Below are 213,237 nucleotides of genomic sequence, written 5' to 3' on the forward strand. Positions count from 1 at the left end.
TCCGCGCCCCCCCAAGGGGGGGGCGCCAGAGATCTGAGGGGGGGCGCGAAGCTTTGTCTGGTCTGAGGCTGTTATAAAAAATTGATTTTTACGTTCTGGATAAAATCAGAGTAACAGACTCGCTGTGTCATCACAAGTCTACCTATAAAACATTTTCAAAACACATTTATTCGGTCTTTCTTCAGGTTGGCTCTAGTTCATCCCGATTCATTAGTTTGTGTGCAGTTAGAAAATTACTGACGGAAACGGTGTCTGAAAAACGCAAAACGGGTGAAGATTCATTAGTACCTAAAAACTCCGGCTATACCCCGAGAGTTACCTTAAATTTGGTTTTATTAAAGGACAAGACAGAATTATGTTATTTGTGGTGAAATGCTCGCAAATGACAGCATGAAACCAGCGAATTACAGCGACGTCAGGAAACAAAACACAGTTCGGTAAAGTCGGAAAGATATTCACAAATTCGGACTTCCGGCATCAATAACTCATTAAATATACGTTGTCTAAACATAACCGATTCCTCTTTTCCATCGTTGTAAGGTAGATAATGTGCTACAAGCCCAGTTAAATCAAAAGTCGCTGTCTTTCGAGCTGCAGAAATAACATTGGTGTCTATGAGCAGCCAGCTGTGTGACGAGTCAATAGGGACCGTCTGCAAAATGTAAAACCGCTGCAAACAGCGAAGAGAGACAGATATTCAACAAATTTACTGCAGCCAGCAACTGACTCCTGCTGGTCATACTACAACTCTTAGTTTGATATTAAATATTTTTTTCTGATAATTTTAAGGATTTTTTTAGTTAAAAAAAAAATCAGTAACTGAACTCTTGTGCATTGTAGTGTCACCAAATTTACTGCAGCCATAAACTCTCTCCTCCTCGTCATAGTACAACTCTTGAACTCTTTGTTTGATATAAAATATATTTTTGTAATTTTAGGGAATGTTCTATTAGTAATACAATTCAAGAACTTCCCTCTTATGTTTTGTAGTGTACTTTTGTGCTGGTGGTGGTGGCTGGGTGGGTGGGGTGCTGGGGCTGGAGTGCAGCTTATAGGGGGGGCTCCAAGCCAAACAGGTTGGGAACCACTGCTGTAGAGTACAGACCACATCAGCATGATTATAAGCATCCTCTGGTAAATTAACAACCAGATACTGATGTCTCTCACCATATGGACTTCAGGAGATGACTGGGGGATGATAAACTGTGACCTACTGGTTGGGTTCTCTCTGTTCTCATGTTTCTTACATGTTTGTCCCGACAGCCGGGTCCTAATGTTTTTTGAGCAACACACCATACTATGACGTTTTTACAATGAGGGTTCTACTATGGAACCAGTTTGACATGTTCAGGTGTTCTTTGTGTGAAAACTCAGCGATTTCAGGTATCAGAAGGTGGTTTTCAACTTTCTTTGTTAACTTTCTGCTTCAACTTTAAACTAAATTTCCTTCACTAACCCAGCCCTCTGGACTTCCAGGAAGCTGTGTTCCTATTGGCTGTCCAGGTGGCTGCTTGGTGTTATCAGGAACACCTGAGCAGCTCAGTGTCTTCCTGCTTTATGTGGCTGCAGCCAAACATTTCCTCTGCTTCTCTTCACCACTGAACTGGGTTTGGCTCCGTTGCTAGTTTGTTCTTTAGGCGTTGCCTTGCAGCTTCCAGCAGTAAAATCATCTTTAATGTGTTTCTTGGTGTGTTTTAGGGCTTTGTACTGGATAGTTGTCTTGGTAAATGAGGTTCTTTAGCCACAGTTAGCACATGGTGCTAATGTGTGCAGTGATTAGTGGATTTGGTGCAGCTGCGTTGTGTCTTTATCTTGGCTGTAGTGAGTCTTCAGAGGTTTTTGGTCAGACACATTCTGTATTCTTGTTTGTGAACCAGCGTTGGTTGTCCAGAAGGTAAGAGTTCCTGTCCTGATTCTCTGTTCTCAGGAGGTTCTCTGGGGTAGGCTGGGCAGGAGACTTTAGCGTTTGGGTTGTGCTATGTTGGTTTTTGTACGGTTTCATTTGGACGACTATCTTTGAGCCCCCCTCCATGTGTGTTTAGTGAGGGTTTCTGGAACAGTTCTACAAAGCAACCTGCAAGCAGAGAAAGACTTTGGAGAGGGTTTTTTTAGGAAGTTCTGGAGAGGTCAGGACTTTAGAGCAGCAGAAACATTTGTCAGCAGTTTGAGCAGAGAGAAGGTGAGCTTCAGAGTAGAAATGAGACAGAAACCTTCTTGACCCGTGTGGTGAGGTCCTGTACCAAGAGTTTGAGCAGGTTGTGAAGAGTCTGTAGTTCTTTGGTCTGAAAGCACAAGAAGAGTCGACTCATTAAAGGAGAAAACAGGAGATATTGTTGGTTCTTCTGTCGCTCTGCAGTTTCCTTAGACTGAATATCAAGTTTATATTTTAAATGATTTCCCATGTGAGCCCAAGCAGACTTCAATAAACTCCCTCCATCCCCTGGACACAACATATTTTATTACCATGTTAAATCTTTTTTTTTTAAAATGTTTTTGAGTTTTAATCATAGTCTTAGCATAGTTTTTTTCTCTTTGCTTGTTTAGTTTTGTCATCTGTGTAAAAGGTGCTAAACAAATAAAGTTGAATTGATAAACTGAATAACTGACTAACTCATGATTGTGACAACGGAAGTATTTTCATTGTGATTTAAGGGTTTATTTCGTTTTTAAGGTTGGGGTTAAAATCTTGACAGAAAAAGAAGATTAAAGAAATAAACTACATAACAAAAAGCAATTAAAGGAAAAAAAATTACTACAATAAAACTTTTAAAAAGTTTTATTATTAAAAAGATTTAAGAAATTTAAGATGTAGTTTTCAAATTAAACATTTAATTTTTTAATTAAATGTTTTCTTTTTAAAGGTTTAATAATCTAATTAAATGTTTTGCATTTTTTAAAATCTTTAATATTCTTCTTGTTTAATTGTATTTTTTAAATGTTTATGGAAAATATTTGTATTTTACAAATTTTGTTTAATTTCATACTTACATGTATTGTATCTTGTTGAATTATCTAATTCAATATTTTGTCTGTTTAATATCATTTAATTGTATTTAATGTTTAACTATATTAAACAGAAAATACAATGAAGCATTTAAAAAGAAAATTAAACATTAAAAGGTGGTAAAACATTTAAAAAGAAAAACCTTAAAGATTTAATCGAAACATTAAATATTGGGAAAGAAAAAGAAACTCAAACAAGCCGATAAAACATTTGAAAAAACAAACATTAAAAAGACAAAACATTTGGAAATCAAATCAGACATTAGAAAAGAATAAAAGGTGAGAAAAGAGCAAAACTAAACGTTTAAGAAGAATCAAACTAAAGAAAAAACATTTGAAAAGGCACCAGTTAGACTTTAGAAGATCAAATTAAACAGAAGAGACAATAAAACAATCAAAAAGAGCAAAAACAGAGAAAGGTCTTAAAGCGTTTTCTAGTATCAAATGAAAACATCAAGTTGTTTCTTCAAACATTTCCTCTTTCTATGTTCTTGGTTTGATTGTAGACAGATTTACTAAGAACTCATTTCAGAAAACTGCTTTCCAGATAAGGTCTACTAGTAGTTGAAGGCATTGGTCAAATTAATGTTACCTCCTGATCTCCACAAACTTTACTGTTCAGTGAAGAGAATCAAAGTTTGTTAAGGATTTCTAAAAAACCCACAGGTGAAGGTCTGAGAAGAACTCAGATGGATGGTCTAAATGTGAAATCAAGATTCATGGTCACAAGTTTTAAGGCTTCTGTTAACCACAAAGTTCAAACTAACAGAGAAGTACTGAGAAACTTTTAAAATTTCAGTCCTCAGACTGTCTGAAGGTTCAAACTAACAGAGAACTACTCAAGAACTTTTAAGATTTCAGTCCTCAGACTGTGGAAAGGTTCAAACTAACAGAGAACTACTCAGGAACTTAGAAGATATCAGTCCTTGGACTGTCTGAAAGTTAAATCTAACAGAGAACTACTGTGGGACTTAGAAAATTTCAGCCCTCAGACTGTGTGAAAGCTCAGGTCCTGAGGACTCGGGAGGTGTGGAGGCTTTGGAAAGTCTTGGAACTGAGGGTTCAACCCTCCAGCACAAAGGCTGAAGTCCAACCTCCTGAGAAAAACGGTCGAGTCGAGACTCGAGTTAAAAAAAAACTCGAAAACGACAAAAAATAGATGATAAATGCGCAAAAAAAAGAAGAATTAGTATCTGAGCGAGTAGCTCAGGGGATAAGAAGAGACTACCAACTGGAAGGTCGCAGGTTCAAGACCCGCCACCGGCCTTTTCTTTCTTTGTCTTTGTCAGGATTTTGAGAAAATTTAAGAAGGGTCTGGTCTTGAACCAGCGACCTGCAGCTCCATAGGCAAATCCTTAACTCACTGAGCTACAGATCAGATGAAAATAAAATGATTTCGTCCTCCCTTTGTCATCGTAGTTTCCAAGTGACCACATGGGTGGAGCAAAGGCGGAGTCTGGGCGGAGTCAGGGCGGAGAGTAGGTGGGGAGGTGGGTGGCGGCCTCCCCCCCCAACCCCCCCCCCCCCCCACCACACCTTCCCCCGCCCGACGAGTTCTTCGAGTCTCGATGAGTTCCTCGAGTCTCGACAGGTTTTCCCGAGTTTCTGGAGTTTCCACGAGGTCAGAGGCAGAACAAGTTGTCATGAAGAGGTGTTGAAGTCAGCAGGGTAGAGTGACTTTTTACAGCGACTAGAAGGAAGACAACTAGAAGAGCAGGTCTTTAACCACGATCCAAAAAATCCATGGAGTCGGCTCCAGAGAAATGAAAGAAGGTCGACTTTTATCAACCTCCACCAAGATGTTCAACTCGATATCTTTACTTTGAGATTTTTAGCACCACAAACCTTTAGTATCACACTTTATTATCCTTTATTAGGACTTTCATGGAATCCACCAGCAGATTTAGTTTTTGTTGAGAAACTTTATTCTTGTCGTCGTGGGACTGCAGTATTTAAAACTGTTCCTTCTATTTGACCTCATGTTTATTAGTTTTACTGGAGAAAGTTTGAATTGTCAATTAGTCTCTTAAAAACTAAATAATAAATTGGATTAGTCAAGAGGTTTAAATTTCTTACTTTGTCATATTTTAAATATGACAAAAATATATAAAAATAAAGCATCTTGAGACAATTTGACCTGTAATTGGCACTATATAAATAAAATTGAATTAAAATTGTATGTATCTTGTAATGTTGGAGTAATTCAGCATATGATGTTAAAAACACATTTTCTTTGTCCATTAATACAGCTCGTTGTTTTCTCCAGTAATTCATTTCTTGTTTTGGTTTTATAAAAATGTCAACCCAAAATATATTCAGTTTACTGTCATAAAAACCAAAAAGATTTACAATTCATGATGCAGGAATCAGGCAGTTTTTCACTTTTTATCTTAGTTTAGTCAGAAAGATAGTTATAATGTTGAATTGTTGCAGACTGTGAGCCTTAGAAGGTTTTAATCTTTGGGCCGAGTGTCAGAAAACATTTAGAAACCAACATCAACAAACACTCAACAAAGATTTGAACACCATTAAAGGGAAATCCAACTTTTGCATGACAATGTCTAATTAAAGGACATTTATTTCCAACGTAAATGTGTGATATTCATCCTCTGGAGCTTTCTCTTCACATCGTCTTCCACCTGAACTGGTTTGGTCAGGAGCATGTTCAACAAACATTTGAAAAACTGCACTTTAACATCAATGAATGACACTGAAGTTTAATCTCTACATAAATGAGACTGAGTCTGGATGTGCTGCTCTGTCATTAACTCCTAAGTTTAGGGAAAGTTCAAACAAAAGAGGACAGTTCAGATAAGACTTGAGAATGAGCTTATTTTGAACAAACATCTCAGACTTTCTGAGCTTCAGCACCTCTAGCAAGATAATTTAACAACAAGCAACTCAAGAGATCCAGAAGTTGGAGAGAGTTAGCTTTAGCTGAGCCAAACAACATGTGGGATGCTAACCGAGCAAACATTTCAGACTTTCCTCTGTGAATTCTGAGAAATAATTTCCTATTTAATGACAGAGCTACACACCTTAACTCAGTCTCATTAAAACAGACTCTAATTCAGTGTCATCCATCCATATTGAAGTGCAGTTACCCAAAATGTTTGTTGCATGAGCTCCAACAAAACCTGTCCAGGTAGAAGGCCACTTTGACAAACAGGAAGTGGACGATTCCAAGCAGATTTATAGAAGGGGGAACCAGACTGTACTAAGTGTGGTCAAGTATAGAGGGGTGTTTTGTGGGTTTTTAAGGCTGATAATGATTATTAGTGAGACATTTGGAGTAGATATTCATTTGCAGTAAATGAAAGTATTTAAAATCTTTAGTTAAACTTAGAAGAACACAAACTCTAACAGAAAACTTTGTTGATACGTTTTTGTTTTGTTTACAGATGTTAAGTTAAAGGAGTTTTATTCGTTACGTATAACCAATCAAATCACTCCAGAAGACAGAGCGACCACAGGTAGATAAAGGTTCAGAGCCAAAGTAGCGCCGTTTTTAAATGTATTTATTACCGTAAATCAGTAAAAAATAAAATACTGATAATCAGTAAATCAGTCAGCCCACAATTACTACAATTCTACAGTTGATGTCTCTTTCCTTTGACTTGTTATTTGTACAATATACGATGTATATGATGGCGTTTTTTCATAGCAAAGGCTATACTATGATGTTTTCTAAGAGACATACGATGCTACTCTGCTTGTTCTGGCCCTGCACTCCTCCTCTGTTGTTTTCTGGATTGTACTCAGCTGCATGCCTTCGTCCACCAGGCCTCCGTTGACTCGTCCCGCCTGCCGTCTCTGGAGCTGAAGCTGGATTGGAACAGACCAAAGTACAGTCCAATCACGATGCCAGCTGCCTCTCAAAAGGCTCCTTCATCTGGTGGCACTTCTTCTGAGGGGAAGCTGAGCTGGCCCGGCAGAACTTTGGAGATGTCTTCCAGTGGTTGGTGGATGTGTGGGGAGATAGAGAGGGACCTTTGAATTGTTCACAAAGGAAAACAGGGAACCCATTGGTAGTTTTAGTTTAGGGTGCTACTGCGGTGTGTTTTTGGGTTTTAGTTTTTTTCTGTATTGATTATCTTTTACTTTGTTCCTGGTTGGAATGCCCATCAATGTCAACGTGAAGTTCACTTTTAGTTCTGTTTATTTATTTTTATTTTACTAACACCCATTTGTTTTTAACCCCCTCACATGTTGTGTTGTTGTAAACTTACTCTTTCAAATAAATTCTCATCTAACCCTCTGGAAACCAGCGTTTGGACTGTTTTTGTGTTGCTCCTCACCTACTGACAGCTGTAGACTAAAGGCTATACTCTGACGTTTTTAGAGCGACATGCTATACTATGATATTTGTTGGGCGACACGCTACACTATAGGCTTTTTTAATTGACATATTACTGTGACTTTTTTTGGGTTTTTTTTAGCAACATAAGAATTTGAACAGTTTTAAAAGTTACTATACTTTTACTTGTGCAATGAAATTATTATTCTATGGCATTTTTTAGATGACATATTATACTCTGATGTTTTCTTGAATTACATACTATTTTGACAATATACTGCACTATGACATTTTTTGAACCACATATCATACATGACAATTTTAGGCAACATCCTATCACTTTGCGCTTTTTGAACCACATAATAATCTATGGGGTTTTTTTGCCAACATGCTATACTATGAACTACAGGCCATACTATGTTATTCTTGAGTAAAGTATACTATACTTTGACGTTTTCTGAACTACATCCTATACTATGGCGTTATACACAGAGTGCTTTGGTTACATGTTGATTTATAATCTAGATTTTTTTCTGTTTCTGATTACCACAGACCTGACCATGAACACCATCGACACCCACCTCAGGGAGACGCTGCCTAAGATCTCAAGGCTGCTTGGTCGTGGTCTTTCTGGCACGTACTCTTCCAAGATGAGCCGGGAAGTTTAACACTGATGGAATGACACCAGGTCTAAGCCGACAAACTTCCAATTCCTCCTCAACCCATAGTCTCTGGGAAACCTACATGGAGTAAGAAAAGTAAACAGAGAAGTAATTAAGTCTGTACACAACATATTAAAAAGAAATCATGCTAATAAATTAAGTACAAAGAACCGAATTCGCCAATATACTGGAGACCAGAGCTATTTAATTTGATAAGTATAACCTTGTTTAGTAACATTTCAATTGAGAGCAGTCCTAAAGAACTGCCTGTAATCCCAATCATAAAATGGGTTTGGAGGAAGAACATAGATGGTAATCTGGATATACATGAGTTAGGCTTTATAACTACTATTGGTAGTATTGGTGGTAGTAATAGCAATGTGACTACTACTAGTAGTAGTTTTTAGTACACTAACTGCTACTACAACTTGTAATACAAATGCTGATACTACTTCTACGACTCTAACAGCTGTTTATACTACTACTGCTGCTTGTACTTTCAGTATCACTACTACTGCTTGTACAACTATACTACAGCTACTATTAATCGTCTGGTATTTGCTTGTCAAGCTGCTAGCTCGCCTTAGCGTTTTGCTAGTGGCTAACTAGTTAGCTCTCATAGACTGGAAGCTCTCAACAAGATTTCATAATGAAAAAAGAGCCAAAAACTATTCTTACCTATGAAAAGTCATTCCAAGTTTCCTTGTCTCAATCGTACGACGCAGTGTGTAATTGTATGCAGCACAGTGAGCCGGCATACTTGTTGTTTCCGTTTTCACGCCGTCTACATCAACGGAATGCACTGAAACTTTGCCCCCACTAGCTTAGCCTCGCTGTAGCACGCAGCTCAAAGGGGCGTGTCCTATCTACTCATTCATATCTATGAGAACAACGATGGCTGCACGTATGGACGCCTGACGTTGATTAGCTGCGTAAATACCATTATATACAGTCTATGGTAAATACGTATGTGAATCGCATCATTGGCTACAGCAGCCAGTCACCGGTCACTCACTGACTCACACTGAAAAATAGCACAGAATGAATTGTTACGTGTTTATTTTATTTACAATTTAGGTTGGATTTTTTTTTGTGCGCAGCGCAGATTTTCTGTGCGCGGAGACCGTGTCAGCAGTGCGCAACTGCGCACGCGCGCAGCTTAGAGGGAACAGTGGCTCGGACTCGCTGTCTTTTAGTCTCGTAATAATGAGGTTTACAAGGTTTTCTCCTGCTCACAATTGCTGTATGCAATTGGTATCAGCAGACTTTTAAGAGGAAACCTTTTCTTTTTTAAAACATGAAGGTACATTAAACAATAAAATAATTATCAAGTGATCTAGCTGTAATAAAGTATTTGTTAAATTTAAAACCGTACTGTAGTCAAGCAGTGACTTTAAGTCGCTCTGTTGCTACAGGTTTTATGTGGTTTTCATTCATATTTATTTGTAATCTCTCTGCATCGGGGCAGTTTAGTACAGGGAAGGGTTCTTCAGCATACCTGGAGTATGGTTGATTTAGCTTAAAAGTGCACTGTGGCTTATTTTATTCATAATTGTGTAGGCATAATTTTTGCACTTGTTTCATGTTTTGTGCCAACACCGACAGGCCTTCCCAAGGACTGTTTATCTTTTTTACATTATCCTCTGATGTGCCCGTGCTTCGCTGTCACACCTACAGTATGTATCAAGGTTTTTAAGATACTGCAAGTTTAAGTGGACCGCACAAATTCATTCTCCTTCAGTTCTGAATCTGTGCCATTAAGGTTGATGTTACTTTGGTATTTTCACCATTGGCAAAAGAAATAAATCGTTCAAAACAATTTCGGTGTTAGTTTCCTTTTTGCAAACAAACTGCGATGGACATCTGACAAGAAGTGATGGGGATTTTGGAGAAGAAAATAAAAAAAGACAACAAAACTGGTCAATGTACTTAAATAATTATCCAAACTCATAATAGATATACCTTAAAATGAGGTAGTTAGTGCAGACAGAGCTGGGTAGGAGATAGGAGTGTGCTTTGGCTGCTGCCCCCCCAGGAATTAGTGTGAAAACTGAGAGACTCATAAATAGTCTCACGAAGCAAAGCACATTCTTCCTGTATGGAACGGAAACTAATGCGGCAAGACGCTGCTGCATTGTAGGTTCAAATACATTCATACCAAAGTAAAAAATAAATCTTTAAAGCAGCACTTGAAATTAGAAAACAGCAGGTGAGTTACATGGTTGCATTACAAAGTGAACAAAATAGAGGAGATTAAATAATTCAAATGTTATTTATTGAAGCAAACCAATCGATAAAACAGACCTGACAGCATAGATGCTGAGTTTAACATTTACCTAAAGCGGATTCAGAATATAACTCAGAGCATAAAAGAAACAGTTGCTATTCACACAGCTGTAATAACCTTGCATTTCCTCTGAAATAGTTTTCACAAAATCGTCTCCTTATAGCACTGCCAGTAGAGCTAACTATGGGATTTACTTAGCTATCACAAGGGAATGTATCCACCATACTGTAACAACAGCTTCCTGATTAAACTTTTAAAAAAAAACAGCACATATGAAAATGCAAATACATCTTTTAGAACACACAACAGAGGACAGGCAAGGGCTTTAAAGCACACAATTGAAAAGAGGGCCATAAAGAGTATAAAAGTTCTGAAAACAAAAGCCAGCTTCAGGCGTGTTCATCACATTTGACTACATACATGATACAAATTCTGCAGTTTGTTGTAAAAGTTTGCTTCTCACACATTTTCACTTGATTATAATTAATTTTTATTAATAATTAGAATGCATTATGTAATGTCCAAATTGAGATCGGGCTGATTTGTATAAGGGTACATCCTGTTTGTCAGTGTCACTGAAGCACAACCCCCCCACAACTAAAAAAAAATCCTCACTAATTCACTATTCTAGCATATCCCAAAAATAGATAACAAAACATAAAAAAGCAGTAGGAAATAACATGTGAGACCTAATGGATACGAGATCTGTGACTACAGAATACGTGGGCAATCTGGAGAAGTAGCAAATGAAACATCCAACTTGCCAAAATGCCAGTGAGAGGAGCGCTCATCTTATTCATTGGGATTCGGGTTGGCATCGGGATACTGCGAGAGGTCGAAGGTGAGCACTTTGCTGATAACACAATCTCCTTGCTGCAAATGGAAGAGAAAAAAAATCTGTTTGTGTTTACCAAAAAAAGCTGTGTTCAATTCAAAAAAAGATACTTTGTGCAAAGTTTGAAACTATACTGGCTGTACAGACTTGTGACTTGCAGTTTTTAAACATTTAATTTCTATATAGTTTTCTATCTTGGGAACAGTTTAATAGCATATACTCTGCTTTTTAACACTTTTTTAAATCTTTGAAGAGCTTCTTGAAAATATATCTATCAGTAGTGTTTACTTTCAGTCTGATGGTTCCGACAGAAAAAAAAGGACTGAAGAGCCTCTTAAAACCTAATCTAGCTCACTCTAAATGTTCAGTCTGACCCTGGTTAATTAAATCGAAGATGTTTTTTTAATCCCTTCCATAACTTTGAGGAGAAAATTTAATGTGATCCGTTTAGAGGCCTGCAAATACTCTCTAACATTCAGCTGTCAACGTTACTTGGCTATAGTTTTGTAGACAATTTTGAGAGACATCTAAGATCTACAGAACGTCCGACATGGAAAATATCGTTGAATACTTGCCACACTTACAAACTACATTACCCTAGCTGCTGGAAATGCAGAGATGAGGATACACCAATATGTGTGTTACGGAAAAGTGTTACAATTAAGGTTTTCTGGGCAACAACATTTAATTGTGTCCGTGTATTCGATTAGCGGGTTCTCTTTCGTGAATTTCCCTCAGGATTAATAAAGTATCCATCCATCCATCCATCCATCCATCCATCCATCCATCCATCCACTACACAATTATTCATACTCGGGAATCCTGCAACCCTGCTGGATAAAAGTCCTGATGTAATTCATGAATGGATTTAGACATTCATTATGCTCAGCAGGAGACTGATGGTCCAACAATCAGTACATGTTCCATCGCTTACGAATCAGCATGTCCTGATTACTAGACTATCTGCACATTACAAGTCATGGTTTCTGTATTGATGCGTTGTTATGATGCATTACTAAAATAATTAGGCTGCACACTTTCAAATGGTACTTCAGGTGGTCCATGCTTATCCTCCTGAGACCTTTCCCATTCATTTAAGTCCTCTGTAGTGGACATTTGTTTTTGATCAGTATCTTTTGACTCATTTGAGCTACCCTATTAACTGCTGATGTGCTCCGTAGAGGACATCCCGACATTTCCATTCATATCATATCATCATCATCTCGTGACTGGGTGGGATGAGGGGAACTTTGTTTTCACGCTGAGACAAAACACAGGCCTCCTGACTGTTGAGAGTTTAATTTATGTTCATGTTCAGTTTAATTTAGTTTCTTAACCCTCCTGTTTGGTTCAGTAAAAATGCTCCTGGGTCATGTTTAATTATCCAAAAGTATCAGAAACCAAAAAATCCCAACAGACATTGGTTGTATCTCATCGTTAATTCCATTATTAACTATTTCTATCAAATATTTAGAGCAGTGGACGTCTTTACCTCTCACAGATCATGGTTCAATGAGGATAATTTACAAATTTTTCATTACAAAAATTGTATGTTAAAACTTTTCTAATGTACATTGGAAAAACCTACATATAAAATACAGAAGTTTTATATAACGTTTTTTTTTGTTTTTTTGTTTTTTGTTTTAAATTTACATTTTGAATTTTTGAAAACATTTTTATTCTGACAGACTTTTGGTTGAAGTGGACCTGCTTTATTTTATTTATTGTTTTGATGCACTTTATTTTAGCTGCTGCTCCCCTGTTTTTTACAGTTTATTACATTGATCATTATTGTTTTTGTTTTTATCCGTGTTTTATTATTGTTGTAAAACACCTTGTGATTTTGTATCTGTGAAAGGTGCTATATAAATAAATTTTACTTACTTACTTTATCTTGTCATACAGTTAATAAACTAACCCAAGACACTTCTTCTGATCAGTGTGTGTTTGCAAATATGTGAAATGAACCATTTTCATTTTGTATGTTGATTACACTTATTAAGCCAAGCAGAAGTTTCATGCTGAAAAAGTAATTTTAACAACTTTTTATTTTGATTTTTTCTAACTCTAAAATGGATCAGTTTCACCCGCAACAGGAGGGTTAAAGTTTCATAAGAAAATGGATTGACATTCTTGTTTTCTTGTCACCCTATTTTGATTTCACTTTTTTTTGTTTTTCTAAAATAAAAATATTTTTATATAGCGAGTTGTTTTAGCGCCAAAAAGGCAGGAAATCACAAAAACAGCTTAATTGAAAGATACTTTTTTCCTTGGTTCTCAGGAGGACATGTATGAGAACACATACAAATACTATGAGCACATCTACATACCAGGAAACAAGTTCACACTACATATATCAATGCTGATCAACGTTTTTATAAACAAGATGTTCAACAGTCAATAAAAGAGAAACACACCTCTGGGTAAACACCTATAAGTGAGTCTGCCTTGGTGTAGAATTCCTCCTTCAGAGAAATGACGATGGCCTGGAAGTTCTGCACTGATTGGTCTTTGATGTAGTTGGCCACCTGAAGGTAAAGAGTGCAATTATGAGTTGATGATGATCTTTAATAAAAAAGGTACGGTGCTTTTATCATAAAAAGCTCAAGACATTAAATCAGATTTCTTTTCTTGCAGACCTTGCCAATGTTAGTGTTGTCCAGAGCTGCGTCAATCTCATCCAGGACAAAGAAGGGGGCAGGTTTGTAGCTACAAAAACACAGGAAAAATGCTATTAATAATATTTCAATAGCGCAAGAATCTTATGAATGAACAACTAAGTCAAATGTGCATATTCCATATGTATCCATTGTTTCACCTGTGAATAGCAAAGAGCAGAGCCAAAGCAGCAACAGTCTTCTCTCCTCCAGACAAGTTGTCCATTGGTCTGAACCTCTTTCCTGGAGCCACACAGTTATAGTTGATACCATCCAGATACGGCTCCTCTGGGTTTTCTGGCCCCAGAAAAGCCTATTAAAAAAAGGATGTACACATTGTTAAAGGTTTTACTTGCAGTGCATAACAAAGGAAAATCCACAGAGGGATCATAAAGAGTTACTGTTTTCCATATATATATATATATATATGCACCAAGTTTCAAAGTTCAAGTACACAATCTGTTACCCCTGATGGTATAAAACACACTGACTACTGTGCTGTAGCAAGTAAACACCAAAACATACCTGAGCACTGCTGTTGCGCGACAAGGCCTTGTAGATCTCATCAATGTTGGTGGCCACAGACTCAAAGCAGGTATGAAAACGATCAAACCTTTCCTTCTTGATCTGCTCAAAGGCTTGCTTGGCTTTCTTGGCTCTCTTGCGAGCAGCCTCAAACTCTAAAAGAAGACAAAGTAAAACTATGAGATCACACAGACTTAACATTAAGACGTCTCCAAAGGTAGAGTCGACTTCCTTTCTCCTGCTCAGTTAACCCCATTATCCTTCAACATTATCCTGCCATCTTACCGTCGCTGGTCTCTTGGAACTTGTCCCTGACGCTCTCGAGCTTCTCCATGGCCTTCATGTTGGGCGCGCTGATCCTCTGCAGGATGCTCTGCTGCTCATTCAGACGCTGCTGCAGTGTGTTCGTCTCTGCCTTGATCTCTTCCTCCGACAGTGCATCCTGTAGGGAGTCAAAAAGCATCAAATGAACTAATTCTTGCATATCGTCACCCTGCATGTGTCACCCTGCATACAAGGTGCAGTTGTACGTAAACACCAAAAACAATTACGCTCTTCAATAGTGTAACTTCAGGTTTGAATGTATCTTTGCTGCTAATGACTTTGTATATTAATAAGCCCCCTGAAATTGTTCAGAGAAAAGTGGAGCCACTCAGAAAAATCAAGTAACTCAAATTCATAGTGCTGATGTTATGCATTTAAATAAAATTAGATACAGAGGACATACTAGACTGTCTAGAGGAGATGTAGGTGTGTTGTTTAATCAAGCTACCTTAAGGTCTTCAGACAGGTTGCTGTAGTCAATCTCTATGAGAGCCTCTTTAGCCAGAACGCTGCTGGAAGTCCTCTGGCTGCTGGACTCGTCCGTCTGGGAGCTCCCCTGAAACAGCAAAACAAAAGAAAGACGTCATTTTCTGTTTCAGCTGCAACACATTACCAGTTATGAGTATTTATGACTGTGTTTATGTACCTCTCCCTGGCTGATGTCATCCATTGTTCCAGAACGTAGGGGCAACCTGATGTCCTGCATCTTACAGGCTTGCAGCAAGTTGTGACGGTCGCTGCGCTTCTGCTCCAGTTTGGTCTCAATAGCAGTCACCTCCTTCTGTAGCTGGGTCAACTCCCTGGGAAAGTCATAAAAATATTTGTAGACCAAGCAAACTTGAAGGCGACATTTATAATAACGTAAGAAATGTTAAAGTTTTGTGCATTTGCAACCACTTACTTGTTGGCGCCACCCAGTTTTTTGCGGATTTCCTCCATCTCATGATTTTTATCATTGACTTCAGATTTCTTGGTGAGGTGCTGGTTCTTTAGGTCTTGCAGCTGAGCCATTGTCTCATCAATGATCTTCATGTGTCGGTGCTCTTCCTATAAAAGACACAAGTGACATTAAACTTGCTTTCAAACTTGAGGACATCGTAAACAATAAGTTAGGTTTTCATCCATTATTTTGTTCTTACCTTCTTCAGTCGCTCTATTTCAGCCTCGTCCTTTTTTACAGTCTGCTCCCACATCATGACCTTCTCCTGATCCTCCTTCAGCTGGTTCTTCTCATAGTCCACCTGAATACCCAGACGGGTCTTCTGGGTCTCAAACTCGAGACTGAAACAAAATGACATGAGGTCAGACTTCACAGAAAACCTGGCACAGATTCAGTAACAACAAAGAACAGATCTACAGTAGAAGTGACCAAACTCACCGCTTCTTTGCGATCTCATTCTGCCTCTTCACCTTCTCCTCCTCAAATTCTCTGATGTTCCTGACTCCAATCTCTTTACAGAATTCAACAAACACCTCATCCTCCACCTGGAAAACAAAAACACTGATGTTACTTTGAAGCCAGATATTCATAAACTGACTTCTGAATTGACCTTTTACATCAGCCTCACCAGGTTCATGCGGTCACGCAGGTCAGTGATTTCTCGCTCACGGGATTGGATAATCCTCTTGATGTCATTGATGCGAGGGCCAAAGTTTGCAAGCTCACTCTCTAGCTTGGACTTCTCCTGCATGACACAAATAAAACAGGTGTTAATTCAACAGTCACTATTTAGAAATGACAAGAGGAAAGACTGAGCTGTAACTACGCTGTAAGCAGGCTGTACCTGCATGTTGAGGGAAAGGTGGCGGGTTTTTGTCTGTTCCAGATCACTCTGGGAGTACTTGAGTCTCATCTGCAGACCGTGAGCTTGAGACTGCACTTGACGCAGCTCGGCCTCCTTCCTCTTAGCTTTCATTTGCTCCTACAAAGAAAAAGATCAAGTGGGGAATGTAGTGAGTTAAATTTAGGCCACAATGCATTAAAATGCAGTCAGTGAAAACAAATCAGGGAAATTTACAAACGCAATCAAATTTACAGCCTCCCTAAAGTAAGTAACAATTATTAAAGTCACCTTGAGCTCTTCAGTGAGCTTCTCCTTCTTCTCCTTCAGCTTGTCCACTGCCTTCTCGTCCCAACGCCTGGCCTTGGCCTTGAGATCGCTGGCTCCTCCAGAGATGACTCCAGACTTCTGGAACAAAGTACCGTCCAGGGCTACCGTCTGGACACAGATGGATGAAGAGATATTAGGCAGAAGAAGAGACATTCTTTCATCTACCAGAACATCAGATGGACATGCCAGCTTTCAATCCTTCTATCCCATATTAACTAAAGTACCTTGTGTCTGTACGGCCCTCCAAAGGCAATCCTTCGTGCATCTTCTACATTCTCACAGACCAGAGCGTTGCCACAAGCGTACTGAAGGGCTTTCTTGATGTGGGGTGGCTCATAGCGAATCACATCAATCACCAGCTTGGCTCCTCGCAGTTCCCTCAGTTTCTCATCCGTTGGTTTCACCTTTGAGAAGACAAAATTGAATTGTATGAGGAATTGTATCCAATAAATTCCCCCAAAATTCCCTTTGAGGTGCTGTTTTGTAAGTAACACATTAATTAGTGACACTGGATAAGATATAATAACCTAAGACAGCTGGTTGTTAGTATTCTGCATTCAAATGGAATTTTAACAGGAGGCTGAAAAATGCTTTGAAGTGTCAAAGTGATTTAAGACATTTGAGAATTTTGTTTAAAGTCTAAATTAAAACATTCACTCTTGATATTTCTTACTAACAAAGGTGGTCCCATCGGTATTAGACAGACTGTTTTGTGCATCTGTATTCTAATTACTCGTGGAGAGAACTATTATCTGTAATGTTTAATATTCACTTCGAGGTAGTCGAGAGGAAGGAAGGTCTCAGGCTCTCCTCTCTGCTCCTTGATGTACTGAATACAGTCTCTGCCAGTCTTCTCTGAGTCAACGATGATGGCATCCATGTTCTTGCCCAACACTTTGGTCACAGCAATCTGATACTTCTTCTGAGTGGGCTGACACAGGTCGATTAGACGACCGTACTGAAAACAGAGAAGCATCATTTTTTATTAAACTGATTGTAGTCAATGCTTTCACTAAATCCAGTCACCAAAAGGGAATATAGCAGATGGGTTTTGCAAGCAAAAGTAAATATATTATCATAAGTGCCATCACAGTTGCCTCACCACAGAGCCAGGATACAGTCTTTTGATACTCTCCATGATCTCTGCCTTGCGCTGCTGGCGACTGTTTTCCTGCCTGTCGATTCTGGCATCTCCCAGCTGCTCCATTACCTACAGTAAAAGTCAATAATCATGTGATGAGTCATACAGCTCTTCACAGCTGACACTTTCACTATGCATGCTAGCATAGATTTGTGGCCCACTGAGCAACCAGCAACTTCACGGCCACACTTGTGCTTTTTGAAATGTCTGCAGTGCAAAATGTCTACTGATCAACATGGAAGAATTATGATATCTCTTGCACACTTTGAAAGAACAAGATATAGAAGAAGCCGGAGGTCTTAAGAACAGTCAGCAAGCATAATCGTTCATCCACTTTTCTTCCTTTATTGTATGCTGAGTACCTGGTTAAGCTCCATGTTGATCTCATCGATCCTCCTCTTGGCCATCTCAACCTCCTCAGTCAGCTCTTCCTCCATGCGCTTCTGCTCATCTAGCGATTGCCTGATGGGTAACAGTGTAAAAATGTATGAAATCAAACAATACAGTTGAGAAACATAGGTGAAATCAATAATCTGAACAAGCAAAACACCACAAAAATAAGGACGGCATACTTGCTGGTGGAAATATAATCCTCTAGCTTCTCGATACGTTTCTGGTTTTCCTCAATTTCACGGATCTTCTGTTTGATTTTGGCCTAGAGAGAAAAAAAACAAATGGTTAAATCAAATCAGCGCAAACTAATTTTTCTGGCACAAAGCTTCAGTTACTCTTTTCATTACCTCTGTCTCCACTTTCTTCCTCTCCTCTAAGTCAAGGCGGTCCTGGTCGGCCTTCTGGTCACGGTTGAACTTCTCCAGCTCCTGTGCCAGAGTGGCAGCACGCTTACTAGCCTCTTCCTTCAGACGATGGTACTGCTTAACCTGGAAGACAACAGAAACAAGAGTCATTTATGTGTTAATGTCAATCTGATTTCAGCACACCATAACACAAATTTGAGATAAAAGGGACAAAAAGATGCACTGGATTTCAAATGACTACCATCACTAAATGAATTTAGAAAAGGGAAACATTATAGTTGCCAGTCAGGTCATTTACATTATTAAGTGTGTTTACAGTAAGATGAGAGTGAATACTATTCAATTTTAACAGCAAATAAAATCCTGTAACTTCTTTCGTTTTAATGAATTGCAGAAGTCTTAAATGTGAACAACAGTCTAAATGTTAGACCTGATTTTCCTCTAGGGTGAGATCCTGGCCCTGGCTCTGCGCCTCTTCCTCCATTCTCTCCTCAAAATCTTGCTTGGCCAGCTCCACTGCCCTCATCTCTTTATCCAGCTCGTCCATGTCTGCTTTCCGCTTCTTGTACATCTTCTGGGCATTTTGCAGTGATTTTCGCGCCGCCTCAAGCTTCTTGATTTTGTGCGAGGTGTTCTCTTTGGCCTTGATGTACTGAGGCCTCTTTTGATTCAACTCAGAGTCCTTCTCTCTGCAGGGAGAGTCAAATGATCAACAATACATTGAGCAATAAATGGTGCAGGATCTATGTGTGTACATGAAGACAGCTGGAAGAGAAGGCTGCTCCAACATCTTCACTTACTTGATTTCTTTCTCAATGGTCTGCTGCTCCCTCATCAGTCTGCCCAGCTCCTTCTTCTTGTCCTTAAGCTCCTCCTCCACATGGTCCATCTTCTTACGGTCTTTGTCAATCTCCTTGTTTCTCTGACCGAGCTCTTTGTTCAGCTTCTCAATCTCAGTTTCATTGTGGTAGAGTTTGAAGAGCTGCAACTGTATACTGGCCCTGGCTACTTCGTCTTTAAGACGTTGGTAACGTTCAGCCTGGTAGATTGATCAAAGGAGAGAGACAGTGTGATTAGAGATGCACGCATGCTGAATTTCTGAGCTAATAATGATAGACAATAATTATAAAACTTTTGTATCAGATACAGATACAATAACTTATATAATTACACAAACTAATTAAAATATTATAGGCTACAAAAACCATTAGACTAACTTTACATACATACAACTGGACAAATACTGGTCATCTAAACCCCTTAAACTTTGTTCAGAAAAACGAAGGTCTTTTATAATAACTAGCCAACAGTTCTGCTACATCATTCATCCTCCCCTATGTCTTTCTCCCTTTGTTGTCGATACAAAGCAACGCACTGGTCTGTGGGTATTACTGGTTGAGATGAGGAGGGGCTGGCTGGCCTCAGAGTCAAAGCCTGCTGGAATTCAGCTACATTTAAGATACACAGCTAATTAAGCTCATAGAGTAACTATGGGGGATTAGTCGAAGACGTTGCATTTCTGCAAGTTTATAATCTGCTTGTTTAACAGGGGAGTTGTTAAATTGCTCATACTGTCTTTGGCACCGTCATCATCAACTGGAGTTAGATAAAACCTAAAGCCTGTTTCACTCTCTCAGCTGTTTGCTTTGTGCATGTGTGTAAGTGTGTGGAAGGAGTCAGCACTCCTGTGAATAATTAGCAGCACGCAAAACACAGAAGAAAAGAAGTAAGAGGCAAAAATCACCACTCAACACCTGAGTTTAAGTGCTCCACATTATTGAATGCAATTATTACTTTCTGGTCACCGATATGCTGTACGTCCAGAAGTGTGACGAAGCAAATTTTATGTGTTTATATGTTTTGTATAATGTCAACCTTTAGTAAATCAAGAGAGCTGCACTGAGATTTAAAACATCTTTGTCAAGAATGACCTGGCTAAGACAGCCAATGGTGAGTTTAAAACAAATGACATCAGGCAGGTAACCAAAATGTACCTCAAATGCTACTTACAGGAGCATCCATTTTAAAAACAAGATGCAACTCTTTCAGTTTGATCGAAACAAGATGCCAATAGGTGAAAGAAAAAGTAACTCCATTTAAACTGTACTGCGATTTAACTTAAAGGCCATACCTCTTCTTTCTCTTGCTTGGCTTCTTTGCGCTCTGCAGCAATGTTTTTCTTACGATGATAATTGAACTGTGTGTCCTCCTCTGCTTTCACCATCTCCTTCTTCCTCCGGTCATATTCCTGGGCCAGTTCTCCAGAACGTGAGATCTCCTCAAACAACGCCGTACGTTCTTTGGGGTTCTTCATGGCAATGGACTCAACAGCTCCCTTGGGGAATAAAAGGAAAAAACTGCGGTTACAATAGAAACGGCCAAAGTCACATTACCATCTGTTGATTAAAAGATCCATTTGTTGATTTGACCCCTGAAAACTCATATCTGTGTATCAAAGTCACACATTTAGAAGTTTTCTCCATAAAAAAATATTTCTTCCCATCTTAAAATGGCTCATATGCAACACTACACCTCTATTATGTAGTAAAATAAATGCAAGATTTTCACTGGACGGTGTATTTAACATGACAACGACCGTCATATTTTGACATGTGATAGCCAATAAGGACACACGAGACATTTCTTAACTATACAACCAAGAAGCACAATAATGTGATAGCAACTGGTCTTTCAGTACAGGAGCATTAGGAGGGAATGTCAGTGCACACAATCCTCTTGAAAAGGTTTTTAAGTCTTACCTGGAAGACCAGGAAATTCCTAGCCTTGATCAGAATGCCAAGTTTTTCCAGCTCTTCACTGTATTCAGGCAGACCCACCACTTTATGGTTGATGCGGTACTCAGAGGAGGAACCTGATACATACATCAATAACAGCATAAGCAGTAGCTCATCACAAAGACACAGAAAAGGGCTATGAGTGTCACTTTAATCTTGACAAAAGGACGACAATTAACTAATAATAAAACATATTTTTACACGTTAACGTGGGCTGCCACAAAAATATGTATAAAGACAAAAATTAAAGACTTGTGTCGATTTTTAGGTTTAAATTAAATTTCATTTCATTTCCAAAAAAATGTCATCCAATGCTACTTGCGCCACCAAATTTGTGGCTAGGTGTCATTCACAAAACTGTCATACAAGGGTCTCACATTATGGAGCTTCAACTTTTGCTGTTGCAAATCAGCAGATGAAAAAATATCACATTTAGATAATATGGTGAGTGCAGAAATGACGACTACGTAAGTACATGAAGTACAGACCATCTGTAGGCAACTCATACAGTAGAACTGAATACCTTGTGAATTCTGTTTGTTGTGCAAGAAAACTGTTGAATGCTGTACACCTTTAATGACTTCCTAAATGCCAAAGATTCTGTCCGTACAAATGGTTCGTGCACAAGGACTAATGTCTCTAACTGAATAATATGAAAATATATTTCTTTTACATGTAAATACAGCCAGCAGGAATATTAAGGCAATTTATTCATGTTTCGAAATATTTAATACATGATGTTTGTGCAGCTGTACATCAACAATAAACATCAATATCTACAACTGAAAAGAACCCATATTTCATGAACAGCACAGCTCATGCCCTCAAATTTGTGGTACAAGCAAACAAAAAACAGATGGTCTTCCTTAAACCCAGAGAGAGCATAAATGAAGCAAATGAATTACACATTCCAACATGACCGTAATTGGAGCTTCATACCAATAATGACCCTTGTGAAGGAGCGTTCTGATCCGTCATCTTCCTGGTACACCATACTGACAAAGGCTCTGTTGGCTGCTGGTTTTCCCACGGGCGCTCCATGGATTAGATCCTTCAGAGTCTTTACACGCAAGTTACTGGTCTTCTCTGCCAACACAAAGCTGATGGCATCCATAAGGTTGGACTTTCCTACAACAACAGCATTGGGATTATTAGCAACATACACACATCTGATATGGAAATCAAGATCTCAACTGAGTGAAGCATATATTTTGACACTCTGGTACAATGATGCAATCAAAAACTGTCCTGCAATAATATTTATTTTCATGACTTTTAGGAAGCTCAGTTTACTTCAGATCGTGAGGTAAGAAACCACTGTTGTGTGATGCAGCACTGAATGAAATGTCTATGTTTGCAAAATAAGAAATCATAATTTTATCTACAAAAATGTGATATCGAACGTTTAAACTGGCGAAAGCATAGTGATTTCTTTAACACATTAACTAACAGAACGACAAACATGATTTTACAAGTTGACAGTATTAAAAATTAACCGAAATAAGGCAGTAGAAGATGTAAACATACAATAGATAACAAGATATATAGCATGAGTAGTACTGCGCAGTAGTGCTGTCTAGTAAATGACGGTGTATTTTCTATGCATAAACTGCAAGTTGTGATTTCTAGAGAACAGAGCACTAGAGCACTGTGTTTACCGCTAACCAGTGCTAGCAAGCAGTTTGCATTAGCCCCAAGTTAACATCGGCTATCACAACATACCTGATCCATTAGGTCCGATGATTGCAGTGAACTTATGAAACGGTCCAATGATCTGTCTTCCCTTATACGACTTGAAGTTCTCGATCTCTATCAGTTTTAAATAACCCATTTTCGTTCTGTCCGTGCAAAAAAAGCACTCTACAGTGAATATTAGCCTGCTAAAATGTTAGCTAGTAAGCTAATGCTAACAACCAATGCTTAACGAGCAAGGTGAAGACGAAGCGAACACGCAAATGAATGAACCTCTCTGTTCAATCTATTGCTGTCTTGTGCATAAATTACATTATGAAGTGCACATTTAGTTTGCTAATCTAAACCGCGTCATAACCTTCTTCAAACAGACTCCGAACGGTTGTGACAACAATGCGCCATTTTACAATCCAACAGGAAGACCCTCGAGCGCGCGAGACATGAAACCTCACGTTTTCTCGCGAGATGAAACGGAGCTTGCTGTGTCAGGTCGGTTTTTGGCCTCAGGAATGCGCCTTTTACAGTTAAATTATCTATCATTACAGAATAAATCATTTTCGAAAAAAGCTGACAGCTTTTGCATTTTATACAATTTTACTAGACAAATTTTGTTTATTTTTAACATTGCGAAACATGTGCAGATGTTACCATGGTTACCAAGTGAGTCCAAACACAACAGGATTCTTGCAGTGATGCGCTTTCTTTCATTAACATTGCCTGAAATAACTAACACACATCTGTAACGTCAGAGGTAAGTGTCGTTTTAGATCACTGACTGTTTGTTTATTAAAGAAAGGTAAAAATGAACTGCAGAAATGAGCTAAAGAACTTGCTTTCAGTTCATACACTCCCAACCCAACAGACCACACACACACTCACTTAATGACAGTTCGCAAAATTTCATGTGCAATAAACCAAAGTGCAATTCATTTGTGTATATGTTCTTAAAATTTGTGTTGTTAATATCCTTGTGTGTATTTTTTTATTTATCTTGTATATATAGTCTATATATCTTATGTCTTTAATTTATAGATGTGTTCTCTTAATTTTTCTTACTCTCACTTTGCTGCTGTGACATTGTAAATTTCTCCTTGTGAGACTAATAAAGAATATTCTGTTCTATTCTATTCAATTTATAAAGCTTCTCCAGGTTTTGGTGTATGGTCAGGTCATTACAACAGTAAATTTGTGTGAAGATGAGCTCCATCAGGGCGTCATGGCTCAATAATCACAGTAATTTCTTTACAGCAGAGTTAAGTGATCACTTCTGTAATGCTGTCTCCTTAGAAACTCTCTATAAACTGTGAACATGCACAAAGTGGATTTGCCTGTGGACCAGTCTGCAGAAAAGGCTGTGGAGAGGAAAAGGGCTGCAGAAACAGCACGCAAGGGCCGCATCTTCAACACCAGGCTACGCGTGATGGGCATCGAGCTGGATGCTCTGAACAAGCAAGTCCAGGAGAAAAACCATCAGCAAGACATGGAGAAACAACGAGACAAAGCTTTCGGTAGGATAAAATTTGGGCATATTCAGAGACAGAAAGATTCCTCATCACTATTACATGAGCTGAATCACTGCCATTATTCATCTGAGACTTAAGGAACATTGGGTTGCTCAGCAGAATATTGAAAAAGATATAAGGTATGATAAGATAAAACCCTATTAATCCCAAAAGGAAATTCTTGTACCAGATGCTGCTCAGAAAAACAAAATGACATAATCTAAAAAAAAGACAGTGCCTAGCAGAAAAGCAATAAGATATAAGTATGATATATTACTGAAATAAAGTAAGTAAGCTAAAATAAGATTGGAAAAAAAACAGCAAAAAGTAATGTTTGCAATGATACTGACTTAATAAGTAATATCACACATGAAATGTTGCATCAAAAAATGAAAGGAAAAATGAAATATTGCACATTTCATCAACAACAATGTATATAAAGGTGAAATATTGCACATGTGACCAAAATATTGTGAATGAAAATGAAATGTTACACACAACAGTGAAATATTACACATGGAAATGAAATATGGCATGTAAAAAATGAAATGAAAAATGTAATATTGCACATTGCATGACAATGTTGGACATGAAAGTTAAATATTGCACGTGTTCCAAAAATTGCACTTTATAATGAAGTTTTACACATGATAATGATGTTACACATAACATTGAAATGTTGCACTTGAGAAATGAAGTAAAAAATGAAATATTGGACTTTGCATTGACAATGTTGTGTAGGAAAGTGAAATATTGCACATGTAATCAAAATATTACACACGAAAATGAAATGTTACACATGATGCTGAAGCTGATACAGTACAAACTATTAAGAAAAGTAATGTTGCAAATGATATTGATATTATTGTCCATATCTAAGTGTCCAATATTTCAGTTGTCATTTCTGCAGAAAAGCGAGAAGTTAGACAATTTGATGGCCACTGGTGGTAGAAAACATCTCCTGTGGCATTTCACATTTCACTGCTAATGAGCATTGATCACCGGTGTGCTATCAATGCACTGTAGATAAGCTGAGAAGATATCAAGATGAAGCACTGCTGCAGCAAGACAATGACGAAAAAGAGAAGCGAGAGGCTTTGCATGTTGATCTGACCCAGTATTGGGCCACTCATCAGCGAGCAGAGGACTCTCGTGATGCTGATCTAAAGTGCGGCCTGGAGGGGGCGTTCAAGAGCACCATTCCAGAGAGTCAGCTGGGGCCTGCCAGTATGCAAATATTTCAGGTAGGCTCACTGTGACAAGGAGATGCCTGTTGTGCTTCAAATACCAGTGGAGCCAAATCCAATGAATGGCTGAATAAACAGTCTAGTAACCCTTGATGCACTGTGTCCTCATCTCATGTACAGGGTCAGGGTATCGGAGAGGAGCAAAGGAAGAGAGAACAAATGAAAACGACAGCAAGAGATCTGCAAGTACAGATGGATGACAATGAAAGAAGGCACATGGCAGCCAAGCACAGAGGTGAAAAGAGACAAACTCAGGCGCTCGCACGTAGGAACACACACACTGTGATTACTGATGAGCTTACATGCTGTACACTACAGCCTCTGTAAATCACATACATGCTTCATGCTTTCCTGCACAAACAATCACACACTCCCACGTGCAGCCCTTAGCGCCAGGTGACATTGATGGATGCTCATCCCAGAGAGCCGTTATGTTATGTTATGTGTGTGTGAGTGTGTCATTGAGGAGCTTTGCTCAGTGGGTAATGGCTAATGCAGGTGCGAAAAACACACTTGAGATGATTTCCAACTTATGTGCTTTACAGAGATGCTCCTGAGCAGAGAGCTGGTGCATCAAGACCTAAGGGGCGTTGAACAAGCCGCACTAGAGGAGGAGTGTAGGAAAGCTGCCTGCCTCGCGCTCGACAGCTACAATCAGGCTCTGGTACAGTACATACATGTGCACACACAGATGGACACACAGATGCTCACACACCACCCACTGATGTGAATGCACAAAGCTGAATCTCATGGGGTTCGGAGCTGTGACATCGCGTTCTCAGGTGGGAATTTGAAATTAAAATTGCTTTCTGAAAATGTTAAGTGATGCATGTTCACACTTGGTGCAGGAAGACAGCTATCATGATATTTGGTACCGAGCAACATGGATGGTTAAACTGCTTTGTTGCCTGAGTGGGCCTTGTCTGTTTTTAAAAGCCCCCATTTAGCCCTTCACTCATTTGCCTGAATGCACTCAACTGAAACCTCCATTGGGAGGCATCATTGCAAATCCTTCAGGTCATGGTATTTTCCATGACAATTATGCGGTTTCTCTAATAACCACTCACATGCATGGTGCGCAAATAAATTTAGCTGACTGAGTGGATGTCTCAGGAGGACATTCACCATATGGCTGATTCTTGTGGAACCGCATTTTAGAGACTGGGTTTCGTAAAGCTCCTGTTATTTCAATGATCAAGGGGGTGACCAATCAACTGTTCCCAGATCAGTGGAAAGGCCTGACTGTGCTCTGTTCCCACAGGCTGCAGAGCGAGCAGAGAAATTGAAGGAGCAACACAGGATAGAGGAAAGGGAGAATCTCGCTGAGATGTGGCACACAGTGACATCTGACATGATGACAGAGTGTGCAGAGGCAGCAGAGAGGGAGGTGGGAGGAGGGAAGGCACCGCAGGTTCTGCCAGACAGGTGGAAGGGGATGAGTCCTGAGCAGCTGAAAACCATCCACAGGGAGAGAGAAGAACAGCGCCTTGAGAGAAAGGTACTGACACCAGGTAGCTCCCATACAAATATGAGCAATTCATGGTCAGGTCACATCTTACGCTGCACCAAGCTCCTCGTCAGCTCCACCTTTATGCAAAAGTCTTTCAAAACAGTGTTTCCCAAACTTTCTGACCTGCCACTTAAAAATAAAGATGTTCATGCTCATAAGATCATCTATTGAACTCTTGTGCCATGTATGGATTTGAATTCATTAAGTTTCTACAAGTGTCTCCATCTATTCATCTATTTTTTTTCCTTTTAAATTTATTTTTCAAGCCACTATATATATATATTTGTGTTGTTTACAGTGTGTCAATACTGTATTTATTCATTTTAATTTCTCATCCTTGTACATATGTTAATATTATTACTATTTTATTATTATTACTATGTTTATTTGCTAAATATGTTTGCTGTAACAATGTGAATTTCCCCTGACGTGGGGCGCAATAGAGGATTATCTTATCTTATCTTATCTTATCTTATCTTATCTTATCTTATCTTATCTTATCTTATCTTATCTTATCTTATCTTATCTTATCTTATCTTATCTTATCTTATCTTATCTTATCTTATCTTATCTTATCTTATCTTATCTTATCTTATCTTATCTTATCTTATCTTATAAATACTGCTTCATCCTGGGCAGGGAGGCTGGAGCCTATCCCAGCTGACATACACCCTGGACAGGTCAACACTCAGAGACAGACCACCATGCGTGCTCACAGTCACACCTATGGCCCTTTTAGAATCACTGGTTAACCTATCATGCAAGTCTTTATACTGTGGGAGAAAGCCAGAGCACCCAGTGAAAATGTGCTCAGGCGCAGGCAGAACATACAGACTCCACACACAAAGACACTATGCCAAGATTCAAACCCAGGACCTTCTAGCTGTGAGGCAGCAATGATAACCACTATGCTTTTCCTGCTGTTTTGACATCTGTGCCTGCTTCTCTACACAGGTTGCATACAGCATATTTTAGGCTTGTAACCAGGTCAATCAAAGGGAGATTAGTCAATCTTAGACTTATTAAAATACATCTCAGAGACACAAAATGTTCGAATTATGTTGTGTAGTCTCAACGCTAATGGAGGGAACCTAGACTCAGCATCCCACCTTTGAACTTCTTCAGAGACAACGTGATGCTGAAAAGCTTCAGGAGGCAGCTTGGGGCCTCCAGCAGCTGAAGCTGTCCAGAGAAGCAGAGGAGGAGGAGAGGAGGGCAGCCGAGCTGAGGAGAGAGCAGAGGTTTCAGATGGATGAGTACAACAAGCAGCTGGCCAGAGAGCAGCAGGCACAGTGAGCACCACACATATATACACTCACTCATCACACACTAGTCAGCATATATGTTGTGGGTGTAGATGATGAATTACCTTCATATAGACATTATTTAACACTTACGCTGTTTATTTGTGTTTCTGCTTCAGTCAGGAGTACTTAAATAGGAAGCTGTACACCAACAAGCCCACCAAGGACTACTTTTATCAATTCAACACCAGCTCCCGATGACCACCACACCTGCTTTCCCTCCTGTGACAGTGTGCTAATAAAATCAATTGATTGTTGCATTCATAATCAATGTGGAATGAATAAATGGTTAGTCAATACTTCATGTTTATTCAGTGATATATACTGCATTGCCTGCAATATTGACATATTTGCTGGCCAATACTGACAAAAAAGGGACCTTTTTTTGTTACAGATTGTTCCATGTACTTTATTTTTCAGTCATATATCCAGTTACAGTGGTAGATTCATAATGCAGTTACAGTTACATTGGCCCCATATGTGGTACAACCCAACTCCCGTCGTTCACCCATGATACATGTAGGCAACATCATTGTGCTGATAGTGCACCCAACACACCACCTCGCCCTGGCAGTGGCAAACACTCCCAACCTCTTCCTTTCCTCGCCTATTTTCTCTCCCTCCCGCTCAGGCATTGTTATTTAATCTGTCTGCTTTTGAGTTCTGGAGAAGCTTATTGTAAACACACCAATTCATTTTTCATAGATTTTTTTTAATCTTTTAACTATAAAAAAAGAAAAGAAAAAATAACAATAGCGGAAAAGCAAAGGCCAGTGTCCTCAGGTTTCCCCTCGAAACATGAAAAGCAAAGAGTGAGTAGCAGTCGAGTGAGTATCTGTGTGTGTACACTCATTCCTCATTCAAAGCTAACATTTGCCCCCAACACTGACAAACACAGATGTTTAGCAGCAGATAGTTGAGTTAGAATATTGGCATATTTTGTGTCATTCATTGCTCCTGTAGGAAAATAGATTTTCTTAAAAGTTTTATTTGTCCTGAGTGTGTCTGTTTAGCCAACAACAGGGACCTGACATACGCCTCCGTCAGTGGCACCAGCCTCTTTAGACATCCCATGCACCGCCTCAGGGACTGTCAGCGGATGTTTGCCCAGTGGCAAGCTTTTATTTGAGTAGGGAGAGCATCGCATATAGGTGCTCCCTGTGGTATGCTGCATTCCTGCCCTGCATGACTGCATCAGACCAAAACTCCACAGATATTCACTGCACTGCAACACATTGCTGGATGGATTATGGGCATGAACCTTAGCTTTCATTGAAATGCAACTACTTTCACTAAATGACACTAATGTACAATTTTTTGATTTTCAAATTTTTTGATATGTTTGCAAACATTCACAGAACAAAGTGGATTTTTTTTCCTTTTTAAGCTTTTTTTTTGTTCTTCAACTATGAGCTATTTTTGCTACACCCAAATCTCACTGCAATCATTTGTCAAAAAAAACAAAAGTCTGATTTCATAGCAAGAGTACAGAAGAAGAAATATTACAACTTGCGACATTTTAAAATTAGGTGGTTTTCAACCTGAACATTTTTCACATTTTTTATATCAAACATGGTACTTTAAGGGTTGTATTTACATTCAGTGGGAGAAACAAAAAAAGTTGTCCATCTAACTCTTATCTCTTCAGTACCTTGTAATTCAGATGTTTCTTTTCATAGGTAGCGTGTCGATACACTGTCTGCCTGGCCCTGAAAACAATACATTCTCTGCGTTTGATACAAATGCCAACTGTTTACCTTTATCATACATCAACTGGCAATCATTACGCATGTCTACAATATCCACTTGCATTGATGGGTCTGAAAATAAAACTTGAGAGAGTGTTTGCCCTCAAGACTTCACTCTCTAATCTGTAAATATACATAAATACTGCTCCTCAGTCAGTTTGTGTTGTATGAGATGGACAGGTATGAAAAGATTGTTAATTAGAGACAACAATGTTTTAATACAGTGTAGAAAGAGACAAAGACAGATACAGAAAGCTACACATACGTCTTGACACAAAAGAAATTACAGTTTCATTTCCAATAATGACATTACACTTCTGGAGGGAATGCGACAGAGTAATGACATCAATCTGGTGCTTTATGCAGATCCAGCAGGCACAGGAACTTATAAGGAGCATGTACGTATCTATAATACTGTATTATGGCTAAATAGATAGATGTAGATGCAGCTATATACACCAGATGCTACTCAGCATTTTCACAGCAAGTTCCCCTTAATGCATCCAATGTTATCTATAGTAAGAAACTTGGCTTCACTTAATTTCATTGAAAACATCTTGATCTATGAAATGTGTCAATAAAAAGATGTCAAATATTTCATACAAAGAGTGTAAAAAACAATATGTAAAAAATGATAGATATAACAATGGCAGATAACAAAAAATGGTGTCTTATATTCAAACACAGTTGTTAAAAAAATGTGAAAAAAAAATGTCACTGGCAAGTACAATCTGAGACATCAAATGGCATTGGACGTAGAAAATCATGTGTGAAATGATGTCAGACATGATAAATATGTAAGATTGAACACTTGTTTCCCTCTGCTGGGCTCCACTATCATCCTCGCACTTTAATGCACTACTCTGCATCTCTATACGACCTCCAACCCCTGATAGTTCTAAATGTACAACATTCTGCCTATGTAGTTTTGTTTGCTGAGAGAGAGAAAGGGAGAGAAATGAATGTGTATCCGTTGAGATTCATTGTAAACTACACAGGTAAAGGATGGAGAGGGGGTCGAAGGGCAAGTTCACGTCAGTCAGACTTGTATCATATTTGTCCACTACTTTGGACACTCCTTTGGTCAAAATAGTCCAGTCGATCAGATGACTGCCAAATGGCATCTGAATAGTCAATAAATGATTGTGTATTAGTCGGTAACATACAGATCAGCAAGTCAGCAGGGAACAGGGGTGTATGGGCACGTACGTGTTGACATATTTTGGTCTGATGATCCCCGGTGGATATGTGGGGGTTAATCGAGGATGGCGACTGAGTTGGGCATGCCGTTGGTGGCTGGGGAGATGGTGGTGGGGTTGAGCGGGGAGTTATCCGGCAGGCCGTGGAACCCCTCCGGACCCTCGCTGGGACGACTGATCTGGCTGACCAGGGACTCGTCCATGTTGAGCTCCGTGGTTATGACACTGCTGCCATTGAAGTCCAGGTTGTCTTCGCTGCACAGCTTGCTCTCCTCGCACAGGGACGGCTGGCTGGCTGTCCGCTTCTCCTCAAGATCACTGCAGCATGTGAGGTTGGAGGAGAGGTCAGAAGCAAGAAATATTATCACAATGTATGTAAAAATTCAATGCAATCTAATAACAACTTCAACAATGTCCAAAAAAAAAAAAAACAGCCACTAAATGCCAACATGCAAGCTTAGAAAACATAAAATTAGTTTTCTCAATCCATGTATTGGTTGGTTGACCATTTTGACTATTGTTTCAAGCAAAAATACTGAAAGAATGTATAGTTCCATGTTCAAAAACTTGAAAATTCCTTTTCTCTGTCTTATGGTATAACAAATTGAAATTATTGGGTCTTGGACTGTTGCTCAAACACAACAAGACAGATGGAGTCACCTCAGGCTCCAAGATGTGCAATTTTTTTCTTACATGTTTTCATTTATTTATACACCAAGCGATTAATGAAGAAGATGATCTGCAAATGAATCAGTATTGAAAATTAGCATTAGTTGCAGCCCCACATGATATATTACACTATAATTGCACTAAATGTTACAGGGAAGGCAGTAGGAAGGTAAGAAAGGCATTTGCAGGGGATGATAAATAAGTGTTTCTGGGATGGTGAATCACATGACAGCATACCTTTCAAGAGATCTGCAAAGCAGGGGCAGGCATTAGGGAAAAGAGGGACAGTGAAAGGAACACAAAGGGTTAGGAAAACCAAACAGTGCTGCAGGAATCAGGGATGTGCCAGGAATTCATACAATCAATAGATATATAGCATTCAAGGAAACAATGTGCAGTCAGAAGACAAACCTGTACTCTCCGAACGTTTCATCCTTCATCGGCCGAGCTTCCGAGTCCATTGGACCCTCCTCTTTATCTTTCACTGAGAGGGAGACAGATGATTGGATTTCATTATCAGCAACATCGTAACCATGTTCATCTCTGAGCTTCTGTCTCAGACACTGATAATGACATTCTGTCTGGCAGCAAGATAACATCAAGTTTGTGTATGTGGAGCAAAAAGATTTAGACCATCTGTGGACAGTATCTGTTTGTTCATCTGGATTACAGTTTGCATTTGATTTAGCTCCTCGTCTGACTTTCAGTATTTAACTATTTAAATAATTAATTGTTCATAATTATGATGCCAGTGGGTACAGTTGGATTTATTATTCAATTAGTTTTTGCTTTTAGCACAGGCAGAGGCACAGGTGTTTTTCTCCGTCCAGTCAGACAGGGGCCTGCAGGTTGTATTTACTCTTGTGGTTTGTGATTATTATTTCACGGTTCATTTCAGGGCAGAGCCTCTTTCCTTACTGTCATAGCGAAAAAGTGCATGCTTAGAGTTCTATTTCACTGCGTGTTCGATGTGAAAGCTGCAAGGTAGAAGCTACGCTGAGTGAAACCAGACAGTTATTTTGAGTTGGATCCACTGTAAGGATTATAGAGTTACAGAAACTGCTTAGGGAGCATTTTAAAAATGGTGCAGTCTTATTTTAGTATCTGTTTTTTTCCCATCAGAATGATCACGTTTACTGTAGTGCATTCTTGTAAGTGCTTGGCTGCTTTTTCTGCTGCAGTATCAGTTAGCTTTACAGCTTCAGAGAGCTTGTGGAGGCTTTGAAGGAGAAACAAATACAATAAACTCAGCAAAAAAGTTGCTCAAACCTTCAATCCTTTTGAACATTCTTCCAGTTTAACATCTCTAGTGATAGATGCTGTTCAGCCATCATTGCGGGCTACACTTACCTGAGTACTTCCCTCCTTTACTCCTCTTGATGAAGCAGAGGATGAGCAGTATCAACAGCAGGAGCACGAGGGCGCTCACCACACCGATGAACCAGCCCTGAGTGGCAAAGCTGGGCTGCATCTCTGTCACTCCTTCAAAGAGAGGTGTGGAAAAAAAGAGTGTTAGTTTTTTTTTTTTAATAATGGGGAAACGGGATGAAAGTACAGCAGTAATGGAAAGTATGAAAAAGGCAGCAGGAACAAGATAAAAGAAGGAGTAGAATCTAGAGCAAAAGAGGAAGAGCATTATGCATTCTGACAGGGTGGCATTTCACCAGGGAACCAGACAATACAGCAAAATGCACCAAACAAACACAAGTAATGGATCATTTCATATGGCTAACCAAGCTCTCTTTTCAGAAAAGTCTTTGAAAGCACTTCACAGGCTGAGAAAGAACTGCATGACACTCTCTGTAGGATCGGGCTTTATATTTAGATGTGGGAAGCCCAGAGGAGAGAGTAGAGCAGATGAAAGAGAAGAGGATGAATGAAGGCAGAGAGCTCATAGTACCTGTTCCTTCTGTGTTGATCTCCTTCTCAAAGAAGGTGCTGTTGTGGTAGACGAAGCGAAGGCGATATTGAGAGCCAGGAGTCAAGCCCTGGAGCTGGTAGAAAGACTGAGAGGAATTCACCTTCTCCGTCTTCTTCCATTTACTGCCATCTGCAGAGACGCAACATGAACCTCAGTTTCCTTTTAAGCTGTCGTTGTTCAGGACTGTGAAACTATTCCCTACTACTTTTTTTAAAAAAAACTGAATGCAAAGAACACATCAGTACGAATCATACCATTCTTTCTGAGGTAGTGGATTTGGAAGCTGATGTTTCTGTGTCTCTTCTTGGTGACCCAGCTGAGGTTAACTGAGGTTTCCCCCTCCGACACACTGATGTTGACAGGAGGTCCTGCAATGCATTTAGACAATTAAAAAAAATAAATTAAAAAGCAAATTTATGATCTAATGCAGTCTGGTCATGAATTGGTAATACGGGTGACTGTGAAGGACATGAATCAGCCTCATACCTCCATCCAGTGTGGTGGCTCCCTTCTTTATGATGGGCTCTCCGTCCCCAGTCTTGGTGCGCCCCCTCAGGTAGAAGCGGTAGTGGCTGTGGCGGTCGAGGCCCTTCAAGGTGAGGTGGGAGACGTTGGCGTCGTCTATCGTCTCTACCTGCATGGGGCTGTCATCTGTCTCTTTAACTGACCACAGCAAAGCCAAAGGAAACATTTAATCACGGCTCGATCATCAACACATTGTTATGGGTGACGCATCGCTCTGTGTGACACGCGACTGACTGATGAGCATCATTAGGACGCTACGCTTTCGACATTTTTCTAGTGCTATTGATTTAGGTGGAGATGCATCGTGTGGTATCGTTCGCACTACTAATGTTGTATTTAGATGCAATTTAGAAGCACTTCTTGTACAAAAGATTTTACTGTGCGGCAAAAATGAAATATAACCGACGCTCACTCTGTTGGTACTGCAGCAGATATCCAATAAGGACTCCGTTGGGCTGGTCGGGAGGCGTCCAGTGGAGCGTCATCTCTGTCTCTGATGGGCTTTCTAGCATCAGGGACGCAGGAGGACCAGGAACTAGCAGCAACACAAATAGGCCTGATTAAAATGCACTCGGCTTAAATGGGATTATTACACTGTTCTGACCTACTGACATATTTTCCCCCCAAAACCCAGCTGGCTCAATAAAATCTGTCCTTCCACCATTCTCACCATCCATTCTCTGGATATCAGTGTCACTTCCCATATGCCTCCCTCCATCCCATGTTGCTCCATCACTGTCTCAGCCTGTCTGTAATTGAACCTCCTCACCTGCTTGATCCATCACCTCCCCCCATGTCAGCCTTGACACCGATCACTCTTCCACTCCCGGTTTCTCCCCCTTATTTCTTATTCTCACCTCCTTCAGGAGTCGTGAAGGGCAGTGGCTCGGATGAGGGTCCCTCTCCCTTTTTGTTGTACACAGTCATGGCCAGGGCGTAGTGGGAGTACGGCCTGAGATCACTGATGGCCTTCTTCTCCTCGGTGGGGCCGGTCTCCACCACCACAGTGCTTTCTGATTCCTTGGCTCTCCGGCCTCTGTGGTGGCCCCCGCTGGAGCCTTTCCTGGTTAAGTAGATCTGGAGCCACAAAATAAAAAAATATCAAATTAGAGAAAGGACAAAAAAGGAAATACTGGGTTAGTTTCTGAGCTACATTTTGGAATATTTTTCACCAACTTATACTACTTAATTGAATTCATAGAGTGATGTAGCATCTTTATGACAGTTTGTTTCTCTAAAGGACAAAGGATGGCCAGAGGAAAGATAGGACTAGCAGCGTTTCTAGGGTGTGATACATTTTGAAGGTGAGATCGTCTAAAATAGGAAAAGTTTCTATACTTCACAACCTTGAAACTACAGAGAACTCTGAAGCCTCTGCCGAGCTAAGATCCGGCTGCCTCTGCTGTAAAATTAAACTTCAGTTTTTTACGAAAACAAAAGAGGAGATGCAGGAGCAGTACCTTATATCCCAGCAGGTGTCCCCTGACCGTCTCTTTGTCTATCGCTGCCCAGGTCACTTTGATTGCAGTGCTGTTAATCTCCATAATCCCCACATCCATCGGAGCTTTTAGTGGAACTGAGGGACGGGAAGGTGGTAGGTAAGAACGCCAAAGAGAAAAGCTCCCATTGAACAAATTTGATTAGAAACAGTTTTTTAGATATTTTACCATCCTCTCCTGAGTAGCCAATGACAGGGTCTGGTTCAGGTCCCTCCCCTTTCTCATTGATGGCCTGGACTTTGATCTCAAAGGCAGAGAAGTTGCCAATGTCGCTGACGATGAATGGAGGTGCTGTTGTGTAGTTCATGTGCCAGTCAGGTCCGCTGCCCACCACTCGCCTCCACAGCACTCTGTACTTGAAGTCAGGTCCATTGAAGTCACGTTTGTCCATTTTCTGTAATGATGGAAACAGCAGCCGATAAGACACAGACCCTTTTTCAAAGATGTGGAGCTGCTTCGGATAATGGGGCATTCAGGTAATACCTTCCAGGTGATGACCAGAGTGTCTGGATCTGCAGACTCACTCCTAATATCTGACGGGTTATTGTCTGGAGCTGCGATTGGCAAAAAGGACAGTCTAGCGTTATCTGAGGTTTGATGTGACAGTAAAACGGTTTGCTACAAAAAAAAAAAAAGGCTTTTACCTTCAGCAGCTGTGTTGTGGATTTCAGATGGCTTGCTGGGGTTGCTTTTGCCTACATCATTGATGGCAACGACCCGGAAACGGTAGGACATGTCGGGCCACAGGGGGAGGGCAGCACTCTCCTCGTCTCCTCTCACTCTCTTCAGCTCTTCCCAACCCCTCTCCTTCAAGCTTTGGTCCTCAAACTCCACAACATACTCTGAAGAGACAGAGTTGAAAAGTTTATGGATAAAGATGAGAAGGGAACCATAAGGGAAGGAAATATAAATATAACTAAAATATAAATAAACTCTCTGTAGTGTCAAAGCCAACCTGTCACACTCTAAGCTTTATATTCTACTTATGTTGTGGAAACATAAATCTCTTTATATAGTCACATTACGGCTCACGTCACAAGACTTGACTGAACCCTTTAAAACCCAAAACCCACCGGTCGGCTTAACAGGCATGCTGTCTTCAAAAAAGTATCCAAAATGGCACAATTTACCAGAGCAAGAACCAAGAAAATCTGAATAAATTGCTGGACTTTTAACTTTCTTTGGACTAATCATGTACGACACATCATAAACCTAACCAAATATAAGCTTAAAATTGTAATATTTGATAAAAATCACTTTAATCTACATATCTGATTTTAAAAAATCACTAGAAATTCATTCTTCGGTTTAGCCACATTCTGTAAAAAATGCCGTGAAACGCCATGACTTAGTCCAACCACCAACAATCAAGTGACAAAAATTCAGACAGTTTTAGGCTGAACTGCAGGCTGTGTTTGAACAGAGCAGAGAGAAGACAAGTATGGAGTAGTAAGTAGTGATTATTTATTGTATGTACAGTCACATATTTTATGTTCAGTATTGTTATCATCAGTGGGAATTTGGAAAAAAATATGTACTTTTTTGTAAAATAAATAATCAAAGAAATCTAACAGTGTTTTTTTTTTTTCTTCTTTTTTATGATTTGTTACATTGCAAGTGTCATACTATTGCGGTGTCATATTGCACATTTCGGGAACATTTTGGAGCTTTCTCTACCCTAGTGTACCGACAGATGCAGGACTACTGCAGAGAAAATGACTCCACAGTGAGGAAATATCTAACAGGAGCAAAAAACACCCAGAAACTGCTTGGGGCTCAGAGGGTTAAAGAGAGGGTAACTTTGCATCATAGACAAAACAACAGAATTAATACCTGTACAAAAGCAGTTTTAGTATTAAATAGAAGAAACAGAAGCAGACAGACACACGTGAATGTTTGTAAGTGTGTGTGTTTGTACGTGTTTGTCTGTACTAAACCTTGAACAGGGCTGTTGTGGTCGTCTCCAGGAGTCCAGCTGAGAGTGACGCCACGATGCTTCGGATCGGTGACCTGGAGGAGGACAGGAGGGTCTGGGCGATCTGAGGGGGACAACAGCATTATCAATACCACAACTACCGGCACACTGCAATAACTAACTAACTTTACTAACCCTAGTGGAGTGGCTATCACTGACACTGGCTGGTTCACGATCATACACTAGCGTTCAAATGTTTGAAGTCACTTAGAAATGTCTTTATTTTTGAAAGAAAGGCTTTTTTTTTTTTCAATCAAGATAACATTAAATTAATCAGAATTACAGTCTAGAAATTGCTATTCTAGTTGGAAACGGCTGATTTTTCATGGAATAACTACATAGGGGTACAGAGGAACATTTCCAGCAACCATCACTCCGTGTTGAAAGGCTAACTGATGATTAGAAAACCCTTGTGTAATTATGTTAGCACAAGAAGAAAAGCGTGACTTTTCATGGAAAACATGAAATTGTGTGGGTGACCCCAAACTTTTGAGCTTTTGAGTGTATATGCTACAATAATCTTACCACATAAGGTGAGGGTGCCGCTAGCTTCAGCCATGTCCAGCTTAGTCATGACCTGACAGGAGTACACGCCCTCATCGTCCTGTTCCACATTAGCTATTATGAGGTCTTGTCCATCAAATGTGTATCTGTGGAAATACAAAACTGTTATCATCTTCTTTCTCTTCCCTTTAGGCATTATGTTATTAACATCTGATCATCATGCAACATATTTAACTGCTCACACAATTAGGAAAATCTCATAAATATTGGTGCATGGTAATAAGAAATATAAAGTAGCTGGCATTCCTTGAAAAATAGCAAAAACCTCTCAGTAATTTCAAGCAGCATTCTCATTATTGTCAGGTTTCTGTTGTATAGGATTTAAGTCTCACTTTTCGTCACTGTGGGACTCAAACAGCTTCTGATCATTCTTCCTCCACTGAATTTGGGGATTGCTGAAACTGGCGTCGCTGTGGTAAAGACAGGTGAAGATTGCTGTGCTTCCAGGCTGCACTTTTAGAGCCTGTGGAGGCGACAGAATCACGGTCCTGTCTGGAGGGGGAAAGAAAGAAAGAAAGGCAAACGCTGAGACAAGCTGCAAAGAGGTGCAAATAACATCAGCTGCTAAGGGACAAAGTGTGGGTGCGTATGTGCTAGTCTCACTCACTGAACACTTCCAGCTCGGCGGTGACTGACATGTTGCTGTTCTGTACAGAGCAGGTGTAGAAGCCTGCGTCTTCATGGGTGACATTAGAGATCTCGAGCCCACCATTGGTGAGTGGGTTAACTCTGGGATCTGCCAGAAGAGAGGAGAGGCTGCCTTTCTCCCTGGAAAAGACACTCACATCAGAAACTTGGCGAGCACAGTACTAAGTGAACGTTTTCAGCTACTGCAGTGGCTGATTAATTTACCACTTTAAATGCCACTTTGCCCATTTTGCTAAAAAGAACAAAGCCTGGTTTGGATAGCTGCCACACTGACAGAATTCAGCAGACGTAACAGCATTTGGGTGTTAATTTATCCACATAAAGAGCTACCTATGCAACAATATCCCCTTCGTAAAAACAACAACATTAGAACATGTGATACAAACTAATACTCATGTGCCTCACCATATGACTCTAGGTTTAGGAGAGCCAAAGGTGTCGCAGTCCAGTAAAGCCTTCTGGCCCTCTGTAAATGTGTAAACATTCCCATCTTCGGTAAGAATCTGAGGAGGTAGCTCTGAAACAACACAAACAGAAGTGAGACACAAATTAATGCACACACACAAAGTCCAGCTAAATAAGCGACATTTACAAAACAAACACTCACCAATGACAAAGACATTAGTGTTGGTGATGATGCTTCCATGTTTGTTGGAGGCCCAACACTGGTAGATGGCAGTGTCTTCAAAGGTGACGTCCTCTAGGATCAGAGACCCGCCCGGTGTCAGAGTACGTCTGGGGTCCTTATCGGTTGCTGTAGAAGAGTTCACACTGTCAGTAAAGAGCCCAAGGGTGTGTGTTTACGCACATTCAGGTGGGTGTGTGCACTGACCTGACAGGGGGATCCCATTGATGGTCCAGCTGATGGAAGGAGAGGGGATGCCGTCTGCCTGACAGTCTAGTCTGACAGTCTCACCTGGGGCATAGAGCTGACTGACTGGCTCCTTGGTCCAATAAGGAGCAGCTGCAAGGGACACAATACAACAGTAATACAACAATCAGGTACAGTACAAGTAAAGCTTGGGATTTATATGATCCATCCTACCAAAATAAGAGACTGGTGAGCTACACTCCACAAGTTGCCAAAAGCTAAAAAATGCACCAGACTATTTTAAATGCTTAAAAGAGTTGTCAGTGGGTGCCCAGATAGCTCAACTGGTTGAGCGGGTGACCCAAAAACGAGTAGATTCGCTGATGCAGCCGCAGGGATTCGATTCCCCTCTTCCTTCTCCCCTACTTTCCTGTCTGCCTCTTAACTTTACCTGTTAAATCAAGCCAAAAAAGGCCTTCATTTAAAGAAAAAAAGAGCTTTCAAGTTCTGTCTCCTTACTTCTACCCTCTTCAGTCATTAATTTAAAGTCCCCTTTCCCCAAAAATCTGATTTCTGTCTATGAACCTATCAAATATTTATAGTTTTTTCAGATGGAACTATACCCTTTGTCATCTTAAAATGGCTTAAATCTAACTTTGCACTGTTGTTTATTTTAGAATGCGCAGATAAATGAAGTCCCTGCCTCTCTATCCACCTCACTCACTGCAGGTCGAGCACACCAGCTCATCTGGGACTCTGCTCAAACAGTGTTACTGTAATATTCTAATCATAAAGCTATTAATCGAGCAACACATCTCCAAACCAGTAACTGACTCTGAAGAACTATAATGAGACAGAAAGCCTGTGACTTACGACTACACACACACTAAACGTGCAGAAATCTCAGTGAAAACTTGATGAAAGTGTGTTTAGAATAAAAAGCCAAGATATCTCTGCCTCTGTGGCATCCCTTGTGACTAGTTGTTTTCATCAGGCTCTCAAAACTACTTTATTGCAGCACATAAACTGAACTAAACAGTTATTTTTAGCACTAAAAATATGAATCTGGATAATGGAAGATACCATTATACTGTAAAATCCCAAACATTCAGCATAACATGTGGACAATTCCTCCATAAAGTGCAGTTTAATAATTAATTAGACAAACTGTAAGAGTTTAAAATTATGTTATTATGTGGACAGTTTGTATTTTTCCCAAATACAAAATGCAGAGATTTGTGTAAGTGCATGATTAAGTTTGGAATTGAAAGCTTTCATTCAGTTTGCTTGTTTGTGAGCACAAGAACATTTTTTAGAAACTACCAACTTCCAGTAGGTGATGGCAAACTAATAATGTGCTTTGCAGTCTTTCAGTATCTATCAAGATGTGTTGTTACAGAATGTGTCTTTGCATGTTTATGAGTGTGTGCATGTGTGTGTGTGAGACATACCTTCTACAGTCAACGTGTAAGTGTGCGTGGTCTTTCCTTGAGCGTTCTCAGCAATACACTGGTATTCACCACCATCACTTTCTGAGATGTTAGTGAAATGCAGCCGACGGTCAGACATTTCTTTAACGGTCCGGGATTCTGACAGTTCGCCGTCCTTCCTCAGCCATGTCACTTCAGGAGTCGGACTGAAGAGGAGAGAGGAGGAAGTGAAGGTGTACAGCAGGACATTGAAGCATGAGTGTGGAGGGATGTGAAGGGAGATACGAAACATAGCAAGAAGCAGAGTTGGCAGGAGACAGTAAAAGATGTAAAATGGAATTAAGTGTAGGCAGGAAGCAGAGTGGATGAAAGGCAGGTAAGATTGATTAAAAGCAACGTCCTAAGTTTTCTGACTGATGGATGCAGACGCACACACAGACACTCACAAGCCTTGGACGATGCATTCCAGGTCTACAGCTTGGCCCCTGAGGGCGTGGTAGCTGCTGTGGCTTCCAGTCGGTCTCATCATGTGGGGCCTCCTGCTCCGCGGCACTGAGTTGGCTGGACAAAGAGAGGCAGAAGCACAAAGACGAAGGCTCATACATATGTATGGGCAATTTTCAGATTGCTGCACTGCTGACACAGCAGCCACTTTAGAGACTCAGACACACACATACACACATCCTGACGCAGGGTGTGGACTCATGTGAAGAAGACTCTTTACCTTGCTAACAAAGTACCATCATATAGACTCTCTCCTCACACACAGAGGTCTCATGTTAACATGTGCTCATCTTTCTGACCTCTAGTTGGGCCACAGATGCCGGCAGCCACATCTCAGTGTGAGCTGCATCTCATTACAGCTGGGCCGAGAAGGTGATGGACCCCCTGCTGGCTCTGGGATTTCTACTGGATTCGGTCACCGCTTCGGTCAGCACAACATGCCACCACACGGTTTTGAGTTACATTGGTGTAATAATGGGGCCTCAGTGGCTTTCAGCAAGTATCATACTGCAGGTGTCAATTTGATACACAGATTTTTGTAGCATTTTACTATAACTGTGATCTCGTAAATGAAATAGACAAGAAAGAAGACACATTTTAAGGTGTGTTCACTATCAATTTTTAAAGGCTAGTACAAAAAATGTATATATTTTATGGACAATGTAAACGTGTTTTTAAAGTCATGAGTTGCCCAAATTATAAAGCACATATACATAGCCACATTGGTCTGTTAGTTATTCTAATATACCCACAACTTTTATTTTGCTAATTCCTGTCTTTCTATCTATCTATCTATCTATCTATCTATCTATCTATCTATCTATCTATCTATCTATCTATCTATCTATCTATCTATCTATCTATCTAGATATGGATATATATATATATATATATATATATATATATATATATATATATACATATTTCTTGTGTGTTTATCATTCTTTATTCTTATTGTTTTGGTTTGGAACAGGTGCACAATGAATTTCACTGCGCATACACTTTGTAAAATTGTGTTTGTGATAAATAAAGATCTTGAAATCTTGACAGCTTTCTTTATCTCAATAGCTGAAGGTCACATTGCTCTTAAGTCTGGTACACAAATCCTAATAACTTTCCTCCTTTCATTTTCTTTTTATCTAGCAACACCATGAGGCTCACATTTGTGGATTTGGAAGTAATTTTTCAACAACTATTGGATGGTGCACACATTAATTTTCTCCTCTGGATCAATTGTTATTACTTTGCTGTTCCTCTGATTTTATTTTTTCCTATATTTTTCTTTAAGCAGCACAGCTGAAATTCCTTTCGTCCTCATTATACTGATGTTGGAGAGCAAATCTGAGAGGAAAAACAAAACTATCTGCATTCCTACTACTACTGGAAGTATAAATAAGAAAATATATTTTTGGAGTTCAAGCTTAATTGACATAATTGAATAATATATATAGAGAATTTGAACTCTTCTTGTATGTCATTTTTATATAGAATGCAAAATGTTGGCAACTGATTCATTTTTTTGAAAAAGTTCAGTCAAGTCTTGGACCTTGATTTCTTTCAATCTCTTCATTCATTAAAACGGTTACATTGTATCGGCTTGAATTTTGAATAAAAGTATTGTTAACCAAAACATTTCAGGTACCCACTTCAGTTCACTTTTAGATCAGTGACAGTCAGTTGAATTTTAGTTGATCCCGAGTAAAACTCACAGCGTTGGACTGTTAGATTGATGGGTTCTTTTGCCAGAATGGTTCTTGTCACCAGGTACTGGACATTACAGGTGTAGTCGTCCCTGCTGTCCTCAGTGGTCAGATGGGCGAAGTACAGGTTGCCATCCTTCCCCACCATCACTCGCTTACTAAGCTGGATATGATGTAGATCTGAAGACAAAAGGAGGAGAAAGTGACAGAAAATTATGATTGATGCATGTGAAAAAAGGAGAAATTGAGAAGAGAGGGAGAGTAAGAGAGAAAGAGCCTAACAACAGAATAAATTAGAGTAAGAGTAAAGTGTTGAGATACAATACGATGAGAGAAATAGAAAGTGGTGATAAAGAGGGGAAAGAATAGAACCTGCTTAGACTACAAAGCAGGAGTTGAAGGGGGAAAAATCAAAAATGGAAAAGTGCAGGAAAGAATATTCTGGCAAGTAAAAAGAGGCAAATTTAGATATTGGTGTTTCAGAAACAAATTATCAGGTAGCTTTCATTGATGTGATGAGAGTGGACAACTAAAGGATGGACTAGAAAGTCTAAGTAGCAGATTTATTGAAGAGACGGGAAGCATGTAATGGAAGAAGAGATGGAAAGATAATGTACTCACTCCGGTCCATCCAGTGAATGTTGGGCTTCATGGAGCTCTGCGGGGGGTTACACTTCAGAACTATACTGCTTCCCTCTTCAGACTTTACATGAATCTTTTTTTCCTTCTGCTGGGTGGGGGGCACTAAAGGGTGGCAGGTAAGGAGAAAATACACACCGGAAAGTGTGAGCGGAAAGACACACTCGATAAACAAACAAACACATGTCAAGATTTCCTGAGGCAGTCCACAACACAAGTGAACTTAAGCCCATGTTACAAGTGGATAAGGAGATTTAATAATACATTTCCACTGAAGGAACTCTTAGATTTTAAGATGAAGGATCTTCGGGGAAGAGGCCGGGCTGCTTTTTGTCTTGCAGAAGTACAACGATATGATCTGTGAGTCATATATGTTTGCTCTCCATCCCTCCTCTCCTCTGCCCATTGTTGACAACCCCACAGGAGCCACTGAAGAGTGCTTCACATGACATCAACTCCACAGCGTTTCTGGGGAAACCGTTGTCAGGGAAACTGTGAAGGAAGGAGGTCGCCCAGGAGAGAGCCAGTCGCACAGGTGGATGGATACACCGAGGTGCTCTTTACATTTACCCAGGGGCCAATAGGAGTGTGTGTGTGTGAGTGTGAGTATATGCTGATTATCATGTTATTGCATGTAATTATGTTCTGGATGGCAGCAGTCTGAGCCTCCATCTGCTAGCAGATGAGCTCTCTATAAAGTAGGACAAGGAAAAGGTTTATACTCTGGCTCCGTTCACTGCTTTGTAAATCAACTACATAAATCCACAACAGCACGGCTCGCTTCTAATTTAGACCTTGAAGGCATTTACAGGAGAACTAACACTGAAACTGACATTTATGGAAGATATGTAATTCCTCCGATATAACGCAGTGTGTTTGAAAACATATCAGAGGATGCTTGATTTGTTTGATACCATTTCAAAAGGTCTGAATTTTCTCTTAAGGCTAAAGCCAAATGATTACAAATCAGCTAATACAGCACTGAATGTTTAGTTTAAGTAATAACTGTCTTCAGAATTTAATGACTGTGTTTCAACAATTGGTCAGTGGCTCTTTCAGAAGTCATGACTATGGTCTTACCGTCTATTCTGAGTCTGGCCTCGTTAGATACGGCTGTCCCCAGCTCATTGGATGCGTAGCAGACGTATGTGCCTTGGTACTGCTTCAGGGTGTCCATAGTATTACTGAGCGTGAAGAATGCGAATCCGCCAGAGCGCTCCGAAACCTTCAGCTCTGGGTCACTGCCTGGGTCAAACTCCTTTCCGTCCTTGGTCCATCGGAAACTTGAACAAACAAAATAAGGTTCAGTATCACTGATTGTCTATGCAGTTATCTCCAAGCCTTTGAGAACAGACTTTAACACTGTGTCCTTATATGTCACTGAATTTGAGGGCATGACTGAATTGCTGCAAAATTTACAAGAGATACCCCCAGTGGGGCTCAAAATCTTGTGCTGTGTAATTGCAAAATTCATCTTTTCCCTGGCAATCGGGGCAGTTTTCCACTTCAGAGCAGCTCTGACACTCTGAAAAGATTGCTCGAGGGCTTAATGACATTTATCCCTTGTTGAAACAAGGATTCTGACTGGGAGAAGCTGCACTCTCATGTAGTGGTAATATGTAGATGTCAGCTGAACAAGGAGAGAGAAGGTCAGTTTTCTCAGTTGTCTAAAAAGATAACCGATGGCTGGGCTCCTCTGTGACTATTATAGCATCTTAGGACTTAGACAAACTATGTGTGTTCTGTTTGTGTGGATGTGTGTGTGCTGACTAACATGGGTGGAGGGTTGCCGGAGGCTTCGCAGCTCATGACGAGGTCTTCGACGCTGAAGACGGTGACAGAGCCCGGCTGTGTGGTGATCATTGGAGGCTCCTTAACTGCATGGACCAAAATCACACCACATAACAATCAAAAAGCCGATACTTACATGCACACCTCACCTATATGGTTCGCATGGCTAAGAGAGACATGCACACACTGAAATGCTTTTACAGGCTTCTTTCTCTGATTAATTCACATGGCCTGCTTTCGTGATGCATGCAGCTATAACTCCAGCTATGACACACACACATTAATCATCCCACTTTATCACACGCATCTCTGCAGCCACTTTTAAAGTCTTCACAAACAGCACAGAGCAACCACTCATTTTCATAGTTCAACAGCCACTGATAAGTAAATTCAGTCAATATCACTTAAAACGACTCCCCGGAGAAAAAGATGAAATGTAGGCCGAGGAAAAGAGTAAGAGTAAGAGAGCAGGCAGAGAAAATGGGTTGAGATGAGAGGAAATTGATACAGCATAATGTAAGAGGGAGAGTTCATGTAAAAGAGATATATGGAACAGTGATCCCTGTGAGACGGAGAAATGGAGACAGGGAGGGAGAGAGTCTGTGGGGAAATGAAGCAGGGATTTCAAAGAGAAAAAAAAAAGTAATGACCACCAGAAGAGGTTTCTCTTCCTCTGTCATCACTGTCCGTAACAACCATAAAGCAATGCTGCAATAAAAGACTCATAAAAAAACATCTTGTTGGGATGTGGTGTGACTATGTATTGAACCTGAATATTCCACAGTCCGTGGTGTATTTGTATCTTATTTATAGACTGAAGAAGTCATGATACTTGTGGATAGGGTCTTTAATTTGACTTTAAGAGAAGGAGGCAGAGGCAGAGATGAATTTACATTATGTAGGTAAAGCAGGCCACAGGACAGAGGCGAGGATGGAAAAGGCGATGAAGATAGAGAGCTAAGTGGACAGGAGAGACGGATGACAGTGCAGCAATGAGAGAGCAAGAGGAACAGAAAGCACAGAGCAAAGGGAGGCAGAGAGGGAAGAAAACAAACAAGGGGTAAATTCACGGAGAATCAGAAAGAGACAGATAGGGAAACTGCGCGAATGTAATGAAAGAAATCCCACTGATAGAGGAAATAAGCCCATTTCCTCAGCTGATCAAATTGAAGTTTGGGCTGCGGGCGCTGCTCCATTATTGGCACAGGAGGAGGAGAGGAGCTGGTGCTTAGCACTTTAACTCCTCTTTACTTCCCCACATCTTTGATCTGACAGCCCTGCTGCCTCCTCACAGACAGCAGCTCCTCACACTTCCTCCTCCCTGCTCCTACTGGGAGCTCACCTATTGGGAGTCAATGAGGCTCGACACGCACCCACAGACTGAAACAGGCACACGTTCGCAACACATTCTCACATGCAGTCACACATGCACAATGGAACACAGTCACACGCGCAGTAGCATAACACAACGAATGCACACTAACGTCAGATTCATTAAGGTGCAGCGCAAGGAGAAATTTTACTGTTTGCTGGATGGAAAATAACCTCTCTGGTATAATGAAAGTGTTTACAATAAGCTTTGCCAGCACCTGCATTAAGACAAGACAGACGTCAATAAAGTTAAAAGCACTTACGATCACTTATGTGGTCTGTTAGTCCACAGTGGTGGCCAGAGTGAAGATAATCAGGGAAAACATTTTAGTTACAGTCAGCAAGAGTAAGATAGATAGATAGATAGATAGATAGATAGATAGATAGATAGATAGATAGATAGATAGATAGATAGATAGATAGATAGATAGATAGATAGATAGATAGATAGATAGATAGATAGATAGATAGATAGATAGATAGATAGATAGATAGATAGATAGATAGATAGATAGATAGATAATTGCACAACATTTATGATACATGGACAATAAAGCAGTGGAATGTTTTCTCTAATGGAGCGTAGCTTTTAACCCTCAGCTTCCTTGACACTGATTCCAACACATCTCCACTATCGATCCCAATCACTACCTCAGTGATTCTCATTGACATAGCTGAAGCTCCCTAATTGAAAGGCAGGGGACACCTTGACCTTTTACATCTTTGACCTGCTCCTCCTTCCTCCTCCTCATCATCCTTCCTTCATCCTCCTTGGCCTCATCACCTCTGTGTCACCTCGGCCTCTCGGGAATTAGACGAGGAGATTTACTGCATGTCATCAACTTTACAGGGATATATGTGTGTGTGTGTGTGTGTGTGTGAGAGAGAGAGAGCAAACGCATTGCTTGTTTTGCATACACACAGTCTTGTGAATTTTGTGTAGGTGGTGAAGGACTGTGACTCACTGCGAGCAGATAAAGAGCACGCAACAAAAAGCAGCAGTGGAAACAAGTCTTTTCTCTCTTTCTAATGGAGCTCTGTGGGTAGGCCGGCAGCAGCAGAGGAGATGAGGATCAATTTCCCTGCAGGGCCACAAGCTCAGCTGTATTTCTAATGCCCACATATTGCATCGGAGGAGGTGGAAGAAATGAGAGTGAGCGAGGAAAAACCTCACTGGATTTTTGTTGTATAATTCAATTGTTGATTAAATTACTCCCCAATCAGATTCTGCTTTGCACCAAGGAAACCAGATCAATACTGAGACTAATCAATGCAGTATGAGGGGATCAATTACAAAGTAATTAGACACGCCACAGACACAGATGAGAGCTAAACAAAAAAACCTCAGACAGCAGTGTTTTGAGCAAAGGAACCCCCTTTTTTTTTTATCACCGCTTTGTGAGGTTACTGAAAGAGAAACACATGTTCATTCTGCTCATTTGCACTAATTAATCGTGATCAAACATCATTATTAGAGTGCTTTGATGAATCAGCAATGCAATTAACACAACAAATACATCTTTGAACCTCATTGAAGTGCTCCGCTACCATTGTTGCTGTGGATATAATGATATGGATCAGTACTCACAGTTGGAGGGTATGTGTATGGCTGCTTGGCTGGGCCGGGCAGCGAGGGAGAGGAGGGTGAGGACAAGGGGGAGGAGGCGGGAGGAGCGCTGCCCCCTACTGCCAAACTGCTGTCGCTGCGTGTCAGGCATTGCTCACTGTCCCATCCAAGTCCCACCTGCTCGCACACGTACAGTAAAAATGCACTCAGAGGGCAGCCTCAGTCACAGTCACACACTGAGCAGCCGAGTGTTTCTCCTGAAAGAGGCCTCGGCTTTGCCTCATATGTCTTTGGTCCCTCTTGCCTTTTCCCTTTTTTCCCCTCTGTCCTCTGGCTCTCCTCTTTAAATCAGGTCCACGCCCTCCTGCTGGTCTCCTCTTTGAAAGATAAAAGAAGGAGGGAGGTGGAAGAAAGGGGGGCAGGAGAAGCAGAGAGAGGGAGGGGAAGAGAGAGGCCATGTGTCAGAATGGGAGAAAAATTACCGAGCACCATGTGGTCAGACCGGGACACGGAGTTAACACGCCATTCAAGAGTCAACAATACACTGATAAACACCACCAGCAATCCCTGAACCTGTTCTTGCATTTAAAAAAAAAGTCCATTTGGTTTTAATAACATGACCAGTGGCCCATATGGAGAGGCCAGTCAGCAGGACAGATGGGCAGAATACCGCAACAAGAACCCGAACGGAGCCTCCCAGCACCCAGATGGGCCTCGGACACACAAATGCAGATAGATGAAGTGTCAAATCAGATAATACGCAAGACAGACAAACAAATAGCTGATAATCAAGTTGGCTGGTCAAGGCTGCACCGCATGGACTCAACAATTCATAGTGTACTCGGCTGATGCGATAAGTACGCGATAAAGATGCTATCGGTGGCGGTGAGCGATGCGAGGCACCCCTCCTAGGAGTCTATCCATTCTCCATCTGTACCCTTGGAGTCGGTCCTCGCCACAACATGCAGGCTGTCCTCCCCCGCGGTACCACATGGTGCAGCCCGCTGACTGTTTACTCTGTTCACAATCACACACAAAGAACTGTTATCACACACCATGATTAAGACGTTCATGTGAGACAAAAGAAAACGGCTATGAAAGAGGGAGAGGCCTATTTGGCAGCTCCGAGGCCTGACTGAAGGAGTTTTGGCTCGGCTCGCCCCTGTTTGTTGGCAAGTGTCACAACACAGGAGATGGGCGACCTTGGAGAGGGAAGGAAGGTCAGACAGGAGAGGAGATGAAGACGATGGAGAAGCGAGGAGGGCGGGAAGAGGATGGAGAGGGGTGATTATCCTTCATTTTCTTTCATCGAGTGGGTAATGGCCAGCCGGTTAATTGCTTCTGAAATTTCAGATGTCACTCAGCTGAGAGGGCGCATGGAACAATATCTTAGAAAGAGAACCAGGAATGTGGGATTTGTCTACATCAAAAGATACAAATTAGATCAAATTAAAGACCAAACAAGAGCTAAGTCCTTAATAAGGCAGTTTAAACTAACAGCATTAGGATTAAATGAGCCATTACGCTCACTTACTTGCCTTGTCAGGAGAATGGCAAGCGTACAGAGAGGGAGGAGAAGGAGGGGTGAAGTGGGTGGAGGATTTCAGGAGAGATAAAAAGTGGAAAGTGGGGAAGAGGAGGAGGAAGAGGTGAAGCTGAGGAAGGAGAGAGGCAGGGTGAAAGAGGGAGGGTGAGGGGTGATGGGAGGAGAGGAGAGATGAGAGGGAGGGGATGACAAAGGGTGACAGCTGTGATGCTAATCCTATCCATCCACTCGCACACAGACACACACATGTGCAATCAGTGTGCATCATTCACTTTCTTCTTTTCCAGACGCTCCATAGGAGTAAAGCCACTTCTAGCTGTTGTTGTTCTTTGGAGACAAGTAGGCCAATTACAGTGATCCGGTCTTAAACCAGCCTCTTCAAAAATGCCATTAAAAGGAGGACGACTGAAGAGGGGCTAGTCGGGGTATTAGTGCTGGTGTTAATGCGATCTAAGGTGGGATCTTGCCTGTCAGCTCTCCCTCAGAAGAGCCGGTGAGGGAGCGCCGTGTGGAGCAAAGCAAGACGCTGATTAATGATGAGGCTTGCCATACCTTGTCATGCCGCCAATCACAGTTCACCGAGGGAGTGTGCTGCTGCACGTTGTGTGTGGGGGACACACACAAAGGAGGTTGAAATGCATGAACAGACAGACAGAGCAGGAAAGAGGACAGACAGACACACACACACACCTCGAGTGGCCTGACAGAAGAGATCAAGCAGATAAAAAGAACACGGTCCAGTGGGCTCCAGTCAGCAGGCAGACCCTGCCAGGGAATATTCCAGTCAGGAGCAGCAAAGGGGAACACTATAATGGGTTGGGAAGGGTGAGGAAGTGACTCGAGAGGGAGGCTGAGAGGTTGCCGTGTAACGAGGCCAACCCAGCCACCCAAACATGCTGAAATCCCAGACTGATGTGACCCGAGACACACTAACACACAAACACAAGGGCGACCTCCAAGCTGTGTGCACTGCATGGAGCGCCGTTGCAGCTCCATTATCTCAGGAGTGAGAGATTGACTTTGAGGCAGATGCCTGATTTCACTTCTTCGGGGTGTCAGTGATCCAATCCCAGCCCTCTTACCTGCTTCATTGGACAGGGTCAGAGGTCGCACATGTGGTGGCTGCTTGCAGCTGGGCCGAGATGACCCGTCACGGTGTCAGAGTGCTTTAAAAAACTATTATCACCAGCTAGATGTCAATGGGCGCCATCAGAAGTCACTCAATCATGTGGAGATTGTGGAGTGTTTCCTTTTTTTTCCCACAAAAAAAGCCTGACTGCACAAAATTAAAGACCGTGAATCAAACAAGCCAAAGTCAATTTCGCAGCTCTTTCAATTATTCATGAATTTCTGCTCTGAGGCGTTTTGCTTAGAAAAACAACAGATACCCCAAACATTTTGCATTGTGCCGGCCGTGTTGCTATCATTAGTTTAACTCCTATGCTATCGCGGTGTTGTGCGCCCGTCTTGTCACCGCGTTAGACAGAAAATTGCACCCTTCCTTCCTCTGCAAAAATGTTGTAATTAGCATTGAGTAGACATGTAGGGCGTTGCCAAACACTTGGAGCACTTAATAGGCTCCCTTGTCTGTGGAGAAGGTGGAGCAAAAACAGCAGATCAAACCTTGAGAGTCTAAACATGTCTGAGTTTCACACACATTCTTCTCCCTGTCGTGCCAACCACCCACGCATACATGAGAGACTGCTGCTGTTTGACTGTCATCCTGACATTTCCATCTGAGCAGCTACTACGTTGATGAATGTAGCCTCGTATACAATGTGAGTCATGCAAACATTAAGTCTGAAAGTTTCTCCAATCGGACGCGCTTATCTGTTGGATTCGTGGGTGAGCATATGTGTGCGTTCAAACATGTGTGCAGGTCTTGTGTCCTGTCATGCCTTGCTTTTAAATATTAACTACCTCCAGCTGTGAAGATGTGTAGGAGGAGAGGAGGCAGGACAGAAGGAAGGGGGGGAGAAAAATAAATGAATACATGCCCCCCCTTAACCCTCTCCTCTTCCCCCCAGGGTTTGTCTGTCTGAAGATACATCAGACAAAAAAGAGGCGGATGGACGGACAGGGGAAGGTAGTGATTTAGACATAAATGAAGGGAGTGCTCACGGAAAAATGGACGGACGGAGGCGTTGTAAAGGAAGGGCAGAGAGAAATTGCAAGGGTCAACGGGGAGGTAAAATTAGGAGGGATGCCTGAGAAACAAGGTGATGCTGGTGGGGGGTAGATGATCAGGCACCCTACTGAGTGAATTATTCATTGAAATCCCCTTCCTGTCGGCACAATTTGCCCTAAATTCACCCAGATTCATAATTCATTTGCTCGCCTTTGCCATACATTTGGTTTGGTCCCAGACTGGTGCTGACCGTCCATACCTGCCGTCTCCAGCTGTCTGAGTCCCTCCTTCACGCCCTCCCCTCTTCCTCTCTCTGGCAGGGTCATACTTAATGCATGAGCCTGTTGCAGTGAGACAAGTCTCAGACCCACTTTGTCGCTACAGCAGAAAAATACCACAAATCATGTGAGATAATACTCGCTACCTGTTTCTGCTCGCCTTCGCAATTCACTTTTTAACAGTCGTTTGTCATTCATCATTCGCCACAGTGAAGACATCTTTTTATTGCGAGTCTCTCTCGCATTTTTAAAAAAAAAGTGTTTCTACTTGGGAGCTCATGGTTGGATCGGTGCAAGAATGATGAGTGCTCATTTTCCTGTCACCTTTTTATCAGTCTTATCCTCTCTCATCCCCCTCAGTAGATGACACTAAAAGCTTTCTTCAATCGCTTTTCACAACACATTTCAGAATCCCTCCTCTCCTCTCCTCTCTTCATTCAACCCCTTTTCTCTCTCCATCACTTTGACAAACTGCTGTGGTAGCACTCTGGCTTAGACAATAGGCAATGTGGCTGCTTAATTTAATATTTGCAGCTTTAATGGAAAGGGGGCTTCATAGCACAGTGGGAAACCAATTTCAGCCTCATGCTTTTGTTTAAAAGGCCAAGTAACGCGTGCTTCACAACAGATGATCCATGGTCAACTGCAAAAGGAAATCTACCAGCAGAAAAAAAAAAGCTGCAGAGCCACATCTTATCAGGAATCAGGCTACACCGACAGCGCATTTATCAATACCTTTATTAGCATAAGCCCGGCTGTTGGATACTTGGCTACTCCCACTGGTGTCAAATGCGGCAATACAATGCACGCCATCCAGTGTCTCCCCTCAGTCTCCAAAGCCTACACTCCTTTCAGAGGCCCAACACCACACCGCAACCCCCTGTTGTTTTGACAAGGGTTAGGGGTTAATATCAGAGTGGCGCAAAGCTGGAGAAAATAAAGGTTGTCAGAGGAGCCGTGAGGGCAACCGCCCACTGCCGCTCCATCCTGGTTGCCATGACTACATGGTCTCCACGCAGCATCCCCCCCTTTGTACATACAAATTCAGTTATTCACACACATGGACACGAACGGGTTTGCAGTATCACTTACATATGCGTGCGCACGTACACGCTCACTCATTTGCTGGTGCAAACTGACCCAGCTTCACCTCAAACTGCAACATTCACACGCGTTCATGGTTAAGTACAAATACTGAAATGTCTTCACAACTGAGTTGAATCTGACATGTGGCAGAAAGTTTTTCAGGGATTTATAAAGATGCATAATTTATGGACTCGTCCAACTGCGAGTTAAATACAAAACACAAGTACAAGATTCCCCAAGTCCCCCCATTGTCTACACTCATTCTCTCTCTCTCTCTCTCTCCATGGTACACCAAAAAACACAACCAGTTGGCAAGACTGCATAAGAGGCTACCTCTGGCTTGATTTATTTATTGATGTTTTTCCCCTGAAGACACAATGGGAATGCCAGAAAAAAAAGAACCGGTGAATAATTCAAAGAGGAGGGGAGTGGACTCATTAAGATATTAGTGAGGGCTGAAGAAAGACCTGAGAGATGGATGGAGGGATGGAGGAAGGCAACAAAGAGAAAGAAGGGCAACACCGGCGGGAGATCAGACTGGGGGTTAACAACATAGTCAACAACAAAAAGTCTGAAAAATTCATAGGAACTGAAAACAAAGAGAGGAAAAAGTAAGATAAATAGGGGGGGAAAGTGAAGCGTAAATGACAGACGTGGAGACAGACCTGGGGTTATGGGATCGCTGGTCAGTAAAAGCCCCGTAATGATCAAAACAGGGGTGTTACCCTGATGTTGCAGTGTATCAGATTCCCTCTATGGGTGTGTGAGTTTGTGTGCATGTGAGTTCATGTGTGTTGCTGTGCGTATCAGTAAAGATCAGCCCGTGTGTCAGCAGGTCAGCTAATCTCTCTTGTCAGCTAATGGAGCCAGTCTTGCAGATGGAGTGCTGCCTTTAGCTCTCTCTGCTTCGAGCATGTTTGCTGCTGCTGCTCACTTAAGTCCATGACTGATAAGTTAATTTGCTTATGGTTTGTCTGTCAGTCACTTAGTTGCAGGAAATAAGGATGTATGGTATCAGTTTAAAAAAAGAGAAAAGATCAATGTTTGTAAGGGAAATAGGTACATGTGGCCAACACTGTGGAGCTGAATGTCTTTTCTCAGTTCACCTGATGCTGTAAATGCTCCAAAAACTGACAGACAATCATAAAGAAACACCTTGAATCTCTTCCGTGTCTCAGTATGTTCTTGTGCATACTCTTACACATGCAGAACGCAGTCGTACACGAATGTAAACTCCCCTCGCGCCGCTGCACTCTTGCTTGTGGGCGTCATTTGCTTCATTAGCAGCAGCATCAGTCAGATTCTGAGCCTGCAGCACAAAGCGCGCTAATTGCAGACACACCCTTAGTGTCATGCAGAAGATGTGATGCATGCAAACACCCCCACGCACACACCACACCACACCGCACACCCTCATAGATAAGATAGATGAGATACACAATAATGCAGCTGCATGCTACCAAATAATTCAACAGTAAAACACATCATATATTTCACAGGCATTTTCCTCGGTGTATAGTAGCAGCACGCAGTGATGAACATAAAGCTCGTGAAGATGGTTTCGTGTCCATGCAGCAGATAGTTAATGGTGTTAGCTTCAGTAAAGAGGGGCAATCATGACGTTATGAAATTACGTGGACGAGCTATTAGCAGTGACCTTCTCCCTTTCCCCTCCCTGCTTTCTTTTATGTCTCCTGCTCTGTCCTGCAGCCTTAGCTTCCTCTCCCTCTTTATCTCTCAGAGTCAGCCTCTCCCCTTTTCTCCTCCTCCTCCAGTGTAAATAGCTCTCCTTGTATTTCTTCTTACTTGGACGCCCATTTTGACCTTCACTGCCACTTCTTTTTTATTTATTTACCTTTGTGACGACATATGCTGTTTGGGAAAGTGAGGATCAGTGGAGATACTTCAGTGAGCGTGTTTGTGCGCCGCTATTCATCCCTCAGAGAGAAAAATTAGAGGGCGATCAGACGGATGAAAAAGAGATTTTATGTGTGTGCGCTAGTAAAGCCTTTGGGGATCAAACTGGAGCCAGGCGGGCCAGTAAAAAGGAGCTGACATCAGTATAGTATCTGTCAGTGTTAGCCCTGAAACCACATGCAGCAGCTTAACACAGTTGGAGATGACAAACCAGCAACAACAACACAAACAGTAACAGCACCAGAGGGAAAGCAGCCACTGAAGCACATGCTTGCATTTCTATGCCACAGTATTTATATGGGCGCAAAATAGAAGCATTTTTCCCATACAGGTCACATTAGTATTCAAGTCAGCCACGCATAAATACAGCATAAAGCCGCAGCTACGGTTATCTCATGAGCTTCAAGTGTGAATGGGAGCATATGTGTGCACTTGTGTGCATGTCTGGGCTGCATGGAGCGAAGACTGCAGGTGGGGGGGGGGTCTGGTTGTTGCAGGTAACCATGTCTGAGGCGGGGCCATGCAGTTAGTCTTTCAGCAGACAGAGAGGAGGGACCGGTCCCTCGGGTCAGGTGATAAGTGGCCCATATTGCGCTGCAGGACACAGCTGCCAGCCACTCGTGTGACACGCAAGGACACGTGGCCGCCTCCACAGGGACAATCAGCACGCCACAAACCTGAACAGAGAGGCGGAGTGTGTACGTGACCTCCGACCTCCATCACAACAGGATAGGAAACGAAGACAGCTACACTTCAAACACAACTAACACAACAAAAATACTGCATTTAATCTGCCTGATGTGAAATTGGGACGTCTTTGTTTTGCCGTTTTTGCGTCTCAGTTTCCCAGGTTCTTCACCACAGGTGTGTTGTTTGTATTCTATTTCTAAAAGGGTAATTCTTGCCTGTAAGCTTCCCTGCAGACAGCTTATTGCGAAGACTTCGACTCTGCCAGCAACATTTGTCAAGGTCTTCTTAGGTTGGATGTAATCCTGTCTTTTCCACCACTTCAGGGAAATGAGCTGCTGGCAGGGCAAGGTCACACATAGTGCTTTGCTCACACATTTGCATGGAAGGATCCCAGTGGCTCAACGACTGTGGGAAAGCGGCTAGATCTTTTTTTTTTTTTTTTTTTGAGCTTCCTACTGTGCTTGTGCAGACATGAAAGAGTCACACATGAAATGACAGAAATGAAAACATAACCGGCGATTGCATTCATGAGGAAATAGTACGAGCTCAGTTCCATTATCAAAGCTTTACAAAAGAGAGAGACAATTGCAAATAATCAGTTTTCACGAATTAACTGACTACAGCGGAAGTGGAGAGGATGCAGTATAAACAAAACAGTTTATTAGACCTGGAGATTCTCATCTTTAAAATGATTAACCAGGTCAGACAACAGCTTCTTGGCAATCCCATTAACTTTGTTAAAAGTTGCAAAAGCAGCACTTTCCCTTAAGTGCTCCTCGTCTAATCAAATACAAGGTCTTCTGGGGATGAGGAGGGAGATGTAACATCCCTAAACAGTCAGTGAACGTCTGTGGAGAGGAAAACGAGTGGAAGTAGTGGGAGGTGATCGTGTATCTGAGAAGAAATGAGAGAGGGAAAACAAGAGAAAGTATTTAAAACAGTCTAGTATCTTAACTTCAGGATAAATTTTACAAAGCGGTAATAGATCCATCAGCTGCAGAACAGCCTCTCTAACATTACTCCTTCCAGCACTCAACACACAACTAGAACCACATTTCATATAAGTGCAGACATTCTGAATGAGAAATGGTATTGATCTGTTTGTTGTCCAATATGGAAATCATTTTTCTTCCTGCTGTGTTTGCACTTTGCTGTTTTTCTTCTGTGCTCTCCCCAGACTGCAATGGAAAGTCAAACTGTGAAGTTTCTCTGCATCAGTTCAAGAAATTTTCTGTCAAATTATTTGAATTTCTGATGATGGTAAATGTATTTTCATCTTTGAAGCTGTTATTTGATATAACCATGCTTTGTAGTTCATTATAACCTCAGCAAGCTCCTCTTCTAGACATCATAAAAACACTTAATTCTGCTTTTAGTCATGGATATAAAAATAATAAAATCCAGATCATTCCCTCTAAAGCTGCTGTCTGTCTCTCCATTATAGACTATAAAGCTCAGACATATAGACACACACACACACACACACACACACACACACACACGCACACAGAGAGAGGGGGGGGGGCTGGTTTGGCTAATTGCCAAGTCCACGAGTCAGTTAAAGGGGATTTGCTTGCCATTCAAATGGGGCTAAAGGATCAAAGACAGCTGAGTGACCTGGGAAACAGAGTTTGCATGGTGACATAGCTGCCGGGCTTCACACACGGCCTCATCTTATTCTTCTGACCCCACCTGTGTGTGCATTTGTGTGACAAAGTGTGAGTGTGTTTGTTTAGGATGTGACAGGTCAGTATTGTTATGCATGACTCATTTTGTTTGTTGCACTGTGTCCATGAGGGTGTGTGTGTGTGTGTGTGTGTGTGTGTGTGTGTGTGTGTGTGTGTGTGCGTGCGTCTGAGTGTCAATACAACTGCCTCCCTTTTCTTTTCTCACCTCGCTATCACCATGACAACCTCCTGACTCCAGCTCAGCGGCACACAGCAAATATTTCTCTCCCCTGCCCCTCCCACCAGCTCGTCCTCCTCACCCCATCCCCCCTCATACCCCGTCTCTCTCTCTCTCTCTCTCTCTCTCTCTCATATATCTGTACTTTATACTCTCTTCCTTCATCTCCCGTCTCCTGTGTCTCCGTCTCTTGCTCTTTTCCTATCGCTGTCTTTCTCCGGTTGAAAGAGTTCCTCCTTCCCTGCTGTCGTTTTTGCAGAAAGTCTATCTTTTATTTGCACTCCCTGTCTCTCTTCCCCTTCTGTTCTCTCGCCTCTACTCCCTGCTGATTGCCTCTCACTCTTTATATTAGTATGAAACCCCACTTTTTCTCTTCCTAAACTCCTTCACCCCCCCACCCTACTCCTCCAGTCTTCTGCTGCTTCTTCCCTATAGAAAATGTGGAGCACATCTGTCTTGCAGTGCATCTTCATTACAACCGTGCAGCTGAGATCATACACAACGCAATTACAGGTAGCGTTCTATCAACCTCTGCCATCAACTCCTATCAAGCCAGAGAGACACGGGACAGTCTAAGGGGAAATTTGCAGGCTGGCAAAGCATCGATACAGTCCCCCGACCCTAAGTGGCCGACTAACTCCCATCGCATCTGTTATCATTATCATCGGCAAACCATTTCTGCTCTGTAACTAAATCCAATCATTACCAATGGAGTCGGCGGCGGAGATGCATCTGAGGCGGAGCAGCTTGTGCTCTCCAACAGAGGAGGGCCAAGCTCCATCAAAGGCTGCAGTGTTATCTGAAGCGCGCAGCCCTGTTTCTGCTGCAGACCCCCGTCTCTGTAAATCCCCCTCCCCACGTCTCTACACGGCTCCACCACGGTGCGTATGTGTGTGTGTGCAGCGGTGCAAAAGAGATCAAGGACGTGACATTTTCCGGAACGCGCACCAATTTTCAGCAAGGCGCAATATGAAAGAGGGTAAACAGACCACCTGTTCTATCCCGCCTGCGTTTGCGTCAGACTGTGTGTCTCACGTCAGACGTTTAAAGCGAGTGACAAGAATATCTGGCTTTATATTATCTATTCCGGGAGGTAGGCAGAGTGAATAAGCAAAAAAAAAAAAAAAAAAAAAAAACTGAGGCTGCTGTTTCATCTTTTCTCTATTTATGCTGCTTTCTGGAGCTTCACTGCTCATCTCCTTCATCGTTTCTCTCCTCCTGTATCATCTTTTCTGTCCCCATCATCTTCCTCCTGGGGTATTGCCCCATAGTCTCCACAATATCCCTCCCATTTTGCTTCAATTATGAGACATGACAGAAAGAGTTGTCTCAGATTCCAGCGAGAGAGAAAAACAGATCCAGAGAGGGAGACCACAGGGACTCGAAGGAAACCATGGTGACCTTTGCCTGCAGCTAAACAACCAGATGAGATTTTCAGAGAGTTACACCAACAAGGTCTGACAATCCCACATCTGTACTGTACAAACACACAAAGCAAAGATGCTTATGCCCAACTGTTGATACTCCCACAGTCAGCAGCATAAGGCACGAAGACACACAACTTCCCATGGAGAAAATAGACCAGCTGCAATATTCTCGTACACCGAATCCGCAGCTACAGTGGCACATATCTAAATCATCTCCATCCCACGATAGCACAAGCTTAAAACATGCTGATTGTGCCGGTACCTATATAGGACGCCCACACAGCACATCAGCAACGCCTGCCAGCTAGTGCTAGCCAGCCAAACAAATACAGGTTTTGCATGACAACGTTTCTCAGAACACCTCAGAGAAATGTTTCTTTATTGAAACTGAAAGGAGAAGCTGGCTTTGCTGACACTTGTGGAGGCAGATGGGCCCTGTGGGCAGGCTGAGGGGCCGACACACAGGGGACAGTGCGTACGACAGCTGCACGGCTGGTAACAACACTGTCACTAACACTTACTGTTCGTTTATTTGTCCCCTCCTGAACCAGAGGCTGGTCAAAACACACATAAATACAACACAAGCTGTCTAGGCTGGTGGGAGGATAAAGGAAAAGACAGAAAGAAAGAAGAGATCGAAGGAAAGAACAGTTACAAAGGCGTGAAAAGATATAAGATAAAGGGCACAGATTGAGAATTAAGTCATTGGGGGACTGAACTCACGTTGATTTTATCCTGTGTGTTCATTCTGCAGGTGTGTGTGTGTCGATGTGTGCTTGGCAGGTGTGCATCTGCCTCTGAACACACTGACATTTTAATCACTACAGGATCTCTGTCCTTTCCCCTCCCATCTCTGTCTGCTCCCTCTTTATCTTCCCACATTGTCCTCCCATCTTCACCTGCACACTCTTCCTGCTCATTGCTCTGAGCAGGATCAAACTTTAATGGTTCAATCAACATTATTAAAGGGTAACTGATAATAAACGTCCTTTCTTTCACTCCTGGTGTTTCTCTCCTTGCGTCCAACCAGCCCGGAGGATGAGTTCTTTTACTTATGTGTATAATTAGCTCGTTAGGCTTGTTAACACTGTCCAGGCCCTGTCTATTCTCTCCAGGTTCTTTCTTTATCTCCGTGTGGCTTGTTTCTGTTCTTCATCTTCCCTCCCCTCCCCTCCCTGTGACATCTGCACCCCCTGAATAAATCTATTTTTCCTTCTTGTTGCGCCTGTGTTTTCTCTCGGGTATTTGGCCTTTTATCTTTTTTTTCTGATATTAATAAGAAGCCTCGCCCTGCGCTTCCTTATCGCTTCCCGCTACATCGGTAAGTCCCCTCTTCAAGCAAAACATTTCGACAAATCAGCCGCAAAAACTGCTACGCACCGAGCGCGCCCTGCAAGTTGGGCCACAAAAACTGTTCAATTCTCTCCCGCTGTGCAACAGAGCATAATGGCTGATGTAAACAGACAGTTTCATAGCAAAATACAGACTCTCATTATTGCAGTTTGGACCTGTGTGAGGCTCTCTGTAGTGCCATGCCCAATTACCTCGAATCAGTTCAGAGAGCAAACACAAACACTTCTAACACCAACCTGACAAAGAACATCCTCTTCAGGTAGACAGTGTGTGGAGTGTGCAGCAGGCAAGCATGGCCTAATTTAATCTGGCTATGAGCAGATAAGGGTGGATGATGAGAGGGATGTAGGTCATAAATGGCAAAGAAAACAGCAGAAGTTAGGTTATATAAACTCCAACTTCACTGTCTAAAGTCTCTGCGACATGCAAATTATTTGCAACTTGGCCAAATAACTATGAGGCATCCCTAAAATACACTGGACAGAAGCCTTACTGGAAAAGTTGCCAAAATGAAATATGCTTATTTTTTTCAGCCACACTTTAAGTACCCCCCTATTTAGCACTTCTAAGCAGTATGCTAACATTTAATGAATGGTTTCTAACACACTATAATGTATTCGTAAACAGATATGAGCATATTTTAAGTGCGAGCTATATTCTGAAAGAAGTCCTACTTAGAGAGGAAAGAGGAATCTGACTGTTGCTACACACGGAAACAAACTTAAAAAGCCACTTTCTCAAAATCCCATCTCTCTCTCTGACATTTCTTTCCTCCTTGACATTTTCTGCTTCTTTCTCTGCACTTGAATCTCTCTCCTGCTGCTCATAATCAATTTCCCTCTGCTGTACCTCTTTTCTTACCATCCTCCCTCTTTGTCTCCAAGCCTCTTGTCTGACATTGCCCTGTTTTAACCTCGTGCGCCCCACCGTGCGCTCTCCTCCAGCCAGCGCCTCTGCATGCATGTGGTGGGTGTAGTGTGTAATAGGATGGCACAGTAGGTGAGATTAAATTAGGCCAGTGTATGGGGATTACAACCCACTCAAAACCTGATCCCCTCCCATTCTCTGTAATCCAACCCTAATGAATATATCATGGCTGACACAGCAGATAAAAACCGCCTGCAAGAAACTGCAGTCACAACATCACGGAGACATGGAACGGAGACAAACACAGACAGACTGTTTACTTGCATCACCTGCAGTACTCCAGGATGCTGTGTCAGTTCAAGTGTGTCAGGATGCTCGTGCTTCATGCCCCATCTATTTCACTTATGCTCCATTCAAATGAAGTGTAGGTGTAGAGTGGGAAACAGCCAAGTGGAACAAGATCAATACCCTTAAATGTAAACACGGCAAATAAATAAGCCATTAGGTGGATTCAGAACACTCAAAGCGCACTGTGTTTGAGGAAAATGACATGTGCCACTCAGTCCATGCAAAGCAGTCGCATTCGTTTCAATGCACTTAACCCAATGCCTTCAGAACACAGCTTGTCTGCTTCCCTGACTCTTGACTCTATCAAACTGAGCAATGCTTCCTGTCTTATACTTAACCCTCCTGTTGTCCTCATTTATGGGCACCAAAAAATATTGTCTCCTTGTCTGAAAAAAAAAAAATCCCCAAAAATCAGCAAAAAAATTTCCCAAATTCTTGTAAATATTTTTCAAAAAATGAGTAAAAGCCTTCCAAAAAATATAAAAATATCTAAAGTGATGACATATATATCAGTAAGACTTCTAATATTTTCTTTAAGAACATTCACAAAAAATCAATTGATTTTTTTGTGAATGTTCTTAAGAAATATTTTCAACATTTCTTTTTTTCCCACCAAAAAATGTTCAAAGATTTCCCAAAAATGTTGAAAATGTGGACATCAGAAGTTTCACTGTGAAAATGTATATTTTTCCCCACATTTTCAAACTTTAAAACGGGTCAGTTTTGACCCGCAGGACGACACGAGGGTTAAGGAGACTGCTGGGGGATTCGAGCACCACTTCTCTCCTCTTTCTCTCTCCATACATTTGTACCACCACCGCATGCCGTTAACTTTGTGTCTTCCTTCTTGCCGTAGTTTTGTCCCTCTGCAGGTATCTGTGGCTGTGGAGATACATATTTTTGATCTGCAATTACTGGCTTCACCAACCTCCCAAGGATTTGTTGTTCTTTTATGAACCTGCCTGCCTTTTCCCTGCAATCCTTGCCTTTACTGTTGCCCTAACCAGTCGAGGCAGATGACCACCCTTCCATAGCCTGGTTCTGCCAGGGGTTTCCTTCTGTTAAAGGGGAGTTTTTTCATCCCCCTGTTGCCAAAGAGCTCTTCAATCTTTGAATTTGTTGAGTTTCTATCTAAAATATAATATTGTAAAGTCCTCCGCCTTCTATGTGAAGGGCCTTGAGAAGACTGCAGTGGTGAATTGGCACAAAATACAAACAACTGAACTGAACTGAAATGAGATTTAGCTAAAGATTTTATCAGTCCACGACTGAAGGACGAAGCTTAAAGTTTGAAAGCTGAAATGTTCTTCATCGTTGTGCTTCAACAGGCTGTAAACACTCCAGCACAGGCCTCGACAATGCAATCCGGCTCAGTCTTTCATGGAGCTAAAAGAATCATGTCAGCTACTTGCTTCAGTGCCAGAATGTAAATGTCCTTCATGACAATTCTCTCAGCTCTGGAGAACATTTATTTACAGCCACTGCAAAAAAATAAAAAATAAAAAATTAGTCATGAATATAACTCTGCGACAAATGCATCTAAAAGTATGAAGTATTGCCACTCATATTCTATTGACAGTCTACTGACTATTAGGACAAAACTGAGTAAAACTGTTTAATTTCCAAAGGGAAAAAGTGGGCTAGGAAGCAAAGTCATGCCAAGGACATTGAGAAACACTGTCCAGAGAGAAACTGACAAGAAAAACACAGAGCAGAGCTGAGGAATAAATTAAAGTATTGGAGAAATCCTGAGAAAACCTCGGAAGAACAGCATGATGCAACTTAAATCAGTGCGGCAGTAGCCTACAGAAATGAGATATACAACGCCCGAAGTTACTTTAAAAATGCAGCCGGCCTTTCAGCAACAAATCAATAAATTAGCAAACCAATGCTGCTGTGTCCAATTAATAATAAACAGCCCGTGAAATGTAATGAAAGCAAGGAATGAATGACACGTGAATTCCCCAAAGTGTCCCAATATGATCAGAGGGTCACAGATAGTGTCAACATTATCACATAAATATAAGAGCTTGTGTCATATTGAGCTAAGTTTGCTGGTGTGGAATTTCCCCAAAACAGTGAAACAACAGTTTGGCTGTGCTGTTGACTTTACTTTTACATCTGTAGTCATAAAAAAACATCGGCTGCTTTTCCACATTAAAAGATGTGAGAAAAATAAGGATCAGCTCCGGGGACATGGATGTAGATTCATAAACCAAACCACAAACTGGATATTTTCATCAGAAAGTACCGTATATGTAAAGGAAACTACTGAAAGACCATTCTGCATCAAGTATAATATATCATCTTTATAATTATGGAAGAAATGTTTCCTCAATCATTATTATTATTATTATTATTATTATACAATGCAACTTAAGGCTGTTTGTAATAGGCTACTACTGCTACCATAATTAGGAATAACAATGACGATTGATTACATTTAGTTTGATTTTGTGGTTAAACCCAGGGTTCACCTTAGTTTCTGGACTCTAGGCTTCAGTATTTTAAAAATGACTGAACCTTCTAGTGGAAAGAATCAGAGGTGAAATAAAAGCAATTTTCTGTGAATCACCAACTATAACTCAATTTTAAAGCCATTCAGAGTCCATAAAACTCACAGACTTACTTATTGTGCCTCAGCGATGTCACTCGCAGACTCTTTAACAAATGAAAGGCGCTGGCATTTGATGCATAATTAATTCATTTGTCTCACGCTGGCCGCTGTTAATGCCAACTTATTCACGTTCACAAACATCTGTGATCTGATCAACAGAAGACTCCATAGAGACGGACACATGCAGTGGGGAAACACACGAGACAGAGTGTCGCTGTAGTCTAATTATAGCCGCTGATGTGGACAATAAAGCCTCTTTGATAGAGCTGACAGAGGTCCAGGAGAAGTGACGCTATAAGGGGATTTCTCTGCGGTGCTGAGACAAAGATGCAGTTTTGAGAGACAGAAAAAAAGATGAGACGACATCAGGGAGGCAAAGAGATGCAGTTTCATATCTCCCCTAATTTATATGCAATGTGTTGCTTTATAGCTTTGCTGCTTTCCAGTATGCTTCTTTACACTACACACTGAAGAAACCGATTTCACTGGTTTATTTTTTTTGCACAATAATAATGAAATAAAGTGATAAAGAGTGTTTTTTCTTAAATTCCCTCATTTAAAGATATTATGTCGACAATATCTGAGGCCTCCAGTTCGGTTATTGGTTTGGCAGTAATTAATTTCTCTGCCGGTTTCAAGTAATATCCACTACGGGGTTCCAGTTTTGTAATTCTAACTGCCAATATCATATTTGTTACCGCGGGGAATTCGACAATTTCTCCTCTCCCATACCATCACCTCTGAAAGCTGTAATAAGGTAATTCACTCTGCCAAATTAAATTCATTTCCATACATGACGCCTCTATTTGTGCCCCGGTCTCCATCGCACGTTCAATTTTTGAAACAGGGGTTGGATTTATGAGTCTTTGTCTGAGAGCCTCTTTCTGGGAAGAGTAATAGAAGCTTCAGTCATTATTTTGATTAAGACCCCGATGTGGTTTTTTCCGTCCACTGCATGAATACTGATATGACAAGTAAAGTCAAGACAAGAAGAAAGAAACACAGAGGCGGCTGAAGGAAATGGAATTTGTCAGTTGAAAGGCTCATTCTGTCTGTCTGTCTGTCTGTCTGTCATGACACTGTGGCAGTTCTCCTCCACTTAGTCTCATCTTCCATAACAGCCTTCAGATGTATTTGCCACCTCAATACCATCCCGCTGCGTTTAAAATCAGTCCCCTCCATCGCTGGCTTTCCAACCCTTTGAACCTCATCTCACCTCTACAAATTTCAATCTCCCCATATTCCTGGCTTCCTTCACTCCTCCTCAATTCTCTATTATCATTTACCCGCGGCTGGCCTGTCAATCCCTGTGACCCTTAGCTCCCTAAATCACCACAATGTATTCGCCACCAAACCCTGACAGCATGTCTACAGGATCCCCTACTTGACACCCAGAGAGCTGACTCCCATCTGCACAGTCTAAATCAAACAGCCTCCGAGAAGCTGCAGCTGGAGGAGGGAGGGCCTCAAGTGTGTGTGTGTGTGTGTGTGTGTGTGTGTGTGTGTGTGTGTGTGTGTGTGTGTGTGTGTGTGTGTGTGTGTGTGTGTGTGTGTGTGTGTGTTGGGGTTGATGGGAACTCTCCATCTTGACAGCATCCTGAAGGTGCACTTGGATCCGAACGCCGAGCTGTGCACACTCGCGGGCACGGCATGGAAAAGACACACTCGAGCTGGAAGATCACTCAGGGGAGTTCGCTTACAAGCCTTTGAATCATGCGCCTGTGAGTTTGTAACTTCACAACTGTGATTCTCAAAGGAGGATAAAGAGGAAAGCAGACATGAAAGTGTTATTGTTGACACTTCTGTCTAAGAGATAGTTTTCCCTCTTAACCCTTATTTTACCCCCGCCGCTGCTTTAATGGCTGAATCCCTCAGAAAGTGATGAACGCAGTCTTTGATCAGCAGCAGACGCTTAAGTAATCAGGCCAGGGAGGCAACATTGGAGAATCTTTAATTTGGCGCACTGCAACAGGATCTCGGCGGTGTGTATTTGCTGGGCGGTTGTTTGTGCTACAGAAAGTGTGCGTTACAGATGTGTTTATGTTTGTGTGCGCTCATGCATTTGCGTTTGGCGTCCAGGATGGCTGACAAAGATGCCCTCCAGCTATAACAGGTGGCTGAAGAGCCAAAGGCCGGAGCTTCACTGCTCTATCCTGGAGTTGCTCCGAACCAGCAGACTGCGAGCAGATCACTCCTCTCCTCCTACACAACACCAGCTCTCTGCTTCAACTGGAGGACCAAAGGCGTTTGGAAACGGGCCAGTCTCTGACATTATCATCCCAAAATAATTACAGCTGAAGTAGAAATACATGTGAGCAGGGTTTTACCTTCACTTCTACCGATTATCTTCACCATCATAATCAGACTGATTATCTCTGAATAGAACGTCTTGAAATCTTTGCTCGTCATTCATGTGGTTCTTTCTTTTGCTTCAGCACATTCCTCTCTTGTGACCTTTTCCCTTTTCTGGATCCTGGTTGCTTCTCCCTCACTGCTCCTTTCAATAGCTATAGCAGTGAACGTGCATCAAATGAAGCAAAGTGCTTTGCTTTTCAAAAGCAAGTCCACCTTTCTCTCCTTCACCTTCCCCTTATCTTATTTTATGTTGCTTGCACCATCCTCCCAAGCTTTTCCATTGCAGTCTCTCTCTCCTCACATAAATCCCCGTTTCCATCCATCTCTTTGATGGAACAGCTCAATTAAGCAGCAGCGTCAGAGGGGAGATTACATTCTGCACCATACTGTAGCGAGGGTAATCATAGACTCTGAGTCTGGCTACTCTGACAACACCATCACTGCAGCTCCAAGCGCAGCGGAAGAGATCCGGCTGCCCCTGCCATACAAAGCTGACTGCATTAAATAGTATGATAATGTGACCAGCAGTGGGTCTCTGGAGCATCGCTGCCATGGAGAGGATCCACACACACACTCATTCACTCCAACATGCCCTCTTCTGCAGCAGCTGTATCGTGATCTATTGTGTGAATGTGTGCAGCGCAGTATGTTTATGGATGTTGTACAGATGGTAACAAGTCATTGTCAGGCACACTGGCTTCCCTTCCCTCCAGTCCCACGGCTGGGTTCATCTGGGACAAGCTGCAGGCTACTGAGGCATGCAGACAGAGGGAGCAGGTTCACTACATCACTAGAACACACATGCACCGGTATGATCTGAGCAGATATTTTTAATTATTTATATTAAAAATTGCATTTCTGTGAGCCCAGTCACATCCTTGTGCATGATATGTAACCCACAAAACACCAGTCATGCATTAACAGCCTCCAAATGGAAGAAGCTCGCCGCCTTCAGCAGCTGCTTCTGGCAACACAGCTTTTCTACATCATTAACACAACTGGGGGAACATCCTATTTCCTCGGGTGTGGAAACTGATGTCTACCAGGCCGCAGTGGGTGACAGCAGGCATCTGTGTGGCATTCAGCCAGGTGAGTGCCTCCTTTTCATTGGCACACCTCCACAGTCTGCTGTGCTCGCTGCCCCACCCTGATTTTCATTCTGAAATCTCCCTCAGTGTAGATATCTCTCTCGCTGCCTGTCTCCTGTTGATATCTGAATCTCCCTTTCTGTCTTTCCTCCCCCTCCCAGTTCTTTTTCTGCCTTTCTGCTTTTATTTCTTTCCTCCAAAGTTGAGATTACCCGGCTCTGTGTCACTGCCTTGGCAAAACAGACCCACTGCAGCTGCAGGAGATAAGATTGGTAGACTAGAAAATTGTTGTAGTCTGCTCCGCTGTGTCGTTGGCCGCCACAGCTGAGTCTCATCCTGCACATCAATGTAAATCACAGCAGCGCATTGCAATCACGGGCTGTACTTAACATTAAGCCACGAAGCTATTAGCTGGGGGAGGGGAATGTGGAGAGAAAATAAATATTCATATTAAAACAGCAAAGCAGAAAGGAGGAAACAGCAAAGCGAAAAAATTGACAAATTACTCCCAGTTTGCAGAACATGCACTGATCATTACTGCAGCACACTTTCAATATATTTGCATTATATGTTTGGCACATTAGGTAGGATGTTGTGAATGCACTGTGATACAACTGATTTAAAGTGTAGTTCAACACACTTAAAATGCATAAATGCCTTTCAATCATTATTGCACCTTGTGTTCTATTGACACAAATCTCAACTTGGGTCATATCAGACAGCAAAACAAAGTAAACATAATTAATATATTGACATGATGACCAGTGAAGGGTTCAGTGAGGTACAATCAGCACTACTGTATATTCAATATTAATGTCAGAGGAGACCCTGTTGCATGCACTGCACTGAATGCTCGAGCAAGAAAAACCTACAGAACCACAAGAAAAGAATATTTCTCTAGAAGTATTTTACACCAACAGGTTACCCACAACACCTGGCATTAATTCTCTATTTTTCTTTAAGCATTTTAAAATAATCCGGTGTCACAGTGTTGTAAAATTAACCACCATCACCTCATTTTTGACACACTAAGTGTGTTCCATTAACTGTCATTTTATAGTTTTCGTCAACATTAACACACCTGCTGGCAATCTGATTCATTTTCAGAGAAAAGATATTTAAATAAGAAGCCGTTAAACTGATTTACATGAACCAGATCGTCCTCTTTTACCACCAGTGGAATACGAGGCAAAAGGTGCAATTCCATAACAAGCCACCTCCACCTAACAGCCTAATTAATCCTCTCCCCAGCTCACTGCTGCTCTCTCTACATCCAATGACAAACTGTTCATCTCATCGCAGAAACATCCTCTTACCTCCGCAGTTTCCTCCGGCAACTCCTCGCGTCTCCCCCTTATTTCTTTTTTCCACTCTCTTGTCCTTATCTACTTGTGCTGCCTTTTCTTCCTCTTCTCTATGAAATTGATTGTGCCCCTCTCTGCTGATGCTGCAGTGATAGAAAAACACACCCTCCTCCGGCCGCGCTCCCTCTCTCCCTCCCTGACTCTCATTGGCTGCCTGTTAGAGGTGACATCACCCTTCTTCTTCTCTGCCTGCCTCCCTCCTCCCCCTTGTTCCCTCCCTCACTCTCTCCTCCTCACCTCACTCTCTGTGGATTCTGACCATTCCTTTATTGTGCCCCCCCCATCCTTCTTCCTGTCCTCTATCTATTCCCTCCTCCTCCTCCCTGTATACAGTCAGGATTAGCGGGTCCAGGCAGCTCCTTTTACTGCCCACATATTCATCCAAGCAGTGCCAAGAATATTAATGCATATTGTACATTAGCATAAAGCACATGGCCCTTCAGCACTTCTTCCCCTTTTCTCCTCCTGCACTATTCCAGGAGCTAATTGGCTGCAAAGGTGAAGTAATGGTCGTGTGAGCGTTTTGTGTTGGTAATCTCAACGCTCCACTGGGCTCAGCTTGCGTTTATAAGCGCTTTTTAATTCATCGCAGCACTAAGACTTCGACTGGGCGTCAGTTCATTATAGTCTAATCACAGGCATGACTGGGACGAATGTTACGTAACGCTGGTGAATAAAAATGTGTCAAGAATCACTATCGTCTCCTATCAGAGTCTGGGGGTGGGCCAGAGATATGCAGAGATGCGCTGATTTCAGGGTAATAAAGGGCTGCGTAATCCAGGGCTGTCTGGCTGTGTTTGTTGTTGTGACAAGATAACACAATTGGAAAATGTCACTGGGTGGTCTGTTGTTTGACACGCTTTTTATGTGCTTAGTATGAATATATGTTTCAGTCAGTCATCTTTGTTTCCCTCCAGCTCACCCAAAAATAACACAGAAACACAAAATGTTCTTCTATTTGCTTTCAGAGCTCTGCATAAACTGCAGCTTTATATTTTAAATCATCCTCAGTCCCTGTTCTGTCTTCAAAACCCCTTTAGATTCACTAAACAATTACTCCTCTCAATTTCACACTCAAAACTGACTGAAAGTTTTCATTTGTCGCCTGCAGAGCAGTTTACCCCTCGCTGCTTTACGATCTCTCTCACTGCCACTGATATTTTATTCTGTTAGATTTAATTATTAGTCTGCAGCCAGCAAGCAAGTGAGAATAAACGTTGTAAAAAACAATAAATAGTAACTGCATTGCTTTGAGTTCTAACAGTCATTTCTGTGGCTATACGGTTGCTTTTATTATGTGTTTCAGGGCACTTTGCACCTTGGGAACTGTTATTTTCAGAGTGGCTTTAGGAATGGTCAGTGACAGGCTATCCAAAAACTGTTGACCTCGTTCATTACAATTTAGTCCTAAACAGAGGTTCGTGGTCTCCAGAGGATTAAGCCTGTTGACGTTGAAAAAATCACAATTTAGCACAATGCTCCCATATACTTGCACTACATGTAGCCTCACAGAGCTGCTTGCTGTGAACTTGTGAAAGCTTCTCAAATTATCTCACAATTTTACTCATCTAATTATACCTTTAACCTCACTGCAGAACACAAAGACATACTTACTTCTGTTGTACAGTTAGCAGTCCTGACCCTTCTGAAAATACACCGTCGCCTATATACAGGTGAATTTGGTTCGAGTTCCTGAAATAAGAGAAGACAAAAAACAGATTGGAGTTAGAAGCACACAGACAGGAGGACAGTTTCACACTCACTCCACATTTGTTCCTAAAAATAAAGCTCAGGTAAATGGGGCAGCGCTGTGTCCAGTCAATAAAAAAAACAAAAAACTCCTGTTCCCACTGAGCTGCTATAGTTGTTCTTTGTGTCTCTCCAACCTAAAGGGTGCCAGCGTGCCCATCTGCCATTGGTGCCCGAGGATCTGCCAGACATTCAGACAAAAGCTGCTACAGCAGCAGACAGCATGGGAATAATGATTGATGACGCTAGTTAGGTGAGAACCTCTGCCATTATTCTCAGGAGGAGCCGAAGAAAAGGCTGAGAGGCCAAGGTCAAAACTGTGGCTGGTCGGATGCCAGGAGTGGAGACAAAAAACTGAGCCAAAGACTGGAGAAGAACATGAGGCGGACATGGTGATGTTGGAAATAACCTGGAGTCAAATGCAGCTCATTTTTGCATAGAAGAAATGAGAAAACCACTGAGATCTTTGACCTGAAATTTCAACACGCATTTTACAAGGATGCCCAACACTGGTTCGTCTCATCTTTACAGGAAGGAATTAGGATTTAATGCGATTCACAGTCTGATCCGCTGACTCAGTTCATCTCTACAGCTTCTGTCCAGACCGAGCTCTTAAAACAAAAGCAAACACTGGAATATTCCAAAGGCAGCTGCAAGTAGATGGAGGAAAATTAGCAAACAGCTCATAGGAAGTCTCACTCAAGCCAATCAATAGAGACAATGCCTTTCCTGTCTCTTTCTAATTGTTTCACCCACTCATAGGTAAAGTTTCATGTTAACCCTCCTGTTGTCTTCATTTACGGGCACCGAAGAATATTGTTTCCTTGTCTTAAAAAAATTTCCAAAAATTCCAATAATCCTTGTAAATATTTTCAAAAAATGAGTAAAAATCTTCCAAAAAAATCCTAAAAATATCTCAAGTGATTAGATATATATCAGTAAAACTTCTAATATTTTCTTTAGGAACATTCACAAAAAATCAACCAAAATCCAGTGAAGCTCGCTGTATGTTGGTTGATTTTTTTTGTGAATGTTCTTAAAGAAACATTTTAAACATTTTTTTTTCACCAAAAAATGTTCAGAAATTTCCCAAAAATGTTGAAAATGTGGACATCAGAAGTTTCACTGTAAAAATAGATTATTTTTCCCACATTTTCAAACATTAAAACGGGTCAATTTGACCCGCAGGATGACACGAGGGTTAAAGATACTCGAGCAGGAGAACAAATCCACCTCCTTGACCTTTGCAGTTTAAACTCATCTGTGAGGAGACTTTTTACCTCAGCTGTCACTCATCACGTCATGCATTCCGGCCGGGCCTTCGCTCAAAACCATTCGACTGTGAGAGACTTCTCACTTGCCCTTGCAAAAGCTCTCTGCTCATTTTCCTTCCTCCCAACTCGACTGTAAGTGAGTCAGCTGGCAGACTGGAGGGAGAGATGGAATGATATATGAGGAGGAAGACAGGAGTTGGAGAGAGGTGGGGGGAAGGAAAGGTTATGAATGAACAACTTAAAGCGTGCAGTTGCAGGAAAAAAGGATGCAGTCAGCAAAAGACAGAAAGAAAGAGGGAGAGAGAGGGAGACAATTCCATCAGCTTAAAAAGCAAAGAGACAGAAGCAATATAGTAAATGGCTGCAGTGTTGGAATGGAGGTTCAGAGAGAGAGAGAGGAAAAGAAGGGAACAGTGTGTCATCAAGGAAGGCGTGGTAGACACAAAAATATATAAATATGTACAGGCAGGTATGAGAAATTGACAGAGACTATGTTATGTCCTTGAAGGTCTTATAGCTGGAAAAGGAAAGTAGAGCAAACGCTGTAAAATCAGCCATTATGCACAAATAAATGAGGTTAACAGGGGGGAAATAGAAGAGGCACAAAAGATCAGTTTTACAGCAGACAGCTGGCTACAATAGAGGCCTTATCGGCTAAATAAAAGAAGGTCATAAATACATCAATGAAATGTTAAATCTCAGTGTTCATCCCTAAGAAATGTGCTTGTGACAAAAACATCTGTACTGTGGTGTTTTTGATTTCTTCATAGTTTATGGGAAACCAGCGAGGTCTTCCAAAAATATTCGAGTTACAAAACACTTCAGGGAAAGAGAGGAAGAGAGAAGTGATGGGAATTTCACCATAAGTTTTATCACGTGCATAATTACAGAAATAATGTCTTAAGCTCCAAAAGCGAAAGTTTCCTTTTTTAATGCTTTTCAGCATTAAATCATGGTCAAAATAATTCACCTTTCTGGACAAGAATTTACCCCCCATAAAGGCTCTTTCATGTCAAAGTGAAAGATTTCTGCTAAGTAATATTAATTGTTTAAAAATGTAAACTGTAAAAGTGATAGCAGAAGTTTTCCCCTCATTTAAAGTGGCTCACCTAATTCAACAGAGTGCAGCTGAACAGTCCTAGAAGTCAAACAATTAGTGAAATGGACGAAGCAAAGTGAAAGCCACAGCTGAAAAAATCTAATCTGATTAAAGAATCTTCTTCCAGTTGTCTTCAGCATCTCCCACATGCCTTCTGGTGAACTCTAGATTTAATAAGAGCTTTTCTAAACAGCAACTTTTGCGTTGCCACTTTTCTATAACACATCAACTGTTGGAGAACAGAAAACAGACTCTCCCATTTCAGCTGCTGAAGCCTGTAACTCCTTCAGAGGAGTCATAAGTGTCCTGGTGGCCTCCTTCACTAGTTTCTTTCTTGCAGTCACTCAATTTTTGAGGAAAATCTGCTCTAAGAAGATGTACTCATGTGCCATATCCTTAAATTTTTTAATAATGGATTTAACTGCACTCTGAGGGACACATTCACTGCACTCAGATGTTCTACATTTCATGAATTGTATAACTTTGAACATGAATTCACTAGACTCGAGTCATTTTAAAGGAACTTGGGTCAACATATAATTGCGGAATTTTTTGTATCATAGTTGACATTTTTGCTGTTTTCAGGCCTAAAATCAACATGGCTGCCTATAACCAAACACCACATGGTATTTTTACACAAAGATTCTGCTAAATATTATATAAACAATTGAGTACAATTGAAATTTATTTCTAAAGATATTGTAGTAAACCTGTTGACATGCCATAAATCCACACTTGACTCACACACTACTTTATATTAAATAACTCAGAAAGCCTTGGAGTCTGGCCAGACTTTTCTTCAGGAGGAAATGACATCATGTGGAGCAGGTCATGTGATCTGGAATTAACACACTTCCTTTAGAGGTGTTTTTGTAATGGGTAACTTAGTTGAAAGTGATTTCTGGGACACAGATACAATTTGTTATTTTCCATATAGAATTTGATATATTGTCAAAAAAGAAATATCTGTCATGATTATCTGAATTTAATAAAAAGAACACAATCAAAACTATTTTTGAATAAACTAATTTATTATTGTTTAGCTAATTAGAAGGTGGTTGTTATTAAATTTGAACAGTTATTTAGTTGACATTTTAGTGATATCCAGTCATTTTTTATTAATACGTGATTGTTTCCATAATAAATAATTATGTAATTTGTAAAGACATGATCATAATGAACATAAAAAAACATTATTTTTTTTTACTTTTAATAAAAATGTATGCAAGAAATATACCATGGACTTGAAAAGTCTCTCAATTATACATTGACCCACTTGATAATACATTACCTTATTATACATTATATATTTTAAATTAATTCACATTACTTGGTAGAAACCTATTATCACTTTGACATTAAAGAGTCTCTTTTTTTACGTTTTTGTCCAAAAAGCTAAATTAAATTGATAATGATTGAATGTTAAATAGAAATTTAAAAAATAAACCATACAAAGTGAGGTAAACACATTTTATAGGGACTATAAACTGAATATGTTTGGATTTTAGCTCAGCTATATGAAGACTTATTGACATGTAACAACATGAAAAGTCACAGATGGAAATAATAAAATGATTCCTTGTATTCCATTGAGCTGCTTCAGTTTCGGGGTTGAGGCACTGTGCGTGTAATTGTAGACAATAAACATAATAAATGTAATTTTAAAAGATGTCTTATTATATGGTATTCCTGGAGTGTGCAGGCCGCAGGGTTAAAAGAAAGAGTCGGACAGCTAAAACATGTTGAAAATGTTGAGTAGTCGTGAGAAGGAGTCACAGAGAGTGACAGAAAAAGGTGAAAATGCAGCAGTGAGTCAACAGTGTGTGGGGGGAATAGAAAAGTAGAGTTGATGTGACAATTTTGCAAAAAGATAGAGAGAAAGAGGTGACAGGCAGAGATCGAGAGAGCAGTGGGCAGTCAAAACTAGATTTAACAACAACTCTGTTTCTCCTACGCTGCACGGTTGCTGGGCTGCTGAAGTGGCCGGCTTTTGGAGATCCATTGATCCAGTTAAAGTCATTAGGTGGCCAGAAGGTCAGCCAGCTGTCCCGACCTGGCGTTAATCACTCGCTAATTGAAGGGAAATGACTCTGATTTAGTTTCCTGCCGTGCTTAGAGTGGCCCGGCTGCTAGATATGACCAGCACTTCTATCACCAGAACTCATTAAGCATGTTAACTGGATGTAAATAGCAGCGAATCAGCCTCAGACAAACAACGTGCAGCACACCAAAGGTTAGAGCGCCGTCAGAGATAAGACGTTGTTGTTACCCAGGAATCACAATGAGGGCGGTCAGTCGAAACGGAAATGGCAATTTGCTGCTTATGTATACTCAAATTCTCGTCACTGATATTCAAATTGAGGTTTTGCATAGAACTTGTCACGGTGCAACCAGTGTGCCATGTTGTTCAAGCAAAGGAATCACTGGGGTGTTTCCCTGTTAACCCTCCTGTTGTCTTCAATTACCGGCACCAAAAAAATATTGTTTCCTTGTCTGAAAAAAATCCAAAAATTCAGCAAAAAAAATTCCACAAATTTCTGAAAATTTGCAAAACCTTCAGGAAGAAAATTTCAGTAATTCCTTAAAAGTTTTATTTTTAAAAAATCCCCCAAATTTGTCAAGAAAATTCTTGTAAATATTTAAAAAAAAATAAGTAAAAATCTTCAAAAAAAATCCTAAAAATATTTAAAGTGATATCAGTACAACTTCTAATATTTTCTTTAAGAACATTCACAAAAAAATCAACCAAAGTCCAGCAATTTTTTTTTTACATTTCTTTTTTCCACCAAAAAATGTTCAAAAAAATTCCCAAAAATGTTGAAAATGTGGAAATAAAAATATTTTTTTCCCACATTTTCAAACTTTAAAACGGTTCAATTTGACTCGCAGGACGACACACGGGTTAAAGCTTTCTTTCTTCCAAAAATCAAAATGACCATTTGCTCTCCTTTATCGTCTATTACAATCCACCATGCAGGAATTACATCACCCAGTGGTGTGCAGTGTAATGTGTTAGCCATGAGAATATCACCAAGAGGAGATCTTTTTCCCCACTGTGAGCTTCTCCATGTTCTATTTACAGATAAACAAGCTGTTTATTACAGACGGAGCTATTAAATCCTCCTGCAGTTATTGCCTCCTGCCGTACAAGACTCAGCGGATCAACGATATTACTTCAGCGAATGATAACCTTCAGCAGTTGACCGCATTATGTGATCTGTAATGTGACGGGGCTGAATTTCATGCAGTGGCTCGTCTCCTCTGAAATGCCACAAGGTGCTCACTGCTGTGCCACTGAGGAGAGGTGAGGGGCGAAGCTTAAAGGGGAAGGGGATCTGCAGATGCATCGTGGTAGATAGATAGCCACCACAGAGCACGGAGGTAATAAAGACTATGACCTTTACAGTAGACAAACTGTCACTTCGAGTTTGGCTCCGGACTCTGTGGTCTTCCTGCTCGTGTCTGTGACCAAAGGCCAGCCTACGTGCACCCACCTGAGCCCAACTTTTCCCAACAGCTGACTCTCCACTTCGTCCTAGAGGGAAAAAGAAACACAGATGAACAAATATATATATATATATATATATATATATATATATAGGAGAGATTTCTCACTGCGTGGGGAACTGCTCCTCTGTTGAATTTTCCTCCTCCTTGGACGGCGTCCTCACAGGCAGAGGCGAGATAGCAGCTTAATCAGGAGGTGATGACAAACCGGACACATTCACAACAGCACATAACACCCTCACCAACCCGTCACACTGCTGTCAAAACTGAGGGCTGCTCCTGTCCACCTTGATATGTCAAAGCCTCTCCTTCATCTATACATTTGGTTCACAGAGTTCACGCACTGTTTGCTGCGAGAACCTTCGAAAGAGGGGTGGATACTTCTGATAGCTATGAACTTTTTCCACAGAAGCCTTTTTGACATGTCACAGCAGGAAAACTACACCCCAGTACAAAGGCTTTTTGCTGCATTAATGTGGAGAAACAATGCTATCAGAACAGCGGCTTTAAATTGCATTCTCCTGCAGATTAACATTATTGATTATGAGTGTGAACCAGGCCTCACTTTTTTCTCCCAGTGATTTGGAGGATCATGAGACTCTTGACTGAGAAAGAATTGGTTGATGACTCCTGCAAAGAAAGGGTTAAGCACCATCATCAATTCTCTTCAGTATAAATATCTCTCTAGCTAATTAGAAACATTAAACCAATTACTCTAATGAACTGATTTGGTCCCGTCACCCATTCTGGCTCTGTGCTAAAAAAGCTTTTTATCATTTTGCTCTGTGAGCGCCATAATGTTGTGATTTATTCCAGAGCGGCTGAAGACAGCAGCAGTAAAATGTATTAGGCTGAGAGCTTTCTGGCTCATACACAAAGTAGTCAGTATTAATGAACTCCACCAGCCTTCATTTCCTCCTCAGCCCCACTATCACTGATGAGGAGGGATCACTGTTATTGGTGCACTTTGTTTACCAAGAGCAGGATATTTTCTTGAAGCAGCCGCCACACACAATCTGCTTGATCTCTGGTGTCTTTTTAACCCTCCTGTTGTCCTCATTTACGGGCACCAAAAAATATTGTTTCCTTGTTTGAAAAAAAAAAAAAAATCCAAAAATTCAGCCAAAAAATTCCCCAAATTTCAGAAAATTTGCAAAATGTTTGGGAAGAAAATTCCAATAATTCCTTAAAAGTTTCCCTTAAGTTTTATTTTTTAAAAATCCACCAAATTTGACAAGAACATTCTTGTAAATATTTTTTTTAAAAATGAGCAAAAATCTTTCAAAAAAAATCCTTAAAATATCTAAAATGATTACACATATATCAGTAAAACATCTGATGTTTTCTTTAAGAACATTCACAAAAAATCTACCAAAATCCAGTGAAATTTGCTGGATTTTGGTAGATTTTTTTGTGAATGTTCTTAAAGAAACATTTTTTAAACTTTTTTTTTTTTTTACCAAAAAATATTCAAAAATTTCCCAAAAATGTTGAAAATGTGGACATCAAAAGTTTCACTGTGAAAATACATTTTTTCCACATTTTCAAACTTTAAAACAGGTCAATTTTGACCTGCAGGACGACACGAGAGTTAATTGCAAATCAAAGGCTCAACACAGCAACAGATGCTCACAGAATATGCAAAGCAAGTGTGGCCAATGGGAAACGGAATCCGTGCTTCATACATGACAAGGGGTGGCCAGCCAGTGCACTGTAAAACCAGGTCTTACTGTGGGGTCTGAAATCCCTGCATGACAGCGCTGTAATTTCATTTATCACGCCTCAGCACGCACCAGATCAGACACGGACGCTCCCCATTCTGCCACCGGTGTGAAGGTTTCCAACGGGAGCCGGGATGGGGGAGGGTCAAACAAGCGGCTACAGAAACACTGCTGGGTGGGTTCACTTCGATTTCCACTGTTGTACGGGTCCTCATGTGGAACAAATTCAGCACGCAAGAGCAGATGAAAGAAGGTGGATACACGGGGGATGATTGAGGGGAAAAGGGAACGACAGGTGCAGACATGCGAGGGCTTCAGCGGAGGAGCAGGGAGGCAGAACAAATACAAGTATTCTGTAACACTGGGTTTTGTGGCTTCACAGAAAGTAATTAGCTTTAAATCCCCCGGTGGCATTTAAGATTTTTCTTGATGAAAACAAGGATTGTTAAGAGAAAATTTAATCTCAGTGTTTAATCCTAAGAAATGTGCATGGCGGAAAAGCATCTCTGCTGTTGCGACACTAAAGTCCCTCGTCTGTCTTTGATTAAAACCCTAAAAACTCATCTCTGTGGATCAAAGACATATATTTAGAAACCGAGTTTTCTCCAGAAAATAATCCCTTCATGGCTCAAAATGGCTTAGAAGTAACTCCACACCAGTTCTTCCTCTAAAATGTGAAGCTCTGTGAGGTCACTGCTTCTGTCCCCATCCACCCTTTCCTGGTTACTGCAGCTCGAGCACACCAGCTCACCTCGATTCTGCTCAAACACAGTCTGTTTTACATTTTTGCAAACTGGTGTATTAGAGTAATTGTGCGAAGGGCGAATGAACCAGGTCATGTACAGGGCTACTCTTGAAAACAGTCTTCTTCCATCAGCTGGAAAACTCTTTCCTGCCTCCAGTGACTGGATTTTCCAGCAAGACAATGCCCCTTATCACACGGCAAGGTCAGTTAAAGCCTGGATGGAGAACCAGAACATTGGAACCATGCCCTGGCTGCTCAATCACCAGATCTAAATCCAACTAAAAACCTGTGGAAAATCATCAAATGTGAAATGAAGACCCACAAGCCCAAAAACAAAGCAAACTTGTTAGAATTAGTGCAACAGGAATGTGCTGCTGTGACAGCAGAACAATGTCAGAAGCTGGTGGAGAGCAGCCAAGATGTATGACTGCAGTCATCAGAAACAATGGTTATGCAATCAAAAACTAACTCCTGTGTGTATTAATATTTTCAAAAAATGAGTAAAAATCTTCCAAAAAATCCTAAAGATATCTAAAGTGATTACATATATATCAGTAAAACTTCTAATATTTTCTTTAAGAACATTCACATAAAAATCAACCAAAATCCAGCAAAATTTGCTGGATTTTGGTTGATTTTTTTTGTGAATGTTCTTAAAGAAACATTTTTAACATTTCTTTTTTTCCACCAAAAAAATGTTCAAAGATTTCCCAAAAATGGTGAAAATGTGGACATCAGAAGTTTCACTGTGAAAATATTTTTTTCCCACATTTTCAAACTTTAAGACGGGTCAATTCTGACCCACAGGACGACACGAGGGTTAAACAAAGAATATCACCTGCACCTACTGCATTCAGGTGTTCTTTCAAAAGCCATCTCTGTGGATCAAAGATACACGATTGTTCAGAAGTTTGGGGTCACTTAGAAATGTCCTTAAGCATTTTTTAGCTGGAAACAGCTGATTTTTAATGTCATATTCCAGCAGCCATCACTCCTGTGTTCTAATGCTACATTGTGTTAGCTAATGGTGTTGAAAGGCTAACTGATTGTTAGAAAACTCTTGTGCAGTTATGTTAGCACATGAATAAAAGTGTGAGTTTTCATGGAAAACATGAAATTGCCCGAGTGACCCCAAAATTTTGAACAGTAGTGTATATATTTAGAAAACTTATTTTTTCATGAAAATAATCCCTTCATGGCTCAGAATGGCTTAGAAGTACCTCCATACCATTTCTTACTCCATAATGTGCAGATCTGTGAGGTCCCTATTTACTGTAGCTCAGGCACACCAGCTCACCTACATCCCTGCTCACACACACTGAAAATGTTCTTTTCTTTGCACATTTAATCCATTTCTGCTTCTTAATGTTCCATGAAATTAAACAAAGACTGTCAGCTGCACCTGGAGCTGTCAGAAGTTCACATCTACTGTCCTCTGTGTTGTAAAAATAAAGCGACCTAAGCCAGGTGCACTGATAAAAGCCTTTGTTGGTTGCTGTGAGACCTTAAAGAGCATATTTACCTGGTGTTCTGGTGAAGCAAACATTTCTGCTTTCAGGGACGGAGGGGTCGTGGACAATGATCCTGCAAATAGAGAGAGGAGTGTGCAAAAACGCAAGGGTTGTACCAAATGGTGGAGTCAAAGGAAATGTTGCAATAGTCACTTTAAGACAAGGACTGGTCTAGACTTGTCCTAAATCAGTCAATCAGCTGAAAATTCTTTCCTGCTGTGACAATGTATGCAATATTTATTGTGGCGGTTGGAGGTTTTTTTTTTTTTTTTAAATCGGATCTAAGTTGATTTCCAAACACATGAACATACTCACCATATGGGCAGGCTGTGGTTTAAGTTGTCTTCAAGGAAAGAAGAACCTGCAAAATGCTCTTTCATTTTCATTTATAGCATGCAGACATCACTGAAAAGAAATCAGCCTTTCAAAACAATCCCAGATGCTATTTTCTATTGAGGATCCAGTAGTAAATAAAACGTCCAAGAACCAGCACTTAAATTCAGACTTAAGTTGGTCGTACTACAGAAATTAACTTGTTTCTATGCAGATTAGGTTTTACTAAATATTCAAACCCACTAATTTCCACGTTTGTTAGCCAAGTAGTTGACTGAAACTGACAAACTTGCCAAGAAGCTTTCAGGATGAAGAAATAAAACATTAAGTGAACTTATCAGACATTAAAATTTTGCTTCATGACATTTCCTCTACATTTTACAAAAATAAGCGGTGCAGCTGCCTGGCTAAATGACTAGACAGGGTTGATCAGGTTAATGCAATTGAATATTTCTCCCTCTTGCTCTAGTTTACATGAATACTAGATTTAAAAAAAAACAAAAACAAAGTCACACCCGCATTTACAACGGATTGGCAGTCATTGTTGAACCTAGTAACGTACTTATTTTACTGTTTTGCAGATTCTTTTGTGCAGAACACCCAGGTTTCACATTACTTTGACTTTACTAGCCGAGGTATTTAGTTTTAATGGTGCAATCCAATTAACAAATTAATTAGAAACCGTGCCAGAGCGACTAGTATCTTTGAAAGGGCTTCGCAAACACAAGAATTTAACGGTTTCAACCCAAATCCCTGTTAGTCCCGACTTCAAAACTAGACACAGAGGCGGATTAAAGCTTCATCTTCAGTCTTTTTCTAATCAAAACAAAGCCAAGGAATGCTTTTCTTACAGCAGACTTTCCTTTTTTTGCTTTGAAAACAGGAGCACAGGTGAAACTAATTTCATTTATGGCGTTTTTTTTCTTCACATTTTCAATTACAGCTGTATTTTTCTCGCAGCCCAAAACGTCTCCTGTGAGCAGATGAAACCTGTGAGAACGCCACGAAATGAAAATCAACGCAGCGCTGTCATCTTCATTTCATCAGCGACGAAAAGACGGCGAGAGGAGACGCTGTGGGCTGTGAGGCATCGCTGAGGGTGCAGTCGACTGAGACGGGGCAGTTTGGGTCAGTGCCAGCTCCTCGTTTTAACCCGGCAGCTTGGGGCCGTGCAGGAGGACTCTGCTGTAGGACGGCATCGGTAATCACATATCATGTTTAAGAGATTTTGTCAGGAGGGACAGTTTGTCTGACTCATTGCTGGGATCAACGGCAGTGCACAATGCAAGACTGATAGCACAGAATCACTGGGGGCTCAGCTGATGAAAATACCTCATTTCAAAAGCTGTCAAACACCCAACTAGTGTTATGAATTGACACATCTGAGTTGATGAAAATAATGGTTAAAACACTGTTAAAAGAGACAATGAACGCAATTTTATGCATTTATTCATGTAGTTATTCCACTCTGATTCAAAGGCTCAAGGCTGGGTCAGCGATTTAATAGCCAAAAATACTCTAGAATTTATGGTTAATGTTTTTTTTTTCTTTTTTTTTTTTTAAATCTCCTTCGGGTTTTCTCTTCATTTTTTGTACCATCCTTCCTTAAAAATGCCACAAAACTTTGAAAAGTGCATTTTTGTGAATATCTCCAAAACTTCTCAAGTTGTTCATACACCCCCCATAAAAATGTTCCCCATCGTCAAGTCTTGTGAGGTCACAAATTTGCAACAGGAAACCACCAACATTTTTTTCCCCAAAGGTTTTATAACCATCCTGTTCAAACAACATTCTCTTTTTTCTTTTTACACAGCCAGAGAACAAAAAAAGATTGAACATAATAAACTCCCAAACCTTTTGTACAGAGAAATCAAACTAAATGAAGAAAACATCTCTTATATTAGTCCATGTTTTATCCTCTAAGTCCCCTCTTGCATTTGCCATTAAATTGGGAAGGGAGACACAAGTGTGTCAAAATGAGGCTCTCTGTGTTGTATGCAATGTCAATCAGTCTATTTCACTTGCTGGTTTTATCTGTTTAATATGGAATAGAAACCAGCAAGTCTAGGCCATTCAACAAGTAATCCAGTATTGTCTATGATAGTGTGTGTGCGTGTTCAAAGGTTATCAGTGTGAATATGTCAGGAGTGGGCAATTCTAAATTAAGTGTATGCATGTCTGTGTGTGTTAAGAGTCTGAGTTTAAGCCAGTCCGAATCCCTCCGAGCATTCCTGAATGGCCAACAGCAGCATATGTCTCAGCTTCTCATAGCTCTCATAGGCTGGAAGGTCCAGCTGGTTAAAGCTGAGGGTGGAAAACAAAGAGAACATCACGGTTACATCTTTACAACTGTGTTCCTGCCACAATCGTTCTAATCATGTATGCCAGGGGTGTCAAACATGCGGCCCACGGGCCAAAACCGGCCCTCCAGACGGTCCAATCCGGTGCACGGGACAATGTTGTAAAGTGTAAAAATTACAGAGAAGATATTAACTGCAAATCATAATTTTGTAAAACTATAAATTTAAAAATAATTTCTAGATCATGACAAGTTGTTTTGATCATAAAGTAAAATACTAGATTGCTTATTGTTCTTTTGCCATTTTGTGTCAAATTTCTGTTATATTTTGTCTTGTTTCTGTTGTTTATTTGTCTTTTGTCTGACTTTGGTCATTTGTTTCTCGTTTTTGGTCGTTTTGTTCCCTTTTTGTCTTGCTTGTGTTGTTAGCCTATTTTTTGTCATTTTTTCTCACTTTTGTCATTTTCTGTGGTTTTTTTTGTCTATTTTTATCTAATGTTGGTCATTTCTCCATTTTTTGGCTGCTTTCTAACTTTTTTTGTAGTTTTTCGTATCTTTTTTATTTTGTTTCATGTCGTTTGTCTCATTTTTTGTCATTTTGTTCTTGCTTTGTCCTTTTGTGTCTCATTTTTGCAACATTTTCTTTTGTTGTCAGATTTTTGTCATTTGTCTCATGTTTTTGTCGTTTTGTGTTTCCTTTTTGTCTCGCTTCAGTTGTTAGTCTATCTTTTTGTCATTGGCATAATGTTGTTGAAATTTATTTTTCTTAAGAAATTTCAGCTATTTCATAATGTTTTGTAAAAAGATAATTCCTTAAATGTGAACATTTTTGCACCAAAACAAAGGAACAATTTGGAGTTAGTTATTTATAGGTTATTATGCTCTGACTTTATTGGTCCTGTCCACCTGAGATCAAATTGGGCTGAACTAAAGTGAGTTTGACATCCCTGGTTTATTCCTTGTAAACCTGCTGTGTGTTTACCAGGTATGGGCAGATGGCAGGCGGTCAGTTGACCGATCATCACGGTGGATCTGGAACTTCTGGATGCCGTTCATGCCCTCCAGAGCAGCAAATCCCTGGAGGGGAACCTTGGACGTGCCGGTGACAAACTGTAGGAACTTGGCCCGGTCTGCCTGATCAAAGGACCGCAAGGCCCTCCAGAACCACTGGATCTAAACATTAAAAAAAAGGGAAAAAAATAGTTATACGTGTGTTCCAATGTATTTTTTTGCTTTTCTGTCTGAGAGATAAAAATAGTTATTGTTAGAAATTCAAACGTGAAGGAAATAACTCCAAAAGAACAGATTTCTGTCATTTTAAACAATATGCAACCAAGTCTGTTGTTTTGGTTTAGACACATTTTAGTTTATTTACACTGCATCAAACCAGTAGTGCATGCCATATGTGGCAAATAAAATGTGGCTACATCAGTTCTACTTAGTCCGGAATTTAAGTCAAACAAAGATTCATGGGTTTCTTCACAATAGTCAGATGTGCCTGATGTGCCCATTTGACTATTGTGTAGAAACCTGCATATCTTGGTTTTGTAATCTCCCTATTAGGTCCCTCACACATGAGCTGGTAGATATAAATAGTAATGCTGCACTAATCCATACCTGGATGGAGCTGGACTGGTATTTGTGGTATTCAGTGTTGGCCTTCAGGTCATCGATGTCGATAGTAGGCAGGCCAGAGATGAGCAGCTCCAGCTCCTGCTCAGTGAAGATGGAAATCAGCCTCTTGGGGATGATCTCGTAGAATCCCTCAAGGAAGGCTGCCAGCTGTTTACGGATTGCACCTAAAAAAGAAGTCCAATTATTTACTCAGGGCTTGTTCTGTAGAAGTGAGAATATGCTCACTTGTCCTGCAGGTAACACTGTTCCATCATTTTTCTGATTAAACAGCTGAATATTGAAAGCTTCACTGAGTAATGTAATCAAGCAGCAGCTGAAAGATGCTTCTTCCAGAGAGCACCTTTAACACTCTACTGCATATTCATTCATTCAAAACTTACATAATGCCACCTAGTGGAAACAATCAAAACAGCATTTATTACATACATGCCTGGACATGTAAAATGGCATCTGCTGATTAAAATATACAGATTAATCCATTTGCACTGACTGGTTGTTTTTGGTACTATAACTCAGTATCATTAAAGTCTTACTGCTATTATTTACTTCAGTCTTTGGTGAAATGACCACAACCTCACCTGTCATCTTCATCTGGCACACCAAGTGCACATACTCCTTCTTGTTTTCCTCTGTGACGAGAATATTGGCTCCATTGGGCTTGAGGTCTCTCACTTCACATACCCCAAACTCCTGGACCTAAACATGGCACATTAAGACTTTCAGCATCACTTGTCTTACAGAGTTTCAGTTGAATGTTATATTTTAGGTACCAGAGAATTACAACATTGAAGCACGTTTTATGGGAACATTAAATATATCAAATTGAAACCATCGAGCCCCAACCAACACACACAATGATAAGGAAGAAAAAAAAGGATAATAATTGAAACCTTTAGAAAACAGAAACCAACCTCTGTGCTGAATGTCAGCTCATAGCCCAGCGTGGACACGTCGTTCTCCAACAGGTACACCAAGCCCTGGAAGAATGGGTAGTCCTCGCTTTCCATGTCTGTGTACCTAGTGATCCCGCAGAAAATTCAGCCATATTTTTAACATATTCAATAAAAAGGCAACAAAATACAACTAATCAGCTGTCTTGCTGCCACAGTGTTTAGTGTACTAAACACTCAAACACGGGATACTTGGCTTTAACTGCTAGTAGCTAAAATACCTGACACTCTTGCCCAGGATGTGCTTGTAGAAGCTGCGGGTAAAGTAGCACTCCAGTAACCGGTTATCATAGACTGCCTTGGCCACAACACGACCCACAAACTTGAAGTAGCTGAGGTGGTTGGGGTTGCAGTGGGATGAGGGGTTGATGGTGTAGGTGACGCGATCGCCTGGCGAAGTGCGGAACAAAGCGTACATGGGGTTGAACATCTCCCGGGAGATGATCATGTACCATTCCCTCAGCAGGCCGCCAGCATCCTGGCCCTCCTCCCCTTCAAATACAATGTACCTGCAGTGGAAAGTGAGTAGAGTACGACAGGATGAGCGGTTTTAAACTGAGAGGATATTAAGATAGATGAACAGCAATGAAGCCTTACAGCCTATTCTTCATGTCCTCTGGGCTCTTGCGATGCAGCTCCCTATAAGAGTCCTCAAACACATGATCTCTCCTCACGTGCACAGCCATGTCCTCCTTCCTCAGGCCTTCGTCCAGTCGCTCTAACTCCTGGCGGAAATACCTGCAGGGATTAAGAGAAAGTGCAGCAAGTCAGTGATTTAAAAAACAAGACAATAACTGTGGATGACAGTGAAGGTAGAAATGGAACATAATTCTCCGTACTTCCTCTTCACGTCAAAGTCCAGGATACGTATGTAGTCAACCAGAACTGCAAAAGGCCCATCAGCCAAGTGAGTAGTAGACTGGCGCAAGATCTGATTAAGCACTGTACGGTGAGTTTCTGAAAGGAAGAAAAATGAGTCCTATTAAAAACTACGCCACATTTTAGAGCAAAGCTTCATCCTTCTCTTTACTCAGATGTTACTTCAGGCTTACCAGCAAACCGGAGGAACTTCTGGGTGTCTGGTGGCAGGTTTGAAGAAATGTGCATGGAGGATGGTTCTCTGGAAAAGAATGGGTCTAGGGATGAAGGTGTGGCAGGTGTGAGGGGTGCTGGGGACAGTGGTGGAGGCTCATCTTTGATGTGAGACAGCTGGCTCTCCCGAGTATCCCTCACAGGAGGCTTGCTCTCTCGTTCCGTGGCGTGGACAAGGAAGAAGGCCTCCACCGCAGGCTGGAGTACTAAGGAAACAAAGGATCATAAAGGAAATATATATCAACCAAACAAGTACCTTCAACAGACACAAATACAATGTAATATACATACAGTATATCATAAATAAATGCATTTGTTGCAAAGGATTCCACCTACCCAGCACAGCATGCTGGTCATGGGACTCTTCCAGCTCTTTCAGGCATTCCCCGAGCATATCCCATAGTTCATCCAACAACAGCTGCTCACTGAGCAGAGGGAGGTCTGGAAGTCTCTCCTCACTCTCAGACTGTCCATTTCCTTCTTCATCTAAAAAGGGAATTTACAAAATAGATTTAAGTATTGCATCAATTTTGAGCTGGTGCTGATACCTGATAATAGACTTAAACTACTTATTGGACTGTCAATCCAAAAGCTCCACAGTTTGTAAACAAGCCCATATTTGTCTGTATATATTTGAACTGCTTGAGTTATGATGGTTGCTCCTGCTGTTTTAGATACTGTTCATCACAATTGAGATATGTTTCAGTGTATAAACACCATATGATACATTTTATCTTAAAACCTAAGCAGAGCTAACAAGTTGAAATGCAGCCAATAATAAAGCATTCCAATGTGCAGTTTATAACTCCTGTAATTTGTCAACTTTGTTTCATGTAGTTACTGAATAATGTGTCATTTTTAATGTGCAAATGCTCGAAGTAATGATGCAATGATAGGGAAAAATTAATTACATCATTATATCAAGGGTAAACACACTGTGCTGAGGGGATGTGGGGAACATTTGCTAGGGAGAACAACAGTAAATCAGCAGGTGTTTTAAACTGTTACTTGAGTCATACCCAGAGGTGGAGGATCCTGCTCTAGAGGAGAGGGCTGGTCTACGTCCATTGGAGAATCATCTCTCTGTGCTGCTTGGGCTTCTGACACTGACTGCACTTCAGACTACAGAAACAAACCAGGTAGGACCAGAGAGGTAGAGATAAAAAAACAGGAAAAAATACACAGAAAAGAATTAATTATTAGAGAGATGAATCTTTTCATAGTTAGACATCTTGAGTGAGATTGCCATGCAAAATGACATTCCCATGATCCACTGAGAGGGAGGAAGGAGGAGGGAGGGCCAAAAGCATGAAGCCACATCAGCCAGCAAACACACATCAGTGAAACTGATCAAATGGCTTGGAGCAGGCAGTACATTCACATTTAGACACGATCAACAGGAGAACATGTCGATGCAAATACACTGATACAGAATGCAGTGAATCACTGGCGCATCTGTCTTTCTGTTGGGGCTGTCAGTGTTCATCACAGCAGCAGAGTAGATGTCACTATGCATAAACCATTTGAGGTAACAGACTGTAGGGTGACTACACAGCACATCATGTTGTTTAACAGATAATGAAGTGCAACAACAAACAGGTTACTATAGTCATTTGTTTTAAAAAATGAGGAAAAACAATACGCACTGCAAGTAATGGGTTAGCTTATTTTACAAAATGCACAAAGCCAGTATGAGCAAAGTATATTAGACATGTGGCATGTAAACAGATAGTCATTTAATCGCATTTATCTTGACGACCGCCACAGTAATTTTGACACACTGTGATGGTTGCACTGTCTAGTCAATGGTGTTTTTTTTCAGCTTTCAAATGATCTTCTACTCTATAAGTGTGTGCAGTGTGTGAGTAAGAGTATGCCTGCTGTCAGTGCAGCCCATGCTAACCGTGGCAGCAGCAGCCGTGCCAGCAGGGGGAGCAGCACCAGTGGGAGCATGGGGGGCGGCCACTGAGGATCCAGCAGCGACGGCGGCAGAGGCAGAAGGGGCGGTGGGTGGGGGGGCCTGTTGGAGCCGACGAGCCCGCTGCCCCTCTCTCACCATCTGGATGATGGCGTCAGCCTCAGCCTCCAACTGACGCACTGCAGCCTGGATGCTGCTGGCTGAGCCCAAACTGGTGGAGCCTGGCCATTGAGAAAAGGAGGAGTTTTATCACTTGATAAAACCATGAGGACATTGTACGCATATATCAAGAATACTGTGCATATGTAGCATCTTACCTAATCGCCCTGTCTGTTTGGCTTTCTTGTTGGCACGTCGTGTGTCTTCGCGGAGCTGGATAATGACTTGTAGCACTCTCAAGAAAAACTTCTGTGTTGATGTCTTAGATGTTAGTGAACTCATACATGGAAGTTGTAATTCACGTCCTCCCAGTGTGCGCTTCTGTGCAGCCACAATCACTACACTCTCTGACCCGTCAAACCTGTGCCGCAACCAATAAATTCACACAAGCGAAAGAATTTATAGTTATGACATATTACACATCATTATATGTTCTAATGTAACAAGGGCAAATGTAAAACTAGACAAACTTTGATTAAAACTAGAGTTTTGATCAAAACACTCAGTCTATTAGTCTTTTGTCTGTGTTGACAAATTAATGTCACAGAATCATCACAAGCTAACCTGCTGGTCATCTTGCCCTTTAGTCTGGCTGAGATGGAGGAATCCTCTGGAGGGGCATCCGGGGAATGTGAATCAGCTTGTGCCCGTCTCTGCTGCTCCAAGTTGTACTCTCTAAGCTCAGCCAGTAATGTTCCTGAGAGAGAAAAAAATATATCACAATGTGTGTAAAGAATAATCTCTACTGGCTTACAAAGAGACATGAGAACTGGCAGCTGTGCAGTTGCCCAAAACTGACCTATCTGCTTGCAAAGAGTGTATCCAAGGTGTCTAGCTCCACTGAGCAGCAGTCTGAGGACAGTGTCTCTGGTGGCACCGTCTCCTCTAGACAACTGCAGCAGAATGTTAGCTGCATCCTCCAGACCTTCCTCTGAACATGAGTGAGATGTCAACACCTTGTAAGGAGGATAAAAAGAGTTGTTAGAAAAATTATTACAAATGATTGATCAAAATGCAGAGAGGTGTAAAGAAAAAAAGGAAAAATAGATCAATAAGAGTGCACATAGACATTGACAAATGATGCCATTACGTATTTGTGTACTCACAAGGACCAGTAAAACAATTATCTGAGGGCTGTCAGCAATCTAAATAGTGGAACACCAACTGATGTATCCACGTCCCAAAATAGAAATGAATCAAGAAGGCAATGTTATACAACAGATCTTTTGTTACTACTTTAAAGCTCATTTAACCAAATGTAGATTTCACAGAATTTGTACAAATTGATTTGTATCAACAGAATTTTACCAGGATTAAGTCTGGTGCATTATTACATTTTAGTGTCTGCAGCAAGAGGAGCAAAAATAAACACAGCCAATGTAAACAAAGTCCTCTTTCTGAATAGGACATCTTAGACAACTCTTCAAATTACCGAACTTTAAGATAAAACTGGGGTTTTTAAGCTGTGAAGCTAATACTGCTGATCAGTCAGAGCTCATTAATTAACAGAACGTTTATCTACAGTTTAGGGTAGCGCCACAAACCAAATATGCCTCAACTCGTGCTTGCTTACCAAGGAATCCTCAGTGTTATCCAGGCTAATATCTCAGAAATGTACTTTGATGTAAAGCTCCATTTTTTTGTGAGCAGCAAGGCAAATTCACATCAACTATGAATGACCCCCTATAACACTTTTTATATTCTTCCTCCTTACCTCTACAGAGAGCTGAAGTTGTTTCTCCGTTAGTCCAGTGGAGGCCATCTTGTCACTCTCTGTATTGCTAGTAGTGCCCCTTTGTTTTCCTGTTTTGGCAAATACATACATCATTGTTTTCAAATGAAATCTGTTTTTTTACAAAGACTAAATCAACTGGTGACATTTTATTTTGGAATAAATTAACACTACCTGTAGAGATTGTTCCAGTGGATGTAGGTATAGAGATTGTTGTAGAGGATGTCTGGGAGGTTGCTAGACTTGTCCCTGAGGAAGTACTCTGTGCTGCAGCTCCGACAGAGGCCCCCGGGATGGCCACAGGGGGCTGGATGGAGCCCACTGATGCAGTACCCTGTGTTGTGACTGAGGCCGTGGCTCCTGAGCTGGCTGTGGTGTTAGGGTTGGCAGCCTGTGGTGTTGGGTGTCCAGCAGGCACCTCCGTGGCCTTGTTGTCAGGTAGGGCAATGGATATGAGGGAGAGCAGGCGCAGGAGCTTTTCAGTGAGCAAGGAGCTCCGTCTGATAACAGGGTGGGACAGCATGTTCATTAGTTGGCCTAGAGGTGAGGTCTCTAAGCTGAACTGGGCTCCCTCTGCCTCAGCACTGCCACCCAGAGGCACTGTCTTCATTGAGGCTTTGCCCTTGCGACTGACATTCATGTTGTCAAGCTTGACCAGCAGGTCCCAAAAATCTGTGGAGATTCCCAGTGATTGGGGAGTAATGACAGAAGACCCCAAGGAGTTCTGGGTGTTGGAGGCGTTAGGGTTGCTCTGAGATTGTGATCCTGACCTGGAGCCTCCACCTCCACCCCCTGAGGAGGCTGAACAAAGGCGAGAATCCAGGTCAGAAGATGAAGCTGACAAATCCTTACAGCGCTGCTGGGTGAAATGGCTCGGGAAAACCTGCACGGACAGACAACAAAAAGGATTTAAACAACCGTAACTTAATTGACATTTTTAAAATTCGTACGGCAGATGATAGACAATAGATGCTGTAGCAGATGAGGATCAAGACATCTGGACCCTTACCTTAGCTAGCTGGATAAGTGTGTCCAGCACGTGTCGACAAACCACAGGAGCAGCTTGTGGGTGGATGTGAACAGTGGAGCCTCCACCACCAGCACATGTGACACCTGCAGCGGTGCCCGACACTCCTCCCACAAGTGTTCCAGATCCTGTGGAGGTCCCAGCTGAATGCCGGTCAGCATGTTTCCTACCTGACACTCGCTGAATCTGGAAAATGTTTGTCCGACAGCCCAAGGCTGCATCCATAGAAACAGACAACCAGGAAAGCTGGCTAGAACTGCGAGACTCCACCCTGTTCAGTAACTCTAAGGAGGAAGATGAGGATGAAGAAGAGGAGGAGGATGACGAGGAGAGGGAGGAGGCTGCTGAACTTTTTCCTCCGCAGCCTCCCTGGGTGCTCCTCTTGCCACGAGAATCTTCTAGACGTGAGGTTTCGACACATACCTCACTCTCGCTGCTGCGCTGGAGTATGGATAACAGACTGCGAATGACCCATCCACGTGTCTGAGAGTGGTAGCAGAGGTTCCTGAGCACACGGTGCAGGCGACTGGTGTTAAGCTTCGGTTCATCCACAAACAGTAAAACCAGCAGGCAGGACAAGGCCTCATGGTCCAACAGCAATCGTCCACGCAGACGCAACAAAGAGTCCACACTTGAACTGGATGGTCTGAGGAAACACAGGTGTAACATACATTCAGCTGATCACCTGTGAAATTGCTGTATGATTTGATCACAGATTTTCTGTAATATAAAAGTCATACATTTTTTTAAAGTAATTCATAATGATGATATACTTATTCTCCTTGTAATTTACTCCACAAAAAGAAAAAAAGTGAAGACTCAAAACTGGTATTAAGCGACTATCTCCTTACCTATGGTTTGTTCCTCCCCCCATCTGAAATGTGCCTCCTCTCTGCACAGCCAGTCGGGTGTACTGGACGCCACGATTACTCCCTAACCGACTGGTGAACGCTGGTGAGCGCAAGATGGCTGAGAGGGCTGAAGATGAGCTATGACCAAAGAGCCTCTCATGCATCAGTTGCCTCTGACGTGCCTCTTGTTCTCTACGAAGCGCAGCTGCTTCAGCAGCAATATCTGGAGGCATGACAGCCAACACGCTGTCCTCCATGTCCTCCAAGACACTACGACGGAGCTCTGAGGGCAGCGTCTGGATGAAGGTTACTGGATCCAGGGGGGTGTCTCCCTGTGGAGGCTGCTGTGCTAGCTCTCTTCGCTGCTGCTCTGCTCGCTGCTGTGCAAGAACCTAAGCAAGAAAGAGCCAATTACTTCTTCTTCGGTGATTTTATTGGAAATCATATTTCTCAAGATAAACATTTTGTCTTCGGTGAACTTCTTGTATGTCAGTGTCTCTCACCTCCTCCTGGATGGCAGGTGGCAAAGCCGCTAAGAACTCAGGGCTGACTTCTGTAACCCCTGGCCCTCCCAGCACTGGTGCAGTAGTGGAAGGCAGGGTTGTAACAGCAGGAGGACGCGAGGGTGGTCTGATGCCAAGCTGATTTTGCAGCACCTCTCGACGGATGTCCTCAGGAAGCGCTGCCAAGAAGGAGGGATCTACACCCTCTGGCAGACTGATGCCTACCAAGACAAAAACATCACATTATGAAATGTAAAATTTATAAAAATGTGTTAAAAACTGCAGAAGCATGGCAATTTGTTTTACCTGCAAGTGGGTCCTCCTCCTCATTGCTGGTGGATGGGAGGGGCTCTTCCTGGATGGCCTGCGACTGACTGTCAGCACTATCACTCCTGGGCATCGTTTCTCCAGGGGATGATACAGAAGTGGAGCTGTACACATAAAAAAAGCTCTGTTCTCACTTGACAAAATAATGTGATTATGTATGTACCTAATCAAGTGTGAAGCTGGACAGAATGCACTTGAACTGCTAGGTGGAAATTTGTTGGTGTTTTACCAAATATCATAAATTGAGTTGATGTAAAAATACTGAAAACTAAAGCACCAATGAAAAGGGAGTAGGCATTTACATGACCTGTAACTCTTTTTTATGAACACTTATGGTTGTCTGGCCAAGACATTTATAGGGCAGATTATGTTGCTTTTGAATACACATTTGGTCAGCCATGATATTTCAAGCTCCTTACCCAGTCTCAACATCTGTCTGCCTGTCAGTCAGCCCACTTTCCCCACTGCCAGACAGCTCCTGAGACAGCTGGGTGGTCTGGGCAGGGTTGGGAGCAGCTTCTTCCTGAGTGGCAGAGGCAGGGCTGCTGGTATCCATGGGTGACCCTTCCAGTTGTGACACACCAACTACTGCAGGCTCCGAGTTCTCCACAATGTCTGGACTTAGGGAGGCTGAAGGAATAGAAATAGTTGAAGTTAACTTAGGATATCTTGTCATTCAGTGTAAAATTCCTTTGGTGAATGATTTGCATTCACAGTGTTCACAATATGATAGCTTCTAGCTTGGACCTCAGTCAAGATCATATTTTATATTGCAAATGTGTCCTTACTGTTGGTCAGTCTAGAAATAAAGTTTTCAAAGTTAGTCTACCTTCCCTGCCTTCATCCAACGCTCCTCCACCACCACCTCCTCCTCCGACTCTCTCACCGATTGTGGGTGCTGGGGACATTTCCATCTGAGATGCCTCTGCTTCACTGCTTGGCCTGTCGGCTGCCGACAAGGGTGGAAGGCCAGCCCCTGCCAGAGCAGCCAGTGAGCTGGCATGCGATTCGGCCAGTAGCAGGTCAGCAATTGGCTGGTGGACCTGCTGACTAATCGCAGTCTCCAGGGAGACCAGGGCCTGTTCATGAGGGGCAGGTGTGGTGGGAGTGACCTCTCCAGAAGGGGGAGCAGTGAGGAAGCCCTCTGAGACTCTGGGTGGATCCAGACATGACATCGTACCACCCTGAGCCTGCTCGCCCTCTGCAACATCCAGAGAGAAAATTTATGTGAAGACAGGAATAGAGTTGTTAATACATTCTTTATTAGAAAAAACTACACTGATTATGGCTTAAAGTAATATTGCATTGTTTCATTTGACTTGCAGTTTTTTCCTATGCTTACTAACAAGTACCAGTGCTTGTGCGTCTAACAAATTAACAAAAGAAGTCCCAAAACACAACTGCAATCAAAAGTGTTTCCGAACTTTAAGATATGCATGGCTAATGTTTGAACTATTGCAAGCACACATAAATGGAACGTAAATGGCAATAATGTGATTATCTCTACAACATTTTTTACTTAGATGCCAAAGGCCTCTGCTGAGGAAGGCAGTAAATTGTATAGTTATCTCCTGAACGGGGTGCACAATCCTGATCCCCAACAACAACACAACTTACTACCTCACCACAGCACAAGTAGCAGCAGAGAAGTGCAATTAGATACATATCAAGTAACACTGTACACCAGGGATGTAATGAAAATATCTAGAATAAGGTGCATATCACAGTAATGTGTATCAGGTATTTTCAGTTTGATAATTATCGGCGCATTTCGCAAGAGATTGGCTCCTTTGCAACAAATGAAGATGATGAGCTGGTATGGCGTTGCCATAAGAAAGACAGTAGACTGTATAGTTATCTCCCAGATCTGGTGTGATCCTAAAACTATACAAACTACTACCTCATCCCACAGCACGCACAGCAAGCTGGCTGCTTGCCTCTGGGTGCCCTTCACCGAGTTGTCCAATCCAGACAGGTCAAGGAATTTTAACATTAAGACAGAAACAAAAACAAAATCTATATGAATATCAGTACCTGCAGTGTTCTCTGCACCATTAACTGTCCCCAATGCAGAACCCTGTGGACAAAAAAAAAACAATACACATTAGCATAAAGTGAAAACCAAAAAATGCTTTTACATTTGAAAATTTCTCCTCCTGTACAGTCAATAAACATGCATTATGTGCTGACCTGCAGGCTCCGTTCTCTGGCCTGTTCTGCTCCAGAAGCCCTCCTCTCATTCTGCTTTGACTCCTCCTCCTCAGCCAGCTGCCTCCTTCTCTTCTCCCTACGCTCTTCCAGTTCCTCATCTCGCAGACTCTCCAGATGCTGCAGGATAGGCACCTTCACCACTGAAAGCAGACACAGACATCAGAATTCATCCTTAGTTGTGGCTGTAATTCAAAGTTGCAACAAGTTACCAGGTCAATTAAAGCTACTTTAAGTCAAATTATTAAACATTGTGGATTAATTAAAATCAGTAGTAACAGTATTCATTAATCATGAATTGTAAGAAATCACTGCTTAATGCAGCATTAAATTATAATATTCACTTATGTGTGTTCTCTTTCTGAATCCTCATCCTTTTTGCTTCTGTAAACACTGTCAAGCACATTACGGTTTTCACATCATGCTACCTTTGCAACCCTGGACACTAATGAAGCAGCCCAACAGAGAAAGATGTAGTACAAAAACGCAACAAACCTAAGTACTATGATTTGTAAGTGTTATGTGTACTTTGGGTTTTCTGAGAGTATTTGCGTAAAGACACTGGACATGAAGTACTTCACTAAAAATTAGGTCCTGAGACAGTGAATTACTACATTTTTCTATGGTATAGACAAAACAAAACTCAAAAGAAAATCATTGATGTCCTTAGTAATACACATAGTTATGTTTCTGTAAATACAATCTTCATTAAGGATTCTACTCCAAACATGGTCAGAAAAATCATGGTCAATAAAACACGTGGTCAAACTACTGACGTATTTAAGGAGTGTCGAGATCTGGTTAAAACGAACACTGGAAACTTCCAACTACTTGGCCATCTTATCCAAAGTACCAATAGCCATTACCAATATACAGGCACGTTATCAAACATAGGAGGTATGCAGTCATAAAAAAAAAATAAATCATTTTTGTCATGAAATTTATTGCCACTGAAACAACTCCATGATTTAATATCCATCTACCTGCTACACAGTCGTGCATACTCTCAGCATCCAGCACCTTACACTCATCTGTCCACCTTGTTAGGGCAGTAGGAATACTAGAGAGGGTGCCTAGAGAGACCAAAAGAACAGGCATGTTAGAAATGTATACAATTACAAACCATGCAACAGTCACAGCAGCCAATAGTAATGCTTACCTGCTTGACCACCAGTACTGCTCTGCTCATGGAAGAAGTCATCCAACAACTCATCATCAGAACGAGCAATTATGTGCACATCCTCATTTCCAACCAAGAGGCGGGCACGACCACGAGACTGCAGAGGCAGTGAGCTGGACAGCTGTAGAATGTCTGCTGCTGCACTGGGGCCCAACAGTCTAAGAATTGAGAAGAGAAGGAACACACATTCTAATTACCACAAAATGCAAAGAAAACTGCTGTAACATATACTTCTACACAGACGTGTTGTTGAACAAAGAAGAAATGTTTTTTCCACCTTTGCAAGATGAGTGGAGGGTTGGGCTGGCGGTTGCCTGGGTAGTGAACATGGATGGTGTGTCCACTGTTGGCAGTGAGCTGACGGAGTGTCCTCTGGCTGCGACCCATGCCCTGTGCCAGACGGCTGCTGGTGCCCGCCACACCTAGGGTGAGGGAACCGTGGTCAGCGTGGCGCACCATCAGTGGGTGGGAGCTAGGGATGTTTCCTGGGGAAGGAGGGATGTCAGCTGATGGAAAAATAACAGAAAACAGTAGGCAGACATTAGGGGGACAACTATGGCACAACCCCATGCAATGCTTTAAAAAAAAAAATCAATCTAATAAAATTTTAGTCTCTGTATCACCTGTTTTATTTGTAACTCTACTAATTTGGGAGGCCCTGAGTTTCAGTGACTGAAGCAAGCAGAGGCATAGCAGGAGAGTAGTATCTTTGTTAACTTTTTTTTACACAAGTTATTCTGATATGTTACAGAAGTAAAACAGGTTTAATTGTTATTATGTACAGTATGCTGAATGACTGGCATGGCAAATTATGGAAATAAGGCAGCCCTCTAAAAAAAACTGCTTTATCTTTGCTTCACCTGCTACAAGTTATGAAATCTAACGTGGAAAAGGTCTGTTGTCATGTGACATTAAAACCACTATTCGGAAATCAGAGTGATCATCCAGTTGTGCAAAGAGCACGTTTAATGGAAAAGGAAGCCTTAAACTATGTACAGAATTAAAATGTACTTGATTTCAAACTCATTATTTTCAACTGGGTAAGTTGAGATGGTGAGGTATCAACTGGCAATCAATCAACAATGGGTAAATTTGACCTTAGTAAATGTTAGTACTAAATGATCTTGCTCACCGTTGTTGGAGAACATGTTGTCAAACTCTATGATGAGGTCATCATCCCTGTCAAACCTCTCAAAGCGGATGTGTGGTGCAGCATTGATGTCAGGGAAGTCTTCATCCAACTCCATCTCTGAACCTTCATCATCATCATCCTCATCTCCTTCCTCATCATCCTTAAGAACAGTAGTAGCCGAGTTGTAAGTGTAAGCAACCATCAAAATTCCTTTAATGAACTTCACTGCATCAATCCATACCTGATCCTCCTCCTCCTCCTCCTCTTCCTCCTCCTCTTCATCCTGGCTATCTTCATCATCATTGCTGCCACTAGAATCTTCCTCCTGTGTATGTTCCTCATCCTCTGGCTCCAGGATGTTCATGGAGTCTGATGGAAAAGAGAAACACACACATCCTTACAAGAACATCTTACTGGAGAAGTCGCAAGTGAGACCAATCACAACAACATCAAGTTCTACTCATGATAATAAAACAAACAGCATTCTGATGTGCTAATGTCTTACCTTCACGGTTGGCCTGAAGAGTTGATGCCTGGCTGATATTAGAGGGGGCCTCATCCATCAACACATCCTCTTGCGATTCATCTTCACCGCTGCGTCCCACTGATTGAAAATACACACATTATACACGAGCTCTGAGGTTTGCTTGCCCCTTTGCAATACAAGGAGTGTTCTGGAATTGTAACATTACTTTAAAATAATTATTGCAATTTTTTGCCACAACTTCCCCACTAAGGCTTAGTGGTAGGATATATAATTGCACTACACTTTTTCTTCTCCATGTAACTTCGTTGTCACCTTTGGAATCAATCTAGTGGCTTACCTATAATTGTGCTGTTGACAGTGCCAGCATCTCTTTCCAACAGCTCATCAATCAGATCCACCAACTCATTCTCGACCTGCAAGAACAGGAAATTAAATGCAATGTTAGCCATCAAGTGACAAAGTGAAGAAATGGCTTTTACTTGGGAGCTTAATTTGCTACATTTAGTTACACCCACTTCTATGATATGGCAATGAGGAGAAAACTGAGTGTTGTGTGCAATACAAAGTTATTCACCTGCATAGCTTGTGTACTGAGAACCTCTGGCTGACCAGCAATGACCACTGTGTCTCCCTCTGTCTCTCCATCCATCAGGTCACTGTCTGTTCCCTGCACACGGTGGCTGCCATCCACTGGCTCTGCCTCACCAGACTCTCCTGAAATGGGTGTCACATATAAGCAACAGATCTATTTGGAATCACAGGGAGAGTATTGAGGTACCTCCTCTGTCTCATGTGGATACCTTGGTCCTGAGTGTTGCTGTTGCTGTCCCTGGCAGTGCCCACAGTGTCATGTTCTGCCTTGTTCTTACTGGAGCCTCCTTTGCCCCCAAACAGACTGCTGGGCTGGTTTACAATGCGTGACAGAGTCTCCAGTGGCTTCAGGGCAGCATTCACTGTGTTGGCCATGTTGGGACTAAAGCAAATGATGTAAAGAAAAAAAGATAGGAGTAATTTAACACCGATGTTGAACTTGCTTGTTTGTTTTTGAAATCCACAAGTGATTTCTTCCAGGTGAATCATTAGTTAATTTTAATTTGTAAATTAAATTGAATTAATTTATTAATATACCTGGACAAATCCAAGCTATGAGGGACGCGAGCCAAGTCGTTAACCAGTCCTTTCTTAAGGAAGAGCCTTATGATGTTGTTCATGCCATTATGTTGTGTCTTGGCTGCTGCTGTGCTATAGAAACTGGAGGTGGAAGGACAGGATTCCATGATGGTGCTGATGATGCACATCACAGCCTGAAGCCTGTAAAACAGATGTGCCATGACAAAAGTGAGAAAGTTTGTACAAATCCAACTAAATTATTATTCAATAAATTAAGGGTTATTGTGTCAATGTCAGGTTGCGTTGTGCATTTTTATCCTCCTTACCTAGCATGTTTTTCGGCACCTTCTGTCATTGCTAATGCTCGACTAAGGGCTGCCTTCACCTCATTCACCAGTGCCACTTGGGCATCAGTGCCAGTACCAGCAGCTGCCAGACTAGCTAGGAAGAGACGTGCCAATGCTGGGGTGTCCTTATCCTCTGAATTCTGAGTGTGAGGCAGCAAATGGTCCAGCACAAAGGCTAGAACACTGCAATCCTGTTGGAATGCAGATGTGTCAAAATAGCAAAATAGGTTAAGAGAAAAAAATGAGGTTATTAAAGGCATGACAAGATAGAGGTGTGAAAAGCTGACCATTTTGTTGAACTACCCACCTCCTTAATAAGCTCAGACTGTCCAGCGGTGTAGCAGTAGGAGGCAATTAGTGTGGCGATGCCCACATAGGAGCGCACCAGTTCAGCCAGCAGTCTCAGGATGGTAGAGGTCGGCATTAGAGGCTTGCTTGCCTTTACCTTAGCTGCTTTACTCTCGTCTGAGCTGGTACCCTTCTCTCCCTCTTGTTCTTTCTTCTCCTCCCGCATCTCTTCAGGTGTGGAGGCTGAAGAAGTCAACATAACAGTATGAATATGATATGAACTACATACATATAATATTAGCTCACATGAAGATGAAGTTATTAGTATAAAAATAATTATACACTTGGTGTGAAGCACATTATCAACCTTTACTGGTTTAATATATATTGAAAATAAGAAAACCTCATTGCAAAATTATATTATTATTAAAATACTGGCAGACTAACATAGCTGAAAGATTTAAAAAAAAAACAAAAAACAAAAAAAAACCAGATTAGAGACTATGGAAACTGTTGACAGACATCAGCCATGCCATGCAGTGCTTAATAATAGTACCAACAACAAAAGCAATGTTATTAGACTGACAGCTCATTAATCAATGTGATGACATATGATATGCTATGTAGTGTTAACTAGCATGGCTTTCTACCCCGGTGTTAAGGAAAATTTTCCTTTTTTTTTTTTTTTTTTAAAAGTTATTTTTTTGGCCTTTTTGTGGGCTTTATTAGATAGGCGCAGTGAGAGAGAGACAGGAAACAAGGGAGAAGAGTCGGGGGGAAGACATGCAGCAAAGGGCCGCGAGCGGGAATCGAACCCAGGCCAGCTGCGTCGGGGACCAGCCCCTGTACATGGGTCACCCGCTCAACGCGTTGAGCTATACGGGTACCCAAAATTTTCCTTTTTTGTCTTACCGTCTCCTTGTGGTGTTCCAGACTGGGAAGACTCAGCCACACCTCCATCAGCAGCAAACACTTGAGTCTGAGAGGAAGAGATGTGGTTCTATTATTAACTAAGGAAATGACAAATGTAATGTTTCAATACACAAGCTAAACAGGATTGCTTGTCACTGAGTCTCACATTGATATGGAATGCAGACTGGGAGTCAAAGTCGCTCCCCTGTCGGGTGAGCCGGTACTGCTGGTAAACATCATCACCAACATCCTGCAAGATCTGGCAAAGGTCTTGACCACCAGGCACAGCTGCAGCACGCTCTTCTGGACGCTCAGCTGTGATACATACATAAAACACTCATAAGCTGAAATGTTCACATTAATATCTTCATTAAAATGATATATAAACACTTTGAGTGGATAGTAATCAGGATCAGGATGATAAAATGTCTTACGCTCTTCAGGAGCATGGTAGGCAGCCAAAGCATTGAGCATGTCATAGATGACTTCCTTGATGGTGTCAGGGATAGAGGGTAAGGGAGACAGTTTCAGAGGAGTGGTTTTCACCAGCTGCACAGCATTGGGCCCCTTAATTCGAAGGTTCTCAAACTCGTCATCGGAAGCTGTAGAAAAAAGAATGTACATAAGCTTATTGGGGCTAAAATATTTTAATATTTGGATATGTAAATAGTGTCACTTTTACAATACTCGTAACTTCAGATGTAATCGTGAGGCTGTTACTCATTTTCAAATAAACTTCTAATTGAACATTATTTCTCAAGTTTGTACACTCACTTGTGCCAGCTCCACGAGGTGCAGGCAGAGCGATGCGGACACAATTGCTGGCAGTCTCAGCAAAGCATTCAGGGTTACGGCAAGCAGCAGGGCCCAGGACACGAAGAATGTAATTGATTTCTCTGGAACCGAGGCTGCCTGACACCACTCCCGAGGTGGTACTACCTGCTCCACTGGTCACTGCTGACCGTACCACCTATGGCAACAGATTAGTGAAGAATTGGATTATGATATCAACAAACCTCTATAGTATAACTTAGAAAATAACATAGCTTGGAGAAAATACGCCAGTGTTGAAATAAGCTGTCAATATCTGCATATACTATGATCTGCATCCAAAGAGTATGACAAAAGACTTACCTTCTCCATGGTGTGCCGCAGAGTCGCGGGATCTTCTATGATGTGTCTAAACAACAGAGTCACAAGTGGGGTGAAGCCATTGAAGCCAGAGCTCTGTGTCAGCCCCAGAATCATCCGTGTGCTCTTCAGCTCAGCAAACATCATTGCATAGTGGTGATTGCGTGTAAGGCGTAAACAGAGACGCAGTGTGGCATGAAGGGTGTCTGGATCCACAGGAACACTAATCATACTGACACAGGCTCGAATAAGAACAGTAGTCATGTCTTCAGTCAGGCCTTGGACAACAATATCAGATCCCTGAGAGTAGTCAGGCTCCAGGGAAGATGAGGGGCCAGAGGTGGTCTCCTTCAGCTGATTGGAATCCTCCTTAGGAGCAGTCATCTCCACAGCTGTACCTGAGTCTAGGTCAGTCTGGGTTTCCTCCACTTTGCCCCTGTCTCCCTCCTCTCTCTCAGAGTCCGTAACACTACCAGCCTTGGAAGGCTTGGGAATGCGAGGCACTCTCTGGACAGTCAACATCACGGGCCTCCTGTTCCCAGTCTCTTCATTTACCTGTCCAATAAGTGGTTTTAGTTAAACAAAGAGACCCAACCATATAAAGTGTTCACAGACAGCAGACAAAAATGAGAGTGTATACCTGGACCATGGTGTTAAACTGGACAGTGTATCTCCGGCGTCCAGCTGTGAAGCGGACACTGCTCTCCCCAGCCCTCCATGCAGAGTCAATGGTACTGTTGTTGGATGCACTGTAACTGCACCAACGGCCTGAGCGGTCATCAAACCATCGCCAGTTATTACCATTGGGCTGCAGATACTAAGCATAAACAAAGAGAGAACTCAGTCATTTTACAAAAAAGGTGCAGCTGCACAACACTAATAGCATAAAATAGATTGAAAAGAGGTAATGCAAGAACCCTTGATGCAAATACAACAAAAATAAACAACACTGTGTTCATGGATGCAGTATTGTAAGCAATCGTGGGTGTTTTGTCAATTTCCTGTATACTCAGTACTCAAAAGGTATACCTTATTTTATTGATACAGCTCATTCAAGACAAGTCTTGAACAAAACAGCAAAGAGTACTGATCAAGTAGACAATGAGACAATAGTAAGATCACATGTAGGTTTTGTATTGGCCCTCTTCTTACTCTTAATTTTTCCACTCATTCGTCCATCGTACCTGCCTATACTTCTGGGCGGTGTATCCATTTAAGCAATATATTATTCTAAACTGTGGCTTTGTTTTTACCTTGTTCATTTGTTCCCTGCGCTTTGAGGAGACTGCCATCTTCTCATAGAAGTCAATGATCAACAGTACTGGTGTGATCCATCTGTAGGAAAAAGCACATTTTTGATTTTTAGAAATTCATACTGCAAACATATCAAGGATTTGCAAATGAAAAGGGGTACACAGGGCTGTGTAAAACTCACTTTGGTGTCTGGATGTCTTTATGTTCTTTAGCTGCTTGCAGACAAGGCTGCACAACCTCAAGAAGCTTAATCAGCAAATCAAGAATCCCACTGTTCTCCACCACTCTGGCACCTAACAACTTCAGTTCCTGTCAAAACAGAAAATCACCAATGAATGTATGAGCTGCACAAATAATCACTGACAAAAAATGTCTCTCTATGACAGAACCTTCATTTCTGTTACCTCAAAGAGCAACGTGAGCAGCAGAATTCGTGTTGCCAGCTTGGAGGCCTGGGGCAGTGTGGCCATCTGTCTGGTCCACTCAGACACCGTCTTTGTGTCACTAGTAGTCAAGGGCTCAGCTGCCTTGATCAGCACATCCGCTGCCTCCCACACCTACACACAACATGCACACAATCAGGCTCATACAGACGTACAAGCTTCTTTTGTCAGGACCATTTAAAGCCTACGGCTTTAAGATGTTTCCCCTGTCATTTCTAATAAGTGATAAAACACAAAAAATTAAATTTGCTTGCAGAGCTGAATTTTGGTATGTTATGAACATACTGAAAAGCATTTACTTTGAAATATGCAACAATCAATTACAAACATTACAACAAATTGTACTGAACTGACTGGCAATCTGCATTTGACTACTCGTATTTTGTGTGTTCTGCCAAAGCAGTAGAGCAAGAGTTTAATTGCAGATATTAGCCACACAACAAAAACTATAAAATTTAACACAGGAATGTACTTGGACATCCTCCCCCTAAATCACTAAATCCGAAGTATTTTAATCCACTGACCTGGTGGACAACTTGGCCAAGAATAAGGTCCCTGTACTCTGGGCCACTTCTCTTGATGGCAGTCATCAGCAGGTCGCAGAGTCGGTACACTGTGTCAGGCAGCTCATCCAAAAGATGGAAGCAGCCAGGCAGCATGGAGTCAGTGAAGGCATGTAGTTCCTGGGGGTCCAGTGGCTCAGCCTCCATGAAGCGTTCTAAGCAACGTGCCTCCTCCTCTTCTGCCCGCTCTCTCGCTCTTCTGTCCTCCTCCTCACGCCGACGTGCAGCTTCCTGAAGCAGACACAGAAATATTCTCAACAGCTGCTTTATCTAACTGCAACTTATGTATTCATTATGTTTTACTCAGCAAGAACTGTTTAGGCCATGAAAACTTTTCCGTGTAATTCGGCCAGTAAAAATGACACACCTCAGGAGAGTCAGAACGCTGCTCCATGCTGACCTCTTGCCCAAGTGACATGGCAATTGCCCTCATCATCTGGTCCTCTTCAGACATAGTCAGGTCCTAGATGGAATAAAAACAACAGCGTCAGCTGGCTGAGTTTGACCCATGAAAACTATAAAGAACTGGAATATTTGTGTGCTTGACAATGAAGTAAATGAAGTCTTACTCTTACTGCTCCACCAAGGAGTGGAGGAGGGTGTGTAAGCAGGTACTCTGTAGCCTGCTCCATGGTGCTGGTGTTCAGTAGGGCCTCCATGGCATGTTCTCTTGAGAAGCCCATATCCATGAGCTAAAATACCACAGAAAAGAGAAGAGTACATAGAGATGAGGTGATGAGCAAGGGAAAGTGGATAGAATCGGAGGGAACTAGGACTATGAGGTTTAATTGATAACTACAGAAAAATGACTGAAGGTGAGGGAAAGTCAAACACATTTGTTATTATTATGAAGAACAAACGTATTTTTTCACTTGTCTTCCTTTTTCCCCCAAATCATAATTTAGGGGACTCTAACACAGCCTCTGTAATCTTTCTAGAACACCCAGTCAAACCTTTTTCCTTCACAACACTTAAAACATTCTGCCTCTAAAGGTATGAATAATCCAACAATCTTATCCAAGTGTCTCTCTCACTGTCCATGTTTAACCAGTCCTCCCTCTCCATTCTAGATCCATCCTTTACTCCCTACCTCTCTTCACCTCGTCTCTTATTTTCTTCCCTCTTTTTGACAACTCTGATACCTGTTGGAGGTGCTGCTGGCATTCCTCTGCATGTCTCCCTCTCCCTCTGTATCTTCCCTGTTGTAAAATAAATGGTGGCCCAGGATTCAGTGCATGCAGAATATTGGGGGACAAGATTGGTAAATACAGCACCTTTGTTGTAACTTCTTGCTTACATGGCCACTTGGATACGTAGCAATTATGCTGTTAACCTGTTCTATCAAAACTGCCTACAGTACCGACACAACAAGCTGAAAATACCGACAGCAGAGATTTATCTCTGGTATCTGTGGTTTACCACAGTTAGCAAGAAGAATAAACTATTAACCTCCAAATAAAGAAACGACTTGCATAAAATGATCCTTAAAAAGACAGCAGAGTGTCATACAGCTTTCACACAAACCTGTGTGAGTTGAGCCTGGTTAACCTGTGGCTCACGGCGAGGTGTCGAGTTGGTAGAATCATCAGTGGATCCTCCTGCTGGCCCTGCGGAAGTTGTTCCACTCGTTGCTGGTGCCTCGCCACCTGTTGTAGAGGCTCCTGGGGCCCCACTAGGTGCCAAAGAGCCAGTGGGGGCCCCCTCGTCATCTGGCCGCACAGTTCCCTCTCTCTCCTTAGCCAGACGTTCCTGAATAACTGGTTCCCCTCTCAGTATGTGGCAGAGGATGGCCAGCATGGACTCAGCCATCCTGCCGCCATACACTTTCAGCGGCTTCCTGTTCCACAGACTGCGGATGCAGCTGAATGCAGCCTTGATGAAGGAGAGACTTTATTACAAAGACTGACACAAGAAGACATGTAACAGCGTGAATCACTTCATGTTGGTCATGGAGTTCATGAAAGTTTGTTTCCTAACTTTGATTTTCATCTCCACATAGTATTAAATTACAGAAATGCACCCACAGAAAAATCAATGCTTCAGCATCCATCTTTAGTCATTATCCTAACAGCTGTCCTCCCACTAGTTTCCCCAAGTTAAATGCCGCACACAATGTATTACTTATTTCAGATGATGAAAACACAAACTAACAGCTTCTACCTGAAGGCTGCAAGAGACTCATTTGATTTTTATACATATGAGCGAAACAACTTATTCATTGCAGTTAATAATTTAATTAAATGTAATGATCCATTACACTGAAAATGACAGATAAATGGTATAACTGTCAGAAAATGTATTGTAAATTATTAGAATACATAGTTTTACCACTAGATGGAGCCTTTTGCTGTTTAATGAGAGAGTTGAGGAACATTTGAAGACCACTCAGAAGACACATATTCTAAAAAGGAGTACACCTTCCTACATTCCAAGGACAAATAAAGTTGCTGCTTGCCAGGCTCTGCTAACTGTGGAACAAAGTTGTGAAAACTTAAAATAATAGAGTTGTTGGGTTTCTCTGTTTAAAATTGGTAAGGTCTTTATCTTACTATGTGAAGCGCAATGACGCAACATGTTATAAACCGGCGTTATGTAGACAAAATTCTAAAAATCCATGCTTGGAGTAAAAATAAAACATTTTTGCTTCAATTACTTAATGATTTTCTAAACCAACCAAGTTGTACATGAGGCAATGACAACGAAATTTCTAAAACTATTTAGACTGAAGTCTATTGTGAGTAAACAGGGGTAATGATGTACTTTTTGCCTTTAAGTTGCGCAGGAGGTAGCGGTGCATAACACAGTGGATTCTGACACACTAACAGTCAAATGCAGACAGGAGTAAAAGTTCCTCAATCTTACATCAAGTCATTACGTGGAGTAACTTGGGTGTTTACTTTGTGTTTTTTAATTTCTTAATGTACTGTGACACAAACATAATTGTCAGCGATGAAAAAAAGCTTCTACTGTTCTGTAAACATACATCCACTGTATTTTAGCGAATTTCAACAAATAATAAACTACTGATTGTAAATGTAGCTGAACACAAAATAAGGAAATTGCTCAAAAATTTTATATACTACTGCATACCAACCTTCTGAGTGACTATGAGGAACCTAAGAGCACTGAACTGGGGCATGGTGGGCGTGACTCCAGGCATTTTCGCTGGCAGGGAGTGGGGTGAGTCCAGCACGGTGCTTGGATTAACCATCTTCTCCACCAGCATTAACCAAGCATCCAGAAACTCCCCTGTCCCATCTGGTAGGTCAGTATGCTCCAGACCCTCAGACACAGGCACCTTCCCACCCATTGACAGTGCCCAGTTAAATGTCCTGCACAAAAAAAAAAAGCAACAAACACAACCACTGAGTCTCTCGTCAAACATTAAAATTAGAATACTATTTTCAGCTGTGCGACGGTGAAAGTGATGTTGACAATTACTATGAAAAGAATCTCTCAATACCGATGATAAACCGACAAATAATTTACAGTAGATCTATGTCTTCTGCATGCTGGTCAGCTTTTATCTGCCTAATAGGCAACAGCAATACAGAGACAGTAACAAGGGAATCGTGGTGAAGTTAGGTCAGACAACACTGGTGATTTTGAAATGGTTCAGATTTTATATAAATTTAAATTTATATATACGTATGTCAGAAATCCAGACAACCTGTGCCAACACAAGCCTTTTCCATCATTTCAAAAGATAGCATTACTATCCAACTGAGTATACAGAAACCAAAAATCTGCACCCAAAGCTGCTAGAACAAGCACCCAAGCTCAAAACATAGCTCTTGTGGTAACATTAGTTAGCAGTACCTCATGTCTGCCTTTTCAGTCATTGCTGGGTATTTTCTGTGGCAGGTACCTAATTAGTTGTTTGTTGCCTATAAGTCACATTTTCCAATATTCGTTGGTATATTAAAAACAGTAATATATTTTTGATCATACTTGGCCTAAAATAATATCAAGCAACAGGGAAGACAAAATACTATCAGTACTCTTAATATGTCACATAATACCATAGGACTTACTCAAACAAGGCATCATGTCCCCCAGAGCAAAAGAACTTTTGCAGCATTAGGTGGTACGGATACTTCCTCTCATCAAACAGCATGGGAGATGTGAAGCCCACTGAGCAGATGAAGAAAGTCAGCCTGCCAGAAAATAAAATTTTGGAAAAAAAAAAAAAAAAAAAAAAAAAATCAATGTCACACTGTATGTCTTGTAAATATGAAAAATGGTAGTGGTAGTGGTGATCTGCTTTTACCTAAAGCGAGGGGTGGGTGTGTAGGGTGGGGGCTGCCAACTTAGACCCTTTGTGAGGAGCTTAGTGAGGGCAGAAGCAGTGGCCCGGGCAGCAGGTGTCGGGGTAGTGCCTGTGCTTGTGGCGTGGTGGGAGCGCCGTTGGCGCACTGGAGAGCCCACACACAGCTTAACCAACAGGCCAAAGAGCTCAGCAAGAGCCCTACCTAATCGAGATGACGCTGCAAAGACACGAGGCAGTTAGTGAGACAATAAACTCAAGATTTGACACTTTGTTTCAAACACTTTGTTAAAACACTGACAGATAAAAAAAATGATTGTGCCATGGAAATCATCTCACCAGAGAGTAGGGGTTTAATTTGTTTGATGCGGGTAGCCATAGCTGGGGTAAGTTTGGACTTGGTCTTAGAGTCTGTTGTAGAAGGTTCGTCTGTCTCCATGGGAGCCAAGGCATCCCCATCTAGACCCATGCCTTCCAACAAACCACTAGCAGATGAATCTACAGAAACAGCCTCAGATTCTGCTGGAGGAAGGTAGACAAAATTGAACTTATTGAAAAGTGTTCCAGGTACATGGTGTTTTCAGTTGAACAAAGTTAAATGATTATATTACCAGCTCTTCTGGAACCAGAGGCTGCGGTTGCTGCAGTGCTGCCAGATGGCTTCTCTTCTTTGGGCACCAGTTTCTGCATGTCAGCTTGGCCAAACTCGCATCCTGGAGGCAGGCTGCAGGACACAAACGAGAGGTGTTAGGAGGGATAACAGACAACTGCAATGGTAAAATAGAGGGGATAAGTGATGCCTTACCTGTTTGGGGTGCATAGCGACAGAAGCACAGTGCTCTCCCATACCAGAGAGCAGTAGAGCTGACTGAGCTTGTTGAGAACACTCAAGCCCAGCTGGGAGCCCCACTGGTTGACTGAGATAGCTCTGATCTCACTCTGTACAGAAAGAGAACAGAAACGTTTAGAGATGGGAAATCAATCTCAATTTGAAGAACTCCCTTTACAATGTGAAAAACATGCATACAAGTCTTGTAATCATCTTCCCTTGGGAGCAAGTTTTCTTGTAAACTAATAAAAGGTAAGTTTACATTAGGTGATAACCAAATGCATTGTTTGTATAATAAGTTATAAAAATACTGAATAATGCCTTCCCTTTCTCATCAGACATTTGCACAGATGATTTTTAAAGTATTACAAAGAAAAACAAACTGGGAAGCCACAATTTAAAAAAAAAAAAAAAAAAAAGTTAGCCTATTGCCCTACTAGAGATTAAAAGTTCCACAGGAAATGTTCAAGTACAAAAGTATAGCACAAAACAATTGGCTGCATAAGGATTCACTCGGACAATAGTTGGTGGGGAAAAAGAAACAAGGATTTATATAAGAATTAATAATACATTATTTTTATAGGGATGTGAAATAATCCACAATTAGCTCATGTTACACTGACGAATACAAATGGCTGAGTGAAACTGCAACAGCACCCACGTAGTGTGCAGCACACACCTACCTTGCGTGTTGTGTAAATAGTTTTTTAAAATTGTATATAACCTTTATTTAAGCAGCCTTGTTTGCCAGAGACCTGGCTAGGACAAAGTACGGAGTTCATCTTAAAAGAACAAGGCAAACGCTGGGGTGTGGTTTCAATTTTGTGACTTAATAAATTTTTCAAAATGATTATCATTTTGTGAATACTGAATGCCTTGCATATATTTAGACTAAGGCTAGCGGTGTTTAGGATCTACATCCGGCACCAGCAAGTAAATTGGGCTGACCAAAAGACACCAAAGCACTTAGCAAAACTAAAATAAATGCAGGTGAGGCATAAAAAAATAATTGTCTTGCTAACCGGTTTCTTTTCAAAGACTTCATCTGTACATAAATTTGAATAATTTCTCATGTCAGTTGACAAACAGCAGCAGCCAGTGGTTTGGCATACAGTATAGTAGAGAAAAGCCAAAATAGAGTGCTCTTCTTTCACTTTATCGTATAATTTAAAATAGAGAATAGATCCTATATTAAATTTTGACACCAAAAATCTGAATGAAATCACAAAATTTAGATGTCACTGATGTAGCCATTTGTTTCTAGAAATCACATATTACAATGTACAGAAATCAACTTTGTGAAATAAAGTGATTTAGGCATAGTGAAATAGAGTAAAAGGTGTTAAACTTTGTTTTTAAGAAAATGCATTCATATTTACCTGTCCTACTCTGCAAGTATGGACAAACATGAGGATGTAGGCATGCGCTGCAGTGAGAGCATGTAGCAGTGGTGTAGCACGGGCTGACAACGTGGCGTCGGTGACGTGGCCCGCGTTAGCCAGTTCTCTGAGAAGCACAGACCCACCAGGCACCTCTATTGGTCGATGAAGTGGCTCCAGGGACGTCAGAATGCTGTCCAGTTGGCACAGGCCCTCCTGGAGTACCTTAGGCTCATGTGAGAGAGTCTATGGGGAAGAATGAAAGAGAAACAAACCAGCTCTTTTTAAGTTCCCAGGAACAGCAGATCAAACAGTGCTTTTTTGGCTGAATGTGGCAGTTCAACACCATATTCATGTTAATATATGGCAGTGCAAAGAAAAAAATGTAATAAACAAAAAAAAATCCCAACAGTGTTGTTTCTTTTGTGCTCACCAATATGGACTTGCAAACACCAGCCACAGCTTGGCAGGCTGCTGAGGTGGGAAAGTCTATAGGTAAGTTTGGAAGGCCCAGAATAGAGACCAGAGGCAGCAGACCCTTCTGGTTGACAAACTCCTGACAGTGGTCATCTGTGGTGTTGTTGCTTAGTATGGATTCTACAAACTTCATCTGGGGAAAAAAAGTGCATAACAAATTAATGACATTACCAAAATAAAAAGTGAATGTTGCTTTATACCTTGGAATATTTCACATCATAACCAAAACAGTACTGATGTTGTCAAACAAACACATACCACATTCAGGATGTAATCCATTAAAGGAATGGGTATTCTTTCCTCAGTTCCTACCACCCTGCAAAAATCCAAACAACATCAAAAATGTCAGCTCCCAACTAAAATATTCAATAGTTAGAGAAATTATTTGGAAAAAATAAAGTCGGTAAAGAGTTGTTGTTCTGTTCTATTGTGTTATGAACTCAGCGTCATACAATTCAAGTGGCACTGACTGTCTGTTGCTCTCTGGTTCCCCCTGCTGCTGGGTGAATGTGTGGAGGGCCTCCTCTTCCTCTTCATCCTCACTTGAAGCTTCTTCAGCAGCGTGGCTGGAGCGTGCAGGTGGCACCGCAACAGTACCATCTGCTTTCTGGATAGACGGTTTCTGGCAGATGTATTCAGGAGCTCGACCTAGGTTGCAGATCTCCTCCAGTAACTGTAACAGCAATGAAAAGTTGATAATCCCAACAAATTAGAAGACACTGGAGACAATGCTTTCAAATAAAATGTTACACTACCTTAATAATGGCAGTAGTAGCATCTGTCTTCAAAGTGGGCTGGTGCCTCATGAGCTCATCCACAGCACTGCCCAAGTTGGATGCAGTGTCACCTGAAGCCAAAGCAAAAAAAACATATCATCCACTCAAGAATGTTCTACATCAGATTATCAGAACACAACATAAACAAACCAACTCACCCAAAGGGTCAGAGCTACGGCGGCGTCGCATAGCAGGCAGGTAGTCAGGGGACAAAAGCACTTTGAAGAGGCGTTCGAAGGGCTGGCACTGAACGAAAGAGTGCAGGCCTCTTGCATTCAGACAGAGTGCACTGAACACATTAGGGAGAGAACCCAACACCTCACGAGTAGCAGGAACCTAAACAAAGGGGTATAAACGATTACATTTTTTTTTTCTGATAAAAAGACACATTAACAACCTGTGGTATGTTAACATAGTGTGAGCCTGCATGGATTCATTTACAAAAAATTCTATGACCTGCCATACCATAGTGTCTTGTTTACACAAGATGCCAGAACCTGACCTAGATTAGCCATTTGACCATAAAAGTAGCGTTGGTCTTTGTAATTTAGCATGTGTTTAGATTGGTCTGGAAATGACGCAATGTTTTGGTAAAAACTGTGTCATCAAGTTATATAGTACACGCACAAGTCCAAATTGTGACCAGTGGAGACAGGGTAACGAATTTACACTTTCAATCCATATCTTAAATGAATTGAAACTTCCGTCAATGCTAAGGTATTGTGCGGACTCTAATGACAGACAGCTGAACGTCTCAAAACTATTTAAAACATCAAATCCAGTAAATGAGTTAAGACAACAGAAAGTAAGAGTGATATTATCGAACTGAAATTAAGTATCAGTGATGGGGAAAACATAGCAAACTCACATCTTTGATGAGAAGGGCATGCAGCATGACATCTGTGAGACCATTATCCTGCAGGGAGGAGAGGAGGGATGGCTCCTGGAACACAAACACCGTCACCACCTCTGTCGCTAAAATCCCAAAACAGAGACAAAACAAGGTCAGAATCCAACACACTGATAAAAGTATGTAATCATTTCAATAAAGCAAACAGTCAAATGCCATCAGATTCACAGATCCACAGTTAAATGTGACACATACTTTGCATCGTTGAAACCAAGTGAGCACTCAGCTCAGTCACCAGAGAGACTTTTCTGAAGTGTTACTGTGTACTCACCAAGGAGGAACAGTGATGGGCCATAATATTCTGCATTACTGATAATGTGCTTGAGTGAGGTAGGCAAGGACCCATCCATGACTTCAGGAAAAAAGCAGACAATACCCATATTATCAACCAACATTTGCACAATGAAATGTACAAATTTTCACAACATACTTCATCAATATGTTCAATATATATAAACAAGAAAGTACTAGGACACTCAGCCTCAAATTTGTCTATACAACAAGTGAGAAGATGCCAATGACTCACCGTGGCGGATGCCATCAGAGAAGGCTGGGTCCTGGATGGCTTTCTTCAGGAAGTTTAGCATTGACTTTAACAGAGCTGCCCTCTGGGGGATACACTGCATACCTAGAGAGACAGAGTGTGATAGTGCTGATAAAGTACAGCAGGGATAAGTAGTTTTGTTGAGAGTTTCTTCAATGCGTGTGTGCTGTGTGTGTACCTGCACGAGGCGTGTTAGCAGTGCTACTCTGTGCTCGGTGGTCTGCCTCTGGTCTGGAACCAGAAGATGTCGATGGTCCAGGGCTGCTTTCCATGGCAACTTCTGACACTGTGAGAATACAGAACGTTGGCAAGTCAACACAACAGCCAGGGGAGCCTTTATAACTTCGCAAAACTTAGTGCATGTCCCTGAACTAGAAGAGATTATGAACTTGACTTACACTACCCTACCACTGGGTAAGGCCCACTTTTCTTTTCAAAATAGCCTCAGTTCTTCATGGCATGGATTGAAAAAGATGTTTCAAGCATTCCTTTGACATTCAGACCAGGCTACATTTTCCCAGTCTACAACTGTCCAATCTTGGCTCCTGAATCCTTGAGATTTCTTTTCTTGCCTACCAGGAGTGGGACCCAACATGTTTTTCTGCTATTGTAGTCCATCTACCTCAAGGTTGGCTGTAATATGTATTCTGAGATGCTTTTCTGTTCAATACAATTTTAAAGAGTCATTATTTGAGTGTAATCCTTCTGTCTGCTCAAACCAATCTGGCCATTCTCCTCCGACAGCCCTCACTAACAAGGTGTTTCCATCTGTAGAAATGCCTCTCACTTTTTTATTTTCTTATTTCTCACCAATCTGAGTAAACATCAAAGACTGTTGTGCATGAAAGTCTCACAAAATCAGCAGTTTCAGAAATACTTGAACCAACTTCCCTGCCACCAAAAGTCATGCCATGGAAAAAATAATACATCACAATTTTCCTCATTTTGGCACTGAACAGGAACTAAAGCTCCTGACTTTCATTTGCATGATTTTCTGCATGGCACTACTGCCACAATATCAGCTTATTGTTAACTGCATGAATAGGTATGTGTACAAGTATTCATAATAAAATGCTTTGCATACGAATTCATGAAGGTGAGGATATTCCATGTTCTCAACTTACTTTCCATGTCTGTGTCCATGTCCTCAGACTCCACAGTTGCACTAGGCCTTTGGATCTTTGGCTTGATGACAAAAGGGCACTCTTTCCTTGATAGGTCCACCTCATGCTAAAAATAGCAAGTGATTGAGAGAGGAACGAGTGAGCACAGAGGCTTCAATGGCACTGTAGCTGGAAGCAGCTGTGTCAGGAATAGAGAAAAGCAAAGTGCACAACGAACCTCTAGCCTGCAGATGAAAATGGAAAGGCCGCTGTGGGACTGAAAGGCAGCCATGTCAAGGTTGGTGATGAGGTCCACAACCCTCACTGCGCGTGTCACAAAAGTGATCTGATCCTGCTCATCACCCAAGAACTTGATCACCTACAAAGTAAAAGACCATTAATTAATTAATCTTCTTGAAAATAAAACTATGATTGTGGAGGACGTATTGGTTCTGTTATATATAATATTATTGGATCTGGATATACCTTCAGGAGAGCTTCCATCATGCCACAGGAGACGAGGGCTTCCCCTCCAGCATCGTAGCTAGCCAAGTGGTACAGGAATGAGAAGAGCGCAGTGGCAAATTGGTGTGGATAGGGTTCCATCAAAGGATCTACAAGGTAGAAATCTAAAGTTATAAAAACTTCCATTTAATTTGTCCTATTTTTTGTGCATCATTCACTAAAACAAAACATTTGGACCACATTCTCACCGATCATTGCTTGTATACAGTTGCGCACCAACACAGGCAAGAAGCCATGGTAGGAGGCAGTGCCAGTGCAATCTATGATGTTGGAAAGCTTGGGCGTCCTCTCCAGATGGACAATCGAAGTTAAAGTGCGCAAAGATGCTGCCTTAATATCCTGAAGAACAAAATCCAATATAATATTTCAGAAAACAGAATGAAAAGGGACTTGACAGTATTGCTGTACTGACACTGGAGCAGGCATACATAACTATCTGAAAGTTATCTCAGTTTGACAAAACCGCAAAACATATTACTGCCATTTAACACATGATGCTACTGCTTGTGTGGCATATACATTTGAGTGCATTTACAAAGTGATTAGGCAGAAATAGCAAACTAATTTCTTACCACAAGCTGTTTGTCTGTAATCTGTAAGACATCCACCAGCTCCTCTATCAGGCCATTATACAGAATACTGTTGGCTGACTCTTGGAGTGCATTTGAATACACTGCAAAGAAACAGCAAAAGTCAGCAATTGAAACTAGTAGCAAAGTGACCCTGTTACTTTCTTATGGAGAAGTTATTTGCTCACCCAGTATAGAGATAGCATGCAGTCGGGCTTGCACAGCCTGCAACCTCTTCTTGTGATTTGAAAACCCATGGGCCAGTCGAATATGTGTGAACAGTAGGGTCTGCTTGTCTTTAGGGATGTTGTACATGACTGTCAGTGACTCCATGATCTCAGATGGGCTCTCTGAAATCTGAGAGACACAGAACACAATATGTAAGGTCAAGAACCTAAGACACTGTTACTCCAATTTTAATGATACAATTTTAATCTGACGTTACCTTGTCAAGCTGCTCGATGTGAATATAGTGTAGTGTGTTACTACTTGTCTGCTGAGAAAATAAGAGTTCAGAAACATGACAAAAACGTTGAGTCATGAACACCATATTTGGAAGACATTTTAAGTTTTCATTGAATAAATAAATGTCTTAACTTTTACCTTCCTCTCTACTTTGACTTCAGGGCCTGGTTCAGCGTAAAACTCAAAGTGCAGGGTGGTGGCACTGGGAGGATATTTCTGCTCATGTACCAACAGGGGGCAGTAGAGTAGAGAGATTATAAAAAGTGGTTAATTAATCTTATTTGACTGCCTTTATTTAAAAGCACAAAACTAATAGTCTACTAGCAGTAGGTAGTTTACAGAAACAGTAACTTAACATTAACCTATAAATTTCTTACCGTCATAGGCAGATCCCTGCAGCATTCAGCCAGACCAAAGCCATTCTCCTTTCCTCCCCAGCTCTGCAGAACAGAACAAAGAGACTAAACAATAAAGCTCTTTCTCTTGAGGGACAGCTGGAATCATGGCGATAGGAAAAAATAGCATTCACCAGACCTCAGCCAGGTGTTGCAGACAGGCCAGAAGAGGTGTCCTTTTGTCGGATCCCAGTCTTGTGATGTAGTTGGAGCGCTTACTGAACACATACAGTAGGTTCAGCACAGACAGCACCACCTGCATGTCACAGGACGCTAACAAGGTGGTTAAGTGCTGTAAAAGGTGGTGGGAGTGGTAGAAAAAATATGGTTAAAGTTAGTGAGTTATTTTACTGTTTCCTCTGACTTGTCCATTCTGAGCAGTGGTTGAAAGTGTAGTTCAAGCCTACCTCTATGGAGCTGTAAAGATGCCTGGAGAAGCTATACTCAATGAGCAGTGCTGTGAAGTTGAGCACTGCCAAAAGCAAGGCTTTGAGCTGTCCGTTGTCTGGCCGGTCACACACCAGTAGCCATGACATATTCTCCACTGTCTGGCCTGCATCACACAGAATGCCATCGAAGCGGTCCAATAGGTCCACCCAATGGTAGAGCTCACACTGTTGATGAAAAAAATAACTGTCAGTGATGAACCACGGAAAATTAATAATCCAAGACCTTTATATTTTCCTCAGAAACATAGGGGTACACTTCTCATCATATCAGGATTTTGTAATAACTGGCAGCATGGCTGAACCAAACATGACAGATTTCCTACAATAAACCTAATGTGAAATGCAATTAGTCTGGCATAACATCATATATAATGACCTAATATACATCTTTTAGATCATACATGGCATAAAAGTAACATTCAGTTCATTATACATGTTTTACAGCTGGGACACAAGCGGCAATAATATACAAATACCGATCCATATTCAAGCTGGAATCAACATTTGCTTTTCTACTCTGCTTTCTCTGTATTCCTTACCAGATGCTAAATGTCAGCTAAAAAGAGGACAACAAAGGGAGAAAAGTTGCCATTTTTATATTGTTCTGGATTTTCACAGTGGACAGATGTTTCTATTAACACAATGTTGAAATGCCAAGGTGCACATATGTTGTTTTAATAAAATCTGCATTACAAAAATTAGATGCATGTGCAGACACCTAAGGTGCAACGTGGGTAATGCCAAAATCCTAGAACAAATCTCTTAAGTCACTGTTGTTCCCCACTATCCTTGACCAGTGGGAACCCTGTCATGAGGGTATATAAGTGAGAAAAGACTGATGGAAGGCCCTCTCCCGCACCTTTTCTTTGGGTCTTACCTTGCCAATATTCCAGGTCTTGATGTGCTGCAGCTCAACCAGCAGCTGCTCATCACTGCATGCTTTGAGCTTCTCTATAAGAATCCTGCAGTCAGCAGGCTGTGGGTTCACCAGGAGCATAAAATGTTTGGTCAAGCAGAGTTAATGACTCACCTATGCCTCTTTTCTAAAAGCACAGTATAGTACCCTTTTGCACCACTGTAAAATACAAAGATGTTAAAATCTAAATTTTCTCTCTGAACTCACAGTAGGGGTAAACACAATGACAATACTTTCACCCTGCTTAAGAACCAGCTGAACCATCACCATGTCCAACTTAAAATGAGATTTGTCACCACACTAAAATGCTTGGCTCAACACAGTCAATCATCCCACAGGTAGTTCTGAAGAAGCAAGCTGTTAAGTTAACAGATAAACGCCTTGGTTCTTTGCTATCTTCTCTCCATCAATGTCATTTCAGAGGCAAAATTACACTGTTACTGCTATACAGACAAGAACTGCCCAGCAGCTGAAAATGTGTTTACTACTGCTATGATGTTTATTGCGAAATGCCAACAGGTAGTACAGCCCTATTATCACCTAGGCTAGCAACATGATGACTATTCCTTGTTTTCAGTGGTCTTTCATCAGCTAGTATTTCTACAAGGTAGAAATGGTAAAAGTAGCAGCCTCAATGAACAGGTAAGAAAGCTGCAACTCCTCAGGTGACAGGCATCAATTATCATTTATTGTGGCATCTCAAAACACCAACACTTTAAAGTATATGAAACCTTTTACAATGCTCTCCAATTATACAGAAAGGCAATCAAGCTGTGCTCTGGTGATCAAGTTATATCACATTTGGTCATATTAAACTGGGTATACTAACTGTATGCAAGGTAAGCACGACTGAACAAGATGCAGGGAAAGATAAGATAAGCTAAGATACGATCTACTTTATTCATCCTGGCGGAAATAATTTTGCCTGAGTACAATAGACAATAAATAAAGGTTAGCTGAATATATACAATTACAGAGAGGGTAGTAGTAAAATAAAAATAACAAAGAATACAAAGTACAAAATGTAAGTTTCTAAAAGTGTGTGTGAAGTGTCTCAGTGTGTCAAGTGTATTAAATGTGTAAAGTGTCTTAAGTGTGTCTAGAAAAAAAAGAATTAAAATAAACAAGAAAAATAAAGTAAGATAACACAAGTACAAGATGTAAACTGTATACTAATAACAGGCAATATTAACAGATAATGAACTGAAATAAAAACAAGTATTATGCATACTCACAGCCTCAGTAGGAGTTTTCTTTAACTTGCTCCTGTCGACCTTCATTGTCTATAATCTCTATTTGCTGCTCCTGTTGAGAAATGTTCATGTACATCAGAAAAGAAAACATGATGCTGATTTTTATTGTAAGACAGAACTGTTTAGACTTCAGATGTGTAAATAAAGCAAATAGAGTTTAAACGACCAACGGATCATACAGATATAAAATTAACATTGGACTAACAAAACCTTAAAAGTGAAATAAAGTCCTTAGATTTCAAATGTGTAAATCAAGAAAACATTGTAGTTTGAACATTAAAATCCTCTAATCTAATGAGTCATACAGATGTAGAATTAATAACAGTGGATGAAAATAAAGCCAAAGGAGAAATGTACTTACAGAAAATAATTTGGCAATTCCCACTTAACAGCATGTTCCAGTACCAGTTACCTGCAAAATTATAGCATAAATCCAATTAGCAACAGTGTCCCACAGGCCACAATATAAGCAAGTCTTAAGTTTACACTAGGTTTTGGGACAAGAACGGTTTACAAGACAGGTAAAGGCATGAATGATTTAGATAACACGCAGTTCATAACATAGTACATAACCGTGCACACATATATATGTACATATTATACACATGAAAATTTGTACACTGAGTACGTTAAGCCCATAACAAAATACAATCAGTTAGCAATCTCAAAATTTGACAAAGCACTCACTGAATAAGCAAAGGCAGCTGATGTGGTTATGTTCCCTATAAAAAAAAAATACGTAGTTGCTAACAAAGGACTGGTTGAAAGGTGATAATGACACTGAATTTGCTTAGGTTATCTAAAAGTATGATCATCACAAAGCAGACCGAGACAGAGCATTAGCTAGGGGCTAGCGAGCACCGACACAAAGTTAATTGAATTTGGTTTGGGCCTCAATTATTGGCCTAAAACTGTTGCCGAACGATAACGTATATAAAACTCAAGTGTAATATCAATAAAACATTATGCTACGAATACTGTTGCCCAACAACAACTCAAGCGACTTGAGTTGTAACAGGTTAAAGTTATAGCTACCAAGCTAACGTCACCTTTGCTAGCAGCACAACGTTATTTACCCTTACAATCACTATTCACAAGCCAGATTCTAGATACTGGTCACAAAGGAGACAGGTCCTATGTGGCTGGTTAGCAACCTGTCTGACAAACCAAGACACGTTGGAAAGCTCAACGTACCGAACAAATCGATCGTTAACGTTTGCTGCGGAGATGATGTTAACCCCTGGCAAGCTAACAGTGAGCTACCGGTAACGTTAGCAAACGATCTTCCCATGTAATACTAACTCATCAAACCTTATAAAAGTCAGCCAAGTCACAAACAAGTCGTATGTACCATCAAGGACGAGCATTTAACATGTAGCTAACCAAAGAAAATCAAGCAGTTTTGACCATTTGTGCCACAGCTGTCAAACCAGATCTCAGAGATTTACCATCCTGTCCTAACCTGACTCTTGACTAATTTAGGTCGGGGCTGCGCAGGCCGCAAAAGCAGTTCGCACTCCCTGCTCCTGCGCCGTCCCCGGTATAAGTAAAAATGAAACCGTAAAACCCACTCTTTGACCAGCAACAGTGAGATGGATGTGTGTAAAATACCTGGAATGGGTAACGTTACTTTCTTTGGGCTCGGAGCCGCTGCTTCTACAGCTAGACAGTCGTGGCACGCGCTAGCTAGCCAGCTAGCTACCGTTAGTTGAGCAGCAGCAGAAACGCATAATAACTCGCTGAATCACTGTCGGACTGGTCTAACGTGACACTGCGAGTTTTGTTTTCAATTTGCGTTCGGCCAGATTGACTACCGGCTACCGAGTCAATAAAGAAGTGTGCTCATCCGTCCGGTGTATTATTGTATCCGCGACTGTTTCCACAGCACATAGGCACTAGCAGTTGGCACAGTCATCATGACTCTGGGTAGTGTGCAAAAAGTGAATAACGTTACGGCTGGAAATGAGTAGCCACTGTTGTTTGTATCGATGCAGTGCGTATTAATATGGGCCATGGGCCCTCGGTGGAACGCATCACATTTTATGCGGTACTTTACATTTAAGATCAACGAATCAAATCAGAAAAACAAGTGATCAAAACACCGGATTAGTATCAAATATGACTCCATATTCCTTAAAATTATTTTAATCAAAATCTGTCAGACCTACAGCTGTAAACCTTCCCTCATTCACATGCATTTTTAAGTCCATCCCATGTAATAAAAAAGAAACTGATTATGAGCCCTATTTTTATTTTCATTTTTTGGAAAAAGAAACAAACACTAATACACAATGCACAATGATACCTAATACATGCATAAAAGCAAAATCAATATTTTAAGGGCATGTTTACTAAAACTGGTGCACACATTATAGCTACAATGGCCAATATTGAAGCTAACTGAAGTATCTGATGTTGTCGTTTTTAATTCCACCATCACTAGTGATGTAATTAATGAATTTATGTATTAATTGTTTGATTACTTCAACAGATTTTTTAAGGTTAGTCTAATCTTCATTTTGTGTGCCAGGCCAACATAGCTTTTCTCAAGAAGTAATATTAGATAAGATAGAACTTTATCGTTCCCTAAGAAAATTCTTATGCCAGGTATTGCTTATTAAACAAAACTACGTAACATGAGAGCAAGTGCTTGATTTATTCTCCTACATACAGCCTGATGAATCTACATAAATATTAATCTTAATATAGGACACCTGTCCAGGTCAGATGATTTCAGGGTTAGTGTGTGGACATGCTTATAGGATCACTCATATTACCTCTAAAATTAAAGCATAAAGTAAAATACACATAAAGTAACTTAAGGTTTTAACATTGCAAAAGTGAACCAAGTAAAATTAACTAAGAATAAGAAATGGAACAATATTGCTGCTGTTAAAATTCCATCAAATCTGAGACTGAAGCCTCTAAAAAGTTCACGTTTTGGGGCGTTGAGAGCTTTGGAATGTCGAACAAGATGCTTTCTCATTGGAATCTCTGAAAGATGTTGTAATCATGTCAGATATGCCAGGTTTATCAAAGACTGATGCACCAGACCCCTTTCCCTGCTGACACAGGGAAATTTTAAGAGCAAACACACTGAGAGACAAGGACTTACTGCACTCGTCTAATTACCCAGTGCTACAGTATCTACCAGACAAGATGATTTTGTGGTGATTTGCTCAAGCTGCTTAGGTTCAGTATAATTCAGTGGCAGTTAAAAAAGATTTTGTCAAACATAGTCTGCAGACTTTTATATGTTCAAATCTTCTCTTAACTTTAACATCAAACATTTCCTTTGGCATTGTTTACTTTGTTCCATTCATGCATCCTTTTGCATTTGAATTCAAAGTGTACACAAGATGGATGGGAATGCACGGAGGGAAACTCATCTTCACAGCATCCCTGGATTATCCTAAGAAATTATGTTCATGTTTTTAAGAGACAACATCAGTTATTATTTCACTGCCACTGTGTTGTGCATTTGCAGACTATTTAAAGCTGTATTTAGTCACAACTCTTTATTATAAACAAATCTGGGGAGCAGATGACAAAAATGTTTAAGTAATTCTGTGATAAAGAATATTCTTGTCTGACCATTTTTTGATAATTGCTGATATTCAGCAAAACGTTTAAGGAGCTGATGACTTTTTAGCAAAGTAATGTTGCCGGTGCTGAACCAAGTTTCACTGTGCACCGTAGCAAATCTCACCAAAACCATCTGACTGGATAGATGACAGCACAAGAATGAAATGGAAAATAAAGTTGACCTAGTTGCTGAGGTTAAATTGTTCTTGTTTTTAAAGAAGGTGAAAAACTTAAGCTACACTGAATTGCTCGACAAAATAATTCAGATACATCTGACAACTCCTGTGTGGAAAGGCCAAAAAATAAAATAATAACTAATTAAAAAAAAATACACAATCTTCTTCCTGGTATTGTTTTTATACTGATAAATATATATATATATATATATATATATATATATATATATATATATATATATATATATATATATATTAACAGGAGGTAGCAGGTAACTTTTTTTGTTGCACGTTGACAGCAATTTACTGTATTCGTTATGCACTCAGGTGTTTCACAAGAACAGTTTCAGTAAATGTTTAAAAAAAAAAAAAAAAAAAAAAGTCAGCAGTACATACCAGAAACTGCTTTGGTTCAATAGCTCCACAACTCTCATCCTTAGTTTGTTATGCAGTTTCTTTAACCAATCTGAAAATACATAAGACAACGAAATTAGGGATGACAGCACAAAAATAATCGAGCTGCTTGTTCATCAATAAAACAACGACAGTGGCATTAAAAATAATATAGATATAAAAGTAATTAAGGCAACCGTGGAACTGCAACTCCAACCACTTATGCAATACTGTGATTATGCCAGTGTTATCCAGGAAGCAGATTTCTATTAAAACTGCACCAATTTCTTTCTTGTACACCTATGTACTGTTAAATATGTAACTTATCTACCCTAAAACAAGACTGTAGCTGGTGAACTTAGTCTGCTATTGATTCGTTCAATCCACACCTCAAGATCCACTTTTGTCTTAATAGCTTTAAGGTCTGAATGTGTATTTTATACGGCAGTATGAGGAAATATGCGTCTCTCTAATATCTGTGGTATTTTGCTCTTAATACTACATGTCTTGATGGTCAGTGTGTGTTTTACTTTCAAAGATTTACAAACAAAGTGACTTGACTTCTTTGGCATCTTGCTTGTAATCAGAGAATGTGCATATTTATGGAATGTGTCATCAGTTCTTTTTAAAGGCATGGCCAAGCAACTCATAACAATGTTCCAGTTTGTCGAACTGTCACGTCTGCCATTGAAGTGCGCCGCTCAACTAAAACTTGCTTAGGTCAATAAAACTGGCAACTTCAACAGTGCTTTATTTGACACAGAATGCCTACTGGTACTTAAATCATTTTATTTAGTATCACAGCATGTATATATCATCAAATTAATCGAGGTGCATCAAAATTCACAGTGCACAAGTCCATTTTTCCAGCTGTTTCTTTTTCAACTCGGCTTTCAGAGTCCACTGGTGATGCACATTAACTAAGGATTTCTCATGAATTATTAAGCTCAGCCATAGTTGTGTTACAGAACAGAAAATACAAAAACAATCAAGTGTGCTGCACTCTTTACACGTCCACTTTAACTGTTGTCATGCCACACAATGATGACTGATAGAGACGGGATGCTGACAGGTAACACAGTACTATGTGGACTAGTTACATCAAAACATTTAAAACTGTTTTCAACGAGATGCATTGCTGCTAGCTTCCAAAACCCCGTACATGAGCAAATAATAGCTCACTCTGCTGCCAGTATGATGCTCTTCCTATTATTGTAACTTATTTAATCCAAAAACTACGCCGCAGCAATTATGTTAATATTAGCTACTGACGTTATGAACTGGCCAGACCATCAAACCCTAGGGGAGAAAAATACAGTCATAGCTATGGATAGTGCTGAGCTTTAGCAACACTGCTACACTCCCTGACTAGCTTATTATTACCAAGTCAGCTAGTAACGGCGTTAAATCGGCTCATATTGTTTGTCAGTGTTATTGAAGTAGCTACCTACGCAGTTAAGGCTAAGTCAGCGGTGGCGCTAACGTTAGCAAAGTTAACAGCTAGTTGCATGACATTAGCCCGGTTTACTAGCAGTTCAGGCTAACATTTGTTAACTTCGGTTTCGATTCAGCTTTGAAGGCTAACGCTAGCACATCACGAAGAGTCAAACCTGCAACCGGACAAGGGTTTTGACTCTCTCATAACAGCTATTTGTCTCGTTACCCCCGAGGAGGGAGAGGGTAGCCACGGAGCGAGGATAGAGCTTTGGCTTGTAACTGAATAGAGGCTCACATACCCACACACACTGTGAACATGAGCCTGTGTGTGTGTGTGCGTGCGGCGTGGATGTCTGTGGGTTTCGCGCGAGCTAACCAGATAGCAATGAGAGCTCGGCACAATGCTCTATCCGTGGAATCATGGCTAAATTAAAAATGGCGGTTTACACTGCAGAAGATCCGAACATTACCCTTAAAAAGACACTAGTTTGTGGCCTCGGATACCGTGACGACTGTGAGTCTTCAACGATAGCCGTTACGGAAGAGCAACGTCTGTCGCCGGTTAGCTAAAACCCACGTCAATAGTCTGGAATAAGCGTTTCTGCCTACCTCGAATGCGTGTTAAATTTGCTTCTCCATCTTGAACTAGCGAAGTGGTAGGGCAGTTTGGATCTCGCGAGAATACCTGTGTTCGCGTTTACCCAGGGCACTCCCTTGTCATTTTTGTAGAAAAACAATCCTGGTGCGTTTTCATTCGGAAGACGGCACGCAGCCTGTTCAGTGGGTTTTCCAGTTTCAACCTTGTGATTAAAAGTGCAAACGAAAGCACACGGCAGACTTCGTCATGCTTTTTTTTATTTATTAAAATATTGCTTGATATGAAAGTGTATTCAAACTCACTGACAATTTGGGAATAAAGACCGGACATTTTAAAAACAGATGCATGAACTTATTTGAACGAGGAAAGTTGTATTTAAAATTAAACGATGGGATACTAATTAGATGTGAAAATAATGGTACAGTAATACATGCAACAACAACAACAAAAAAAAAAACCTGAGAAAATCTGCAGTCACCACTTATTTAAAAAATAACATCTAAAGTGGCTAATGACTATATTGTTTCAACTACAAATTGTGGAACTATTATCACTAAAATATCTCATCATATGTAGATGTGTTTAATACAACACAGTATTTCTTTTTCTACTCAATAAAATTGCTCAAATTCCTCTTTAGTGAATGCAACGAGTTTTCCAGTAGACCCATGTATAGAAAACAGAGAAACATTAATTTTGCTCACAAATCACAAGTTTTGGTGATTCAGTGGTCTTCAAATGAATTCAATGGAAAAAAGAAATTTTGCCCAAGGTCTTTTTTATCTTTTCCAGGTTGTATTTAAACACATCATGTTTGAAACACGCAGTACACACCAACACAAAAGTGAATATCAACGGTTAACATAAAACTAAATGGATGAAATTTAGCAAGGGCATTTTTCCAACACACTTCCAATATAACACTAACAAGACAACATGAACTTAGCATGACAGTTACTGCTTACAAATATAAAAAAGACTATTTCAGACATTTCCCAAATACAGCAACGTATCATGTACAAGTTATGTTACGAAAAATCTGAAAGTTTTTGAACTATAAAAGAACTTAAATTACAACATATATTTACATTTCAATTCACATCCTGCACCTTCACAATGTTTTAACACACTTAAATCTACACCTCTGTCAACTTTTAATGACAAGTACATTCTGTGGTAAAAAAAAAAAAAGCACATCTCTACATCTGACTCAAGAATGCTGCCAACATTTGAAGCGCAAATAATGGCAACATGCAGGAAACTAGTCTTTTTATCTCGTAATATTTTTCTGCTTTTCAACGTAGCTATATAAATTACAAATATTACAAATATTTACAATGACAAATTAAAACTGTAAAAAAAATCTAACAAAGCAATGGATACAGTTTTTGTACAATGTATTAAGTGGTTGAATACAATTAAAATCAGGGGGCCAAAAAATTTAGGTGGTATAAACAAACACTAACACAGGCTATGAGATGGCAAAATGATGCCTTGTTAAATAAATATGAGGAGAATAAATGGAATCATATGGTGGTAGTCTTGGCATTAGTTTAGCACTTACTATTTCTTGTGTAGAGCTACAATATATGAAGGAAATGAGTTACACAAACATCAAACTCCTCAACACAATTATGGCCTGTAGCCTACTGTATGTATACACTTGACAACTGATTATTGTTGAAAAGACTGGTGTCCTGCTATCATAATGTCAACACAAAAATGCATTTTATGAGGTAAAAAGGCAACTAAATACAATACTACAATTGCAAGACTGTGTGTAAGTGTTTGCATGTGTGTCTGTCTGTGGAATTGGGGGCTATACAAACATTACACTTTACCTGACTAGAAAATGTGTTTTTATATTTCCCTTTTAAAAATGTATGATGGACAGTACTATGTCTTTGCATAATACATCTAAAATAGCCCACACAAAAGAAACCATTTTGCTTTGTCAGTTTGTTAAATAAAAGTCCATCTGTCATTTTGAAATTCTTTGCACAATTTCTTATTACCAATGTCAGATAATTGATATTTAAAGATGATTTATCACATTAAGTGTGCATCCAGCACATTCGAGTGATTCACTTTCAGCCACAGATGTGCCTCTAAAAATACCTTTATGCAGATATGGATGAGTTGAACTGGGCAGATAAACTGGTGTAGGACAAGACAGTGAGGTTGAATAACAAGAAAAAACAGTAAACAAATTTAACAAGAGTACAAAATATAGATTACTATCTCTATTTCCTTCAAACCTTTTTTTTTACAAAGGTATTTGCTTCATTCTCACTGAGTCTTCAGCCACATTTCCAATATCTCTCACAAGAGAAGCTTGCCATTGCGATGAATTTTCAGAATTTTTCCAAGTCTCTGTTTTGCTGTTGCAAGTCCTTTCTTTGGCCGTTTCCCTAAAAGAAAATGGAAGAAAAAAATGAGAACTATACTGTCCAAGAGCTACAAAATTGTGCTGCCAATAATTATGTTTAGTCACAGTGAGGTTTACCTTGACCAACTCCTGCTGTGCCCTGGCTGGCTAAACCTGCAGGGGATGCACCAGAGTGAGAGCTGCTATTCTGCGGTGACAGGGAAGGTCTTCGTGAAGTGAGGAATACACCAGGAGCCATGGCTCCGCTGCCTCTGGGGCCTCCAGGGCCAAAAGGTCCTGGTCCTGCTGTGTATTCATGGTCCAACAGACTAGCAGAGTAATAATCCATCCTCCTGTCTGGGCTGACATCTGCTACAGACTCTGGAGCAGGTGTTGGGGAGGGTGGGGCTGGCTCAGTCTGAACAGGGGGAGGAGTGACAACTGGAGGAGGAGGACGCTGCTTTTTGGTATATTTCCTTTTAGCAGGTTTTTGCTGCTCCTGAATGATAAAACAAAAAAGGAACAAGAGTCTTTATCTTTTCAACTCCACATTATTTACTGGGCATGCACATCTAAGACCAACATGCTTTGCTCTCCAACTTACTTGTTGTGCCAACTTGGCAGCAGCTGCTGCAAGACCAGTTTCTACTGAGGCTACTCGAGCCCCTTCCCTGGCTGGTCGATCCTGTTTGGGAAGGGTGGGCATCACTCTGGCTGTAAAAGAGAAATCAATGATCAGATATATGACAAAAAGACAACCCGATCTGTCTTTTTGCTATGATTAAGAAATTTACCTTTTGGGCTCCAAGGTGTGTCATCCCAGTTTTTCTTCCGCTTCATCTTAGTTTTGTTGACATGATCCTCCTCATCAGACTCCAATGATGGATAAACTTTAAAAAAAAAAAAAATCACCATAATTAATCTTTGGCTTGATCAATAAAAGTAGTAAAAGCTTGTGTTTTTACGAACATTGATTTGTACATGAGCGGTTCTGAGTCACTGCACAGCTCACCATAGTCTGAATCTTTAAAACAAGTTCCCAGAGTCTCCTGCTCATCAGGACTCTCCTCGTCACTAAGGTGACGGGCTGGCCGTTTAATTGGCCGCTTTCCAGGCCGCTCGATGACAGGTTTCTTCTCAGGATTTGCTGTCTTTTTGACCCCTCCTGTCACCCATACTGCCCTGCCACCTTTCTCCTTGACAACCCCTAATCCCTCTGTCAAGCCTCCAGAGATCGATAAGGGAGATGAAGAGGAGGAAGAGGAGGACGAGGAAGGAGGGTTCGCCATGGAGAGCATACCCTGGATGGCATCACGTGTGCTGGGAGAGGCTGGGGCTTCCTCACTGTGAAAAGTACAGAGTTGAGCAATCACTCATCAGCTCAAAAATAAACACATATGAGTGCCATTGAAAATATGGGAAATATTAAGATTTTGAAGGTTATTAGATTCTTGTAATAAAAGAGTATTTTCTCTCTGGTTTATTGCTGTAGTCACTGGTATCCAACGATCCAGAACATAGCTTCAAACACAATGGAACTCAAATGAAACATCTATTTAAATACGTGTATTTTAAAACACTATCGGGTATTAGAATCACTGGTGACTAAGGCAATCTAACCTTAAAGCTGAAGAGTCCAAGCCTGCCACTTGCTTGCTGGCCTTTAATAAGTCCAGAATGCCCCCAGCGCCACCCTTCACTCCGTGGGCGGCTAGTGCCTCCTCATCAGTCGTGTAGTCCTCCTGAAACCACATGCACAAACATGCTACTGTTACTACTGGACAAGAGGGGAGGGGGAGCTTTATCTGCTTCATCTTCTCTTGATTAAGCAGCCAATGCAATCTGTCACAGCAGTGGGAAAACAAAGTGAATAATATAAGCAACTATAATATAGAAAACATCACTTGTGGTGAGCTGTGACCAACAAAATGCTAAACATGGAAGCCATCCCCAAGTATGTTTAATATAAAAAGGACAATAAAGATAAACTGGAAGCTATAGATTAGTCTCAATCATAAAACAGTTTAGGGCTGAAACGATTCCTCGAGTTATCCGATAACTAAAATTCCTCGAGGCAAAATTCTCTGAATCGATGCTTCATTTAATCCACTACATACTAGATCCCAAGTCACTAATCGGTGGACCCAGACTTCATCCTATACAGACCCGGACCTATAATCAGTAAATTATAAGGGGATTTTAAATTTGATGGGTTGCTTCTACTGTAACCAGCCCAGCTTTGCTAGTGTTAACGGTGTTAGTTAAGCTGATCAGAGGCTGAACTACGAATGCAGTTTGACATAGTCAGGCTTTCTTTTTGTGAGTCGGCACGACAAAAACTAAAACCTCAGTCAGGTATGAAGGTGGTTTTCAACTTTCTTTGTTAACTCAGACTCTCTGCTTCAAACTTGTCCACACAAACAGAAGCGTTTAACCCATCATTTGACTCGTTTTCCACACAAAATGAACCAATCGTGAACATGTTGTTTTAATGGAGAACAATGAGGAACATAAAAATTTATGACGGTAAAAAACTGTGACTGGAAATTATGTAAGACAGGAATGCTGGCAGAAAACTGTTAAACATGCGTAATGTATTTATTTTACTGATCAATGCAGCTGATTATTTCTAACAGACAGCTGAACAATAAAACTATCAAAGTTCATATATTCAAAATGATATTGTATTGAAGTGCATGTAGGTCTGACACTGTCTCATAATGAAGGAAATCACTTTAATTTGTGGCCAAATCAAAGTAAAACTACTGGTACTGATTGAAAATTCTCTGTAATAAATACTAATAAATTGATCAGTTTTCTTATTTGTGCTCTATCAGCTGCAGTAACAGCAGTTTAAACGGACCCAACATACAAACATATTTATGCGATTTTTGCATCACCAACTAAATACATGCAGGGTTCCCATGGCGTTGAGTTTTAGTTGAATACCCCTGTACTATGCTACATATGTACAATGTTCTGCCAGGATAGTTATTTCTGTTGCACAGCACGCTCACTTCCTTTCTTTTAATGCTGTAACCTGTATGCCGAGCGTGGAATCCGATTACTCGATTAATCACCAGAATAATCAATACTCGATTACTACAATAATCGATAGCTGCAGCCCTAAAACCTTTACAACCATTAGAGTATATTTCTCTCAACTTTTGGGACTGACCTATACTGGCCACCACATCTTAAAAACAGCATTCAGGATTGGATTCATACACCAGATAAAATCTCACCTCAATATCAAAGTCTACCTCTCCTGGCTCCCGGATGCGATTTGGGTCAGAACAGGGTTTGGCTCTGGGAAGCTTCCGGGGAAGACCTGAAGGCAGATTTAACATCGTTAGATTACAGTTGTAATACTATAGATGGTACTAAGTTTAGCAATTAGTCCAAGAATTCAAACAGCGGTACTGTATCTATGTGCATAAAAGGGTCAATACATTCACCCAAGTATTCAGAATATTCTGGTATAAATTTTAATTCTTACCGCTTAGTTTCTTTTTCTTGCCAGGTCCAGCAGGTTTGCGTCGAGGAGGAGGGGTCTCGTCAATCTGCAGCTCATCCTCAGACTCCAAATCAGACAGACTGGAGCCCTCTGCGGCAAGATGTTTGTAGTTTCCAGCACGTCCTGCACCGTTACTGCCGTCCTTCTTACTAAAGCCAGAATAACAACAGGTAAAATCCCAACCTTTAGTAGGCTCATAATATCAAAAAAGCATGAGGGAAGTGACAATGACTGCAAAGCTTACCCTTGGATTTTTCCATTTGTCAGCACAAGCTTCAGTTTGCTTTTATTTAGCTTCCCTTCAAACTCCTCCAACGGCAGCTCCAACTGGGAACGCAGATAATAATTTGAAGCAAATGCAAGAAAGAAACATTTACACACAAAAAAAAATGCTGGGGAAGCATTCTTATTGTCATCAAATGTCTGCAAACCTCATACCTTATTCTTGTGTTTGGACTTGCCAGGTTGAAATTTCTTGAGTGTATGTTTAGTGTGGATCTCAATGAGGTCAAGTTCCCCTGCCTCTGCCTTAAGCAGCCCCTTTTGATTCTTCTTTTTGGTTCCGGGAGGGCCAAGACCCCCCATCACCTCCTTGGGCTTGGGTCCTTTCTTTTTTCCAGGGGGGCGTCCGGAATTCTGAGAGGTGGTCAGCGGAGCTTTGGAGAGTGGTGAACCAGGAAACTGAGGTCCAGTGCGGCCAATGTTTTGCTGAAAGATGTCCTGAAAAAGAGGATGTTTAGTCAGTAAAATGAAGAAAATGTGAGAGAAAATCTATATGCATACTGAATTAAAACAAAGCTAACAACAAAGTTTCAGTGATTCTAGTGTTTACCTCAACCAGACGAATCTCCTTGGCCAAGTCCTTCACAAGTGTCTGAGTATTAATGGTTTCAGGAATCTCCACTTCATGCTCGGCTAAAGCCTGAAGAGTGTTGGGAGAAAAAATTATGGGATAGACATCAAAATACACTTAAAGGAATAGTGTGATATACTGAGAAATGTGCTTTGCTTTTGTTGTTTTATAAACAAGCAAGCAAACAAACAAACGAGTACTCAGAGGTGCTGGTCATTAGAATTCTGATTCAGTCAGGCTAGCTGTTTCAAACTGTTTTCAGTCTGTAGCAAACTAAGCAAACTGATGGCTGACTGTAGATTTATACTGAACTGGCAGACATGAGCGTAATGTCAATGTTCTTGTCCATCTCTTTGCTATAAAGAGAAAAAAAATATTTCCCTAATTGGAAAATTTAAATTTCATGTTGTAATTCAATGTTGTCTTTTGACATGAAAAATGCCCTGTGTAATACATTTTTTAAAAGTGAATACCTTTACAGAACGATATGCATAAAGATATAATTTGATGTAATAAAATTAATGTGCTGCTGCACTTCTCTATTCATTGGGTTCAAAATCAAACTAATTCCTGAATATATATGTCACAATTGGTTATAAATAGAAATAAGCAAGTAAGGAAACAAAGAGTGAGGAGAGTACTGAAATGATATGCCAAACCATAAAGTAAATGAGTAAGATATTACCTCTTTACGGGTCCAGGTACGAAAGGCATTGTTCAAGGCCTTAGCTCCATGAACCAGGTAAGTGGCAGGGTGTCTGCGATTTTCTCTTAAACCTGTTAGACAGGATAACACAAGGTTAATCATGCCATAAGGACAAACATTAAATATAGTGAAGTACACAGGAAAACACAACATGAATAAAATAAGCTTGACTGAAATCTCTCACCTCTGAACGTATCAAGAAGGTGCTTTCCAACGTACCAGCACACAGTCTCAAAGTTTGGGAATTTGAAAAGGTCTGCTGTACTTAATCTCTTCTCTATTTCATATGCCCTAAAAATTATATCAAAGCACAAAAAAGATACACATTAATAATTGTTGTCACAAACTTGACAACTATCTCTGTAAAGTTGAACCACTGTAGTAATTTTGACCAAATAAATCCAAGAACCACGCACCACGGGAACTACAAGTGAGCTGCAGCAATTTAGTTAGAAAAAGATCCTTTAGCACACTCATGTTTGCATTTCAAAGTATCAAGAATTGTTAATTTTTCCTGGTTCATAGCACATCACATTAAGTTTTAATACCCCACTCACTTTATCTTGCTTTTACAGTCTAGTGTGAAAGTTACGATCACATGCTGTTGTTTAATTATCATTAACATTAAGAGAACATTTCAATCATAAAAGAAGTACAATAATATCACAATAAGATGACATGAGGAGTCCTGAAAAAAACTAACCGCAACTGCATGTCAATGTTGAGACTGTGCAAGAAGTTTCCTCCAAAGGCCAAGCAGTCCACTGGAGTCAGAACAGCATGAATCCACCCTGGAAGACAAACAAATGATAAATGTGTAAACACTGTTTGATTTAGACCATGTCCACACTAAGCCGAACGAATTTAAACAGATCTTTTCCCTTCCGTTTTGGCCTTCCGTCCAAACTAAAACATGTTTCTCCCACACAAAACAGAGTTTTTCCAAAGCAGGATCTGGAGTGAGTAAATCTGAAAATGTTGCCATGGTGTTGCACCATGTGTGCAGAAAGCAGAGCTTTATAGAAATACTGTCATAATTGCTAACCAAACCAAGACTATTATTTAACTAAGAAGAAAAAAATACAACAAAAACAACACTTCGCTGAGTTTCCATTAACTGGTAACTCTTAAAAGCATTTTGACTTCTGGTTGTTTTGAAACAAAACCGCAACTACAAACTTTTTCTGTCTGTTGTTGTAATAAGCTTGCACTGAACAACATATTTAAAACGATAGAAATCAAATGTGGAATCAGGAATATAATAAGTTTCTTTTTTACTGGTTTTCTGTGTCTAGCTTTCTCATGTGTTCTCCATGCATATCCAGTAGGAGTAGAGCTATCCATTTTAATGTTTTAATGTAGATGGAGGCTTCTGCAGAAAATTTTGCCGGTTTAATGTAAACGTAGTCTCACACTTGTTTGGCTGTCAACAACTTTGCGAAAACAATTTGTCTTGACGCTACCAAAAGAAATTAACATTGCAGCTTACCTGTTGGTATGAACAAGGTGTTTCCCTGCTTGACAGAACACTTGTAACACATATCAACTTGGTCTCCGAAGAACATCTCATTCTGGTTAGATGAAGAATTCCAACGCTCAAAAAGTGCCAGGTTGGCTGGGGTGGGGGAAATTAGGTAGAAGATTTTCTCTCCCTGAAAAAAAAAACACAAAGAGGGAAGCTTTTAAAATAATCCAATACATATACATACACACATACACACATACACACACACACATATATGTATACATAAAACAAAAGAAAACTGAAACTGAACTGAAACTTGGCTGAAAATGTTCTGCTTCTCACCCTCAGGACGTGGTACCACACTGAGGTGCCCCCAAAGTCGATGTGAAAGTCTGTGTAGCTATCCTTCACTCCCATTAGACAGTACTTCTGTACATTGGGGCGTTCAAAAACGGACTCTTCAGGCCAAAGGTTTTCCACCCATGACAGTTTCCTCACAATCTTGGGAGTCTCCACTAAGTTTGACAGCCTAAGAGAAGTCCAACATTTGCTATAAGTCTTCAACACATCACATCCATAACAATGCAGTTTCATTTAAACAATGGCATTGTCATTATTTCATTTAATTAAACTGACTTTCATACAGATACAACATAAAACTCCTTAAAATGTATAATGACAAACTTAACCCTCAGAAAAAGAATATCTTGGTGTACCTGGTCTCAGAGAACTCCAGACTAATGACATTGAGCACTCTGTCTCTGTTGGGGCTGTTGTAGTATTCAACAAAGTCTCCCAACCGCATCTTCAGATCACACTGACGAGACACATCAATCACATCAATCTCTTTATCAGAACCTACAATGGAAACAAAATGAACCATTATTTAAAAAAAATGTAGATAATTACCATATTTAGCACAATGACACAAACTTTAACTTCCCCAATACACATAGATGAAGATTAAATATTTAATGGCATTTATTTGAGGGCTACGTATTGAAATGTTGTGCTAAATCTATCAGAATTTTACCAATGTAGTGTTCTATGTCAGTGACGCTGAATGATGACGGAGGAAGGGTCATTCCTAAGCCATCCCGTCTCAGCACCATCACAGGAACGCTGAATGAATGCTCTTCCAGAAACTCAACTGTCAGCTGGGCCCCTGATGGCTTTAGCAAGACTTCATCCGCACTGTCATAGTAACACAAACAGACATACGTAAAACTTTTAACTGTGATCTTAAGAAGAAAGAAATCAACACAGAATGCTTTACAATTGTATGACAGTGAGGCACACTCTCAACCAAAAAGCAAAAGTTGTTGAAGGATAGCAAGTAAAAAAGTGATACAAGAGGTAAGCACAGTAATATATACATACAAGATCAACACTGATAGAATATAATGCTATCAACTGCAATAACACAATGCAATAAAAGTATAAAAAAGTGTTATCATCTCTCATTTACTTGTCAAAACTGTGTGTGATGTATACCATAGCCAGTAAATCACTGCAGAGAAACCATAGTTTAATCTTTAAACTTGTGAATAATAAACTTTTGTCATTGCATGATGGTGAGTAAGACTTACTTTGGGAAGGTTCGGCTCCGTAGCTCTCTAACAAACTGTGGACTGCCTGTTTTTACGGGCCGACTTGGATCTCGTCCTCCAGCAGCGCCTCCATCTGTCTGCTTATTACCTCCACGTCGTTTGCGCACTAAGAAAAAGGAGAGACGGAGAACAGGTATCGGCCACTGCATTCTTATGAATGAGTAAACCAATAACACAACCACCTAAGAGGGACGTAAAAGGTAACTTACTGACAGAAGGCCCATGGGTGACCTGACAGTTAGGGCAGTGATACAGGTCAATCTCAGCTGCTTTGTCTTCCTCTACTCCCACACAGCTACACAGAAAACATACTTAAATCAGACTATAACTCTGCTGAATTACGCGCCCAGAACCCACAAGAATCATACAATGAAGACAACAGATGAAATCAAATCTTTTATACCCACACAGCGACACAGAAAACATACTTAACCCTCCTGCTGTCTTCATTTACAGGCACCAAAAAATATTGTTTCCTTGTCTGAAAAAAATCCCAAAATTCAGCAAAAAAAATTCCAAAAAAGTTTTATTTTAAAAAAAAAAAAAAAAATCCCCCAAATTTGGCAAGAAAATTCTTGTAATTATTTTCAAATAATGAGTAAAAATCTTCCGAAAAAATCCTAAAAATATCTAAAGTGGTTGCATATACATCAGTAAAACTTCTAATATTTTCTTTAAGAACATTCACAAAAAAAAATCAACCAAAATCCAGCGAAATTTGCTGGATTTTGGTTGATTTTTTTTTTGTGTGTGTGAATGTTCTTAAGAAACATTTTTAACATTTCTTTTTTTCCACCAAAAAATGTTCAAAGATTTCCCAAAAATGTTGAAATTGTGGACATCAGAAGTTTCACTGTGAAAATCTATATTTTTCCCCACATTTTCAAACTTCAAAACGGCTCAGTTTTGACCCACGGGACGTCACGAGGGTTAAATCAGACTACGACTGCTGAATGAACTATGTGTCCCATTACCCACAGGAATCAAGCAACATAATATGTGAATGTCACTATACACAATATGATCAACAAACTAAGAAAAATATCCTACCTTCCATGAAACCAGTCTTGACAAATGTCACACTCGATCATGAAGCGTGTCACGTCATATGGCAGGCGACACAAGCAGTACACTGGCACTGATGCCATATTTTCTGTATGTTTGTGAACAAGCTATTACTAAGTAATAATAAAAAATATTTTAAAAACCTGACTAAAAGAGAAAAAATTATCTAACAAACTAAAGGCTTAAATGTTTAATACTGGTATGTTAATGTGGAATGGAACTCTTGAGTCTACTTCTTCACTTCCAGATTTCTGTAACTGATACACATGTCCGCTGGGATTCATTTGAAAACCTGCAAACATACAAAAGCAAAACTTGTTAATAGCAGGTCTGAAGACACGACAACAATGCAAAAACACAGCATGCATAATAGTACGTTTGTAAAGGAGTTAAAATCTGCTCCTGGCATCAGGTAAAGTAGTCACTCCTGCAAGAAGCAAGTTAAGTAAGCTAGATGGATAACCAAACTAGTTAACGTTTAATGACATTAATCTTTAAGTACTAAAAATGTATCGGATTTTTCAAAGACACATTTTAAATGGTGACAGCTATCTTGTGCCTTTCACAGATTAAAAAACAATCAAGCAATTTGCCTCTGCTAAACACTTACGGTAGCAAACAGTCGAATTTCTAACGTTAGCTAGATGCTCGTAAACACGCTATGCCCTAACGTTGTGTGTTTAGCAAACAAGCTAACGTTAGCCTTGTTAGCCGAAGATGTAGCTGAAGAATCAAAATATTTACAAATGCCAACCTATGCCACGGCGGGTGTAATTATTTTAGCTTCTAAGCGTCAAGCAAATATTACATGCCCCTGATGCAGCTCAGTAATTTCAGCCAATAGAGGCGTCGTTTGTTGGATAAACTGACATTTAACGCTAGCAACTCACCGATGCGAAGCTGCGGCTGGGCCAAGCATTGAGAAGCCGTTGTAATCCCCACGCAAGCTCGGGGGCAGCTGCGGCCTTATTATGCAACGCAAATTATTAACAATTTGCTTCACCACATTTTTGTTTATCGGCTCTGTAATGCCCAAATAGAAAGGCCTGGTTCAGAAGTTCCCACTAGAGCAGAAAACTACAACCTGAAGCGACCTAAACGAGCACAATTACAGTAAATAACACCGTATTAAACTGCATCAACGCCATTTCAAAGGCAGCAACGTCAGACCGTTGTTCGTCGTTGTCCGCCGTTCAAAGGACAATAAAGTTGTACACAGTCAAATACAGGGTTGCATTCAGGGAAAAAAAACGTTGCGGAGCGTTGATGCTGCAACAAAGGTTGAAGCTCCCTAATACATTAGTAGAAAGTGCAAACATTCGATATAACCTGTTTATTTGTAACGGTATGTATATATTACTGAATGACAATAAATGTATTGATGAAATACCGAAAGCAATCCTAAGTCCAGAGATGAGTAAATTAATTATTTGCACATCCACTATACAAAACAGGTTTTAAAACAACCGTTTCTATTCTTATTTATTTTTATTTATATATGATAATCAATTTTTAGTGACCTGATTCTGTATTTTTCTGGATCAAACTGAAAAGCCAATAGTTTATTTGAATTAATTTTATTGGTATCACATTATATTGTTCTGTGCAAATGCGAACAGACTTCACTGTTTATCAGCTTTAAATATAAATAAAGGCAAAAACTGACATGATATTAATGGCGACTTGAAGTATATTTGATTTTGAGTTCATACAACTGGTACATACAGCTCAAAGCTTTTATATTTGGACATTTATTTATTTAGGCATCGGCACATGCAATCAATGTTCCCTCGAATTTTTCATGAGTCTGAGCAAACACACAAACTCCCTGAGCGTCCCTTGGACCACTGTGAGCAACATCAGACGTGTGCACTGTGGTCACACCAGCATCGCATCCATTCAAGTTACATGGTTCATTAAAAGAATCAAATTACAGCATTTACATTTCTGTTAAAACACTTTGTCAACAGGAGCCAGTTGAAGGCTGCAGTGATTTTAGTGACACTACAATGTATAAGAGTGAAGTTATTGAATATTTGTCTCTCTTTACTGTTGCAGCGGTTTTGCAAATTGCAGACGGACCCTGTTCACTCCATAGACACCAATGTTATTCCTGTAGCTTGAAAGACAGCTACTTTTGATAAAACTGGGCTTGTAGCACATTGTCTGCCTTGCAACAATGGGAAAGAGGCACCGTTTATGTTTTGACAACCTATATCTAACGAGTTATTGATGCTGGAAGTGTGAATCTGTGAATATCTTTCCAACTTTACTGAACTTGGGGCCACTACCACCTAAGGAGTGATATTGTTAGGTGTACCTCTGCAGGTCCTGGTTAGGCCCCTCCTTCCCCTTGTGTGTGTGTTTCCTTTTTAGGAAGGAGTGACAGCAGACAGCAGCGGCAGGTGTAGACAGTTCTCATCTGAGCAATCAGCAGAAGTGGGAGCAGATGTGCAGAACCAATCAGTCCACCACTCCATCATTTTATAACCTGACTCTTCTCTTCATTCTTCGTCGGATCGTAAAAAGCAACTAGTTAGTGTTTACTCAGTTAGTCTTGCTGTTTATTGTTATTAAGAACCTTAGTAACTTGTGTCTGTTCTCCTCTCAGCCTAGACTGCTCCCAGATTTGGACTCCTCGGACCCACCTGCCTACCGGCCTTCCCCCACCGTCAGGATTAGTCACCCGGTTCATTCTCCAACCATTCCTCCGTCGACTACCAGCTCCTGTCCTCACCAGCCGTCGCCGCTGCAGCCGCACGTCCATTCCTCCGTTCCATCGTCGAGCCACAGCCAGCCATCCCTCCTAGATGCCAGCTGAGCACCCGTCCGAGCAGACTCCGTTAGTGTTTATAGTTCTTAAAGAATAACAGTGCTATAGTAGTTTTTTGTTTACCGGACCCCGGCTCATAGTTAAAGTTCCAGTAGCCGTAATGTTTAGCTTCCTAGTTGTTGGTTATTCCACTTAAAACATTTGAGTTTCTAGTTTGCGTGTCTTGTGTAACACTTTAGTTTGGGTGGCTTCCTTAATAGGCCTTTTGTTTTGAGCTTGCTGAAGTAATTTGAGCTACTGTAAGCTGTAGTTCTCCTGCCCAGGAATTACCTGTTGTGGGTCCGCCAGCCACTAGAGGCAACAATCAGTTCTAGTTAAAGTCGTTATCCCGTTGTTCCGGTACTCCCGGTATTTTGAGTTTCTGTGGGAATTGTAGTCCTTTATCCCTTGTTTTTGAATAAATGACTATTTATGCATAGTCTGACTCCATCTCTTCCCTGCATCTGAGCTTTTAAGATAACAAAACCTAACAGATGTATTTAATTTTGAAAAAAAGCATTTAGCCATACTTAAAGCTTTAAGTGCTTTATTAACACGGAACTAAAAATTTTGTATTGTTTTATTATCACAGGTTCTGTCTGAAAAGAGGTGGCATCATTTTAAACAGTGAAATCAAACTAACAAAATGTAATGACCAACCAGTGAGCAATACTGGATTCTGCAAAAACATAAACAACTTTTTAAAAAAAAAATCTTATCTTAACACAGTTAATGTATTAACTTATTTATGTGTGTATGCATGTATTTATTGATTTATTTAGTACTGTTAACATATCAGAGTTCTGAGTGAATTTTTCTTAAGATAGGCAAAGGCCATTTATTGATTACATATAGGCTATTCAATATTTATTAAAAACTAAAAAGCATTTAAAAAAAAAAACAACTTAGGCATTTATTGAGTCACTAAAATACTGTAGAGTACAGACCACATCAGCATGATTATAAGCATCCTCTGGTAAATGAACAACCAGATACTGATGTCTCTCACCATATGGACTTCAGGAGATGACTGGGGGATGATAAACTGTGACCTACTGGTTGGGTTCTCTCTGTTCTCATGTTTCTTACATGTTTGTCCCCTGACAGCCGGGTTGTAATGTTTTCTGAGCAACACACCATACTATGATGTTTTTACAATGATGGTTCTACTATGGAACCAGTTTGACATGTTCAGGTGTTCTTTGTGGGAAAACTCAGAGATTTCAGGTATCAGAAGGTGGTTTTCAACTTTCTTTGTTAACTTTCTGCTTCAACTTTAAATTAAATTTCCTTCACTAAGCCAGCCCTCTGGACTTCCAGTAAGCTGTGTTCCTATTGGCTGTCCAGGTGGCTGTGTTCCTATTGGCTGTCCAGGTGGCTGCTTGGTGTTATCAGGAACACCTGAGAAGCTCAGTGTCTTCCTGCTTTATTTAGCTGCAGACAAACATTTCCTCTGATTCTCTTCACCAGTGAACCGAGTTTGGCTCCATTGCTTTAGTTTGTTCTTTAGGCGTTGGCTTGCAGCTTCCAGCAGTAAAATCGTCCTTAATGTGTTTCTTGGTGTGTTTTAGGGCTTTGTACTGGATAGTTGTCTTGGTAAATGAGGTTCTTTAGCCACAGTTAGCACATGGTGCTAATGTTTGCAGTGATTAGTGGATTTGGTGCAGCTGAGTTGTGTCTTTATCTTGGCTGTAGTGAGTCTTCAGAGGTTTTTGGTCAGACACATTCTGTATTCTTGTTTGTGAACCCACGTTGGTTGTCCAGAAGGTAAGAGTTCCTGTCCTGATTCTCTGTTCTCAGAGGTTCTCTGGTAGGCTGCAGGAGACTTTAGCGTTTGGGTTGTACTAGTTTGGTTTTTGTATGGTTTCATTTAGACGACTATCTATCTTGAGGCCCCTCCATGTGGTTTAGTGAGGTTTTCTGGAACAGTTCTACAAAGCAACCTGCAGCAGAAGAGACTTTGAGAGTTTTTAGGAAGTTCTGGAGCAGCAGAAACATTTGTCAGCAGTTTGAGCAGGAGAAGGTGAGCTTCAGAGTAGAAATGAGGAGAAGGAAACCTTCTTGACCCGTGTGGTGAGGTCCTGTACCAAGAGTTTGAGCAGGTTGTGAAGAGTCTGTAGTTCTTTGGTCTGAAAGCACAAGAAGAGTCGACTCATTAAAGGAGAAAACAGGAGATATTGTTGGTTCTTCTGTCGCTCTGCAGTTTCCTTAGACTGAATATCAAGTTTATATTTTACATGATTTCCCATGTGAGCCCAAGAAGACTTCGATAAAGTCCCTCCATCCCCTGGACACAACATATTTTATTACCATGTTAAATCGTTTTTTTTTTTTTTGTTTTTTTTTTTTTAAATGTTTTTGAGTTTTAATCCTAGTTTTAGCATAGTTTTTTTCTCTTTGCTTGTTTAGTTTTGTCATCTGTGTAAAAGGTGCTAAACAAATAAAGTTGAATTGATAAACTGAATAATTGACTAACTCATGATTGTGACAACAGAAGTATTTTCATTGTGATTTAATGGTTTATTTCATTTTTAAGGTTGGGGTTAAAATCTTGACAGAAAAAGAAGATTAAAGAAATAAACTACATAACTAAAAGCAATTAAATCAAAGGAAAAAATGTAATACAATGAAACTTAAAAAGTTTTATTATTAAAAATATTTAAGAAATTTAAGATGTAGTTTTCAAATTAAACATTTAATTTTTTAATTAAATGTTTTGTCTTTTTAAAGGTTTAATAATCCAATTAAATGTTTTGCATTTTTTAAAATGTTTAATATTCTTTTTGTTTAATTGTATTCTTTAAATATTTAATTATGGAAAATATTTTATCTGTAATTTTTAATATTTGTATTTTAAAAATTTTGTTTAATTTCATACATGTATTGTGTCTCGTTGAATTATCTAATTCAATATTTTGTCTGTTTAATATCATTTAATTGTATTTAATGTTTAACTATATTAAACAGACAAAATATTGAATTAGATAATTCAACAAAATACAATACATGTAGTATGAAATTAAACAAAATTTTTAAAATATAAATATTAAAAATTACAGATAAAATATTTTCCATAATTAAACATTTAAAAAATACAATTAAACAAGAAGAATAGTAAACATTTTAAAAAATGCAAAACATTTAATTAGATTATTAAACCTTTAAAAAGACAAAACATTTAATTCAAAAATTAAATGTTTAATTAGAAAATTAAATCTTAAAGACAATAAAACTTCAAATAGGAATTAAACAGAAAATACAATGAAGCATTTAAAATGAAAATTAAACATTAAAAGGTGGTAAAACATTTAAAAAGAAAAACCTTAAAGATTTAATCGAAACATTAAATATTGGGAAAGAAAAAGAAACTCAAACAAGCTGATAAAACATTTGAAAAAACAAACATTAAAAAGACAAAACATTTGGAAATCAAATCAGACATTAGAAAAGAATAAAAGGTGAGAAAAGAGCAAAACTAAACGTTTAAGAAGAATCAAACTAAAGACAAAACATTTGAAAAGACACCAGTTAGACTTTAGAAGATCAAATTAAACAGAAGAGACGATAAAACGATCAAAAAGAGCAAAAACAGATAAAGGTCTTGAAGCGTTTTCTAGTCTGAAATGAAAACATCAAGTTGTTTCTTCAAACATTTCCTCTTTCTATGTTCTTGGTTTGATTGTAGACAGATTTACTAAGTGCTCATTTCAGAAAACTGCTTTCCAGATAAAGTCTACTAGTAGTTGAAGGCATTGATCAAACTAATGTTACCTTCTGATCTCCACAAACTTTACTGTTCAGTGAAGAGAATCAAAGTTTGTTAAGGATTTCTAAAAAACCCACAGGTGAAGGTCTGAGAAGAACTCAGATGGATGGTCTAAATGTGAAATCAAGACTCATGGTCACAGGTTTTAAGGCTTCTGTTAACCACAAAGTTCAAACGAACAGAGAAGTACTGAGAAACTTTTAAAATTTCAGCCCTCAGACTGTCTGAAGGTTCAAACTAACAGAGAACTACTCAGGAACTTCGAAGATATCAGTCCTTGGACTGTCTGAAAGTTAAATCTAACAGAGAACTACTGTGGGACTCAGAAAATTTCAGCCCTCAGACTGTGTGAAAGCTCAGGTCCTGAGGACTCGGGAGGTCTAGAGGCTTGGAAAGTCTTGGAACTGAGGGTTCAACCCTCCAGCAACCCTCCTGAAGTCCAACCCCCTGAGAAAAACGGTCGAGTCGAGACTCAAGTTTAAAAAAAACTCGAAAACGACAAAAAATAGATGATAAATGCGCAAAAAAAAGAAGAATTAGTATCTGAGCAAATAGCTCAGGGGAAAAGAAGACAGACTACCAACTGGAAGGTAGCTGGTTCGAGACCCGCCACCGGCCTTTAACTTTCTTTGTCTTTGTCAGAATTTTGAGAAAATTTAAGAAGTGTCTGGTCTTGAACCAGCGACCTGCAGCTCCATAGGCAAATCCTTAACTCACTGAGCTACAGATCAGATGAAAATAAAATGATTTCGTCCTCCCTTTGTCATCGTAGTTTCCAAGTGACCACATGGGTAGAGCCAAGGCGGAGTCTGGGTGGAGTCAGGGCGGAGAGTAGGCGGGGAGGTGGGTGGCGGCCTCCCCCTCTACTCCCCCACCGCCCACCACACCTTCCCCCGCCCGACGAGTTCTTCGAGTCTCGATGAGTTCCTCGAGTCTCGACAGGTTTTCCCGAGTTTCTTGAGTTTCCACGAGGTCAGAGGCAGAACAAGTTGTCATGAAGAGGTGTTGAAGTCGGCCAGGATGGACTGACTTTTTACAGCAACTAGAAGGAAGACAACTAGAAGAGCAGGTCTTTAACCACCATCCATAAAATCCATGGAGTCGGTTCCAGAGAAATGAAAGAAGGTCAACTTTTATCAACCTCCACCCAGATGTTCAACTCGATATCTTTACTTTGAGATTTTTAGCACCAAAAACCTTTAGTATCACACTTTATTATCCTTTATTAGGACTTTAATGGAATCCACCAGCAGATTTAGTTTTTGTTGAGAAACTTTATTCTTGTCATTGTGGGACTGCAGTATTTAAAACTGTTCCTTCTATTTGACCTCATGTTTATTAGTTTTAGTGGAGAAAGTCTGAATTATCAATTAGTCTCTTAAAAACCAAATAATAAATTGGATTAGTCAAGAGGTTTAAATTTCTTACTTTGTCATATTTTAAATATGACAAAAAAATATAAAAATAAAGCATCTTGAGACAATTTGACCTGTAATTGGCATTGTATAAATAAAATTGAATTAAAATTGTATGTATCTTGTAATGTTGGAGTAATTCAGCCATATATGTTAGAAAACACATTTTCTTTGTCCATGAATCTGTCGTTTTCTCCAGTAATTCATTTCTTGTTTTGGTTTATAAAATGTCAAGCCCAAATATATTCAGTTTACGGTCATAAAAACCAAAAAGATTTACATTCATGATGCAGGAATCAGGCAGTTTTTCATTTTTTATCTTAGTTTAGTCAGAAAGATAGTTGATAATGTGTGAATTGTTGCAGCTTGTGAGCCGTAGAAGGTTTTAATCTTTGGGGCCGAGTGCCAAAAAACATTTAGAAACCAACATCAACAAAACACTCAACAAAAATTTGAACATCATTAAAGGGAAATCCAACTTTTGCATGACAATGTCTAATTAAAGGACATTAATTTCCAATGTAAATGTGTGATATTCATCCTCTGGAGCTTTCTCTTCACATCTTCCACCTGAACTGGTTTGGTCGGGAGCATGTGCAACAAACATTTGAAAAACTGCACTTTAACATCAATGAATGACACTGAAGTTTAATCTCTACATAAATGAGACTGAGTCTGATGTGCTGCTCTGTCATTAACTCCTAAGTTTAGGGAAAGTTCAAACAAAAGAGGACAGTTCAGAGAAGACTTGAGAATGAGCTTATTTTGAACAAACATCTCAGACTTTCTGAGCTTCAGCACCTCTAGCAAGATAATTTAACAACAAGCAACTCAAGAGATCCAGAAGTTGGAGAGAGTTAGCTTTACCTGAGCCAAAGAACATGTGGGACGCTAACCTAGCAAACACTTCAGACTTTTCTCTGTGAATTCTGAGAAATAATTTACTATTTAATGACAGAGCTACACATCTTAACTCAGTCTCATGAAAACAGACTCTAATTCAGTGTCATCCATCCATATTAAAATGCAGTTACCCAAAATGTTTGTTGCATGAGCTCCAACAGAACCTGTCCAGGTAGAAGGCCACTTTGACAAACAGGAAGTGGACGATTCCAAGCAGATTTATAGAAGGGGGAACCAGACTGTACTAAGTGTGGTCGAGTATAGAGGGGTGTTTTGTGGGTTTTTAAGGCTGATAGTGATTATTAGTGAGACATTTGGAGTAGATATTCATTTGCAGTAAATGAAAGTATTTAAAATCTTGGAGTTAAACTTAGAAGAACACAAACTCTAACAGAAAACTTTGTTGATAAGTTTTTGTTTTGTTTACAGATGTTAAGTTAAAGGAGTTTTATTCGTTACGTATAACCAATCAAATCACTCCAGAAGACAGAGCGACCACAGGTAGATAAAGGTTCAGAGCCAAAGTAGCACCATTTTTAAATATATTTATTACCATAAATCAGTAAAAAATAAAATTCTGATAATCAGTAAATCAGTCAGCCCACAATTACTACAATCCTACAATGTATGTCTCTTTCCTTTGACTTGTTATTTGTACAATATTCGATGTATATGATGGCGTTTTTTCATACCAAAGGCTATACTATGATGTTTTCTAAGAGACATAAGATGCTACTCTGGTTGTTCTGGCCCTGCACTCCTCCTCTGTTGTTTTCTGGATTGTACTCAGCTGCATGCCTTCGTCCACCAGGCCTCCGTTGACTCGTCCCGCCTGCCGTCTCTGGAGCTGAAGGTGGATTGGAACAGACCAAAGTACAGTCCAATCACGATGCCAGCTGCCTCTCAAAAGGCTCCTTCATCTGGCAGGTGGCGCCACTTCTTCTGAGGGGAAGCTGAGCTGGCCCGGCAGAACTTTGGAGATGTGTTCCAGTGGTTGGTGAATGTGTGGGGAGATAGAGAGGGACCTTTGAATTGTTCACAAAGGAAAACAGGGAACCCATTGGTAGTTTTAGTTTAGGCTGCTACTGCGGTGTGTTTTTGGGTTCTAAGAGGTGAACAGGAAGAGTTTTTTTTCCTATTGATTATCTTTTACTTTGTTCCTGGTTGGAATGTCCATCAATGTCAACATGAAGTTCACTTTTAGTTCTGTTTATTTATTTTTATTTTACTAACACCCATTTGTTTTTACCCCCCTCACATGTTGTGTTGTTGTAAACTTACTCTTTCAAATAAATTCTCGTCTAACCCTCTGGAAACCAGTGTTTGGACTGTTTTTGTGTTGCTCCTCACCTACTGACAGCTGTGGACTAAAGGCTATACTGTGACGTTTTTAGAGCGACATGCTATACTATGATATTTGTTGGGCGACACGCTATACTATAGGCTTTTTTAATTGACATATTACTGTGACCTTTTTTTGTTTTTGTTTTTTTTTTGTTTTTTTTAGCAACATATAAGAATTCAGTTTTAAAACTTACTATACTTTTACTTGTGCAATGAAATATTCTATGGCATTTTTTAGATGACATATTATACTCTGATGTTTTCTTGAATAACATACTATTTTGACAATATATTGCACTATGACATTTTTTGAACCTATAACTACTATTGGTAGTATTGGTGGTAGTAATAGCAATGTGACTACTACTAGTAGTAGTGGTGGTACACTACTGCTGCTGATACTGGCACTGCTACTACAACTTGTAATACTATTACAAATGCTGATACTACCTCTAAGACTCTAACAGCTGTTTATACTACTACTGCTGCTTGTACTTTTAGTATCACTACTACTGCTTGTACAACTATACTACAGCTACTATTAATCGTCTGGTATTTGCTTGTCAAGCTGCTAGCTCGCCTTAGTGTTTTGCTAGTGGCTAACTAGTTAGCTCTCATAGACTGGAAGCTCTCAACAAGATTTCATAATGAAAAAAGAGCCAAAAACTATTCTTACCTATGAAAAGTCATTCCAAGTTTCCTTGTCTCAATCGTACGACGCAGTGTGTAACTGTATGCAGTACAGTGAGCCGGCATACTTGTTGTTTCCGTTTTCACGCCGTCTACATCAACGGAATGCACTGAAACTTTGCCCCCACTAGCTTAGCCTCGCTGTAGCACGCAGCTCAAAGGGGCGTGTCCTATCTACTCATTCATATCTATGAGAACAGCGGTGGCTGCACAGAAGGACGCCTGACGTTGATTAGCTGCGTAAATACCATAATATACAGTCTATGGTAAATATGTATGTGAATCGCATCATTGGCTGCAGCAGCCAGTCACCGGTCACTCACTGACTCACATTGAAAAATAGCACAGAATGAATTGTTACTTGTTTATTTTATTTACAATTTAGGTTGGATTTCTTTTTTTTTGTGCGCAGCGCAGATTTTCTGTGCGCGGAGACCGTGTCAGCAGTGCGCAATTGCGCACGCGCGCAGCTTAGAGGGAACAGTGCATGCAATCTAAAATAATAAGTAGCTAGTGTATACTCACCTTTAATGTTAATGTTACTACCTCCCTGTCCTGTCTTTTTGATATTTATTTGTATGTAAGCTGCTGAATACTTGAATTTCTCTTGGGAATAATAAACTATCTATCTATCTATCTATCTATCTGTCTATCTGTCTGTCTGTCTGTCTGTCTGTCTGTCTGTCTGTCTGTCTGTCTGTCTGTCTGTCTGTCTGTCTGTCTGTCTGTCTGTCTGTCTATCTATCTATCTATCTATCTATCTATCTATCTATCTATCTATCTATCTATCTATCTATCTAAATGTTTTGGAGGTACAGAATACGTGGTGACCAAAGTTTGAGGTTTCAAAACTAATTGGACAGATACACATTAAATCAAATATAATGAGAATATTTTCTGGGAAATCCTTGGTGATCATATCTGCATAAAGTCTTTAATGCATATAAATCAACAGACACTTGGAATCATTACTGGTGATGCTCTACAGGGCTTCACTGCAGCCACGTTCACTGATCAGGTGATTGACTCGGCCAGGCAACAATATTTGACCTTTTCATCCTGAAAAGCAGAATCAGAATCAGCTTTAATGGCCAGGTATGTACACAACATACAGGGAATTTGGTTTTGGCTGTTGGTGTGACTCCATACTCTAGGAATATGGAACGAGAATAATAAAAATAAAGAAACTATAGAAAGAAGAACAGGGGAAAAATAACAGTAATAAAAATAAATATAACAATATATACAAATATTTACAAGCTAGAGAGGACTGTATAAACACAGTAGAGCAAAATGATATTTGCTACACGATGATACAGTGTAAAAAGTACTGTACATATCCATTGGAATACAGTCTATTGTACAGGTGTGGAGGAATGGCTCAGCTGTTTATTAGGGTGAAGGCAGTGGGGAAGAAACAGTGCTTGTCCTGCTGAATGGTGAAATGTCATCCAGAGAGCTTTGATGATTTTGGCTGAGTCTGAGGACACAGTCTGCTCTCTGCATGCATCCCGCTGCTTCTGTCAGCAGTGAAATCATCAATAAGTTAAATGTCAGTGTGCGAGTTCCACCAACAGAAGCATATATGACAGATAAGGTGGTTTCCTTTGGGCCATGAGCTTTTTTTTCCCTTCATATTTATCCTTTTATTTTAATTGAAGTTAATCTTTAATCAAGATCCCCGGTTAGCGTCCTGGCCTGGGATCTTTCTGTGTAGAGTTTGCATGCTCTCCCTGTGTCTCCAGCTTCCTCCCACAGTCCAGAAACATGCTGCGGTTAGTTGGCGATTGTAAATTGTCCACAGGTGTGAATGTGAGTGTGCTTGGCTGTCTGTCTAAAACTGGCGATCTGTCCATGGTGTCCCCTGCCTTCACCCTGAGTCAGCTGGGATGGACTCCAGCTCCCCCACGACCCTGAGGAGGATTAAGCGGTGTATAGATCATGGATGGATGGATAATCTTTCATCAGTCCAGAGAACTTTGCTCCAGGACTTTTTGCAAACTGCAATCTGCCCTTTCTATTTCTGACACCTCAGAGGAGTTTGCATATTTTTGTTAATCGTCTTTGGTTATGAAGTCTTCTCCTGATTGTTGACAAAGAAACACGTACGCCTACATCCTGGAGAGCCTTCATGAGTCACCTTTTTCTTCTACACCGTGCAACTTGTTGTCTTTGGTCTACCAGGTTTTATTGCAATTTTCCAGTTTTGTGTGTGCACGTGCCCTTTTATTGTGGACTCTTCTGTGCCAGAACTAAGAATGAAATGAAACATAGCTGCATAAAAAACATTCAGTAGCCAAATGTCCAATCACTCTTTAACCCTTGCAATTTGTTCAGTATATGTTAAAGACCTAAATTTCAGATATTTGATGTAAGAAAATGTCCAAATGCTTTACTGAGTGAAATTATTGCATGGGGGAAAAACACAGGCATAATGTAATTTGATGTTTAACATCATTTATTTTGATTAGTTACAAAACATAAATAAAATCAACAGTTGAATTAGTTACAATTTACAGAGGCTAAATCACCAGCAACATACTTTTTTCTCTAGATTTTTTTTTTGCCCAAATTTTTTATCATTGGTTCTCAGTCGTGCCATTTTGAGACTCCCAGATTTTTGTCGTGTTAATTTGTAAATTTATATCTGACCTGTAGCCTTGAAGGCCAACGTCATTCTGTTGATGTATCATCTGGGCTTTTCCTGTTCAAAGCTGAAATAAAATGCCAAACATGAACAAAAATGGTCTGATTATAATCTGAAATGATCCTGGCCTGTCAGGACTCAGAGAGGTATATCAAAACAGGGAGTCCCACACAAACAGGAATGAAAACCATGCTTTTTCTAGATTCAAATAACCTCTGATTTATAGTGATGAGAACACCATTTTACAATTTGTACAACCCCATTCCAAAATACAAAAATAATCTTTATTTTTAGATAACATTTTGGTAACACTTCAAGGACAAAGCCAGCTTGACATCATGAATCATGATCCTTAAGCTGCAGCTTGTTAGATACATGTTAGTATCAGACATGACAGCACAGTATTTCACCTTCACTAATAATGAATATCTCTGTGAAAATGTGGGTAGTTTTGAAAAGCAACAAATACAGAGAACTGTATAATTCATATTCTAGATTATGCAGTTTCTGAACAACCATATCCTTTAGCTTGAACTATTCCTCCTTAACCGTTCATGTTTTTTTATGTCTTTGACTCACATTTAGCAGTCTTTACCATCCTGTACAATCTGCTGTTTTCTGTGGCACACAATCTCTCCATCACTAATAAAACAGAAATGCTGCTTCGACTACAGGCTACTTATTACACCAAAAAATGTATTAATGCCTGACCATTAATGGTCAAATGTGTGTATGGCTAAGTGCACTGAAAAGCCAATAAAATGCACAGTAATATATCCCCTGCTGATATATTACTTATTTATCATTTATCGATGCGTATCTCTGCATTGACAAATGTCTTGAGTTTTGAATTGAGGAAAGGAACATTTTTGACTTGAGTAAACGTTTAGCGGTGTGCATAAAGCACAGTTATGGCCCACATTTGAGCTTCTGATCGATGCTTTCACACCGACAGCCTATTGTCAAAGACTAAGTAGTTCACAATTGAAATAAGGAATTTGTACAATGCCAAATAAAGCTGACAAATAGGCAAGTGAGGATCTCACAACAGTGTTGAACATCAAATTTACAGCCGGCATATGATCTAAGATCTCATTTCTTGAGGAAGCGAGCCCAAAACATTGGTAAACATTTCCATTTGAGTACAGTGACATTTGCGAGGCTGCTCTGAATGAAAGAAACAAGGATGCAATTGATAACGCATTATACGATGGGACTATCACAAAGCTTTGTCACACAGAAAACTACACTCACACACTCACAAAAATGCAGTAATCTTAAAAGGCAATATTAGAATAACCCATATGGTTTCCCCTGTCAATAATAACTTGGCAGTTTTTTTCTTTTTCATCTTCCTCCTCAGCATGACACTGATATAGTTTGATATGTGGAGCTCAAACTGAAAGCAAAAATGTCAAATGTGAAAGCATATCATACCGAAAGCAAATTTACTCATGACTGATTACCTCAGTAGGCCGCAAACAGTAACTGTGAGATTCATGAATATACAGCAAGTGCAAGCAGTTTGCACTCAGGCAAGTCAAGTCAGTCATAAGGTCATGCAGTCTTAGGCTGAGTGTACCAAGGCATTCACTGAACACAGATGGCATATTTCAATTTACCATCATGTTATGAATTCATCTGATCTGGTCGATTCAGACCTTTTTCAGGTACAAACATAAACAATACAAATTAAGCACATGCTGTTCCGGTACACGACACTGCAAGAGTGTGTTTGGTTGCACTGCGGTAATGAGGAAAGCCAGTTAAGTTTTATGCACTCAACGGCATAACATGCTGTTGTTTTAATAGGTTTCATTGAAATGCCTTGTGCTGCAGGCCTACAGTTTTAAACGATCATGAAAAAATCTTCTATGCATCTGGTATTCATCACTGTGCTTCTACAAAAATATTTATGCCTTACAGACAAATCAATACAATACGTGCTGATCAGTTTAGATGACCATTACTAATTGCACTTTTATAATTGACAGTCCTTTCACTGTAAGCGTTGACAAATTAAACATAAAATGTCAACACTGTCAAATATTTTGTCCTTCTTGTCTCTGCTTAGTGAGATTTCAGGTCCAGCTGAGTTGGTTTGCAAACAAAAACATGAGTTAATTTGTGTCCAAGGACATAAGTGATATGTACTCAGATAATCCATAAACACTGACCACACTCATAAATGCACACACTCACACATTAAAGACTTTGTACATCTCCACATCCAAACATATCATGATTCATAAACCCCAGCTGCTGTGCTCCATGTTACCCCCTATCTGTACATGCTAGAATCTATCATCTTTCTTTCACATTCATTTCCCATCTCATCCAGAAGTCCACTGGAATCCACGTATTCACTGCGGTCACAACTCTCTCACACATACACAGAACTAACACTTCAAATGGATCTGCTTTACGTCCTTACCCACGTAGTATTTCCATCTCTTGGACCTTCACATTGACCTCACACTTCGCTTGGTTTCATTTCTGTCCCAGAGGAAGAGTTGAGGTGGGGGGTGTTGAGTGAATTTTGGCACTGGAAGGTAGAGCAGCAGTAGAGCAAGAGGAGGAACAGGTGGAAGAGGATGAGGAACATGAGCAAAATGCCCCCCCAGTAGCAGCGGTGCTATCTGTGGGTGCAGTGGTGCCACACAGAGACGTAGCTGTGGATACAGGTGATGTGGGCATTTGGGAAGGCAGCAGCGGTTGGCTTTGAGGGAGCGAGTGGGGCAGCTGGGTGACGGGTTGTGTCTGTGATAGTAACTGGGACTGAATGGGAGTTTGCATCCGGGGCTGTGGTATTTGCTGCCGGAGTGGGGACTGCTGATAGGTCATCTGCTGCAGAGGGAGAGACTGATGGAGGTGTAAACTTTGCTGCATTTGTGGCACTTGAGCCATGTGCGTTTGTGGTGGTGGTGGTCCCGGAGAGTGCAGTGTCGACAGGCTTCCTCCAACTGTGTAATGGGAAGGGGCCGGCACAGTCAAGCTGGCAGGGGTCGAGGGTGCCTGGGGGTTCAGCTGTGCCACTGGAAACCAACCTGGAGGAGGCACCTGTAATGAATATACTAATGAATACCGATAGAATATGACAGCATAAACACGATGCTGTAGTACTGATGGCCCTTGAAACTGCATTTCTGCCTTAAACCCATTGCTTTCTACTACATTCATTATACTATCTGACCTTTTTATACTCATCTTTTATGATATAAACACTGTGATTTAAGACAAAGTACCTCTTTGCACATCTACTTTATGAGAAAGGTGCACAGAAGAAAGTTTCATATAGACTCCTGTCCATTGTCTAACTCATAAAAATGGATTTATTTGTGACGTTTCGGTGCAAGATCTTGGTTAGGCGAATAGTATGGGACAGAGAAGTCACTATGAAAGGCAACACTTAAAAAACTTTCAATAATATACATAAACCAAAAACAACTAAAAATACCTTGTTACATTACATGGGTGAGTTATTAGGATATTCATATTTAAAACCTACATGGGCCAAACTGCATTTTAAAAAAACTACAGATTACATATGCAGATGAATCTGCAACTGCAATGAAGAAACTACACAAAATACACAACTTAAGTAGACTAAATTTAAGAAAGACTAGCATCAACAACAAATCAGTTCAATAAAAAAAAATATACCCAAGACCCAACCCAATGAAGGAGTCTATTTGAAACATTTGACCATGATATAAACATCTGAAAGAGTCAGTGACTTGTTTGGTACAACGATAATACTTGCAGCAGGTATGATGAAAGACCAACAATCCATTTGATCATATATACAGTGATTTAGTATAGAGTGTGGTCCTACCTCTGATGACTGACTCCAGCCTCCCAACTCCTGCACTTGCTGAATCTGCTTGATTTGATTCAGTGAGGGTTTGGGCGGGGTGGGGCCGACTGGTTCCTTTGTCCAATTATCAACAAGTTTGTGCAGTTCATCTGTGAATGTGCTTTTTCTTAGAGGACTGTGATCTGTGGAGAAATGAGGTGAGTCATCATACCGCTGATTGGCATTAGTCATGCGTTATCTTGATTTCGTGCTGTAATGAAGAACTGTACCTCTTTTAGCAGGCAGTGAAGTGTGGTGCTCTGGGTGGCAGTACAACGACAGTCTACTCTGCTCACCACCAGAAAAACTACTTGACTGCTGCATCCCTAGACGAGATACACAAGAAATATTTACACAGACAGCAGGTGATATAAAAAAAAGAGAAAGTGAGGAAGATGAAATGGATTAAAAGCCTCACCAGAGTGTGTAACTCCGTTGTTATCCATGTGAGAGTGAGGCCGGGACCGAAGCTTGGATTTGGCTGGTCTGGGTCTGCGAGGAGAGAGGAGAGGAGGTCCTGTGGGAAGAGGAGGAGTTCGGGACAGCGAGACAGGCAGACTCTGCCTTTGGTCTTTGAGGGAACGAAGCTGTCTGTACAGTTCCTGAAGTTCTCTGTTCTGCTGGGCCTGAAGGGAAACCACCTCTTTGATGTGCCTACAGAGGAAGAGATTTGTTATATAGTGTAGACAAGAAACAGCACTAAATGACATAAAGCAAAAAAAATCCAATAAATGTAGAGACAAACATCTTGTAAAATAATTAAGTTATATCTTTAATCTCACAGACTTACTTCTCTCTAAGCTTGTGTAATTCTTTTCTCAGGTCTTCATCCTCCAGTTCACTCTCATCATCGTCATCGCTGCTGCCCAGTGGCGAGTGGCTGTGCCCATGACCTCGAGGCATGTGGGCCATTGATGGGGTCCTCTTACTTTCTTCTTTATCCCCTTCCTTTGCCCGAGATTTCCTCCTCTCTCTTTCCAAATCAGGAGACACTGGGGAGCTGTCAGTCTGTCTGTCCTCTTTCCTGGTCTCAGTCTGGGTTACTGAGAAGCGTCCCACTTTCCTACTACCATGGCCTGATGGCACATCCTTTGGGAGAGAGGTCTGGAGCACTGGAGTCACCTGACGGCAGAAGATGTAGGGAAACATTTGCTACTTATTCAGACTGTACCAAAGGTTCAGGCCAATAAGTGGCAAAGATAAAATCAGCTCCTACCTGAAATCGCCCTTTGCGTGACTGAGGTGGGTTTAATGGGGCCACCTCCTTGTCATCTTTCAGTGTCTGGCTGGTTGAATGTCCATCTGATAAAGAGATAGGGATGAAAAACAAAAAGGGGAGACAAGGACACAGAGACAAAAACACAGACACACATGTATAAAGAGCACATACATAATGGGACACACACACAGAAGCAACAGACACAGAAAAATGTTCATGACAGTGAGACATAAAGGTGTACACAGACAGACACAGGGCACGAACACAGAGGCACAGTATTAAAAAACAAATCACCCACCAATACCACACATCATCAGCTTTGTGAATGATATAGCTTGCATGCAGATGTGCAAAATGTGTAAACAAATGTTTTGTGAATGTCATTTTCAAAATTTAATACAAGAAACTGAACAATAAATGTAAGTTTTTTATGATGTAACGTGCTTAAAAGAAACATCTATTGGGCATGTTTGGAGGAGTGGTAAATGCTTGTTTCATTAAAAACTTAACTGTTGTAAGTCACTTAATAAATAAAATATATCACAGTTTGACATGGCAGTTGAATACAGTGTACCCCACCCACCCAAACATCCACTCTCTCATTCTCACCACTGACCCACTCACATACCAGACAGCAAAGCCCAATATCACATTTGAGATCTGTGGCCAGATGCACAGCGATATTGGCCAGTGTGTTTGATATTTGGGATTACTACATTAGCAAAGCATGTACATGGATAATCACAGCAGTAATTAAAATAAACATGGCGTAAAAATTAACATCAAAATTTGCATCCTCATATAGGTGTTACTTACAGATAACGGTCCGTTATTAGTCACTCGTGTAGAACATAACATACATGCTCATGCATGTGCTCTTGTGGGAGAATCTAAGCTAGTCCTACACATATTACAAATATAAACACAAACACATGCAAGATGGGTGCAATAGTTCAACAGCATGATGAAGCTGAGCTGCATGAAAAGCCTACCCATGTTCACAGAACCTGACAGCAACTTAAAGGCCCTTGGTAAAGGGCACAATGTATACTAAAATATCACGACTTTGATTATAATGTCAATATTTCATACTGATGATGCACAAAGCAATTGTCAGAGATGCATCTTCTACAACTACATCATATTTTAGAGTCTCATGGAGCAATGCTATATTTCATTGCATGAGCTTACACAGAAAGCATACCTATATTCTGAATGACAACTGATTACATAATATCAGCATAGCGACTTAGCATCTATCTTATCTGTGTAATGACGTGAGTTGCATGGCGCTGTCTACACTGAGCCAGCAGGTGGAGGTGAGGAGGTGAGATGGTTGCTGCTGGCAGTGCTTGTGGACTTGGGGGAATGAAGGGGGTGTCATATGAAGGGATATGTCCTGGGCACAGGCACCGCTGGGCTTTGCTCCAGAGCTCATCTGCACTGGGACAGCATCAGATTTCTGCCAACCTCTTCCTACACACTGCCAATCTCCCACCCTCCTCTACTCTTCACTGTTCTCGCCCCTGAGTGAGTAACCATGCAAAAAGAAAGACTGCCAAGAAAATGAAATTTAGTACAAAGCAATTTAGAAAAATAAAAATAAAAACAGTTATGTATGGAGAGATGTCAACACTGGCACTACATGGGGACTATAGTCAAATGACAATATGCAAAAACAGAATTATTTAGCTGTAAACATCATCCATTAACATTAAACTGTATTCAGGGTTAAGAAAGTCATTTCACTATGTTAAAACTAGTGCTAGATATTAGATTTAGGTCCATGCCCCAACATCCCATTCTCTCTCGCTTTCGCTCTCTCTCTCTCTCTCTCTCTCTCTCGCGCTTGCTCGCTCCCTAAGAGGACGCTACCTTGCTGGACTCTGGGCTTCTTGAACAAGCTGGCGGAGTGGCGCAGTTTGCATGCCCAGTTTTTGAATTTTCGAGTCCAGGATTTCTTGCTAACAGGATTTCTGATACTAGGACATGTCAGGTTTAGGCCAAAATATCCACCTCCTGCATTGTGCTGCTGCTGTCCATGCCGGAGGGGGATCGGGTGCTGATTGGGGGGCCATGATGCGTCTCCAGTGGCACTGGTGTCAGAGTGTGGGGGTACAGCCTAGAACAGTTAAGACAATTAAGAGTGGCTGCATGGAGTTGAGACCTTCAAAAATGGAGAGAAAGTCTAACATTTAAATATTACAAATAATCACAGACAGCTGAAAAAGAGTGGAGTCACATTTACATACCAAAATATATACAATAAAATAAAGAAAATTCAGTACAGCGAAAGACAGCACTGAGAGAGAATTTACTCAATATCTAATCTGTGGTATTCACTCACAAGAATGGTTGGCTCTCGTGGTACAGGTGGGCGTTGGTGCCCAGCAGAGTCATCCTGATTCGGAGGCAGGAGGGAGGTAGGCGGGGTGGATGAGGCAGAGGTGGAGGGGAGGGATGGACCAGGTTGCTGCTCCACTGGGCCCTGCTCCACGGAGTTGGGCCCTTCTGAGGTACCTTCCTCTCCCACTCCATCCTTCTCTGGTTCAGGAGAGGTAGAGGAGGAACGAGAGGTGGTAGAGGAGGTAGTTGAGGATGAGGAGTGGGGGGAAGTATCTGAGGAGGAGGCAGGTGGGGGGAAAGATGAGTGGTGAAGTGACTGTGGTTCAGAAGACTCATCACCTCCTGCTGACGTAGAGGCAGCTGATGTAGGGCCAGAAGCAGCTCCCCCGGCCAGTGCTGCCCCACTGCTGTACTCCTGATACAACAAGTTTCTTAGCTTTTCATCCAAAGTCTTAATGCGGTTGTCTACAAATTCAATTTTGGGGGGGCCTTCACTATCTGACTCGGCCACAGACGAAGGCTGGGCAGGGGATGGCGTCATTGTGAGGGAGAGAGTGGGTAAAGGGGCTTCAGTAGAGCTCAGATGTAGAGGTGGCAGAGAGGAGTCAGAAGAAGGGAGAAAAGGGGCAGAACAGCTGCCTGTGTCGTCTGTGACACTTGTTTCTCCCGTAGAAACCTCTGACTCTGACATCTGTAAAGAAGATTGCTTCTGCAAGGGAAACTGCTGCTGTTTCTCGGGTGTGTCCATGGTTTTTACAATTTCCTGTTGCTGCTCAATGTGTTGCAGCTGTATCTGTGACTGCACGTGCTGTTGTATTAGCTCAGCAGGCACTTGGACCTGTTGTGGAATCTGCTGCTGTGGAACAGGGCTAGCATTTAGCTGTGGCTGCTGTTGAAGAAACTGTTGACTAACTGACAGGGGCAGCATTTGGTTTTGATCTGGTTTCAAAGGAACAGAACCCATAAGCATTTGATGTTGCTGTGGCTGTAGTTGCTGTTGCACCATTTGCTGCTGCTGTACGTGTATTGTCTGTTGTAGGTTTAACTGTGGCTGTTGCTGCTGATCCTGCTGCTGGGGCACAACAGCAGCTTGGGTTGCCATAATCTGCTGTGGTAACTGCTGTATTTGATGTTGTTGTAACAACTGTGGGGCATATTGTGATGTTTGCTGCTGAACAACAGGTTGTTGGGTTTGCTGTAGGGGCAATGGTGGCAGAAACGGATGCACAGGTACAGACTGTTGTAACAACTCTGCATGACCTGACGGAGGCAGCACCTGTACCTCAGTTAGTTGTTGTGGAAGTAGTGTTTGTTTTTGTATGAGTTGCTGTTGCTGTAACTGCTGGAGAGACTGTTGCAGTGCTTGTTCCTGCTGCAGTGGAATTTGTTCTTGGTACATTTGATGGTGTGAGTGCTGCTGTGGTGTTGAATGCTGTATCTGTTGCTCAAACTGCATTGCCTGCAGTTGCTGTGGTGCTGCCAGTACCTGCTGCTGTAATGGAGGCTGCAGCTGTGGCTGTGATTGTGGTTGTTGTGGGACTGGTTTAGCAACCTGGGTGAATGTCTGCTGCTGATCTATGCCAAGTTGGCTGACTACAGATGGCATCACTGCTGCAAGAGGAGGGGAATGAAAAGAGCCTGAAGACTGGTCCAGTGCAGACACACATGGACTTGCAGCAGTGACCAATGTATCCCCTGTACTTTGACCTGCAGCGGAGCAAACACTGGTTCCAGGAGGGGTCAGGGTATCAGAAAGAATGGTGGTAGGTGTGGGAGACACAACAGCAGGAGCAGTGGTCAAGGCGGGGAGGTTAGCAGCAAGAGGCATTGCTATGGTTGAAGGAGCAATGGGAATTTGATCAGCAGGAGCTGACTTGAGGACTGGCAGTTCAACACCACCTGAAACAGTGACAGGAACAGAGGATGGTCCAGAGACGGTTTCAGAAGCAGTGGTGTGAGGAGCAGGGGCAGCGGTGGCTGAGGGGGCCATGGATGTGGGGGCTGAGACGATGGAGACTGGGGGGGAAGTAGTAGAAAGGGTAGCAAAGGTGGGTGAGGCCATTTCAGTTAAGGACTCCAGACCCTGGGATCCTTCACTTTCTACAGCGGCAGAGAGGAACACATAGTTAGTCAATGTTATGCTGCTGATGTAGTCATGTTAATCAGGCACAGCATTAAAACCAACCTGAGTAGAGCTCACCCTTCTCTTTTTTAGGGGACTGGGGAATCCGCGTTTCTGCAGTGGCTGGTGATGTGGCAGCTCCCTGGCTGGAAAGGGAGTCTCTATGGCGGATGGTCTGATTAATAAAGAATCGCCAGCGTCCCACTGGGGAGGAATGGGGCACTGAGTCCACTGAGAAACCAGAAAGACATTTTACTGGTTGTAACAAAATAAATTATAGCATGTAGAGCATTTTCACATTGTGTCACTTTTTTATGAGTGAGAATTGTATATCTAAAAACTCACTTGAGCTAGTTGGAGTGCTCACATGTAACTGGTCAGTTGATCCAGTCTAACAGAGAAACAAAGATTAAAATTCCTCATTATTCAGTCAAAACAGCAAAGTGAAAGGAGGAGTAAAGATAATGGATGTAAAACAACATACCAGTGAATGTGTCTGAAGAATTTCATGGGCTTTCTTTACTATTGCTCTAAGCTCCTCGACAAATTTCTCTTTCTCCACATCAATAACAAAGTCTTCTTCCACCTACAACGAAAGAGAAATTATCAACAATATGCGATGATACTCTTCAGCATCAGTGCAAACTATAGCAATACACAATCACTGTACCATGTAATCTGCTATGTCCTCAGGTGCATCCCCTTCGATGTCAAATTTGAATGTCACCATCTTGTTGCTATGGGTCTCCAACTGACATTCTACCATATTGTCCCCACTGCCAGACACCTATGAATACAAGACAAATTTATACATGTATAAATATATATATACTTCATTTAATAATTTACTTGTATCTCCTTGTGTAAACATATACTGTAAACAAATTTTGTAATACAATTTGTTATGTGCAGCATTTTTTTTTATACCTGAAGCATGCTAAGTTGAAACTGATGTGAAACTTTCTCAGTCCTCTGACAGGAAGCTCTTCTTTGAGCCTTTAATTTCTCTGATTTCCCATTCGCCAAGAGCTGCAGTGGGTCTTCTCCATTGGCTGGAACAGATCTGAGGGTGGTATGGATGTTAAATATTGTACTAGAAATATATAAATGCCAAAGTGATTGAAAATAAGATTATCATCCTGGAGATGGGGCCACTGCTAAGCTTAAAAATATACTGTACATGCATTGTTTTGCCTTGTTAAGCCAAATAAAGACTTTCAGAATCTTCCAGTATCAGGGTTCACAAACCCTTCTAAATGGAGATAAGACAGTAATGATACAAAACATACCCTGAAGAAGAATGGTGTTCTGCACTTGTCAGGTATGGAGCATCCTATAGAATGACATGTATATACAGACAGTTTGCAGGCACAGAGAAACAAATTGACAAAAAAACATTAGCAACATCAGATGCAAAACAAACAATAATGTGACTGTGGACAATATGAAACTTAACAAAAAATATACTGTTCTATAGATACATTTAATTTTTAAGAATCAAAAATTATTAGTTTGAATCAAAAAGTCGCCACCAAAGCTTTTTCAAATATTTACAATATTCTCATTCATTCTGCCAGTATCTAAGCACAAGTTAAAAAAAAATCATAATTAATACAGCAAACATTCATACTTCCTGTACCTGAGCAATGCCCAGCAGGGAAAGGTCACAGTCTTGCAGCGAGGCTTGGGGCAGTTTGGGAGCATTAGAATCAAGCGGTTGTAGAGTAGCAACAGGTGGAGGGGAGGTAGGTATAAAGTCGGCCTGCCCTGGTAAGGTTACCTGGGCCACTGGTGGAGATGTAGGCAGCTCTGGAGCAGGGGCAGCGGCAGGATGATGGGATGGTAAGGATGGAACAGATGGTAGTGATGTTGGGGGACATGAAGTATGCAAAGGGCTGAGGGGCATTTGTTGTGCAGGAAAGACAGCATGGGGCAGAGCAGGCTGTTCAGAAATTGGTGTCTCAGTGTGTGTCTGAGTATGAGAATGAGCCTGGGTCTGAACGTGTGTCTGTGTTTGGGAGTGTGTCTGGGCCTGACTGCTGGTTTGTGTGTGTGTGTGAGCTGGCAGCATTTGCTTGGCCTGGTGCTGCGGAGATGGAGGGGAAGCTGACACTAGGTGACTTTGGAGGGGCAGGGCCCTGTTCTGGGACTGAGGCTCAGCCACATGAGTAGGAGCTGACTGTGGAGGAGGTTGGGTCACTAGATGTGAAGTAGGTTGACACTGTGTGGGAGGCTGATTCTCATCAAGGGGCATCAAAGCCTGCTGCAGAGGAACCTGTTGTTGAATGGAAGTTGGGATGGGCTGTGCTGGTAACTGGGCCTGTGTGGTAGGTATGGCTATTGGTTGCTGCACTTGAGAAAGCTTCAGTAGCTGTTGCTGGTATTGCTCAGTAGACTGAGTCATAGCCAGCTGGGAGATCGACGGAATGACTGAAGGGTCAACAGTGCTTGCTATGGGCTGCTGTTGGGCCTGAACAACTTGATGAAGTGCTGTTTGGCCCGGAACATAGGCTTGTCTAGTATGCACAGAATGAGGAGTGGTAGCAAAGCTTGTAGGGTCAACTACTGTACTGAGACAATCTGTTTTAGTTCCAACACTTCCAGCTGAGCCAGGAGACAAAATCAGCGTCTGATACTGGTGCACTGGATGCTGCTGCTCCTGCTGTTGTGAAATATGAGTTATATCCTGTTGTACAGATGGCATGGATTGGTGGGTAGGCTGAGGAACATGCTGATGAGTCAAAAGACCAACGGCAGGCTGAGCTTGCACCTGGCCTTGCATTTGTTGCTGGAACTGGGGTTGCATGAGCCCTGGCATTGGAGGTTTTTGCTGAACATGAGTCTCATGTTGTATCTGAGTGGGAATTGAGGCAATTGCAGAAGGAGGTTGGGCAGTAGCTTGGTTCTGTTGGCCCATCATCTTAATGTCAACTTTTTGGACCTGGGCCGGTGGTGGCTGGGACTGAGTAATAGTTGCATGCAAAGGCTGAGTCTGGATTAATGGCTGAGCAGTTATCTGACTCTGTGAGAGAGGGACAGGCCCAGGAAAAGTAGTCTGCAAAGGAATTTGCTGGGTCTGGATGATTTGCGTCTGGCCTTGGATCATTGCCACTGGGGGTGTTACTTGGGCCTCAGGCATAGCCTGAGCTGCCTGGGGTGCAGACTGGGCAATAAACTGGACTGGGATCTGGCCTTGGTTCTGGGAGTGAACTTCCCTTTGTCCTTGCTGAGTGAGGACTTGTGCTGGGACAACAGCAGACTTCTGAACAGGGATTTGTGAGGTCTGAATGGTCATGGGCACGTTGACCTGGGATACAATATGACTTCGGTGCTGAATTGTCTCAGTAGCAGCAGGAGCTCCAGATGAAATATGAGGTTCCATCACTGAGGTGTGGTGCTGCGGCTGGGCAACAAATGCTTGCTGCTGCTGCATCAGTGCTGCTTGCTGTTGTTGCTCTGTCACCTGTTGCTGAATGGTATGAGGTGTAAACGGAGTAGCGTTTAGCTGGGGGATACACATATGCAATGTATCAGTTGGTTGCTGCTGAATCTGCTGCTCACTGTTACTTTGAGGAATAGCCATAGCCTCTTGTTTTTCAGTTTGCTGTAGTTGAATGATGGCAGCTTGTTGCTGCTGCTGCTCTTGAATATGTTGCTGTATCAGAGCCTGCTGCTGTAATCTCTCTGCTTGTTGTTGTAACAGGACTTGTTGCTGACGCTGTTGTTCTAACTGTTGTTGAAACAGAGCTTGCTGTTGCTGCTCTATCTGCTGCTTGAGTTGTACTTGTTGCTGCTCTTGTTGCTGTAGCTGAGCTTTCTGTTGTAGCTGCTGCTGCTGTAAAATTAACTGCTGCTGCAAATGTTGTTGTATTAGTGCTTGTTGCTGTTCCATTTGTCGGATTAAGGCTTGCTGTTGCAATTGTTGTTCCTGCTGTTGAGTCTGCTGTAGCTGCTGTTGCTGCAATACGATTTGTTGCTGCTGTTGTCCAAGTTGCAGTTGCTTCTCTGGCTCTTTTTGAGTTCCAGCTTGGTGTTGTCCAATTTTTTGATATAATTGGCTCTGCTGCTGTGACGTCAGCTGTTGTTGTTGCTCTAACTGATGCTGTAAAAGTACTTGTGGTTGTTCTTGCTGTATAAGAACTTGCTGTTGCTGCTCGTGTTTCTGTTGAATAAGAGCTTGCTGCTGTTGTTGATCCAACAGATGCTTGTGTTTAAGTGCTTGCTGCTGCTGCTGAAGTTGGGCCTGCTGTTGCTGCTGTTGAAGCAGTGTTTGTTGTTGCTGTTGATCAAGCTGTTGCTGGACGTACAGCTGATGTTGCTCAAGCAGTAAAGCTTGTTGTTGCTGCTGCTGCTGTTGTAACAGACTTGGCTGTTGCTGAAGTTGTTGTTGCAATTGTTGTGATTGTATCATGGTCTGCTCACGAGGGTCCCCAGTCTGTTCATAAGCCAGATGTTGCTCCCCTTGATGTGGTGCTGACATAGCTCGCTGCTCCATACCTGTTTGTGTACTCAACACGTGCTGCTGAGAAGTTGGCTGGACATGCGGGACAGGCTGCTGTACATAGATCTGCTGTTGAGGCTCATGTTGATGTTTCTGGACAGCTGTAGCTGAAAGGCTCTGTTGATGTTGTTCTGTTGGCAGCTGAGTGGCACTAACTTGTTGTTGTTGTTCGTGCAGAGTGGCCTGGGCCTCCATTTGCTGTTGTGGCTGCTGCTGTAGGGTGGAGGTCTGGGGATCCATCCCTATCTGTTGTTGTGGGACAATGGTCTGCTGAGGGATCATGACAGGCTGTGTTTGCTGGGGTGCAGCTTGGGGAATGATGTCAGTGAGCTGCATGGGAGTGGCAGGGTGTTGGGTCTGCTGAGCATGGGGCACAATGGTCCCTGCTAGTCCAGCAGGATCACTGACTGGCATGGATGCAGTGAGAACATTAATGGGTGCCTGTGGGGAAACAGGAGGTACGTATGACTGTGAGGGGGCCGTTGATCCATGGGGAGTGGCAGTTTGAAAAGCTTCTGCTGGGAATGTTTGTGACTATTCAGTGATAATGACAGAATGATGATTGGTATTGAAGAAAGAGGGGGAAGAAAGTAGTAGAAAATTAGGTTAAGAATAAGCTTTGGCAGGAAGCATAAATTATCAACACATTTAGTTTTAAACAACAGGGTTTCCCACAGTGTTTTATAGCAGACAATGGCTGCCTCTCCAGAAATGTAGAAAGTAAATACAAAAAATATTAAACTTTAGTTAAAAGGCGCATAAGCCCAATTTCCCACCACAAGGCCAAACAGTATTCAATAAAATCTACTACTTTCACTATTTCTTGCATCTCACCACCTCTGCTAACCAGCTTCCTGAGGGAAACCCTGTATTGCGTACAACCAGATGGTCAATCTCAGACGATTATGAGGATGATTTGTGGTTGAGTAAATAGTTATTTGGCGGAAGATGTGACAGGGTAGTGGGACCATAGCTCTACATCAAACAATGTTAAATGTTGTAGCCCCAGTATACATATGGCTTTTGATTTCAATACAAATATTATCACCCCTTTCACCTGAAAATATTGTTGAGGTACACTTGGTGATACCTGTGGAACCACGGTAGCAGGTTGAAGAAATGTCTGGCCAACAGGTCCTCCTCCACTTTGGCCAATAGACATGCTGGACATACTAAGACTCTGACCAAGAGGCACATTTGGAACACTTCCACTCTCACCAATGGGAAGCATTTGAGGATGGACCAATGTTCCAGTGCTCTGCAGGGTAGAAAAATATTCTATGATCAATGTATTTTATCAATGATTTAAAAGATGAGTTAATTAATAGGTTTGCACCAATTGATTGGTACTGAGATGAAGCTAGATGTACAGATACCATAGGGGGGAGAGCAGTCTGGGAGTGGGTGTATGACTCCCCTTGCTGAGAGTATGACTGGCTTTGTCCACTTGCATATGATTCACAGCTGGCAGACCCAATGCTCTCACCTTCTGGTTGGAAGACAATTTTAAAAATAAGACAAAACATAAAAATGCAAACCACAAATACTTGTCCAAATCAGAATATTTACCTATTTTACGTTTGCTCATTTAAGCACTCATGACAGCTACTGTTTCATAAAGATAGTTTTTTTTTTCAAACTCCTGGTATATGAAACATAACACAGGACTTCAGACGAACTTTTTCACTGGTAGCACCAGTGGGATCAATTTTCTCATTTGGTCACAACTCCCACCTTGTCACAGGCAAAACACATCACTTGCTGAACATCTTCTTATCGAGAGACACTACAATGTACCGATGCTACCTAAATGCCCCACATTATAGGATGTGGTAGCTGCTGCTAAGTGGCTGCGATGCTCAGACAGGTGTACGACCACAAATTATTTTGAAAAGAGTTAAACTAGGGCGTTGTAATGTCATGATTGTCCCAAATGAAATCGAGTGATTTTTTTCTACATGTGGTCTTTTCTATTAGTAGCACATGTAGGTGTGTTCCACATTTCACAAGAAGACCGCATTTTTAAGCATAAATACCACAATACACCGAAGTCATAAAAGTACTGCTTTTCACCACTGTGGTTAATGCAGTAGCCGTCTGTGCCGACACCAATGCAGCTTAATGATCATGCCCTTGCACAATGCAGCCACTTGAAATTTTAACTCACACTCTAAAAAAAAATGTCAAAAATGCAGCCATTTTGTTCGCAGTCTGCAGCGCTATAACATGAAGGTCCACACTCTACCTGGCAGACTAAGGGCTGTCCCACTGAAAATATGTTGCTGCCTGACATGCTGGTCCACTTCAGGCAGCTCCTCAGACTCCTGCACTCCTCCTCCTTCCCCTCCTGTCTGTCCAGCTGCCCCTTGCCCCAGTGAGGATGGGAAAGACGGATGCGAAAAGGTGTAGGAGGTGAGGGTGGAGTCTCTTCGTTCTTCAAAGCCCTGCTGAAGGAGCTGCTGCTGTCGACGCTCCCTTGACTTTTTGATCAGATTTACTCGGTCCCGGATGGATTTTCCCACCACCTTGGCATCACTCTCGTGGAAGAAGCCTGACTTCACCTGTGATAACGGAGAGGGAAGGAGAGACAAGGAGAAAGTAATTAATTAATAGGTCGGTGTAGGCTGAGGAAACTTAAGTCAAAAGGAGGCATCCTCATGTGGCCGATAAATGAGCTAAGGGATTTTTCCTTCTAACCTTCATTCAAGCTTTAAAGCATCAAAGCCTTTCCTCAGTGTACCTCATACCATATCTGACATCTATGAACCCTCTCTCTACTCATCAGGCGTGAGTCATTCCCCTGTCTTACCATCTCTAGAGCCACTTCCTCAGCGCTATCATTCTCCAGGTCATAAGTGAATTCAATGGCCTCATTGTCCTTGTGCTTCCCCTTCAGTTTCTTGGGTTCTTCAACCCAAATCCGGAGAGCCAGACAGTCCTGGGTGCCTGTGTCCTCCTCTGCCAGCTCCACCCGAACCCCTGTGTCCTCCCCAAAGAATGCATGGTTCAGGAGGTCTCGGATGGCAAGTCTGTCAAGTGAGAAGCATAGGATGGTGAAACAGACACCAGGATGTTTAATGATCACCTAAAAAGTTAATATGCATAAGAGAGAGTACTTTGTTATGCTATGAATGCGATACCTCCTTACCTCTGACTTTTGTTCTGACGAATGCAGCCTTCAATGATCTCTTTAATCTCTGGGTCATTCACTTTTTCAAAGCTGGCTGGCTTGATACCCTGCAAAAAGAGGTGGAAAATGAATTGTATTTCAAGGGAAATTACGGAATAAGGTTTTTGGATAATGTACTTATTAAAAACATTTTCATCATGGAGCCAGATAGTTGAATCATACAAGAATCACAACAAATTTAGAATAATACTAAATCAAAGAGACTTACGCTTGTGACTTTGCGATAGATCTGAGCAGCATTTTGGCACTCAGAGTAGGGATATTCTGATGTAGCCATCTCCAGCATACACATCCCGAAGGCATATACATCCACAGACTCGTCATAGTGCTCCTCATACATCTCTGGAGCCATGAACTCCGGGGTTCCTGTTAAGATCAGACAGTAGTTCCATGTAAAAAAAAACAACCCGAAACGCTAAATACTACTTCACCACTGTCGCTGTTTACTATCTGTATTTGCAGTGATACAACATAGTCCACAGAGCACCCATGTCACAGGCTCAATGGAAGAATTAAAATTCAGTTGAAACTCTGATTACAATCTTCCTGGCAATTGCTCTTGCCCCCTGAGTTAAATTTTATTGAGTTAAATGTTTCTCACAGTGCACTGCTTAATTTAGCTCAGAGAGTCAATATCTCATCAGTATCTCGGTTTATGTTTAGTGCTCCCCACATGGATTTTTAGAGTGACTCTGTCAATAATAATCTATACTCCTACTGTAGGTAGCTAAGGTCCTCCATAAAAAGCAGTGCTTTTGAACTGTGCTGATGCCAGAGAAAAGTACATTTATAGGCCCTGACCCAGCAGACCTAGTTTGCTGTAGCTTCTATATGGTTTGGATTGTTTTTTAAAAGTAGTTGCTCTATAAATGTAGCCTACCTATAACACTCTTGGCAAAGGAGGTCCTCATAAGAGTGGCTAGTCCCAGGTCCCCTATCTTGACTGATCCTGTAGGGCCTGTTATGAAGATGTTGTCACATTTGAGGTCCCGGTGGACAATTGGTGGAGTCCTGGTGTGAAGGAAGTGAAGACCCTTCAAAATTTGCCTACACCAGCTCCTTAGGACCTTGGGTTTCATCACCTTAAAGCGCTTCAGGTAACTGTACAGAGAGAGCACATGCAGTTAAACTTAAAAGAACAGTATAATTAACCACTGACAGAAAGAACAAGAGAGACAAAATAATATAATTACATTTAAATTTCAACACATTGTGATTAAGGATCAAAGCACTTTACCCAAGTCAGATTATACTGTACATAACTGATTAGATTAACTGTCTTCCCCATAAGATAAAAACCATTTTCACATAATCATAGTCTCTACTAATCGCTGTTTGTTCTTCGATGTATGTACAGTATAGCTAAAAAAATCTCCCACCAGTACTCCTTGATCCATGACACCTTGATCCATGATATCTTGTTGTTTTTTGGTAAAATATTGAGGACCACCATCAAATATTTACAGCACAATGGAGGCATGAGTCATTAACTACAGGCCTAGCTTTACAACTGTGGGTCCTTTAGCTAAAACTATCACTGATTCATCACTCTAGTTGACTAAATTACATGTTCTATAATATTTCTGTCTAATGTGTTGTATTTTTTTTAAGTTTTTCAAATACTTTGTAACTATGTAACTACTTGCAATACAGATGTTGGTGTCATGACACTGCCAAGCCATACAGAGGAGATTATTATCATTTTTAATGTAATTTAGAGACATTGACAAAACTAGACACAATAATAGTGAGCTATCATTCAGTGAAAATAATATGTACAAGGAGGTTTTACTCACGTTTTGAGTGTCCCTGATGTCATGAGTTCAGTCACCAGTACAATGCACTTCTTTCCGCGAAGCACAGACTCCCAAGAATCATAGAAGCGTACGATGTTGGGGTGTTGGAGCCCTTTCAGCATCTCTGCCTCCTCCTTGAAGCGTTGCTGCTCTGCCTTGGTCAGCTTGCGGTCCTGAGATGAGAAATGCACACCATGTTATATGGAAGGAAAGTAACTTTCTTCCCTATAGTGACCCTTATGGAAATTTCAACACTGCAAACTGTGCTCCATTTGTTTCCATAAGTCAAGTGGTACACAGTTCTGGTAAAAGACCCAAACCCTCATGAGGCTACCTCATACTTCACACCCATGATCTGCAGTAACACCCACTGCCACTAGATGGTACTAGCAATATAGAGCTGAAGCAGTGCTAAGACAACACCCAAGCCTTAGCTTTATAAAACACATTTCTACTGCATCTGCCACACATCCCCAGTATGGCGGACAGAACGGACGCAGCAGAAATCCAATTCACTGGCACAAGCAGCATCCCACAGGAACAGACAGAGCCACTGACTAATCCCTCTGTTAAACACTGGCATGAAGGTTTTTTTATAAGACCTAAGTCTCATGTACGTTATCGAGTGAAAGTGTTCTCTTCTGTCATGAAAAAATAATAGAAGCTTACTATTACGTGTTTGCAAATTTGCTTATTTTTATGCATTCTTCTGTTTTCTTAAACCAGTCGTAAATTCATCAATAAGCATACATTTAATTCACACAAAAAAATCCAAATATCTTTCAATTCAAAGCCAATAGTAAATAATGTTTATGAAGATGTATATGATGTGATGATGACTTAATTTTAAGAGTTGGACATAATACTTTGACTAGAATCAAAGCATTTCACAGTGGAGGAAAATTTGGCTCGCTCCACTCAGTCAGTTTGTATTTTTAGACTTGTCAAAAGCAACTGTTGTTGTCTGTTATATCCATGTGTACAAAAAACAAAGCTTTTCAGGTCCATGCTTTTGTGACCTTTGTTGACCTTGTGACCTGATATTCAAGGGCGTTAAAAAAGTTTAATCAGAAAACTAACTTCAGAAGTTATTTGCCATGGATTTGTAGCTTTACAACATGCAACCTGTCACCATCACTGTAAAAGTAAATAATAAAAACAGAAAAAACAAAACTGTGTCTGACTTAACATCTCTACGGGAGTCGGATGGCAGCCGTTGTCGTGTCACAAACAGACCTCACTATAAATAGAAGTCATCATAACGCTGGCTTTCCACTGATCGATTCCATTGATGTTGAGCTTTTTGCACAAAGCCCATCAAAGGGGGCTGGGTTACTGCAGATATCTGAATCCAAACAAATAATGATGTAATGCAGTGTTCTGTTACTGCATTTGTTATATAGCTAAATTTGTCTACCTGTGCTAGCAGCCTCTGCTTCTTTTCCTTTCTATGTCTGTGTTTATTTTTTAGGGAACTTTTGGCTTCTGTTTCTATACTGGTTCAGTGTCCTTTTCTGGAAATACTCGTGAAGGGAATCTCTGCACTCCTCCCCTCTCAACAGGGATGTAGCATCAACAAAAGGGCTGCTCGTCATTGCACTATTATGGCAAAGAGTAAGTCGACCAGTCTAGGTCTTTCTTCGTTCCTTCATTCCATTAACACCAACCTCATAATGTTACTATGTGTAGGCATTCATATCCAAATACGTGCACCTAAATGCAGGTGTGTTCTCAGTGCAGCCTGTTCATACCTGTCTCCATGCCTACATGTGCCTTCTTTCCAGTGTGCTTGTTTCTGACATGGAGAACTGACTCTGTTTGACTGCCTGTGCCCTCAGTCTCACTCCTCATTTAGAGCATCACTCTACCTCAGTTTTTGGCACAGTGTGAGACAGAGAGTCCGCCTATGTGTCCCTGTCTGCTGCTTTCTCAGCGTCTATCGTGCCGCATCAGACAGCCTGAGGGTCAGTATGGGTCACAAAGAGTTCACATAGTGAGATGGCATTAACACACATTTACACCATTTACCACTGGAAACCAAATAACAAACTATCCACACAGCACAGGTACAGCACCTACAAAAACATCTCTACATAAAGGCTTTTCAAGTGTGTCATAAGCCACTTACAAATGCAACTGTTGCTATTTCGAAGGTTCAGTCACACTGATTTGCAAAAAAATTCAATGGAATGATACTCAATAAACTCATGACATTAACGGCAATAAGCTGAAATTGCATGCTACATTAGTCTTGCCTTGGTACAACAAAAATTCACCGAAACCGATTTGACAAACAAAATGGCAAACAGCCCTCATAGGAACAAAAATGTGACAGAATAGTCTTTCAACCCTCAGACAGATGAGGAAGAAAGTGAAGTAAGCCAACAGAAAATGAGGGAGCGAAAGGACAGGCGCACATGACAGAGAACTATTGTGGGTGGACTGGTGCTTCTTCCTCTAAGTCAGACGAATTGTTCTGCATTTCTGCTTACTAAATAAACACTCCAAGCACAAAGCAATGTTAAATAATAAATATCCAATTGTAAACGTACAAAAAAAAATGCAAAAAAAGAAAACTTAATTAGGGTAGTTGTGTGTATTTTGACACAGTTATTCAGATGACTCCCTTAGACTGTAAACAACACAGTTCCATGCTATATATGCACTTGATTCTTACTATGTAAAGCACAGCAGGCAGATAAAAGTCAACAATATTGAGAACAGTGTTTAACCATGTTGTTTTTAGTTCTATGAGTGTATTTTCCTTTCATGTGAACTATGTGAACCATGTCAAAGACTTTGCTCCATGGATGAAAAATTCTTCTGAAATGATTTTTTTTTCTTCTTACTGTCTTGCTGCTTTTAATGTTTATGTAAAGCACTTTGAATTACCTTGTGTTGAATTGTGCTATACAAATAAAATTGTCTTGTCTTACCTTGCCAGAATACTATTAAATATGAGGCAATTTCTGAAGATTATGATGCTCAATTTTTGCTGAGATTGTATCACAGATATGTTGATTCAGCTTTTTGACCCAGTAGCTTCACTAGATCAAACAGTGTAACAGTGACAGTCTCAACTGTTATTGTGACTCCATTTTTTTGGTTATATTTTGGAATGTTATTGTTAGTGTGTGCACAATATCATGCAATCCTGTTGTTAATTGGTACATCTAAGGCAGCAGTCTCAGTACTATAACTTAGTAAACATAGTAAGGCCTAAGACCTAGTTGTGTACCATGAGATTTTTTTGGGATCAGACATCTGGTAGAGCAGAAGGTCAAGCTGCAGGTTATTAAGTAGCCTCATAAAACACTGAGGTAAATGGACAGGATATGGCTTACAAGGCACATTTGGTAGGAGGTAAAAGACAGCTGGGGTCATGTGTGCCAAAGCATGTGAGCCCTAAAACATCTTTTGGCAAACACTGCATAAGTATCAGACATCATACAGGTTACATAAGATTAACTGGCTTCCCTGGTTACGGTCTTGTTTGAAAAAAGGTACAGCAGGAAAAACAGGGTTTGGGTGGATACTTGTACATTTATGAGATTGCATGCAGCGTGTGTTGTCTTGTAGTGTAGGAGTAAGCATGTACATGTTTGAAAATCCTAGGTGGCGGGTGGCTCGGATTAGATTACTGTAAGCTACAACAGCTCAGACTAACGAGATAGATTGCTGGAAAAGGGCTGCCCTGCACGCCAGATTAAAACTCCAGGCCAGTGGGCCAAGTTCACTAACCTCTACAAGTGCTGTTAGACAATACACTAACTAGCCATTCCTTTTAGATTATAATGAATTATTAGTTTAGTTATTATTTAGTTATTATTAGTAGTCAGTAGCAGCAGATATAAAACAAAAGCACAAATTATAAAACAAACTGGTTAAAACATGCCCATAAACAACCCTGCTATTCGTATTTTTTAAAAAAGCGTGCTACATGACTAATTAATATTAAATTATGACTCACAGAGCTCCCTTTTTTTGTCATTGGACTGCTTTTGATAATGATTACGTCACAACAGTTCTATTCTAAGTGCTTCTAATTTATTGATTTCTGATTAGGCCACACAGTTAATGCTAGTGCTATGTTAATGTCTTACCCGTCAATAGCAATAGAATCCCTGTTGCCAGTTAGGCTATGATGACTGTTGTGGAAGTATACACTCCCAGGGGCGCTTGCCAAATGTCATTGGTGTGGTTGAACTAGCCAGTTTGGTTGCATCAATTCCAATCAGGTCTAGTCAGTTCAGCTGTAGTCTATTTGATTTAGCCAACTAATTTTAGTCACCCATCAATAGTATGTCTTTGCTTTACCTGCCCTAACCTAGCTGGTCTTTCATAATCACAAACAACTAAGATAAGCCTCAGCTCCTCCCATTATTGTTAGTTAATCACACCAAACTACAGAATTATGACCAGAAAAACCTATGTAATACCAATCTTTTGTGCATGATACAGTTCACTAGAATACTTTGATCATAGTATGTATTGACTGGTCTTACCACATCAAGAGAGCAGTTTTTTACCTGACAAGAGAATCAGAGTGTGAAACAACCACAGATGATATCTCAGCATTGAATGGTAAGTGGTTATGTTATCATGATGTAATGGCTAAACTGGGAGTCTTGACAGCAACAAGGGGCCTTGATGCTGCTATACATGGGCAGTACACTAAGAAACATGGCACAGCAGCTTGAGAACACAACTACTTAAGCTGACATTTACCTGCAGACATAAATTCCATAGCATAGCAGGTTAAATCAGCAAATATTTTAAGTGGCACTCATTATAATGTCAAACTACAGTGCTACAGTTCTGAATGTTGCTCTCTTGTTGCTAGTCCTGTGAGTGTGGCGGGACAGAGCTGAGCTGGACCAGTCTGGGATGACTGGGTTGAACCAATCTGGTTTCTGCCGCCCGAGTTATGCTGTCTGTGCAGGGTTTTTGTTCCAGCCTGACAGGCACCCACTGTAATTAACTCCCTGGATCACTCTGCATGCTCACTCAAACAGACAAAAAAGTGATGGGGGAGAGAAGGGGGGAGGGAGGGAGAAAGGAAGAGAGAGAGAGGGTGACAGGCAGACACATATGGTGACATATGTTGACACAGACCGACAGGGAAGCAACAGCTCACACACAGAAATGTGAAGCATGAACAGGATGCAAACAAACACAGCCACTTAGTGTTATGCAAAGCAAAATATATGACTGAAGCAATAACAGGGGAGATATATAGCTCTGCCCTTTTAGGTGTGGAATTCTCAGGGAAAAGCACAGGAAAGAAGAGAGATGGTGTCCGCACTGTGAACTTTAATTACCCACTCTTTCAAGCTGCATTTGAACAGCTAATCCCCTGGCTTCCCTCTCTTTATGGACACAGGAGGAGAGGAGCATGGTGCTCCCAGGCTGCAGTTTCACAGGATAGTGAATAGCATCAAATCGTGCACAGGATAGTCATGTATAGGTTGTTTATCATCCTGTCCTGTCCAGTGCCTTCAAACTAGATGCCTTGCAGAGGCAGTTCATTGTGTTATTGCATTACAATAGCAGTAGCAAACATATTCTGCCACTGTTGGTGATTACCTGTGCTTTAAAAAAGAGGGAATTAGCATTGTTTGGATTTCAGAATTATAGCAGTGTCAAAAACTGGGTAAAACTGCTTCTCTTTCATCACAGGTTTATCCAAGAATATTATGACATTAACTGAGATACATCCATATGGAACTGTGCTATTAAATGGGATGGATGGATGGATGGATGGATGGATGGATAGACGGACAGACAGACAGACAGACAGACAGACAGACAGGCAGATAGATAGATAGATAGATAGATAGATAGATAGATAGATAGATAGATAGACAGACAGACAGACAGACAGACAGACAGACAGACAGACAGACAGGCAGACAGACAGATAGATAGATAGAGCACTTTATTGATCTTAAATGAAATTGTAGAGGACAAATTAATGTTTAAAATCTAGTTTATCAAGTCAACGCTATCATTACTATCACAGCAATAATTTTGGTCAGGACTGTCCATTCTGTCCAACGCCACATCTCACTGAAACCATGTACAAGTGTTGGTAAGGTGGAGTAAAAGGACAGATCATGTGCCCTGAGTGACTAGAACATTGCTCTGAATGTGGCGCTGGATCCATCTATAGGCGTGTGACCAGGCCACTGTGTACTGCCTGTGTGTATATACATTTTTGTGTGTGTTCATGCGTCTCCCTGCATGTGGTAACTTAGCATTAGCTACACGACTGCTCTCTGGGAGGGATGCCATGGTAATCCTCCGTTTGGCTCATCGTCTCCCCCTCTGTCTCTCTCTCTCCCACTCACCGTCACCTCCTGTGTCTCTCTCTTTTCTTTCTCACACTCTGCCTTTTTGTCATCTCCTAGCTGTTGCTCTGCTTGTCAGAATCTCAGTATGTTTTTCTCCAAGATCACTTGTCTGTTTATAATATGAAATCTAATTAGATAGTAAAATATGCATGGAGTGTTTTTAATTGTTTCTGTAATTTGTGACTAATATAGCCTCTTTAATAGCAAATTGCTGGTAAAAAAAATACTAGTTTGTCTCCATAGGATTCAATATGACCTGTTACATTTTGGGAGAAAGAATTCAGTATGACAAATTCATTATGGGTACAGCTTCAGCCTAATGTCTTCTCATTTTCAAATAATGCTTTACCAGCTCAGATTTGCTCACATTCATTAGCCAAGGCAAAAAATGCTTTTTCTGATTTAATGAAAGAAAGTTGTCAGGTGGCAAAATGTGTTCACAGTAACACTGTTATTGAAGGTGAAACGTGCTATCTTTGCAAGCTGAGTAGATCACTTGAAAAAAGACAGGTCAAGTTTTTAAGCAGGATTGAACAAGCGCTGTGTCAGTATGAAATATCAAGTAGCAGAGCTCAACTGCTGATGTGAAGCAGATTCACTAGGTGTTGGAGTAATACCAGAAAAGGTGATGGGGGCATACCTGCTGCTTGTTAGTCCAACAGACAGAGCCTGATCTCAAGGATTAGTCAAGGCTCTTGTTTTGGAATTAGCTCCAAACCAAACACATGACTGACTTTTCTCACACAAAGCCAGCAGTCAAATCAGATGGCTGACCATAACACAGCTCTCTATTGTGAGGCTAAGAATCAGAGGGACTCGTTTCTTCTCTCCTCCACAAGTCTGTCTCCCACCACATGTTGAATTCACGCTATACAACGTCTTCCATTTCTTCTCGGCATAACAAAATCTGGTTGGCTACAGTAATATTAAGACCCTGACAGTGCTCTCACATTAAACATTTTGCATATTTTATGTTTTCCGCCTACAACAATGTCAATGCATGACAAAGAGTTTCTTAAAGTAATATTTGCTGTTGTTACACCTGCATGCACACCTACAAAATCCATCCCATTCACGTGACTAGTTCCATTTGATAAGTCATTACATTATAGAACAGACAAGACTAGGCTGACTACTGAGGCCTCAGCTATACCCATAAGCAAGTTAAAACTAGCATACTGAGCAACATAATACTGACCAGATATTTCATAACATTAACTTTTCATTTTAAAATTTGTGACACACGCTGCTCACTTGATTAATGACAACATTAGCTTTTTTTTTAGTTGTCATAGCTTAAGAGAACATACATTTTCTAGACTCTTGAAAATGTGTACCGTCAATATCTGTGAGATTTTTAAAATCTACACTCACAATACAGTGACATTAATACAAAAAAAATAAAAAGCAATACATTCTATCATATAATTCATGAAAATGCATAAAATACTAATTCTAACAGGATACCTAACACAACAAGAAGACACACAGACAGCCTATGATTCTATTATTCAGAACAGTCCTAGACAAGGAAAAGCCTCGTCTTTCACTTTGTGCTGTCAATCAACCAAAAGTTATGTTCCTCCTTTTCACCTCGGTCTCCACTGAACTGCCATCACAGTATGAATAGCAAACAGATAATGTGCTGAGATTTCCAGATTGATATTCACCTCAAAAGAGCAATGCTGGGCTTAAAGCTCTCCTGAGCACACAAGTTGAAAATATGATTTGTTGATGTAAAGTACTTCCATTTACCTTTGAGGGATGTCTATACAGTCTTTAAGTGCATTGATTATTTTGTGTTTACTTCATCTTGCAGGAAATTGTCAGCTAATTCAGACTGTGCAATTATGGCTAAATGCTTTGTATCATCAAGAAAATTATTTGTCTTACCTGAAGTTCACACCAAGCCACCTCCACCCAAGTCTCAGTGTCCAGGCCTTTGTACACAGTCTTGAAGGCTCCCCTGCCCAGTTCAATGTCAAACTTCAGAAACCTGCCTCCAGGAGATGTGGCTACAGCCTTCATCTCTGCCTCCTCCTCCTGTTCACGGTCCCTCTCCTTCCCCCTTTGAGGAGGTGCAGATGAAGGAGCATCTTTTCCAAGCTCATGGCCTGAGTTTGGACAAGATGGGTCATGCCCCAAGGCTGCACAGGATGAAGCCCCCCCTTGCTGCTGGGCATTGCTCGTGAAGACTGAGTCTGGGGAGCGCAGCTCCAGGTGGGGGGCACTGTGGGGCGCTTCAGGGGCCACCTCAACCTCGTCATCCTCTTCACAAATCTCCACGCTTTTCCTGAAGAAGCGCTTTTCCCTTCTCAGTCGTTTCTGACCTGTATCGTCGGGTAAGGAGGGTGTGGAGAATGAAATTGGTCTGATTGTAGTCTCCTCACACTCCTGGGAGGCTTCTCCTCCTCCTCCTCCTCCTCCTCCTCTCCTGATTCCTCCATCCTCTCCTCCTGTCGCTCTCCCCTCCTGAGTCTGGGAGGAGGCGAAGTCCAAGGAGGTGCTGTGTGTTCTCTCCCTCTGTTGCTCAACCCGGCCCTCTCGCTCCGTGTCCTCCTCCTTCTGTCCATCAGGTTTCTCAGAAGAGTCTTCAGTGCCTGTGGGATCTCCTGGGTCAGTAGCCATTGAGAATGGCCTTTCCCACCCCTTCGAGACCTCCTCCTCCTCCAAACTCTTGCTGCTCTGTCAGTCCCCGTCTCTCTGTCTTTCTGTGGTTACCCACGCCCCCCTTCTAGTCTGTCAGGCCGTTCTTCCAGTGCTGCAGGTGAAGGCTGTCCTTGGACAACAGGCGACTCTCTCACAATTCTTGTCTTCCCTCTTCGTCTCTGTCACCTTTTCTTTGCTATTTTACAGTAGCACAGGAGGGGGAGACCACAACTGTTGAAGAATAGTTTCTGTCCTCACTTTCCCTCTCACCATTTCCTACATTTTCCTCAGAATCCACTTGTGCAGAGCTAATCAAAGAAAACCACACGTCTCTCTTGGCAGTGTTTTTTCTCAAACTGTTGTGTGAATATCCTCAAGTAAACCTGCAAGACAAAAACAAAACACTGCATTAATATTCACACACTTATGGAGAAAACCGTCATGTTGGCAGCCTCTAGAGAAGAGTGCAACTGGTCTATTGTTTACATTTGATTAGACAGGTTTAAATTCACCCTCACCCCCACCTCTATATGTGTCCATACCCATTTGAAGTCAGGTTGTTTTTGAAGATTTTGATACTTAGTGTAAAGGCTTGTCAGTGGTCTTTTTCCACAGCTGCTTGCCAAAGTGAGCTGAAGTAATTAATTCCATGATTCAAGCACTTGTTTCAAACAAAAGCACTTGCTTCTTTTCTACACTTAAACCAAGAGTCAAATGAATATCCAGTAAGCCTGGTCAAGAATTACACATGGCTTCATCAGTCATCAAGTACATGTTTATCAGTGTCTTGTGACTTAATTTGCTCTCAAAAGTTCCATTAGTCAACAGAAAGCATGCAGTTAGGAGTATGCAATCCCAGCCATTAAATATGGATGATGAACTATGGGCCAGTTGAGTGTGAATAATTCATACACAGAGGGATTGTTGAACTGTACAAGAGTGACTACCACACATCTGCAACAAAGGACTCATAAATATACACAACTATGATTATGAATATCATTGGTACAGGCATCAGCCAACAGTACTACTTATTGCATACCCCGTCAACCATTTAAGCAGGGTGATATGAGACAAAGTTAAGAGTTTTACACTGAACCTCAGTATACTTTTACAAGCAGAAGGTAAAACTGAACACAGCAAGTTTCCTCTGACATGGCAGTCTCCCTGTAATACTGTAACTCATTCACATTTTTCATTTGTGTGTATGTGTGTGTCAGTGTGTAAACACTAGCCGGCATATTTCTGATGGCATCTTCACTTCTCCTCTATCACTTCCCATCTGTGCCAAGGTATTGAATCTCCTCTGTCTTCTGACAGCTGATGATCTCTCAGTGACGGCATCAGAGCTGTTTCATTAAGATACTAGCCACACTGAAGTTACTCTGGAGACAGTATCTAAGAGACAAGGTTGAGCTACCAACAGATACAATAACGCCCAAAGTCACCATTTATGATTAAGCATCTGAACTCACGAGAAGAAAGCATACTAATGTGTACAAACAACAAAAGTAGCACAGAAAGAATGTGGCTGTTCTGAGTTTAATGGTGCAGTAAATGGAAAGTAAAAAGTGCATTCCAGGTAAGGGAAAAAAGTCACTTTGCGTATTAGTTTACAACTCAGTACATATTACTTTACAAGTAAGCACGTGAAACTTTCAAGGGCCTCTTTTTCAAGATGGTCCTGTCACACGCACCCAAACTGTCTAGGGTTACAGCACTTGTAAGTATGAAGATATCCACAAGGACCACACATGTGCCATTTGGTCTTGATCCCTGCAATGTTACAGCAGTAAGTCTAGACTTTTTCTTTAAATTGAACAAAGCCCATCATGGCCACTGTGGACTCAGAGGAGCTATTATCTCTTTTATAATACAGTCATTAACACTCACGTCAAGTCTATTGTGTCCCCAAGCTCAAAGCAAACGCATCTGACATGCAATGCTAGTAGCTGTCAGTCAAATTAAAACACAATACGCTGATATTAGGCCAACTGCTAAGAGGCTCCTCAAGAAAAAGAAAGAATTCCAGTTCACCAACATTCCCCAGACATACACGTGTTCTAAGAGACACACCATAATTAGCATTAAGCAAGTAGTCTGCTACAACACGTTAAGAAATCACTGGTTGCATGTGGGTGGACAAGATAGATGAAGGCATATATCATATTGCACTGTATGGATTTTGAATTGCAACGGTGATTATATATTGTTATGTAAGCAATTTTCTGTAAATTTGATTGAGAAATCATTTATTTTTTATTTTCATTTTGTATGCATGATAAATATTACGGAAGCATTTTATCATCAAAACAATCTGCTAATCATTTTCCATTTTAACAGCCACATCTTTTTATGGAATGCTCACCCAATCGGCATAGCCAAATGGAAAAGTTTATAGCAGAAGAACTGTAAGGTCAAAATGCATTTATGAGAGTTCATTTAAAAAGTAAGATCTTCCAGTTTCTGACAATGTGCTTGTTTAGCATATCGCTTATACACAACCTAAACTACATTATTTCAAAAATGGCTCAAAAGAGTATTTTTTGTCTTTGTATTTAATAAGTAAATATGAACAACAAGTACAACATGCTTTATGTCAGGAAAATTATTGGGTAAGGTTAGCCAACAAGGGTCAAACTGTAGCATACAGTGAGTCTAAAAAGGTAAAGGCTAACAGGATGTGGGGAACATAAAGGGGGAAAAACAACAGGCGATAAAGAGAGGGAAGTTGCCCTTTAAACAGGAGCTTATTCGCCCATGTCCCCAGGGCAAGGAGTTCCCATGAAAGCCACATACCGGACAGAGTTATCACAGTACATCAAACACGTTCAACCCCATCACTGTCTCTCACACCCACTCCGTCTCACTTCCAAACACACACATATAGACGCACCGATACAGATATCAGACACACACCAGCAAGTTAGAACAAACTTTGTTGTGTTTCACTCTTTCTTTATCCCTCTGTCCCTCTCACACTCTTCCTATCTTTCATACACAGAACAAAAACACACATCAAAAGCAAACTGTCACTCGCACCCGAACTGCACGTCCCCTTTCAATGAAAGAATGCCGAAAGGAATTTCCTGACACCAGCCAAATGACCAAGCAACTGCCCATGTGGGCAAGCGTGGTAAACCAAAGTTGAAGATAACAAAACCAAGGCTACAGCTGAAACTGTGACATCTCACTTCGGCAGCAAAACGACTCTAGTGTGTAGCGTACATCAAGTTCCCATGTCAGAATCAGTGTCTCTTCATTTTTCTATCTGTGCTTGAGTACATGAGAACTGAACATCTGACATGCTGCACTCTGCCTGCCCTCCAGGCTTCTATGAGGCTCCTGCATGGGAAGAACACCTGCAGCTGCCTAATCACTTTTGAAATGTGCAACAAAAATCAGAATGACATCTTTGCTTCATGAGTACCATAGATGTGGTTTCTATTCTAATCTCAAAACCCCTCAAAGGCTCAGTTTGTTTGCCCTTTTGGTTACACAAACACTCAGAAAATCCAAACACATGTCCAACACGGTTTGTAACTTTAGACACGACAAATGTACCGCAATCCTGTCGTGCTAACTTCATCAACTACTTCAAGGGGACGCACTCAATAATTCCTCAGACCAAACCGCTGCTGGAAAATTAAGCGGCCAGACAAAGGACGAGCCAGGGGGACTCTGTGTGTGAGCGCGCACAGACAGCTATGTTTTTGCAATTGAGGGGGACATGTGGATGAAAAGAGTGAATAAAAAGTGGCGAGGGGGACAGGAAGGGATTGCAGTTGGTGGGAGCAGGCGGACTGTAGAGTTTCAAACAGAGAGAAAGGGAAGGAGAGATGGAGCGAGGGGGGCCAGCAAGCAGAAGGGGTGGGAAAAATGTGAGTGTGAAAGAGAACAAGAGAGAGATAAAGGGGGATGGAGGGGTGGCACAGACAAAAAGGGGGCTGGGGGGGGGATTTTGCCTGATAAAATATGTGCCAATGTTTGTGTGAATGAAAGCAGTGACTATAGCTAAATTTATGCCCGAACAAAAGCAGCTACAGTTGTGCGTAGAGAGGGAGAGGGAGAGGGAGAGGGAGAGGGAGAGGGAGAGGAGAGGAGAGGAGAGGAGAGGAGAGGAGAGGAGAGGAGAGGAGAGGAGAGGAGAGGAGAGGAGAGGAGAGGAGAGGAGAGGAGAGGAGAGGAGAGGAGAGGAGAGGAGAGGAGAGGAGAGGAGAGGAGAGGAGAGGAGGTGTGCTTTTAGTGGTTGAAAAAGGCTGAAAACATGAGGTGATTACATTAGCATAGGAATAGTTTCCATTGGCATGTCCAGTGTCACAGCTAAACTGGGTGCTGAAGGCAGAGTGAGGGCAGGTTGAGGGTGTGTTTTGCTGTAAACCTAATAATATCCTCCGCTCTCACTAAAATCTAAAAAAAGAATAGGGATCAAAAGATGAACTGGTTAGCTGATTCATCTGGCAACACAACTGATCGGTTTTGTCAGTAATTTTTTCCCAATAACTACCAAATATCAACTCATTACAACTTCTTACACACTGTAAAAATGTACTTTTCTTTGTCTTTTATGAAAGTTACCACCACATGTTTTGGTTTTGGACTTTTGGTTGTACAGAAGAAGCAATATGATTGGCTATACATAGCTAATCAAAACAACTGTTGCTGTCCTTTTGTAAAAGATAAATTGCAAGCTTGCATTTGACTGTAAGCATCCCCACTCAGCACTCAGGTGTAATTCAGGGATGAAGTTATAATAGGATGAGATCAGTTGGTATGGACGCATTGTGGCCTTATCCTTCATCATCATTATCCCTTTGCTGATTGCTAGACTGAAAGAGCTAGGTTACACTGTACCAGGATGTCAGCAGAGTCACTTGGCTGGAAACTGAGAGAACTAAGAAAAAATTCGGCTGAATATACTGTAGGTGACTGAGTAATGGAATACTCTTTTCTGAAACTGACTTCAAACTTATATCTGACTTAAACGCCAAATTTTGCAAGCACAATTAATGTACCACTTCACTCTATCCAGTCTCTTTCCAGTTCAGTATTAGTCCCACAGAGATTTAAAGAGGAGATGGAGGCTGAGTGATGTGGGGAGACGGCACAGAGGCAGCACAAGGTCTGGCCAAAATTCAAATGGGCCCAATGTCAAGCAGCAACTATTCTGAAGATCACAGGTCTACATCTGAACCCTGCAGCTCAGCTGTTGACCACACTGGCAGATAAAAACAAAGACCACATTTATTCAGTGAGGCCATGATTAACAGGCATGACCACAGCCATACAGTTACACCAGGATACACTGCTGGAAGTGGCAGGTGTAAACCTTCAAAGGGCAGACTTTGTCTCCGTTGCTACAGCGCTGAAAAACAAGAGGTGGTCAGCCTCAAACTGCAATTGTTTGGCACAGTCACAATCAATTCCAATGTTTAGGTCAAGCACAATGCATTATACATAACAGGGGAAGAGAAAACACTACAAATTAAATTCAAAGTTAAAGTTTTAATGAATAAATCTTCAAAATAACCATGAAAAAAATTTAAAAGCTGTGTTTGCAAAAGAAAATACAGTTAACATTAAATTGACAACTCATCCTAATCAATGACTTGTTGAGCATGTTTCCCTGTGTGATGTTCTGAAATCCAATGAAAATACAAAATGCTGGCCACTAGAATCAAACACACAATGATTGTTCTCGTCCCATTAGGGAAACGCAAGGCTGAAAACACAACAAGGACTTTTGTCCAATCCAGGTCAAGCATGGGAGAGTAGAGTGTAGGTAGCACACACAGAGTACTGTTCACTGAGAGGGAGACAGGGAGAATATGGGTTATCTAACCCCCTTTTTTTGTTCTCTTTCATTCCCCTCAGCGAGCAGAACCATCCAATTCCAAAGGATTCCTATAATCCAGGTGAGAAAATGACTCCTTAATCAGCCAATGATGAATCAGGATTACATGTCACTGAAGTGGCTTACTACTGCTGGAGCTCATATCTCAACCACTGAGCCCCATTTACTTTTGCAAATGGTGAACTTTTCTGGATGATGAAGTGCTCAGGGAACAGCAAAGTGTTGAGTTCAGTAGTTTAGCATCTGTCAGCCTTTTTGGGAGAGAGAGGAGAGCATCCTCCCTAATGTTTTGAGTACACCACTACTGCTCTCAGTGGGATCAGATGCACTGATATACACCAATAAATGATCAGTGCAGGAGTTGAGGACGGGATGCTTAGCTTTATGCATAATTTATGGGTACCATATACAATCATTAAAATGCCAGCGACGCATTTCTGGTACAGATAAGAGACAGTAGCCTGGTGGCATGTAATTTTGTTACAATAATTTTTAATTAGTGGAGAAATTGCCTAAAGCAAAGTCTCCATGATGTGACCGGTTATGCAGCACTCCGAAGCAAAACGCAGTTCATGTATGGTATTTACAGGCTACACCATATACAACACAGTGATGCTGGATGTGCAGGCACCATGAATTACAGCTATTGGCTAGCTGGTAGCTCAGCTGACTTGAGAAACGCCATGCAAACCGAGAAAGACATAAAGTACTACAATCACCATACAGGGCAGGAGCACAGCGACTGAGACGACTGGCAACAACACAAATCAAAATCCCCCAAACCCTCCTGGACCTCGGTGCCCCTTTCATATCGTTCAAATGACGGGCTAAGTCTTGGCCACAGTCTGCACCTGACTTCAAACATCACAGTTCATTGTATCATTTGTCATAGTGGAGGCTAAATACCTAATAAGCGACTTCGAAGTGGCTAAAACAGACAGGATAAAATAACAACAACGTCTCACTGGGACCACAGAAAATTACTATGTGCACTGTGATTGAAAATAACAACAAACATCACTCACCCAAATGTAACATCGTAGCTCTTCAGTCCAGCGATATATGCATTTAAAAACGAGCTGCTGTGCCCAGTTAGCTAGCAAAAACTCACTGATCTGTATTATCTATTTACAAACGTTAGTGTTATTTACACGACATTTACACCGGGCTTTCTGCCTACAAAATTATTTTACACCCACTGAAAAAATACATTAAAAAACAAGCCTTTAGAAAAGAAGAAAAAATCCGCGGGTAGGTTTGTTTTTTTCCTCTCTCTTCTCTTTACATTTTATCGAGTCGCCGCGGCTTGAAAATCCCCACCGGAGCCGTCGAGCTTCGGTCTGTGACAGAGACGGGCAGAGAGAGCACTTGGTGTACGTGTTCCAATTCAGACGATGCTTTCCGTAGGTTTAAACAATTCCCCGCTCGCTGCTTCGGTTTGTCGGCTCCGAGTTGTGCGACCGGCCATTCATGTGTCTCCGGTTAACGGCGGTAACTTATGTACATAATTTACAACGTTCGACTCCAACGGCCTTCTGCAGGTTCTCGTGTGAGCCGAGCGCGCGCGCTGCCTGGCCGTTCTCACTTGCCGCGGGGCGCATCATCATCATCATGATCCAGGACGAACAACAGCAGATCACTCCGCCGCTAGGGGGCGACGCACTACATGTTTGTGTCCGCTGCTCGTTATGTGACTTTAATGCTGCCTTCACCGTCTCCTCGTAAACTTCGCCGTCGGGGCAGCAGCCGTTAAAGGTTTTTAGTTTTTGTGTCTAAGATCTTGAGGAAAAAAAGAAAGCTGAAAATGGAGTCATACAATACCCCCCCCCCCCCCCCCCCCAAAAAAAAGGTCTTAGTGGAGGTGCAAAACATCACATAGTACAGGTATTTTAAAAGATTATTTAAGTGTAATCCTAGAGTAAACGTACTTGGTTACTTTCCACTACTAGTGTATTTCTATAAGCATGTGTACGTGCATACAACTGTACTGTCTGCCAAATTTTATTTTTTGATTTGTTTTTCTTGTGAGGTGTGGAGACAATAAAAGCAAATTTCTGCCAATGTTAATACAGTATCTATTTACCACCTCCGATTAACCGATGCTGAATTCAACATTTGCTTCTGTAGCATTTTAATTGACATTGCATTTTTAAAGATAGCCTTTTTAAAAATAATATTAGATTAAATGTGAAAGTAGGCCTTGATAGTGACAGTAATAATCTTAACCATAAACTACATCATTACTTTATCTGATTTATTTACAGTGTGCTCATGTTCACTGTCTGCGTTTTAACATCACATGCTTGAAACTCAATTTTACGATTTGTCTGACAGCATTTGAAGGCACCATGACACATTTCAATGTAACGATGAAATAAATCGCATTTTAATTACGTTAGTCTGTTGATTCATTAAGTATCTCTGTTACATGTTATCATTTAATTCAGTGTCAAATCAGAAATTCTCTACATTCGGCCCCCAGATTTAATCCCAACCTGAGCATATGTCCAGTGAAGAAAATGCCTTGAGGAGGATGAACTGAGTAACCCCGGTGAGACTTGGGCTTTTGTCGCCCTCTGGTGAATTTCTTCAGGTATACCAAGATCGTTCATGATCCAAGCAAAAACAAAAACACCCACACAGATATTTAGACATTCGTTTTATTCATCAGTATTGTCACAATACAAACACAGACTTCAATGTTTCGTAGAAAAAAATCTTGACACTTGTGTAACACAAACAAATCTAGACAAAAGCAGCTAAAAAAAATGAACCTCTAACCATACAGAAAAAAGTAATATTTTCATGATTCTTTACATTTCCTACATATAAGGCCTGCAAGATTCCAAGTGAATACATTCAACGTAAAAAATTAAAGAAACATAACCACACATGTAGGTTGAAGCTTTAAAACAAAGCACTCAGAGGAGAGAAGCTCGCAGGCCTGAGACGACATTTAAACTGTTGGTGGTGTTTCAATAAAGTCACGCAAATAATCCTTTGTGTTTTCTGTTAAAGTATTAAAAATAAATATTTTTTTTTAAAAAGATAATGACAAAGCGCAGTTTTGTCTCAAGAAGTCTGTAAACGTGGAAAGCAACGACTGCTGTGCATCAAGGAAACAATGGCAGCGAACACTAGGAATAACAATATCACTCAAACATACATTACAGAATGAAAATATATTAAAGTATTCAAATATAAAACCTGTTCACAGACACGGTGCTTCGGACTAACTAGTAGAGTAGCTTAAAAGTTTCTCTTATGCTGGCATGGATTAGATTTCCCAGTGCCGTAATGTGAAACCGGTTAGCGACTTTTTCCTGCTTCCAAGAACACAGCACTGAAATATTCCTGTTGCTCAAGCACAAAATATTGACACTCTACAGGCAGTCTGGAAGAGAGGAAACATGTCCATTTCCTATAATGGCTGTGGAAGACCTACTCCAGCTGTGTTCATTCACTAGTCACTATTACACTTTGGTCACCAAGCATTAGTACTTTCAAGTTTCTCCGGACTTGACAGTTTTTTCTTATTTCTAAAACATCATTCCATCTCAAACATGGCTCACAAAGCTTAATTCACAAGTCCTTTACTACAAACTCCAGCAACTTTAAACATATCAAGTCAAGACAATCTTTGCATTCCTTCATGCCTCTGCCGTGAGAAGGAAAATAAGTTTTTTTACAGCCCATATCTTAAATGGTTTCAGTCATTTAGCAGCTCCTTGGCTTTCTAACAGTCATTCTGTCTCCCTGCTGTAGCTCCAGGTGTTATGCATGTGAGAGAGTACCGGGCAGAATTAGGCTTCCAGTGGCGGCCGCAGGGGAATACAGCCATCCATCTCCAGAGACTCGGGCCAGCCTTCATACTTGTTGCTGCTCTTACTGTTCTTCATACGCTAATGGGAACAACCACAAGAAAAGAGCATTTATTGTCAACAAAGCCGACTGGTTCTCATGGCTAATCATATACAGAGTGCACACCAGAAGCTTTTCCAAGCTTTATGTGATGATCCAGATTCTATGATGGCCTCTCTCTCCATGAACAACAGCTACAGCCAAGCAAATTGTATTATCCTGGTTTATTGGTCCACTTAGAGGTGGCACCAGTCGACGCTGTCCACTGACCAACATCTTGTTTTTTTACAAACATTTAACCTTTGGCTGTGCCTATTGAAATACACAGACAAATTAATGGCATTAACAGTTGGAAAATGAAGCATTTTTATTTTTATATATATGCAGATAGCATACTGTTATTCATATGCAATTAATTCCAGCTGTGCTCATCTTTTCTCTGGCTATGCAATCAGTGTGAGGAAATCTATTGTTGTACAACTAGGAGATAGTGAGGACCGAAATAACAGCTTAATTCTTACTACAATGGCTTTAAATATTGGGAGATCCATATCTCTGACCCACTGGAATGTCTGGTTAAGCTGAATTACTCTGCTTAAACACGTTAAACTGCAATTACTTCCAATTTTCTGGATAGCTGTTATCCAAATAAACACACTCCCTGGAATTTGCATCACATACAAATGATACCTAACACCATAACAAGCAGGGATTTAAAGATTTGCATAAAATCATGTCTAAGTCTATGTGAAAAAATAGACTTAGAAACTCAAACTGTCAGTAGTAAATGTAGGATTTGTGGTTCCAAACATTGAGCAATACAATTGAAAAAAACATACAAAAACAGGTGACAATTAAAACAACTACAGTTACCAGGGACTTTTAACATTATTTTAAGCAACATTCACGGTACATGAGGTAGTGTTAAAAACATGACCGTGACTGTTCTGGTATATGTGTAAAGTACAAGCAGCATGCTGACACCTGTGTGCATTTAATGTGGCTAATCAAACATCATGCCTAATTTGCTTTCCCAATGAGCTTAATCCCTGACATGGTGTGGTTGGTGCAGGGTACCAAACCATCTGTTTCAAATTTGCTTAATATTATTCTACAACTCCTTCCATTTGAAAGGCTCACACGTTTGCCAAAGAGACACAAATGGGTTTTTCTCTGTCTGGAACTACGGCATGGATTTTATTCGAGAGAATTATGTTTAAAAGGTTTTGCCACTTTGGGATCCAAATCATCCCCAAAGGGTGACTTTCATTATTATTGTATGATACAGAGAATGATGGTTCATGTTTGTGCTGTTTGCTTGTCAGCTTTCATCTGTTAGTACAAATGTTTGTACAGCAACTTGCCGTTGAGCCATTCAGTGTATAACCTTTGCAAAGTTAGACTGACAAACCAGATGTGAGCCTCAGTTTCACACTATCTGAGTGTGACTGTTTCCAAATTCAATTCAAGTTTGGAACCAATGACAGCTACCACAGTGTTGCAGAAGATTTGGATCTCGCAATAAGACAGCACTGTTTGTTTTTTGTCTGCAAATTATTCATTTTACCAACAATGCTCATCCCCCTGTATGCTAAAGTTCCACCAAAACAATTCCCCTGTCACTATTTTTGCAGGGCATCATTGCCACATCCTGGGCTGAGACAGGTAGACAGTGATAGGTTTAATGAAATTCAACCAAACCAGAGCATTTTTCCCCTATGGCAGTATGAATATGAGGTGCAGCAAACCATTCTACAGTGCTGTGGAGATAGATAGAAAATAACTAAAAGTGTTTCATAATGCCACTGAAAATAACAAATCTGATTCATATTTTTTGGTGAGTCATTTTGCATTATACTTAATACAACTACACGAGCAGGATATGTTCTACCAGAGACTATCACCTCACCCTCTTTTCAGCATTATTAGTATTAGTGACATACCTGCTCAAAGGGGCTCTTATTTTCAATACCCTTGGCTCCAACGAACACCCAGCTGTCTCTGAAGGCCAGTTCCTTCACTGCTGTGCTCCCGAGCTCCTCAAACAGTCGTCGAGACTCATCGTTCATTCTGCCGTCCAAACAATAATACAAGTCGATCAGTGTATCTCTAAGCAGGAAATTAATCTTTAGAATCTGGCCTAGAATGCATTTTTCCAAGTTAGGGAAACAACAGTGTAGCCTACTTGTTGAATGACAGAAGGTTACATTAAAAAGATTTTAAAAAGTAAGTTTAAACAGCCTGCAACTGCACTTTGTTGTCTTAGCGCTTGTTCTCTGCAATGGCAATAAAGTTGAATCTAATGTAATCTACTCATTGACTGACTGTTATACAAGTTGAGTTTACAATGTTGGCTGCATATTGGCTCTGCTGCTGTTTAGCTACTTAAAACACATGTACTGTATTCAACAAAATATTTGTGACACAATAACAACATAAAATATTATTAGGTTTAGCTGGCAATCTGTCTGTTAAAACTGCTTTGTATGCAAATAAAAAGTGAGGATTGCCAAAATGGAACAAATGGTGGATTCTTACTTTGTAGCTGCATCATCAAAAGAGGCCACGAACACTAGGGTACCCTCATGAAGCGGCCGTAGAAACTTCAGCAGGTCCGAAACATCTGAAAACGTACATCAAATGAGCTACGACTTGTGGTTGATGGGTTATTACTGCCAAGCTATATCTACCAACAGATGTGAAATTAATACTAAACATTAATGTCTGGTTCTCATTACCTCCTGCCCACATATCAAAGATTTTTGTCTCCAAGAGCTCGCCTGTCACCCCTGGAGCGAGGAAACATCCGTTAGATGTTAAAATACCACAATTGAAAGTTTAAAATGTAATAAAACACAGTCTGTCAATAGTTAAAGGATGACACTCTTACCATTTACTAAAGCTATGTTAAGTCCCCTGCCAACATTGTTCTTCACACTGCTCAACAACCTGGTAGACAAAATCACAAGCTTCAGACACACACAATAATTTACACACTTGTTCGCATCACCTGACATTTAACACAACACGTACAAAAGGGTCAAAGACTACAGACAAAACCAAAGAGATGAGGGGCCAACAGACTGAAACAATACTTGCATTCAACTCCCAAGACAGACTTGGAGGCCTGGTTATGAAAGCACAGAGGAAAAAAAAACAGAACAGAGTGTGAAACAGAAAGCAAACAAACAAACAAACAAACAAACAAAAAGCAGGGGAGACAAGGACCAGAGACAAAACGACAGGAAATGGTAAGCATTGTATCTCACATCTTATCCTCCAAACAGATTTTGGGGCCGATGACATTGGCAGCACCGGACACCAGGCGGAAAGCCAAATGCTTTGAGGGACAAGGGGCTGAAAGTCCACATTTATACTTTCGAGGCCGAGGTTCTAAAGAACATGATACATTAGTAAGGGGTGATAAGGAGGATGATAAAGATACAACATAATCAATCATAAACTTGTTGTATGATTTCCTGCTACTTACCAGGTGTTGGTTCCTCACTTGTACCTGAAAAAATAAAGAGGTTTCATATTAGAGAAACCTTATCTGCTGATTTCATTCACAGACATCCATTAAACATGCAATAAGTTCAAACTCCCACTTACTTATAACACACTTAAGACACTTTACACAAATATTTTTACAAACTCTGCATTTTGTACTTTGCATTCTGTTATTTCTATTTTACTACTAACATCTGTGTAATTGTGTATATTCCACTATCCTTTGTTTATGTATTGTATGAATTAATAAAGGAAATCTTATCACTTGCATGTGGGGTGCCTAGCTACAAATATCTCCTATCAATTAGTCTGTGTCTAGTTTCTAAAATGTCAAAAATGGTTGAAAATGGTGATTTTTCAGTGCCCATGGTGATTGCTCTCCAAGTGCTTGTGTTGCACGATTAACAACACACAAAAAAATATATATAATCACAATACCTCCACAGTCTAACATGTGACTAACTAGAACCATAAACTTTCACTCAAACTGTCATTAAACTAATTCAGTAATTGCAGCAGCACTACCTGTCTTACCGCTAAAGAAATTTCGCACTGAGGCACTTTCTCCTCCGAATAAGGCGCTCGCCAGCAGCCATGTGAGTCCCACCAAAAGCAAAACAGCCACGGCTCGCAGCGGGCCTGTCAGGGGAAACCAGCAGGTCAGGAAAAACTCACAAGACCAACAAGTTCCTACTGACAGAAACAATTCCCACATACCTGTTAACCTCATGATTCACCACCTGGCAGACCTGTACAGGGGGAAAAATGCAGCTATGTCAGGATGCTGTGGATTTCAGCCAAGTTACATATTTACAGAGCGTCTTTATTTTTGTCAATAACTTTATCCAATTTTCCAGTTATTTTGATAGAAGTAAATATAAAACAGAAAGGACAAGCAAAGAAAAAAGGGCAATACAAGAGTGTTTGTTTCAGGTTTTCAATTAAGACACTATTTTGCAGAAAGATAACTTTAAAACACTTGAGGGAAATGTGTAAGCATAATTGTGAGTAACACCATTAAAACATTGCCATCCAATTAATTAGAGGTCAAAACAGCTTATGTGACATTTTCACCAGAAACTTTACCTTCTGGTTTTTTGTTTTTTTTTTACAGTGGCCAAGCAAGATGGCACTGCAGAGATGACGTTTTAAGCTTATGACATGAACCAGAGTCACCGCAAAGACAAAGCAATGAAGAATAAGTCCAGAACAGCATTATTATTATTCGCATATATCTGCATTTAAACATAAGAAATGTCACGTCTTACCTACTTGGTCCACGTTTAAGGCGAGTATTGCCTCGTCTCGTCGCCTTTGCTGTGATGAAGCGGTCGGTAATGAGGAGCTGTTGCTCTTGTCACCCCGGACTTTTACTATTTATGTCGCTGTTTCCTCATTGAAGCGCTGCTAATAAAAACAAGCTTTCGGTAATTAGGCAGGCTGAAGTCAGTATACTCAGTCGAACTTTTATTACGGAGCTTTCGACAAGCATGGAAAAAATTATGTTAGGTTTATGTCATTTGTCTTCCGGAAATATATTTCCAGCCCAAACCAGTGAGCACGGAGTCTGCGCAGAGAGAACCACGTGACCAAGTTCAAGCGAGAGAGGAGCCAGGATCCTCCTAGTGGCGCTGACAGGAAGTGGAGCTTCAGGGGCAGTTTGTGGCACTAACTTTGTGCCCGCTTGTTGCACCTTAGTGGTAGTTTGTGGCAGCAAGCTATACCTTGCTTCAGTAGCAGTTTGTGACATCTCAGAGCCAGTGTGTGATGGCCTGTTGCACCTTAGTGGCTGGTTGTGGCACATTGGCAGCAGTCTGTGGCATCAAGTGGCACCTTAGTGGTAGTCTGTGGCAATTTGTGACACCTTACTGGCAGTTTGTGGCACCTCAGTGGCAGTTTGTGGCACCTTCGTGGTAGTCTGTGGCAACTTGTAACACGTCAGTGGTAGTTTGTGGCATTTCAGTGGAGGTTTGTGACATTTCAGTGTCAGTGTGTGATGGGCTGTTGCACCTTAGTGGTAGTCTGTGGCAACCTGTGACACCTTACTGACAGTTTGTGGCAATACGTGCCACCTCAGTGGCAGTTTGTGGTGTTTCAGTAGAGGTTTGTGACATCTCAGTGCCAGCGTGTGGCAACTCAGAGCTAGTGTGTGACGGTCTGTCACACCTTCGTGGCAGTTTGTGGCACCTTTGCGGTAGTCTGTGGCAACAAGTGGCACCTCAGTGGTAGTTTGTGGCATTTCAGTGGAGGTTTGTGACATTTTGGAGCCACTGTGTGACGGCCTTTTGCACTTTGCTGGCAGTTCGGGGCAGCTTGCTAACTGCTAAATGAAATTGTAACTGTAATTTGTGGGTCTTCTGTGTCATCTTGTTGGGCCACAAGATGACACAGGAGAGACACTGGCATAATTGGTATAAGTACATAACAGGTAAATTAAAAGGAAGAAAGAAATGAAGGGCAAAATGCATTTGGTGGCTTTTAACATATAAAATATACACCTCTAAACCTCTACACCAACCTCAACACACAGTATAAAGTACTTAACATCTTACTATGGAGACCATTTAACTAGTGTCAGTTGATACTATGCTGTTATGTACAGTGATGTAATGAAAAAGTGAAAAACAAATCTGTAAATAAAGATGTAATTCATGCAGACAACTTATATTACTATATGTAGGATGACCAAATGTCCTGTTTTCCCAGGACATGCCCTGTTTTCATGTCCTGTCCTGGCCATCCTGGTTGTTTTTAATTAAGTGAAGAAAATGCATCTTTGAGTAAACTTCAAGTGTCATTTGAGTATCTCAATGCCAGGCTGAGTGTCCTGATTTTTGGTAATCATAATATGGTCAACCTAACTATATGTATTCAGTAGCTTACAAGTCACTAAACTGTTTACTCAGTGAAGCTGTGTTTATGCAATTATAATAGAATAACAGAGTTTTACTGTAGCAGTAATAACAAAGAAGATTGTGTTTCTGCATTTTTTAACTAGGCAATGGCATTGCATCATCTCGTGAGAGAAATTACATAAAATAAATGTAAAACAAAAAAAGCAGAATATAGTTGTTTAACATTCATCATGGGAGCTGAATAAGAAATCTATATTTTTGCATAATTTTAATATAATTAATTACATACTAAGGTTTAAACTGTCACAAAAGCCCAAAGGAAAGTATAAAATAAATACATAAATCTGTACAGAGCAAAAAAATAAATAAAAAATTGTTGCGCGGGCACGGCACTTCCTGCTCGTGCACGCGAGTCCTGCCTCACGCTCAAGATGGCTGCTCACAGCGCTGTTCTGTCCGTGTCCAAAATCATAAATCCTTTCTGGGGTGGACGCCTCGGAAATACGGTTAAAGTAAGACGAGACATGTTGCCATCGCTATATCGGCTGTGTATGTTGCCGTGTGACTCCAAATTAAATGAAATTCGTTGTTTTATCTCATCACAAGGTCAAACGGTTAACATCAGTCAGTTGAATTTGCGAGCTAACAGGCTTCCTCCACATCTACGAGCGGGTTGCGTTGAAGTTTTTTTGCTAAGATGTTTACATCCAATGGGTGCTAACTGGCTCTAAACCATCTGTATTTGCGCTGTTTTTCAGGTATTTGGAACAACTCTGACCAGCCACAGGAATAAGACGCAGCGAGCTGTGAGTGAATCAGACTCAGTGTCAGAATGAGTGCATTTGATTTTGTCACTTTGTCACTTTTCATACAGAATGAGTATATTGCCATTATAGTGTAACTTTGTGACATAAAGTCACTGCTGCTCATTAAGCTCTTTATTTCCAAGCTGTATGGCTTTGGATTGGGCTCTCTGTGTGTCTTTTTCATTGCCAGATGGGAGTGCTGTATATCTGTGTTTCCACTCTCTTGCACTAAAAGAGGCTCTGGGTTTTACCACTGTTTGGATTTAACATGTCCTTCTATGCAACTGTCAAACTGACTCTTGTCCTTCTGCTTTCCTTGCTGTCCATCTTCATCAACAGGGAGAAAACATAGTAAGTAGCTGACTTTTGACACGGTTTGCTGGATTGCAATGCATCACTTCACATACAAGAAAGAATATTTTGCTAACTATGGTTGTGATGCAGGTTTTTTTTTTTTTAAAAAGTATGAGAAACAGAAGGCCACTCCTGTGTATCACATTGTCGTTTCAGTAATTTCTGCAGGAATTTGCAACTGTTGCACAATTACCAAACTGGTTCTTGATTTACAATATTAAACATTGTAAATGATATTACAACTCTATTAATATAACACTCAAACCTAAATGACACTTTTAACGGCCTAACCTTACCCTCGGGCGCTTATTTCTGTGTTGCTTTGGACTTTTACTGGTGACTTTGCATTGTATTTTTTTTTAGCACATTAATTATATTGTGTGCATTGTCAAAATTCATTACCTTTCTTACCAGTGTTCTCTTTTCATTCAGCCACTGTATGACAACTTTAATATATTTTAAAATTGCTTGACATGGTCAGTCCACCTAAATGAACTTTTCCCCACATCATTTTTTGTCATTAAGTAGTAATTCCCTAACTGTTTACATACAAACAACGGTGTGCGGGTATCTGAGTATGTGGCACAAGATCTCCAGTTGCAACTGCATTACTGTGTAAGAATGTACATAACAAAATACATGCAAGCAACTTAATGTCTACTGTGATAGACGGCTCTAGAAAATGTCATGACTTCACAGGGTGATTTTCATATCATCCAGATATTTAATTCCTAAAGCGGTAGTTCAGAAATCATTCTAAAAGTTGTGGTAGCGTAGCCACAGTTAGGCAAATACGTAAGTAACTGGATTCCGGTTGTTGCAAAATCACTAGTGTTGTTTTTCGTGTTCAGTTAGTAGAGTTAATAAGGTGTTAAATGCCAATGTTACAGCCCCCTCCTGCAAAGTATGGAGGCAGACACACTGTGACCCTCATACCTGGAGATGGAATCGGTCCAGAGCTTCTCAATCACGTCAGGGAGGTTTTCAGGTTGGTTGGACTTGAAGTAAATCTGGTTAAAAACTGTCGGCTACACACAGGTGATAATGGCCTTAAAGCGTGCGGTTTGTGATCATGCTATAGGTTCAGCTGTGTGCCAGTGGACTTTGAGGTGGTTCATGTCAACTCTGCTTTGGAGACGGAGGAAGATATCAATAATGCCATCACTGCTATCCGCCGTAATGGAGTTGCCCTCAAAGGTGAGCAGCCACTTTTTTTGTGTGCGTCACAAACAGAGCGTGAAAATATAAAAAGCAGGACACATCTGTGAGTCGCATGTGGTTTATATTAAGATCATGATCTCATGATTTAACTGTGAAATTGCTCAACTCTCCTGATAGGTAACATAGAAACCAAACATACCATGCCGCCATCTGTCAAATCCAGAAATAATCTCTTGCGGTGAGTGTATATGAAATATTCAGTTCCCTTGCTAAATGTCCTCTTTTCTCAAATGCCAGATTTCTTCCATAAATTGGTCCTTTGTGTCTATGTGACCCATTTTGTTTTTCTTCCCCTATCTTCCGTGTGTGCATCAACAGCACGAGTTTGGACCTGTACGCCAATGTGATGCACTGTCAGTCCCTCCCCGGTGTCCAGACTCGCCACCAGAACATTGATATCATGATCATCAGGGAGAACACAGAAGGAGAGTACAGCAGTCTGGAGCATGAGGTCAGACAGAACAGAAAAACAATCAATCCTACCATCTGCTGAGATACATGCTCATGCTCCCGCCTACAAAAAAAATGTGTTTTTTTTTTTTTTTTTTTTAACTTTTTGTTCTTTTTTGAAGCGGGAATTGGGTACCATCCATAAACCGCCATATATCCTCCTGAGAACCGAGGAAAAAAAGCATCTTTCAAAATGTAACTTTTTTTGGTTATTTCCTGCCTTTTTGGACCTAAAACTACAACTCAAAATTCAGAATTTTCAAAAAATATTTTTATTTTAGATTTTACAGCATGCCAACTGTACACTTCGAAATCAAAATAGGCTGACAAGAAAACATTGCCAATCCATTTTGTAATTAAACTTTGAGAAACTAAATTAAATAACAATAATGTAAAATTTAAGAGGTTGAATGAAACATAATTCTAAACAACTATTTATTTATTACATTAATTACTTTACATAGAAAATAGCTTAAATCGTTTTCATGTCCATTACAGCTGACATTCATAAAGGGGCTATTATTTTTCCTGACCAAAAGTTTAACTGAACTGTGACGCCAATTTCTAATTCCTGACGTGTTCTTAAACAAGAAAATATATGATTACCATGAGTAAAACAACGTCTTAACAATATTTGACTTAACTTTTCTCTTTTCCTGGCAGGTAAGTTTTGCTGCAGTCTCGATTGTGTCCCAGTATGAAAACAAAGTTCCTATTTTCCCACCCAATCACGAGATATCATTGGAAAGGCCAGGATGTCCTCAATTGAACACATCAGATTTTAGTAGCGTAGCTCAAATGACTCAAAAGATATAGATCAAAAACAAATGTCCAGTATAGAGGACATAAATGAATGGGCTCAGTCTTGGGAGGATATACCCAATTAATTTGCCAAATATATTAATTGATAATTGATAATTAATTAATTGATAACTGCATTGGACAGTTATCTGTGTATACTAGATATATCGGTACCAAATTAACAGGGGCTTGTTTTAACTCTATTGAACTACAGAGATTATTTACTTGTCATTCTCCCCACTGTCTTCTTTAGAATGTGCCCGGTGTAGTGGAGAGTCTGAAGATCATCACCAGGAACAATTCCCTCAGGATTGCTGAGTATGCCTTCCGACTGGCCAGGGAGAAAGGTCGCCGCCGAGTCACTGCCGTACACAAGGCTAACATCATGTAAGTTACTGTGAGGCGAGAGTATCCTGTCATAGCAGTTTGGCCTTCTGTCTTACATAATACAGTGAGTTTCTGTCTACTAGAAATATTGAGTGTGGCCTTCCTGTTTCCACAGGAAGCTTGGTGATGGCTTGTTTCTGCAGTGTTGCAGAGAAGTGGCCTCAGGTTACCCAGACATCACCTTTGACAGCATGATTGTGGACAACACCACCATGCAGGTGAGAATTGATGATGTTTTATTGCTTTTGATGAAGAAAATAGCACACAACTTTTGCTACAGATACCTTCTAGTGTCACCCCTTTATTCCATTTCCCACAGTAATCCACTACTCTTTTATATTTTGTTATTTGTTGCTGTCTGTCAGACCTCCCTCTTACCTTTTGTTGTCTGCCAGACCTCTTGATTCAACTACCTTTTGCTGTATTGCCCTCTGTTACTGATTAGCAACCATACGCAAATTAACCACTATTCACCCTTGTATTTACATACGGCCCCCTCCCTACCCTCTGACCATCCCTATAAATCGTGGACTCTGCAAATATTCTTGGTCGGCTCACCTTCACAGACTTGTACTCTGATGCTGGAATACAAATAAACACCCCACTATAGCAAATTTCGAAGGACTAAGAGTGAAATTTTTTCAGCACTTTGTAAATGTTAGATCTAAATTATTTACCTTCCACTGTTTGTTTGTGTTTGCAGCTGGTGTCCAAACCTCAGCAGTTTGATGTGATGGTGATGCCTAATCTGTATGGGAATGTGGTTAGCAATGTGTGCGCTGGCCTGGTGGGAGGGCCTGGCCTTGTTCCTGGAGCCAATTATGGCCGTGACTATGCTGTTTTTGAAACGGTGAGTGTTTGGAAATGAGCCGTACGTCTAAAACACTGTTCTGTCTAAATTCTGATGGATGAAAATTGCATTAATCATGTCCATTTGATACATTGTAATTTTGCCTCTTTCTTTTCCCAATTTCAGGCCACGAGGAACACAGGAAAAAGTATTGCAGACAAGAACATTGCAAACCCCACTGCTATGCTGCTAGCTGGCTGCATGATGCTGGACCACCTTAAGTAAGCTTTTCCAGATAAAATAATATTACATACCTTCGTGCACTTTCATCTGAAACATAATTTTGCAACTGTGGATCACTAATAAAATGACAAATTCTCCTATACTTCTCCAGGCTTCACGATCATGCAAGTTCAATCCGGAATGCGATCTTCACCACAATGAATGAAAACAGGGTGGGTCCTCTGTCACTGATAAGCTCTTCCCCTCACCTGTCATGCTACTGAAAAGCTACCAGACCATCAAAGTGAGACACAGGATTAGAGCCCCTGGTGGCAGGTCTGGCATGCTTCCTAGAGGGCATCACAATGCATTCACACAAAGCAGCATTGTGTCTTTTTACTGCCTCAAGGCTCTGATAAAGTTCTACACTGTACGGTATCTGATCTTGCACTGTGTACGTTGGCATTAATTACAGTCCTTGAGTTCATTTAAAAACCTGATCTGCCATCTATAGCTGCAGGCTGGTGGCAGGCTTTAACTCGTTCTTTTGAGAGATGATACGTGATATTTTATTGCTCCCAGTAGAAAACTGATTGCTGCATAAAGACACTCAAATACACAAAACAACTTTGCAAATGCAGTAAATCTCAGGAGGCTCATTCCAAAATGCTAAAACTGTAATTTTTTTTTACAATTTTTTGTCTTGCAGTTGCACACAGCTGATATCGGGGGCCAGGGCACCACGTCAGAGGTGGTTCAGTCTGTCATGAGGATCATTCAGAGTAAAGGACAGCTCACTGCAGAGTTCTGAACAACTACAGTTATCAGTGGTGTGAGTTTAAACAGGTGTCTGCACCCGGTACAGGTGTACAGGATGTAGGAGATGTCCATGCATGTCTGTTGCCATAAGATCTTTTTTCTTGTTCACATGGCCTACTGACCCAGTAACTGTACAAATAGCCTTTTATCCACACCTGTGTGTTTCACACATAGTAATGACCCATAAAAACACTCAATTTGTTTACTTTTGATAAAGTTCCATTATCACTCTTACTACATAACATATCCTACATAAATGGTAGGTTTTATTGTTCATACGGTTAAAAATCCATATCCTTACAATTCATTAGGAAAGATGAAATCCAGTACATCACCAACCACATGTTGAGGTGAAAAATACTGAACATATGCAAATATGGGCATGTATTGACTTCAGCATTCTTGAGTGTGGGTTATTTATTTTTCAGATTATGATTTTGATACAGCCTTTCAGTCAACTAAAATGTGCAATGTTTGTTTAAGTGCTTAACTTTGTTTGTCATACTGTAACTTAAATATCAAGCTGCCTTGTAGATGCTGTTATGTCCTTAACATTCACATCATGTTAAGTGTACTTCTCTGTTGTCAGATCAGGGGTACATCAGGTAATTTCTGCCAAAGCTAGACAATATCACAAGGTTATACTGTTGTCTTTAAGTCTTAACCCGGCAAGTGCTCTTACAGGCTGCTATGGAAAAATGGTTACATTGTGTTTGTTGGCAGGCACTTATACTGTATAACATAAATATTATCAATAAAGGAATCATCTACTTCAAATTTTGAAGCATGATTTAAATCATTTTTGAAGCTAAAGTAAATTGATATAGAAATTACAGTACACATAGTTGCAGGTTTATTGGATATGATTATCTGAAATTAATGTGCTCCAATGAAACAATCCTAGGACAAATCCTTCCTATTTGAATGTCTTTGAATTATCTATTTGAATATCTTTGGGTGCTGCTGAATTGCATTGCACCATGCTAACAGATGCTACTAATTACTGTTGGTTTAGACCGCATTAGTTTTAGCGAGGTCTATCAACTAAACTGGCAACTTGAGTGCGTAGATCCTTTATAAACAAAAAAGTCTTACTGCTGAGATCAGTTATTTCGATTCACTGCTTCAAAGAAAAGCTCTGCTCTGGGTCTCCTGCTGGGGATAAAGCTTTTTTTGCTCCAAATAAGATAAAGCTCACTGATCCTTCCGTTTGTTTTACAATTTCATGCTCCATCAACATCTTTCCAACAACATTGGATGACAAGTTGCTCTTTTCCATTTCAGCACTAGGTGGCAACACCACTTTCTGGAACTGCAATAATATTCACAGCTGCAAGCATATGTGCTCCTTTAAATACTCTGTCTAACCAGGACAAAATGCAGAAAATACAGCATGTGCTCTTTTTATATCATTATGTTACTTCTGCACTGCATAATAGCTGCAGGAAAATTGTGGATGCAGGAATCTCTGGCAGCCAGACTGCTCCACATAATTGAAAACATTAAGATAATTCTTGTGTTCTTTTTGGGTGATTTCTAGGAATCAGACTCTTGGCCTCAGACTGTGGGCTTCTAAGACAAACGTGAAGTATTTTGGCTTTGCCGTCTGTTCAAATTATCCCAATTTAGCATAAAACCTAATCATTTGTTATATTTTCACCAGGCAAATGATTAATTATTGCTTCATCTAATTACGTAAAATGTTCCCATCATGCAGCCGTATTGACATAAATTGTCTGGCCCCTCTGATAAAGCGGGAGGAGTGGACGGATGTATAGTGGTACGTCATTCAGCACTGACTTTCTGCTCACATACATTGTACAAATAATCACAGTCTGCCGCTCTTAGTCAATGAGGCACATCTCACTGTAACAGTACTAACCAATTTATCATCTGTCCGGCTCTGTGGGAACATTGCGGACTGTTCCTGTTTGTACATTTGCATATTGAGTGGAGAAATCCTTTGGGGTGAGGCTCAGTCTTTTTTTAGATGTAGACTTTATAGGGAATCAACAATCACGTGCATTCATTCCACCTTCATTTAAACTTGGAGTACGTTAAGGCCTCCTTTACTATAACAGAAAACATTTAGGCACTGAAATAAGAAACTTGGACAACAATATTAATATGAAAAAGTTGGCAAAATAGTGAAATTATAACCCTAACCCTTAAGCCAGAGCAGCTGCAATCGAAATGAGGTCAAATTAAAACCCTAAACTGCCCTGAGGATGAAAATGCAGCTTCAGATTGTTCTGCAGGTTATTCCAGGTTGCAGGTGCACAGAGAGTAAAACTGGATTTTCCATGCCCAATAAAAACAGCCAACACCTGCAGCATAATCCACCCATTTGAGCGTGTTTGGTAAGAGCACACATTAAAAGACAGCAATAAAGTTATGTAAGGGAGTAAGAAAAAAACAAAACACTGAAGGCTTTATAAATAAATAAAACCCAGGTAGTGAGGGTCACCCAACCTCAGCGTATACAGCTCACACTGATGACTACAGTAATTGTTACCAGTAATAAATATTAATGCAGCGCTTTAAACAGTGTCCAAGAGCTTAAGAGTCGCCGCTGATGCATGCAAGTGTAAAATGTCACCATAATACTGACCAAAAATAATACCTCAATAAGTGTTTTTCTACAGAACAGTGAGAAATTTGATTTATTCCTGTAAATGAAACCAATTTTTTGTTATAGTTTAGTCACCAGTTTGGACACCTTATGTTTAAAAGTCTGGTCAATCCAGATTCCAAGATATTTATGTAGATATATACACCAACGGCCGTGTGTGACACCTTTTCATAAATTCTGATTTAACATTTCCAATAGCCACACACAGCCGTCTGTCCTTGAGGTAACCAAAACTATTTAAAAGCATTTCAATTAAAACCAACACCGTAAAGTCTTTTTAAAAGGAAGGCATGATTGACTATCAAGTGGCATGGAAAGATCGATTTAAAAAAAGCTGCACAGATCAATAAAAACCTAAAAAAATAAGCTGTATGCAATCATACAGTGTGTGAAATATGCAGGAAATTGCTGTGTGTACTTTAGCTTCTGCCAGTTGGCTGTCTGTAACTGTTTTACTGCCTCTTCACTCATGTCAGTCTCTCGCTCCGCAGAGACAGCAGATTGGCTCCGAAACATTCATTTTCAATCTTTCTTTGTGTTTTATTCTCTGTAAGAGGTTCTCTACTCCAGACCAGCTTTTTCTAATCATCTTATTCCACTCAAGCTGTTTGCCTCAGCAGAACCTCACATCACTTCTAATCACCATATATAAACCACCCGCTCTCCCCTCCTCGTCACCCCCTTCACCTCTGGGTCTCCTTGCTGAGATACTCCGTCCCCTCTGAGCCTCAGCGGGAATCCGGCCAGAAGGCAGGTGGTCAGGCGTTTTGGGAAAGTGGGAGATGTTGCAACAAACTACTGGCCACTTGACCTCTGCGGGCCACCATTCAGTCCTTGCATAACCCAAAACCTGCTGTGTGTTTTCTGCTGCAACAGCGCCGGATTACAAAAGAAAGCTCCCCTCACCCTCGGTGTTATCTACCATGCAAATAGTTTTGGTTTTATGTACCCAGCTTTATAGAAGTTTGTCTGAGATTTGTGCAGCTGGTCCAGTACAACTGAGGTGGAATTTTGTTTGCAATGCTCGCTGCGTTGAAAAATCACAGATGGAAAATTCAGCCCAATCCAAGAACAGTGTCCCTGATACCCAGGATAATCACAGAGCTCAAAATAATCCATATGAAAACAATCACAGCATGTAATTATTCAGGGCAAGGGGGTCTCTGTAAAGAAAAAAAAACAAAACTTTTTGATATTTTGAGCAACACAAGCCATTTTTTTCCAATTCTATTGTCTTGGTATTGAGGCAAATACACAAACATCTCAAAATTGTTCACAACATATCAACCCAAACAAAATGAAAGGAAAGATTTCCATTAGATTTATATATTTTTTCTTCTCATACTTGCAACTTGAGAGAGCATAAATGTTCCCTCTGCAGTCATTTGTCAGTTTATTTGGCACACGTAGCCAAAACAAATGCAGTCCAATTAACTAATGAAGGTTGTGAAGATTTTGTTGAAACGGTTTCAGAGGAATGCTAATTTCACTCTGATCTCTTTCAGTTTGCACTTTGTGTTGCTGCTCAACTGTTCTGCATTAATCAGAGATTTGTTTTTATGAACTGCGCATTAAAGTGTTTGTGAAGTTGTGTTAAACTGCACCAGTGTGGGAAGATCCTTCATATAAGTGAAATTATGTACAAATGCTTCCTTCCAAGTAAAAACCCTGCATGAAAAATCCTCCTTGGTAAAATTACATTAGTTCTAGCAGTTAAATTAAGATAAAGTGTTAAAATGCAACTGACTGATATATTCTTATATACAGTAGGACATCGTGGATTATGATGCCTCGGTGTATTACAGCCTGTTAGTGTTGTAGCTGCTGGAGGTTGAACCAGTTCAACTTACTTTACGGGGACAGCAGATAAATCCGGAGGCTCACGAGATTATTAATGGGAGGCAAGAAGGAAAAACAACTTCTGATACGAAAATCTGTTTTCAGTTTCCAGACTGCTCCTCTAATCTTTGATTTTTTGGTAAGATACTGGGTCATTTATCAGTGAAACCACGTGTGATACTTAAACTGAAAGATCATTATATGGTGGAGGTCGTAGGAAGTCATGGATATTTGAAATGTGACTCAAACTACGCATTGCTTTATAGAGAATGCCGACGACCAAGCTTAGAATCCACCAATCTAACAATGTGCTGCGTTGTAAGAGCTTGTTATATTATCACGTGTGTAAAATCTTCATTTTAATAGTCACTAAAATAGCCAAATAAATGTAGTACGGTAGCCAGGACAGTATTAATTTAGTTGAGTGGAAATACTCATGCAAAATACAAGTGCCAATGAGTTAAATACAATATTTGAAGAAATATAATCAGCTATTTTCTACTGTTGTTTTGCATTCACAATAGAAGATCCCCAGTTTGCATCCTGACCGGAGATCTTTCTGCGTGGAGTTTGCATGTTCTCACTGTGCATGTGTGGGTTTTCTCCAGCTTCCTCCCACAGTCCAAAAACATGCTGAAGTTATTCAGTGATTCTAAATTGTTTGAATGTGAGTGTACTTGTCTGTCTGTCTGTCTGTCTGTAGCCCTGTGATCGACTGGTGACCTCTCCAGGGTGCCCTCTGACTTCATCCATAGACTACAGCCCTCCTGCGACCCTAATGAGGATTAAGTGGTGTATAGATAATGGGTGGATGGGTTGCATTCATTTAAGTTTACCTACAAAGCTGGAAACTGAGGGTAAACTGCGTCCACCCCTCCTGTCTGGTTTCTAGTGGCACACTGACCGACCAGGCTGATAAAGAGAAAGTCTGTGAACTTACGTAATTTAATTTACCAAACTTTCTTCTAATCAAGTACACTCAGGCAGACGCATTTCATCTTTCCAGCACTCACTATACATCCAGCTCCTTATTTACCAGCTTATGACCCCCCTTTTTTCTTAATTTCCTTCATCTTCTCCACCTTCTCCTTCATTCCTGTTCATTTTCATGTCTCTTTGAAACACCATGTTTAATATTTTTTATCTGGCTCTGAAAGATAATCTGAAAAGTGGAGTCAGACCACGAGATGTCATGCTGACCTTCAAGCATGTGTCTTTATTATTAACCCTAATGGTGCCCCAGTTTCGGATCCTTTCCAGGGTTCTTCATCTCTTTCTGTCTCTCTCTGTCACAACCATTTCCTAAAATCTTAACCTAATCATAAGCACTACTTCTCTAATCGTAATCTTTTTCCAACCTAAACCTGTAGACTTACATTATCCAGTCTTGCTATGCTTTTTGTCCCAAAGAGGTACAAGTACACACACACTGTGCATTAGTCCAATATAACCTAAGATCCTCTCTTTAATGTCCATTACATGTGAACGTCCTCCTCCTATTTGTGTCTCTTTCATGTTGATCAGCTCTGCTGCAGTGCAGGTGATTGTAATCAATCAACGGGCCTCTGATCATTCACTGCCGAGCACAGCTGCATCCAGTCAGCCGGCTCTGCTCTCCGTTAATGGGCCTGAGTTTTTTTTCCCCTCTAACAGCTCAGGCTTAGCTACATTAAGCTACGTCAACAGTCAGCTATTCTCTTTTACTTGGGCCTGACTGCATGTGTGTTTTGGCCTCTTTGTGTGTGTTTTCTTCAGAATGACTTCCAGTGTCTTCCTCAGGCCCTGATCTGATCAGAGACAAATTAGGAACGAGTTAATTCTGATGTTTGCTTGGCAGAAATGGGTGCGGAGAGGACATTCTTGAAGGATGGCATGCGGAGGAATGAAGGGGAGAGGGAGTGGTTGTAGCTGGAGGAAATGGGTGGAAGAACACTCTGATGTATGACTCATATAGTTTGATAACCGGAGAGTTCACCGGGCAGTTGGTTGTTGAAACACTTTATCAGCAGTTAATTTTTCAAAATGAAAGGAGTCAAATAAATCATGAGACAACTGCCTACCTCTTTATCAGGAGCTGCACACTGATATTTTTGAGTTGTTTTAATCACCACCTACTGAGATTATAAAATGCTTAACACTGCAGCCTTGCTAAACGTCTCCTCCATTAAACCCCCATCAGAACATGCCTATTTGTCTATTTTGGGTTGTCCCCTTCTGATTGCTGCTCTACCTGCAGAGCGTTCTTCTCTACAGCTGCTGGAGTTTTATGACCTTGCATAATTACACCTCCGGTGCTTGAACCCAGGTCATGAAATTCGACAGCTCCTCTGACTTGACTAACTCGGCCACCCTGTTGCCGCTCTAAGTATTCGATAGATACCAGGGGCTCCCTATGCTGAGCTCACAGCATAAACATAGTTACTTCTTAGAAAAGAAACACACATGCTTATGCAACTGCAGTGTTCTGCTTGTGCCTCGTAAAAGAAATTAGTAAATCCGTAATGCTGTCTGTTTTACCCCCAGGGAGGAAGTCGGAGGCTCCAGGCATGGTTAGTGTATGTGCATGCCGGTATGTGTGTGATTATATACATGCATCTGTCTTATTTATGTGTGCACATCTGCATATGTTTTTACTGCAGCCGTGTTCTTAGCTCCAGGCAGAGAAACCCATTCCACCTGTACTCCACGAGCCAGGCCTTTACGTGGTCCTCCTCCTGGTATTCTGACCTGTCAGAGGTCCAGTGCAGTTAAATGTTGCATGGAAAAGGGTCAGCATGTGTGTGGGGTGCTTTATTGCATTGTTTCTAAATAGGATCCTGTCTGTCTTGCTCACTTTTCCTTAGCTATCTCACACGATTTCTTCTCCCCCTCTGCGCGGCACTGAAAGCCTCCTGGCAAAGTTACAGCGAGAGGAGCCTGTGAGCTATTTCTGTTTGGTTTTATGTTTATGATAAATTGGTGGGCCTGTGTTCCTTGCTGGGTTTTCTGAGAACATCGACATGCTGCCTCTCATCAGAGAGAAACAGCCCGGTTCACTGCAGATTTACACGGAAGAAGAGCAAAGGGAGGAGACGCAAAAGCACTCATTGACTGGATATTAATGCACTATTCGTTCCATCTGAAACCCTCTGCCCTGGTTTCTTTCTTTTCTGATTGCTCTATCTTTAATTTTCTTAAATGCTTTTCCGTCTGTGCCCTTGCTCAGAGTTCAGGGGGTACTGCCAGAGTTGCATTACATCAAGGCAAGCATACTGCGCTCATGGCAACCTGCATTACATTGCCCTGATGTCATTACAACTCCGCTCCCCACTGAAATTGGAGCGTCTTGGCACTTTGACAACTTGGCAAACCCCCCCTTTCCAGCTCTGTGTTCACCGCTTCAAAAAAAAAGTGTGCTCTCTCGGTTGCCAAAACAAAGCATATTTCCCAGTGACACTCAGGCGGTTAAGTCTAATAAATCTCCTGCACGTCACAGTCAGCGATCGTCTCCTCAACCAGGCCAAGACCGTCTTCCCACCTGTTGCCAGACACATGCTATTAAGAGACTAAATATGTCAAAATAAAAGACATATGCAACCCCTCCAAAACTCAAAAATTACATATGTTCTATTTACACTTTTAGTCTTGATTCCCTAAAGTCAGGTTCTTTTTTTATCATCCAGAACTTTCACTTAACAGTAGCTGTTAAAAGAAAAAGTGTTTCACTCCCTGTCTTTTGGCTGTCTCATATCATGTGCCACTATTTCCTGATTTTTATCTATTTCGACCCCCTCCTTAGTCTTGAATGTCTGCACTTCTTTCTCCACTCTCCTCTCCTCAGGCATCTCTCAAGAATTTTGATGAAAACAGATTTCTGCAAATCCACCAGAAAACACAGCTTTGATTATATTTCTCCATTCACTGTGACAGCTTGGCGGGATTCTTGTCTGTGTTGCTTTTCATAAATACCCGCTCATTCCTGAATGAAAATTGAAGAGAGGTGCGGTGACGCCATCGTTCCAAACAAAACGACTAGAACAATCTGTACTAATGTTAAGACAAAGGACTGCTTGATTTGTACCAGTGTAAGAACTAAAATTTCCTCTATCGCAAGAATGAGGACACTGCAAAAACTCAAAATCTTACCAAGTCTACTTGTCTTATTTTTAGTCAAAAAATCTCATCCCACTTGATTTAAGATAAATTCACTTAACAAGTGACATTTCAGCAGATGAAGGGACTTTAAGACAATGCATCTTAAATTTCTTGTTAAGTCAAACAATCTTGAAATTATCTTGTTTTGAGTTGAATTTTACAAGAAAACTCAAAACAAGTTTAATGCATCTCAAACTAGGAGGTTACATGAAAGCAAAACCTATTTTTGAGTGAAAAACTGCTACTTTTTTAAGCATGTCTGGCTTATTTTAAGACACCTAAGCTTGACAATCCTGGTAAAATAGAGCTTAAAATAAGTTTTCCCAGCCAATTTTAAGATCTCAATATTCTAAATATCATGTCTTATTTCAAGAAATCTTACTAAGCCATTTTTCGCTTGTTCTGTTGGCAGATTTTTTCCACTTATTTCAAGGTAAAAAGTTCCTTGAAATGAGTATTTTTTTTTCTTGTTTTGAGAGAGGCATTTTTTCCAGTGGAGGAGTGAAACTGTGGCAGGTCTGATCCTTGATGAACCAGCTGGGAGGCTGCAGACAGGAAGCACAGCACAATTTTAACTAGCAGCCAGAACACATCTGGCCTCGGGGTAGGCTAATTTAGTGACATACCTGATGTGACCCAGTGCAAAGCCACCTGAGACAGAGCAGATATGAAAAAACAGTCCAGCAATGCTCCAGTTTCCACCTCCTCTTTTATCTCGCCATCTTTGAATAGCTCCAGTCTTTGGGTAAATCCAGACGGGATGAAGCAGTGAGCACCTTCTGCCTCTGGAGTCGATTGTTCTCAGTTGATGTATTGCCATTAGGCTTTATCACTTTCTCAGTTGCAAATTCATGCAGTAATATTAAAATTGCGACAGAATCCTACCTGAATTTCTTACAGTTATCCTGCTTTTGATGGAGTGTTATGGAGCAGCTGAGAGAATCAAGAAGGAATGAAGATGTAAAACCAGGCGCAGTCATGTCTTTACGACGTGTTTCACCTGTGTGTCTTTTATAAACCGATAAGCAGATTTTTAAAAATATCACAGTGTTCGTCTTCTAAAGAAAAACACTGTTGTTATTGGCTCTGAAGATGAAGGTTAGGCTCTGTTTTTTTTTCTCACATTCTCTCGCTGCTGCTGACCTGACATTTCTTTCAACAGTCCTTCAAGTGCACATACCTGCCTGGCCCCTTCCCCTTCCCCACTTCAAAGCTCTTTCACCAGTCTTATCCATTGCCTCCTATCATCCTATTGCCTAATCTTTAAAAAAAAAAAAAAACAACAATGCACAGAGCCCAACTCAAGATAGGCTATGTGTTACACACATGGCTCCATTTTCCAGATTTTAAATGACCTCATGCTGTAATTTCACCAAGGTGTTACTATATGATGCACGGTCTTGACAGCTCTTGTGTTAACAGTTTAATCTATATATACACCTCAGCTCCTACACTAACTTCAGCAATGCAAAATCACACTTTGTATGGAGTACTGTGTTCTGGCTCATTTCATTGCAATACAAGCCAGCAAACATTTCTTCTACACTTTCCTTACGTGTATAAATCATCGAATGATTACACCAAATCATGGAAGGAATCCAGACACAAGCTATGTGTTTATGTGTTTCCCTCAAAGGTGTTTTAAAGATTTGGGTTTAGGAGAGAGACAGCACAGAGGAGGGGAAAAAAAAAACACAGGAGGGAGTCTTTCCAGGAGGCAGGTGGAATTAAAGACGCCAGAGAGAAACTAAGTGTAGAGTGACAGCAAACGGCAGCAAGTCACGACAATCAAGTAGCCAAAGAATTGACACCTTTCATTATCTGTCAGCTTTGTGCATCAGCAGCTCATATTCCATGGAAATGTAATGCAGATATCAGCGCTAATCCCTGCTCTGTTCTCCTAACAGCTCACAGCAGACACACAAAGACTGCAATCTAAATATATCTCTGTTGGGACACTGTGTAGAGAAACAACAACAAATTTAAAAAAAAAAAAAACTTTACCATTATTTTACAGAATTTTTCCTATTTTGTTAAATGACAGACACTATCCAATACATTCACAGAAAATGTTAACAGAAAAAAAGACCAAAACTAACTACTAATGTTAATTTGTACTTTTTCAATTTTGAGCATAAAATTACACTATTTTTATAGTATTTAAATTAGCAAAAAATGCAATTATTTTAGATAAGATAAGATAAGATAAAGTTCTTTATTTCTCCCCACTCCAGGGGAAATTTACATTGTTACAGCAGTTTTATTTACAATATATACAAGGGTGGCAAAATTTTTAACAGAAAAAATAAAAATAAAAATAAAGTTTAAAAGTGCAAAGATGTAGCAGTGCAAGAATGTCTGTGCAAATTTTATGGTTTGGGGTGGTAATGATATAGTCCAGTTTATGTTAACATCAGCCAGTGATGCTGATGTTGTAAAGTCTTATAGCAGATGGGATGAAGGACCTGCGATAGCGCTCTTTCTTGCAGGGTGGATGTCTCAGTCTGCTGCTGAAGGAGCTGCTTAAAGACCCCACAGTGTCATGCAGTGGGTGAGAGGGATTGTCCATGATGGATGTGAGCTTTGACAACATCCTCCTCTCACCCACCTCCTCTATGGAGTCCAGGGAACAGTCCAGGACAGAACCAGCCCTCCTGACCTTCTGTTTAGTCTCTTTCTGTCCCTTTCAGTGCTCCCTGCTCCCCAGCAGACCACTGCATAGAAAATAGCAGACGCTACCACAGAGTCATAAAATGTCCTGAGCAGAGTCCTGCACACTCCAAAGGACCTCAGTCT

General features: G+C 40.9%; 8 protein-coding genes and 2 long non-coding RNA genes across 23 annotated transcripts; 3 read left to right on the forward strand and 7 right to left on the reverse strand.

The window, feature by feature from the left end:
- Positions 1 to 10,215: 10,215 nt before the first annotated feature.
- Positions 10,216 to 23,515, reverse strand: smc1a (structural maintenance of chromosomes 1A). The gene is made up of 26 exons (XM_023282257.3): positions 23,118 to 23,515; positions 22,335 to 22,523; positions 21,360 to 21,472; positions 20,732 to 20,935; positions 19,401 to 19,639; positions 19,031 to 19,289; positions 18,583 to 18,723; positions 18,415 to 18,497; positions 18,205 to 18,304; positions 17,804 to 17,911; positions 17,474 to 17,659; positions 16,926 to 17,105; positions 16,663 to 16,809; positions 16,375 to 16,512; positions 16,159 to 16,275; positions 15,969 to 16,075; positions 15,730 to 15,871; positions 15,492 to 15,637; positions 15,237 to 15,390; positions 15,039 to 15,146; positions 14,552 to 14,708; positions 14,267 to 14,421; positions 13,903 to 14,054; positions 13,724 to 13,793; positions 13,502 to 13,612; positions 10,216 to 11,122 (listed from the first exon to the last, which is right to left on the reverse strand). The coding sequence occupies exons 1-26, from the start codon at positions 23,224 to 23,226 to the stop codon at positions 11,042 to 11,044; spliced, it is 3,696 nt and encodes a 1,231-aa protein (XP_023138025.1). The 5' UTR covers positions 23,227 to 23,515; the 3' UTR covers positions 10,216 to 11,041.
- A 65-nt stretch (positions 23,516 to 23,580) lies between these two features.
- Positions 23,581 to 30,505, forward strand: ribc1 (RIB43A domain with coiled-coils 1). The gene is made up of 8 exons (XM_023282272.3): positions 23,581 to 23,838; positions 24,375 to 24,595; positions 25,616 to 25,833; positions 25,957 to 26,071; positions 26,382 to 26,500; positions 27,098 to 27,334; positions 28,472 to 28,638; positions 28,770 to 30,505. Exons 2-8 carry the CDS (start codon positions 24,397 to 24,399, stop codon positions 28,849 to 28,851), a joined length of 1,137 nt encoding a protein of 378 aa, XP_023138040.2. The 5' UTR covers positions 23,581 to 23,838; positions 24,375 to 24,396; the 3' UTR covers positions 28,852 to 30,505.
- Positions 29,044 to 70,277, reverse strand: l1cama (L1 cell adhesion molecule, paralog a). 3 transcript variants are annotated; one of them, XM_023282251.2, is made up of 29 exons: positions 70,133 to 70,277; positions 49,233 to 49,588; positions 47,908 to 47,922; positions 46,257 to 46,359; positions 45,563 to 45,765; positions 44,465 to 44,587; positions 43,853 to 44,023; positions 42,086 to 42,200; positions 41,661 to 41,845; positions 40,231 to 40,362; positions 40,006 to 40,152; positions 39,804 to 39,915; positions 39,358 to 39,518; positions 39,083 to 39,242; positions 38,712 to 38,836; positions 38,149 to 38,250; positions 36,856 to 37,053; positions 36,695 to 36,765; positions 36,380 to 36,605; positions 36,173 to 36,288; positions 35,570 to 35,789; positions 35,125 to 35,247; positions 34,674 to 34,850; positions 34,442 to 34,555; positions 34,167 to 34,316; positions 33,617 to 33,748; positions 32,678 to 32,750; positions 32,504 to 32,515; positions 29,044 to 31,915 (listed from the first exon to the last, which is right to left on the reverse strand). In XM_023282251.2, exons 2-29 carry the CDS (start codon positions 49,360 to 49,362, stop codon positions 31,654 to 31,656), a joined length of 3,858 nt encoding a protein of 1,285 aa, XP_023138019.2. In that variant the 5' UTR covers positions 49,363 to 49,588; positions 70,133 to 70,277; the 3' UTR covers positions 29,044 to 31,653. The 3 variants fall into 3 exon arrangements, with proteins under 3 accessions (XP_023138019.2, XP_054869047.1, XP_023138020.2); XM_055013072.1 differs by lacking the exon at positions 47,908 to 47,922; XM_023282252.2 differs by lacking the exon at positions 32,504 to 32,515.
- A 13,275-nt stretch (positions 70,278 to 83,552) lies between these two features.
- huwe1 (HECT, UBA and WWE domain containing E3 ubiquitin protein ligase 1) lies at positions 83,553 to 126,798 on the reverse strand. Of its 11 annotated transcripts, none has more exons than XM_055013202.1 (82): positions 126,725 to 126,798; positions 124,682 to 124,751; positions 120,886 to 120,936; positions 120,507 to 120,576; positions 119,233 to 119,331; positions 118,314 to 118,520; positions 118,046 to 118,198; positions 117,889 to 117,951; positions 117,650 to 117,727; positions 117,492 to 117,539; positions 117,235 to 117,403; positions 117,050 to 117,150; positions 116,666 to 116,816; positions 116,439 to 116,566; positions 116,191 to 116,331; positions 115,974 to 116,079; positions 115,028 to 115,135; positions 114,832 to 114,933; positions 114,577 to 114,657; positions 114,264 to 114,370; positions 113,554 to 113,731; positions 113,375 to 113,466; positions 113,090 to 113,292; positions 112,878 to 112,935; positions 112,576 to 112,752; positions 112,143 to 112,388; positions 110,740 to 110,873; positions 110,546 to 110,658; positions 110,274 to 110,456; positions 109,938 to 110,154; positions 109,702 to 109,824; positions 108,762 to 108,999; positions 107,192 to 107,539; positions 106,237 to 106,359; positions 106,035 to 106,130; positions 105,629 to 105,898; positions 105,066 to 105,218; positions 104,843 to 104,970; positions 104,661 to 104,742; positions 104,048 to 104,224; positions 103,411 to 103,962; positions 103,051 to 103,246; positions 102,711 to 102,878; positions 102,443 to 102,591; positions 102,277 to 102,343; positions 101,384 to 101,607; positions 101,056 to 101,267; positions 100,748 to 100,930; positions 100,420 to 100,592; positions 100,194 to 100,333; positions 99,957 to 100,032; positions 99,638 to 99,736; positions 99,374 to 99,501; positions 99,133 to 99,292; positions 98,278 to 98,506; positions 97,980 to 98,158; positions 97,804 to 97,893; positions 96,803 to 96,963; positions 96,647 to 96,689; positions 95,499 to 95,813; positions 95,032 to 95,242; positions 94,592 to 94,716; positions 94,286 to 94,506; positions 93,783 to 94,174; positions 92,914 to 93,577; positions 92,079 to 92,787; positions 91,887 to 91,975; positions 90,972 to 91,128; positions 90,737 to 90,869; positions 90,331 to 90,533; positions 89,999 to 90,234; positions 89,115 to 89,217; positions 88,432 to 88,581; positions 88,056 to 88,301; positions 87,843 to 87,960; positions 87,601 to 87,741; positions 87,225 to 87,512; positions 86,965 to 87,070; positions 86,632 to 86,749; positions 86,036 to 86,217; positions 85,401 to 85,591; positions 83,553 to 84,423 (listed from the first exon to the last, which is right to left on the reverse strand). In XM_055013202.1, exons 4-82 carry the CDS (start codon positions 120,549 to 120,551, stop codon positions 84,321 to 84,323), a joined length of 13,656 nt encoding a protein of 4,551 aa, XP_054869177.1. In that variant the 5' UTR covers positions 120,552 to 120,576; positions 120,886 to 120,936; positions 124,682 to 124,751; positions 126,725 to 126,798; the 3' UTR covers positions 83,553 to 84,320. The 11 variants fall into 11 exon arrangements, with proteins under 11 accessions (XP_054869177.1, XP_054869173.1, XP_054869171.1 ...); XM_055013198.1 differs by having other exon boundaries at positions 90,331 to 90,542; positions 90,734 to 90,869; positions 95,442 to 95,813; positions 113,072 to 113,292; positions 117,492 to 117,542; XM_055013196.1 differs by having other exon boundaries at positions 95,442 to 95,813; positions 102,277 to 102,364; positions 113,072 to 113,292; positions 117,492 to 117,542.
- A 159-nt stretch (positions 126,799 to 126,957) lies between these two features.
- phf8 (PHD finger protein 8) lies at positions 126,958 to 139,496 on the reverse strand. The gene is made up of 22 exons (XM_023282255.3): positions 139,188 to 139,496; positions 138,283 to 138,589; positions 137,442 to 137,527; positions 137,212 to 137,338; positions 136,656 to 136,816; positions 136,339 to 136,480; positions 135,965 to 136,151; positions 135,647 to 135,809; positions 134,861 to 134,948; positions 134,342 to 134,448; positions 134,137 to 134,228; positions 133,431 to 133,520; positions 133,037 to 133,318; positions 132,843 to 132,925; positions 132,581 to 132,747; positions 132,327 to 132,412; positions 130,702 to 130,823; positions 130,094 to 130,425; positions 129,876 to 129,971; positions 129,686 to 129,795; positions 129,220 to 129,580; positions 126,958 to 129,124 (listed from the first exon to the last, which is right to left on the reverse strand). Exons 2-22 carry the CDS (start codon positions 138,378 to 138,380, stop codon positions 129,036 to 129,038), a joined length of 3,069 nt encoding a protein of 1,022 aa, XP_023138023.1. The 5' UTR covers positions 138,381 to 138,589; positions 139,188 to 139,496; the 3' UTR covers positions 126,958 to 129,035.
- Positions 139,497 to 140,096: 600 nt separating this feature from the next.
- Positions 140,097 to 141,548, forward strand: LOC118471143 (uncharacterized). The gene is made up of 2 exons (XR_004848370.2): positions 140,097 to 140,832; positions 140,909 to 141,548. It is a non-coding gene; the product is annotated as an uncharacterized LOC118471143 (long non-coding RNA).
- Positions 141,549 to 146,642: 5,094 nt separating this feature from the next.
- Positions 146,643 to 149,424, reverse strand: LOC129349469 (uncharacterized). Its single transcript, XR_008602482.1, has 2 exons — positions 149,214 to 149,424; positions 146,643 to 148,218 (listed from the first exon to the last, which is right to left on the reverse strand). It is a non-coding gene; the product is annotated as an uncharacterized LOC129349469 (long non-coding RNA).
- A 2,238-nt stretch (positions 149,425 to 151,662) lies between these two features.
- si:dkey-151g10.3 (serine/threonine-protein kinase WNK2) lies at positions 151,663 to 187,367 on the reverse strand. The gene is made up of 25 exons (XM_023282229.3): positions 186,786 to 187,367; positions 179,151 to 180,289; positions 170,905 to 171,077; positions 169,989 to 170,209; positions 169,317 to 169,474; positions 169,067 to 169,155; positions 168,728 to 168,947; positions 168,164 to 168,479; positions 167,295 to 167,407; positions 166,976 to 167,176; positions 163,057 to 166,452; positions 162,707 to 162,750; positions 162,345 to 162,480; positions 162,088 to 162,204; positions 161,902 to 162,003; positions 161,763 to 161,808; positions 161,481 to 161,648; positions 159,297 to 161,395; positions 158,825 to 159,071; positions 156,947 to 157,032; positions 156,521 to 156,852; positions 156,149 to 156,384; positions 155,961 to 156,056; positions 155,710 to 155,873; positions 151,663 to 154,934 (listed from the first exon to the last, which is right to left on the reverse strand). The coding sequence occupies exons 2-25, from the start codon at positions 179,883 to 179,885 to the stop codon at positions 154,365 to 154,367; spliced, it is 10,065 nt and encodes a 3,354-aa protein (XP_023137997.1). The 5' UTR covers positions 179,886 to 180,289; positions 186,786 to 187,367; the 3' UTR covers positions 151,663 to 154,364.
- A 1,035-nt stretch (positions 187,368 to 188,402) lies between these two features.
- Positions 188,403 to 194,696, reverse strand: fam3a (FAM3 metabolism regulating signaling molecule A). The gene is made up of 10 exons (XM_023282254.3): positions 194,400 to 194,696; positions 193,849 to 193,880; positions 193,666 to 193,770; positions 193,112 to 193,135; positions 192,891 to 193,014; positions 192,512 to 192,570; positions 192,360 to 192,410; positions 192,160 to 192,244; positions 191,565 to 191,691; positions 188,403 to 189,662 (listed from the first exon to the last, which is right to left on the reverse strand). The coding sequence occupies exons 2-10, from the start codon at positions 193,859 to 193,861 to the stop codon at positions 189,564 to 189,566; spliced, it is 687 nt and encodes a 228-aa protein (XP_023138022.2). The 5' UTR covers positions 193,862 to 193,880; positions 194,400 to 194,696; the 3' UTR covers positions 188,403 to 189,563.
- Positions 194,697 to 196,379: 1,683 nt separating this feature from the next.
- Positions 196,380 to 202,613, forward strand: idh3g (isocitrate dehydrogenase (NAD(+)) 3 non-catalytic subunit gamma). Of its 2 annotated transcripts, XM_023282236.3 has the most exons (13): positions 196,380 to 196,498; positions 196,745 to 196,792; positions 197,132 to 197,143; positions 198,037 to 198,134; positions 198,228 to 198,343; positions 198,485 to 198,545; positions 198,686 to 198,818; positions 199,872 to 200,005; positions 200,121 to 200,223; positions 200,709 to 200,855; positions 200,982 to 201,076; positions 201,190 to 201,250; positions 201,727 to 202,613. In XM_023282236.3, the coding sequence occupies exons 1-13, from the start codon at positions 196,418 to 196,420 to the stop codon at positions 201,826 to 201,828; spliced, it is 1,191 nt and encodes a 396-aa protein (XP_023138004.2). In that variant the 5' UTR covers positions 196,380 to 196,417; the 3' UTR covers positions 201,829 to 202,613. The 2 variants fall into 2 exon arrangements, with proteins under 2 accessions (XP_023138004.2, XP_035809635.2); XM_035953742.2 differs by lacking the exon at positions 197,132 to 197,143.
- The last annotated feature ends 10,624 nt before the right edge of the window (positions 202,614 to 213,237 follow it).

Source organism: Amphiprion ocellaris, chromosome 8, assembly GCF_022539595.1.
Source record: "Amphiprion ocellaris isolate individual 3 ecotype Okinawa chromosome 8, ASM2253959v1, whole genome shotgun sequence".
Lineage (NCBI taxonomy): Eukaryota > Metazoa > Chordata > Actinopteri > Pomacentridae > Amphiprion > Amphiprion ocellaris.

Excerpts from the sequence above, each read along its gene's own strand:
- idh3g (XM_023282236.3), top strand. The coding sequence starts at position 196,418 with ATGGCTGCTCACAGCGCTGTTCTGTCCGTGTCCAAAATCATAAATCCT. Across the intron at positions 196,499-196,744 it reads GCCTCGGAAATACGGTTAAA|GTATTTGGAACAACTCTGAC; the intron begins GTAAGACGAGAC and ends GCTGTTTTTCAG. Across the intron at positions 198,546-198,685 it reads TCCAGAAATAATCTCTTGCG|CACGAGTTTGGACCTGTACG; the intron begins GTGAGTGTATAT and ends GTGCATCAACAG.
- ribc1 (XM_023282272.3), top strand. The coding sequence starts at position 24,397 with ATGCACAAAGTGGATTTGCCTGTGGACCAGTCTGCAGAAAAGGCTGTG. Across the intron at positions 24,596-25,615 it reads ACAACGAGACAAAGCTTTCG|ATAAGCTGAGAAGATATCAA; the intron begins GTAGGATAAAAT and ends AATGCACTGTAG. Across the intron at positions 26,501-27,097 it reads ACAGCTACAATCAGGCTCTG|GCTGCAGAGCGAGCAGAGAA; the intron begins GTACAGTACATA and ends CTGTTCCCACAG.
- huwe1 (XM_055013192.1), bottom strand. The coding sequence starts at position 120,551 with ATGAAGGTCGACAGGAGCAAGTTAAAGAAAACTCCTACTGAGGCT. Across the intron at positions 110,155-110,273 it reads AATTAAACCCCTACTCTCTG|CGTCATCTCGATTAGGTAGG; the intron begins GTGAGATGATTT and ends GTGTCTTTGCAG. Across the intron at positions 100,593-100,747 it reads CATAGCTTGGATTTGTCCAG|TCCCAACATGGCCAACACAG; the intron begins GTATATTAATAA and ends CATTTGCTTTAG.
- fam3a (XM_023282254.3), bottom strand. Across the intron at positions 192,245-192,359 it reads CTTTGATATGTGGGCAGGAG|ATGTTTCGGACCTGCTGAAG; the intron begins GTAATGAGAACC and ends GTACGTTTTCAG. Across the intron at positions 189,663-191,564 it reads ATAAGAGCCCCTTTGAGCAG|CGTATGAAGAACAGTAAGAG; the intron begins GTATGTCACTAA and ends TGTTCCCATTAG.
- smc1a (XM_023282257.3), bottom strand. The coding sequence starts at position 23,226 with ATGGGTTATTTAAAACTGATAGAGATCGAGAACTTCAAGTCGTATAAG. Across the intron at positions 15,391-15,491 it reads AAACTGGGTGGCGCCAACAA|GGAGTTGACCCAGCTACAGA; the intron begins GTAAGTGGTTGC and ends TGACTTTCCCAG. Across the intron at positions 11,123-13,501 it reads TTATAGGTGTTTACCCAGAG|CAAGGAGATTGTGTTATCAG; the intron begins GTGTGTTTCTCT and ends TTCCATTTGCAG.
- si:dkey-151g10.3 (XM_023282229.3), bottom strand. The coding sequence starts at position 179,885 with ATGGCTACTGACCCAGGAGATCCCACAGGCACTGAAGACTCTTCTGAG. Across the intron at positions 166,453-166,975 it reads TACCTCAACAATATTTTCAG|TCACAAACATTCCCAGCAGA; the intron begins GTGAAAGGGGTG and ends ATCACTGAATAG. Across the intron at positions 156,385-156,520 it reads TTACACAAGCTTAGAGAGAA|GCACATCAAAGAGGTGGTTT; the intron begins GTAAGTCTGTGA and ends CTTCCTCTGTAG.
- phf8 (XM_023282255.3), bottom strand. The coding sequence starts at position 138,380 with ATGGCATCAGTGCCAGTGTACTGCTTGTGTCGCCTGCCATATGACGTG. Across the intron at positions 137,528-138,282 it reads CAAGACTGGTTTCATGGAAG|CTGTGTGGGAGTAGAGGAAG; the intron begins GTAGGATATTTT and ends TTTTCTGTGTAG. Across the intron at positions 129,581-129,685 it reads CTGCCAAGTTGGCACAACAA|GAGCAGCAAAAACCTGCTAA; the intron begins GTAAGTTGGAGA and ends TTTATCATTCAG.
- l1cama (XM_023282251.2), bottom strand. The coding sequence starts at position 49,362 with ATGCCTGACACGCAGCGACAGCAGTTTGGCAGTAGGGGGCAGCGCTCC. Across the intron at positions 41,846-42,085 it reads GAATGCATCGTCCAAGGCTT|TCCGACTCCTGAAGTGACAT; the intron begins GTGAGTGTCTGT and ends TCTCCTCTTCAG. Across the intron at positions 36,766-36,855 it reads CCACAACACAGCTGCTGAAG|CTCCAGACAATAACCCGTCA; the intron begins GTAAAAGCCTTT and ends TGCCAATCGCAG.